Below are 222849 nucleotides of genomic sequence, written 5' to 3'. Positions count from 1 at the left end.
TTTCCGCCTTTTCTTGTTAAAACAAAGAAGCAAATGACCCCAGATGTTTGCAGTAAATAAGGGGAAGCCCTAGCAGTGTCAGAGATGGCTTTTGGTTGGAGGACCGAGGGCCAGCCCTTTTTGAATGGATTAGATACAAGAGGATAAAGCTTTCTAAATAGAAGAAAAAGATCAGATTTTGCTCTTGCAAACTCTCCAAAGATGTCTTGTACGTCTTTGCTTTCTTTCCTCCTATGTCAGGTAATGGAATGTATGTCTCTGTTGTTCTGCAGTTTCTGGTGTAGGTTTGTGCATTGTCTTATTTCTAAGTTTATGCATTGTCTTATATTGGATTAAACTCTGTAATTCTGTGATGTCAACACGCCTTGCTGATTTTCATATTACCAAACGCAGCTCGCCGGGTGGACCTGGAGAGGGAAGAAAATGAAAAGCCAACCTTTTTCCAAAGTTAACTATGTTAGAATATTTTCTTCCTTTACACCATCAACCAGGAATCAGAATCAGAAATGCTTTAATAATCCCAGGGAGAAATTACTTTTGTTACATGACTCCATATGTAATAGAGTGACTATAGGACCAGTTTGATATAACACAATTTCATACAATATATATAATTAGGGGTTCCCCGCTCCATCTCGCAATCAGTTTGGGGGTCCTTGGCTTTGAAAACGTTGAAGACCCCTGCCATAAGGGATTATTAGAGAGCAACCCATACATAACAAAATATACTTCTATGAATAGTAACTAATGAAGCATTTTTAAGCAATTTAAATTGTTTTGTGCTTAATACAAAAGTAAATATAATAATCCCTACTTTTACAATAATCAGATTAATATCATCTCTACAGAGTTACTATTTATAGATTTTGTAACATTGAAACCACAAACATAAAAGGATTATATAGGAACTACTGCCCTATTTGAATGATGCCAAGTTGGCTTAGGATCTCTGTAGCTCTTCCAAGGTAACCATAGGACTATTGGTTGCTTCACTGGTCAATTGCCACCACTCCAAACCTTCCCTTCATCAGTAATATTATTTAAAAATGTTTCTTTCAAAAGTGAAATGCCTTCTTAACAATGCCCAGCTGCTTTAATGTCTTTCACTCAGGTTTCCCATCCAAAAACAGTACTGAGACTGCCCTGATTAAGCTGTTCAATGACATCCGTATAAAATCAGACATTGTAAGAACCATGTTGCTAATGTTATTGGGGCTCAGGGCAGTGCTTCATACTGTTGATCACTTGATTTTATTAGTGCCTTTCTGCACTTGACTGTTTTAAATCCTATTTTGAAGGACAGGGATTTTGATGTGGGCTGCATGGTGGCGCAGTTTTTTAGCACTGTTGCCTTGCAATAAAAAGGTTCCCAGGCCGGGGTCTTTCTGCATGCTCTCCCCATGCATAAATGGGGTCTCTCCGGGTACTCCAGCTTCCTACCACAGTCCAAAAACATGTATGCTAGGTTAATTAGCATCTCTAAATTGTACTTATGTGTGAGTGTGTGTGTGTGTGTGCATCTATGTGTGTCTCTGTGTTGCCCTGTGACAGACTGGAAATCTATCCAGGTTGTACCCCGCCTCTCACCCATAGACTGCCAGTTATAGACACCGGCCCCACCGCGACCCCGACTGAATAAGCAGAAGAAGATGAATGGATGGATTTTTATGTGTCTGTAGGGAACTTTAAATCAGAGATTTAATTATATTAAACAACAAGATGCAGATGACACACAGCTTTACATCACAATGTCACCAGGTGACTATGAACTCATCATATGATGCATACATTATGTAGATGCACAATAATTTTCTACAACCGAATAAAAACAAAACTGAGGTAATAATCAGAGTTAGATCACAGCTTAATTAAATAAAGGACTAATGTCCTAGCAGGATTTAGAAAAACTTATTGATGCATTTATCTTTAGTAGAATTGATTACTGCAACAGTATTTTCATAAGTTTGGTTAGGTCTTTAAATAACTGAATGGATCAGCACAAAATACATAACACATTTGTTATTAGTGTATCAACATTCAAGACCACTCAGGTCTTTTAGCTCAAGCCTACTCTGTCCACCCCGAACTAGAACCAAACGTGGAGAATCAGCATTTAGTTCCTATGTTCACTTATTTGGAACAAACTCCTAAAAGACTGTAAAAGTGCTGAAAGCAAGTTCTTAAAAACCCATTTGTTTAGAGCTGCCTTTGACTGTTGAAGTTAAAAAGTTAACTAAAGTATTATTAGTTTAAGGTTGTGATCCAATTTCATATGTGTACTTTCCTTACCTTTCCTAACAGTTTAGGTGGATTGGTACCTCTTTTAAATGACTCTGCCAGATTTTGAGGAGGATAAGTATGAAGGTGCCAAATCCAAATGAGTGCGTAATTTCATGATTATTTGCTTTTTCATCTATCAAAGAAAAAATCTATGAAATATAAAGGTTGTTTTCTTTGGCAAAATATAAAAAGTTTATTTGGAGTAAAAACAAATAAAAACATGTGCAAGGCTATGAAATTTGTTTTTGATATAATGTGATAAAAGATTTAAAACAAGCCATCTAATATGATATTCCATCCACTACTCCTAGAGCCAAACAAAAGGATTAATTGTTTTAGGAATGTCTTCAGAATCAGAATCAGACATACTTTAATAATTACAGAGGGAAATTACAGTTTCAGTACAAACCGTTCGTCACATACATTAGGGTGGGGGGGCTGAGAGGGTGGACGGATTAACTGAGGCCATGCTGCCAGGTTCCCACCGGTTACCTGTCTTGCAGTGCTGCACTTTTATGGTGCATTCACACCAAATACGTCTTGAGCATCAGGGTGTTTGATTTACAGGTAAAAAGTCTATAGGAAACATCATCAGGAAGCGCTAAGAGGTCCAGCAGCAGGATTTGAGTTGGAAGTGGGGAGTTTTGCTGTTTTTCCGGCATCAAGAGCATCACATCTTGGTGATAGCCATACTGCTCCACTTGCAGAAGCAAAATTTGTTGGGCCCTTTTTTGGCGTCAGGACAATTATTCTTATTGCCACATTGCCAGAGAGGACACTGTTAAAAAAAAAAAAGAAAAGAGCATCACATCTTTAATGGTTGGAGTTGGCAAATCGGAACATGTGCAGCCAAATTCTGAGCATCAACATGTCAGAAAAGCTTATCTAGGACTTTTCTGGGAGACACACTACATGCAAGATGTGATCACTCGTGCAAAACTGTCTTCATAAAAACTATGAAAAATCAACAAATGTAAAGGGATTAAACACCACTGGACAAGTTGGGACAAAGCTTTTTTTTATGTCAAATAAAAAGTGTGTTGTGATCATAATTATGCCACTAATATGTTTTCTTAATGAACTCTGGTGAAACAGTTCATAAATAGCCTCATTTACCAAAAATTGCTAAACTGGCTGAAAAATATTATATTTTATATTCTGGCCCATGGGGTTTTTATCAAAAACACATTTTATGTGAACAGACCATCAGAGTAAAGCAAACCTGCATCCTGTTCCACAATTGTTTAGAATTGTTATCAAGGCTGTGACACTACAGGTTTTTGAGAAAATAAAGAGATGTAGCATTTTGATATTCAAAAAGGAGAAATGATTTGATTAAAATGGTTGCCGTTCAAATAATAAAAGCTGAAGGATGTAAGTCGAACTGGCAGCTATGAATCATTTCTACACTTTTGCTCTGTCTCATCACAATGCATCACAAAAGCTATTTGTGGACTTCCTAAACTAGAAGTCTATCTTTTCAATTAAACTAATTACATGTTCTGATTTAGACTGGCTGAATAAGAAGTGGCTCCAACTGGCTGTCATCTTGACAACTTCCTGTTTCTTTTCATAGGATAATTGCCGGCTTCCCCTCTTCTCTTCAGTGCTTGTCAACCCATTTTACTAAATTACTCACAGACAATTTAGACCTGTTTATGGTGGTTATCCACCCCTCTGACACACCAAAACATCCTCTCCTCAAATTAGCCTGTCTGCTAAATCTGATGCATTCTTTGGAGTCCTGTCTGTGGGTTGGGTTTTGATCATAATTTGTCAAAAGAAATATGCACACACCCCACTCAAAGCGCTTTACTCACTGAAGAACTACAATCAAGCTGAAGGTTAGAGTGGAAAAGAATCAAGTCAGGTTTCATTGATTCGTATATTTTGCCTCTATTAGACTTTTGCAGATTAACTTTTACATTAGTGATGAGATACTATATGTACCATCTTTTTTCTTCTCTCTAAGGACCTGAATCCTGAAACATAGCTTATATACAGTAACTGAGCACATTTAGTCTCTGATTTTGTTGCGTGCAGCTGAGTACATGTCCTCGCATGAGATAAATTCATAACAGCAAAATTACCAATCAAAGGGTTTTGTCAATAAATTATATTGCTTTGCTTATATAGTTTTCTCCATGCTCGCGATCATGAGAGGAAAAATATTCACTGTTAATCTTCTTATACCGTAACACTTAAACTCAAATATGAAGATCAGGGGAAAGAGAGATGGCTACAGACTGAATCATATGTACCTCATGTTCTAAAGCACTACTTTGAATAAAGTAAAATAAACAGGAGAGAGTGAAATTTAAATTTCAGCCGTCATTTTTCCAGAGTCCTCTTCTTCTTGAGTGCTATTGCTGATGATGATAAAGCTTATAGTTAGAGTGGCACATGTTATCCTGAGCTATCTCTATAGTTATGCTGCTATAGGCTTAGACTGCTGGAGGACATGAGGACCTCTATTTCATCATCCTGCTTAATTGTATCTCTTTTCTCCCACTCTGCAGAATCTGTTAGTTTAATCTCTAACATTATGCTCTCTCTGCTTTTTCTCATAGTAGCTTTGCCTCGTCTGTTCATGTTTGGCTGTGACACCATCCTGGAGAGAAATATCAGCTGTGCTGCTGCCATCAACACCTTTGTTAATAGATGTTGGAGCTCGGCCTGTTTTTCAGTGTAGTCCTGTTTCTCTGACCGTGACTGGGTGGATGTGCTCTCTTCATCCTCTGACATGGGAGTTGGCTCGGAGCTCGTCTGCCTGGCTGTGTGTTTCCTGGAAGGGGCCGCCTTTTGCAGCTGCTTTTTGTGTCTCTGCTTCTGTTTCCTTGAACCACAGTTGGCCTCGGCAGATGGCCGCTCACACTGAGCCTGGTTCTGCTGGAGGTTTCTTCCTGTTAAAAGGGAGTTTTTCCTCCCCACTGTTGCTGCAAGCATGCTTAGTGTGAGGGATTGCATTCGATTAAATGAGTCGATGCAATCAACTGGTTTTCCTTAGATAGAAAACGTTGAATCAATTCAACTGTATGATCTGGTGAACTGTAAAGTGCCTTGAGATGACTTGTGTTGTGAATTGGCGCTATATAAATACACTGAATTGAAATTGAATTGAATGATATTCTTAGTACCATCTTGGTTCTTGAAAATAACCTTTAAAATAATGTCTCTGATTATTTGAATTACTCATTATGACCCCCCAGCCCTGACAGCACCCTGTACCCTGTGCTAATGATAGCATTTAAAATGTCTTTGTTCAAGGTTAACAAAATTCTCAGCAACATGTTGGTGCTGTGACTCAGGGCTCCGACAGCCAAAATCACCACCAGCAAACCTTAAATAATTTAGTTTGTTTCTCTTATCTGAGGAATGGCTGCACAGTGGGAAAGCATCAAACCCTACCTGTCAACCCCAGATGTGTCATTAGCATAAGAGTGGACTGAAAAATCCCTTCTGGGATAATTTGTCAAAATTATTTTAACTCAAACTTGTAGCATTGTTACGTTTTTTTATTTTTATTTTTTCTCTACAAAACAAACCTTTCCCGTTTATATCTTTCATAAATCTAATAGAAACATTTTATTCATAGCCAGAACAAACATCTATACTGCCTCAGGTTTTTTTGTGTAATTGGCTTTTTACTGCTGCTGCTGCAGCCAAGTCCTAATAGCCATAAGCAAAAACAAGTCAAAGACAAGCAGAGAGCTAATGGCTCATGCTGAAGGAAACAGAGAAAGATGGTGATTCACTGACTAATCCCGTGTACACCCTCTATTTCAGACCGACCCGTTTTGCCTCATTAGTCGCCGCCTTTGACAGGACTTCTTGAGCGAGTCGTTACATAAAATGAGCTGGGACATTAGGTAGCAATGGACAGATCCGGTTGGAAATTTGATATCTTGACAGAAAAATCATAAAAACACAGAACTACAAAACCTAGAATTGGGATTATCATAGTAAATGTACAATGAAATATGAAAAGAAACAAACTTTTGAAAAAGGACACATCTTTATATATATATATATATATATATATATATATATATATATATATATATATATATATATATATATATATATAGAATAGAATTAAACTTTATTGTCATTCCAATGTAACAAGTACAGAGCAACGAAATGAATTGTCTTCATTTAACCCATTCCCTTGGAGAGCAGTGGGCTGTCGTTGTGCGGCATCCAGGGAGCAGTGGGTTAAGGGTCTTGCTCAGAGACCTAGAGTGGAGGCTATGGGGATCGATCCAGGTACTTGCAACCATCTCAGAGGACAAGCGCACTGCTCTAACCACTAGGCCATCACTCCCCCTAGGCTTTAAATGTATATATATATATATATTTAAAACTAAGCAATTTAATCATCATTTTCAAATGATGATTAAATTTATCAAGAGGAAAGCGATATTCAAAACCAGCCTTGCCGAGTGTGGAAGGTTAATTGCTCCCAATAAAAGGTAATTACCCCCTTGGTGGCAAAAACTGCCATTAGGCATTAGTATTATCTGGAAAAGTACGTTTAACCTTGTTGTGACCTGCTGCAGAACTGGGTCCATTTCAGCTTTGGGTCACAAACCGATGGCTTGGTATTATCCTTCAGAATTTTCTTTTGGATTGAATTTATGGTTGAGATACTGAAAGCTGTCAAAGTCGTTGAACAGCAAAGTAGCGTCAGATGGTCACACTACTGCCTCCATGCAGGATTGTTAATGTGATGCTGCATTTCTGAAATGCCGTGGTCATTTTAAGGCAGGCCTAACAGGAGGCACACCTCTCTATCAGTTTTTTGTCATAATATCATATTGTCATTTGTCATAATCCACAGAATGTTTTCTCAAAGGTTTGGTGATAACCAAGATGGTTTTTTTTTTATGTGAGATAATCCTTTGCATAGTTTAACAGCATTGTTTTCCACCTTGGAACTTTTCAATGGATGCCATATTTTGACCAGACTATATATGTCTGCATCCCAACAACCACCTTAACCCCTAACCCCTCCATCTCTATATACAGTAGAGAGGGGACTATATAGTGGACTTTATAGTTCAGATAGACGATCACTACCTTTAGCTCCTTGTTGATCATGTCTCTCTGACTCGCTGCACGGTGCCTGCAGCATCTTGGTTCTTTTTCACCCTCCAAAACATTACTTTTCTAGGTACACTGTGGGAAATTTCGAGTCCACTACTTTTTCCATCCAGTAGATGTTTATATGCTCAAACTACTCATATAAAATGCCGTAAAGCCTAAATAGTTCTCTATATAGGGGTAAGGATAGACATTCGGACACAGCTTATGTCTTACTAAAGTATTAGTCTTGAAGTTATTGAGATGCTTTTTTTGTGAGCTATTGTGTCCTATTGAAGTAACTTTGTCTGACTAATGACTCCAATGAAGGAACAATACTATGGGGTGCAGCAATATAATAAATATATATAACTTGAAATAATTACTTAAATATGTCCTTCATTTATTAAAACTGAACATAAATACAGATTTTATTAAATAAATATCTGATTAATTATATGGCCCTCAGTTAAATTTATTGATTTTATTTAAAGAAATTAATGTAATTATTTTTTATGAATTATTTCATGTTTTTATGCTGAAGCACACCACAAATGAATTTAAAGTGTCAAAAATCCATCAAAGTTGAAGAGGCGGGACAAGGGCCCCCGCAATAGAAACCCTGACGTCACACTGGCTGCTTCTCACTGAGCAATACAACATCTTCCTGGTTTTCTTTTACTCTGTCAAGATTTCATTCATTCATTCATTCATCCATCCATCCATCCATTCATCCATCCATCTTCTTCCGCCTCTCCCCAGCCACTTCAGCCAGCTCCTCCGGGGGAATTCCAAGGCGCTCCCAGGCCAGCCGAGAAACATAGTCCCTCCAGCGTGTCCTGGTCCTCCCCCTGGGCCTCCTCCCAGCGGGACGTGCCTCGAACACCTTACTAGGGAGACGTCCAGGAGGCATCCTAATCAGATGCCTGAGCCACCTGAACGGGCTCCTCTCGATGTAGAGGAGCAGCGGCTCTACTCTGATTCACCCCCGGATGACTGAGCTCCTCACCCTATCTCTAAGGGATAGCCCAGACAGACTACGGGAAAAAACTGATTTAAGCCACTTGTATCCGGGATCTCATTCTTTCGGTCATGACCCAAAGCTCATGACCATAGATGAGGGTAGGAATGTAGATCGACCGGTAAATCGAGAACTTTGCTTTTTGGCTCAGCTCGCTCTTTACCACAACAGACCGGTACAGGGCCCGCTTCACAGCAGACACCGCACCAGTCCGCCTGTCGATTTCCCGCTCCATCTTCTCCTCATTCGTGAACAAGACCCCAAGATACTTAAACTCCTCCACTAGTGGCAGTCCATCCTCCCCAACCTGGAGAAGGCACTCTACCCTTTTCCGGCTCAAGACCATGGTCTCGGATTTGGAGGCACTGATCCTCATCCCAGCCGCTTAAAACTCGGCTGGGAACCGCTCCAGTGAGAGCTGTAGATCACGACCTGATGAAGCCAACAGAACCACATCCTCTGCAAATAACATAGATGCAATCCTAAGGACACCAAAACAGATCCCCTCAACACCTTGGCTGCTCCAAAATTCTGTCTATAAAAGTTATGAAAAGAATCTGTGACAAAGGGCAACCTTGGCGGAGTCCAACCCTCACCGGAAACAACTCCGACTTACTGCCGGCAATGCGGACCAGGCTCTGACACCGGTCTCTGAATGACCGGCGTCAGAGCCTGGTCCGCATTGCCGGCAAGATTTTTTGATACAAAATTTGTAAATTATTTTCTAAAACATGTTCCCATTTATTTACAGCAAATTGTAGCAGCAACTTTAGCCTCTATATAGATAGACCGAACTACCTAAATAGAGGCTGGAGTTGCTCAGTCAATTTGTTTAGAAATGGATTTGCAACTATTTTGGCAAAAAAAAAAAAAAAAAAAAATCTTGAATTAATTATATGTACTTCATAAAATAAAATAAGTATAGTTAACTGATGCCCACTTAAATACTTATATATTTAGAAATAAAATAATTTCTAATTTTAAAAAATAATTAGACATTTAAATGATTTTTTTAAAAAAGGCTATTATTAATTTGAATTGTGGTATTTGTCAACCTCCATATGACCACTGTTTTTTATTTAGAAACTAGCCATCTTAATACCATGTATAACTACTTTGCCTGTCATCTGTTCATGAATTTCCTTAAACAGGGGCTTTGTGTGTTAATCTTTCAAATCTACCATCCTGCTTCATGTTGTCAGATGGGTTCCATTTTATTTAATTTAGTTGTTTATTATCTTAGTTTGGTATTACACAGGCCTGAGTTGGTTAGTTTATTATTATTTTTTTTTTTTTTTCGGTTATTCCTGTTTTATTTATTTGATACCCAGTATGACAATAAATAAAGAACAAAAGAAGTCCATGGGGGACAGACACCTTTTTCATAGTGCTGTTCATTACTAAATTAAAAATGTAGATGTTTCCTACACAAAGAAAACAAATTATGATTGAGGACATTCAGGATATTCACGGTAACTCTGAATATTCCAAAAATGCGTCTAATGCACTACTTAATGTTAATTGTCAAAGGCAGACCTAATGTGCAGCCAGTGCGAGCAAGCCATGTGCACTCAGCATATTCTGGAGCTCTGAAGTACACAGGGGATGATAAACTTCAGCAGATGGGCATAGCGCAGGAACTGTTAAAGCTGGAAGATTCATTAGGAGATTAGTCCAAGTTAAGTTTGCGAAAGCTGCAGCATTTACATACAGAAACCTCAGTGTCAGCAAAAGAAATATTCAACTGCTGGCATAACATTAATATTAATGATCTGTTTCTGGGGCCATATATGCTGCCTTGTTTCCTCCCCGGGGTCAGGCCTGTTTCTCTCAAAGGTTTTGCAGTGCCCTATCCCGCCTTAACATCTGTTACGGATCCCTGCCTTGTGCCAGGGGCGTACAGACATCCACACCGTCAGCACCAGGTCTGTCGCTGCCTGCCAAGCATCTGATCAAAGAGGACAGCTGTCGAGTGGATGTGCATGCCAGCCAGAGCCGCTGTATGAATGAGAAACAGGGAGATGGAGGAAAAGAAGAGAAAGAAAAATATACGCTTCTACTACTAGCAACAGCAATGAAGACATAAACAATGAGTTGTGGAGATTTGCTATATCATTGTTTTACTTCATCAGTAGTAGAATGAGCAACATGTCTGCAAAAAAAGGGAAATAAAAAGGAATTTACAAATCGTACCCTTAGGAATCTGTAGTTTTTGTCTTACATGCCACAGATACGTCTAGACATAGAATTGAAGTTCTATTTCAGTTTCTTTTAAGGGGTTACATTGCATTTGAAAATCTGTTTTTTTTTGTTTTTTTTTACTGGACAGATCTCTGTTTTGCTCATTACTCTGAGTTTCCTTCTTGAAACATACATGTTTGAGGTGTCCACGGAAACATCAGATTCGGCTAAAAGCTGATATGAACAACTTTCTTAAAACACCAAACGGTTAAACTACAAGGAGTAAAATGAAAAAGATCCCCCCGAAAAAAAAAAAATGCTGTCACTGCAAATCTTTCAGTTATTCAGCAGATGGTTTAGTATGAAGGTTCATAATTAGATTCAAACAAAGAAACCTCTCTGCTGAAAGCAGACATCTTACAGATTCCTAAATAATTGTGTCAAAATCAACCAATGATTCCAACAACCAGAAAATTTACTTGCATTTGAAAAACATGATGTAAAAATCTATCTTGGTCTTAAATTCCTAAAATTATTGCAAAACAATTATGTTTGGTTTGGTTACAAGTTTTTTTCCACCAATTTTCCTTTCTGGTCCAGCTATCGATGTGTGTAAAACGCATTCTTCTCTTCCCAGTTGGTTTTCGGTTAGACTGATGGAAAAGTGTTGGATATAACATAGCTATACAGTACATAATACAGTTATATATAGCTATTCTGTGGGTATCTGTAGCTATTTCCTGAGTTATAAGGAGAGACACGTGCAATGCTTTGTTCTCTTGTTTCCTAATTTAAAGAGAGAAGAGGAGAAATATTCTTTTTACATAAGATTGTTCTCATGAGATTTGTAAACACTGTCAGGAAACTTGTCAAAATGTAACAATTCTTTACTAGAACTGAGAACATTTGAAAAGCTGCATTTTTCTTTTTTTGATCATCCTGTTAAGAACTACTAAACTGCTCTGTATTCCTCCTGCCTCTGATTGACGAAATAAGCTCCCTCTTCCTTGGCGACCCTGAAAAGAACTGCATCGGATAGAGAATAAATTAATAGGAGCAAATGCTGATTCCAGGATCCTTGACAATATGGACAACCAGCACTGCAGGTTTATTGAATACAGAAGATTGCTTGTTACTTTGCTAAACACCCTTTTAAACTTTTCTTACTCTTCTTTCTTATTAAGTCTGAGCTGCATCAACCAAAACAAAGCTGTAAAAAAAACTGACTCACTGCCACTTGATTAAACGATGTCTCAGGGGGCAGCAAATTAAGTCTGAGATGGATTAAAACATCATGTTTACATTCTGCTATCTCTCATATGTGAGCCTAACCAGCAGTCAGTCAATCAATTCTGGCCTCATATTATTGTCAAATTAATATTTATAAGGGTGCAGTCCTAATTAATGTTACATTTGACAAGAGGATAAATACCTTAGCACTCTTGCATACAGTATTTGGCAACTTGCAAACATCTTTGGCTCTGCATAGAAGTGGATTTTAGCAGCCTACCACAGAGCAGAGGAAGGAAGACTAATTAAAGCCCCTCAGGGAGACCCAAGGATGGGAGCTCTTTGTCTGTAAGGAGTCAGGGAACGTACAGTTCCCCCCAGATCCGATTAGGGTGCATTACCACATGGCAACTTCTGCATTATTAAAACATGTTATTGAATTATTGGACCATTGCAGAATCTCCTACACTAAAGGAATATAAAACGCTTTTATAACCATTTTCACCCAAATGGAGGAGGAGAAAGTTACAGAGAGAGTTCATTGATGGCGCAATGATCACACCATCTTCTAAAGAATAGATTAGTATAACCTTAAAGAAATAAAACCATCTATGCTAAGAAATAAGCAGATGGACAAGGTCATAGCCTATTTGAATATTACAGTATAATAATTTTTGGCCTTATGCTTGCAAAGAAGTTGTCATGAAGGTATAATTTGATCTGACAGATTGCTTACAACGGCTGATTTTTACACTATGAAATGGCAAGCAAGGTCAGATTTTGATTTACAACAGTAGACATGAACCATGAAACTTAAGTAAGCTGGAGGCAGAAAAAAAAACATTAAAAAAGAGAATTAATCGGTTTTATGTTAATTCTAAGTTGAACGCTGTAAAGTTATCTGTAGTCAGCATCTTACCTGGAGCAGAAAACTCTGGGTTGGTACTCTGACAGACTTCAACTAATGGCTGATTAAAGCGTCCCCTGTATGTCATTTTTAAGCTGTTTAAAAGTCTAATTTATCATTTTAAATTGTAAAATCAGTTTAAAGTACTTAAATCGCCTATATTATGCAAAATTCATTTGCAAATGAATCCATAAGGACTCTTAAGCTGGAGCAAAAGAGCGTCTACACCCGCCCTGATGAGGGCTGTCCGAATACTGCTGCCGGAAAAAGGAAGCTGGATGTTTTCTATTGATTGTTCATTTAGCACAGAAACTTTCATAAGAACGACTGAAAAACATCAGGAAAAAAATAATGCAACACTTAATACACAAGCAAGAAAAGAGCTTATGAATAGTAACCATAAAAAAAAAATCAATTACATTTTATTTCGGTTTGGAAACAGGTGTGCAAGAGAAATACTTCTAAAAAGACAAATATAAATATCCTGTTTTTTTTTTTTTTTATTATTTAATAAGGTTTAATCAATTCCAAATTCGAGCTCTTTCAAACATCCAATTTGTTATTCTAAAAGTCCCTTCTGTGTTTAAGGAATACAAAACTAGAATATCCCCTGAATTTGAGCCTTTTGAATAAAAAAAACAAATGCTCCAGCCACAAAGAAAATATTAAATGTTTTGTCGGCCAGATGCAATGATTGGAGCATAATTAACGAATGGATCCATGTAGAATATGGAAAACAAAAGCCATTTTTAAAGACTCATTCTGACTTATAATAAAATATTTTAATATCTACACCTATTCAAACCCACTAAAACTTCAAAGCTTTCTACAGCTTGGATCCGCGCGATATTTGCTGACCATCGTGTGAGGTGGTTGGAGAAGGACAATGAAATACAACATTTTGAACTGATGACAGACAGCCGTAAATGATGCAAGGTGAAAAGGCTAATTAGGTTCCATCATTCATTCTGAATGATTCATTTTCTCGGGTGCAGCTCAGCAGGCGCTCTGTAAACATGTAATAATGATAGACCCCACACCCTGCATGATCAATTCTCTTGATAAATACTAATGATTCTGGCTGGATGGCATCTGCAAAGGTGCCAGTAATCAGATGGATATTCTGTAAACCAGGCGCCTGGCTAATTCATTAGCAGAGCTTGTTTTGTTTCATAGTTATTTACAATATAAACCTATCTCACAGCTAAATGAACAGGCAGAAAAACAGGTATTTAATATAAAACTTTTATTTAGAATAAAACAATGTAGCCATATTACATGTAGTGTGTTCAATCTATTTTACATACCTCAGGAGAAGCGACACAGTTCTGCCGTGATAAAGTTCATCATGATTAGAATCGTTAAAACAATCACTAACATTAGTTGACGGCTGGAGGAGGTTATAGTAGTGTTGGTCAGTTTCACAGGTTTTACAGAACAGCATAGATCACAACAACATGACGCAGCAAGGAAAACCCAACAACTGATGCTCATCATGGGAACTAAGCTTCTGCAGGTCAAACACCCACAGTGATTACTTTGTTTTTAAAACTTGGTTACTCCTCATTGCAGTGTACACCAATACAGTAAGCAAAAGCTTAGAATACTAAACCAGGTTGTTCATGACTGAAACAGATCACGACTGCTTTAAACGACCACAAAGAAAAACAAAAAACTGTGTCTACGAGTCTGAGGTAGCAAGGCAATCATGGCTTTACTCTGATTTATTAACATTTATCTCCAAAAAAAAAAAAAAATCCACCCTACATAACGATGATGGGCCTTTTACAAATCAAGATTAAAAGTCTGCATTTATTTAATCTTTATGCACAATATCATTATAATTTAAGAGCAGCTGTCTCAGTTTTCCACATGTGGAATGACAAACTCTTATAGGCACAGAAAGGGTAAAGTTGAGACAAAGTCTGCCGGCATTTTAACACGTTTTAAAGGGGAACTTGACATCAAACATGCTTAAGGACAGATTTCAAAAGTGACTTTATAATTTCTAAACGATCCTGTAATCTGTCAAGTGTCTTCTTTTATTACACCCACTCCCTTAAAAGCTACTTTAACGGACAAAGACAAAGGAGCTAGATGTTACACAGCAGTGGAATGACACGAAAATGTAACAGTTTTATTCGCAGTAAAGGCAAAAAACTGATCACAAATCCCAAAGCAATCATTTGCAAGAAACCATATTTTACTATACAGTACATCTGGAAATCTAAAGAGGAAAAAAATAAACTGACACAAGTTCAATCAAGTTCAGGTACAATCTACAGTTGCATAGTACAAGACAAGATGGTAAAACTAGTTCAGTTGTCTGCCTCTGTGCGTCTTTGGGATTCAGGGGTAGGGAATTGTTTTTGTTTGGGAATGGTCTCATGTGTGCACACACACAAACTCCATCTTATGGTACTGGTCCTCACATGACCTTAAAAAATACAAAGAGAAAGAATCAATACAGTTAAAATATTAACTAATGCCAACAGAGAATCAAAACAGATTAAAACATAAACATAAAAAAAGTGCATCTGAAGGCAAGTTATTTTAGGCTAATAGTTGCCACATATTTCTCTGGATCAGGACATCTTGAAGTGAGAGGAAAAAAAGAAAATCACAAGTTTGAAGACAGTAATCCAACTTTGAAGGCTGGAAAATGGACTTGAGTGGCTAAAGACAGGTACGGTCCATTAGGAACAATACAGCTGTAGTGGTGAGTGTGGAGGGAAACATAACTACTAGCTTGGAAATTGGACTTTAACCTTTAAATGACTGTTGTGTTCATGTCAATAGAGCGTACCATAAATTGCTCAAATATAAAAAAAAAGAGTCAGGATAACAGTAGTGTGGAAATGAAAAGGAATTAACGCATTTATCTCTAGAAAGTTTTGTTAAAAAAATCTGACAGATGAAACTGAAGTGAGGTTGCTGCTAAGTTCCAAATGTAAACGCAAAGCAAACTGAACAGCTTTTAAGTTATTTTTCCACTCATGGCTTACTATAGAATCCAAGTCTTTGTCACCATGGCATCACTAACCTGGGCTTGAAGCACTACCTATAGCAGTGGTGCTGTTGTTTTGCAGAAGTTCATGTAGTGTATCTAGTAGTTATAATATCTGTTATGTGTGGAGTAAAAATGGAACAGTAGGAATTTGAAAATATCCAGGCAGATTGCAAAACAGATGAAATGTTTAAATAAATCTGAGTTTCACAATCCTTGCTTTTAAATGTGTCATTTCCATGATTTTAGTATCTTACTATAATATATTCAGGTTGTGGATATAGAGCAAATGAGTTGATTTATGGTGCAACACGTACTGTAGGTCTGCATCCACTACCTGCACATAGAGTCATGTATAATAAAAAGACTTCCCTGTTTTTTTAATATGTTTGGAATTAATGAATATTTAATCAGCTCAGAAGTAGAAAAAAAGAATTAGAATGTTTTAGCAATAAAAAGATATTCATCAGATGACATCACTGTTTCTTAGAAAAGAGGAAAACCAGACAGTGCTGGTTTGTGACGATTTATTTTTATCCCTACAGATTTTAAAAATAGTGAGTGCAGGGGGTTCGTGAGTCATGGTGCAATGGGTTCTCAGTTTTAATGCAAATGTATGTAACTCAGCACTTCAAGCATAAAAATGAACAAATCGGGAAAAAATAAAGAAATATTGGTGGAATTGAAGTGAAAGAAGAAATTAGATAAGCTATTTGGTTGATTTAGTAATGCTTATGAAATGAGGGTGTAGCTGTGAAATGAGAGAAAAGATCCAAGTCTGGATATGAAAAACACATTAAAAACAAATGTTTTATGAAAGGTTTTATGTTCAGTTGTAGCTGCTGGGTTTCCTTTGTGTTATCAACCAAGAAAGTAATACCAAATGGAAGTCCTTATAGAGAATAAACTGCGGTGTTTGCTTCATTTCTGCTTTTCTTGCAGTATAAATTAGAACTTGTTTAGAACATAGATAAACACTAAAAGAATAACCTGTGCTTATTGACTACAAAGGATTCCTACCAATTTTTTTTTATATTTTTTATATTTTCTAGAATTAATTTCTAGAAATCAAATTCTCCTTTTATCTAAGTTGTGATCGATATATATCGAAGTTCATTAGGAATTTTTTAAAGATATTTTGAATGCGTTTAGACTAGGAATTAATCGGATTAATCGTGATCATTAACTGGAGTATAGAGACTGTAAAACATGCCTTTAGCGATCCACTTAGAGCAGTAATTATTCCAAGATTGTAAAAAAATATATTAAAATTTTGCATTCAAGATAATATGCTCAATCCAGAACTCCTCAAATGGAAAAGTTTTAGTTTCACCTGGTTTAACTTCAGGTAATCTTCTTTGGGGATCCTTTGGCTATCTGATTATTAATCGATTTATCGGCAAAATAATCATTAGTTGCAGCCCTAGTTTAGCCTCCTATCATAGAACCCTCGAAAACCACAGACCTAAGGGTAGATGGATGGGGTCATTAAATAAATAAGAATAAATTAAAGGATAAATAAATGGATATGTAAACAAGTTGACAAAAAATTTGTGGAGTAAAAAAACTCGGAACTAAACGCTATTCCTGACATTTTGTATTGAAAAAGCTTCCTGGATGGGAAGGGAAACATCTTCAAACTTGGAAACCAAGTCCAGTGGATTGTTTTAATAATTTGGAATAAAAAAACATTGAAAAATGGATGGACTGGTAAAGACAATCCAACTATAAATAAACTACATTTTCCATACTTCTCCAAACTGTTTATTAAACCTGATAGCAAAGCCTGTAGGATAACACGAAAGGTTTGCACAAAACCTAACTGCATGACTACACCACAAGAAAGGACCCTTGAGAAAACTGAAAGTGAAAATGGTGACAGTTTTCCCAAACCTTAAATTAACACCATGTAAAAATCTTAACTACTAAATATTCTTTTGTCAGAAAGTTTGGATACAGCAGCGCTGAAGATATGGATGAATAATTGCAGTGGAACGAGGTCAGTGGTGAAAGCTTTTACAATACTTCCATCCCAAAACGCACCTCGACCTCAAAACGGTAGAGAATGAGAGGAGCCGACTAATGGAAGTCCCCAGAGATCCATTAGTCGGCTCTTTCCCAGAAATCTTCTGATACATGCATGAAGTTGAGGGATTGAAGAAGGGTCCTGCTTTTGTGGCAGTACCTGTAATTACCTCTAACATGCACTCTGCTCCAATTTTACCCATCTTTATTAATTACTCATAAACAAACTACGCAACAGAAAAGAAAAAGAGAGAAAGCTGCTAATATGCAGACTAATTTCCAGCTCTAGTGTTTATATTGAGGAAAATCGTCTTACCTGTGGTCTTGAGGAAAGGCTTGAGGCTGTGGGAGAGAAAACAAAACAGCAGTTTAATGCTTTAAATTAACAGTTCATCTGTTTGCATTTATATAATGCTAAATCATCAGCCTGCGGGTGCCTTCTCATTTTGATACACACACCCAGCTCTGCACCGCTCATTCCTCTGGGCTCTGCAGGAACTGAAGCCATATAGTGCTGGAGCCAAAGCAAGATTGGAATGGATTTTTAACTAAAGCCCTCATCTTGGTTTTAACCCTGAAAGTAAATGCAATTTAAAGGCAGCAAGCTTCAATTTTACATTTGAGCACTTTAAGACTTGATTAACACTCCTAAAAGTGGAGATTCTTTTTAATTTGGGAAAAGCATATCAAAAAGGACGTATAAGCAATTGTAGATCGCCTTAATTCTTATCCTGAATTTAGTTTAAAATCCAAGAAGTTAGCTTTTCAAAAAGCTAGTTTAAATAGCAGCCTTCAGCTATTAACTCATCTTTGGTAATAATTCCTACATTTTCTGTAGGGTTAGGCAGCAATACTGACTTTGGACTGGATAAAACAAATACTCCCAATGTCTGAGGATGATGTGGCCCCTTTAGGCCAAGTTCGAATCCTCTGATGCTTCTGGTTTAGAAGCAGTTTAACATAAAGAATGGGACCGCTGTAGATCATCCTGGATATATCTGTGTGGTGGCTTTTTAAGCACTACACAACTATATGTCAGATCTTGTAAATCTCCCAAAAACTCTTGAACTGGCCTTATTTCACCATGTTTCCAAAGCTGTGATTATCTGTTCTTCTTTTGCACATTCCTCTAATGCCTGATTTCCTTCCTCAACTTTTTTTTCCCTTAATGCACCCAATACAGCACCCTGTGTGTGTTTCTTTTGCGACTATGTCACAAATGTAAAGTCAGTCGTCTTTCCCCCGACAGTCTAAGCTATAAACTAATATTTAAATGTTACGAATACTGATTTAAATTGGTCTTAAACGCTAATTTAAGCATTAGGTGAAGGTCATCATAAAATTTGACAGAATAATATTAGTTTTGGATTAGAAACTGAACCCATCTCAGAGAAGCATAATCGTGTGCTTAGTAGCCATCATTTAAACTTCAAATCTGACAACATGCACACAGCGAGTGAGAAAGGACAAACACTAATGGATCATTATATTCATGGAGAGGAATACATACACAAAGCTGATAAATCAGGAAAAATGTGTGAGAAAATCCTCACCGATCATCTCTTCTCTCTTTATAGCAGTGGTTCCTTTATTTCTAAGGACATCCTTAACTTTAAAATCAATATTAGAGTGTAGAAGTACTACAACAGTACTATAAATAAAAAAAAAAGAAAAGTATTTCCGCTCTCAATCCTATTTTTATTCATTAATGTTTCTGAGGTAGGTTCAGATAGTCTCTTTTGTCATGAGAAAACATCACTTAATGTTGATCTACATGGTGGACTTTCTATAAGTTCAGCAACTGAGCTTCTAACAATGTATAAAATAATCTGCAGCCAAATACTTTTTTTTTTTGGTTCTTACCACATTGGGAACAAGAACAATTTTCTCGGTTCTTGCGGTGTATGCAACAAAGCTGAATACACCCCCCCTCAGGCAAACGCTGAACCAAAAAGCAGAATAGTCTTTATTCAAGCAATTCCAAATCCAAAAGACATAGAGGGTAAAGTTCAACTCTACATCAGCAGTTGTACTTAAATTCTGAAGGACTTCCTTTCATGATTGTAAAACCAGAAGAGCTCCTCCATCCAAGCAGTTACACTTAAACGCTGCAATAGGCTTTTTTGTCATCCACTTCTATTAACCGTGCTGGGTCCTAAAAAAGCAGCTCAAGACTGCAAGCTTTTAGTTAGTTTTTCAATATTATGATTTTATTTTACAAAATTCGCCCTAGTATTTCAAAGTTTTTGCTAATCTACTTGTCAAGTAAGCATTAGAAATTCTACCCACTTCTAAAAGCTTTACTAAATCAGGGCAAATTAAGAACATTGAGCAGGGATCCTTTTCCCAAAAGGGTTGCTGTTCCTCTGGGGAACTGTTAGTCCGACCACACCAAAAGAAAGAGAACAAAAACACTTGAGTTAAGCAGTAAACAGGCCTAGTTTTGGAACTAACAATGAAAAATATATTTAAAATATTAGGAAAACAGACCTAGGCTCTGTCTGAATGTCTGCCCTAACCACTATATACGCTCTATATAGTGATTGAGGGATCTACAGGTTGGGGCGGACGTTCGGATACAGCCTAAGACTATAGACTGTGCAGCTGTTCATTGATGATATGTGACTAAATGTTACTGTTAGGTGAACCGGCATTTGTTTAAAAAAAAAAAAAAAAAAAAACGCCAAGGCAAGGCTGTGGTTTATCCACATTGATTAAAAAGTGAGCTTACTAAATTTGCATATTAAGCTAAATACATTTCAATAAGCTGCATTTTTCACATTTTTTAAATATTTTAGAAGAGCTTTCCTAATCTTCTATTTTTCTTTCTAAAAATACCAAGGTTGTTCAGATATTCCACACAAAAAACAACATACAAATAATTTGAATATATAAAAGAAAGACAGGCAGGTAAGGACAGGCCGACTCTCTTTAAGACAGCGGCGTGGAAAAATAAAAAAAACTAAACTAAATCAGCCGTTCGACTAAAGAGAGGCACGGCCTATGGCTCTTGTGGTGAAACACTGGCATGCTGATGTTTCAGGGGAGGCGGAGGAGGACTGGGAAACTTACGACTGCATGCAGGGAAGGAGTTGTTAATCTGCTCCATTACATCTGCCAGGTCAGAGCTGCTGTTGTGGGAGGGAAGCAGCTCCTCTGGACACACAGAGGCACAGAGAGGTGGGTATACAGTTACTGGGGACACTTTTTTTATCCTACCACAACAATAAACTTCCTAGATTTTCTACGAGCGATGCACGGATTTTTGAGGATGAAGGAATGTGGATTATTCTCCTTAAAGGATAGACACCTACATGTGTGTTTATAAGTGTGTGATTGCAGCTCATCACCAAGTTACAGGGTCTTACCTGAGTTTTCTGTAAGTGGTCCTCTTTCTTGCACAGTGGGAGAGGATGCTCCATTTACCCTCGAGTCCACCTCCGGCTGATGGAGAAGGGAAAATAAAAAAAATGAAAAAGATATGAGATTTTGTTTCTAAGCTAAGAGGGTTTTGTCTGTTTTCGAGTCTGATTTGATTCAAATCATAAACACATCACTCATGTCGGGTATTTTCCCTCCGGTCTTTAATACAGCAAGTATCAAACTATTGTTGAAAAAGAGAAACTTGTACAAATAGGTCCTTCAGGACTACAGGCCCATCTCAAACCTCCCATTCATCAGTAAACTTACAGAAAAAGTTGAGTTTCAACAGGTTAACAATGACCAGCTGCTTTGCTGTCTTCCAGTGAGGTTTCCATGCCAACCACAGTACAGAGACTTCCTTGATTAAGTTGTTCATTGACATTAAGTGACCTCAGCATATGGAAAACTGGGTTGGCCTTGTTGGTACTGCACTGGACTGGTTTAAATCCGGTCTAAAGGACTGGGACATTCGTGTGTCTATAGCGAACTTTAAATAAGAGACCAGAAAAATTGCATGTGGGGTTCCTAAAGGCTCCATTCTGGGGCCCCTCCTGTTCAACATCTACATGCTTCCCTTGACTCAGATTATAGCAAACAACCAGTTTAGTTACCATAACTATGCAGACAATACACAGCTTTATATCACACTATCAGCAGGTGACTATGAACCCATCAGAGCATTGTTTAGATGTTTAGAACAGATAAATAAGTGGATGCGGCATCATTTTCTACAACTTAATAAAAACACAACTGATGTAAAAATCTTCAGACCAAAAGAGGAGAGATCCAGAGTTAGCTCACAGCTCCAGCTTCTACAGCTAAAAACCACGGATTGTGGACTAAATCTTGGTGTCATGATGGACTCAGACCTGAAGCTTCAGAGGCACATGAAGGTTACTAAGGTTACTAAGTTACTAAGTCTGCCTTTTATCTCCTGAAGAATATTTCCAAGATTAAAGCACCAATGTCCAAGCAGAATCTAGAAAAACTCATTCATCTTTAGTAGAATTGATTACTGAAACAGTCTTCATAGGTTTGCCAAAAAGTTCATCAGAAAGCTGCCGCTGATCCAAAACACTGCTGCCTGTGTTCTCACTAGAAAAAAGAAAGTAGAACACATCAGCCAGGTTCTAAAGTCCTGCCACTGGTTCCCTATAGCTCACAGAATAGACTTTAAAATCCTTCTGTTAGACTATAAATAACTGAATGGATCAGCACATCAAAACATAACAGATTTATTGTCAGTGCATCAACCTTCCAGACCACTCAGGTCTCTAGTTCAAGCCTACTCCTGTTCATCCAAACTAGAACCAAACATAGAGAATCAGCATTTAGTTCCTATGCTCCACTGATCTGGAACAAACTCCCAGGAGCCTGTAAAAGTGCTGAAAGCCTCAGTTCTTTTAAGTCAAAGTTAAAAATCCATTAGTTTAGAGCTGCTTTTGACTCTTAAAGTTAAACTGATCACATAGGTATTAGTTGAAGGCTGTGGTCCAACTGTTTTAGTTGTTTTACTACCTGCTTTTATCGTTATTTGCTTTTATTTTGCTTTTGTGTTTCCATACTTCTACGTTATTGTCTTATTCATGTAAACCACTTTGAAATCTCCATCTACTAAATGTTGCTATACCAATAAACTTGTATTTATTTCCCCACTGGCACCTAAAAACAAAAGGCTTGCATGACGAGAACACAATGAGCTTAAAACATTTCATGAAGTTCCCTCCTAAAGTTTCACACCGAGAATAAAATATTTTGCGTGACTCATTCAAAGACCTCTAAGGACTCTTTTCTGGAGGCGACAGACAAATTCCTGGAATCCAATATAAATGATTGAAATGAATATTATGAAATTCAGCCAAAAGATACAGCAAACGTTATTGCATCCACACTGAAAGAAACAACATGAAAGTTTAATGAGTCTGCCTTAATGCTGTTACATTTAGCTCCAAGCACATGCAGTAAATCAGATGGTAAACATAGATTACCTTTGGCAATCGGAAAGTCTGCGATGACATTTAGTGGAGTTTTTAATAAGGTAATTAAAGTAGGAGACGTTGGTGATCCCTCACCTAAACATACTTCATGCTGTCCACTGTCCTAAGCTTCAAATATGTGTTAACATCACACAATAACCTTAAATAGCTGTCTAAATATATCTATTATAAGTTATTAATTATTAAAAGATAAATAAATATAATTTTGAAGGTTATTTTAGTTCAATGAAAGTCACATTTTCCATCTATGAACATTTGCATCAAACGTTTTTACAATCTTAAAATTTTCAGGAGGAAACTAGAGAAAACTGTTTATCTCTGGCAACCACCATCTTCTTTAGTTGCTGTTGTCCAAACCGTGAGTAAAGCATCAAATATCATCTAAGAATAGCTGTGTTAGAGCTTTAGTCAACCTTAAAGGGTGTAAATGTAACACCAATCAAGCAGAGGGGCTTTTTTAAAGATGTGTCCTTAAGCATAGCCTTACATGTCTGCAGCATACAGTATGGACAACAAACACCTTGTTAGATTTCCAGGGACTCAAATGTCAAACAGCACCACCTTATACGTAGCAACAGGATGTAAAGTACAAACACTTACTTCTGAGTGCTGCATGATGTTTGCATTTATCTTTAGGAGACAGCAATTCACTTCAGAAACCATTGAAAATAAAATAAAAAAAAAGGCTTCACTAAATTCTTGCAGAGATGCCAGACTTGTCTACCGTTTGATCTACTCTGGTTGAAGTCCTATTGTTTTTTTTCTTGCTTGTACTTCAGTTTATTTACAAAAGATTTGTGGCACTGATGTAAAAGATAAAAGCTGCATATAGAGGATAAAGCATGAGTAAAACATCTGAGGAGAAGTGTGACTGTGTGCATTTACCACGACGATCTGACAGTTACTTTTAAGTCAATAATTTTTGTTGGCTCAGAGTAAAAATCTAAAATTATGTTCATTTTTTAACTTGAGAATATACTTCTCTTAAAACTGTAATTAAGGTCAACCAATCAGTCGGGTTAAAACTGGAATTTGTTGTTTTTCTATTGAGCTGCTGAACTAAATAAATTCACTTATGACAGTACTATTCCTCTTACTAAATTTAAAGTAGTTACTGAAGTTTAGGTTTGGGTTATTCCAATTTAGTTTGCTCTTTAGGGTTTAGTTTTGACTAATATAATGAAAACTTTATTTTTAATTCTTATATTTTTAAATTGATTCTCTGAAATTTAAGTAACATTTATTTATTTTTATATACGTATATATTTTTCTTTAATGGAAAACCATTTTATTGTTTATCTTCATAAGACCTCTAAACAAAGTTCGAAAGCTTAATTTTACTGCATCATGTCCTAGATAGGATTGAACTACGCTGAAATCAATGCTGTGGTATTGGTTTGTGGTTGACTGATTTGATTTCAGTTTCATTGAATTCTTTATTACACATAATCAAACAAAGGTGCCCTGATATAGTATTGGCATTACATATTCATCAGCTGCTAAATTAGGCACTCCCTACTTTTATTGGGTTGGATGCACTCGGATTTTTAAACGTTGATCGAAAGCATTATTTTTATTTAGAGATTGTGGTACATATTGAAACAATAGCGTTACAGTTGCTGCAGAAATGTCAAAGCCCTAGGGTGATGTATTGATTTGAAATCTGGTGACTATTAAAACCTTTTGAACACAATCATCATCAAGAAACCAGTTTATATGTAAATCTTTGTTACATGTTGCTTTTACGTGCTAAAAGTCGCTCAGAAGATAAGCAAACTGTTATGGTTAGCATCACTACTCATGTGGCCTTTAAACTATACTTCATTTGTACATAGGGAATAAGTAAATATTTTTCCTAACTGTTATTAGACAAATTAATTTTTCATACATAAAATACTGATTCTACCATTAAAATATCCCTTTATGAAGCTGGACCAGGCTTCACATTTCAGTTGTCATTGTTCAGTAGTGAGCTGATATCAGTACATGGAAAAACAATGGTGTGTCAAAACAGGTAGAATGTTGATATAAACATTCTTTGTTGGTACTATAAGTGGGCAAATGAGTTGCATGAAAATATAGCCTACATAGGAGGTCTATAACAGGGGGTCCGCGAACCCTAGGGGGTCGTCGGAGGTACTGCATGGGGGTCGCAAAAATTTTGGTTGATTACTTTTTTTATATTCCCCCCTGCAATTTTTATTTATTTATTTTTTTTAACAGTAATTGAAATGTCTTGAATTACACATTAACATGAATTCAACACACTGTAGTGTGTTCAGTCATCAATGCACACATTCAGCGACACACAGGAGCTCTTTCAAGCTGGGCACCGTTTTATTCACAACACCCGTCCCATCGACGAGGAATCCGAATCAGAAATACTTTAATAATCCCAGGGCAGAATTACTTTTGTTACATTACTCCATATGTAATAAAGGGACTATGGTACCAGTTTGATGTAACACAATTTCATATAATATATATAATTAGCGGGTCCCCGCTCCATCTAGCCATCAGTATGGGGAAACGTTCAAGACCCCTGCCCTACATCATCAAGTCAGCATCTTAAGGAGTTGTTCACACAGAACGGATTGAGTTAATGTTAATAACAGATTCTTACTCTAACCTTTGCATGTTGCAGCTTAAACCCAGATTAATTAGACCAGGCAAAATAGCCTGAATGTTTAAGCTGCTGTTAAACCAACCTGCTTATTTAAACTCATTTTTATTTTCTAATGCTCATCTGTAGAATTGAAATATATTGATTTCACAGGCAGAGGGGAACAAACAGGTTTGAATTCACTCCATGAAGGATATGACACGTGTGGATGCAGCATCTGCGGTGTTAAAGTTTATCACCAGAAAGCAAAAATAAAACAAACACGGGTTTGAGGCAATATCTAAATCAGCACCGCAAAGTTGATTGTATTTATAGTCTTATGTTGCACTACACAAATTAAAGATGCTTATTTTCATTCTATAATTCTATTTTCTGTTTCTTTGTCTTGAATATTTTTGGTTTTTATCAAAATTTGAGTTGGACTTAAAGGAGAAGTTCGGTTTTTTACACTTTAAGCCCATTTTCTGTAGTGTCCAGGATGAAATCGAATGAAGGACACCAAAATTTTGACAATTGCTCCTGTCTCTGCTTTTTGGCTCATTTAGAATCACCCCCTGGCTGCTTTAGAATGGCTAGCATAGAGCATGTCCGATAATGTCCTTAAAACAACCTTAAACGTTCTTTTTTTAAATATGCTACTCACCGTGTCGTCAGCGCTGTTCAATGACGTTCCAAAAAAAGTTTCGTAAAGAAAAAACGTTCCTGTAGTGTTTTATTTAGCATTTTGTAAATCCCATTGAGTTCTGTAGGAATAGTCAATATTCCGCTGCCACCGGAAACGGAAATGGGGCCTGTTTACACAGTTGTAGTCTTTTCGCTTCACTCTGTGTACTCCGACGTCGAGGTGCTAACGTCTCTGTTAAACACTTTAAAAAACTCTGAAAATGGAATACGAAAGGTGGATTCTTGATTCTCGACGTCGGAGTACACAGAGTGAAGCGAAAAGACTACAACTGTGTAAACAGGCCCCATTTCCGTTTCCGGTGGCAGCGGAATATTGACTATTCCTACAGAACTCAATGGGATTTACAAAATGCTAAATAAAACACTACAGGAACGTTTTTTCTTCACGAAACTTTTTTTGGAACGTCATTGAACAGCGCTGACGACACGGTGAGTAGCATATTTTAAAAAAAGAACGTTTAAGGTTGTTTTAAGGACATTATCGGACATGCTCTATGCTAGCCATTCTAAAGCAGCCAGGGGGTGATTCTAAATGAGCCAAAAAGCAGAGACAGGAGCAATTGTCAAAATTTTGGTGTCCTTCATTCGATTTCATCCTGGACACTACAGAAAATGGGCTTAAAGTGTAAAAAACCGAACTTCTCCTTTAAGTTGGACAGTGCATATCCCTTGAAGATTCATTTGTAGTTTTTTTTTTTTTATATATATTCTGGCCGATATATCAGATATTGGCCAATATGTGATATCTGCCTTCAAAATCCCATGTCGGTCGGGCTCTTGTTTTAAATAACTGTATAAAAACTGTGTCAGCGTTTTACTCCTTTATTTTTGTTTTTTGACTTCCTCTATAATAATAATAATGAGCTGCTCTGTGTCGCTCCTACCAGCTGCTGGTTGTGTAATTCTGGACCATTATTACTGCTCTGCAGCTGCTCCTCAACAACAAGCTTAATAAAAAATACAACTAAGAGGGAAAAATAAACTTTTAATCATAGTAATGTAGGAGTCAATTCATATGAGGCTGCAATGGAATAAAAATCATAAATTTCTTAACAGAAATAAAACTGTATTTAAATTTTGAAAGTATAACCATAAGCAGAACAAACTGTATTCTTAAACTAACAATATGACTATGGAACAGTCTGCTCCGTCAGGCATCTTGTTGAATCCTTATTCAAATTTTTTTTTTGTCTGCTAAATAACTACTGGTTTTTTATACTAATGGTTGCCTTACATCTATATTTTGAAAAAGGGTTATGAGAAAAGCACAGAAAAAGGACAAGTAGTGCTCTACACTGCACAATTAAGGACCATTTGGGATTATTCTGAGGACTACTACTTCATTTTCAAAAGAAAAGCACATGTGGGGCTTTTAAAAGTTTATTTTAACTATAAAAGTGCAGAATTATAACCATTCTGCTCAAATTGTGAGTGTGGACAGTAAGCAGCCTATGTTCTCTCGCATAACTAGACCTTTGGGCGACATATTCATATTTTAAAAGGAACACTTTGTATCTCACAGGATTCTGCACCACTTAATTTATGAGAGCAGCTCCAGCTATCATAAAAACCCTGTGATGCGAGAAAGTCTTCATCAAAGTAATAGCAGTTATATGACTTTATTGACCTAAACTGATATTTTTATTTTGCACTTTAAAGAAAAAGAAATTATTCTAAAAAAAATTACTTACAAGCCAAATACAAAAAATCTGACTTTTTTCTTTATGCTTGTAGTTGATCATGATTTGCTGGATTCTGCTTTTAAAAACTGACCTCAGTCTTAAATATCCTATGGAGGGGTGCACCATTATGCTGAAAATACTGCAATTATCAGCTAAATGTTCCTCGACTGATGGGAAACAGTTGTTCTGAAGGTTTTAGACCAAAGTAAGGAGTCTGAAACCTGACACTAAATTATGTGAAGATGCATCATGAGTTGCAGAACTGTAGCTTCCACTTTTACTGTCTGGAGAAAGGATTTTCCAGACAACTAATTTATCAGTCGATAAACTGCACTATTCTTCTGCAGTCCATTATTGTACTTTGCAAATTACGCTATTTCTTGGTTCCATTGCTGTTCTCCTCTAGACTCTCTACTATACATCATTAACTCACTGTTAATACAGACATACATCTACCTGTTGCCTCAATTTAGCACATTTTGTACGGGTGGCAACAAAAGAGCCATGAGATCTTCCGCTGCTCTGCCACTGAGTCTGCTTCTGCCAAAACCTTTGTTTGTTACTTTTGGAGACGTTCCATGCAGGTTTTGAAACAATAAATGCCATGTTTCCATATACTGCTTTCAGAATAGTTCAACATTTTTGTCAGAAATATTTTAAACTTGCTAAGCTAAACAAAATAATCTCTTATATTTGTGCATAAACAGATACCTTGATTCAAGCATATTGAGCAACACTTTTAGGACAGAATCTTAGAAGACAAAAAAAACCCAATGAAGTACATATTAAATGAAATTCAAAGAAAGGGGCCAAAAGGGTCAAGTTCAACTTGCTAAAAACCAACATTTGGCAGAGGTTTACCTCTTAAAAGCTTTCTATGCATAGAATAGTATGACTATAGAAATGGATTAAAAAAATGTCAATATTTTCTCCTAATAAATAACTTTTTCATTTGGTGATAAAGCTTTCAAAAGAGTTAAAGGACTTCTGTAACCTGATGCAGTAGCTGTCGCAGACGGTGGAGCTGCGACTCCAGCTGCCTGTTGTGATCCTCCAGGAGGTGCATGCGTGCCTCCAGCCGGCCTTTGTGTTGTCGAAGCAGCTTGGCTTCAGCTAGAAGATCGGCCTCGTCTGGATGAGAGGACTGACCCTCAGACTCCCAGGGGGCTCCAGCAGAGGCGCCTCTATCACCATGTTGTTCCTTCAGCTGCTCATACTCCCTCTGCAGTGTCCTGAGATAGTTGATAAGAAACAAAGTACAAGGACAAAAACACACATGAACACCTGGATACCTCGCATTGCCATCATCAAGACTTCTGTTATTCGTTTTATTTTTTCCTCAAATAAATATCACAAATTAAAAACTATGTTTTTACTCAAATTTCAGCAGCCTTTTTATGAACCTGCACAGTGAGGTGCAATGCAAACTTCTTTCATTTAAGTTCACCTCTGCTTTCTGCTCCCAGAGTTAATTCTGACTGATGTGAGTAAATAAACACAAAGGATCTCCTGCCTCCCCCTTCCTCTCCTTCCTCATCTGAGTGCAGAAACATAAGCTGCAGTGCTTTACTTAAGTTGGCATTTATGAGCCTGGCAGTAAAGCTCTCACAGCTCACCCCCTGAGCCGGTGCATGTGTGTAATCAGTGCTAAATCACTTCAGTCGAGCTCCTGGCTCTGCAAAAAGCATCTCAGCAACAATAGACTTTGCAGTCATTCTTCTTACTATGTCCATTTCATTTACAAATCAAGCATTGTGTGTAGGAGCCAATATAGTTAGAAGAAGTGTGTGCCTAGAGTCTCCTTTGGACTGTAAAGTTACAGAAGACAGATTACTCTAAGAAAGCGTGACAAAATAAAGCCTCTTTATTTTTATTATCATGTTTTGAAACATCCGGATTTATAAACTGACTTTCACACTTTTAAAAAGAAAGGTCTTTCTTACTGATCTGAAATTCAGGTAAAATAATCAAAGTTAGTTTGATTGGAGTCCTGATGAAAACCTTTATTTATGCGTTTAATGATTACCTCTGTTCCTCCTCCAGACGGGCGATGGTCTGCTCCAACTCGCCTCTCTCCTCCCTCTCAACAGCCTGCAGTATCTGGGCAGGACTCTGAGGCTGGCTGGACGGGGAGCCTTCGCCGCCCAGAGTCTGGCAGTACTGAATGATCAATGCATGTTCATCATCCCTGTAAAAAGGGTAGAGTTTTAGATGAGTGAAGGCGCTAAAATATCATCATGTCAGTCTCTATTATTTTAACATGAGGAGCAGAAAGTTTTAATCTTCCCTTTGAAATTCATAACAGAAACACATTTTGTGATCTATGATAGGAATTAAGGCAGCAATTTAAAACAAATTACTGATTAATGAAATGACCTTTTGAAGGATAATTATAGGGTAGTAAGAGAAAACTCAAAAAATCTAAAGATGCAATTAAAATTTGACTTTTTCCCCCCACCACTATTGTACTTTAAACACAGGCATATAATGCAGGAAATAGAACCTTAAATGGAAAGAGCTGTTAGGTAACAGCACTAGGCGGGGTTAAAATTTTATGTCCAAAAAGTGTTGGACACCTGATCATGTTAAATATTTTTTTCTAGTCCCCTTCTTCCAATTGGAAAAAAATGATCACACAGCATGGTCACTGTTATGCTGATGACACTCAGCTATATTTGTCCATGAAACCTGATGAAACTAACCCATGCACAGACCACAGGCATGTCGTAAGACATGAAAAGCTGGATGACCTGCAGCGTTCTGCTTTTGAATGAAGACAAAACAGAACTCATTGGATTTGGGTTTCATTTACAGTCAGTCACTTCTGGAAGAGATCAAATTGTCCTCTGCTGATGTAAAAATCCTTGGTGTTATTTTTGACCAGGACTTCTCTTTCAAAACCTGTATTTCACAGGTTTATAGAACTTCATTATTTCATCCAACGGCAAAAAATAAGAACATGCTGTGTAGGAGTGATACTGAAAAACTTGTCCATCCATTTGAAACTTCAAAGCTGGACTAATGGGCGATTAGTATTACTGTCAATAGCTGCGCTTAAAGCAGTTAAAAGTCTTCAGCTGCAGACAGAAATCTGACCAAAATTATAGAGATAGATCTCTCCTACTGGAGCTTCCCTTTAGTGTCTCTAATTTAAAACTAAAATATAATTAACACTTCTCATCACTTATAAAGCCATAAATAATAAGTTTTTGTATCAGATCTAGCCTGGGTGCCATTCCGAACTTAGTCCCGCCCACAAGGTTTGAGGTCGGGAAGTTCGGTCTGGCTCTGCTCCATAGTAGCGCGAGTATAATCGCCCACCCTCTGGCGATCCATTCAAATTGTCAGGGCGGGCTTTATACGATGATAGACAGATGATCAACAGTAACGTAATCAACCATGTGACCAAAGCGCGCTTGGGCGACAACAACAATGGCTGCCGCCGGAGAGTTGAGGTGAGTAGATTCTGCTATTAGGTCTGTTCTAGAAGATATCGACAGCAAATTAATTTTAAAAGAGGAACAGAGAAACGCGATCAAGGCTCATCTTCTTATTCTAGGCGTGAAACTGCACGCTTTGATTTTTGTTGACAACAACTATGCCTGGCTTAACATACGTCACACACTCCGTTGCTCTTATTGGTTGTAGGTCTATCCAATTGAGTGCAGAGGCATTTTTTTTCCTGGTCCGTTCAAAACACGCCCCATAATCACAGCTCTATGGAGCAGTATCAGACTCATATTCTGACTAGAATTGAGTCGGACTACGTCAGGCTATATCAGATCTGTTATAAACAACACAAGCAAGTTATACTGAAAACTTAGTTGACAACTCTTTAAACCAAGCATGGACACACAAGTTTTGTTTTTGGTTTTTACAGATATTAGTTTTAGGGCTGTTTTCAATAATCAATCCAACATATTTCAAAATGAATTTCTGACTCCCAAATCTTCAGGTTAGAAACACAAATATATGTAGGAAAAGTGACCCTAAATATGGTCTGACTATACAGACATTTAGTCAATAAAACATGAACGTAATGTCATATTATTAAAAATTGATATTTTAGTACTCTGTATTATTCTTTTACTAGTATTTTTTTTCTTTTTATTTCTTTAAACGTTACAAAGCATTTGATCAGATAGAAGCAGCAGTTGTTTTCTTCACTGTTTAATTTGTCTATTGTTTTAGTGTACAGTAGTTGTTCCTGGTTATAACAGGGAAAACGAATAAAGGTACACATTGTACATACAATGTCTTGGGTATGTTATTGTCAAAAAAAAAAAAAAAATTTATCCCACATATTGTTTCTTTATCTTAATTTAAAAAAGAACATGAGAAAATAAATAAACCACTAGGCCAATAAACCCTCCTAAAGCTTTATTTTCCCCCAGCTGTCTTTTAACAGCTGGAAATAGCAGACTGATGTAGAAAATGAAGGAAATTATTCAAATGTAAACATATTCCTTTAATTACCTCGAACTTTTAGAGGCTCTAATATGTTTTAAATTTAACGGGAAATATTTGTCATTTAGGACAGGTTTTTCTGTCACCATCTTAGGTACCTTAAACATGTTTCAATATTTGAACAAATTCAACATGATATTCAGAATGTAGAAGCGGGAGTCATCGTTGGATCAGTTGCCTAGTAGCAGGGAGGTTTTTGGTTTAGTTCTTGCCTGGAGCCTTGAGTTGACTTCATGTTTTCCTTTTTTCTACAATAACCCTAATACAATATTTGCATGTTAGGTTAATTAGAGTTCTTTACTTGCCCTTAGGGGTGTGTGTGTGTGTGTGTGTGTGTGTGTGTGTGCGTGTGTGTGTGCGTGTGTGTGGTTTAGCAGTCTCAGTTCTCGTTTAATGAATCTGTTGATCCTCTGAAGAAACAGGCCAAGAGTGAACCCTACCTCTCTCCTATCAACAGGGTTTCTATATATTCTATTAAACAAATTCTAGTTGGAGGTTAGAAATATTGCAACCAAACTTTAACACAATAATAAGACAACAGTATCAACTGATCACCCTGCTAAAATAACTTGATTTAAAGTAAAGGATCTTCAGCTGCCGTATATCTGGTAAAATGAAAAGATCCACAATTCCAGGTGGGACACATGCCAGTCTTAGCTATCTGATTATCCCAGAAGCGAAGGAAGGAATGGGTGATTGAGAGCATGGCTGAGCCACAGCTTTGCAGACAGATTAAAAGATATGATGAAAGAGGAGAAATGGCTTCTGTCTTGTATCTGTAGGAGTATTTATCTGTCATCTCAATGATAATGAGAAGAGGTGGCAGGTCTTCCTGAAGCCCAGCAGTCATCTTTATTCTAGGACACGTCTAACACTTGACAACCACACTTCAGGAAAAAGGGAAGAAAGCTGACTTTTTAAATGATTTATTCACTGTTAAAGCAACTTATTTTGAGAGGCAGTTTGACAGCTTGAAATAAAGTTTGGAAGAGAGAGAGTTCAGTTTTGCCCTAGCTCCACAGAAAGCATTTTCTTAAGAATATTTCAGCTGTCATCATGCCATCTCAACGTAGAATGCAGTATATACTTGTTTCATATATGCATTCATGAAAAACATTAGGATTTACCATTAAAATATTCAGGTCTTACAAAGAAAATGTTCACATAGACGCCTGTGATCGGAGTACTAACACGAGAAAGCCCAGAGGATTTTATGGTGGTGAGCTGGCCAGGACTGACTACAGGAAGCCATTCCCTATCCTGGTATGAAACATGTTAAATGACAATAATGTCATCTGTCCTGCTTTTAAAATTATTTTATTTCAAGCTCATCTGCCCAAAACACAACATAGAAAACATTCTAGTTTTTGTACATGTTCTCTTTTGTAAACCTCTTTCAGGCATTCAGGGTGAGAGCAAAGGATACCTTGATGCAGCGCTCAGGCAGGAGAATTATTTAGAGATTCTAACTTTATTTAAAGGAGTATTAAAATTAGGGACACCCTTGAGATAATTTATTACTGCACAGTTAAACAGCGGTATATTAGTCAGGTCAATAACTATCCACTATTGACTTCTGCTCTATATATGTTAAATAGTTTATACTTTTATACTTTACTGTATGTGGCTTGCTTTTGTGTTTTTGAATAATGCTTGTCTGTGATCAAGCTGGATAAGATCCATTTTGGTCCTGTGTTTTAAAACTGCTGATACTTTATTCTAAACACTTTAAGCCAGTAATTGTATTTTCTTTCCCTCTAATGAACATGCATTCCCCAAAAGACTGAATGTGATTCACGAAATATTTCTAACATCCCTTTTTAATCAAGAAAATAGAAACACTATATTAAATGTTTTAGTCCATAGCGCTAATCCCCGTCACACATTTTATAAAGATTTAGTAAAAGTAGGTCCTAGCAACACTAATTGTTTGCACAGCATAGACAAATACTGGACTTCTTTTTAACTTTTATAATTAAGAAATCCTTCTCTGTTTGGAAGTATTGAAAAGCTAAGACACCCTAATTACACAGAACATGTGTAGTTAGGGTGTCTAACCTTTTCAGTATTTCAAAAAGATTTTCTGATGTTTAAAATCTACACACGAATGACATAAATTTAAAAAACTAAGACAGAAAATGAATGTCGCATATCTCCTGCTGCAACAGGGAGAAACACACACATACACAGTCTTACATTTCACCCTGAAATATGCTTATACTGTAGAAGGAAAAAAAAAAACCCAGGATGATGAAAAAAGGCTCCTGCTGAGAAACCTAAAATCTGGCAGTAATATCATATTCTGGGGGAGAGGGACGGGGGTCCAGCACACACAGAGTGGCTAATTATGCATGTTCTGGAAGACCCAGGGACTGGCAGGGGAATGTGGAGGCAAACAAGAGGGGATCATTACCAGTGAAAATGAGAACTATGGGAGGTAGTGCTGCCTCAGTGCCCCCTGCCATGAGATCATGGGATGACGAAGGGCAGCCAGTGATACAGGCATAATAAAACAATGTCAGAGTGGTATAGCAGGGGATTAAAATGTAAATAATAGGTGGATTGTGAATTTGAGTGTCCTATTGAGGTAGAAAACCCGGAGGGACTCGTTACTCAACAACAGACAAGCATATAAAGCAAGCCTTCTCTATTTAACCAAGATGAGCACTGCTGATGCATCAGATGCACAGGACAAACACCAGAGAGAAAGAGCGAGTAAAGAAGATATTTAAAAATAGTAAAAAATCTAAGTTGTAAGATGATGGAAGATGACTGCAGGAAATGAGGTACAGTTTGTTAAAACTTTTTGCCTTAATTTTAGCTTCCAGGTGGAGAACTATGTCTAAACACTCTGGAGTCATTTCTCAGTCCCAGTGCCCAAAGAGTAAAACATGATTATTATGCAATCAGCAATAATCAAAAGGCCTAGAAGGAAAAAGAAAGAGATTATAGGGAGAGATGAAAGCCTACATAAGCGGCAAAAGAACAAAGAACATATTAAAAAGTAGAGACAAAGGCCAGCATCATGTTGAGGACAGGAAAGTATGCAATAACAAAGCCACTAATTACTAAACTGTGCTGTATCTGGAGGACAGAGACAACATCAATTTACTAATTTAGAATTCCCCTTTAGATAAAAGGCTATACAAAACAAAAATAACGCATTCACTGAAGCAAAACTCACTCACAAAGCAATTATTGATATCAATATACAACTGGCAGAGAGTCTGGAACTGTGGTTGTAAAATTTGAATAATCATAAAATGAGCCAAAACTCAAACAGGCATGTAATTGGCAAACGCAACCATCTGTGTTAAAGTGTGTCCGTTTCCATAAACAGAAATGCTGCTACCTTCAGTAGTCCAGTGGTGCATGGACATAGTTTTTGTGGACATGGGTGTCCTCAAGAAATAAAGAGATGGCAAGAAACTACTAAACCCAAGAAAAATCCAATTTGAGACTTTTTATAACATTCAAGTATTACAGAAAAAAAGACAAAGGGATGAAATTAAAAGTTATTTGAGAAGAAATCCTGACCTTTTACACTACACAGGAGAGAAATTATTTTTCTCTCCACAGGAGACCCTAGTTTTGCTTGTAGTTAGATTTTTTTTTTGTCTAATTTTATAAGAGCAATATGTGAAATTAAAAATCCTGCAATCATCAATTCACAATTTATCGGACTGGCTTTTGATTAGAGAGTTTATACTCAAGAGACTGAAACTATAAAGAAGCAAGCTCCTCCTACGTCTAGGTCTGGAGTCCTCATATAAAAGCAGAGCGATAAATAACGCACCAAAGGAAGCAGTGAAATAAATCAAACAGAAGTTGTCAAGTTTAGACTTAATCAACTGTAATAATATTTTACAGGTTTTTATCAGAGGACTTGATAACTGTGGAGGAGCAGTACATACATCCTTATTGGCCGACATTAACCTCAGAAGGATGCAGCCATTGATATTAATATTATTTAATCATGTTTTAAAGTATTTTTGCTTTATATGCTATGCTGGCTTTTTAACTTATCGGCACTAGTGTCTTTGTTCCTCCGATACTTTTTTTTGTAATTCTTAAAGATAGAAAAAACACTACAATTATAATGCTCTAAAGTTACAATTCACAAATAGTTTTGAAACATATTACACACAATTTTTGTACTTGTACTTAAAATTTGAACAGGTAATTCCAAAAAAAGTAAAGAAAAAACAATCCACTGGACTGGTTTCCAAGTTTGAAGATGTTTCGCTTCCCATCCAGGAAGCTTTTTCAATTTAAAATTTCAGAATAAGCGTTGCGTTTGAAGGTTTATATAGTAGCACAAAAACTTGTTTTGGCTTAGAAAACACACAAATGGAATCAGAAGAACCTTAGGGAATAATTTTGGGTTCTTTGTTAGCCTGCAATATCCGATACTGGGTTATGCCTCTGAAAGGGGGTCGTTAGGGGCAATTGTTGGCTGGGCTGCCCAGGTGAAATGTTTTGGTCCCCTGCATGGCGATGAGGATTGAGATGATAGCAGAGAGGAATCAACTCTATCGCTGCATTGTAGGTTTTTAAGAGCTGAGTACCCTGTTTAAGGTTGTTTTTTCCTTCTTAACATAGATGGCTTCCTTCACACTTCTTTCAAACCACCCGTCTTCTTTATCCAAAATGTGAACATTCAGGTCCTCTAAGTGTCCCTTGTCCTTAAGGTGAAAGTGTTGCTGTGTTGAGCCATGCGTCTGTGGAGAGGTTGTTTGGTTCCTCCAATATAAAGATCAGAGGATTCCTCACTGCATTGAAATGCATACACCAATCCGTGTCTTCAAAATTGGAAACCAAGCCTAGTGGATTGTTTTTTTTTTTTACTTTTTTGGAATTACTATGACCTGGATGACAGAATCGTCACCAGCATTTGAACGGTGTAAAAAACCAAAAATCTGTACTTTTGTTTTTTTTTTTTTATTCTACAATTACAAAACTTGTAATGTGACTGCAACTTCAAATTCACACTTACAATGCACAACTAGTTTTGATTCAAAATTACCATCATATACAACTTCTTACCTTTCAAAGTTGGAAAGGTTCCCTTTGTGTGCTAATCAAGTTCACCATGGAACAAAGTATTCATGTCTTTGCACATGTATTTCAGAAGGAAGCTACTAAGTTGCCGGGTACTGAAGTCTCCCAGCCAAGACAGCTGCATTTAAAATTTGTGCTAATATTTATTCATTTCAAATTTACTCTATATTTTAAAATTTTCTGTTTTTGTAACTTTTTGGCATGGCTGCTTTATAGCTTTTATTATTCATATATTCATTATGTTACTTTGTAAAACTGGTATTTTTCACCTCAGCTAACACGAGAATTTGGGATTCAAAGCAGAGAGATTTCTTTGAATACATTTTATTTATTCTGCTCTTGTTGGACTGAAATAAAACTTTCAGTGAACATACATTCACTGAATCCTACAGTGCATTAATTAAAGTGCCATGGGAACAGGTGTGAGTAGGAGCAAAAGGTAACAGTCAGAAATTCAGGGAGAGCAGGATAAAAGCAAAAAGTCCAACTCAGGGATGAAGTTCAGACCCATAACTTACTGAAGCTTCACAGCAGCTACACTGGTGGATTTAAAACAGGGGATAAGACACTCCTGTTTGATGACTGTAAATATTTTAGACACTAATGATAGTTAGTTTAACAAAGGAGTCAAAGAAGCCATCTTTGTTAAAGATGTACAACCAATTATAAACAGGAGAGGTCGCAATAGATTTCTTCTCTCTAATACCCGACTGGTCCTCCCAGCAGCTACTCAGAGATCACTGCTTAGGGATGTGGGCTAAGGAGCTCATATAGGATTTTAAGGGACATGTTCTGACTGATAAGCAACAACGACGCAAACATTACACTTCGGGATGGGAATCGAAAACTGGTTCCTGTTCAGAACTGTGTGCTCCAATTCCATGGCACCGTTTGGCAGCTCGCTTAACGATTCTCTTTACGGTTCCAGGCAGCACCACAGCCTCTGGGCAGCATGACTTACATCACGTTTTTTTACGCAAATTATTCGGTAAATAAGTACGACGTGACCATGCGTAAGTCTAGAAAAGCAAAACAAAAAATAAAAAGGGCGTTCCATCGGGTAAAGCGATCGAACGTTTGGCTTCATTTTAAGGAAGAGAAAGATGACAAAAAGGCGCTTTGCAATCATTGCAAAGTGGCAATTACATCTGCAGGATAAAATACATCCAACATGCAGAAACACCTGCGCACACAACATGGCATATTTTAACAAATGCCGTGTTTTTGATGCTTCCGGACAGAAGTTTAAGTTACGGCCAGCATGGAAGGCAACTCTGGTGGTAAGTAGCTAGTTTTACATCACTGGCTGTGCTTAATACAGTTCCTAGTAAATAATATGCATTTCTGGAAATAAACCATTTCCTATCTCTCTTTGGGGTTATTAAAGCAGTTCAGGGAGCGAGAGAAAGGTGACGCTCGTTTATTTAAATTGGGAGAGATGAGTTTATTACCCGAAATTGTACTATAATACTTTTTCATTAAACGGATGCCTTCTCCATTAGATTTAGATGACTGTGAGGAGACGGGTAGCCTGGCTGGATCAGAGGCTGGCAGCTCCCCTTCACTGCTTTTGCAGAGGCAGGCAGAAATAGAATGTCCCAGGCGAAGGTAGACGAATGTCACTGTGCACTTACCAAGTTCATTGTTTCACAGAATCGATAAGAGAATCGATAAGGAATCGAATCATTTCACAGAATCGATAAGGAATCGTATCGTTTCACAGAATCGATAAGGAATCAAATCGTTTCACAATCTTATCAATTCCCAACCCTACTTACACTATATAAATATGTGGACACTGACAGTGACATTAAGGACCCCATCAGTGTGATTGTTCTTACTACACCATATTTTTGTCAATGCCCAACAAACATTTTTTTGTGCTTACATGAACATATTTAATTGGTTTAAATCAGTAGAAACATAAGTAAGGTCCTATTGATTCTTAAGGTTTCCATTTTATTGAGTTTCCCAAGGTGCAACTTTGTTGAGATCAAATAGCTTTTTGTAACTCAACATCAAAAGTAAAAAAAAAAGTTTATTTTGAGTAAATTGGTGCTACAGATCTGGCTTTGCTAAAAGAGATTTAAACCTCAAAGCCCTCAGTTCAATGCCACCAAATGTAAATTCTCTTGCATAAAAGTGTGGATGTTTTGATGATCTATTGAGTATTTGAATAATAGATACACAGAGTGTTGTTATATTTGGAGAATAAAAGTTCTTTGCTCTTCTATTGTTCCTATAGTAGGAATAATAGCGCTCTTTCATTTCCATATTTATATGCATCAGCAGGAGAGAGCAAATCCACATCCATAATGGTGTTTTGAATATGGTTGCTTCACGTCATTATCCTTCATCAAACCTTTATCTTCCTCACCTCATTACTGCGGCGCTGTGTTTGGTAGACTGTTACTTTTACGTCTTTTTTCCTCAAAAAAAGAAGGCATTGTTAATGGCTTCAGCTTCTGAAAATGCCACACTACACAACACAATAGGGAACAGTGGTAATGTGTCTGTGCCACATTACCAAACTTACAAAACAGGAATATAAATCCCCCTGAGCTTCCATCGCCAGCCGCACACTGAAAATGTTTCTTGCTCTTTATATGCTTCCTCTCTTTCCGGTAATCGATCCAGTAAAGAACAATGAGCGGACAGCTTTTAGAAGTCTTCAGAAGAACACTTGCATTTGCAAAGAAACTATTCCCTATGGGATGTGGTCCACGTGATACATCAGCAAGGGATGCAATCTAGATCACAATGAAGCCAAATGTTTCATTTTATCCTAACCGAGGATTATCCCTAGTCTTAAACATTTCCCCACTTGAATAGCTAGTGCTTTGCAGGAAATATTTCCTTGAAAAATGAAAAGATAATGGTTCCCTTTGTAGAAATCCCCAAACTATGTCAGTTTCTCTTAACACATCATGATGGAAAACATTCAGCTCTCCAGACAGTTTTATTTAAGCTTTGAGACACAGAGAAACAGTTTTCCCGCCAGGATGTAAAAATATAATATATCCCAAAAGTCCTTAACTTATGAAATTTTAGCACATTTTTCTCAAAGACAATAACAGTAGCAGATGTGCCAATCTGTTATAAAATGGAGAGAGCAGAGAGACAACATGGCTAAAAGAATTTCATTCCTAAATCCATGTTCAAGTTAAGTTTTCCTGAAGCCACGTCCAGAACCTGAGTTCAGAAAAACAGACTGTCTGCAACTTCCTCTGAGTTATAAGAATAACTAGAATAATCCAAAAGCAACTCAAGAAGTGACTACATGGTACCCAACCAAATGCTAACATGTTTTTAGCAGCTTTTTTTATAAAATTAAGCAAATTTATCTCATCTTGTATTTGGTAGCTACTGGCGTCACTACCGGATCCGTCCTTGAAGCACGATCTGTACCATCAGCTCATTTGCCCAAACATGCATCTGGGTCGCCCTTCGTAAAAAATTACCTTGATTACGCTTTTCCCTAACTAAGAGTAGTAAACGTATTGATCTATAATGCATTAAAGTTTAATAATGTATTTAATAAGAAAATACACACAATTAAATCCTTTCTGTTTTATCAGTTGTCTGTGCCGGCAATGGAATCATACGCTACTTCTGGGAGCTAACTTTTTCAGCTAAACATAAATATAGTCTTTTTGAGGTTTTTTTTTTTTTTTGGTATATAGTGCGTTATCTAAAAAAAAAGCATGTTTATCTGCATGGTTTAATCATATTTTGCCAGACTGCTCTGAGCATGTGCCTGATGATGACGTCATACAAGCAGTTTAACAGAGAAAATGTAAAAAGCATCAAATCGTCTCGGAAAATTCCTTAAATTTTTTTAGAGATACAGTATAGCGTTATTTATTGATTTAAGGATAAAAGTAAGTACTTTTAGTACCATAATTACATTATTTTTGGCAACCTGGATTTATATCTGGTATATGGTAGCCTACGGACTGCGCTTCTGGTACAGATCGGGTAGTGACAACTGGCTCCATTGTCTTCATAAGCTAGCAAAAGAACTTAAAAGGTCCCTAACCCTAACTATTCTCTCAGAAACAAACGCAAAGTGTTAAGAATGTTATCCGTGATCCGCACAAAAACATTAACTCTCTTGATCAAATATGCCCCAAAGAAAGTTTTCACAAGCTTTCTTGTGAAAGCAGACCTAATCTACCAGTTTTTGTGGCTAAAATATAATCCTTAAAGCTTCTCAAGTTTGCTTTGCAATCAATGAAAAGGTGACAGTGATTTAGGAATCCTTGCAGTAATTTTCCTAAATCAAGAGGAGAATTTCTAGCCTGGGTGCCATTCCGAACTTAGTCCCGCCCACAAGGTTTGAGGTTGGGAAGTTCGGTCTGGCATTGCTCCATAGTAGCGCGAGTATGATCGCCCACCCTCTGGCGATCCAATCAAATTGTCAGGGCGGGCTTTATACGATGATGGACAGATGATCAACAGTAACGTAATCAACCATGTGACCAAAGCGCGCTTGGGTGACAACAACAATGGCTGCCGCCGGAGAGTTGAGGTGAGTAGATTCTGCTATTAGGTCTGTTCTAGAAGATATCGACAGCAAATTCATTTTAAAAGAGGAACAAAGAAACGCGATTAAGGCTCATCTACTTATTTTAGGCGTGCAACTGCAACTGTACGCTTTGATTATTGTTGACAACAACTATGCATCGCTTATTGGCTTATTGGTACACACATTATTGGTTGTAGGTCTATCCAATTGAGTGCAGAGGCATTTTTTTTCCTGGTTCGTTCAAAACACGCCCCATAATCATAGCTCTATGGAGCAGTATCAGACTCATATTCTGACTAGAATTGAGTAGGACTACGTCAGGCTAGAGAATTTCACTTATCCGCACTAATTTGGGGGTTTTTAGCATTAATTTGAAATTCAAATAAAAACGGTGCTCCATCCTAAACAAAAGTAAATGAAATCCCAGTCTACAATTGGAAAAAATGTTTGGATAAAAAAAGTAAAATGGAAAAATATGTTGAAAATCATTATGCATAATGGCTTACATGCTTCCTGTGGCTGAGCTGCTGTCAGTGGGGAGAGAGCCATTGGATCGTTCCATTTGAGCCAACCTGGAAAACAAAACAAAAAAAACTGTTAAAATGAAAGCCTTCAAAGGCTGTTAGGACATCGTTAAAACACAGAGCACTGCTGCTAACAAACGAGGACATCAACACCTCAGTGGGCGAGCTGTTCAAAATGTAAAAACGTGCCGTCAAGTCAGCAGGAACGCTCACTGACAAAGAAATATAAAAAGATCATCTAAGTTTAGCACATGCACATTATATATACATTAATGAATGCAGTCACCAAAATGGAAGAGCATTTGTGGATGATTATGTGTGGCAGACATGAGGTTGTGGAGAGTGAAAATAGATACGGTAAAAACATTTATGATTTCATAATTGCAAATCCACTCAAAGCAAGGCAGTTATGCTAATTAAGTCAATTCCTAGAGCTTATATGCAAAAAAAAAAAACTAAAACAAAGAGTAGGGATAAAGTACTGTGTATTATTGTTAATTTTGAAAATATGAAAGAGTTTACATAGAAGACATAAATCTTAGATATAACCATTTTGTTTCAGCTTATTTGAGGAACTGTGATGGCATTGCTTTTCATTTATAATTTCCAACTTATTGAACTGAAGCGCATTACTGAATCAAGTTTTCAGCATGTTTTAGTCACAGATGTGTCCACGGTGTTCACGCAGCTGAATATTAGTTTGGTTCCATTATAATTTGTGTGTTCATCCAGTAAGTCTTTTTGAAGCTGAAATTTGACGCATTTTTCGCCAAAGGAGTGGATAAACTTCAAATGTCAATGCACAGCAAATTTGACAGGAAAGGATCCTGAGTTCTCGTTATGCTGCTATAGAGCAATGATACTAAAGGACCTAAACACCTGGACACAACTTTCTGTACTCCTCTGGTCATGAAAGACAAACCCATAATTGTTGCAAAATTAAGGGGTAGTTCAGTTTTCAAAATTTTTATAAAGTTTACAAAACATACTCTGATTGAACATAAGTGAAATGAGCCAAAACATACGGTCTAGAGAGGGCCCCCTTCAAAACTGAGTCAAAGGGAGGCAGTTTGGAGTAGACCAATTATAACTGTGGACAGGTGGAGATGTGTAATTAACAGTTATATAAATCGTTTAGAGTAATTGCTTCAAAAGGTTGTGCAATAATACAAGTCCTATTCAGTTTAGAGTTTCTATTTATTCTGCTGAGTAGCAATTCAAATGCAATGGTAGATTTTTAGGTTTAATAATCAGTAAAATTGTATTAATCAGTACTTTTGTCAGGAAGCTATTCCAGTGATATTTTGCTTTTATTAACAGAGGGGTGATTTCAAGTTTGCCCATGTGTGTAATGACACTTTTACTTACAATTCTACATTTGCCGTTTTTTTTTTTACTTCTTTTTGCTGATCTTTAAAGATTTAACTCCAAGTTTATCTTCTTTTTATCCATATGGAATAAACCGATCTATGTGCATCATAAAGATTAAGCAATGGTGACAAGGAAAGATTGGTTTTAACAGAAGAGTTTCAATCTTCAAACCCTTGGTTGATCTAAAATTAAAGAGAGTCTGTCTTACGTTTACCAAAAATATCCTAATATCCTCGTTCCTTAGGACATTTGGCCAGTTAAATGAATTTTGGCCAATGTTGTGTGGAATGATAAGAAAAGTTGGACTTTCTGAAAGATGTTTGTCTCGTTAGACAAGCTGATTTCAGAAAAGTGCCGCTTTCAATCACAGTGATACTGTAATGGTCTGGATCTGCTTTGCTAACTCAGGACCTGGACAACTTACGGAAAATAAAATTGTGGCTGCGTTCACACTGCAGATCTTAATGCTCAGAATTTTGTTTTGTTTGAAATTTGTGAGATTTATTTACGTTGCCGTTCACATTTCCAAATATATGCAAATAGTATGTGATCTCCTGTGTGAACTGTATTCACACAACCTAAGTGTCCCGGATGCGCAGTAGAGGAAGCAATGACGTCACAAGAAAGTGTGCTATGCGTTTACCGAAGTAAACATGGATGGTAGTGCTGGAGCACATCTAACGATCCTTCATTTGTTTCCCAATTTTTTAAAAACATCTTTTCCTAATTGGTTAAAAAAAAAAGCTCTCCACATTATCGTCCGCCATGGTTGTTGTTTTTGTTGCAGCTTCTGAGTGTCAAGACGCAGAATAGTGACCTTTGTCAAGTATTAATGAATCAGGTCGGATAAATGCGACCTGGACGTTCAGACACAGGTTGTATTTGAAAAGATCAGATTGGTATCGGATTCAGAACCACATAGCCAAGTGGCCTGGGTCATCCCGGAAAAGAATTGGATCAGTGTTGTTCAGACTGCGATGAAAACAGGTTGCATATGGGCAAAAAAAATCTGATTTGGGTCACTTCAAAATACAGTGTGAATGTAGCTTAAGTGCTCTGCCTTCATTAAGAACATCCCACAGGAGTATGTGCAGTCAATGGTGTTTGACCTTAAGCCCAAGTGCACTTGGATTATAAAGCAGGACAATGAATCAGATTCAGCGAGTCTAACTGACTAGCAAAAAAAAAAAAGCAACAGAGAGGTTTGGAGTGGCCTAGTTAAAATCCAGACTTACCATGATTTGCACAACCAGTTAATAGGTTTAGATGGTATTTACATGTCCTGTATGGCCATTGGTTAATGATAACTTCTGTTTACATATATGAATACACAGCTATTTAAAAACAACATTCACCATTTATTTAGGGTATTTATTTTAGATAAATCTGTAACCTGTGAGACAACAAGCTAAACTATAAAGATTCTATAATGAGGGAAATACATCTTTAAGGGGAATGCCGTCTTTTTTACATTGGGCCCTTGATTTTACATTATTACATCATGTTCTACTCACCGACAGTTCTAGTTAAACAGTTCAACTGAAACATCATTAGTTCAACTTTTTTATTTTCTTTAGTCCAACTGTTTTTAATATTCTTTTTTGTTTCTGCATTTTTTTAATTTTTTCTACTTGCTTTGATTCTGTTTTGTTTTCCTAAATTTTAATCATATAAAGCACTTTGCATTGTCTTTGTACTGAATTGTGCTATACAAATACATTTTCCTTGCCTTGCCTTACCCATATGAGTTTTAGGAAGATGTTACCTGGATATAACCTTTCCGAATGTCTTCAGAACGGCTCCAAATGACACAAAACTCATATGGGTGAGTAGAACATGATGTAATAACGTAAAATCAAGGGCCCAATGTGAAACAAAATGCTGTTCCCCTTTAACGCTCAGTATTTAGTTTTTTATACATGTCTAACTAACTTGCTGAAAGAATGATGAAAAAAGTGCTGCATAACTGGAATTAAACTGGGAAGAATTACTTTCTGAATGTGACTGAAATTATCATAAAATAGCCATAGTCTCCAGATGTTTCATACACTGTTGATTAAAACAACTATTTCAAGAGAAATTCATATTGGACCACAGCTGGCACAGAGAGCCCATTGGAGCCTGGGGACATAGACTACAATTCTTATGATAGAGTAACTGCTTATTAGAATAAAAGTATCCAAATTTTGTTAAGCATAGTTCCACTGAAACTTCCAGCAAAGCTTCTAAAGACTTAATAACATAAAAATAATTTATAAAAACTAATAATGAATCCCATGTTTTATTTAAAATTAAAAGCAACAATCACACTGAATGAAAAAATGGTTCCACTAAGGAAGAGTGTGATTAGGTGTTTGGGTGCTCTTTGATGGAAAGAGATGGAAAGTATTTATTTGCACAAACCAGAATTCAAAGACCCTTTTAGTCCCCATATCAAAGCAAAATACTTATTTTCACCAGAAAGCTTATTTTCACCTCCAGATTACAGGAAGTTTATGTGGCTTTGTTGTCTCTGCTCACTAATTCCACATAAGTTTTAAAGTAGAAACATCCCTTTTCGATTTTTCTAGCCATGGTTTCTGTCTTTGTTGCTGAGCTAGAAGATTTTAAAACAATTTATTCCAATATATTTTGTTTGCATTTTACTTTTATTTGAGGTTTGGCTGAATTCATTTTCCACTTTCTTGCCCTGCCTGTCAGTATGGGTGGTTGAGTATGGTTTGGTGGGTTGGGAGTCGTGGATATAAAAGTGCTCACCAAGGTGTAAAATACTGTAATAAATATTGTTTTATAAACTAAAACTGCTCTGAGCTCTGCCACAGCCTGATCACTGACCTATCAACTGTGCTTCTTGGTCTTGGTGGAACACAGGAGAGATTGAACTCCACACATGGACTATTTCCTAATGAGATAACCTCTGATGGCAACTGTGGCGCAGATTCTACTGATAAAATATTGGAGTAAAGAACGATGAATCCAAATTCTATTCTTCAACCCAGTGGTTCCTCGTATCCCAATAAATAGACTATGAAACTCTTCTTCTAGTCTAGAAATCAATGAATGGCTTTGCACCAAAATACACTATATTGCCAAAAGTATTTGCTCACCCATCCAAATTATTGGAATCAGGTGTTCCAATCACTTCCATGGCCACAGGTGTATAAATTCAAGCACCTAGGCATGCAGACTGTTTTTACAAACATTTGTGAAAGAATGGGTCGCTCTCAGGAGCTCAGTGAATTCCAGCGTGGAACTGTGATAGGATGCCACCTGTGCAACAAATCCAGTCGTGAAATTTCCTCGCTCCTAAATATTCCACAGTCAACTGTCAGCTGTATTATAAGAAAATGGAAGTGTTTGGGAACGACAGCAACTCAGCCACGAAGTGGTAGGCCACGTAAACTGACGGAGCGGGGTCAGCGGATGCTGACGCGCATAGTGCGAAGAGGTCGCCAACTTTCTGCAGAGTCAATCACTACAGACCTCCAAACTTCATGTGGCCTTCAGATTAGCTCAAGAACAGTGCGCAGAGAGCTTCATGGAATGGGTTTCCATGGTCGAGCAGCTGCATCCAAGCCATACATCACCAAGTGCAATGCAAAGCGTCGGATGCGGTGGTGTAAAGCACGCCGCCACTGGACTCTAGAGCAGTGGAGACGCGTTCTCTGGAGTGACGAATCGCGCTTCTCCATCTGGCAATCTGATGGACGGGTCTGGGTTTGGCGGTTGCCAGGAGAACGGTACTTGTCTGACTGCATTGTGCCAAGTGTAAAGTTTGTTGGAGGGGGGATTATGGTGTGGGGTTGTTTTTCAGGAGCTGGGCTTGGCCCCTTAGTTCCAGTGAAAGGAACTCTGAATGCTTCAGCATACCAAGACATTTTGGACAATTCCATGCTCCCAACTTTGTGGGAACAGTTTGGAGCTGGCCCCTTCCTCTTCCAACATGACTGTGCACCAGTGCACAAAGCAAGGTCCATAAAGACATGGATGACAGAGTCTGGTGTGGATGAACTTGACTGGCCTGCACAGAGTCCTGACCTCAACCCGATAGAACACCTTTGGGATGAATTAGAGCGGAGACTGAGAGCCAGGCCTTCTCGTCCAACATCAGTGTGCGACCTCACAAATGCGCTTCTGGAAGAATGGTCAAAAATTCCCATAAACACACTCCTAAACCTTGTGGACAGCCTTCCCAGAAGAGTTGAAGCTGTTCTAGCTGCAAAGGGTGGACCGACGTCATATTGAACCCTATGGATTAGGAACGGGATGTCACTTAAGCTCATATGTGAGTCAAGGCAGGTGAGCAAATACTTTTGGCAATATAGTGTACATTACAGACTTGTAGACAGTAGTGAACTACCCAGACATCTCGGGTCCTCTGGCTCAGGTCTATTCTGCATATCAACAACCAGAAGAAAACATTGAGAAGCAGCTGTAGTTCTTAATCTCAGTTAGTCTGCAATTAACTCCCTGAAAAGTGTGAAAATGCTTACATCAAACTGAGCATACAAACATAATGGCTTAGATTGGCATTGTACTGTGCTAGCTAAATAAAATTAGTAAAGACTCCAACTTCAGTTTCATTTTTGTAATCAATCATTTTATATATATATATATATATATATATATATATATATATATATATATATATATATATATATATATATAGATCTATATCTATAGATATATACTGTACATCTTACTCCAGTCTCCCAAAGGTGAACCAGGCATCCATTTATTTAAATAATCTATTTTCATTTATTTTAATTATTTGTTTTACCTGTTTGTCACGGCAATGTAATTTATATTTTCATAATTTTTCTATATACAGCTCTTTGAATTGTCTAACACACAAAACTACAATAAAACTCAATGAAGTTTGCATATACAAGGTACCAAAAGGTGGGAAATGTATGAATACAGCCAACATATGCAACCACAAAATGAAACTATGCTTCTGCAACAAGGAATTACTAGAGATGATTGTAGATAAAAACATTTAGAGTTTCTATTGAAAGGTTAACCATTTTAACAGTATTAGGACTTCATGCAAATCTGCTCTACGGCTACTACAAAAGTGTTAAAAAAATGACCCGGTTTCCAAAAGGCAATAAATTAAATATGAACACCTTCTATATCTTAGCCTTGATGATTAATAAATATCAGGTTTTCCCGTCTTTTGGCTTTTCCTGAACCGTGAATGTTATTGCCCAAAGGAGTCATTTAAAAATAAAACCTTGTTTCTAGAGAGTCAAATTCTTTTGATCTGTCATACAGATGCATTTTTATTTCCCTCTGCCTTAAAGTTATAGAAAAACTTCTACACTTTCCTTCCTGATATATTCTGAATGTTTCAACTTTAAATTTAGGCTTTTGGTGATTAGTTTATTCTCTATTAACTTTTTTCACAGCAATAGAAATGCGACGAGGAGGGTTTTCATGCCCCTCAGTCAAAGGAATTGATGAGATGGTGATGGGAGTCTGGAGTGCATACCTGCTGGCATACTGCTCTATCCTGGAGTGGGTGTCGTCATGAGAGAGCTGAGGTGTCTGGGACAGCCTGGAAAATGAATGGAGTAATGGAGATGGATGAGATTCTGCGTGCCCACACAGCCTCGTTAAAACAGAAAATCACGAGCACATGCGCACACATTCGTTCACACATTCACAACCTAATGGCCCCGCACAGCTTCACCTAGAAACAAATCAGATGATCCTACAGAGAAAGAAATATGAAAGTGGGATGATCTACGTAGCGTTCAGATGCTTTCTGACAGGCCAGTGGGGATGAGACACTGTTTTCTAGGTGGTTACTTTAATAAGAAGAGGAAGGTGAGAAAACGGCGGATGCTCCCCCCCCCACGTTTTTAGGATGCTTGTTCAACCAGTGGATCAGACAGAAAAGCAGCCAGTCAGGCAACATGCAGTCAAAATTTAGGTGGTGCAAGGATGCCGGTGGTGGGAGATGAGGTTCTGATTTAGGGGTGAAAGGAGCAAAAGGAGGTGTCGTTCAAAAGCATTCCAGTCTGGAGACGGGGTGTAGTTACTGGTGACCAATACTTACTCATACTGCTCCGGACACATGCTGATGAGAGTGACGGGACTGTAAGGAGGGAAGGAGGGGAAGGGAGTAAAGGCACCACAAAATTATTTTAGGGTCAAAATCAGTCAATGGGTCTGAGAAAGACAAAAGGAGGAAAAACAGGAGGAGAAAAAAAAACCCTCCATATTTATGCATCCAGTTGCCGACCAGTGGGTTACACATAAGGGGAAGGAATGTTGTACAGTCAAGAATAAATGTACACACCTTATGGCTCCAACAACAGACCTTTTTTTCCCCCAAAGAACACAGTATGCAAAAAACCCAGGGTTCCTACAATATTTCAGACTTTACACCTTTTCAGGTTGTTTTTGTAGACGTTTGAGTACAGCAAAGTCATGTAGAAGAGTTTTCAGTTTTAGTTTCTTCCACCCACATACCTGTATAGATAAATATTTAGATGAAGTTTTTTTTTTTTCCACATTCTATGGTCTCTCATTTAATGTATAAAACCCAAATCCTGTCAATGACAGTTATTTGTACTACATTTGAAATACCACATCTTGAACTATCTCTGATTATACATGCAAACTGAACCCAGCTGATGAACCCTGGTCGAGCGTCTAGATCAGGGGTCTGCAACCTTTGTTGTTTAGAGCCGCAAAATATACCATGACTTTTTTTAAACCTTTATTTATTTTTATCTTGTATAGGAAATTAGTTGTTGCCATCTCAAACAATCAATTCATATATTTTTAATGTTAAAACGTATAATTTTCAAGCTATTTCATAGAAAAATGTCTCTTAAAACATATTTCTGGTTCTTTTAATCTCATTCTTTTCCATCTTATAAAAAACGCAAAAGCTATTGATGCCGGTATATATTATAGTAAATTATTTACCTCTTTATATACATTTTAGCAACTATTAAGAGCCGCTGGAGAGGGTCCAAAGAGCCATATGTGGGTCTGGAGCCGCAGGTTCGAGATCCCTGGTCTAGATGCAGTAATGTATATGTTGACATTTCTCCTACAATCAGTGTGTTTAACCCCTCCAAAAAAATTTTTAAAAAATTTAAAAAAATCGCTATAAACACTTTTATCTATTAGATAATATTTTTACAAACTTGTCCTGACTTCAAAGGTGTTAAAAAAAGAAACACTATACCTTTTAAGGCCACATAGGAAACACTGAAAATCTTAATGCTTGTTTTGCTTCTAATACTCCAGACAATCCAGTAATCATCTAAAATGGTATTAACAGTTTCCTCAGGTTTTTTTTTTTTTTTTTTTTTGAGAATCATTGCAAATACTTTTTTTTTAATCACAGCATTTAATTTTTTAAGCCACCCAACTATGACCTATAAATCATTCAAATAAATGCCAACCAATAATTATAATGGTTCATTCTGCCAGTCTTGTAATACACTGTAGTACAGTTTGTGTTATTGAATACACCTGATAATAGATTATTCTCAAACTGGCTCTTCCAATGCAAACACTGCATTGTAGGCAACAATAATAATGAATGACTATGATAACTAATTCACTTTACCTGCATTTGATAAGCTGAATCCCCCATTTTCGTTTTCTATATCCAAGGAGATCAATAAAAAATAGGATAATATTCTGACAGGAACTCGATACAAGGAAATAATGTATAGGGCCTGGTGCTAAATTTTACATGTATGTGTCACCACAAACATTTAAAAGCTTAGATCCACTTTAAGATATCTGAAGAAAGTTTAATGTTTTAAACATGACTTTATAGAAAGGAAAGGTAGCTTGAAATTTTCTGCACAGTACCTCAAAGGAAGAGTGAAAAAACAGGAACAAACCCACTCATGAATGTGACAAAGTCTTCAAATATCCACCTTTCAAGTCTGTGCTAATGTGCTGCCTTTAGACTGGGAGATAAGAATTTGTAATCTAAAAATATTCAACTTTTTCACTGAAATATATATATGCTTTCCCAGAGGAATCAAACTCGGGGTTCAGATCAATTTTCCTTAATTCTATGCTTTTCTTACCACATACACCAAAGCAGGGGGAGCTGTTCAATGCCAGTGAGTGGCCATTTGTATAGACAGAGTGGAGAGAGAAGAAATGGAAACAATCAAAAGACTACGGTTGGGCAAAGGCAGTTTTCCAACTGCACAGACAGAATAAAAACTGTGAGCTTTTTCTGTCTTTTAAGATGTGGACGTCAAGTCGGACCTTTGAAAGTTTGAGTGCTTTCGGAAAAACAATTTCCTTTCAAAGTTGTCTGAAATTCATTCTGTGTGATATGTGCTCACATTAACATGGAGGAGGAGGTTAAGGATGAAAGAGTTTCTGCTTTCCTGATAAAATATTCAACGTCTTGACACACTGACTTTTAAAAAAGATCCAAACTATGGGATTATAGCATCAATGTATGCAAAAAAAAATAATCTTTTGTTAAGTACTAACATTGATTCAGAAGCTCTTTTGTCCTTCTAGCTACTTCAGTAAACCATGGAAATGCTGACTGGGAAAAACGACAGAAACTCCTAAAAGAGCCTGTGTCTATTTTCATCACCTTAAGGATTTGTTATAACTGAACAGCATGTGCTTCTCAGTTTTTTTTTTCCTTCAAGGTGAATGCCCTGAACAGCTTCTAAAAATCAATTTGGTCCATCATGCTGTGGTAGTCACTTTGTCTCTGTTAGCGCAGGTTTTTTCTTTACATTTCCTTTATCCCAATTTTATTGTCAGCAGTAAAAAAAAAACCCATCTGTGCTTGCTGACACCTCAACCTGTCGGATACAGGGAGACAGCTAGAGGGCCACAAGAAACATTCCAGTAAATGTGTGAGTCGCTTGGTGACAGATACATCCTTTCACTTGTTCTTCTGTAAGAGAGAACTAAGAGCAAAGTACATAAAAGAAAATGAAGAACAGCTCATGCATTAAGAGAAATTTAATTAAATTGCTATATATGTATAATATGAAATGCCAGGTTTCTACTGTTTACTCAAAACTGACATACTAGAGAAAGTTTAATTTAAGTCAGCTCATTCTAAACAATCTAAAATGGATAATTTTTTTTATTTATTTGAGAAACCAATCATACATTTAGCTATGATATTTTTAAATTGTATAGATTAGTACTCAGAAGACGGTTTTGCAGGATATAAATGTGTATGAGCATTTGTGCAGTTCTAAGTAAATATTCAACCCCCCCCCCCCCCCCCCCCCCCCAAAAAAAAAAACGTTTTATAGCACATACAGTAGAATATGGTAAGGGAGGGAATTTGTTTTACTCACGATACATATAATATAACAATTTGTATACATTTTCAAATCAAAATGAATATATAAATGAAATAATACATCAGATGCAAATATTGGGTGCCACGTCATAAGTATAAATAAATAGAAATACGTTTTTTCTGCCTATATTTTTTTTATGGATAAGATCCCTAAACATCTGAAAAAAATCATCCATCTGCAAACTTATTAACACGCTTGCAAAAGCCTGAAATCTGGTCAGAAAAGCTAAGGAGCGAAAAAACAAACAAAAAACAATGACAAAAGAACATTAGCAGGGTCCTTCTAAATTTTAAAAATATAGCTGTGACAAATCCAAAATCTCCTCAGGTGTGACATGAAGCAAAAAACGAGAGAAAAGAGTAGGATGTGTTTTGCTCTCTCTCATGAAGAAAATGAGAGTGGGAGGAACAAAAAAAAAAAGAGGAGAGTAGAGGAGAGTGAGGCTGAGAGTTAAAGGAGGGTAATTACTCAAAACCTAATCTAGTTTTCTCTACTGACACTAAGTCAATACAAACATTTTTAAATTCTTAGAACTTTCTTTGGTTACGATGCGAAGTGGAGTCTGAACATAATTCAAAGAGTTTACAGTAGCAGAAAAAAATCTAAAATAATTTTACTGAAAAAACTCAATTTAAAGCAGGATTATGGTTAATGGTATTTCAATGTTTTAGAATGTTAGAGGAAAATAATTCAAATTTCTGTATTACTTACAGAGCTACCAGCATTTATAGTCTAATGTTCACATAATGTAGTCAAAGAAACTGCAAAATGATCACTAACTCCACTTTCCCCTCCCTACTGGTATATTTTTAAAAGATCTCATGCAATGATTTCCTTCCCTTAGGGAGCATTTGTCAAGAAGGAAGCTCTGCAGGAGTCATTTCTCAGAGCACAGGGTTGAAAGTGAGAACGGGCAAAGGTGGGAGGTGAGGAGGAGGACGGATAGGGGCAGTTAGTGCAATCCATCTGAGTGTTAACAGTGGCCAACTTTAAGTTGGGAGAGAGCTTTTGTATATCTAACAGGTGACTCATCCTGAGTGCTGAGATGCTGCAGAGTAACATCATGTAAAAGTGAAGAGGAACAGTTAGAAATAACAAGAGGGTGGATACACATTTAGACACAGAATAAAGAGGGGAACACTTGAGTTTGGTAGCAGAGATTGTTTAGAAGACAAATGGAAATCAACACTATTTTGGTAAATGTATAATATATATATATATATATATATATATATATATATATATATATATATATATATATATATATATATATATATATATATATATATATATATATATATCTTTAGATCTTTATTTCAGCAGATCTAATTATCCTATTAAAATCAAGAATTTATGATCAAACATTGGATGTTAACAAACGCAGAAATTTTGGTTTATGCCAATCAGAAGTTAAAATTAATTCTCAATCCGAATGGACTTTAATGATGGATATAAACAGCTTTTTACTGTGGTTTGAACCATAAAAAGATCACAAAAATTATTTTAAAAACAAAGGACAAGCGAATGAGTTTTGATCTATAGTGAAAATGGGTTATAGCTGATTATTTCTGGATTTTTAGGAATCTCCAAGATGCTGCAAGGCTGGTAAACCTGAGTGCATTTTTTTAACTATTTGTATAAAGTAGGAAGAACACAAAATATAATAATAATAATAATAATAATAATAATAATAATAATAATAATAATAATAATAATAATAATAATAATAATAATAAAGGAATATCATCTCAGCTTTGCCTCATTAATCAGTAAAATGGATGAAACTCAGACATTGGTTGGAGTTCTGACAGAGTGCTGATCCCAAACACTCATCAAAGATCAGAGATAAAACAGGCCAAACTAGTCAGATTCTAAACTCCACGAAATCCTTTTTAAACAAATCATAATTCAAAGTTTGTACTGGAAACTGGGCAATGAACTCAGCTACCATTTCAGCCAAGAGGAGATGTCAAACGTCCAGCTGGAATCAGGCCATGGATGAATTGATGACCACAAAAAGTGCTAAGAGGCATTCATACCAGTGCTAATGAGGATGTAGATATTAAGCATGTGTGGACTGGAAAAAGTCCAAAGTTAATATTAATTTGAGCAACCAGTCCTTGTTTTCATAGTTAACTGAACTGGTCTGTTGGATAATAAGGAAAAAGTGATTCAAATTGATCATTAACTTCTTACATGCTTTTAGTGAGCGAGTAAACGTCTGAGAAAAAGAAGTTTAATGTAACAGAAAACATGAAGATCTTTATTGTTCTTCAGATCTTTGCTACCTTTGGAGTTTGTCACCAGTTTCCTTTTCTATTTCCATTCCTTTGCGTTATTAAAGTGTCAATCATTGACTTTAAAATATATTGACATAAGCGCATCAAAAATATGTTGTTTATATAGTTTACTTACAAATGTACTGAATGTAAAGCAGCGCTCTGGCTCTTATGCTTATAGAGTAACTTACGTCTCCAGGTTGTCTCCCTCTAAAACCGTCTGGACTGGTAGGTAACCCAGCCGTGGATGCTTGGCAAAGTACTTCTTCGATCGGAATTTGTTCTTTAGCACTTTGGTGAAATCTCTCATGTCTTCGCCTGATGTTGTCTGAAAATGGAAGAAAAAAAAACACAAGCATAAAAACTGAGGATTAGGCATCCTGTGCACATGTAGTGAAGATCAGCATTTCTGTGGAAGAAAATTAGACTGTTAATTAGACAATAAGCAAAGGTGTTTCACCCACAGAAGCAATTTCAGTCATGCAAGCAAACAACAAATTAGCACAACAGTCTGACCGGGGGGGTGAGCAAAACCCAGTTCCAAGTGATTTATAATACCGCACACACATCCTGACAATTTTTTTTTTTTTTAAAGGGGGAAAAAACAGCTTTAGCAGATGACAGATACGTGTAACAGGCTTGTTAAAGCTCACATGGCTTATTGGCTAATCCGCACAACTTAAGATGGTAGCTTGAACAAATCACCAGCACATACAGAGCAGCTGCAAGAAAAAAAAAGCCTGTGCTTCATTAAATCTCTCCTCTGTGACTGTGCAGACATGCAATCTCAGATACTAGATAACCAAAAGGCATGTATCCCTATCAAATTATTCAGTGCATGCAGCATTGTTTACAATGCTTAGAGCTTTTCACAATTTGTCAAATTAAAACCACAATCTCTTATGCATTTTTTGGACTTCATGTGAGAAATTGTGAAGTTGAGGGAATTTAATCAACATTTTTTAATTAAAATAATGAAAATGAAGTCAGGCATGTATTCAGCCCCTTTAATATCCTGCATAATAATAGCATCCACTGCCTGTGTGTAATTTAAACTCAAGATAAACATGGTTCTCTGTGAGGGCTTCAGAGAAGCAGCAAGAAGCGATGGTGGTATCTTTGCAGCTCAGGTGGGAGAACCTGTCAATAAGAAAACTATCAATCGAGCACGCCACAAATCTGGCCTATAAGAATAAAAAACAGGCATAAGACAGACAGGCATAAAAATACCTGCTGTAGTTTGCCAAGAATCACAAAACAGTGTAAGAACATCCCTGACCCTAACCCTCTTGTCATTTAAGGTCAAAGTTAAATGTTCATATATTGGTCCATATATTGTGTGCTAGAAAGGTAATGCTACACATCACCTCAATCATGGTGAAGCCATGGTTTCCATAGGCCAGTCAAACACCAGACTTAAATTTAACTCAAATCTCCAAGACTTGAAATAAAATGTTTCCAGATGCCTCCATATGATGAAGAAAAATGCATGTTACTGTATGCTTTTCAGGTTTTTATATGCAACATTTATTCAAATAAAACCTTCATCTTACTTTTATATCAAACCCGTCCAATACTTTGCCTCTGACTGATACAAATTCCTAATAAAATATAATGAGGTTTTCAGAAGTATAGGGACAAAACATAAAAAAAAGCTGAATGGAACTGTAATTGAGAAATGCAGCACAGGAGCTGCAAAGACAACCCAGCATTAATAATTCAAGAAGGCACAGTAATATGGTGGGTGTCATAATCCCTAATATTTGGCCCATGGGTATATGTTAGTGACAGTTCAAAAAAAAAAGGAAAGACTAAAAATGACAGCAAACCTATTAGCGGCAAAATTTCGACTAGAAAAACATAAGCCCTTAGGAAAAGTATGAGCTTAAACGAGCGACAGAACAAATTAAAAGTAGAAGATTTTCACCCACTCAAATTTATAAACTAATGAAAAGCAGGATAATGGACATAAAATAAACAGCAATGCAAATAAAGCGCTGCTGAAAAACAGTCAATAAAACAGCTGCACTGTGTCGCTTATCGTTTTCCTGTAGTCAAACAGGGTGCATCAATAAAAGAGGCTAAAAGGCTTGATATGATCATTAGAAAACTACAAATGTGATTATATTAAATTAACATCCTGAAGGTAAACGTACATTAAAAAGTACATAAGTTGCAAAAAACTGACGTTTAAAACAGGGAAGTGAGTCAAATATGTTTTTAGCCATCTGATAGAAATTAGAAGTTAGAAGTTTCAGACCAACATGCATTTTTCCCCCAGCCTCCACCAGCTAAAGGGTCAATAAATCTAGGTCAAGCTTAATGAGTGGGCTTCATGTCCAACTTTCACAATAGAGACAAAACTGCTTTCAAGGTTTCTGTGCTTTTGTTACTACAGCCAACCCAGTATCGATCTGTGAGCATTAGGATGGTGTTTAAGGAGAAAACAGCTGCAGAAGAGTTTTACAAAAACATACTTCTATTAAGCATTTTTTTTGGAAATATCTTTCTAGTTGATGCTTGTTTCATTAGGTTTTTTTTTTCATTATTTTTTTTTATCAGGTTATATTCTTTCTGCTATAACTTTTTGAATTATGAGAAAAATCTGTGTTAAAACAAATTGTAGGCCTAACCACCTACTTTTATTATCTGCTCCCATTTCCTTCCATTGATCTCTTTATGATTATGTTGCCCTTTTTATTTAAAGGGAAAACATTGCTTACTGACAAGCAGAGAATAAAAATAAACATCATGATAAAATATCTGATTAGTTTTTGAACATGATATTTTCTGATCCTTTTCTCTCAGGCGTTGTCCAGTATGCTGTCGGAGGTATCGCTCCAAACCAGAGCACATCTCTGCTGCACAGATAGCACATTGTGCCATTATTACATTCTTATCAACAAGGTGCTGCCAAACAAAGCCCATCTTGCACTGGATGCTCAGCACCAGGCTCTGAGAGTCGCTTAGAGATTTGTCTTTGCTCTGCTTTAAAATGGGGAGCTGCTCTGTGCAGATAGTCAGACGGCATTTAAAAAGAGGGAAGAATCAGAATTCAGGAATGAAATGTAGAGAGTTATAAAGATTAAAAAGTGATGAAAGAATGACGTAATTTAGTGACGATATTTGAACAATTTAGGCTAATGAATGATGTGAAACAGGTGGAATTAAATATTTGTTTGTTTTCTGTGGAGCAACTTTTCGAACTGAATTATTCCCTCCCCTTAAAGATACTCTTTCTAAATCATTCAATATAATTTTGAACATATATTTCTCCTTTATTTTTTCAGGTTCTGCAACAGCCTTTATTCAGTTTACAAAAATATTCATTAGGCCAAAGAAATGTAAAATGTGAAAAAAATAACCAATAAAATAAAAGGATTTAAAAAAACAAAAAAAACAAAGCTGAATTAGCTTCCATCCATTTTTTGTCACACTTTATCCCAAGCGGGGTCACGAGGGGTGCTGGTGCCTATCTCCAGCTGTCTATGGGCAAGAGGCAGGGTACACCCTGGACAGGTCGCCAGTCCATCGCAGGGCAATACAGAGACAAACAGGACAAACAACTATTCACGCACACACTTACACTTAAGGAAAATTTAGAGAAACCAATTAACCTAAAAGTCATGTTTTTGGACTGTAGGTGGAAGCTGGAGTACCTGGAAAGAACCCACGCATGCTCAGGGAGAACATGCAAAAAGGAATCGCACCCAGATCTTCCTGCTGCAAGGCGGCAGTGCTACCCACTGCACCAATTTACCTTTGCATTAAATTGTTTACTTTAACATGATGTGAAAGATTTAATGGATAATTTGACTTGGTTGGAATTATTTGGATTAAATGGATACTTTTATGTTTAATATAGCCAACAGTTTGAAAAGGTTTAGAAAGGTGTCACAAGTAAAAAGCAAATACTCAGTTTTAGGAGAAAGTTACTTGTTTGCTCTACATTAAAATAAAAAAAATAATCTGAAAAGGCTGAATAATATCTTAGAGCTTGTATTAGCTCTGGAATAAAGCTTGGAAACATTTTCCACACATATATGAACAGAAAAAAACCTAAAGTCTAATTTGACTTCCCCTAGTTATGATGTACATTTCTATAAAATATGAGTATCTAAAGTCAATTGTCTTTTAAAGATTTATCCAAAAATGAATTCATGATTGTTTACTTTAGGCAAAACAATAGAAACATGTCATAAATAACGAATCTAAACCGGTGCTGGAGGATAAACAAGCTAATTGATGCATTGCTCAGAAATAACACCTTTGTCTCCATTGCTTTGTTTTAAAAAGACTAATTATCACAATGAAGAACAGAGAAATACAAGAAATTATTTTTCCTGTCTGTACAAAGCCTTTCCAACACCTTTGGGGTGAACAGGAACGCTGACTGAGTGCCAGCAGCTCCTGTTCTCCCACTACAGCTAAGTAGGCTTTGTGATTAGAGGAAGACCCTTGCAGCCAAGTGCTAAAAACATTTTCAGACTTCCCATTGGAATGAACATTGTTCCAAGTGATGCAGGAAGCTTGCAGAGGAGTTCATCCTTAATAGAAACTTAGTCAAAGAAGATGCTTTGATTTAAGCAGCACAAGGAAATGAGGTAACAGCATGAGTTGAATGGTATTACAAAAATTAACACAGAGTAAGATTACAAATATGGTGCATTGATAATTCAGTAGTCTCTCTCTTTGTCTAATAGGAGGATTAATATTCATTGGTTGGAAGACTGTATCTAATTTGACATTAAGATGAGCAAGAAGGTTATCAAGTGTGAATTTAACTGGATTCATTTAATGGTTAATTGGAGAGTGTGAGCGTGTGGAAGGGAGATATGGCATAAGCTGGTGGAGAAAGTGTGCAGACGTGTGTGAGGGAAGGTTGTGTGTTGCTTCCTCACCGGTGTGCAGTATTCAACCATGGGGTAGTTGAGCTTGTGGCCCTTGGCGGTGCGCCCAGAGAAAAAGCAGCTCTGACACACGTCGTAATTGAAATGCTTCAAACTGCGATACCTACATAGAGAAGTGGGAGAAAACCAGTGAGAAAAGTTAGGAAGAAGTTTCCCGATATGTCACTTTTATATCCTCTGGGTCTGTTATTCTGCAAGTGCACAAGTGAGCAGATTGGCTTACAACGTGACTCATCATCTGGAGAGCTGTCTATTCCCACTGTCACTTCGTCAAGCACGCAAACTAAAGGCCGACAGAATGACAGACTGCCGGATTTCCACCCAAACACAACACTCTGACAACAGCTGTGGGGATGTTGTCCTCAGCAGCAGCTGTAGCAAGTCTGCCATTAAACAGCTAAATTGAGACAGGAGCCATTCAGACATAATAGCTTAAGTCTTTTATCTTTCTCTCTTCTCCAGCTCTCCCCAAGGTTAGCTGACTGATGAGCTACAAAAGAGAGCTATACATCAAAAGATGCAACAGTGCACACAACTGCACTAAGTCAAACACACCATTACATCGTGACAAGAAGCATATTACTATAAGGAGAGGGCGTTCAGTCACCTTCACTCAGGAGGTGAGGAGGTAATTAGTTAAGCTACCAAACGACGCTGGTTAATTATCTAATTGGTTTTTTAAAGGGGGAACCCAAAACATTTGAAACATATTTTATAAAGGGACATTTTTCCAAGGATTAAGGTAGGGATGTAATGACAGTAGATAAATACATACAGGTCTGCCATGTCACAGACATCTTTCCTTGGTTAGATTAAAAACATAAGTACCAAAATAAAGAATAACTAGGTTAAATTAAATCTGAAAGGGCTGCATAACGACAAATGTGATTATGGCAGGTGAAAATTTAACGGTGAAGATTAAATGGTCTTTTTGTTACAGCAAAGAGTTCAGGGCTTCCAAACACAAAATGAAAGTAAAGAGGAACTGCTGAATATTGAACTTGTAAAGCATTTACTACCAAACAAGTCAGTAATAATTTTATATCCAGAGCCATTTCAAGAAGGCGAGCGAGGGACTTTAAATGGCATCAGATAACAAAGGAGCGCCACCTTACATACAAACAGTTTCATGCTGAATTAAAAATTGTTAAACCTTTATATTCATTATAAGGAGTTTGCTACATAATTTGATTTTGAATAAAAACATTCAATACTTCAAATATGGAAGGATTTTTCTTTTTAACACAAAAAAATAAACTAATTTTTTTTTTTATTAAAACCTGTGACATCTGCGCCAGAAGGCAGGGTCTAGTTAAAGTGGAGGAAAATGTTATAGCAAATAACAGTAAGAATGCAAATAGGCTGGATTAACCACTCTTTTACTTTTAGCAGTCATTTTAATCCTTGTAGTCTAATTGTTTTACTCAGTTTTATCCAAACAGCACCAAATCTTAGTAGAAGCTAAGCTTTTTATTATAAATCAGTGAATAAATGTTCGGATGTGTCATCTTATTAATGTTGTCAAATATAAATACATCTATTTTCAAATTAAGTTTAAAGAAAACAGAAAATATAACACTAAATTTCAATTTTAATCTGTTTTATTTATTTCATCTTTTTATTCATTTGTATTGATCTGTTTTTTCTCTACTTATCTAAAATAAACATTGAATGTTTTTTTTTTTTTTTATAAGAAATGGTATACGTTCTCCATAAATAGCTAAGCATTTAATTCTTTAATATTCTCTAAAATAACTTTTATAAAATTCCCCTCAAACAATCATATAAAGCAGAATTGTAGAAGTTAAATCAAACATTTTGTCCTTTAAAGCAAATACAAACATTCAGTCGCAGGTATCTGGGCTTCACTACTGAATACATTATTTTTCTTAAGCGTTTTATTTTCCTAAACCCATTAGGAAAAATATGAAAATATTTCATCAACATGTAGGGGCTAAACATATGTATATGCAGCATTTTATATATAATTTTGGCCTAAAAAGTGTTACCTTATAGAAGAAAAACTTATTCCATGACTGGTGTCATGTCTTTAGACCACACAAAATGCTTGCTATGCATTTTTCCTCCCTTTTCAATTTTGCTATCTGCCTTTACTTCCCACCATCGCTCGCTCTCATCGATCAATGACAGAACCTTGGAGATGTGTGCTTCATCAAATGTCTGGATGTGTTTCTCTTTCTGCTTGCAAAGCAATGGATATCCAGGCGACAACTTAACTCTGCTCCTCTTCAGGCTTTAGGAAAACACGTTCCCTCTAGACTGGAAAGAGCAAAACTGGAATTCTTCCATGAACCCACCAATATGGTTAATTTTAATTTTCCAAACACCAGATGCAACCAAGCAGCCAAAGAGGCACGAAGAGGCTTGCTCTGAACTTAAAAGATTGTAAACTTTGGACAAAGCTGAGTTGTTTGTTTGTGGGCTCCATTTTTTTGGCCATGCTTCATTACAAACCTACAGTAGTAGTGGTGTTTACTCAGTAGTATATCAGCTGCTGACATTTAGATAAATGTCTGCCCTGCAGACAAGATCTGCCCTTTTTGTTCAAAAGAGAACATTGCACAAGAATGTCATATGTGTAAGAGCACAAACCAAGCTACAAGCTAAAGACTTAATCATTTGCTTTCTTTCATAAAAAAATTTAACCACCTAAAAATGAGTATGTGACATTGACTTTTCTTTTTACCTGAAACCAACAATAGGACACTCTTTGCAGATGTTACACTTGGCCTGATGTTTGGCCGTCTCTGCAGCAGCAACCCTGTGCAGGACAGGAAGCCAGACCATAGACTGGGGCTCCAGTCTCATCCAGTCCACAAACTGCCGAGGCTCCAGCTCCACCTTGTTGTTCACCTGTTCATAAAAAGGACACGTGGTTAGGAGTTAGGAGCACATAAAGCAAAAGTTTATCAACCGTATGAAGTTTATAGTTTCTATAAAGGTCCCTCAAAGTGAAGTGATAAACTGTAAGGGCACTTTGCAGCATGAGATAAAACATGCACATCCAGTAAATGCTGTAGCTCTTTACTAAACTCCTAATAAACATGCAGACAACTTTAGGACTGCCTTATATATCAAAATGAAAAGGCTCCGTCCTGTTAAGGCTTTGAGTTTTAAACAGAGACTGAATGCCTTTTTATGAGATTCTAATTAATGTTTACTGGTGCAAATGTCTTATAATAAATTGATGAATGGTCACATCCCCACTGGCCGTGTCTTATAAGTCCTGTGGCTGTATTATTAGTTCACAGCTAGGATGCTCGGAGCATAAAAAATATGTCCAAACATCTCTTCCATGCAGAACTGAACTTCAGGTGTTTCTGGAACCAGGAGAGAAATACATTTACTTCCTGAAACATGTATGGGAGACTGCATTTCATTTGTCTATTCACTGTTTCAAACTGTTAAAACAAAGATATAATGTATTATCCCACATTATCACATGGACACCCTCCTCCCATCACGTCATCCCACCATTGCTCATCTACACCACTTTCACGGGCTTCCTATCGATTTCAGAAGTTTAGGTTTAAATTCTTCTATTTGCTTATGAGGACATCTCCATATTTATCTGCACTGCTGCTCCCTCTCATTCCCTCCGATCTTCTTCCTCTCTCCATCTCACTGTCCTTTCTCGACTGGTTCTTATGGGCTCCAGGGATGGCCCAAAACTCTGGAACCCCCTCCCTCTGGACCTCAGTAATATTAATTCTTTCGCTCTTTAAATCACATCTCAAAACTTAAAACTTGCCTTTAAACTCAAACATTCCCTCCATCTGTTACACTGCTGTATTTTGCTCTTTTTTAATGTTTATATCCATTTTTACTTTTGTTTTTATTGTTTATCCATTTATGTTGTTCCCCTTAATATGTTCAGAGTCCTCTGGTTTCTTGAAAGGAGCTTTAAAATGAAATGTATTGTCTTTATTAAAACAACTAACCCAGATGAATTTACACATGCATCTAAACCATGTGTGTAGTTGCATTGGCTGGCAAACACCTGGCACAACAGTGTGAACAATATATAACTCAACACCATGGAGTCCATTCACTACTTAGCAGCTTTGCTATGGTTGATGTTACCTCTAAGCAAATCAAAGTGACCTTTCTATCCTCCCAGACACATGAGGGAGAGAAGGAAGCACAGGGCAGAAAACACCGGCAATAAGAAGGGGATTTCTTTGAAAGGAAAAGGATGTACCTGTTCACCTGTTCCATTTAGAAAGCTCATCGTGTAAAAGGCGACAAGCATTTTACCTCATTAGCATGTACGACTAAAAATAAATATATGATGTAAAACAAGACTAATGAGAAATAATAATATAATATTCCCAGATGTTTGGAGCTATTTAACCAATGCTTCACAAATGAATCATTAAAATATCCCAAAGATATTTTACATTATAATATATTACAATGGTATAAAAATAAAAACAAACATTTTTATTTATTGTACTCATCATCAACTCAGATGAAAATTGTCTAATCTTAGAGCTTAGAAAAAAGATAAGACTATCCTCGACAAAGAAAAAAAAATAAAACTTAATAAAATTATATTTCAGAACCTTGACTTATAATATTCAAGGAGGTACTACGAAAAGTTAAAAAAAATTCATGACAACGTTGACTTCTGTTACACTGTTAAACTTTCCCGCCTAAAAAATTACATTTTAAAACATGTTTTTAGTGATTAAAAGGAGATTGTAGTGAATTTTAGTGCCGTATGGTTTAGTGCAGCTGACTTTTCTTTAATCACCTGGCTAAATGAATGGTAGGATGGTGGAAAACTAAAATCAAAGGGCGGCTCACCAAGAAAAGTTTGGGAACCTTTGCATTAAGGAGCCTGGAGCATAAAATGCTGCTTAAATGTTTTGACTCGATCTATTCTAACTAAAACAACTAATGATAAAAATAATCCCCCAAAAAAGTAAAAAAAAAACAAAAACAAACAATCCACTGGACTTTGTTTCAAAGTTTGAAGACATTTCGCTTCCCATCCAGGAAGCTTTCTCAACTTAAAATGTCAGAATTAGTGTTGACTTAGAAGCTTTATATAGTATAGTACCCCAAAAAGTTATTTTGGCCTAAAAAAAAGCTAATTGAACCAGAAGAATGGGTCTGTCCCTTAGGAATGGGGAGTCATTTGGGCTCTTTGTTAGCCTGCAATACCCAATACTGGTCTATGCCTCTGAAAATGATATTTTGTTTTTTCCCCTGCATGGGGATGGGGGTTCAGATGATAGCGGCAGGATGGAATCAACTCCATGGCTGCATTGTAGGTTTTTGAGAGCTTAAACACGAGTCCACCCCCTATTTAAGGTTGGTTTTTCTTTCTTAACATAATCGCCTGTTTTCTTTATCCAAAATGTGAACATTCTGGTCCTCAAATGAGTGTTCCTTATTCTCATTCCATATTTTGTTGTTCTTTCTGAAACCTTACACCTGACCCCCTTTAAATAAACTTTAAAGCAGCCTTAGTATGAATAGTATTCAGGTGTTTGTGGTTATGCATAATAAAAGTTTCTTTTGATCCTTTAAAAAAATTCAAAGGAGACTTTTACCCTCGGATAAAAGGAGAATATTAGCTCGGATATATTCTTCAGCCCACCGACATCTCAGATCATCATTAAACTCTTCACCCTTCCTCTGACCTTTGCCAGCATAATCTAACCGTCACTTCAGTCACATACATTAGTCTCATCTTTGCATTCTGTCTTTTCTCCCTGGCATCTAACTGCAGAATTATAGCACTTACAGATTAATTACTGCCTGGCTGAAAGGATGACTGGACAGAGGGATGGATGGAAAAATGAAGCAGCGCGACAAAAGGACGGCGAAGGAGGCTAAATTTATGTGACTCCTTCATCACAGAGTCGTTAAAACGAATGAGCTTGGGGGTTCTGCAGCGTCACTGGACGGACTTACTGATGCACAAAGTCTGCACTGTGTTTATGCAGGTGGGTTACTGGGAGATATTGTGTGTATTTTCTGGTTTTGCCTGCCAAAACATTGTTGGACGTTTAAATGATTAATGAGGAGCTGAACTACAGCTGACATAGAGATTCATGACTGAGTCTGGTGGCAATTTGTTTCTAGAGGTTTGCATGTTTGTGTACTCATGCGTTCTCAAACCATCTATGTCCATGTGTGTTTTAAAGCAACATCAACAAGGACTTGTAGGAGATCTTTACCGCTGCAATATCTGCTTCACTCTATGTTTTTAACCCGCAAGGAGGAAAATAAGTTAAACTGGATTTTGTATCTGTCTCCTTATGACGACCAATGCATGAGATGAGAAAAACTGAGTATAATAAAATAGTGACTCCCTGAGGAGAACAGCTTAATTAAACTATAGTAAAGTCTATAATTAAGCCTGAGTAAAGAACCTAGATGGTCACCATGAAACTAGATAGAACATTCAACATAAAGTTGTCAAGAAGAGTTCTACAGTAGCTTTTATGGTGAAGTTATTTGCCTGACAAAAAAAAAACAGTTTGCAAAAAAGGAAGATCAAAAATGTGACAAAGAAACCCTTATTGTGCTACAACTGAAGAAAAATAAAAGGTTTTAATGTTCAACGTTAGGAGAAAATAATATTTTGACTGGTTTTTCATGTTTATCCCTTGAGAATAACAGTTGTTATTAATTCAATTCAGTTTATTTATATACACATGTCATCTCTAGGCACTTTACAATTCAACCAGATCATACAGTCAAATTGATTGAAAAGCTTTTCCATCTAAGGAAAACCAGTTGATTGCCAGTTAAATAATAGATAAAGAAAAAAAAATCAATAACAAGAAAAGTGTTCTGATTTTGTTTTGTTTTTTTTAAAGAGTGCCGCTTAAAATCTAACAATATTCAGGCATTTTTATTCGATCTGTTTTACATGAAACTTTATCTGGAGCCAAACCTTACCTATGACATTCTAATGCATCGAACTATTGTATAAACTGAACACGTCTCTAAAGTAAGCTGAAGATTTTTGTCTTTTTTACCATAGCTTTTGATCAATAGTTTATCTTTAATTGAAAACAACCAAATTCTTGTTACTAATGAATATTTTTCCCAGTTAGGCCTGTTAAACTATCTTCATGTGCGTGTAACACTCTTGACATATTGATTTGCCAAAGCATTCACATGCTCTAAATTAGAAAATTAGCTAAATCCAGCTATCAAGCTTCCCTTTCTGTGCCGAAGGATAATTCTTCTTCCCATAGCATGATGCTGCAACCACATCCTACAGACGACATGTGGAACATGGAGGAGACTTAATGTAGAGTTCACTGCTCTACAAGACATGCTATGGGTTTCACCTTCAGATAAAAGTTAAACACAGGAACATATCTCAGTGTTTGGTTTCTTATTTGTAAAAAAAGTTATTATATTTAACTTTCAGTTCACATTTATGATCTACTATTGAAAATAAAATCTCATTAATCCATTTCAATAGTAGAAGCTTGTATGCTAACTTCAGTAAGATCAAGGACTATTTAAATCAATTTACACAGTCGTTTAATATAATTTTGGTATCAGAAACATGGATTAATAATGAAAGGGGCATGGATTTCGAACTTGATGGATATGAGTTGTTGTGTGTGAACAGGAAGAACAAAAATGGTGGTGGTGTAGCTATGTATGTGGATATGAATTATAATTATAAGGTGATAGAAAATATGTCAACTGTGATAGATAATGTGCTTGAATGTATAACAATAGAAATAAGTCGGACAAAAAAGAAAAATATCATTGTAAGCTGTATATATAGAACACCAGGTTCAAATATAGATACTTTTAAAAACTGGATGGAAGATCACTACACAAGTGCAAACAATAAAGTCATGTTTATTGGTGGCGACTTTAATATAGATTTGATAAATCCAAATAAACATAAGTTGACGGATGAATTTATAAATACAATGTATAGTATTGGGTTACATCCCAAGATTACCAGACCCAGCCGAATCACAACTCACTGCGCAACGTTAATTGATAATATATTTTCTAATGAAATGGATAATAATACAGTAAGCGGATTATTAGTAAATGATATCAGTGATCACCTTCCAGTCTTTACAATCTATAATGATGATCAAATTAAAAATAAACAGGGCAAGATAACACTGTACAGAAGGGTGAGGTCTGAAGAAACTATGGATGCATTCAAAAATGAGTTACTAAGACAAGATTGGGAGTTCTTGTATCAAGAAAATGATACTGATAAAGCATACAATGAATTTTTAAGAACATTTAAAATATTATATGATAAAAATTGTCCAATTAAACAATACTACAGAAAACAAAAGTATATGAATGATCAATGGATGTCAAAGGGACTGAAGAATGCTTGCAAAAAGAAAAATACACTATATAGAGAATTTATAAAACATAGAACTAAGGAAGCAGAAGATAAATACAAGAAGTATAGAAATAAGTTAACTAATATTATGAGGAACTGTAAGAAAGATTATTACAAGAAGTTACTGGATGAGAATAAGCACAATATAAAAGGTATATGGGATATTTTAAATAGTATAATTAGAAATAAAACTAGAAATATTAATTATCCACAGTATTTTATAGAAAATGAAAAAAATATAAATAACATAGATGATGCGGTTAACAAGTTTAATGAGTTTTTTGTAAATGTCGGACCAAAACTTGCAAATGAAATTGAACATCCAGTGACATTCAATGAAGATAATCTAATAGATAGAAATCCAAGCACAATGTTCCTTAAACCTGTGGATGAGAAGGAAATCATAGATATTGTTAGCGAGTGTAAAAGCAAGACATCTACTGATTATGATGAAATAGATATGAAAATAATAAAAAAGGTTATTCATGGGATCTCCAAACCATTAATGTATATTTTTAATTTATCATTACAAACCGGTAAATTTCCCAATAATATGAAAATAGCTAAAGTTATTCCTGTGTACAAAACTGGGGACAAGCATAATTTCACAAATTACAGACCGGTTTCTCTTCTCCCACAGTTTTCAAAAATTCTGGAAAAAGTTGTCAATTACAGGTTAGACAATTTCATAGAAAGACATAATTTACTCTCAGATAATCAATATGGATTCAGAAGAAATCGATCAACATCACAAGCATTAATTGAACTAATAGAAGAAACAACAAATTCCATAGATAGCAAGAAATATTCTGTTGGGGTTTTTATTGATCTAAAAAAAGCATTTGATACTATAAATCATGATATATTAATTAACAAATTAGAGCAATATGGGAGCAGGGGACTGGCACTAGAGTGGGTAAGAAGTTATTTAAAAAACAGGAAGCAATTTGTGAAGATGGGAGATCATCAGTCAAGATGTTTGGACATTGTGTGTGGTGTACCACAGGGGTCGGTCTTGGGTCCTAAATTATTCATCATGTACATTAATGACATATGTAAGATATCACAAAAACTCAAATTTATTTTATTTGCGGATGACACAAATATAATAGGATCAGGTGAGAATTTACAGCAACTTTTGGACACTATCACCTCAGAATTCATTAATATTAAATACTGGCTAAATAAAAATAAACTGTCACTAAATTTGAGTAAAACAAAATATATGATATTTGGTAACAAAAAAATAAATCATCATGCACGGGTACAGATAGGAGGGGTTGATATAGAGAAAGTATATGAAACTAAATTTCTCGGGGTGATAATAAATGACAAGATTTGCTGGAAGTCTCATATTAAATACATCAGCACTAAAATATCTAAAAGCATCTCTGTAATAGCCAAAGTAAGATATTTTTTAGATTACAAATCACTCCATGCTCTGTTCTGTTCTTTGGTCTTACCTCATTTAATTTACTGTATAGAGGTATGGGGAAGCACATATAAAAGTTCACTAGAGCCACTGTTCATATTGCAAAAAAGAGCCATGAGAATAATTCATAAAGTTGGATATCGAGAACACACCAACACACTATTTATAATGTCTAAAATCATGAAGCTTTATGATATGATAGAATTCCAAACAGCACAATTTCTATTTAAAGCTAGAAATAAGCTGTTACCAAGTCACTTGACAAATTTGTTTTATGAGAGAGAGGGGGGGTATGATTTAACACTAGAAGTCCCAAAATGCAGACTTTAGTCTGCACCTAGTTTGTATCAAGTATCCCCCCAAAGGTGTTAACGGCTCTCCTCTGGTGCTCCATTTTCAAATCAAATGCAAATGTAGGAATGTGGTTTGGTGACTTCAGCTGGTGTGCTGGGGTTTCTTTGTTAAAGTTGCTTCCCTTTGTGTTTTAAATGAGCTTTTTCAAGGAGTTGAGTAATTTACAGAATTTCTGTGGGGATAAATAAAGCAGGCACAGCACACAGACTCAGAATTCACCCGGAATTCACCATGGCACAACCAAGGCGACCAAGAAGGATGAACGCTCAAGAGGCTTTAGCCATGCTTCAGAGCATGCCAGACTACGAATCTGATGGTGGATCTGTTGGAGACTTAGCATTTCAGAATGAAAACGGCGCAACCGATTCTTCAAGTGAAGAGGATGATTCATATGAGAATGCGACTGCTTTCGAACCAGCAAATCCTCCCCTCCAAAGACGCACCAGGGGCCGAGTGGTCAATTATATGATTGAGCGGGACAGTTCAAACACTGAGGCTACATCAGATGAAGAGGAAGACACAGTGCGCGGCAACTCCCCTCCTTGCAAAGAACAAAAAACTGCTGATGTTGGCACAATGCCTGGATCCATAGAGAAGGCGAAAGATGGCACTGTTTGGTCCCACTGGAAAGTTGAAGACTTTTCTGTTCCTGAAACCCCACAGACTGCCTTCAATGGATCAGGAGGGCCAACAGATTATGCGAAACGCAAAATCACAAGCCGCCTTCGCAGCTTCCTGTGTTTGTTGGATATGAACATGTTGCTGACCATCAGAGACTGCACAGTCCACGAGGCCCTCAGAACAAACCCCAGCTGGCAGATGAGTGTCTACGAGCTGATGGCTTTCCTTGCAATCCTTTTTCGAAGGGCTGCCATGGGTTACATTGGTCCCATGCCACACATGTGGGCCAATAAATTCGGAAACGCAGATATCAAACCCATAATGCCTCGTAACCGTTTTTTTGAAATAAGACGGTACCTTCGTTTTGACAACAAGGACACCCGCAAGGAACGCATACACAATGACAAATTTGCAGCAATTTCTGACATCTGGATGTGGTTTGTTCAGAACTGTGTGTCGTCCTACAGTCCAGGACAGCATGTTACTGTGGATGAGCAGCTGTTTCCGTCCGAGGTTCGGTGCCCCTTTTTGCAGTACATTGCATCCAAGCCTGACAAGTTTGGAATCAAGTTTTGGATTGCAGCAGATCTGGACACAAAATACATGTGTAATGCCTGAGTACCATGCATCACAGAGTGGAAATTGTGGACATTCAAAAACAAAAACCAAACACTGTGGTTGATTACAACCATCTCAAATGTGGTGTTGATATTATGGACCAGAAACTGTGCAACTACTCTGTGCGTGCAGGAACACGGAGGTGGCCTATGGCTGTGTTTTATAACCTGCTTGACATGGCCGCCACAAATGCACTTGTTTTGTACACAGCGTGTACAGGATCCAAAGAAAGTCGTCGACTGTTCATGCTGGAGCTTTCAGAGGAACTCAAAAACAGGCTCCTGCAGGAAAAGACACAAGAGGAAGAGCAAAAACAGCTACGTCGTGAGATGAGAGTTTCCCAGCAGAAAAAGACTCAATGCCAGGTGCGCATACTCTGCAATAACAACAGAAGTACTGAACATTGTGTCCACTGCGGCAAATTTACCTGTGGCAAATGTAGGAAAGGCTTGCCATGGGAATGTGGAAACTGCTAGATGGGACAATTGCATTTTACATTTTTCCACATTATATTTAGTGCTTTATCCATATGTAGACTGTTTTTCTTTATCTGAAAAAAAAAAAAACTTTCTGAGCGTATACCTTTTGTCTGTTGTTTTTCAAAACTGAGCTGTTTGGGGTGGGAATTGGGCTCCAGTCCCCCCAACTGATCTGTACAATGAAAACATCTCTATCAGCTGACAAGAATATTTATACAACAATGACCATCTGCCCTATTTACTAAAGGGCAAACAAGCAAACATCATCCGCTCATGATTTCCAGCGGAAAGCCGGTTTTGTGCTGGAAACCCGTTTCCAGCTCAAATTCCAATCTGGCGGCAGGGGGAAATGTAAAGGTTGTGGGTGGGAAGTCTAGCTCCCAGAATAAATAGGCCCAGCAGATCGACTCAGAGTTATTGAGATTTCAAGCTTGGCTTGGCTTGGCGTACAACCTTGGCTGCAACAGACGAGCATGTGTTGTACAAGCCGTGCACAGGGACCAAAGAGAGTCCACCAAAGTTAATTCTGCTACTTGCAAATGAACTTCGTAACATTTGTATGCAAGAAAAGGCAATAAAGGAAGAACACATGAGACAGCATTGTGAGATGAAGAGACTAGGGCTGTTCCTTTTGTGACATAAATGTTACTCCAATACTAAAGGCATACTGTTTGTCATTCTCTAAGATTAAATTTTGAATGACATAAAAAGGCGAGACAAGACAAAATACAATTATTCTTTCTTTCATATAGTGAGCTTTGCAATATGAATGAGTCTGTTGGTGAATGGACAATAGAAATAGGCTCTGCCTTGCCTTGTTGGAAAAGCATGGTTATGACTTGTTCTCAGCTCAGGAACTAGGACCACTATGATATCTGGTTGTTCAATAGGTTTGCCTAAATAAAAGATTTAGATATGACATATAAATATATTCCTGCAAAAAGGTATGATGTTGCAGGGGCATGTACTGAAAAGTGCTTGGAACATGGTCTTGATGCCAGTTTGTTTCAGCCTTTATCCAGTCTTAATGTAGAAGGGCTGGTCATATCACAGGTTATTTGCATTACAATAGGGACAGTTAGCAAGGCAGAGTGAATACACAAACTTGCAGAGGGGAGGGGGGCTTGCAGGAAAACTGAAAATCTCTGGGACATCTAGTGTTAAGGGAGATAACTAATTTTAAGATTCAAAGATACAGAACTGCAAGGAAAAGATTTTGTATAACAAATAGTGGAGTGAGGCTATGGAACAGACTGAGCATGGATTTGAAGCAATGTCCAAACATCAACCAGTTTAAAAACAAATATAAACAAATGATTTTTACAAGATACAGGGAGGAGGGGGCTTGAGGGGGAATAGAACTTGCTCTGCCACTATGAATTAAAATCGATAAGAAGTCAAGAGAGATGAAATAATAAAAAAAAAAAAAAAAAAAAAGTGTGAGAGAATAGGGTTTTTGGTTTATGGATATGTATGGATATACGTGTACATAGATAGAGATATGTGTATACTGTCTATAGTAATTGGGGTGTGTATGTATATGCATGTATGTGTGTATGTGTTTGAGATACGGGTGTATGTGTAAGTATGCATGTGTGTATATATATGTATAGGTATCTATGAGTATGTGTATGTATATATATATATATGTATATATGTATGTGTGTGTGTGTCTGTATATATAGATATGTATGTATGCTTAAACATTGGTAGATGTTAATATAGAACAGGGGTAGGATTTAATAAGTTTTATTACTTCTTCCTACTCCTTTTCGAACATGATGGGATGTACATATGTTTTATTTATTTTTTTTTTTCTTCTTTTTTTGTTTTGTTTTGTATGACTTTATTAATTTACTTATATTTGCTTTTTATTAAGTGTTCGAAATAAATGATCAATCAAAAAAAAAAAACTATGTGTCTGAGATGTACTGTAGCTAAAGTACCGATATAATACTTTTGCAAGACCCCATTAAGTGCTGCGGGATGAGCTTTGAAACATTTGGTGTTTTCTTACATGCTGGAAACAGCTGCGGACGCTGGGTTCAATGTTGGAGCCACCAAACGCGGCCACCTCCCCCAGTTGCCTGGGGATCTGGATGGCTTCATGGAGCAGCAGACCGAGCTGCCTCTGGTCGCACGTGTCACCAGCCGACGCCACCTGGCTGAAGAGATCTGTGGAGGAGTGCAGCAAAATAAAAGGGAATAAAATTAGAACGAAGGAGTGGGGAATAGGCTGGAAAATGTGGGTGATATCGGGAAGAAATATGCAAGTATAAATAGATGCGAAGGGAGAATGAGAGATGGTAAAGCTGCAAGTGGGAGGAGATGTGTGTAACATACAGGTAGGAGCCTTGTAGGGAAGACGCAAAAAAACAGGAAAAGATTCATATTGAATCTGTCTTTTATTCCAGGCTAGAATGTTCCCCAGCTAATCTATCTTCCCTGCTGCCAACTTTGTGAAAGCCTCACTGGATAAGGAGGCCTATGGGGAACGTGAAATTTATCACATGTTCACGGTTTTTTAAAACATCATGAAAGATCACAAAGATATTGTAATAAAAAATAAAGAACAGAGTGTAAACCGGAGAAAGGGAGAACACTGTCACCACTCTTTCTGCTCAGTTTTTTAGCTGCCTTTGATCTCCTTGCAGCACAGGCTGCGATGCCAGCCTCCGTAAAACATGTGCACACTTCCACAATTATATGCATTGGTGACCTACTTGTCCCCTTTATTACATTTAGCTCTCAAGACAACTGACCGCTCAACACCCACAGCTAAAATAGGTGACTCTCTGCTAAACAATTAGATATGACATTTGCAACTATGGAGTGTAAAACTGCAGAACACCTGGTTTGGGATCTGTGCAATTCAGTGAGAGTAAATGCATGGGATTGACAGCAAATGAAACACTAAAGTAAAGGAGGAAGAATGCAATCAACCGTGCTTGATGCCCTCCTCAAGCTAATAGGAACTGCCAGTGGAACGAATAAGCTCAGGGATGGGGTTCATACCATGGAAAGAGAAAGGAAGAGGAAAAGGAAGAACGGGGGAGAAGCAAGGGTAAGTGAGATAGGAAAATAAAGAAAGAGGAACTGTTGGACAGATGAACAATGGAGCAGGCTGTGGCAGGGAAAGAAGACGGACTGAGAGATATACGGCAGCAGAGACAAAGAGCTTGAAGCCAGACTGACAAGTCGTCTCCCAATGCAGCGAGCCAATGCTCACTTCGTCTAATCCTCCAGAAAAAAAAAGAGAAAAAAAACAATCAAAAGGCAGAATTCAATCAAGAACAGGGGGAACGTAGGAGGTCTCTCATCCAATTAGACAAACCATTCACTGACGCTTTGTCCCCCCTCCTTACTGTGTTTGATTAATACTACCAGGATTACAGCTGTAGTGAAGCAGCGTGGGTGCAGGAAGATTTGCGTAGGGGAGCGGGGACAGCTGTGCATTTCCAAACACGCGTACCCCCGTAAACACACATCACCCACTCACTTTCACTCACATTTATACTTCTCCTCTAAGTGCCCCTTGGAGAGAGACAGCAAGCCAATCTTCATGGAGAGGACGCGAATCTTCCCACTGCGACCACTGCAGACAGAGAAATCAACACAACACCATGAATAGTCTTGCTGGTTATATTTTTAGTGCGAGAATCTCTATGTCAACAATGTTTAATACATGGATGGAAAATAAGAGAAAATCGTTAGGTGTTTGTGTGTGTGCATATTTTATTCTAATTCCATATTCTGTTTACCCTCAAACAGTGTTTACACCAGAAACGACACTGGCTTACAGCATGTAGACACACCTAATTATACACAGATGATGATGTGTTCATGCCAATTTGAATGTGAATGTCAGCTCTTGGTAAATACATTACGCAACAGCTTATTTTCCTGCCAACCAAGGCGCTTGATGGTGTAGGTACGACATACTGACAATACCACAGTAATTAGCATAATGCTAAATCTATGTGTGTTCCCTGAAAACACGCGTTCCCTTAAGATTTTTTATAAGCACTGAACATTTTGTTGTGTTTTCACTTGAATGCATTTCAGTTGCACGGAAGTTGGATGATAGAAAGTAATATTTGCTCTGACCTGCTTCATTGACCCTGCTTAGGTGAATCCCACAGTATAATGCTGCCAATGCCATGTTTTACTGAGCAGTTGTTGTCTTTAAAGCTCCAGGCTTTAAAATAAAATACAACTAAATCATAGGGACTCAATGCAAAAGTAAATCCTTCACATCAGTGAACTCCTGTCTGCAAGACTCTGTGCTTCAGCATAACTTTGACAGACATGTCAGCATATCCATAAAATGATAATTGAAGGTTATGCAAAAGCAGGTTAATGCTTTATTAATGGAACCTGTCTACTCTGATGCTAGATGCAATTGTGATAAATTTAAGCTAAATAAGCATTAAGAATAACATTAAATAGGTATTCTAGGCACAAGATGCCTGGGCACAAATACGCAACCACTTTCTGTATATTTAATGACTGAAATGTTGCAACAGGATGCATAAATAAGAAACTAAATAGAAAGCCAGTAATGAACATTGATCTTTTTATTATTAGAACTGGGTGATGAAATATGGTAGAGGAAGAGGCAAACAGAAAATGACGGAAGTGGCACTAAACACCGGGGCAAAAGATGACAAAAACAAAACGTCTCGTACAAAGCAATTCCACTGCAAGATTTGCTTTTTATATTTTCGTAGGTCCTCTCTGGTCAGAAAGCTGCTAAATTGGCTAATACACTAAACGGCCACAATTAAAACTTACAACCAGAGCCTTTCTTTCAAAGACAAAATTTTGAAGTGAATATGAAGTGGGGTATTTTATAACTATTGGAAAACTTTTGGAAATACTCTTTCATCTTGTTAATCTTCCATATAGGCTGGATTTGTTGAGTGTACAAGTATTAGTCTAGCTTCTAAGCTGTTATTTGCACCATTCTCCACTCACTAATAATATACTAGTATTTTTTTTTCTCATACAGCATAATCCAATCAATTTTTTATGTCACTAACCAAGGTTTATAGATTGATAGATATTTCTGTGATGGATTTTCTACTCACGTGTCGTAAACATTGAGCAGCCAGTTGAGACACATATCAACACAGAGAGGCACGTTGACCAGGTCTTTGTGCTCTTGCTCCAGGCCATCATAGATGGATGTCAGGCAGTTGATGACTTCCGGGACGGAGAGCAGGTGGCTGTTGTTGGTGAGTTTGTGTTGCTCAAAGGTGTTCTGGGCGACACTGAGATCCAGCAAGTCCACTGCAGAAAGGGAAAGTTCAGGACAAAGCCGGGGGAAAGGGGGGAATGAAGAGAAGTAAATAAAAGTCAAGGGGAAGGGAGGTGAGGAAGAGAGCAGACAGAGAAAGAATTGAAATGAGAAAAACAAACCATGATTTTTTTACCGCAGCTCAGATTACAAGATTTAAAGCAAATCTAGACTGAAAAGAACAAGCTAAAAAAGGCATGTGCTATATATAGAAAACAAAACCTTAAATATTTCAAGGGCGTTTCAGCTATAATATTCCAAAACAAGTCAATGGAAGCTTCTGCTGGGAATACATGGAAGAGATCAATCTGAGCAATGAAATATTAATATGGAAGAAATCTAAAGTCTAGACAAATGAGGCAGTTAATGTAGCAGTCGGCTTTTTAATTTAATTTGTTGGCTCCTACTCCACAGACAAAAATAACGCCATTATTGTTAAATCAATATCTCATAGTTTTATCATATTCTCCTCGTCACTTTTGTGATCTAAAAAAAAAGGACAAAAAGAACATCTAATGGGACGACCAAGTTACAACAGAAGTAAATCCAAAGTTGACAGCTGCATGCTCTCACACCAGCAACTCAGGAAAGCCAAAATACGTTCATAAAAGTAGAGAAATCAAAAATTATTTGATCTTTATCCGCATCACAATAAAAAAATTGACAAAGACTCAGACTTAAGTGTTTGTTTAAAAGGTAAGTCAGCAGAACACAAAAGGTGTAATAATTTAACAAGACAGTTTAAAGGTGTGTCTGTTTTTATTAAGTTTTAATGAAGGAAGATAACAGTAGATAACTGTAAAGTTAAAAATATAGGGGCAATGTGCTCCGTTTTATCTCTTTTATTGTTAAACCTCAACCTTGGATTTGGAAACATGGCCCTTATTCCAGGAAATCGGTTTATAAGGAGTACAAACAAAAACTGCTGTTTAAAGGCAGGAATGCAATCTGAAGTAATGGTTAATAGACATCTGACACCCATAATTATTGAGTTTGTTTATTAATACAATGAGATCTCTACACCTCATTTAGGGTTTATTCAAACCAGTAAAGTTATCAAAATCAGAAATCAAAATTTATTTGCAAATTGTAATTTTTGCAAGTGGACTTACAACAAAGCCATGCATCTGATGTTTTTAGAAAGACTTTGGCAGGACAAAGCACAGACTCCATGCAGCACCTCTAATGCATATTTATGCTGTTATTATGGCTGCATAAGACTTTTAATTATTAATTTTGTAAAGGTATTGGAAAATGCATTCGTGGAGCAGAGGAAGATCCACTGCATGCTTGCAGCAGCACTGCTAAACAACAATCAGCGGAACAAGTAGAATTTTGATAACATCTCATCACTTCTATGACGTCGTACTGAGTCCGAAGAGACAAAGGCTTTCCTCATCTGGGTTGGACTAAAGCTATTTTGCGTTCATACACGGTCAATTTAGAAACCCACAAAAATGGGTCTGCTTGTGGGACGAAGAGGAGAAAAACTCTGATCCATGTAAAGAGAGTGTGATTACAGTAAAATATTCATTAATAAAGGTGATAGGAACTACCTAAAGCTGGTATCTACTGCCAAAAAACTCGAAATATTTAAAATATGAACATGTTGCTGATATTTACAGTTCATTTTAAGGTAGGTTAACATTATTATAAGACCTGGATGTATGTACACTGATGCTCTTAATCTAATTTGGCTTTATTCGATCTTTGAGCACCAGGAACTCAGGTTTCTAACAACTGATCAACAAAGTTTCAATTTTGTAAACCGATGAAAACGTCCCCATTAGGGGATTCTTTCTGTTTTAATTATTGAAGAAACTTCACTTATGGGGGGGAATAAGTCACAGGAACGCAATTACTTTGGTCATTGTGCGTTTCTTCCTTTATGCCAGGAGGTTGATGACTTAATCAATACCATACTTTGGCTTATCCATCTGCTCAGCATCAAACTAGATCAGCAACTTGGTCCATTTCAGGCGAAGAGAGAGAACAGCTGGGCTCTCTCTGCCCATTAGGTTTAAAGCTTGTTCACTTTAAAGCATGTTAATTAACACCTTATATCTTGTTTAGTTTGAAAAGTCAAACAGCAAATTAGAGTTACAAACACTTAAGGTTCAAGTTTAGGTCATCCCTGAGTACTTCACTGGTTTTCAAAGAAAGCTTACTCTTTCTCTAAGGTAAACCGATCGCTCAATCCACTTTCATAGATGAATGGATAAATGAATGGACAGATATGCAAAATACTGAAAATCCAGATTCCTCCAAATTGTGTAGGAACTTCAACTACAAGACCCTAAAGTTTTTTTTCATCAAACTTCTGATCCCAAGGTTTGAATCTCAGGATTTATTACCAAACACTGACATTTCTACAAAAAAAAAAAGAATAATGAGCTTGATGGCCTATAACTCTCAGAGTTGTTCATTCAAGACAACTCAAATTCAGATTTTTGCCTTTAGCGTTTGGCGAAGAATTAAAAAACAGAGATACTTTACATTTGCATGAATTTCTGGGAATATTTTTCCGATGAAACAAAAGAAGTTTATGAGCAACACGTTGAAACCAAAATTCTCTTTGGCTTCATTTTTAAAGAACCTGACTTGAAGCTGGTCCATATTTCTAAAATAGTTGCCTCTGGACTTGCGTCATAGTTTAAACCTATTTTAAGCACTTGTACTGAATATTTCTTATGGATTTTCTTTACAGAGAGTCACGTTAATCTAACTTAACGTATAGTGATCCTTCTGTAGTGATTCCTTTTTTTTCACCATCCCACATGTTTGCTCTAATCTAATGATACAGAATCCAGGCATCAAAATGAGTTCTACATATTTATTTTCATTTCAAAACCATTAGATAATAAAAGCAATCAGACTGCAAACAAAAACACCTAAATCATTAGAAAACTCATTTAAAAACGGCAACAAGCAGCACAAACAGCAAACCAATGTCTGTTTTTGGCGTTTCTGGATCCTTACAGCATTCCCATTCTCTCTCCAACTTTCAACAAACAGCAGGGAATAAATGAGAGGGGGTCTCTAACAGTGATCTGCTGCGTTCATTATGTCAGCATCTGGATAACAGTCATCATTTGTCACCATTATTACAATGCTATGACTCCAAGTAGCTGCTTACATGCTGGGTGAAACCACCCAGGAGGAAATCTCCATGCAACTGTAAAGTGTGTTTGACTGTGTGTGAGTAGGAAGGTATGTGTAAGAGCCACCTGGGACTGTAGGTAATAGCAGCCTTACTCAAAGCTTCCATTACAAAGCAGAAAATATGAGCTAAAAGATTATGAAGGGAAAAAAAACACCTGTGCACACCAAAATAAGGCTGTAGTCAACAAGCTTAACACCAGGAACAGCTGCGACTGGTGGACACATCCCCCACCAGCAGATGCACATATAAAAAAAAATCAATACAGTCATGCAGCAAAATGTAATTTAAAAGCCAAAATATGTCTGCCACCTATGTTGCATTGACCCAGCACCTGGCAAAATTTCAAATCATTACCTTTTCCCTGAAAGAGAGGAGAAAATGGAGCAGACTCTGGCTGTGGACACAAAGGTGAGAATGTGTGTATCTTACTCACAGCACAGGGCCTTTTGTAGTCTGCGAATCTTCATGGCTGTCCGGTATGCCGAGAATCTCACATTATTTAAGTCCGCTGCAGGCAGAGGAGAAAAGACAGGAAGATGAAAGGTGAATTGACAACTGGGAAAAAAATGAAGGTGGGAAGATCAGGGGGAAAAAACAGCAACACAAATCTGCCTGCAGGGCATCATAAGCAGAACGTGTGTCTTCACTCAAATCTAACTTTTCTATAGAGGGAACCAGGAGGAGAACAGTTCTAATGCAGGATATGTGTAATTAGGTCAGCAAGTTTCCATCTCTGAGGACGGATAGAGCTATTTGTTGAGCTGCTGCCCTACAGAAAATGCTGCCCGACTTTCTGAGGTCATAACCAATCAGTCTGCTTATTAATGAACAGTTGTTTTTGCCCTTACCACTGGGAACCAGACATGCATTAGGGTATTGATAGGAAGTATCAAAGAGGTAAGATAACAGTCGAAGTAGGTTGAATGTAAAATCTAGATTTATTTAATGATAAATACAAAGTGTGCACTCCTCTGGTGTGAATTCCTAATCTATCAGGTAAGCATTTAAAACCTCTACAGTGCTTATTTTCCTTAAGTATTATTATTATTATTTTTTTTACTAAAAAAACAGAGAAAATGTCAGTCCTTCTGTAGATATTCTAGTTTATAAACACTTCTTACAGGTACAAAGAGCCTTTAGATTTGCTTTCCAGGTATCGTTACAGTTAGTAAATCACTTCAGCTCTGAAGATTGATTGACGAAGACCTGTTTTAACTTGACCTTTCATAGGACTTTGTATAAAATGGCCTCTATTTTATGCTTGTGTTATTACTGCTTACATTTAATTTCTCTTCTGGAGAGGTTGTACATTAAGCTCTCTGCTAATAATTTGTTTGACATTATGTGTAAAGCTGTGAAAATATCTAGTCCTGCAGTCCATCCCCCTTATCAAAACAAAATCATTACCATCCACACCTCTCAATGTTAAATAAATTAAGCAGCAAAACACAATATCTGTTTCAGATAGAGTTATTCTACCAGTAGATAAATATTATTCTGGACTCCATTTATGTTTATAATGGAGGATTTTGTGTTTTACTTCATTTCATAGCCTGAGAATCTCATACAGTACCAGCCCATTCTGCATACACCAAGGCCTCTTTTTTTCTTTCCATCTAACAGATGTACTGTTCATTTTTTCTTTGCTTTCTAGATCCTTATTTACTTCTGAACAAATATCAAATAAGATCAAAGAAATCAGAGAATCTAAGGCTGTGTCCGAACGTCCTCCCTAACCCCTAAATCCCTCAATCACTATATAGAGCATGGTCTTCATAGTGAACATGGTTAACTGACCGCTCGGACAGATGATCACTGCTTTTCGCTCCCTGTTGGTGACATAACTGCGCCTCCACCGCACAGTGCCTGCAGGATCTTATTAGCTGTGAGAGCATAATGCTTTGGGAGGACAGCTCTCCTCCCAAAGCATTCTGGGATATATCTGCTTGTCTATTGACCATGGATGATCACTACTTTTTAAGTTGCATTGTGGGAAATTTCGATTCTACTACTTTTTCATCCACTAGACATTCGTACACTCATCTAAAATGGCATAACCATTATATAGTGCCCAATATAGTGATTATGGCGGACATTCGGACAGAGCCTAAGAGACAATTTTGACCAATATTCAAGCTGAAGCAGGTATAAAAAACTACCACACACACAGATACACAATGAATGTTCTGTCGGTTCTAATATGATAATTAACGTCTTTCATTGTATTTGTTCAAAAAAAATTACTTATTTAGGATCCTTTTCATCCTCTCTCATTAATCTTTTATAGCTTTCTAAACTGATAAAACCTGCAACCAATTTGGCCCTTTATAGTCATGCACCATTCAGCTCCTGGATCGGAATGATACTGCTGATTGTTTTGAAAGATAATTATCAAAAAAACCATGAGGTTTAGTTATTTTCCTGAATTTTTTTTTTCAATCTAGAGCAATGGTTTGTGCTAAATTGTCTCCTGATTGGCCATACAACTATACATTGGCTCAGAAAGACCATCCTAATTGTTTGATTTGAGGACCAGGTCCAGGTTATTAATTACCTACATCACAATAAATACATGTTTGTCAGCATTTTAACAGAAGCCATGGCAAAAAAGTTCATTAAAATTGTAGTTAGTTAATATTATTTAATCTATTTATGCAACTTTCTGACAGGAGGTGTTGCCTCCATATATCTCCATGTACCTGATTCCCCTATCCCACAGAAATATGGATGGAAACTAGCCTTGAGCTCCTGTTGTTTATTAGTACATGCTGTTTGTCCCTTTTAAATAAATAAATAAATACATAAACCAAAATATCTGTTTTCTTGTATTTTTCTTCTTGTTTCAATCTTTAAAAATATGATCCGCACAGTTACTAGGTTTCAAATTCAGTTTTGGAATATGGTTAGTTCAATGGCTCCTGACAAATTTAATTTAGGAGGTCAAATAGCAAAATGGGCATTGTGGCTCCTACAACCTGCAGATTCCAATTAGGACCTGGAAATTACAGGTGAATGACACTTAGGAGTTAAAATATTAATATAACAACTAAGATTAAGGCTATGCAATTAACCAAATTTGGTTTTCAAACGACGACTTTTTGCTTCCAAAAGAACAAAACGAAACAATGGACAGGAAAGTAAATAAAATGCACAGATTATACTAAGGATGCATGATCATGATGGTAAAATGCAAAAATACTTTTACCAAATGAGTAATTATGATTTCTTAGAGATAAAATAATAATAGTGATCAATTTAATTCAATTGACTTAAATAATTAAGTTAATTTTAGTCTTACAAGAAGAGATACATATATATGTTACATAATACTATGTGTCTCTGTCTGCGTGCGTGTTTTACCTAGAGACTGATAGAGCTCTGTCATCTTTGGATGATCCCAGCAGGTCGTCTGTGTCTGGTGACTGAAAAATTCAACATGGAGAGAAAACATTTAGACAAACTGGGAAAAGAACTGCTTTTATCACACAAGGTGCAAAAAAACATCCACAGTGTCTTTCCCCATTAGTGAAAGAAAGTGAAACTGTGTGGTGTGGATGTTATTACTAAGGGAACAATAATCAAATTCATTTGACTTACAGCAAGGTTAAAAACATTACTGTTACAAAACTGTTTAGTTTAATTTCTTTAAGCATTTTACATTCCCATGTTACTTAAACATTGAGCGAAAGAAATTCCAGAAGTTTTTTCAACACATTTTTAAAAAAATAACTCCTCTACTATTAGGATATTATTGTTAAAATCACAACAGCTGTAAAGAATCACAAACCTTCGTTGATCACATTGATAAATCCACCTCATCCTTACAAACTTTCCTATATTAATGTTCCCACCTGTCCTTGTAAGGTCAAGAGTTTCAGTCACTGAAACATAATTTCAGCTGTAAGGGTTAAATAAGTTCCCATACTGTATATAAATGAAAAGTAGTGTGTGTGTGTGTGAATGCATGACAATTAAATTATATCCTACTACATATTTAGACAGACAATACAGCGCTGCAATACATTTCATAATGATAATTTGAGAAAAATAAAGACTATATCAATATGATAAAACACTTTTTTTTCCTCCCTCACAAATAATCTTCACTTTTTCCTTTCAATTTTCCAAAGCCCCCATCTTTGACACCACTTCTTTAAGTTTAACCCATAAAAAAACACAGTTTTAGCAATGTCAATGACTGTAGGATGCTTAAGTATTTGCTTTAAACTTTTAGTTAAATAACCATTTCGTCATCTCTGCCTCAAATATGCTAAAGGGTCAGGAAGGCTAGAAAATATTTACTCATGTTTTAATCTTCCTCTAATATAGTTCCTGAAGAGACACTGGAACAGAGCAAACTAATTATTGTCAAATCAAAGCTTTTATTGACGCACTTTGCATCAATAAAAGCGTCTGAGTGCTTTTATAGCTGCACTTTGGTGGCAGCTAAAAACAAGGTAGTTCAACACACACTGAGCAAACTTTTTTCCAACAGTCTCTGAATCAGGGCCAGGGACTACAGAGTTGTTTTCAAATCTGATATAGAAAACACAAAACACTCCCCAATCACACACAGTGAGTCACTCCTCACTGTAGGGAGTCTTTTTAAACACCGCAGGACACAAAAATAAGGAGAACAAGTTCCAAGTCCCTTTTCGCTTCTCCACTTCAGCCCCAGACCCGTTGAAAAGAAAAAAAGGCACAAGATCCGTAGTGCATAAATAAATAAAATAAGATGCATGTCAAAGTTGATCAAACAACTGTCTTCACAAGCACAGGGTAACAAACAAAGAAAAGGAAAAAAAACAGACTCAAGCTGCAAATGCAAGTGAAGTGTTTCTATTTGAGGTGTGCAGGCTCTGATGTGGATCTCTGGTGTTTGTGCTTTTTTTTTTCTTCCTAGGAAAGCACCTGACAGTCAGGAGCAACGCTTGGATCCACGCAGAATATTTCGAGAAGTTTTCCGCAAGATGGTTTTTGAAAAGCAGATCCCTTGTGGGTTCTGCAATGGCTCGCTCTGTGCTGACTGTCAGCGGGAAGTAGAGTTGAACCGCTGCAGCGGATGGAATAAGCTCCCCAAATACACAGATGTTCATCACTATTCAGCAGCTGCGCAGACTGATAACCTTTTCCACAAACGAGCAGCCGTTGCTAATGCACCAAACTCCCCTCGCTGTTGATTAACAGGGAGTTTGCCTAAACTGTCAATGGGTTTAAATACATGTGGTTGTCGAGATTTATTGGCATTTGCTCCACAACATCAGTGGGGGAGATGACCAGCTATCCACACAAATACTGGTCAAAAGTTATGGCTACAAAGGAAACTGAATTACCCACTGCTTTATTTAAACAACTGTCGTTCCTGTAGTGATGATTGGGAAATTCTGCTCTTAGTTTGAGGGGGAAAAAAAGAAACAATCAGATAAATCTGCAACTTTTACAACCAGTGGATGACATCAGTTATTCTGATGATGTCTAAAAGCCTTTTTGACAGCATCCAACCTCAAAGAACCACAGGGCAGAATGAGGAAATTTAAAAGTCAGTGTGGTTTTGTGAGATTATGATTTGTGATCCCATGATTGCTTTTTATTAACAAATAAACTAGAGGTAAAGGGAATAAGGCTTATAAATTTATATGCCAGAAAGTACACTGCTAAATATAATCTGATGATTTCCAGCACCTGTCAGTGAGGTAAAAGGAAAACGATAGCCATTTCCACCTTCAGTAAAGTGTTTAAAATGGCATCAGAGGAAGTAAAAAAGAGGCAAAAGAGAAACATCACGACAGGCTGGTTGTTCATCTCAGACTCAAAACATTGGGTGGTGGTCTTTTTTTGTACCTTTCCAGGTTTGGTTTTGTTTCTCTGGATGTAAAAAAGACAAATGTTATTCTGGATATAAAATGAGCCACCTGTCACAGGCATGTTTATTCACCTTAGTGGGTCAATTTACCAAATTATATAAGGGGGAAACCTTAAAACCTCTCCCTGGTTCACTAACAAAAATATCCTGTGTTCCTATTTTTAATAAACTAACACTCTTGAGCTGTAAATCAGAAAGAAAAAGGCTCTTTAACTAAGAGAATCAGGTGCTGCATTCACATTTATCAGACAGCTTGGCGTCGAAACAATTTTAAAATGTATCTTTTAGTACCTTTTAGTACAACAAATGCAAGAAACAGAGTCAGAGAATAATGATGTATTATCAAAAACAAGCTGAGTCCAAGAGAACCATTAGCTTAATCTATAGCTTGACAGCTGATGACCAAAGATTGATGATCTCTAAGGTCCTTTGTTGTTGAGATTTTAAAGTCCAATACTTCTTTTGTCCTACTGCTGTTAACATTCCAAACTTTGTGAGCAAATGTTTGACTTGTTAACTAAAAAGAAGTAAAAAAGCTGCTAATTTAAATACAATTGCTTCAGAACAGTGGAGATCTACAGACCCTGACCATTTTGAAGTATAAGTAGAGAACTGCTTGAGGGTAAAGTTTAAGTAAGTGGATTTATCATCCTGTATATGTGGCCATCTGTACAGTAAGTGCTCATACAAATCTTTTTTTGAGCTCATTGCATCAAGACTGATACCGAAAAGGAGCAAAAGACTTTGGTAAGATTAGTGTTCACCTCTGCAGTAGCATCCAGAGACTTAGCACTTCAAAGTGCATCAAAGCTGATCTGGCTTTATGTGGTGACTCAATGACAATTTTTCTTTTTTATTGGATTGTCATAAAACCCTGTGACTGATCTTTTCACAAACACACACACACACACACACACACACACACACACACACACACACACACACACACACACACACACACACACACACACACACACACCTACAGACACTAATCACTTTGAAGTAGACCAACCAGAAGAAGTAGACCAATTTTCCTCCTTTGGCCCACACCAGAGGAAGCACACAACTCATCTGCCTAAAGTCAAACACACCAGTCCATTTGAAGCATCCTGACAGCTTCAACGGATGAAAACACCCATGATCACAGACTTTTTTTTACTTGACAGTGATTTATCTGTACTCTAAATTGCAATAAATCTAAAGCCTTTATCTCTAGTCCTCATCTAGTGACAAGTTAGAGATGCAAATGTTGCAAAAATGTCATCCTTCCAATTTTTTTTTTACTAAGCTAAAGCCTATTTTTTTGTATCAGAGTGACTTCATTTTTTTCCTGCTGTTTGTTTTTTATTTTTTGGTAAAAATAAGCTGAAGGAAGGAGTATGTCTCAGCCAGGCTGGAGGGTGAGGGATATATAACCTTTTACTCAAGGATTTTATACAATTTCTGTCTGGCTGAACGGAGGGAGCAGTGGAGGCAATTTGACAAAAGTGACCCTCTTATACTAACAGATCGCTTGCTGCGACAATTCAGCTTATTAAGAATAATTGCTTTTTGCCCTTTGATATTTTATGTGGCTTCTCCATCCCTTGCTGCTGTTTAATTAAAGGTTAAAGTGATTTTCATTACCAATTTCATCCCTGCTGTTCCACAACTAACAATATATCTCCCACTATACCAGTTCTACTCTCATGTATTTTCCTCTAGGAAAGAGGCAGAGTTGACTAACAGAAAATAGTCTAAGAAAGCATCCACCTTCTTTGTGTTTTAAAAGATCAAAACAGCAATATGAACAGCGGCAGAGCACTTCCCTGGCTGGTGGGAGTTTGTCAATGTCACACATTCAAGGGAGCGACATGAATAATCATGAGTGGGTAGATGAATGACTAAGTGTGTCGGGAAATGTAAAGAAATAAAATTAGGGAAGGATTGCAGAAAGCCAGAGGAATATTTCACTGACAGCTCCTTCCAACGCTCATCAGGAGAAACTCAGCGACAGGTGACAAGTGCTTTCATTCTCCACCTGATGTCTTGTGCCGTCTCAAAAGCTGACATATCTTCACCCCTGCTTCTTTTTGTCTTTACTTTTTTGGCCTCTGTATCACAGCCTCATTTTGGCGCTGAATTCAGAGCTCTGACAGAGAGGGGACAGCACACAAGCCATTCAAAGAGGGAATCCATCTGATTTCCTCTCGACATCTCAACTCTATGCCACAGGGAGGCCTAAATAAGCATAATTTTAATCAGTGGGAATTTTGTCCTGCACAAGAAAAGGTGCAGAGTGGGGAAAAAGATGGGAGGAGGTGGGTGGGAGAAACAAATGTCAGAGTGCTGAGAAAATCCACTGAAAGCAACCTGTGATTAGTCCTGGGGATGGATTCATAGTTCATCTCAAGCAGCCAATTAAGATGGTTTTAAAAACCGAGTGCCGGCTTTCATGTTCTGAGTGCGAATGAGAAAAGGATTTACACCGAAAGTCATCAACGTATTTACAGAAACAGGAGAAACTGGGATTGAGAGTTTCTCTACAGAAGTATTTATTTACATTTTTTCAGAATTCAAACATTAACCTTGGTGCGTTCTGATGAGATTTCACGTGATGGACCAACAGAAAGTAGTGCATGATTATAAAAACTGAAGGATGATCACATATGATTTTTAAAATTGCTGTACAAATAAAAATTATTTATATTCAGACCTGCTTTAAAGAATGAACTTCATAGCAGTTATAACTGATAATATTTTAGGATATTTCACAGAAAGCTTTGTTCACCTTCAGAATGACAGTTCTGTCTAGTTCCGTTTTTTCCAACTACTACTGTAGATTTAACACAGATCATAATAAAATGAAGCTACTTTGATCGTATCCATTCCAGTCTGACTGGCTGTAGGAAGGTGACCTTAAACATGTCTAATGTCTTCAGCAGAATCCAACAACTTTTCTTCCCAAACCTCCCTATATTTAGGTCTACAAATCCACTCCCTACAGCACGATGGGCCACTCACATGTTGCACTGCTTTCATGTTCAGCCTGATATGTAAGTACTGTAGTCCCCCCCGCCCCCTGCCCACAAACTACTAGAGTTTTCACGTAGGTCACATCAGTTCTTATCTGACCACATCACTTTTACTATTGTCAACATGCTGTTGTCATGATGGTAAACAAATCATCTTATGGCAACACTCTGATGCCTGTTTTCTATCACAGAGCTTCCCCCCTGTGCTGTTGATCTATTGTGATCATTTAGGGCTCAAATAATTAAGCCCATTAATCAGGATTAATCAATTATTAAAATAGTCAACTAATTTAGTAATCTATAAGAAAACTAATCATAAATGCAGTACAGAGACTGTAAAACATGCCTTTAGCTAACAGAGCGACCCACTTATAGCAGAAATTATATCAAAATTGTAAAAGAAAACACATAAACATTTTAAATTTAAGTAAAAAAAAATACAAAAAAAAAACGTTTTAGTCCGGCAATATCCTCTATCCAGAACTCCTCAGGTGGAAAATTTTCAACTTTAGCTTCACCTGGTTTAATTTCGTAAAAAAAATCTTCTTTAAGCAACCTTTCGCTATCCAATTACTAATCGATTAATCGAAAAAATTAACAGATTAATCAATTTGCAAAATGATTGTAAGTTGCAGCCCTAGATTCTTTACATCAGGCAGATTGGTTTATTATACTTTACTTTCTGGGGCCATTACAAAAACCCATATTCAATCTAAAAAACATTTATTAATTAGACGACTTCTAAAAATGTTCATGGGTTTTTTTATGGGTTTCAAAATAAAATGTATATAAATATAAAGTACAAGACCCTCTAAAATGTATTTGTAATAAATGTTTATCAATAGGCTATTATATACAATCTCAATTAATAGATAAATGTTTGTAGCTTTAACAAGAGAAAATCTGAAAAAGCAGCAGTAGTGCAAACACTGGTGAATCACATTGTAGAAAACAAAATGTAGATTTTTTTATTTCCCTATTTCAGGGTGAAACCTTCCCCTGTTATATGGTTCATCTGCATCTACCATGTATCTGTAGGCATTACTACTCAGTTCATTTATATGCCAGGTTTTGTTTTTCTGTGTCTGTCTGCGTGTTCTGTCATTCTGACAGATGTAGGTTCACTGGCTGGGCACTTCTGTGATCACAGGCTTTTTTTTTTTTTTTATGTTGTTTGTTTTTTGCTCCAAACACAGAGTCTGGCTCTACGAGCCCTGTCAGGCTTTATTCTGATCGCCTCCAGCATCAGGCCTCAGCAGGCACAAATACAAGCGGGTGTCAGTCCATGTTTAGGAATTTATTCTATTTGGGATTTTCTGAATATCTTTTCTCTTTAAGGAAATTTTTTTGAAGACCCTAACAGTGCATCATTAAAAATGTATTCAGCTAAAATATATTTTTTATAATTTATTTGTTTCTGTCTCCTAAATATATATTTTTAATAACCCAGGTACTTGGACAGCTATTTTTAAAAATCAATGCCAAATATGCAGCAAAAAAACAAACAAGAAAACAAATGGGTTACCAAATTTAAGATTCTATTACAATAAATACGGTAACAAAACTAATATTTTCAGGTACTGTCACTGCAATCCTTGACAGATGAAAGTTAGAGCATCACTTTAAACAGTGGTAACAGTGGTCAGATTTTGTCCCAAATCCCTAATGAGACTCCAACATTTTTAAAGCTGACATTTCCTGAGGAGCAAAATAAGCTGCAACCTAGGATCTGGCTGGAAGAGGTAAGAGCTGTGATGGGAATGAAGATATGCACCAGAAGTCATTAAAGTCATTGTTACAGTCCAACTTTTCTCAGATACAGCTATTCTAAAGGGCAGATTTCTTTTTATAAAGTAAATCAGAAAAGCAAAAGTGAAACAACTGAACTTTAACATATATCCAGCAGCATTTTGCTGAATAGAAAATGCTTAAATGTGTAAGAAAAAATGATATGCATGTGTCACGCAAATGATGTGTAAAGATTGGCTTCAGGTCAGTTTGCTCCTCCATAGTTTTAACATTTTTGTGTCTTTTCAGGAAGGAAACTAAGCCATTTTCTCACAATTTGCATTAACCACAATTTGAGTCCTGCTTTCTTTGGGGCGCTTTGGACTCATATTGACACCTTAATTTTCTATGACTATCGCAATGTCACCACAATATTTTGGGATGTAATAGTGAAACAATGAGCATAATGGGGTAAACGGTGATAAAATGGGTCCTATCACCTAGAATTTAGAGAAAAGAAGATAAAAAATTAAACTTCATTACGAATCGTGGAAGTTTGGCAAAAACTATCCTGATTTTGGTGAAAACATGCAAATTATGAATGCTATCATAATTTTAAAAAGCAAGATAAAAGTCATTTTTACTCCTTTTACATCGTACATATGACTCCACATAAGTGTCAATTGTTTAACCAGGTTGTAGTGGTTGAAAATCTAGAAGTAAAACAAGATCAACTTTGGCAAATAATGGAGAGGCTGAACAAGAGCATAGCTGTGTTTCCTTTAAACTAAAAAGCTAATTTTTGATGAACTTGGTTTAAGGTGAGTTAACCAAGTACTTTAAGCATAATGTCTTCATACGTCATCACCGACATTCTGTCGTCGCACATGGCTGTAATACACAGGAAGTAGAGGCTGCAATCTAGTCCTGACCAAAGATCATTAATGGAAGAAAGAGCTTTTTCATAAAAGTTTCCCATTCCCCATTTAGAATATTAACCCTTTTTCCAAAAGCCACCAACATAGCATGAAAATGTCTGAGAGTTTTTTCGAATTCTCCCATTTTCATCAAGCTTTTCTGATGTAATACTTAAAAATGCATTTAGACAAAGCTGATGGAAACACGTTATAACAGCATCTCACCGTCCGACCTGGAACCAGTGGGATTTTGTAGTTCAGTTTTGTTTTGTTTTGTTTTTAGTTTTTGCAAGAGACAACATTCTCTGGCAAATAGACAGAAGAACTGCTGTTCACAGTCACTGATTACACCAAGAAAACCTCAAACGTTATGACAGAATGTTGTCGATCACATAACTTACTACTAAATACAAACTGACACAAAATTTTCAAATTAATATTTGCTGCTGCCTTTTAAAGTAATTTAAATTAGACATTTTGTCTTTATGGGTCAAAGATTGACAAACTGTAGCTTAGAAAAACAACCTAATCTATTGATGTGTGCATCTCTAGAACATACCCTGGGCTGATGTGTAATAAATGCAATATTACTTCATCATTTACAGAGATTAAAACAGTTTAAACCTGGATGATCTAAACTTTCTTATACGTACTTGATGTAATAGGGAACCTTGTTCTGAGACACTGCACGTTGCCAGGGGAGCTGTACAGATGCTGCAAACAAAAAAAAAGGAAAAGATTAGATTAGAATTTAACAAAAAAAAAAAAAGAATCAGTTCAGATTAAAACTCAATGGTAGTAAACGCCTCTTGCACAAAAACAATCATCTTAGTGATCAAGCCAGACTTGAAATAATCTCAAATTTTCATATCAATGCAGGAAATCATTTTAATATCTGTTGTGGTGTTAAATCCAGCTAAACAGCGGCACTCAAGACGCTCTCCTCCGAGGCAATAAGCAAAAGAAATGTGTTGTAATTTATCGGCATACCACTTCCCCACCTCCATAACATGGCTTAACACTCAGATAGAGAGATGAAAAGACAGTAAGAGAAGAAGATTAAGCAAGATTGGGAGATATATACGAGATGGAGAGGGTAAGATAAGAACACAGTACTTTATTGATCCCCGAGGGAATATTAAGCTACTAGGGTAATGAGAGTGAATGTGTGATGTAGGAGATAGTGTCATACAGTAGTGTCAGATGAAAGATGACTGGTATTTTGTCTGGTCTACTAGCTGAGCTCTCAGCAGCGCTTGCTCAGTAAATTTGAGTCTGGCTGTGACGCAGCGTGGTGACTGAACACCTGCTCTGAATCACACGCAGAGCATTTAGTCTCCGTGCCTGACAGCCAGTAAAAAGTATCAGGTGGAGCTTGCAGAACTCTGATGGCTGGATGATTATAAAAAATGAGGAAATGAGAGAGGCATGGGGAGGACGAAAAAGGCTGCTTTGTTTAATGATTCTGAATTTGTCTTCCTCTGTTGAGCTCAGTCTCCAACTTTCTGTACAGAGCTAATGACCACTCAAAAGAGGGAGGTAGGAGGCGGGAGTCACTAAAGCTGTCATTAAGCATTGCATTATGAAAAAGTAAAGTGTGGCTAATCTGCAGACTCTGAAAGGTGCTGAATGCCAATACTTTTTCTTATGCATAGTTATAGGGAGTTAGAGAGAGAATTAATCTGGGAAGCCAGATAGATAATGTGTCGCACTTTCAGGTAAAGGAGGGGCATACAGCAGCCGATTGGGTGAAGTTGGGTTTTAGCCAATCACGGTAACGCTTGAAGATGTGTTAAGCAGAAGCAGCCGTCAGAGACTACAGCACATTTGTAGCGTTCCTCTATTTCTTTTAAGGGATGAAGTGGATTCTGACAAAGCAGATGTGATAGAAAACACTACGCCTGCGCCCTCCTACGCCTTCCATGTTTATTGCAGTTCGGCTATAAGCTCATCGCTTTTATCTGTTCCGCCTTAAATCAAAAGACTGCAACATGATTGGCCGACCCAAACGGCTGAAGTGGGATTCTAGATTGATTCCTGGATGTTTGCGAACCTACAAATATCATGAGAATTCGGCCTGCAGGGAAGGATAATGGAAAATACCTTAAAATATATTTACCTTTTGTTGGCCTTGGGAGATTTTATAAAGCTGATGCTTCACCAGCAAATATGATACAAAGTTAAATGTCCATACAGATAACATTTTTATAGCAAATAACCAGATTGATGTCATGTTTGATTACTTAATTCTTACACATTTTGTCCATTGCTGTTAGTCTGTCATACCAAATATCGTAATTTTTACATACTTACAGTACACTTAAAAATAAACATACTTAGCTATACTCGAACAATTCAATACTAAATACACAATATGAAACACCACTTCTGACTTTTATTATATAAGAAATACAAAAAACTCTAAGATAAAAAAAAATTCTTAAAGTATCTTAAAATAGTTTTATTTTTTAAATTAAATTATATAAGCAGGTTTTTTCCCTGATAGCTATTTTTTACTTTTAAAAAATTGCTTTAACAGATTTTCATGTTCAGCTGCTTTGTCTGTGTTTTTATATTGTCTAAGAGAAATGGGTATTTTGAGTAAAAAGAAACAGGAATAACTCAATTCAAGTTCATAAAATCTCTGATAAACCCAACATTTAAAGCTAATTTAAAAACTGTCTTATTAATATTTTTTTTTCTTTACCCATTGTGGTTCTGGCAGTTTTGTAAAATAAAAGGCTGAGCAGTATGGAAGGGAGCCAGGGCATAGTAATTGCAATTTATCGTTATTCTTTTATCCCTCTGAATCTTTCTCACCAGTGCGGCACCATGTTTATCGAACGTAAACCGAATTATTTTGGCTTGTTAGATCAGACGCCTCTGGCGCAGTGTGTTGACATCCATACATTGCGATCAATGGCATCACGTATATTAGGAGGACGGCCCTTTTCTGGTGTTTCCACTGTGTGCCGATCGGAGCCGAGCCGTTTCAAGGCGATGTTAACACAGGTTGCTTGCAGAGTCGTTTGACTTGGATCCACACGGGTAAGTAAGCTGATAAGTTGACAAGGCCACTAAAAGCCAATTGTTCCCGGGTTTAAACAGGTTTTTCAGCCGGAGGTATGAGGCAAGGTATCTTAAAGGAATAGTACACCCAAAACATGATTAGCCTTCATTTTCTACTCACCCCCATGCTGAACAAAACTCTGGAGTACTTTTTTGATATCTCAAATGCATCTGGAGATCTGGGAGGCTTCTTGCTGTCTGCTGACATTCAAATAATGGAGGTCTATGGTGACCGAGACAGAAAGGTCCATAAAAGTCCACAAAAACGTGTCAATATTCCTCCATACTGCTCGTCCAATGTAATCCAAGTGTCCTGAGTGGGTAGCATCCAGAATTTACTCAAAAAGTCATTTAGAACGTTTTAGAGCCTGCACAGTAGTGTATAGGATTTCCTAATAGCGCCCCCATGCGCGCTCATGATTCTACGGAAGCCGGCAGACCAAACCGGAAGAAAGTGCGCATTCAGCGTCTGCTCTGCCGATAATGCAAGCGTAGAAGAAGAAATGTGCTGTTTACCTGTGCAAAGAAAGAAACAACGAAAGAAAAATGTCTGAGGACTTCAGTGTTGAGAATGAGCATGAGTTCTTTGCCGAGCTGAATGCGCTTGTTTGGTCTGCCGGCTTCCGTAGAATCGTGAGCGCGCATGGGGGCGCTATTAGGAAATCCTATACACTACTGTTTAGGCTCTAAAACGTTCTAAATGACTTCGTTTCGAGTAAATTCTGGATGCTACCCACTCAGGACACTTGGATTACATTGGACGAGCAGTATGGAGGAATATTGACACGTTTTTGTGGACTTTTATGGACCTTTCTGTCTCGGGCGCCAATAGACCTCCATTATTTGAATGTCAGCAGACAGCAAGAAGCCTCCCAGATCTCCAGATGCATTTGAGACATCAAAAAAGTACTCCAGAGTTTTGTTCAGCATGGGGGTGAGTAGAAAATGAAGGCTAATCATGTTTTGGGTGTACTATTCCTTTAACCCTGGTCCTCAGGGCCCACTGCCCTTTATCTGTTACATGTGTTTTTACTCATGCATACCTGATTGAAATCATTGCATTCCCTCTTATGCAGCCTTCAAATGTTTATTTATTACGTTTTTATTCAGGCAAGGTTTATGAAGACAGGCAAACACCTAAAACATGTAGGACAGTGGGCCCTGAGGTCCAGGGTTAAGAAACCCTGGTCTTCTTCGACAGCTAGTTCTACTCACTGGAGAGGAAATGCTGAGAGGAGGGGCCAAAGTCTCTGTGAGCTTCCTGAAGGAGTTTCAGTCTGTCCTCCACTGCTACCTGTGAAAACATTAAAACACAGTGTATGTAAAAAATACATTTAAAGACAACAAAACTTTATGTCATATGTGGAGTGAAGTCAATTTAAATATTCCACAAGATAGAGTTATAAAACCATCTAATATCGCATCCTCAGTGGTGAAGGAATACTTTTCATAAAAAATAAATAAATCCTGAGTCCCAATTATAACCTCTGTAAGGGCAACTTCCCTTCAACTTTTTATACACTTAACAGTCCAAAATGATCCTGTTTCATTCCAGCTTAATGCATTTTCAGTCCACTTGTGGGTAGAAACTACAGTTTGGCCCAGAGCAATTAAAAAATACATAAAAAATTAAGTCTATCTGGCTTTCCTTCAGGGAAACAGGGACAGGTTTATGCAAAGGCGAAGCAATAAACAATGCAGTCATGCATCAATCAGTCAAGGCCGTGCATCTCTGCAGACAGCACTGTTCGTCTTAAGCCCTCTCAAAATGGTAATGGCATGGTCAGCTACATACGACTTGCGCCTGTCAGAATCAACAAATAAGCCTTGTCCAACAGCGAAGCAGAGTTCTGCCAGTTCCACCAAGTAACTCGATCATTATGGGAAGGCCTGACAGGCATGACAGTGAAGAAGTGTCTCTGCAGCTATTAGATCTACAGCGCTGACTTACAAGGAGCCAAACACAGGACAAAAACTCCAGGAAGCCCTAACAAAAATTAAATAAGCAAATGTTTAAAACAAATGTTAAATACTTTGAGATATTTTAAGACAATGTATTGATTTTAACTAGGGGTAATATTAGATTTTATGGAGGAAAAACAAAATTGACATACGCCTCTTTTCCATTGCCACTCAAAAGCCTTTAGAAAGCCCAGGGAGCGTTTCCACTCAAGTTTTTACTTCCCCAGGTTCCACCAAAGATTTTATTCTTTCCATCTTTCCTGAGGTTTGTTGATAGGTGGGGTTGTTTATAGCTGTAGCGCTTAGTTCCAACAGCAGCAAAAGTAGCACATGAAGATGAGTCCACAGATGGTTTTAATACTTTCAGTTTTTAACCGTTTTGAGATGTTTTTAAGCAAGAAAGTACACCCCAAACTGCCATCTGTGCCTAGCTATTCTAACCACATCAATAATGTCGGCCAGTTAGTTGGCATTATTGCTTTATTGTTTTAACACACAAAGCACAGTTAACTTAATTCATTTGGCTGAAAAGCTGTGACAGTTTCATTTCATGTCCGTATTAAATTCTGAAATTTTCTGAAATTTATAGGAATAAATGATGGAGTAATGATGAGACACATAAGATTCAAAAAACGTGTCTAACTTCAATAAAATATCAAACAATCCTCGTAAAAGGGATGCAGTCTACCTGTATGTAAGTGAGAATGCGTTCATGAGAACTACCAAACTGCATAATTACAAGCCAACATTTGACTGAGGGGACGACTTCCCACGCTTTTCAAAAGAAATGGCTTTCTCAGACAAAGAAGGACAACTTTACAGGTTTGAAAATAAAGGAACTGAGAGCTGAGTGGGAGAATTAAAGGACCGTTAGAGCTGTAAATAAGGTGGTTGTAGTTTTAAAGAAATAAAAAAATTAAAGAAAACTAAATATTAAAAAAAAAATTATAACTTGATCCAAAAACAGTCAAACTACTGATAGAGGCTGGAGGTGCAGCATATGATGTAAATACTGAACATGAGTTCACCGTTAACCACAAAGTCAAAACATTCTGCAAAATGTTATATAAGCATGTGTCTATTGTACATCGCCAGACTAAGTCTGTTTTCCCTTCATCACACTCTCTCATAGAACGCATACCAAAAATGTTAACAGCAAAAACTCTAACTTGAATCATTCAGACAGACCCAAACATTCCACATTTTTGCAAAAAACAAAGCCAAGGAGCTGCAATGGACTGAAATGAAGTGTTTCTGTGTTGCTGAACTTTCTATTCATTTTCTGTTCCAGAGGTTTCATTAGTAGCTTGATCTCTGACTGTACTTTGTACTTTTTGACGAACTGACAAATTAAACCAGTAACCCCCGGATACCGAAATGCCAGCTGTAGGTGTAGTGACCGATAAAAAAAAAAGTAGTTTTATGATTGCAGAGTTGTATAATATACAATGATGTAGCCCGATAAAATGTACAATTGCTTCCAAGTGAAACAAATGTGGTCATTTTGTAAAATACTAGGTTTGAATAACAGCCGACTGATCGCGCAAGACTCCAACATCAAGTCTCGAGCACTGGTAACATTTGTTCGTACCTAAGAGAAGATTAGATCTCCTAAACACTCGTACAAACGATTTAAGAATACCTTTGCTTGTATGAACGGTTCTTGTGTGAGGCCAAATATCTCAGACAATAAATGTCTCAAAGATTACTGCGTTTTTTTTGTTTTTTGAGAAATTACGTGACGTTTGAGTATTGTGTGTGAAATTAAAAGTATGTTCAAGAAAGCAAATACGGTACATAAAAATGCAAGTACATGCTTACCACTTATATGACAGCAAATCATAAGTTTAAAACACAAACAGTGAGAAAAATAGTCAGTCTTTGTGTCCGGGGGATAAAAAGTAAAGCTTCACGCTTCGTCAATCACAAAAAACCCATTAAAGGCCTCGTGTTGACATCTCAGCCCGCACACCTGTGCTCTGTTTGCTTTGCCTCCTTTCGTGTGGCAGCACAGGGACACTCTCACATCTGCACGGATATGATGACAGCCAGCTTACAGATGTCCACACAGTGATCGTGGCTGTGGGCACAGAAAGGCCAGTAGTTGTGTCTCTTGTTTTTATCGTCAGATAATGACTTCTTATGCCTTCTCTACCACAGCGAGACAGATGGTGACTGTCTGCATATGCAATGAAATCATCAGGCGGCAAAGTCGGACCAGGCTTATTAGAGAATCCTGCAGGCTAAAACAAGACAAGTTAAAAAAGGACCAGTCCTATAAAAACAGTTATTCTCTGCCACAGTGTTTGAGTTATGGTCTCATTAACATAAAAGACCATTATTGCTAGTCTTTGCAGTCCCTGGAAATATCACATCACTACTATTTAGTCCTATTTGGCAATTTCTCCCTGAAGTACAGTCGAGCTTAAAAATAAAGAACAATCTAAGCAATTATTTTTTTTTTGTCCAAAATTATGTTTTTTTTTGCTCAATAAATCTTTGAGTAATTAAATGCGAAGTGTGGAAATACTGTCAGTATCCTTCAAAATCAAGGCATCATTAGACACATAAGGCATAACCAGCACATTCTGGATACCAGCATTAATTATATTGGCTATCCCAGTGTCTGTTTTAATTGGAAAGGGACAAAGAGCGAAAACGCTTGGACAGATTTAATCCATAGTTGAGGAATTCTATCCATCGCAAACCCCAATTTATTAAAACATCTGCATAAATATATTCTATTACTCAGGAATAAAAAAAAAATGTTCACTGTTCATGACTAGTAAAGAAATGTTTTCTCTTTTTCTCTTCAGGGCTAGACACGCTCCAGTCTGAGAAAGCTCAGCAGGCACCACAGCGAATCAGACCAAGACTATCAAGCATGCAGAGAGCCAGAGATGTGACTGGGGCACTTTGAGGACAACATCCACTGATGTGCACAAACAAAGTGCTGCACAAAAGTCGAATCGCTGCATAGAATCAAAGAAAAAAAGATAACAGAGGCAGGCAAATACACCAAAGAGAGAAATATTTGGACATCAATATGAAACAAAAGAAAACAAAAAGAGGGAAAGTATTTTTATCTACCTGCAGAATCTTCCATCTCATGTTGAGTTGGTCCAGTTGTCTGGAGGCAGTAGACGACAGCTGAATGTCCAGCGGTGTAAGCTCAGCAGCAAGCTCGTTGACCACCCGGACATCCTGACGGAGGGGGGCGATCTCCTCCCTGAAGGCCTGAAAGTACAATTACAGTTTAATTTCCACCCTGGGTGTCAATCTGGTCCAAACGGCAACACGTTTGCCAAGTTGTCATGAAAATGAACAGAAAGTCTAAATAAAATACTAATGAGAAAATATGCATTTAAGGAAGATGACTTTCTTTGCCATCATCATTGCTGTCATTCAGATGGTCTTCCATCTCTTTGAGATGAGCAGTGAATATGATGAATGGGACCAACTAATGACAGAAACAACAAACCAGAGGCAACAGCAACTGGGAAGGAAGTTTGTTGTATAAACAGAGTCAATAAAAATTTAAAAACAAAGTGCCCCTCCCTTTTATTGGTATGTCTAATAAAGTTGTTAAAACCCGTCGAGTTTCTATTTGGGTAGCAAAATACACATTAAAAAAGTGTTGGAAGCTTTCACTCTTTAATCTGGTGGCCAGGTACCAATAGTTGCCACAATAACCACGTTGCCTTCGGTACATCACTTAATCTCCTCTATTTCTCTTTCCTTGGCTAAGCCTCAGGTTTTCAATCCAAGATCCCCTGGTATTGGGTTACATCCGTTTGCAGCCTCCAGTCTGGTATTTTTACATGTATACAATTTGTATCTTGCAGAAGATAACACAGGTAAAATAAATATGCACCTCAAGGGGACAACTCCAAGATAATCTAATATTATTCTGTTAGATTTAGAACGGATTGAGGGATTTATTTAAACAGATATGTCAGCACAATTTTTCTGTACTTTACTCCGCTGCAATAAACAAAGAATGGAGCAATAAATATAAATTAATTCTGTATAGATCTGATATCTGCCACGCTTATAAACCATTTGATGTCTTTTTTTAGGATTTCATTATGAAATGAGAGATGGAAAAACAAGGATGTCTTGTTCTAAGGTGCATGTAATTTCTAAAACCTGTAATAACGCATAATCTATGCTCAAATCCTTTAGTTATCCTGTTCAGAAGCCGGAATTTCTTCTCTGGTTTATTCTAGACAAAACAGGACAGGGTTAAAGATTTGCTTTCTCCACTGACTTAGAATTACAGATTAAGGACTGATGGGGAATTTCTTATTGTAAAAAAAAAAATCAGCCATCCAAGCAGAAGTTAAAGTTGCAGATAGCTTACCCTGAGCTACATGCTATCTCTACCTGATGTGTTTGTCCAGTGGCAGAGATCAAAGCGAAGGCAGGGCAGTGTTGCCTATCGACCGGCTAATGTGATCAAACAGGGCTGGTTGACAGCAGTAAAAGCAACTTAACGCTGCTTTTCATGGTAAACTTCACAGATGCATATTCTTTCAGAGCCCCAGCATTTCAAATAAAAAGAGTTTCTGTAGTTAAATGTGAAATCCCAACAAGGCAAGCAAAATATCCTGGATTTCATTCAATCTTAAGTTTCCTGGTTAAATGGAAACAGGCCAAAAGCACCACAGATCCTTCACTACTGAGTGTGATGCGTTCAACTAAAGACCCACCAGCCTCAAGCCCGATTTATGCTTGACCTGTCTGCAACATCAGTGTTGCCAAATTACATATTTAAGCACCTACGTCCTTCCATGCAGCATCCTGGTGGCCTGATTTTATGCACAGCGCACCAAGCAAAATATATGGAGCTCTGCACAGAAAAACATGGTGGACAACAGACAGCTCCTACTGCCGGGGATTCACCAGAATAACCATCCATGGATGACACTTTATTTGTTTTGTAAATATTGATATGATAAAGAGATTGTGATCAGGTATTGCAAATAAATCATTGTTACCTTTGGGTGAAACAAAAAGCCTTTGAAAATGTTGGGAAAAACTGTTTTCTATGTCTACGTGTTGCATGGTGCTCTAAGCTTGTTGTTTGTGCCCAATTTGCCTCACTAGAGCCAGAATATTAGGTACCGAGGTGAAAGCTGAACAGAGTATAGAATTTGATTTCCCTTTGTGATTAATAAAGTATCTTTAAATTGAACTGATAAGCTTTAAACACTGCATTCCCTGCACCTTAAAGGGATAGTTCGGTATTTTTGACATGAATCTGTATGGCATCCCGATCACCAGCGGCATGCAATCACACTGACTTACCCCTGGCAGCGTCCTGTGAGCAGAGTTATCAACAGCCATGTCTCCCTCCGCCGCGGAAGGAGACATGGCTGTTGTTGGGCTCGCTGTCTGAATGACGGCGCGCACTGATACGAACAGAGAGAAAATAGGACCAATTGATAACGACGTGTGACTTTTTCCACTACAATGTTTTTGGGATGCGAAAATATCACTCTTTTGGACACATAATGTTTTGGGAAGAGAAACGTTTTATTTCGCTGTACCTAAAAACCTGCAGGACTACTTTCGGCTTGACCAAAACTGGACGATAACTCTGCTCACAGGACGCTGCCAGGGGTAAGTCAGTGTGATAGCATGCCGCTGGTGATCGAGATGCCATACAGATTCATGTCAAAAATACCGAACTATCCCTTTAATTCCTTGCAGAACCTATATGTTTCAAGCAAAAGTTTTTTATCCTAAACAGGTCAGCAAGTAGAAACAACCTATTGTTTCTTATAACATAGCACCTTTCTGCTTAGAGCACTTGCTGGCAAAAATATATTTTAATCTTATATACATTAAAAGTATGAAATAGGAAAAGAATAGTAGTAGTAGTTTTAGTAATAGTGATTTCTTGGCGTAAAATACACAAAACATTCACAATCAAGTTGCTTTTGAACTAGCAATTTATGAATAATTTAAAATATTTGGACACAAAATTTTTAACAGACATGTTATATGTCAGCCTGTGAGTTTAACCTATGTCATTTAAATCAGAAAGCAAACGGTGCCGATAGAAGCAAACTGCTTTAACTCACTGATGTCTTATCGATGTGGTCCTGAAGAGAGTCGATAAGCAAATCGCCCACCGGCTGCCAGGTAGCTTTGGTCTCCTCTGCTCTGGTCAGCTGCAGGTCCAGCTGGTCCATGGAGCTCTGCAGGTCCTGCAGGCGCTCCAAGGTTTGCTCCACCTGAGTCTGCCAACCTCCCACATGCCCCTTCAGACGCTCCCACCGCTCCCTCACCTCACCGGTCTGCTTGCGGATGGCCCGGGCCAGACCTCGGGCCTTCTCCTCTGGGGTGAGGTCGGCTGAAATTTTAATGAAGAAGAAAAATATGTTTTTTTTATTCATCCTTTAATAAAATCTTAACTGTGACTTCAATTATATGTAGTTGGTAACAAAAAGAACAATTATTTTAAAAACTAGGCAATATTCAATTCAATTTTCCAGTCATGTTATTTTAGCAATTTAAATGCAAAACTAGAAGTTAATATTTTTCTGCATTTTGGACAGCTCAATAAAAATTTTGAAATCTCTAAATGGACAAAAACTTGTTTAATTAATTTTTTGCTTAAAAGCAACAGTATGCACTGGTGAATATTTCAAATAACCCATTTGCTGCGTAAGGCTTACCTTCCATTGTCTACCAGCCAGGAGATACGGTAGAGACTAAGCCACCTCGATAATATTAAATTACTGACTAAAATACATTAAAAACATGGCAGTTTCAAGATAAAATTAATAATATAACACAGAAGACATGCATGATGTTGCAGGGATCTAGAAATGTTCTACAGTTTCCTAAATTACATTTTCTACATCCATACTGTTTTGTGTCAAACTCTGCAACAATAATACTGAATAAATGCCTTTCTGTCCACCATAAATTACCATTTCCCCTGGGGTTTATATTTCATGTTACTTCTTTCATAATTAATCACAAGTTGACTAAAAACAATATACCCAAGATTAAAGATAAGCTTTCCTCATTATTTTTCTTGTTTTAACCAAGCTGCAGCATCAAACCCTAATTACTTTATGGTGCAAATTCACAAATAATAAAAATAAATCAATATCTCAACTCAAGCTGAACCAGAACATTTCATAAGATTGGCTGCAGCCACTCTTTAATTGTAAGGTTGAGCTTTTAATTTGAAATTTTGTGTTTCCTTTGTGAATTAAGAGAAATAACTGACAAAATAAGAAGCAAACAGAGGGAAGGAGAAGGCAGCCATGATGAAGTGGCTGGAATAAAAAAAGAGAGAGAAAGCAGGAAAGGTGAATGGATAGGGTAATTGCTAAAGATCAGATGATGCCACCAGAGAAAAGAAAGCCAGCAGAAGCGATAACTGCTCCCTAAATAACATTTTAACTGCTGAGAAAGATGAGCAGCCTTTATGAGTTCTAAGGTCTCATCTCCTGTGTGGCGACTGAAAAACCATCTTCACCTGTTGCACCTCAGTTATCTTTCTCCTTTTATTGTCAGTCTCTCCCGGCTCTCTGCAGGCACACAAGCTGCAGAAAATAAAGCCGTGTCCCCCATATAGACACGTTTTTCCGTCATCTCAGATGATAGTTAAATCTTGAGACTATAATGATGCATTGCTTTTCGCTCACAAAACCCATTGACCTTACATTTTCACTTTGCTTCATTACATTTTCAAAGCCAATGTGCCAACTTATCCAAAGCATCTTTCCTTCATTTACCAGAGAAAGAAAGGATGAGCTGAATGAGTCGATGCACATTTTATTTCTAATTTTCTAGCTATGTCTCATTGTCTATTGAGAACTAAGTGAAAGGCATTTAAAGGTCACCTTATCCAAGCACTGCCAACATCCTTTAAACATTGTTAAAAAAAAAAGAAAATGCAAAGGTTGCCTTGTGCAAACATTGGTTATTGCTCATGAAAATGCAAATAAAAATGTTTTAAAAAATCTAATTTATTAAGATATCTGTTTAAGCCAATTGTTTTCTTTATGTAATATACTCATAGCATCATTAAATATGCTAAGAGATTTATAGTCAGGTTTTTGCACAAACATCATGATTGTGCAAACACAAAATTAAAATCACCAGAGAGCCTCACTAATGAATTAACTACCTATCCATTACTGCTTTTCAATCATGTACTAATAAGATCTTAGCCAATTGAAATAGACACAATCTTCCAATAAAAGCTTAATAAAAACATCACATGCAATTCCAGAGCCGTCACAGTGAAAATCAAGTGGATGTGGTACTGATGAGAAATAAGGATAGCATTTCCTAATACAGTTTGGTAATTAGAGGGTAACAATGAAGTGAGAACTCTGAAATAAAAGTATATCAATTGGATAAGAGATGGGAAAAGAAAAGAGGAAGGACACAAAGTAAAGGCATGTAGAAAAGCAGAAGAAGAAACAGAATTAAGAAAACAAAGGAATGAGACAGTAATAGGAGACAAAAAATGAAAGAGGGGACCACGGAAGATGGATAAAGGAAAGAAAGGGCAGAACAAAATTCACCAGACCTGGAAATTCCTAAATGAAACTCCACTGTATCAGAGGAAACCTAAAGAACACTTATATTTTCATGTAATGAGGTGGAAATAATTCACATGGCAAGATAATCCTGCTGATTTCCCCCCTGTTCTTACACTTCCGGGCCCAATAATCTGGGATACAATCCTACTGTGAATGATATTCCTGACGTTCTACTGCTCGAAAGAACATCAGGAACCCTCTGATGTCAGAGAAATTAAACATGAAGGACTGCGTCCTGTCCTTTAAATACACCTGAGCAAGCAACCTTCAATAACATTCTACACTATTATCTCTTTATTATGAGTGGTGCTGTTTGGATCTGCTTTACCAAGAATAATCCGCATTTAAAACCAACCCAGGACCAGAAATAAATAGAACGGGACTCAAACTATGATCACAGTGTAAACAGACTTTCATTGAAGCTTTTTTTTTTTAACCAATTTTCATCAAAAAGTGCTTTATTCTTCTATCTTTAGCATAAAGCTGTCCTAACAACAGCAGTGAGAGCTCTGTCTGCTATCTTTATTTCTCATCAGATCATATTCATTTTGGAATATGAGCACATGACCTGACACTGTCATGACACTGTGCACTCCCAGATGATCAGGGGTGAAAAAGCTACATTTCAAAGGGCCTTTTCTTTCTCTCACAGATGCAAAAGCACACTCAAAACAGCAAGCATATAATACAATAATCAAAACAAGCCTCTTTTGAAACAACTGTGTATATTGTACTAAAATTCACAACTTGGGAGTGCACGACAACTCAGAACTCAAATTAACTTATACCAATGTCTCTGTTTATCTATTAAATTATAGTGTTTAAGCACTGACCTTTAGGCCTTGCTATTAAGTTCTCTGTGCAGAAAAGGAATATTATCCACAGTCAATATCTGCATTTATATGTGTTACCGTTGCTTAAAGGTATAGTGGAGGATGTTCTTTTTTTATGGTGGATCATTAAAATAAGTGGTCCTCCTAATTGTCAATCATTCTGGTGATGTATTTACGTAAGGCCATCCTACTTGCTCGTCCCCATTTTCACTCATCGGTGGAGAGTCTGACATAGAGGAAAAATTACAAATCTTCTTTTGGAAAATTAATTTGTATGATCGATGCAGACAGCAACTTTTAACAACTTTTTTTTTTTTTTTTTTTAGTAGAGAGGCCAGGTCTTTTCCAAAATTCACAAATATTCTTCACTATACCTTTAAAAACAATCCACCCAAAGTATGTTTGCTTTTGTGTGCCAAGCTGTATTAGAAGGTGGAACCCTGATAAGTATTTAGACATGGCAAAACTGAGAAAACCATGATAGTAAAAGGTGGAAATTACATAAACTAACACTCAGCACATGTATGCAAACAGATGATTCAAAAGAAAATATGCAGCTAACCAGTCTTTGGCTGCAGGTTTTTCCGTGGTTCTCCTGGTCCCTCAATGGGTTGGTCAGCAAGAAACATCCTGGCTTGGTCCAACGTGCTGATCACCAACTGTTCACGCTCCTTCAACTCGGAGCAAAGAGCCTGGAGGAGAAAACAAAAGCTGTGAAAAATTGAGCTTTAATAACTCTGAAAAAGGGGAGTTTATGACAAAAATGTGACCAATCATAATAAATACTTTGGAAAATTAAAGAAGTATTTCAAAACGGCATAATGACTTTGCAATTTGGTGCAATGTGATTCATATTCTCTAAATGTGTTTGTGTCTGAACTACAAATGAACCCAGGGCTGGGTTGTTATTTTCAACACATTACAGCTAAAGAGGTCAAATCAAGCAGCTATGCCATAATTGTAGCAGTTCTCAAGACAGGCGTGCCGAGTGTACCCAGACATTTTCTGTACCTCCGTAAAATTGGATGAGCGGTGAACTGAAGCAAGAGGAAGTGAGCTTGCATGAATAATAACCGTTAAGTCAACTGGTAACGTCACCTGTTTTGCTTTACGTTGCACCGAGAATCTTACACTGTGACAAGTCTCCTCATCGTCACATGCAGAACCATTTAGTTAAACACCATAAAGCCGGAAGCTCCATCAAGGGAGAGAACTTGGGCTGTTGTGATATAATTACTCTTAAAATGTAGATATATGTACTGCATATACAGGCAAACTGTGTGTGACACTATTGGGCGTCACTGCTTAGTGGAGTGTGTGATTGCTTTGTTAAAAGCCCATGTAGTTTAAGACACTGTGAAGCAAGTTCATCAAATTGGATGATTCACTTAAATAAAGTGGTACACTTATCAAAGCGACAAGGTCTGCAAAATCAGGAGGCCAGAAATCATCTGAACAGACGATACTGACCAATGGCCAGAGGAAAACACACTGGTTTTAGATTGATTACTTAGTTTTACAAGGTGGAGCCATTTCTTTCTCTTATTTCTTAAAACGTTAATAAAATACATCATGGTAGGGAGATAATTCCTCTTAGATTTAAGTTCACACCACTCTGACATAAATTTCACCCATAATCATGCGCTCAGTCATGCTGAAATAGAACATGATGCTCAACTAAAATTGGACTATATGCTGATAAATGGCTACTGTAGCTTCATTCCAATGACTTTTTACAAATTCACAAAACAGACATGCATTTAACACCAAGGTGAGACAAAAAATCAGAAGGGACACTTTAAACCGACTTACAAACCCAATTAAAATTGGCTGACAAACAAATACCATTGCTTTAAGTGTTTCTTCTTAATTCAATTTAATTCAAATACTTTATTAATCCTAAAAGGAAACTAAATGCAGATACTAATAGGGTTTTTTTAACCAGTTGTTGTAGATGTTGATAGCTGTAGGTGGGAAGGATTTGCTTAAAGTGCTTAAAGGCTTGTTTTTTCTTGTTAAGGAGTTGCATTATATCACTTCTGATCCATGGTTTATTATTTAGGAAGCATTTCACTGTCCTTGGAGGGATTTTGTTATCTACACAGGAGTCTATGTAGTCAGTTACAAACATTATGTTGCATTGATGTCCTCTCCATGTGGCTGACAAAGTGCACTCCAATCTATAGCCTCAAAACAAACTTGCATGGCTTCTTTGGCTTCCTTATACTATCTTCTTATAGTTCTTTCGTTTTGTGGGTTTTCTCTTATAAAGTGCTTTATAATCTGAGCAGAGAAATACAATATTATGGAATGATTTGAAAAGAGAAGGTCTTTACAGATGTAGGAGTCCTTGACATTCGCATAAAACAGGACCAAAGTTTTGTTTTCTCTGATACAGCAGCTGACAAACAGCTGGAACTTTGGCAGTGTAGCAGAGATTAAGGTGTGATTAAAATCACCAGTTATTGAAAAAATTTATTTGGCTGTTGTGTCTGGAGCTTAACAATAACAGAACTTAATACCTCTGATTCAATGTCAGCAATAGCACAAGGTGGGATGTAAACGGTTACTAAGAGAACACTGCTGAACTCTTTGGGCAAATATGACTGAAACCAACTGCAAACAGCTCAATATCTTTGTTGCAGTAACTAATCTTCAAAGTAACATGTCCTGGATGACACAATCAGTTTTTCACAAACGCTGCCAACCCGCCTCCTTTGAATTTTCCAGTCTTCTTTAAATCTCCGTCTGCTTGTATGGTCAGAAAGCCTGGCAGAGAGATGCTGGAGTCCGAGATAGTATCCTGCAGCCATGTTTCAGTAAAACACATAATGCTGCATTGGTGATATTCTGTCTGGCAACTTGCTAGGGCTTGGAGTTCTTCTGACTTGCATCCTAAAGATCTCATATTGCCAAAGATTACACTTCTTGTTTCTCTCTCGTCTCTGTGCACCTGCTCTGCACCCCTGGCGGCTCCTTTACAACTCAACTCACTCTTGCAAAAGTAGTTTATATAGTATTCCAGCTTTAGAGATGTTAATTATCTACTTTCTAATATCTACTAATATCTACTTTCTATGGTTGCTGTGGTTACGGATCATATGAAGCATCAACAAAGGAAAAAAATATAAGTACAAATCCTTTCAGTTGAACAGCATTCAACACCACAAGCATAAAACATCAAAAACAGAAACTATGATCCACAAACCAAAAAACTTGTGATAAATAAAGTATCAGAGTCAAACTAGCAGAGGTACACTTAGCCACATAGAGCAGTGCTGATTATTTAAGGGAGCTTCAAAGACCTAAACATTACCATCCTTTGTTAAGTGGGAACTTGGAGGGGAAAAACATTTCTTCAATAAAATGACCAAGTAAGAAAAGACACAAATGCTGTTTATTCTCGTCGCGGTGTTTTTCCTCTGCTTGGAATTATAAAGATTGCTTCTGAAATGAACTGTAGACAGGCTAAACCTAATGGCACCCCTAATGTACAAAATTAATGCATCCTTTGTTACAGCAGCATTGTGTCACACTAACAGCTTTTTAAAACTCCAACCTTTTAAGTATATTCATTCAGTGCATTTAAATACTCCCTTTAAGATTCAATAATGTTAGAGTAGCTATTTTAACAAATAAAAATGACTGATGCTGCAGTTTTTGGCATCTAAAGCAACTTTTTAAAAACAGACTTAACTGAAACACTTTTATTTATTCTTTTTTTGTGATATCCATTTCTTTTATTCACTGGTCACCAGAAATCATCATGCAATGAAGGCTAAGCAGGACGGTAAAGGTGGCAACAATAAATACTCTGAATTTCACTCCAAAGAGAACTGCAGCAAAGTCTCATCTGAGTAGCACCCATCAAATGTTATCTCCATCCACTCTAGATGGGAGATTAGTCTGGAAAAGATAACTGCAATAAATAGAATAAATAACAAAATATTTAGAATTTAAAAAAATGGTGGTTCCTGCCAAACAAATGATTTGGCTCTATTTGTTTTTTTAAGAAGTAAGATGACGCAAAATACATTATAATTATCATTTTACAATCACCAAAGTCACAAAAATTATTTTATGGCCCTCTCTTTCCACATACCTCAATCCTATGGATTACCTCTAGCGTGACCAGAAAAATGGAGCATGAGAGGACGCGGGATTCAGGATGACCTTGAGAGATTGGGTCAGAGATCCATCTATCTTAAAGCTCCAAGTTTATGAAATACTGAAATAGAAGATTAAATGCTGTTCTATTGGCAAAGTGGAAATATACCAAGCAATAACAAAAGATTTTTATTGCACTGTATGGCACGAAGTAAATACCTTAAAAACGAAAACACAAATTTAACTTTTGTATTAAATATCATCAAGAAATTTAATTCAAAAATATATTTTTATACAGTTTCTTTCTTCAACGTGTTCATATGGGCAAGAAGGATCACCTGTAGAGGTCAGTAATAGAGTGGATCTGGGGAAGCCTCTGACTAAAGAACCTCTGTTCTTGTATGACAGTCTGATAATGTTTTCCAGAAAATCTTTCTTTACAAATCCGTCTCCAAATATACCGGCTCCCCAGAAAAGAACCAACATTTTTAATATCTGGTTCTGATGCCGCTACCCAAAATGATGAAGGCAGAAGATATCACACTTCTGATTATTTTAAAGAGGATTTGCAGCCTATTCCGGTAAACACCTGATGACCTTAGCTTCATCGAAATGTTCAGTCTGCTATCTTTCTCTTGAAACCTAAAATCTTCTTTGTTTTCTTCGGATTTAACATAAGATGACTTGGATAATAATAATAATATAATATATATAATATAATAAATAATATATATATTATATATAATATTATAACTATGTAACATTTAAGTAAATTCTCTATCATAGATTTCTGCAACCTACCAATTAACAGAAAGTGCATAACAGGAAACATCTTAAACAATATATCAAAGAAAATACAAGGACACACTTTGCTAATGTTTCCTTAGATCCATGCATATGGAAAAGGCAAACCTTAATTTAAAAATGAATAAAAGAAATAACATTAGTATACACAAATCCCATATGGTTTATGGAGGATGAAACAAAGCCTTGAACAGCAAACATAAAACCAGAAAAACGTTGGCTTTTCATGTCCTTCAGATACATTTTTACAACCAAATAATCACTATATGATGTGGAAAAGGCCAGAGAAATGTATGACTCTTATAATATGTTGTAATGCTCTTGTGAGATATCTTGTCACTAGAAGTCACCCTGACCTTGGCTGTGTGTGTGCGTGTATTTTTGCAGGTGAAGTATTTTGCCTGGGTGCTTACATTTGTGTACAGGTCATCATAAGCGTGCTTCCTGAATGTCGCTGCAGACTCTTATCTCCATGTGCTCTGTGCTTTGGCGCCAGCAAGATAACATCAACACACAGCTTCTTTCAGAGCTCTGGCAAACATCCCTCTTCCTGCTCTCAAAATCCTACTTTCTGTCTCCCTGCAATACACTAAACAACTACATCGTCCTCCAGGAAGAAAAAAAAAATAACATAGTATGCTCACATCGAAATAAATTATAAGACACTGATGAATTCCCATTTCAAGGAGACAAATGCTTGAGCTTGTGTTTTACATTTTAAATCTAAGCAGAGTTGCACAAGGAGCCTCTGAGTCATTCAGCCTGAAAATGTAAAAGCTCCCCCTTTTTTTTTTTTTTATCCATACGTTCACTATCTTACAAACCCAGAAAACCATTAATGGGTTATAGTTGTTTGAAACCTGATATTTTCAGACAAGCCTGATAACCAACCTCTTCCTGCCGTCGCTTTAAAATGCCTGTGGGATTTTTAGCAGCTAAAATCAAAAGGACTAATCTTCAAAGATTCCATATAAGGAGAGCTAAAATAAATGTGGGGAAAAAAATGTTGCGTGTCCAATTAGTGGATGTGTTCCAGATGATCTACAAGCATTTCTCACGTAAATGATGCGAAATGTGTCCCTGTTCGATTCCGCTCATTTTGAGTGTGGCTATAAAAGAACAATGAGGTTCTAAGCCACATAGTACGAGGTGATGACAACAATTTTAAATTACCTAAAACAGGCTTAAATCAGAAGGCAACCAGACTTTTGCTCAATAATTTGAAGACATTTCAACACCTATCCAGGAGTCTGTCAATTCCGTTTACTCGCACCAGAGCAAACTCTAGTTGGAGTGCTGATGTATTTAAGCAGAATGGAGGTCCATCCATCTGCACACATTCCAAGTCAGATGCAAATCCACTAGCCACCCTTCATTCTTCTGGATTCTGCATTGCTTATGTGACTGGTCTTTCGAATCTTAAAGGAATTTCTTATGAGGGAATCCTTAGGAATTAATTCCATGACAGAAATGTGAATGCTTGGAAGCTGAAACTAAAATCACCTCCAATCTGTTCAGTGACAGCTTTTATGTTTTCACAAAGAGGGCTTCTTGATGCCTCTTTCAAACCACCCGTCCTCTTTGTCCAAAATCTGAATATTTCTGTCTTCAAAGGTGTGTTCTTTGTTCTTGAGGTGCAAGTGTACAGCTGAATCTTGCCCAGAGCTGCTTGCTGTCCTATGCTGTGCCATGTGTTTGTGCAATTGTTGTTTGGTTTCTCCAATATAGGAGGCGCTACAGTCCTCACTGCACTGGATTTCATGAGCAATGCCACTCAGACAAAAACTGGTTCATCCTAATTTAAGCCGAGTGTTGCTAGGTTTGAAATTCACCAGTATGTTGTGTTTGGTGAAAATCCTTCTGAGTTTCTCGGAAATTCTTGACACACATGGAATTACAATGTGTTTGGGTCTGACAACCACATGCTTCAAGTGATTCCAAACATGTTTGGTCCGTTTGGTTCTCCTCTGAGTTACCGAGCTGAAAATATTCACTCAATTACAGAGTTTTGATCACAGAAAGTTTATGTTCCAGCGGGTAATGTGAGTCAAAATGAAGGTACTGGTCTGTATGTGTAGGTTTACAGTAAACCTCAGTATAAATGCTTCCATTGTCCTCATTCTGCACAGCACAGTCCAGAAAGGGAAACATTTCTAGTGAACCTAAAGATATCGTGGAGGATTTTTTTTTTAAAAGATCCACCTTCTTTACTTTAAGAAAAATGCACATGCAGGAGCATGCACAAGCCCATTTCTCCTTGTGTACGCCCTGTTTAAAATGTGCTGTTCTCATAGCTCATACAAGCTTACATGTCCACATACATTGAGGACTATATAGTGGACTTCGTTAACTGACCATTCAGACAGATGATCACTGCTTTTTGCTCCGTTGGTAATGTAACTCCAACTCCACTGCGGGTTGCGTTCGCAAACATAGATCATTTTAAGTACTATGAACAAAAGTAGAAAAACAAAAATGATGCATATAATACCACTTAAAGTTAGTCTTTGCAAGATTTCCACTCTGTTTTGAGAGGGCAGAATTGACTCCTGTCAAAACATCTCCAGAAAAAAACTACTGTATATGAAAGTACAGTTTATGCCTAGCATGGAAAAGTTGTTATGTTTATTTATTTAAACCCATAAGAGACAAAGATAATTCCAAAGCAAAAACTGGACAAAAACATTTGTTTCCAACAGGGCAAAAAGGATGAAGCCTGCTAAAAGTATCTGTAATGGGCCAGCCTTTTACACACTAATCATTCAACACAAGATTGGTCAAAAATCCAGCCATGCTGAGAAAAAAAAGATTAATAATAATAACAATAATTGATAGTTATTGATCTCACAAATTTATATTGATATTGATCTCAGAAATTTACCTCTGCATTTAACCCATCCCCTTGGAGAGCAGTGGGCTGCCATTGTGGGGCTTCCAGTGAGCAGTGTGGGATTAAGGGTTTTGCTTATTGAAGGGATGAAGAAGCATTCATTCAAATATTAGAGAAGTTTATGTATTCATTTTATCATATATTGAAGATAAAGATTTGTATATCTGAGGAAAGTTTTTTTTAAAATCAAATTAAGATGATTAAACCTTTGGTTTTTGAATTAAATGATTTGGATAAATTTTTTCTTATGCCAATTAACAGTTCCATTTCTGACATGAACATTACATTTCCACCTTTTAAAGGGTTTTTAAAAGGAGGCTTTTTATGCATGCAAAAGTAAAACACATTTAGGGTGAAGTGAACTAACAATAAAAAGAAAAATGTCATGTATTAACATTTTTGGTTTGTTTTTGTTTTTTTTGGTTCCCATAAACTCCAAAAAGCTCCAGATTGTCACAAATGAACAGCTTTTCAGAATGCCTTAAAAAAAAAAAAGGTGAAACAAATATAAAAAAACTAAGTAGCTACAAGGACAAAACATCCCTGAACAACTGAGCAGCTTTATTGCTGCAGCTTTTAGTACAAAAGTTTACAAACCCACATTATACAGCTGCGTTGTTCTTCATGCATGCTGCATATCTGACTAGCATAATCAGTATGACAATGTTGTGGGCCTGGAAAATTAAAACAAATACAAGTACAAATGTTTCTATTCTTCTAATCACAATGATTAAGAAATGCTCTGTACGATTTTTTTAGATCTTAGATGCTAAAAACTGGGTCTTCAAAGCCGCTTTAGCAAACAAACACAATTGTACATGATTTTCTTATTTAATCAAAACATCTGGAGTTTCTTCTCCAATGATTGCACTGGAAATTGTCTCCAAACACAAACAAGGTAATTGTTGCAGAGGAAAAAGTACCTTCCAGCTCCTTGATATAAAAACTATACATTTTATAGATTAGTGGGAGGAGTTTATTCAGCTGCTGACAGAAGCTCTTTAGATGATAATTGAGTTTGCAATTATTAAATGCTATAATGGAAATTGCAGCATAAAACCTATACTGAGGCAATCAATGCACAAGATAGAGATAATTAATGCAAGACAAAAAAAAACCCATCATTGCTTCCTTTTCATTTTTTTGCCATTATATATTGCCAAGAACATTGCACACTGATGATAACTGTGTTTGAAACATATGGGGCAAAAAAACACGGTGAAAACGCATCTCCTTACTTTCACAAAGTGTCCATTTCTCTCATCCATCTGTGTTTCTGTGTGATGTTACCCATACCGCTTTGGTCTAAATCATTCCTCCCTTAAAATTTTATTTCCTCTGATTCCTTAATAACAGCAATATCCGTCTCTCTCTGCTGAGCTAAGTGGCTTAGCCTTTCTCTTTTATCTCCCCTAACCTTCCAGAATAAAAAGAAGCATTTTTTTGCCCATTTAGCCCTTCTAAGCCTTCTTTACCTTACTGATACTGATTTATATACATAAATGCACACTAAAACACCTCTCTTCTAACTAAGCAGTTGGAGAATTGCTGAAATGAGTTTGTGAGTCGGTGCCTGTCAGTATAGAGCATGACATGCTGAAAGCTTTATCTCTTTGTTCTACTCATCCTTCGAAGGGTCAGCAAGACCTCATCTCAGTCTGTTACGAAAACAGAAGAAAAAAAGCAAAGGACGGAAATGTAACACCCAAGAAATAAGGATGAAGAGTTCCTCACATTCAACCTCTTTGCTTTGTTTTTTTCCTCTTTTGCATCTTTTGAGGTGTGGGTCTAAAGACGAATGGGTAATAATAAAGGGGATTTCACAAGAGAGAAAAACGAAAGTAAAACTGAGGGTTAAAAAAAGAATGGGCCAAAATGAAAAGCATTGAAAAAAATTTAATGAAACAATAAAAATAGAAGCATATGATTATTTTGATTTGAAAAAAACAACTACAAAGAATTACACTGACTGTATGTCCTAACCAGCAAAAGATGCTTATGGCAAAACATTCACATATTACTAAATGTTAAGTTATGCATATGCATGTATAGAGTCTTGTGCCTCTTGTCATTCAAACAGATCACTGAATTTGGTGACTGTTTCTTTGAATGGTCTGTTGTGATTTTTATCAACGATCCCCAGTTAGCTCATCAGGAGCCCACACTTAGGAGGCGCTACAGCAGCCAAATAATTGATCATCCTCTGCTGCAACTGCAAACTGTCTCTACAGGACGTCAGTAATCAGTCTTTCTTTATAGCTTGTCTTCAGAATAAGAAACATAATGATCTACTGTCAATTTGATGTTCTCTTTTATTGCCCGAAATTAGCATTACACATACTAATATCCCTGCAGAGGTATTAAGATGGACAACATTTGCTCTCGTCTCCCCCTTCGTCAATTTGAAATATTTAGTTCTACTCTACTTGGTGCACAGATTCTTACAGCACCACATTAAAACCGTCAACAAATACCTAAGGTTTATGTAAAAAAATCAAGTTAAACAATGTCACAATTGCATTCTTAAGTGTTTTTAATAAGGATAACATACTATTAGTATCAAACTAAAAAGTAAAAACTGCTTGATTTATAAAGTAAATGTAGTATTTTATCTTACAGATTCATTGAGAAATTGACAGCATGGCTGATAGAAACTTAAAAGATCGTATGTTTTTTTTCTAAAAAAGATCAAGATTCTTTGATGAATTGTCAAAGTGAAGGAGTCTCAGTTCTAGTTCAGCCCAAAAGCCTTTTAATTTTACCATCACGTTTCAACAAGACTATTCTAATGTGAACATTTGGAAGCAGGGCCAGCTGTTTGCTAATCTGAAAGATGTAAAGCATAAATTAACAAGGGTTCTAAGGTTGTCATACCAAATATGTTTAATTAATCACCCACCTGAATTTGAAAGATTAAAAACACAAATAAGCATATAAAGTAATGAAAATACATTCGTTTTCTCTATCCTGAGAAGCTGGGAGCATGAAACCATACACTATTGTATTTCACTACAACAGTAAAAAAAAAAAATATATATATATATTATATATATATATATATATATATAAATTTCTTTTTTATACTGAGGGCATAATTGTTAGCTTCGTGCATGTGCTACTCATGTTCAATGTGGGAACATGAGGAGATTCTCTCTGTTCTCTGACTGTAGAGAAGGGCTGCAGCTGCTGCGTCTGAGTCCCTTTGTTTTGGAGGAGGGAAGAGCTCGCTCACTACCTGGTCACTAGCAGTAAACTCAGAGCAATTTGTGCGCAATGTGTCTTCACAAAAGCCTCCAACAAGACAGGAAAAAGTTGCTGGATTTGTTTCAAGTAGCTTTTTGGGGAAAAAAATAAAATAAAAAATGTCTATATGGGTCTGAAAAGGCTCTAAATAAAGGGACAATATTGTTAGGTTGGAAAAAATGCAAAAGTGGTATCGTTGTTAGTCTAAAAAAAAATTAATAATCCTGAAAAGTGGAATATTAAAACATAAATTTAATTCTAGTTCCATAGTATAACCATAAAAGATAGAATAAATCTATTACGTTTATAATTAGTTTAAGAGAAAATCGGGATTTTGCTTTTAATATTTAGAACTACCAGATATTGGAAATCAGTCGCAACATTCTGACGCTTCAACTCAGCATGAATTCTTGACTGTGCATTCTGATTTCTCTGCATAGCTTTACAGGAAACTATCACACAGAGAGGTGACGATCTGTACAAAGGCAGCTGCAGTGGTAGCAACTAGAGTAAAACAGTAACTGTACAGTAAAAAATATTTGCAAGAAATGTAGTGAAAACTTGGTGCTTAAAATAAATAATACAGTGGAGAACAGCAAGTGGGCAGTGTAGTTATAAGGTTCACAAGGTTACAGGCACTGATAGCTAATACAGATAAAGGATTTAAAACAACTGAAACTATACTTTAGGAATAAAAAAAAGGTTAAATATGTTTTATGAACTGCTTGAATTTAGAATCATTAGATGCAAATTTAGGATGTGAATCCTCATCCATTGTGTAACTACAATTCAGGAGGTTTAATGCATTGTAATTACTACCCTGACTGTGCATAAAAGCACATTTAGGTGACAAGTCATTTCCTGACTTTTCCTTAAATCTACAGTCTCACCAAAGACTGGCGACGGTGTTATATGGTTTTTACCGGTTAAAAGGTGATCTGAGCATTTTAAAGAAAGCAAACAAACACTTATAACTTGCCTTGGAGAATTACTGAAGCAACTCATATTGCTTTCCTTTGACATAAGCCAGTTATGACTCACTCAATATTGGGTTTGTCCCAGAGGATGTGTGACCATTAAAAATTTAGAACCAAATAGCTGGAAATAAGAGAAGGGTTTAAATGGATAGAAACGCTGCTTCAGCACAGGTATTCCACAAAGACTCCTAATGGACTGTTAGAGTCAAGACAATGTTACTAGATATGTGTTGCATAGAAAAGAAAACTATATGCAGCTGAGGAGAGACGACACATCCTGCAGTGAAACAGGGATAAAACTGCAGATATGATTACAGACCGTGCAGTGGTTCTGCTGCTGCAGCAAGGTGGGCACATCTCCTCCAACGGGCATCTGCTTGGCCAGCTCCTCGTCCTTCATGCAGATCCATCGCCACAGCTCTTCAAGGAGTCCCAGAAGACGTGACCAGCGCTCAGCACTCGCCTCCAGATGGGCCCTGGTGATGAACATCCCATGATTTAGTTTTTGTGCTTGCTCCGCTTTTATGCTATTCTTGGTATCTGATCCTGTCAGCTGTTGTCAGCAAATGATCCATTTTTGAATTACCTTTTTATGTCATTTTATTCAAATCCATTGAGAAGAAATAACGATTTAGCCTGCTTGATATTAATGAAATAAATTTGAAATATATACTGCAAGACTCTACCTGAATCGGTCAAAAAATCAGCAGATGAAAAATCAAGGTAGATTAACAGAACGCATCTGTAATAGATTTATTTGTTGTTGGTGCTATTTTAGAGACGCAGACTTACGTAAGCAAATGAAGAAATCTTTAAATATTCTCTCTAAATGTCTGAATATTTACAAAAAGCTATTTAAATCCTGAATTCTAATGATTGAAGACAGGCTTGTGGGTGCATTGAGTGGATATTTCACTGTAGTCATCTTCCAACTGTGTAGGATGGAGCATCGGTGAATGCGTGCTGAAAAGCAATTCTTCTTTTCCTCCTCTCCTTTGGGCATAATGTGTCTGAGCACAGTGAGAGGAGAACAACCACTACGACCTGACAAGCTCTCTTTAATTACTAACGTGCTACAATTAAGCCATAAAGGGGATGTATATCATTAAACACACACTGTATCCCTCCTCCTAAGCGTGCAGTAAACCTTTTTTTTATTTAGTGTTGCTTGATTTTAATGCAAAACATCCAGTCAGAGTCATGTTTCTGGAATAAGCCCAGTCTAAATGCAGATTGCCCTCCAGCAGTTTTTATTTCTCTCCCTCTAAACTTTCCTCAGCCTCTTTACAATTGAGGCTTTGTTGCTCTACTTCTTTCAACCCACCCCCACTCTTAGCATGGACTTGAACGTCTCCATCTGGCTCCTGTCATCTCCACTTTTACCCTTACTTTATTCACCATCAGCACTTGTGCACATTAATGATCTTTATATATGCCAGGTCTATGACTGGCACTGTATTTCTGTTCTCAGATGTTCAATGCATCACAGTGTTTTGTTTTGTTTTTTCATTCCAAAGCAGGCAAATATAACAATAGCCTGCAGTTTTGTAAAAATAAAAATTATTTTGCTTTTTTTTTTCCATAAAGCTGAAAGGTTTGAGGATTGTATAAACATACAAACACTCAAGGTTGCTTTTACTACACATAAAATAAAGAGTGGCGTCCTTCATTCAGGTTTTGTGCTTTCTAAGTGTCTTGAATGTTTTGTTGAAACTCTGCTTTTGAATCTTAGAGAAACCATGATTTGTTTTGTTGATATTTCATCCATCCTTGAGCCTCACTGATGTGGGCAGTCACAACAACAACACAAAGCAATCTATTCAGTTTATATACAATGACTTACAAAAACTGCTCAACAATTTCCATGTTCAGTCATGCTAAAAAAGTAAAATTCAATGCATTTTGGACCAAAAACAAAACAACACACAGTTGTAAAGAGAGAGTAAATTATACATCGTTTTCAACTCTGTAATAAATAAAAACCTGGAAAACCAACCTTCTCCTCCGTCCCTAAACGAAATGTAACGTCAATAACTGCCTTGAGAAATTATCCATTCAGTAAATAGAAACCTGCCGTAATTTAATCTCAGAATAAAGGCAGATTGTCTGTAAATGTTAGAAAACATTAGTTCTCTAACATCCTATACACCACTGTTTATGCTCTAAAAACATTCTAAATGACTTTGTTTCGAGTAAATTCTGGATGCTACCCACTCAGGACACTTGGAATACATTGGACGAGCAGTATGGAGGAATATTGACACGTTTTTGTGGACTTTTATGGACCTTTCTGCCTTGGGCACCATAGACCTCCATTATTTGAATGTCAGCAGACAGCAAGAAGCCTCCCAGATCTCCAGATGCATTTGAGATATCAAAAAAGTACTCCAGAGTTTTGTTCAGCATGGGGGTGAGTAGAAAATGAAGGCTAATCATGTTTTGGGTGTACTATTCCTTTAAGGTAATAGTAGAAGAGCCATAGGAGGAAGAATTTATTAACCGGACAACTATGCACTACTTTGTGATGTACTATGACATAGCATCTCTGTAACATATAATGAGGTTTATAGTTAAGGAGTATGATTCATTTAGTACAGCGGTGCATGTGCAAATGCATAAAAAAGACTAAGTGCTCTAAATCCAATGGATTGTGTTTTTTGTGCTGCAACAAATCACAATGAGGAATAAAAGTTTATCTCTGCAGAATAATCTTTTGCAGGAAATGGCTAATGATGCTTCTGTCATATTCTATAAAAGCTTAGGATAAGAATAGCCTCATCAGGACTTTTTTCTTTTTTTTTTTGTTAAATAACTTTGGATGCTAGACAACAAGGAACCAAACTCCTAAAAATAAACATTATATATTAGTGTTAATGAGCTTTGCCTGGTCAAAGCCCTCCCAACTAGCAGCCAAGTGTGAATAGAGATGAGTGCAGTTACTCGTTAGCAGCACCTCATTGTGGTTTGCATTAGAGACTGACACGGGAGTGGATTTTCACTCCTGTCCCGTCCCACTCCCACAGAAAAAAATTGTGTCCCGTCCCGATCCCGGGCCAGAGTAGAAATCTAAATCCTGTCCCGTCCCACTCCTGGTGAAATTACTCCCACTCCCATCCCGCTCCCATTCAGAATGACTCCCGCTCCTGCACCACTCCCATTCTTGTTGTTTTTGAGCGCGGGTGAAAAACTCAGAGCGGAAGTTACTATTGGTTTGCTCCCGCTCCCGTCTGCTCCCGTTAATGTTTAATCCTGTACCGTCCCAATCCCGTTACTAATACTAATACTGACTCCCATCCCACGGGAATACCACGGGAATCCCGTGACCCGTGGGATTCCCGAAAAAATTTCAGTCTCTAGTTTGCATGTAATGTAATCACAGTAAACAGAAAGGGCAGCACAAGAAATGGCCCCACAGTGCGCTGGAGCACTTTTCAAATTAGAAACAGCAGATTCATTAAAATAAACCAAAGGAAATAAGCTTCTCAGAACAGATCTCTTATATCTTTCTCAACATATAAATCAGGTTTCTTTTACAAACAATCCTGCTTTAACAAAATATTTTAACAAATTAAAGCAACACTGTAATTTTTACAACTGGTAACTTTCACCAAAGGAAACTGTCTCTGTGTTTTGGAATCTGATAGGAGGCCTCTTTGGTGCAGCAAACTGAGAAGTCATTAAGGTACTTGAAAAGATAAAACCACATTCACCCCTCTAGATTAGATCCTACATCAGAGAACCAGAGAATGTCTGATCAGGGTAGTGTCATATTTGTTTTGTTGCTAAACTGTTATTAGCTGTTGTGTTTAAGGGAAGCTCAGACTCTCTCTAGGTCACATGATCCATCCGGACAAATCCATCTGAAGTTACATAGTTAGATCTTTGAGAAAGGCAGCCAAGATAAGGCATTGATGCCAACCAGATTCTCTAACTGAAAAATCTGTTAATATATCCAAATTGAAGCTAGTAGACTTGGGTCTACAGTTATACAATGTTGCTTTAATCAGTCATGCATCCATGTATCCCAAATATCGAAATTATTTCATGCATCTTTTTAGAAAACGATTTTTGAGAACAAAAAAGAAAAATCAGCAAAATGCCCTTATTTAGTGCATCAAAGTCCGATTCAGGTGCATAAAGAAAAAATCAAATTGGGAGAATAAATAAGTATGAACCTATATTATTTATAAGTCTTGGTGTAAGCTACCAAAGTAGCAGAAAAATGTTTAAAGACGAACTTTTTATTTATGGGGCAGCACCGTTTGCAGCTTATAGAGTTTCTCCTGCTAGTCAAGCTAAAACTCTCTATTTTACAGGTTCTTTAGGTTTTATGGTTCTGATGATTCTCAAAGTGGATATATTTACACCTGCCCTCAGATTTCTTTGTATTTATAACAAAATATACCCCCAATATTCACCTTTCATGTTAAAAAACAGTTCAACACAGCCAATGTGATAACATTACAGTTACTGGCCTTTTGCTTCCAAAACGGTTAACGCAACAATTTCCCATTCATATGCGAAATTATATTCTAGCTGCTTTTTTTTTTTTGCACATGCTTCTCCCCTGGAGATCATACAAAGTCCTGGAAATGGATTGCATTGCATTCATCTTCTCTATCAGATGTTTATATGATGCATCTCCGGCTGTAGCTGCATTCCTTACAGTAGCAGCTGTAAGACTGTTCCAGGCGACACATTACACTGTCAGATGATCAACCTGTCTCAAAGTGCGACTTAAGGCCATGACCAAAGATTCCTCCAAGATTTTTCTGCAACCCCTGTGATTCGCCTGCGACAGCAGAATATACCATGAACTGGAACAGTGTAACAATGAAGAAGAAAGAAATAAAATAAAAACTGCACTCTGACATTTAATAGAAATAACAGCTTTGTGGGAGTTTTTGGGAGTAATACTACACATAAAACATTCTTTGAATGCATACTTGGATATCTTTTTTTCTATATGTTACATAATCTCTCTTATTTATATATTTGTTTTGTTTAAGTCAGGGCAGATCACAACTTTCTTGGCTTGATCAATCACCAGTCAGTAGAAATCTGAATTTGGATTCAAATTAAATGCTATTAACAACATAAACTAAAAGGCTTCAAAACTGGTAACAACTTTTAACTACTTGATTTGTCCTTTTTCTGTTTAACAGGCACATTTGAAAGACTTCTATTGTTAACTAACCCTGTTTACCAGTATATTTGCTCAGTGGTTACCAAGCAAAACATCACACAACATATCAGAGAAATTCTTTGAGGGAAACTATTTGGCTGTCAGCATACTCCATGTGCTTTCTGCCTTATTTGGTTACATAACTCACATTTTACCTAATTTTGTTGTTGGCAAGATTTAAATTTCTGCTGAACAATGAATCCCAGTCAGATAGCTCCATGTTTTTGCCTCTGTGGAGCCTGCTAAAGGCTTCTTGCTGCACAGGCCTCTCAGTGAGGACTTTGCATGTTCTTCTATTATCTTAATGATGTCTGGACACGGTTCTAATTACCGGATGTTGGCAGATTTGGCCTTGAGGTCACTCCAGCGTTGGTTCATGTCATCCAGTCTATGTTGGAGGAACACGGCTTCATCCGAGTTGCCCAGAGCTTTAACCATCTTGGATTTGTTCCCGTCGACACTCTTGTAGATGTCATTGTGGGCGTCAATCTCTGCCTGGATGTCCTACAAAATACAGAAAATAAAGGATTTTCTCAATTTAAAAAAAAAAACAAGGACTATTACGCATGCAAATGTGCCACCTTAGTTTAGCCCAGATTGGCGGGAGTGTACTTTCCTTACAGTTAAAGCTAATAGAAGCGGATTATCATGAACTGATAAGTATGGAGTAATTTTATGAGACACTGCACACATATTCACAAGGGAGAAAGTTTCAATTTTCATGGGTACTCCACATGGGATTACGACTTAAAGGGGTTTAGCTTTTACACTTTTTATTAAATTGGAGGTTCCACTCAAACCAGATGCCGCATATTTTATTTTTATGGTTTCATAAAGGTGAAAACAGTTTTGCAAACAAGTGCTCTATTGCTCATTTAGAGAGTGGCTACAGGTCAAATTGTCATGTTAGATCCTGTGCATCTGCAACAGACAATCACCATGAACAGTTAGCTGAACACAGCAGGCCTTTAACACAACCAGTACGCAGAGTGTTTGTGTGAGAATATAGACCCACAAGGGAAGCTGACGAAAGCAGAGGATTCTGTCAAACGTTTTATTTTTAGATGTGTAAAACTGTTCCATTTTCTTTTTTCTCTCCTGGCCCTCTCAGCTGGGACTCCATTCTGCTCAGCTCATTTCAAGAAAAGATAAAGACCCCAAATACAGTATGGATGGGAGTTTAAATCGCCTGGAACCACTGAGGCAGATCTGCAACTGGTAGAAAATGAGTATAGATACAAAAAGTAGAAGTAAGACATATAGTCTTGGTACATTGCAGAACTTAATATGACATAATGATGGACACAGAGGAAATCTGGCCATCTTTACCAGATCTTTATACTTCATTAGCAATAACCTTTCACTTATGAAAGATTAACATAAAAAACTTATTTTCAAATAAAGTAACAAGTGAAACATTTTATCCTGAATCCTAACATCAACAGCCAGTGTAAGTTTGCATTTCCTCACCAATTGCTGTTACTAACCATTTCATTATAGCATAAAGTGAATGGGATTGATCACTTTGTGTAATTTCAGATAAAGGCTCAGAGGCACACCCTGAAGTGAAGTCAAAGCTGATGGCAGTCACATCATTACACCCCCTAATTGTTACACCATAACTAAATGTCTAAAAGCATGGTTGAAAAACAAAAACACAAATACAAATAGTCAAGGAAGTAAATTTACCAGACTTTACTAGAGAGCAGTCAAATATTCACAACATTACAGTAGGGCTGAAACAATTAATCAGGTTAATCATGAATAATCGATTATTGAAATAATCCTCAACTAATTGAGTAAGTGAGTAATCATTAAATAGAATATTGAGACTCTAAAACATGCCTTTAGCTGATAGAGCAACCCACTTAGAGCAGCAATTATACCAAAATTGGGGGAAAAAAAGAAAAATCTTTCATTTTGCATTTAGGATAAAAAACATTTTCATCTGTCAATATGTTCAACCGAGAACTTGTCAAGTGGAAAAGTTCTAGTTTTACCTGGTTCATTTTTAATAGGTATTTTTTAAGGAACCTTTGGCTATCCAATTATTAACCTTTCAATTCGAAAACTAATCGACAGATTTGTTGATTAGCTAATTAATCATTAGTTGCAGCCCTACATTACAGTAAAATCTGAGGTTTCAACCTTAGTTCCTCATAAAACATGGTTAAAAATGTAAAAAATTAAATCCATTAGAGGTATCAAACAAGAATAACGGAAGGATTCATAAAATACATTTTCTGGAGTAAAGCAAAAGTCCAGCTCTGTCCTGCATTCTCTTAATTAACTGATTATCAATAGACATCTAATTGAGGCCATGCAAATCCCACTACAGTGATCTGCAAGGATAATAATCTATAAACGTGAATGCTTCTTAAAGGTCAGAGAAAAAGAACTGAGACGGAGTGAAGATGCAGAAACAAAGGCCTTTAGAAAGAGAGATGGAAAGCTAGGTGGACAGAGTTAAAGTAAGAGGCAGAAAAACACCCTGAAACTAAGCCAACTGGCTACGTTTCAAGTCATTACCCAAGTGCTTCCCTTTCCTTTTTCCTTTGCACTTCAGTTTCCACATAAAAAATATGACTATTCACACACAAACACACAGATGATTCAGACCCAGGACAGAACGCAGACTGTGAGGGCATACAGAGGCAAACATATTAATTTACAAAGCAGCCTTTAAATTTTATTTCTCCCGGTGAATGACTGCTATGAGCCCATGGTTTATGTGTGTCAATGTGCTTCCTGAGGGACTTGGAATACAGTGACAAATCATTTTCTATTCACACACATACATAGAAAAAAAAACATCTATGTCAGAAACTGGACTCTGTTTAGAACCATATGAACGTCATCAATGACCTACTGACTAACATGTTGGGTTTTTAAATCTAAATAGTTAAAGATCAACACACACAAAACTAAGTGTATGTCTTGCTTTAAGTGTTACAGGTTTGAGGCAGTAGTCATATTAATCTGGTATGTTTGTTTTGTTTTTTTGCTCCTGGTTGTAAATGCAAGTTACAATTTAAAAAAAAAATGTAATGAAAAATTTGAAGGTCAATCTGTCCTTGGTTTGGTTATTTAATTATGTCTAATGTTTTTGACTTTAAAAGTGCACCAATAACACTAGTTTCGGTAAAATGCACTGTTCCAGGACGGAAAGAAAGAAGCAGTATAGAAAGTATTCAAATAGATAGTTATCATTTTATGTTCCAAGTTATTATAAAATTATTTCATCCTAGTTTCAGTTAAGGGGAGGTTTTAATAATTTCACCAAGTCACATTAATTACCACTAACACCCAAAATTTGCTCTGAATTAAATCTTTTTAACTAACAGTAGTTTAAAGCCATTATAAAATTAGTATTTTAAATCAAAGCTTCCCCTGGGAGGAAGCTACGTGTCAAGCTTGTTCATTTGCCACAGCCATAAAAGGCTTATTTATATATATTGGCTCCGCTGCCATGTATGAACAGAGACTAAGCTAAAATTTCAAAAGAAATCTAATAATGACAATACTGATAAAAGTTTTTTTGCAGCATCTACGAGGCTGCTGCATGCAGAGAACTACACATATAGTTCCCTTCTGCTTGTAATGAGGATGCAAATATCTTCAAAACCTTTCTTATCACCGTAAAGCTCAAATAGAGCTACATCTACAGTAGAACTTGGTCCATTTGATGGCTGAAGACAACATTTCTGTTTTTCCAAGGATTCCTGTGATTATTTCAAATTTGCTGCTGTAACAACACCTTTTTTTATGTGGTATCTAAATGTGGATCTTATTGACGTGGCTACTTTTAAAATGCCAACAGTACCTACATAGTAATACCTAACCTATTACTGGAATCATTGAAACCACTCATTGTAAAGCTAATTTTTTCTGCTAAAGAAAGAAAATAAAAAAGAAAAATGCTAATAGATTTGCATGCCTATAAGAGGACATTTTATAGAGGTGCTGGACATTCTCCTACCCTTCAAGATCTCATAATTATAACCTAATCCAGATTTTAAGCACATCTGCAGATATGAGGAATCAAATGGCTAATTGTTTAACACAATTAGGGTGTGATTTTTATTTTTATTTTTTTTTATAAAACCTTAAATACTTAAAGTGAACCAAAAGATATATGTAGGGGGTCATAGTTGTGATGATTTAATCACAAAAACATAAAAGTATCACTTTTTTTAAATACATATTAAAGTTCATTGAAGCTGTTTTTTAGAAGCAATTCATGAGCACTAAAATAAAGCAGGTTTAGTTTTGGAAAAGAATGGCCAACTTTCACCAGAAAGGTCCTGTAATAACAGCTGGAGCATTATTAAAATTACTTTGTGAGATAAAAATAAAGAAAACTGTTAATAGTGATGTATATTAAGTTCTGCATTAGCAAAAGCCCAAGCACAAAAAAGGAAATATTTATTTATACCTGTTCAAAGTTTTTGAGCAGTTCATGCAAACTGAAGTTTAAGCCAATCATCTTGAGAGTTTTCTGTGGCTCCTCCCACTTCCGTTACCCTCTACATCCTCTCAATCCAAGTGGTCATAGATTAAATACCCAAGAGAGCTTGGTTGGTCCTCCAGTGGTTATTGCCAAAATATAATCCTCCAAGATCCGAAATGAGATCATCAGTAATTCCCAGATCTGAACTACTTTGGATTTCACTAAAAATCCACTCTGCGTTTATAAAAGGTTTTGGCATAAAAGGGTCCAACTCCGGTCGCAGTCCAAAAAAAGGAAGTTTACACATGTGGCAGCACCTCTGTATATGTGCTCGCCCAATCCCTCCCCATGGCCGTAGCAGCATCCTCCTCTAGCGGGCATGTAGCTCAGTTGAGAGGGTTAGAGTTGTCCTGCAGCCATGCTGGAGTTTGGACTTCAAGACTTCTGCCACTGGAGGTTTAATAAAGTTACAGCTGGAGGCTGGCACTTGACTCCTCTGGCCACGAATGAAGTGCTGAAAGTGTAGGAGAAAATCCCAGCAATCTCGGGTGGTGGTCTGCAGGGCGGAGATAACAGCTTGTCTTTGAGGAACAAGCCGACTGCTGAGAACCTGCGAGTTTTTCAGGTTTGGCGATTCTCCTTCCACCCCTGATGCTACCCTGCCTTCTCTTTACTTCTGGGCATGAAGGAAGGCATTTACACCATGTCCTGCAGTCCAATCCAAGCCAGGGTCGAGGCAGTTGTTCTCAATTACTATGATAAAAGCACTGTATTCCTGCCAGCTATGCAACCCCTGGCACTACACGGGGAGAGCTGTCGGTACCAAGAAACAGAGTCTGCTACTTCCCTCCCCTCACTGCAGGTAATGAATGCTCAAACAGCTACTTCAGCGTCTCCCTCGCTAGCTGCCCGTCAGGTCTCCAGCTTCAGTCTGGTCTCGCTCCATCACACCCTCCTAATCACTACCATGACTGGGCCACTTAGTCAAAGAATGCCTTCTTTTTGTTGGAGACACATGTTCGCAGTGAGCTGCCTCAAGGCTCGCCGTCCCAATCCAGTACAAGGACTTTTAGACCCTCTAGCCTCCAAGATCTGATTATTATCTCAATGAATGTGAAAAAGTAAAAATAGAAGCAGTTAAGTTATCCTTTCATTTATCTGGGATGAAGAAACTTCCGCAGAATCCATCTTATTCAGAGTCACATAAACTTTTAAGTAGGTATCCCAAATCCTCTCTACCCCTCTGTGGCTCTTGATCATGCTGGCCAATAGCCTCAGTCTATCATACAGCTGTTTATTATTTTAATCAGTATCCTCCCTTTCCCCTCCTCTCTCTCCCTCTCTCTCCCCTAAACCAGTTCAACACACGGCTCACACCCACTTCCTGAGGCCTAGACGGGCAGAGAGCATGGCTTAAGTGGAAGAATTTCAAAGAATAAAGCAAGTCAAGGTAAAATAATCAGAAACCATTCAGTGTGGGGGGAAAAGCCCGAAATGGCCAAAGAGTGAAGCAGAGGACTGCAAAGAAGGGAAAACTCTGAAGAGGGAAAGGTAAAGGTTTTGAAAAAGAAAGGCTGAGGAATATGATTTGAAATATTTTACCTTCTGAAGTGAGACGTAATGACAACATGTGGGAAAGAAAAAGGAATAAAGGAAAAACTGATGCTGTTTGCCCTTGAGTTTTAGAATACAGCTGCTTACATAGAAAATTAGAGGCAGGAGGTACAACTATGTGCCCATTTTACAATCTGTGTTTCATGTAAAGCTTTGGCCTTCCTATTCAAATTAACTAAAATTAAACTATTCAACAGGTACATTTCTGAACTTCCTGTCATGTCAACTATTTTTGGAGCAGAGGTGAATTGGATGTAAAACAAGATTTCAGCAAGAAGAAAGTTGAAATTTCAAACATCAAATCTTGCATCTTTTATAAGAGGTTAAAACGAAGTAAAAAGAATACAACAAAGAAACAGTACTCGGATGCAGATTTTAGATTATTTGCATCAAGTTTTGCTCTCTCTTGCTTTTCACAGATAGAGCATGCTGTAAAAACGGAAGTTTCCTTTTACAGGTCGTATATAATGCTCTCCTTGTCTGTTGCCTCCCATTTCATCATGTCACCCTATCACATAACTTCTGAAGGCTGAACAAAGTCTAAGACCTAAAAGCCAATTTTCAGAACCTAAACACAGTGATGGGCAGTAGCGCCGCTACATGTAGCGAAGCTATTAGTTTAACTACATTTTCCATTAGCTTGACCGTAGCGTCGCTGCTTTATTTATCAAGTAACTTTCCTGTAGCGACGTTATTGTTTTGATCAAGTAGCGACGTAGCGTCCACAAACGCTACAAAATCCAGGGCAAAACTAAGTAATGAAACCAGGCTTTCTATTTCTAAACAACAATCAGCCACAAAACTACTGTAAATAGCAGTTTCAGCTGACGCTCTTATAAGTGGCGTAGTAGCACAGGCACACTCAGTAGGGTTAAACAAGCGCACCCTTTCCGAGGCTGTCGTTCTATTGGCTGGAAAGGTTGCTAGGCGACGATCCAACTGCAGTCTGAGAGAGAGCAAAACAAATCCGCAAGCAGAGCCTACGGGTTTGCGAGCGTATCTGAGACTCAAACAGAGCGCGGTTTGTGCGCGAAGAGAAGGAAGCAAGCGAGAGGAGAAAATATCTGTGCAAGAAGCATTAAATCTGAGAGAAGAAACAAAGATTTGAGAGAGAAGAGAAAATATTTGAGAGAGAGCGCATGTTTTGAGTGTGAGCATTATAAGTTTTGAGAGCAAGAAGATGAAATTCTTTTCTCTAATTGAAGTTATGTGCTCTTGCATTATGGCAGGATAATTCTCCCATATCTATGTGCCACTAAGATACTCTAATTAGAGAGCAGTAGTGAAACTTCGATATTGTATTTTCATGGCCTAGTTTACCTGACAGGATGTTTACATAAATCTGTTTTTAGGCTGTGCACAGATAAGATTTTTTATGGAGGAACAGCTCTACCGTATATAAAATAAATACATAAATAAATAAATGCTCAATAAATAAATAAATAAGCATTTAATTATTGCCTCCAAAAATACAATGAATAAATATGTAGGTAGAAATTAAATTATATGGTGAGACATATATATATATATATGTATCTCTTAATTAGCTTCTTTATTTTTTCACCTTCTTTTGTAAACAGTTTTGTTTGTTACTTGAATCAACTGTTTAATTGAGGTCTTTTGTAGGGTTTCGTTTTCCCTAGAGATGTCCATTGAATGCAAACTCATAGCCATGTCTCGATGTGTAGAACACTACACAGTACCTTTAATTTGGTTCTAATAACAGCAGATTGTTTACTAGTTTGTCTACTAGTAATTACTTTAGTTTTTATTTTAATATGCTGATCATAAAGCAATGTTTACACTGTGTTATGTCATTGGCTGATCTTTAATAAATATTTTAACCAGTGTATCAGACTCATTTTGAATTGATATTAGGTTGGTACAACATTAAGTAGCTTCTGATGTAGTTAAGCTACTTTTAACACATTAGTGTAACTTAGCTTGCTATAATTCTTTAGGTGGTAGCTTTTGTGTAGTGAAGCTTAATTTATTGTTAAGTAACTGATAGCTTAGCTCACTACATTGGACAAGTAGCTTGCCCAACACTGCCTAAACATTTGCACACACAAAAAAGCTACTAGAAGATCCACTTTGTCACAACTGCGTCACATTTGTTTACACTGTGGATACAGAGCAGTTATGTTAGGCGCTTCCTTAAGTGGGCACTTTGACATAGAAACTCAACTTGTTTTCACAGGAAAGGAAGGGTCTTCACTCAAAAAAAAAGAACTAATTAGGATTAATCAGAGATGCAAGAATCAAGTTAATTACCACTTAAAGCATGATAGTGATAATGAATTTGCATTTTAACATATCAAAAAGCTCTAAGAAGTTGCTTTTAAAGGATATAGGCCTTAAAACAGCTTCCTTCATATACATGCTTGCTGTGATTTTTTTTTCACCTGCTAGGCTTTTAGTTTTTTAATTTTTGTTCTAGTTTTGGGGGGAAAAAAAGAGTAAAGGTTGATATATGGGTCTGAAAAGGTGCTACATATAACGACAATGTTGTTAGTTTGGAAAAAATGCTAAAGTGTCATCGCTGTTTATTCTAGTGCCATAGTATAATAATAAAAGTTTGGGAGACTTTTAACACGTTAAAAGGAATAAATCTAATACAAAACAGGTCATTATATATATATATATAAATAAATAAAACAACTTGCCTTAAGTGCTAATCTAAAAGCACCAAAATCTCTTTAACAGAATAGACCTGTGTGCAGGAATGAACTTGAGCAGGGGCCTGTTGCAGCATTTTGATGAGCAGGAAACATTTTGTGTGCATCAAAGACATTCGACAGATGGTTGTGAAGAGATGGAACAGAAACACCAGAACATAACTCTGCATATTCATAAGGTGGACACTTTGAAGTGTGCTTAGCGAATTAAAAATGTTTACACACTCAAGTCTCATTAATAACGTTTTTTTGAAGTATGCCGACCGATTCTGTTTGAAACATTTTTTTTTACTGCAGGACATAAAACCAGCTGTTCCGAATTGACACATTTGACAAGCGCTACTATATCAAAAAGTAAAGGAAGACGCAATGACAGAAAGAAAAAAAACATGATGAAACATGCTTCAGAATTTCCTTTCCAAGGATTAAAAAAGAAGAACTAAAATACAGTACACAAACTAATTAATACATGCAGCCCAGGGCAAGGTATCTGAGGGTTAATGCTGGGCAGTTTTATTAAGCTAAGAGGATTACACCATTACAAGGGCACTACTTTTAACTCCTTAAGCAAAAAATTTGCAGATCTGGAGAAAAATAGTTGACTTAATGACCAGGGAGAAAGTGAGAAGCAACATTGTACAAAAAAAAAAAAGAAATTCTAAATAAAATACCGAGGTTAAATTCTAGAGGAATAGTTGCTTGTTTGGCGTGTTTGAGAAGAAATCAAACGCTTAATAGTAAGAGAAAGAAACAACCTTAATTAAATAAATATGGTGCAAATTTAAAATAAGATTTTCTCTTGTTTAATAATGTATGAATCAGGGTAGGGTTTCATACATATATTACAGGGATGTCTAACTTAATCGCAGAAGAGGTAAAAGATTGAAAAATCTCACAGGCCAAACAGGGTAAGGATTTATCCTTTACCTTAAGATTCCCTCTAAATAAAACTAAATGGTAAGAAATGTAGCTTAGAAAAAATAAAATATATAAATTTGCAAAATGTTTAATTTCCCCAACCCTTTATGCTCCTTGCCTGATGTTGCCTAAATGTGGGAATTAATTTCTGGAAGTCCACATTATTTAAGTGGCCGTCTATTTGATCTTGTCCTAATCTTTGAGCCTAACAGTTAAGGCCAGAAAACACTGTTTGCGTCCGACTCTGCAAGCTCAATTGCAATTGCCCGCATAGAGACTGCAGCATATTCGCAGGGGAGTCGGTTAGCATTAATGCGTGGTTGATTGGGGTTTAAAGAACCCTAACCCTGTTCACTTTTATCTGTTTTCTTTACTCTTTGAGTTCCTGCTTAAAGTGCTCTGCTTATTGCCATCTTGTATTCATAGTGAATTTCCACAACAGCCTCTCTATATACATGTTGTGCATTTTTGGAGGAACCAACATTGGGACTAACCTGGCTGGTTTACCTTTCAATTCAGAGATTTAAATTTACATTTTCCACAAAGTTGATGTGTTGCATTTGGTCACCATGTCCATGGACCACACGTCAGCCTTGGTCGGAGCTAAGCAAGCACGGCTGCAGAGATCCTCCGTAGTCTGACCAGCCCTGTGCATTTTAATGAGATCCTATTTCCATGACTTCATACGATCTGATTTATGTTAGTGTCTGGTGTGTTCTGATTTTCACTTACATGTGTATGTTTTAACATGTTTGCAGAGTGCTGAGCAATTTGTGGGGAGTGTTGGGAAGCAGTCTAAACCAGGGGTCTTCAACGTTTTCCAGGCCAAGGACCCCCAAACTGATGTCTAGATGGAGCAGGGACCCCCTTATTATATATATTGTATTCAATTGTGTTATATCAAACTGGTCCTAAATGTAACGAAAGTAATTTCTCTGTGGGATTATTAAAGTATTTCTGATTCCGATTCCTGGTTGGGTCAGGTGTTGTGAATGAATCGGTTCCCAGCTTGAAAGAGCTCCTGCACTGCAAAAACATTCTACAAATGAGTAAAAATGTTTCGAAATAAGTGTATTCACCCTTAATTTAAGCCGGAAAATAAAATGATCTGCAAATGGAATGAGCATTTTTACCCTTGAAATAAGATAATTAGATATTATGCCCTTGAAATAAGAGACTTCAGTTGTTTTTCTTATTTTAAATGTTAATGGTCTTATTCAATTGCCAAAGTGTCTGCTCAATTTAAGAAGAAATCCACTTATTTTGTTATTTTTTCTAAGTTAGATTAACAGTTTTTGCAGTGTGTGTGTCGCTGAATGTGTGCATAGATGACTGAAAGACATCTTCTGCCTCCATTTATCTGTTTACTACAGTGTGTTGAATTCATGTTAATGTGTATCTAAAAACATTTCAATGAGTGGAAAAAATTGCAGGGGGAAATAAAAAAAAAAAAAAGTCTAATCAACCAAAACTTTCGCGACCCCCATGCAGAACCTCCGCGGACCCCCTGTTGAAGACCTCCGGTCTAAACAATAAACAGAGTAAAATTATGCAGAGCTCAGAGTAAAATCTGTCTATTCAATGTAATTCACAACTACTTGATTGATCCAAGAAGGAAATTAAAAGTTGCAGTAACTCTTAGGACTCTTTTCTATGAGTCGTCGTATATGTTGATAGCTGTAGGCTGGAAGGATCATCTAGAGCAATCTTACTTGCACCAGATTTGGAGAAGCTTTTGACTGAAGACACTGTTTAACAATCTTCAGGATGCTCACTGTTGTCCATAATGTTTGTCATTTTATGAAGCATTTGACTTTGTGAAATAATCTCCAGAGGTTCAAGAGGGCTTTCTTTATCAGCTTGTTGACCTTCTTTACGCCATTTGTTCTGATGCTGTATGATAAGATCAATCTAAATTTTCTTCACCGCATCAAATTTTAATGAACTGGAAAACAGTTCTTGATGATACTTTGCATTAAATCATCAGTGGCATATGTTGTGTAAATTCATGCAGCATGTTTATTTTTTAAGCAGAAAAGAGGACTTGAAAAAGACCAACACTGCCTTGGTTGCTCTATACCCTATCACCCATTATCACCCATCAATAGTACACATCTCAAAGGCTGGGTAACACTGGATCAGGCGCTGCATGTGAAAACCATGTTTAACCTGTCAGACTAATATAAAAAACTTATTGTTTGTTGTTTTTTCATTTTTTTTTTGAAAAGCACAAATATAATCTGTTAACATTGAAAACAATACTAAAGATTTAGCTTTTCTTTAACGCAATAACTACCAAATAAAATCACTGTTGAGTCTTGTGCATTAACTCTGGTGAAACTTTAGTTCATTCTCTTAACTTCCTCAAGATTTCACCACTGATCTTTTCCCTTCTAGTTATTGCCCATAGTTTTTACTAGCTTAGCTCAGTGAGTCATAGAGTTGACTATTTGAACATTCTGATGTCAAATTATTTGTGTGATTCAGGTCGTTTTATGATAATCCTTGTATAACAAGTAGATTTAGTCAAAGTCTATAAATGTTTTATAGATATAATTGCTAGTACAACTCGTAATTAATTTTATAGTTATATTAAAGTCACTCTTGCCTACATGCACTAAAAACTGGCCTGTTAACCCGAAAACTATTAGCCGCAGATTCATTGATAAGCCCTGTTAGACATGGATACATCAGCTGGCTGATATTTTGTTTTGCTATTAGCTTTTTATCGGCCTATACTTGTATGCACTGACTGATTTATAAGTGGATTCAGTAGCCATGCCTTGAGGTCATGTTAATTTTTTTTTTTTTTTTGGAATGATAATTGAATACTAAATCAATGTAAGAACTATGGCAGAAACTTTAAAAAGAACATGATAATGAAAGAACTGCTTTGAAAGGATCTGGTTTTATGCATTAGAACACATAAAGCCTTCAAATCACAAAGATCTGATTTTGCTCCAGTATGAGGCCTTTCATACAGGAAGGTTGCCTGGAGCTTTAAAAAGTATTTCGAGCAGCAAGGATGACAAATAAAAGGAGGTAGATAAATTCGGTAAATGCAACAGATTGGCCAAAATGACGCAGCTCATGTTCTCTCCGTTTTCTCAGAAGCAGGTTATGCCTCATTCAGCAAAAAAGGACGAGATGGAGCAAAAGCAAATTGTTTTTCGTCTTAATGATGCAGAGTTGATAAATTGAACAAATTGTTTCCACGTGAGACTAATACAACTTTGGAGCACAAAAACAGTGGATGTTTGTAAGAATGAAAAAGACTGATGCAAGATGTAAAAGTAAAGCACAACACAAAAGGTTAACCTACATTCAATTTACAGTTGACCTTCCCTGATATGACAGAGCTGCTGTTAAAGAAAAAAAATAAGAACAAAAAATTGGAATATAACGTCACACAGATCCCCAATAATTCATTCCTGAGATTCAATAACAAAAGACAGTCCATATGTTTGCAGGCGAGGAATACCTGGAGTCTTTGCAGACTCCTAAAGAGGAAAGTAGAAATTGATTACAAGCCTCCGTGTGTGGTTGTTCTGCAAACATCTATTGATTTTTGGGAAGCTTTTGAGTTTCTAGACGAGGCTGTTGGAAGATGACCTTAAGATGGAGGCAGAGTTTACAAGATAAACAAAATGGCTTTCAGGTAGTGCGTGCTTGTTCTTCAGGTTAATAGCAACATATCCACGTTACTTCACCAACAAGCACTTCTTATCTACTTAATACAGAACGCAAACCACACAATTGGCAGTCACAGAAAAGGAAAACGTTAATGCATGACAATTTACACATGTGATGAAACAGAAAGTACAACTGCATTTGCATAAGGAGGGACAATTTATTGCAACTGCAATATCCATGTCATTTAAAAAACGCTTTTCAAAGGCACTCAGTTTTTGGTCGGTTACATTTAACACTAAAGAAACTTAATTTCTCACTCCAATCCTTTACATGACAACAATACACCTAATGTGGATCTGCTGCAATGCATTCAAGCTAGAATAAGCAGTTTTTTGCAGCTGTAAAATCTCACAAAAAGGATTCTGCACAAGAACGTCTTTAAAAAGAACACAAAGTTCTGAAGGATATTGTCCAAGATTTGTTTATTAATATAAACAAATGATACATATTAAACACTTCCAAATATTTAATTGGGTAGATTATTAAAGCTTTTTTTTCCCCCCACTCTTCTCTTAGGGTAACACAAATACCTTAAGCTGTATAAAATAATGCAACAACTGGCCTTGTCAACTTGATTATACAAATATGAGTGTTCAGGTGCCTGTCTCTGATTGGTTCCTGGAAGAAGACAGAGATGTCCAATTAGTGGCCTTCCGGAGGTGACTTCCAGCCAACCGTCCTCGGCTCATCTCAACCGGCCACACTGTTTGTCTGTCAACGCCATGCAAAGTTTGTAGGAGTGAGCTGCCGTTTATGTTTGCTTACTTTTCTCATGTTTTTCTTACTTAGGGAGGTATTATTTTGTCATTTGGTTTTCATTTAATATTCAAATAGTTTTCTTTTGCTTGTTGTTTTCGCCATTATAGCTCACTTTGAAGCCATATGCTCCATTTGTTACATATGAATCAAAAATACACCTTTTTAAAATAAATAACATTAGAAAATATTCAACTTCGTGTGTGTTGGCTGCTTCTGATCTGAAGAGGAAGATTTCTTTCTGCTATGACATGGACACCCCTAGAGGGATCATAATAATAAGAAGAAAGTATTTCATTTATAATTTAAGCAAAAGGTAAGATAATTTTGGGGGGGTCTGGCACCTTCTGTAGCATGGCACTGACATGTTAAACCATTGGGAACTGTTATAGACATTTCTAATGATATGAATGAGTGACTATTAGACCACTGTGACATCTGTAAGTGGCCCATGTCTAACTATGTATGGGGTTTTTGTTGGGTTTTTTTCCTTAATCATTTGTACAAATGGCTGGATGTTATTCACAGAGTAAAGAATAAAACGAAAGGAGTTAATCCAAGTTCTAATTTTTGATATTTCTAGAATCAGAGGATCATTTAACATTTGAAAGTAAAGCTGTTGAAGAAAAAATTACTGTAATTGAGTTTAAAAGCCGTCAAATTGATGAACTGACTGAATTGTAAAGCAGTTGCCTGCTGAGACGTTTCACTGTTATCACCAAACTTCAAAGCCACTTTGATTTGTAGATGTTGTTAAATCTTTTCTCCAAACCACAGAATTTTAACACCCTTTCTCAAATATGATCCTCTTCTTAAAGTGTTTAATCAATTAGTTACAGATAGCTGTAGTGGTGCTATGTGCTCACTCACAGTTTAACTCACAAATACTGAGATAAGGTGATTAAATAAACGACTTATGTGATTCTTGTTAATTTAATGCAGGTTAATTGCATGAAAAAAGAACAAGGAGAAGAACCAATAATGCTACAAATGCAGGTTTGTTTAGTATAAGTATCATGTATCCAAGACTATAATAAATTATGATATTTATATTAAAATGATTGAATTAGTAAAAAGCATCAGGACCAAAAAATAAGCACAAGTTAATGTAATGGGATTGTAGGAAAAAGGTGCAAATAGAAACTAACAAAACTGTACATGTGTGCCTTGGTCAGAAGAAATAAAAGGCATAAAACTCTTCCAGTCATCATATTTTACCGACTCATATTTTATTCTATACAGAACTGGATAATAATTAGTGCTTATGAATATTAATATTAGGTTGATTTAACAAGCTTATATAGTCTTTATTAATTCCTGCTTCCCTTTTTACATCTGGTTCAAACATCCTTATTTTCCTTGAATATTAAGCTATGGAAAACCAAAAGCAGCACTAAGACGGACAAAGCGTTGACCTTCAAATCCTCTGACACGGTGAACTCTCATAAGCTGCCCGTCTCTTCACATTTTGTTTACAGTTAGCTTTTACAGAAGTGTGAGGCATGCTGTTAAGCTCTGCTGTGACATTTACTTCAGCTCTCTGACTGAAACAATTTATTCAGGGATCACAACGTTCAGCGGAGGGAAAGACTTTCTGAACTGCAGTGGCCCTGCTGCTAGCATTCCCGCTCTAAGAGCGCTCAGCCGAAATAATCTTGACAGCTCGCCCCTAAATAACTTTTCCATTGATCTTACAGGGGCTCCAACAGCGATATCAAGATGATAACTGTGAATCAGAGAGTAATTACAGTCACAAATCTTTACATGATAGGCTTCTTGTTGATTGAATTCTGCTTGAATCTGTAACCAAAATGCATATTCTGCTCTTTCCTGCGTAAGAATTCTTCAAATGAGAATCTGTTTTCAATCTAATCTTCCCACAACACTAAAAATGAGGGGGAAAGCATTGCATTTTTCCATTTATCAAAAGTCCCAGCTTACAGGGCTACACTCTACAAACAGTTCTTTTCCAGTCCCCAGTGGGCAGGCTGCTGGGTGGGACAACAGCGCTTCAGTTCAGAGCAAAGATAAGACCCAAAAAACACAAACCCACCCATATTCTCCCGCCAAATAACTCAGACTTTCCTGCAGGACAAAATAAGATAAAAGCTTAGGACCAAAAGCTTTTATTTATTAAGAAAATTCATCAAAAATATATGAAATACAAATTGGTGTACATATGTGAAATAAGTGTGAAATAAATGTATAATTAGAGCCGAAATGTCTTCACAGATAAGAAACTCCCACAACACAGTTAACGCACCAGATTAACCAAAACCAAATCTCTGATAAGTTTATCTCTGCAGAAACACAGAACTAATTGATGCAGCGGTTTTAGAAGATAGGTTTGAGATAAGGGAAATAAAAACTGTGTATAGTAGGAAATGCATCCATCAACATATCATTTTCCAAAGTTATCAAGAGAAAAAAGCTTTTATATTTTGTATACAGCAACATCCTCCAACTACAGTCAAAGTTGGTCATATTATTTTACACAAAGTCAAATTTAATCCATACATAGAGTGGTTCTACTTTATTAGAATGTTTACAAACATTAATTAGATGGTGGTTGTAATAATATTGCATAAATATAATCTATACATTGGTGGAAATGACAATACTTATCATTAGTCTCGTTATCATAGTCTCCTAACATTAGCATGCTAATCTCAGTTTTAGAGTTAGAATTAAATATGATCAAATTACACTATGTAAAAGTATGTTTATTTCCTCATTATCTGTACATTTTAAGGAAATACAGTCTGAGGTGTTTGGAAATTATGACCAATAAACCTTGTTTTTACAAAACTTTGCTTATTTTCCTGTTTCCCTTCCTTCCACTGCTATCCTGCCATTAGCTCTCCTGTCACATGACAACTGATGGGCTTGAAAGTAGACAACGTAATAACAAAAAAAGTTACATATCAGATTGAAAAAATGGTGGAAAGAACAGATCCTATAGAACAGGTGTTATTTGTAGGAAATATAAATAAAACACTTTTGTGTGTATATATACACTCACCGGCCACTTTATTAGGTACCCCGTGCTAGTAACGGGTTGGACCCCCTTTTGCCTTCAGAACTGTCTCAATTCTTGGTGGCATAGATTCAACAAGGTGCTGGAAGCATTCCTCAGGGAGTTTGGTCCATATTGACATGATGGCATCACACAGTTGCCGCAGATTTGTCGGCTGCACATCCATGATGCGAATCTCCCGTTCCACCACATCCCAAAGATGCTCTATCGGATTGAGATCTGGTGACTGTGGAGGCCATTGAGTACAGTGAACTCATTGTCATGTTCAAGAAACCAGTCTGAGATGATTCCAGCTTTATGACATGGCGCATTATCCTGCTGAAAGTAGCTATCAGAAGTTGGGTACATTGTGGTCATAAAGGGATGGACATGGTCAGCAACAATACTCAGGTAGGCTGTGGCGTTGCAGCGATGCTCAATTGGTACCAAGGGGCCCAAAGAGTGCCAAGAAAATATTCCCCACACCATGACACCACCACCACCAGCCTGAACCGTTGATACAAGGCAGGATGGAACCATGCTTTCATGTTGTAGACGCCAAATTCTGACCCTACCATCCGAATGTCGCAGCAGAAATTGAGACTCATCAGACCAGGCAACATTTTTCCAATCTTCTAATGTCCAATTTCCATGAGCTTGTGCAAATTGTAGCCTCAGTTTCCTGTTCTTAACTGAAAGGAGTGGCACCCGGTGTGGTCTTCTGCTGTTGTAGCCCATCTGCCTCAAAGTTCGACATACTGTGCGTTCAGAGATGCTCTTCTGCCCACCTTGGTTGTAACGGGTGGTTATTTGAGTCACTGTTGCCCTTCTATCAGCTGGAACCAGTCTGGCCATTCTCCTCTGACCTCTGGCATCAACAAGGCATTACCGCCCACAGAACTGCCGCTCACTGGATGTTTTTTCTTTTTCGGACCATTCTCTGTAAACCCTAGAGATGGTTGTGCGTGAAAATCCCAGTAGATCAGCAGTTTCTGAAATACTCAGACCAGCCCTTCTGGCACCAACAATCATGCCACGTTCAAAGTCACTCAAATCACCTTTCTTCCCCATACTGATGCTCGGTTTGAACTGCAGGAGATTGTCTTGACCATGTCAACATGCCTAAATGCACTGAGTTGCCGCCATGTGATTGGCTAATAAAGTGGCCGGTGAGTGTATATTGAAAAATATGAAATGGTCATATTATAATTAATAAATGCAATCATATATGTATATATATATATATATATATATATATATATATATATATATATATATATATATATATATATATATATATATATATATAAGCTGTTGGTCAATAAAAAATTAAACTGCCACTCTTATGGGGTTTTGTGGCTTAGCATTAAACCTACCGTTCTTTTCCAATTCTTTGCTCTGATAACTTCCTAAAGTTGAATTGTATATTTACCTTCCACGAATCATAAATTACACTTTCCGAAACACTTTAATATCTATATGAAGGTGCCAGGAGAAAATAAGCTCACAGACACTTGGAACGCCTTTAATAATGGCAGGAGGCGCCGAAGAGGAAGCAATGACAATGAAAAATGGCTTGATGGGTTCAGTTTTCAACTAATACAGCTGCTGTGTTCCTTCAACACCTCCAATTCTCCATGTTTAGAAAACATAAAAACCATTCATCCATTTTCTTACTCATATTCATCCTCTACCTTTTTTCCTGTTAGCGATATATTATTTTAGCACATGCTTTTTTTGCCTCCTCCAGCCTCCAGTTGGTTTATTGCCCGGGGAAGCTGAGTGAGATATCCAACCACAACAAGTCGTCCTTTCCCCTCAGCTCCCATTACCAGAATGACTGGCTGATGGTCAGCTTATTACTTCCAGCTATGTTTACTGTTAGCAAACCTGTCTATAGACTGTTTTTTCTGTCTTGCTTTGCTCAATTACTTTACCCATCAGTCAAACAAGACGCCTGGCAGCGCTGTCTTGATTCGTTTACCTCCTTTACCTCAACTACCCTCTTTCCCTCTAAATTCTCACTCCCTCTCTGCACCGTTTATGCAACAGTCATGACTTCTTACCACATGCTGATATTTTATACCATAAGTTAGAAGCTACTTGCTGCAGCTCACCCAACCTGCTCACTTAATGGTGTGTAATCTACGGCGCCCAGACTTAGATTAGATTGGACTCAGTGTCATCACAGCAGCAGGATACATTTCAGTCCATGTCTAGAGTTTTATATTCTCTCTCCTGCTGACTTTTCATGAATGTTATCAGTGTGCAGCACTCCCTGTGCTTACCTTCATCGGCGGTTTCTCATAGCATGTATATCAAGCTCATTTAATTTTTTTTTTTTCTAAAGAGAGAAGCAATGAATAGCTATTTCAGACCTCTTGGTATAAAACAAAAGATTTAAAGGGGAGCAAGAATGTCCTGTGGTTTGCATTGTTTCTTCTCTTTAACTCAGCAACAAAAACAGCAGTATTCCCAAATCATCACCATAAAAATGCTACGCTGTGCTGCCAGACCGTTGTCAACAGCGTCTCTGTCAGTAGACCCAAACTTCATTATTCCCAACTGACTTTCAGGCCGACAGGAAACTGTCAGGTTTCTCTCCAGGGTATAACACCCATCATAGAGAAAAGGAATACACCTTAAGCTAAAGTAGTACACTCTCCAAACTTTCCTTAAAAAGGAATATTTTTTCCTTTTTTTTTTTTTTTTTTAAATAGCATATACACCTCCGCTAGTGTCTTAAAGACGTAAACCTCCTAAATCTGCCTCAGGGTTTGCAGGTATTCAGGAGTATTTTTGTCAAAATGCAAGAAATGTATTTTTTTTTGTTTTTGTTTGCATAAGCCCTTATTCAAAACTGAAGTCGCAGCAAGAAGTCTTAAAGTTTTACACAAGAAGCAAAACCACTGACATACATGTCGGTTGATGACAAAATAATGCCAACCCACTCCTGAAGGCAGACAGGCTGCATAATCATAAAGTTCTCAACTACAGATTTTAAGTAGACAAATCTGCAGTGCAGAACAGCCACATTTCTTAGAATGCATCCTAAATTATTCTGATAAAAAAAAAAAAACATTTATCAGAATATGATAGCCTATATGAATAAATATTTCTAAACATTTTGATTTAATTTAAAAAATATATTTTTTTTTATTTTTTTTACCAATTTAGGAACAGCCATCAGGTATGCCCCAAAAATTTCTAATGGCTCTTTTAAATCACTGTGAATTAATTATGGCTTTTTTGTATTTATGATCCTAAAATATCCAATGTGGCTGAATAAAAAAAACTGTCGTTAAGGGACACGTATAAATATCCTATTTAGACTTTAGGCCATATTTTTACCCAGTCACTCCAAATCTTTTTTTTTATATTTTTAAATGTGGCATTGGTAAGCATGCTTATGGACCTTTCTTATGCTGCAGAACCCGAGTGAGCTCAACCATAGGCTACGATCACACTGCATGTCTTAATGCTAAATCCAAATGTTTTGTCAGATTCAAGGTTCTGTGTGGCTGGTCACAGGAAAGTTTAAACTGCGTCCCTGTAGTGACCCACATGCGCAGAAAAACAATAAGTTACATCAAGCCATGTTTGGAGCAGAAGAGACCTGCAAGAGCAGAATATCAATAAGACGTGTCAGAGGTCAGCGTTTATGCATGGATTTAAAGCTGCTAAGCAGGTTAAGTAGCCAGATGATACAGCAGACAATAAGGAAAAGAAGTCAGGAGAAAGAGATTTACACTATTGTGGCAGCGACAATCAGAAATGTGTGGGTGCAGCATCGTACTGTAGTCAACTGACCTGTTACTGTATGACCACACAAGTTTCTTTTGGTTCACTGCATCTGCCCAAATACTTAATTTTAATATTTCGTAGTCCCATAAGGACTTTATCGTCATTCTATCTCTGATATGAATCACTTGGCTGTTCAAACCCGTCAGATTCCAAAAGATCAGATCTGTACCAGATTTAAAACCAATCATATTCCATGCAACTTGGCCTGTTTGCACGGTCATGATAGAATCTCACCTTAGTCACTTTAAGGGGGGAAAAAAAAAAAATATAGAGACTTTTCACTGCAGTGTTAACATAGCCTTAATCTATTTCTTCTGCAAAATTCCTGGTTATATTAACTATGGCATGTCATTCATGTGCTTAGGCAGAAAAGAAGCTCTGGGAGCTATTTTTTTTTCTCTTTAGTCAGAGGTTCTTGCCTTAGATTGCTCTCATAGATGGCATTTCTGACCAGTTATGCTTGAATGGTAAACACTGACCTTTACTGAGGAAAGAGAAGCCAGCAATTCCTTAGAAACTGCTCTATTCCTGTGTAATTTCATTAATGAGCTGCTGATGTGCTCTTTTAGTAATTTTGACGTGGTTCAAAAATGTGTTCTCCATTTGTAAAGAAAGTGATTAAATACATTTATTTTATTTTATTTATTTTTTGTATATAAGAAAATAAGGCTTTTACTTCTCATGAGGTCAAAAGTGGGTTAGAATCGTTTGAATCCTCAAAAATCGAACTATAAATTAAGGAGTATTTGGTTTTATTTTACTCTGTTTAATACAAAAAATTATTTTAATGTGTAGTAAAAAAGTATTAAGCTAAGATTCTTTCCATGTTATTGCAATCAGCAGGATGTGATCCGGTTTTGAGAAACTGCAGGTCATTGGGTTCAATGATCACTTACAGGCCCAATTTGAAAAATGGGCTAAAATCCATTTTACTGTTAATACAACATGGAATAAGCCTTAAAGATGATGAACATGCTCCGTTCAAACATAATTACTTGCAAGATCCTGCTTGCTCTGTAATATAGGTTTTTATTAAAGCATTTACTTGAACCAAATGGCTTCCCTCTTGGTGCAGCATTTTATATGACATTGTTTCACAGGAGTACGACTAAATTGAAAGTCATTTATCACTGCTGCTCTTTGATCTCGTCTTATCAACTATTCCATCATTCTTTCCAATGACATTCCACACAGTCTGCAGATTTATCATTTAGCAATGGGACAGGAGACAATTTAATAAAACTTGATGTTCCTCGTTCCACTGGTGGCTGGGTCAGTCCAGGACAAGCAATGGTAGACGAACTAACAGAGGGTGGGTTGGGATGAGAGCATGAATCATTTTAAGAGTTTATTGTTGAAATTCTAAACCAGTAATAAAAGATAAATCTTTTCTGGAATAATATTTGTAATGTGTGACAGATGTTTGTAACCTGCACCGATTCAAAGAGCGATTTCTATAGGCTCTCTTCCTGAGGTGCTAGCTGTCAAACAAAGCCTTTCTTTACCGTCATAAAGAGGCTACCTTACTCAATGCGACAGCTTCTCATCAGAATAATTTCATCACATTTGGCTTCAATACAAATCTGTTTGGTTATTTAAAAAAAAAAAAAACTAGATTCTTGAACATAGAAATACAAATCAATCCTATAATGTATATGGAAAAAAATGTAAAGGAGGTATGAGATTAGATTAGATAAAATCCAAATATATGGTCTGATATGCTGAGACATCGCAGCTTGTTTCCGTCTTTTCAGTTACCTGATTTAATAGCATGACTAATTGAGCCTATGAGATAATACCTAACATAACTATAAATGCATTCATTTTTATACCGTGACATAAATATATATGAAAAATAAAACATATGAGACAGTGGAGGATGATAGCTATAAATATGAGATGTGATGTTTGAGACCAGATTTCATGAGATTGCATAAATAAACTTTTTTTTTTTTTTTGCTGATGCCATACTTGCATTTGAAATAATATGACAAAGAATAAACAAAACAACCTTTTTATTATATAAAATGAAGTGATATGGGTTATCAGAAGATGTGATGTGATGGCTTATTAGATATATTATGGCATAAGATTTCATTAAATACACCAATACTGAGTGTCTATATTTTGTTCCATGGATGATTTTTAATACAAATAGTTCAGAACAGTAGATTAGTTGATAGTTTAATTTAGATTATGATAATGTTATATACTATTGGCTCATTTTTAGATAAAATAAATATAATATTCTTATTATTCATTATTACATTAAACATATTAGAACTCTAGTTTCATGATATAGATTTTTTTAATAATATAGCTTTGAGATTCAATTCTAAATGATAAGAGAAAGGGAGAGAGAAAGAGTGCATAAACAGGTAGGTAAGTGACATTTATATTAGTTTATATGAAAATGTATTGCGATTTATTTTCTGATACAAAATTTTCTACTGATACAAAAATACAAAAATATGAGACAATAGATATAAAAATATGACAGTTTGGTCATCTTTGTCAAATTTAGGAATGCATAGCATATGACATGGCCTGTATATATTATAAATGCATATTTCTGAAGGAGACAGAATTCAGACAGGCAAAGATGAACCACCATGTGTATCGAACATTGAACTTTTCACAGTAAAGCGCTATTAATCAGCAGTAAATCATGATTAATCAATTATTGAAATAATCGTCAACTAATTTAGTAATCGATTATCGTTAATAGAGTATAGAGACTGTAAAAAATGGTTTTAGCTGACAGAGCGCCCCCCCTTTAAATATGTAAACATTTTGCATTTAACATAAACTTTTTCATCTGTCAATATGCCCCATCCAGATCTCCTCAGCAAGAAAAGTTTTAGTTTCGTCTGGTTTAATTTCATAAAAAGTTTTTTTTAAGGAACCTTTTGCTTTCCGATTATTAATCGAATAATTAAAAAAATAATCGACAGGTTAATCGATTTGCAAAATAACCCTTAGTTGCATCCCTATCACAGTATATATAATGTTACTATGTAGAATATAGAAATGTAAATCAGTTTGAAATCATCAACTATCAGCAGATGGGATATTTGTTTACTTTAAATTCACTGCAGAGTGGATAAAAAAAAAACAACATGCAATATAAAACTTGTTGAAGTGTATAGAAGATATCTGGGGTTACATAAACTTTGACAGGACCAATTACTGAAAACTTGAATCTTCTTTCTATAGCTCATGCAACATATTTTGTGTTACATGAATCATTTCCCAAATTTCAATTTAAAAAGTTGCCCCAAAAACTCTGTGAACCCTTTGATCAACGTCAAAGAAGAAAAGTTTGTGCAGATCAACCCCTAACAGGATTATAAACAACACACAAACAGCCTGGAATAGAAGAAATAAAATGACTTTGTAGTATCTGCTAGCAAGAGACCGACTCGGCCTCACTGAGGAAACCAAGGGAAACTGTATTCTGCTTTCATGGTACGGAAAGGCTAAGGGTTAGTGAGACGGAGACCTTAAGATTAGATATTTTAGCCCGTGTGCCTAAAATAAGACCGACGTTATCTTTTTGGCTCAATTCTTTCAAAGGGAAATCGCTTGAATTTGTGCCAAAACGCACATCCTCTAGTCTGATCTGACGACTCATTTTCTCCAACTCCCGACTCTGATCAAACAGGCATCCTCTCCAAAGCAGAGTTGTGCAACATGCTGGAATCTTTAGAGCTCAGAAAATCAATTACTATAATTAGTTGAGGAGACATAAACGACGAGTGTGCAAAAGCTTGACGATGAAAGGTGTGCTCTCAGGAGAATATCTATGAATACAGGAGATTAGGCAGCATATGTGTGAATAAACGTGTGAGAGCTGGAATGATTGGCATGCGTGCTCCAATTTGAGATTGTGGAACGTGCGTGCCTTCTTGAAAAAGTTAATGAACACAAAACAGCTGCTTCAACTGCTGACGATCTCACACGAGAGCAGGGAGAGGAAAATGAAAGGATAAAGGAAGAAAAAGAAACTCGGCTCATGTCTGACAGCGAACAGAGGCTGGGCCGACAGAGGTTACAAAAGCACAGACGGATACAAGTGTTATATAAGCATGTTCCTTTGAGGCCGGAAAGCACGGCAAATAAACATGTTAATCAACTTTCTGTTCTACATAGGGAAAAAAACTCTTTTTAGAAACTCTTATTGGGTCAAAGCAGCATGGAAGGCAAGTATTTGTCACCTGCTTTGGCTTTGTAACATAAATATGCAGATGTTGAGTAAATCTTTCATCAGAGGCTCCAACCATCCATCCAAGACTGAGACCTAAGCATCAGGCATCCATGTTTTATAGGGTTCAAGGGCTAATTCAAGGTTTGTATCTACCAGTCTATCCAACATTTGTTGTTAAACACAGGGCAAAGCAGATGCCAATACTCCTGTGGAATCGGTGCTTGCCCAATAAATACATTGTAAGAATAGAATAGAAAATCTCACAAAATAGAAAGTCGCACAAGAGAGAAATTGTGGTGTTACATCAGCAAAATGTTATAGCAGAAGTGATCGCAAAAGAAAAGCGTATAAAAATAACAGAATAAGTGACAGATCTAAGAAAATAAACAAACAAAACACTGTCTGTACAGTATTTTTACAATATAAATACTCATTATCTGGAGAATAATCAATAAACAGCTGTGGACATTTTTACAGTAGTGGATATGTGAAAAAGAGTAGCAACACAGAAAGTCAGAAAGTGTGCAAAAGTCACCATCAATGTAACAACTTATTGAAGTTGTTGGGAAGAGTAATTGTTATAAAGTCTTACGGCCGCTAGGAGGAAGGATCTGTACCAACGCTCCCTGGTGCATTTAGGGTGTAACAGTCTGTCACTGAAGGAGCTCTCCAGTTCTGCAACAGCTTCATGCATTGGGTGGGAGACATTATCTAACAGATATGTTATTTTAGTTAAGGTCCTTTTGTTTCCCACCTTATTGAATTAGTCCAGAGGACATCAATGCATAGAGCTCACAGAATTTTACTTTTACAGTTTTATCAAAATTATTTAGAAATGTAGGTGTTGCACTTTTAACTTCAGTCAAATCTAAATAGATTCACAGTTCTCATCTGTTATGCAGCAAGTGGCTCTTTGGTTCTGTCTCTCATGTAACATATCAAACGACAAACTATTGCCCAGTTCATTCATGCTTTTGTTTGGTGGCATACAACACCCTCATCCTGGCCCATGTAGTGAGTTTAGTCTCACCACTGCTTCAAGTAACAAACTTTTGTCATGCTCACCAAAATCCTTCTGTTTGCCAAACTTTTCTTCTGCCTTCACCTTTAACAGAAAAACCCTCCATCACCTTTTAATATATTCCACCTATGTACCAACACCAAAATGTTAAAGGGATATTCTGTCCTAATCACATCATGTAACTGTGGGTATAATATTAAAAATCATGAACGTTGCTCGCCCATATCTAACTATTACTCATCATTTTCGTCACTGGCCTTGATCATCTTCCCAAAAGCAGAGAACAACCCACTCATAAACGCACACCCTTAAACTTTTATTGATTATCTTTAATTCCTGGCCTTTTAAAAGCCAGAGTCTGTTCACTGAGTACATTTAGTATGTCGGCTACAAAAACATGGCTCCTCTTTAAACAATCTGATTAATGAGATGCCCTTAATTAATAACTGCAATCAGTAAAAACTTAGTGAAACATGAAATGTCAGCAACTCTGTGCTTTGTGCTCTTTAGCCTCCTCTAATCAAACCTTTCAGGCAAACCCCTTCCAGAGTTTTCACCTGCTTTCTCTCGTATGCGCATACGCATTTTCGTCTCAGTAGAGAAAAAGGCCTTTAATGTATTTTTAGAACAGAAGACAGTAAAGACGTCCGTTTAAGCTTTTTAATAAAGCAAAGGCACTGAATAGGATTTCAAGAGCTTTAAGGTAATAAAACAAAAACACCATCATCCTCTGTTGAATAACACTGACTCATGCTGAGACAGTTACTCATAGGAAAGCTGCAACTCTGACTACATTTTAGCTTCTGACTGAAACAACACAATAATACAAAGGTTACAAAACGCAAGACAATAAGGTTCACATCAGGTAATTGCAGCCTCATCAGAACGCAAGCGTCCTGCTCTTACGACTGGCTCACCAATCCCACATAATAACATCATCATAACTTTTAAAAAGGGTTAATAAAAAAAAACTAAAAAAAGAAAACTGCTGAAGCTTAGTGAGAACCGGGAGCACTTCACAGACTCTGATCAATACCTTTAAAACAAAAAAAGAGTTTTAAGAGTCCTTTAAATTTAAAATACTCAGATATTTAGTGTCTATAAAAGATGAAGAACCAGCAAAACAGTTGTATGTTTAATAAAAGATGCATCTCCGTATAAAGCGAGGAGTTTTAAGTGAGCATTTTAGCTTTGAACCCTATGGCTGAGACAGTCTGAGTGCAGGGATGGGAGGTACAAACATGTATGCTTTTGCTATTTTCTTCTTTTTTACAAGCTGAGTAGATAAAAAGGGTGGGAGTTGATCAATGCTTTTGTAGTACGCTCATTTGTGGAGGTTTCCACAGCTTTAAAGCTCTGCAGCTTTAATGTGCAAGACCGCATTCTCCAAAAACATCTAAGCCCATAATTGACAAAGATTCTCGAAGACCGTTAAAAAAGTTCCTATTTTAGCCAAAAAACTCCTGACGAGGAGTTTTAGCTTAAGAGTGATTCAAATAAATGTTTAAAGCGACTGAGAAAAAAAGTTGACAGAAAATTATTTTAGGCAGGAGGCGTGATTGACTTTGTTACTAGGTGTGAGGCTGGATTTTAAAATCTGCAAGTGATTGATACAAGAAAACAAATTGAAAGAAAATAAAAACACAAATGCTTCATTATCAATGAACAGAAATAAATGAACCAATTCCATTTTTTTATGCAACATGTTTAGCTGCTTTTTTGATATACACATTGTAGAATGTAAGTTCTGTTAGTAATAAAGATGTCAACTTGTTTTAGCATTACATGGTATTACGATGTTTGTACCTAGATGCTTAAATGCTTAAACGCTAAAATAAAAACTAAACGTCAACAGACCCCTAGCTCTGTTTCTTTAAAGAAGTCGCCCTTTTAGGAGTTTTCTAATGAAATTAAACAGGCACATAAGTCTGAAAAGTAAAAGCATACACTATATTGTAATAAGTGCTTTACTACAGATTCTTATGTTGAAATACATTTCATTAGGTAGTGTCTTTGAATCCTAAAAACACCCGCTGTGTCTGCTGCTACTGTAAGGCGCTGATCTGCTTCATCTTTGGTTGTTTCAATACTCTGTGGTGCTGTTAGCAGCTGTAACAGCTCTGAGCACAGAGATGTTCATATCTCCTGTCCTCCCATCTGACCTTCTTCTGATCCTGCTTCATCTTTTAGAGAGTGACTTCAATGTATCTACAGAAACATCAGATTGTTATTCCAGCATTGAGTTGGGGGTCCACTTTAATGTTAAAAAGAGAAGAAAAATGCAAAAAAAAAAAAAAAAAAACTTGAAAGTTATTTTTTGTGAGTTTTTAATTGTATTCCAAAAAAAAAAGTTAATAACAAACCACTGGACTTTGTTTTCCAATTCTGAAGATTCGCTCTCCATCCAGGAGACGTTTCACTTCCCACCCAGCCTTGTTATGGTTTAGAAAACATGCAAATTCAACCTAAAAACAGGTCCACCCCTTCGTAACGGAAGTTGTTAAGGTCGTTGTTGGCCTCCAAATCAACCCAAAACTAGCCCATGCCTCTGTAATGGGGACTCGTTGGGTCGTTGTTGGCCTGGCTTAACTGGCACAATGTTTTGACCACATGCATGGCGATAAGGGTTGAGGTGATAGCCGGGAGGAATCAACTCTAATGATGCGTTATAGGTTTTAACTGTATTTCATTTTTATTTGTAAGTTTTAGGAAGATTTTTTTTTTTTTTTTACAATCTTTTCATGTCATCTTTCTATTCATACACTAAGAAAAAAATATACATCTGTTTTTGGGCATCTACTGAATTATATTTAACTATTTGCTATAAAATCTTTTTTTCATCGCCTACCCCGCTAACATGAAAAAATTGTGTTAAAGTAAATAAATTTGATTAAGTAGATGCCAAAACATGTTGCAATTATTTTTTTCAGTGTATTTATATAAATTTAAATTCGGAAAAGGATGTTACAAACAGTCTAACTTATTTGCAAATTTATTTAACCATTGTAATGTAAATATGATTTTCAAAACTGTTCTTGTAATAATAATTTGTTTGATTTTTTTCCCCTACATAATCCACCCAAACTGTAAAATTAAAGGACACCCCATCCATAAATAAAGATTTTCCCCCTAATAAACGGTATAAATAAATGTCTGCTTTCAACATGTCAAAGGCATTGTTTTTACAATTCAGAGCACATTTGCTGAGATCCTGCTTTTGTTTCTAAAATGACCTGTTTAGCGCCCTCTTCAGGTTTAAAGGGGATTACTGCATCTGATTTTTGCAATGGGCTTTGCCAGAGTTATGACCTCATAAATAAAAAAAAAAAAAAAAATAGTAAAGATCATCTGTCCTGTCTAGTAAAATGATTTAACATGAATTTTGTGTCAGTCACTTTACCTTAAAAAAATTGAGGGGAAAAAAAAAAGTTAATTTTGAAAAGAAAAAAAGAGAATGCATTAAAGTTGTTTAAAAAAAGTGTCTCATCTTTCTAATCTAAAATGATGATTGGGCATTCACTTCATTTCACTGGGTCACAAGATATGAATGTTATATATTTTTCCAATCATTTGGGATTACTCAGCTCACCATGTTTATGTAGTTGGAAATGCCAGAGTGCTGCTGTCAATCACAATTGAAACCACGGTCAGCTCCCCCATTCACTCCATAGCTCCCTGGGTTACAGCTTACAGTATTTTCAATCAACTCTAAACCCCAAATACAAACCCAACCTTTTGCTCTAAGAGTAAAACTTGACATAAATGAAAAGTGTTTCTACATATTCTTCTTCGCAAATGCTTTTTCAAAAGCCTTAAGTGTTAAATAAATTGAGTAAAATAGGATTCTCTTGATTAGATGTGAATGCGAGTTTTAGATTTGTCATAGGCTCAGCTGCTCTCTGATACGAGGATTCAACCCATCAGATAAAACATGATAAACACAGAAAAGAAGAAGTTGAAATCAGCTCAGACCGTTTTAGTGATGACACACATGGATGTAGCCACACATACATTCGCACTGTCTTCTCTTCAATCTGTAAAGTGGTGCCTTTGATCTGCTCGGATGAGGAAACATTGAAAAGCAGCAGGAGTGGGAGATGAAAGGCCTGTCCAATTATGGGGAACTAAAGCGATTCTGAAAATAAGCATTCGTTCATAAACACTTTTACACATTACTTTAAATTAAGGACAAACTTTTTACTCACATTTCTTTGGTCTTGAGTAAACTACGAATCAGACAAACTACAAAGCCTGATTAATTGATAAGCAAACAGGCCAAAATTTGAGCTTAGCACAATTAAAAGAGCTTTACTTAACATCAACATCCACAACTTCCAAGTCCTTAGACCAGATATCTACTTAAAATAAGACTTCAAAAGATTAAACATTTTAGCAGTTAAATTTCTTACATTTTAACACCACTTTGGACTGAGAGGTGCAACAAAACACCTTTAAGTACAATCTTGCCATTTATTTGTTTAGAAATGAGAATCGTTCAAAGGAATCAAAACCTCTCACTCATGCCAACATGGCATCCATTACCAGAAGCACAGGAGAAATGAATGCAGAGCAAACGGACCACTCATTTCCACAGGCAGTGGTTCTAAATGACATTTTACAGTGTTGCATTTGCTCAACTTTCAGTTGTTGGCATGAAATCATTTTAACGGCTAATTTAAACGGATTGTTCTTTGTTTGAATGGCAATGGATTACTTGTTAGCTTGTCATCAATTTCACGCTTTCTGCAGAGAGCTTGTCTAATCAACAGGCTTTTGCTATTATACTGCGCCGATGCTTTACATAGAGTCGAAAGCTGACTCTTAAGTGGGACTGCAGTCACCACTGTCTTTAAACAACCTGGTTATACACAGAGTGCTAAGGTGAGCTTAGAAACAACCAAACCGACACGAGAAGTACATAAAATTATTATAACCAAACAAGCAACAAGACGTTGCATCCCTGTGTGGCTCATTAGTAATAGCAGATATTTAAACTTGCAGGGCTGTTGGTGATTAACCATGCAAATACACTGATGAACCATGTTTATCCTATTAGATTGCCTTAAAGGCTCATTTCCGAATCACCACTGAGATGTGCAGCTGACTGTTAGTTACAGGTTTAATTCAAGAATTCTGTTTTAAAACCTACATTAATTACACAAAAAATAAAATTCATAAAACCAACATTAGATTTAGAAATGTATTTCATTTAATGAAGGAAATGCTCCCAAGCCCTGCATTGGAATTCTAGTTCTTTTACACCAAAAGGATACCAAACCTCGACACTATGAAAAAAATGCATACAATACGACTTATAAAAGCTCTTATGGTCGACTATTAAATATTCCCTTGACCATGATGTAAAATAATAGACTGAATTTAACAACTAACATGCAAAGGACTCATCAGCTCAGATGAAGTATAGTGGTGGGAGCATTATGCTGTGGGATGCTTTACTTTAGCAGGGATAGAGATGCAGCGATCCGATATCTGCTTATATATTAACTAATTTGTTGATGCGATATCAGATATGGGTGTGCAATCCTGTGCACTTTACATGGATTTGTTTGTTAGATTTATGCTTTATACGTCATGTGCATTGTTACTTTGTTAGCCAGATTAGAGAGAGTAGATGGCCTTCCTTCACATTGTGGATGTCACTGTGTGTACGGAGGTCATCTAATCAGGACAGCCTTCGTGTCTTTAAAAATACAAAGGATATGGGCACATCTTGGAGCCGGTCTGATAGAGGAGAGCTATCTGTAACCCTGAGGCATAGAGGCAAGCTGCATATAGGTCAGGGCATTGATGGCGTGTCAGTTTCTGATACGGACAGCTAAGCATCCACCTGATGCAACACATAGGCACAGGAGGTATAAGAAGCAGGAGATGACCTTGTTCGGGGCTCAATCTTTGCCGGACGCTCGCGGACGTGATTTTTGAGCACACAGCTGTGCAAGCTCCAAGCATTTTTCTCTGTCCTGTAACAACCTGATCTGGAATAAACTCTGTTACTTTTTTACTCCTGTTTTATAGTCCTTTTTATATGGTTTTACCCAGTTTGAGTTAAGAGTTGTAAATAACTTGTGCCCAGGAAAAGAACCGTGAGGAAGCCCCCGGGGCGCAACAGCTTTTTTTTTAGGGGACATAACTTCCTCATTTTAACATGTTATAACGTTCTTTTTGCTGCTAATTTGTTGTCAAATAATACAAAGCACATTTATGTGCATGTTAATTTGTTATCTTTAAGAATGTCGATATATGTTTCATTGATTCATCAGTTAGCCCAGGTATTAATATTAGATTGGATGAGAAAAAAATTGGATCGCTACATCTATAAGCAGCTGGTTGTAGTAGATAGGATGATTTTTGGAGCTAGAAAAAAAGAGGAAACCCAGGATGATAATCTGATAGAAGTTGCAAAAGTTTAACTCTATAGAAATTATCGGTCTTACAGTAACGCCTTAAAAGGTTTTAAATGTTGCAGAGGAATTCATATTTCTGCGAGGCATTGTGATTTCATAAATTTACATTTGAGCATCAAACAAAATGAAACTGCCCCACTACTGAACTTATGTCAAACCCCAGGCGCCATCAGAACATCTTCAGACCTCATTTCAAAGCAGAAAAAAACTCTTATAAATTAAACAACCTCTTAGGTCATACATCCTTTGTATCAGTGATGAGATGTTTAATAGAGAACTTTCTAAAAAAAAAAAAACTGCATCACATTTTTGAGACACATCATTTAAGTGGCACTAATGGCCATCAGGGTCATGTAAAAGACAGAAAGCATTTTCAATTCAGGCCCAATTTGCATCTGGTTAAACCTTGTGGGTATGAATGGTGTCAGCAGCTGCTCACCTCCTCACACTCAATTAACCCCCTCTCTAACCCCGAGTAGTTCAGCAGTTGCATTAAGGGAAAAATAGGACTGATGGACCCAATCTGAAACATTTCTGTTTTATTTGTTGCCTTCATAGATTTTAGAGAGAACGCTAAAAATAGTAAATGATGCCGTAATGGTTTAAACAGAGCTTTAAAAAGTTATATTATGATATATATGAGCTAAAAGGTAAAGAGGACATGGAATGATGACTGAGTATAAAGTGGAGGAAAACTGATTCATGTGAAGTGATTACTCATCTGTGGGAGGTTACCACGATCCATGACTGTTGAGCTGGTACAAGTGTTAAACCACATCACAGTGAAGCAATTTGATGACATAAATGCTACCATGGATGTTTAGCACCAGAACAGGAGGTTAATCCAGCTTACTCTTTCAGCATGTAAATCACTGCACATTAAATAAACACGTAGGACTGATTCTGAGAGGATGGAAAAATAAAAAAAAACACCAGATTTTTAATGAAGCCTGAACTGCTGACTTGTCCTTTCTGATGAAAGCCGACTCTGCAATTGAACCCAGTATGAGCCTAAAAATAATGAAATAATAACTTGCTTTGAAGAATCCAGGACATCCTGGTGATAGTTGCTTACCATCACAAATCTTTCCACACGCTCACACTGGAAACCTGCTGTGGCCTTGGCAAAGACCGACTCAGCTGAAAGCAGTCAGGGGCAAGGCGAGATGGCGTGTGGGTGAAAATTAAAGTACACCAGCTCAGTTACTATCAATGTCACGGCCATCTCCGCCTCACAATCCGAGAGGAAGAGGATTATCCTTCTGCAACTACATTTAAGGTGCAACGCTCTGCACTTAGTTTTTCAATTATTCTCAATCCGACACCATGACTGGCATCAACGCCACTCTGAGTCTGACCACAGGGCACGATTTACGCCCCGCGTTTGTCTCCGATAGTCCACTTAACCCAGACTGGGAGAGATGTGATGGAGTAATTGGCTTGAATTAACGGCTGATCTCTAAATCACGTTGCTAGTAAACTTTAGGGCCGCCTTTTCAACACGGTGGACATTCATTTTCTCTGCTCGGCTACTTTTCCCTGACGGAGCACTCTTTAGACGCATTAAGATGCTCCTGGGCTTTAAAATTGACGCCAACGCTAAGAGGAGCGCCTCACAGAGAGCTCCTGATCTTTCACTCAAACAGAAAACAGTGAAGTGCATCTCAGTAGGAGCAAATATACTAAACGCGATGGTCCAGAGTAACAGAGTACAATACAGAGCCTCTTAGATGGGCAAAACTGCATTGATTTGGAATTAAAAGGAGATGCACTAAAAGCTTCAGGACACTGAGGATTTGTGTGCTTCACTTGTGTCTAATCTTTAAAAAACCAATGTTGTTACAATGCAAAGATTTACCACTTTTGCAAAGTTAGGCCAGATTAGAAAGTCACATTTCATCTTGTAGATGGGTTTTAGACTGAAAGGAGAAAAATGAAGCATTGACTGCTATGTACCTTCCACCTGTTCCATTTTGAGCGAAACTTGTGAAAAAAAAACAAAATGTTTATGACTATTGTCTTGTTATTTACTTTTCTGTTTTTAAATTTTGTGAGTTTAACATAAATTATTTACTATGAATTGAAATGAAGGTAAAGAAGAGAAAAAAATAAGCTACAAATCAACATTTCCTATATATATATATATATATATATATATATATATATATATATATATATATATATATATATATATATATATATATATATATATATATATATATATATATATATATATATATATATATATATATATATATATATACATACATACACACATAAACAGTTGGCTCCCTTATTCTGCAATAGCTACAGAAGTTTGGTTGTGTATTAAAATATGCAAGACAAATTACTGATTGTAATTCACATCTTTGATTAGATTATACAACATAATAAAATAGAGCAGTTTACAGCTTCTTTAAAAGTAATAATTTAAGCTCCAGGATGTGAAGACAGGTTTCAGACCTAAAAGTGAAGTTAAAGAAGCACTAAGCCTCCAAAAACATATTTTTAGTCATGTAAAACATTTCTAATAAACCCTTTTTTACTCTACTCCAAGGGAAAGAGTTTTAATGTCTGAAACAAATGTGACTGAAAGCCAATATTTAAATCTAATTTTCTTTGAATTACTCATGAGCTAAGAAACTCACTCATTTATTTTAATTACAGAACACTACACTCACAGAGCAGATTTTCTTTTTTTAACCATTTCTATCAATTACATCTTTCTAAGCGTATGGAAATTTATATTCAAATTTGATGAATGCCAAAGACCTTAATTAGAGAAATGATTTGTCTTAATTGTTAAGTTGATTTACATGAAGCAAAGAGCAGAAATACAGCAATAACTCTCAGGCAAGTTAAAAGCTTTAATTCTGTCTAAATTCAAATTAAATTGATTCCAAAAGATGATTTCTCTTCATTCCTGTGGTTTTTTAATAAAACAACTTTAACTGAAAGAAAGAGTAAAAATTTGCCAATACACACAAGAGCTTGAAGAAATTATTTTTAAAATTTCATTGAAATTTTCTGAGTGGCAAATTAAAAAGCTATTATTGGCAAAATAAAGATTTTTGAAGTTGTGGGAATCAAAGAGCAGAGATTTAGCAACGGCATTAGTTGGCAAGGGGAAGGGATTTATAGAACTTCAAATTCAATAAAAAGGTAATGGTTTAATTAGGTTAAAACATTTCTATGTTTATTTGTTTTGTGTTTTTCAAATTCTTCTAAGACAAACTAAAACAGAACGCAGGAGCTTCAGAAAATTTTGTTAAAGAAATATAATTCAAAGAAAAGTTTTAACAAAGGAAAAATAAAATGCCATCTACGTCACACTTTTTTCATTTTTTAGATTATTAATCAAGTAAACCAGAATCAAACTGCAGAAATTTTATTGAAGAAACCTCATTTTGTGGAACATAAACTTAAATTGGATTTGAAATGTGATCAAAACCAAAAGCAATAATAATTAAACAGAAACATTGTTTTTTTATTGTGTGTTTAATTTCTGCTGTTTTCTGTTTTTACTACACAAAGTAGCTCATCTCTTAGAACCTGATTCTTACTTCTTGTAAGAGTTGTTATATTAAAACTCTTTGTTAATATTCATGCATACATTTTGCCTCCCAGTCTGCTGTTGGTTCAGCTAAATTTAAACACTGAGGGACAACAAAGAATATTCTTATTCCAACACACCAAGTTTCAAGAAATGAAAAGTAAAAATCTTGTAATGTACATTCAAGCTGGGGTGAAAATATTAAAATCCAGCCATAGGTCTGTTTTTAAAGGTTGTGGGATTTATTCAAACAACCAATTTTACCCAAGTTATAGAGCAGAAATGTTGAAAAGTAAACTAGTTTAAAGATATTTTATTTAATCCTTGAATAGGAAAAAAATGCATCACGACAAACGTAGATTTCAGAAATACACAAATAAAAAGAAATGTAATTAGTAGTATTAATGAAAATGTTTTAAGGTGGTTGTAGAAAAAAGGAAAAAATAAAAAGTGTGGAAAGGCAGGTCCTTGAATGACTGGAGATAGTCTTACTTACGAGTATTAAAGGGGAGAGTGTAACCAAAAGCAGCCAACAGTGAGTGAATTAAACTTAGAAGCTGGAAAAATTAGCTTCAAGCAACCTGACTCTGCTAACTGATTAAATTCTCAAATATAAAACTTTATTTAAATGCAGGCTTTCCTATTTTCACCATTACAAATCAGTGCCTCTTAGAGATCAATGGACCACTGGGCTATGAAAATGTTAAAGCCTTTAACTTGGGAAAAATGGGGTGTGTTTTTATGAGCCAGTCGTGTTTCTAATGATTTTTTTATTATTTCTAAACACATATCCATGAAATATGAAGCAAAGTTTATTTTCTGCCTGAATAAATCAATCAGTCTTCATACAACAGTGAAATTAATATTCTTTATCTGAGTGACACAGCTTCACAAATACACCATGCTTAAAAAAATGGTTCATTCAATTCAACAAGAGCTTTAAATCCTAAAATAAAATCCTATGGCCGAGTATGTAATGAACACTTCTAATCAATAGAAACAAACCAGCAAATGTTGTCAATCAAGTGTGAATGGGCTATCGCTACACAGATTTCCAGCAAAGAGAATCCAACCTTTGAATCAATCATAAGAATAGCTGTTTATTCATTAAAAATTCTTTGAATTCGTTTAATCATGCCAATTATCGATCTACAGAACCAACAGACAGACAGATTGAATGAAAAAGAAAAAGAAAGAAGGAGTTAAAAGGAATCAGAGGATAGAAAACTGAAAGAAATTGAAGGAGGGAACGTAAAACGCAACAAGGGATGGTAGAGTAATGGAAAGAAAGCACAAAAAAGAAATAAAATTGAGTAAGGGAGCGAGGAAAGCAAGAACACAAGGAAGGGAGGAAAGGTTTTGGATCAAAAGAAGGGATGGAGGGGGGAAGGAAGCATGGTAGAATAAAAAGAAAAAGGTTAAGACAAAAAGGAGGAAGGCACAGACAGAAGGAACAAATGCAGCAAGGAGATGATGTAGGATACATGGCAGGAGAAGCAGGAAGGAAGCAAGAGACTAAAAAAGTAGGAGAACAAAGAAGAAAAGAGGGATAGGAATATAAAAGGAAGGAAGGAAGGAAGGAAGGAAGGAAGGAAGGAAGGAAGGAAGGAAGGAAGGAAGGAAGGAAGGAAGGAAGGAAGGAAGGAAGGAAGGAAGGAAGGAAGGAAGGAAGGAAGGAAGGAAGGAAGGAAGGAAGGAAGGAAGGAAGGAAGGAAGGAAGGAAGGTTCAGTCTAATCTTTTACTAACAAAGCAGCAACACAGCTGCAGTGTGTGCTGATATAAACACTGTAAGTGTGAGTTTGTGGTTTGTTTTCCTTAATTGAGGTGAACTGAGCAATTAGATGATGAGTGGCACTTCTATGAAACGGTTCGAGTCTTAAATGGATTTTCTATTGGCTGAAGGCTCAGTCCCGTCAGTGCAGATGTAGAAACAGAGGCAGAAAATAACCAAGTCTTACAAAACCAATAGTCAGCCCACTGAAGTAAATCAGAGCACTCAGAAGAAAGCTTTAGAGAAAAATGAAAAAATAGTTTGACAGAGATAAAGCGAGCTCCATCTTTTCCGATTGCTACACATGGCGATCGGAGAAAAGCAGTAAGTGAAACTCGCATAAAAACAGTGGAAAACTGATTTATACCACCGGCACAGCCTGAGGCAATCTTCCATTACCCTGACTATTTGTCCCTTCCAATTCTGTCCCTTTCTACATGGGGCTTCTAGAGGCAATTTAGCCACACAGCACATAATTCCAATACCTTTATACCACTGGGAAAAACACAAATCTGGCTGGAAGACATCCAATCAAACCTAGAACTATTTCATATGGTAAAAATGGCATTGGGGCAGCAAATAAAGCCCATGAGAGTTTTGGCTGGACTTTACGGTTCAGGTAAAAACATTCTGCACAATCATCAAAGTCACATTAATATTGGCTACGTCAGGATCTTGACTTTTACATTAGAATCTCAACCTGCACAGAGTGGAAGGAGCTATATGTTTACCAAACCAGATGACAAGCCTCAGAGTCAACAAAGTCAGTCCACATTTCAAAAGGTAAACAAATGATTTGTAACATAGATTGTTTGTCTTAAGAAGAAAAGCAGCCTCAGTGGTAAACATTTGTCAATTGCACCGAATGTTGTATGTTGAATAGCAAAATGTTAAGCTCAGTTTATGCTTAGTTTCAAAACAGGAAATTTATCTTATTTTTAAAGCAAATGTTTAACTCTTAATGGCAGTATTGCATGTCTTGCCTTAAATACTGAGATGTGTTTAATTTCTCTGGTGTACATTATTAGGACCCTTAAAGATAAAAGTTAGAAATAATTTGCTACAGAGGAATACGTGTCTGAGCAGAGAAAAAAGCTGTGAGCTTTTTAGATAAACTTTGTATATCAGCAAGATCGACTAGGATATTCTCTGACTGAAGTGTCAAAGATGACCAGAAGTTGTGAAATTCGTGATGAAAGAAAAAATGAATTAAAGTTTGATGCATTAAACCTTCTGTGACACAAAATACATTTCTAAGATGTTTTCAGCGAAGAATGTTGTGGTGTAAAACACATACGCATTACCCGGTTAAAAAAGGCTCCGACCTTTACAGAGAGATCCGTCTCCACAGCGCTTACAGTCAGCCGCAGCCGACCAGCAACCCAGGCTTCCTATATCCGGAGAGAACGTATGATTCTCAGCATATCCCTTTCTAACTCCCCCAGGCTTTTACTGGTATATGAAGGTTAAACACTATTTAACTTTAATGTCTCATGGAGAGGGCAATATTTGCTCATCTTTAATACATGTCTGGGATGGCGATACGACTGCAAGAGTTCCTCAAAAATTTTGTTCCACTCATTGGTGAAAGCCAGCAGGGGTTTGAAAACATGTTGGTCTAGTGGTTAGAGCAGTGTGCTTGTGTTCTGAAAAGGTTGCAAGTACCTGCTTTGATCCCCACAGCCTGCACTCTGGGTTCCTGAGCAAGATCCCTAATCCCCGATTGCTCCCCAGGCGCCACACAATGGCAGCCCACTGCTCCGCAAGGGGATGGGTCAAATGCAGAGAGTGAATTTTCCCATTGTGGGACAATAAAGGGATTAAATTCAATCAATCAGATGTTCCCTCCTACTAAAACAGTCCCTTACCATTGGGTCAGCTGAAACCTTGTAAGGCGAGCAGGTAGTTAGCATAGAGGGAGCAGAGATCTCCAAAAACATTAAGAACATCTGGCATTGATGAACCGGGCAGATAGCTGAACCTTAGCCGTCTGCTTGGTCTGAAAATATCTAAAAAGTGTACTTGCATCACAGAAAGTGTAGTAAGTAATTCCTAATTCATATTTCTATGTATTTCTCAATCAATTTAAGCCCTTAAATCTGATTTCACAAGGTTACAGAATATATCATTTTATCATCAAGGTAATTCATGCCATTAATCATGGAAAATTACTTTCCTTCACCTCCAAATTTATAATAATGTACAAGTCTCTTTTAAACATTTCCATTGAAATTTACTACATTTTTTTTATCTACTTACCCCCTAACATTCATTCATAATTTGGCCTTGAATCTCCAACTTAGACATCAGTGATTTATCAAAATTCAAACGATATGCCTTTTTTCCAAAAACATTTATCTAGGTGAGATGACCTAGATACACTCAGCTATGGTCATGAGATCTGGATCATGACCGAAAGATGGAGATCCCGGATAGGAAATGAGCTGCAGAGAACCCTAGGAGAGGTTAGGGTTCCAAACATGCGCATCTATTTTCGAGAGCACGCTCTGATTGGGAGAACATCAGGCGGATACAGAACATAAACATTTCATCTCGTTTTAGAATCATATTATAAACCTCCCTGCTGTAAATGGAAAAAGCTGGGTGAGATAAATGTGTGGAAAAAAGGCAAACCTTGGTTAAAGTGATCTACCGGGACAGAGACAAAACTCTTTAAAAGCGAAAACACAGAAACAATGAATGCAGAGCTTCAAAATGGATGGAATATGAGAAAATGAATATATTTCACTAAGGTGAACATCCACTGAGACGAGCAGATATGACAAAATATAGGGTATCAGTGAGATTCCCAAGGCATGTATGTTCAGACAGCTGTGACAAGCTAAAAATTGTCACCCTGTCAGAACGCTGTTTATCCTGATCTTCAGAAAGTAAGCTCTCCATGCTGTCAAGACAGATTAGGAAAGGTAAAACCAGTAGTTTCACAGTAAATACAAGACACTGCAGTATCAAGGCCGGAGGGTTTCTGATAACTGCAAATAAACTTAAGGGTACAACTCCAACTTTTTTTCAAATGGTAGAACAAATATAATATACCACTTTAAAAGTGGTAGGAAAAGTAAATTGACCTTTAAAGATGTTTCAGTTGCTTCTGTTAAGTCGTCTGCTGTTAAGCTAATTCATGAGGAAAGTATCAGTGTTTGTAGTTCAGCTACATCGCTCTCCTCCATTACAGGCCCATTTGGTAAAGGTATGTAAAGAACGCTGGAAATAAATTGTTCTTATGGAGCCCAAAATGCAGCTTTATTCCGCTTCACCAGTAGTGTGTTAATAGTGGATAATCTTTCTACCGTCACAATCCTTCAAGCTGTGTTGTCATAAGATAAATCAAAGTCTACAGCTGTACAGTATGTCTCAAAGAGAATAAAATCATCCTAAAAATCTATATCCATGCTGTGAATTAATAGTGCACTGTTGTATTTTGTTAGCTATTAAGTTGTGTAATTCAAACTTTGCTTACCCCAATAAGATAAAATGGATTTATCTCAATTTATTTTTGCAAAAATATCACGTCGTCACAATTTCCTATAATCCAAAAGCAACATTAGGGTAATCTTGTTCATCTTCAAACTGCTTTGACGCCTGACATCAGCAGCTTTAAGCAAGTAGATTTTTCTGTATCCTTTTGATTGATGACGATAAAAACACCTCTCTTAGTTACATTTTCTTTTCCGTATGAAGTGTAGCTAGAAGAAATCTACTCTGTCTGAAATTATATTTATATGCTAAGAAACAGAGTCTGAATACTTTAATGTGATTTCCTAATAGATTTAAGGAAAATATATAAACTTAAAAAGTTTTGTTGTTTTTTTTGTTGTCGTTTTTTTTTTTATTAATATTGGTAATATTTTATAGGGAGAAATTTAATTTCTCCTTAATTAAATCAATTGACTTAAAATAGCCTGGACTCTACAAGAAATATTTTAGAGTAAAATCAAACTTAAAAAGTAAAGGTTTTATTTATTTTTGACATTGGAAAAATATTCACTAAAAGTCTCGATCATTTTTTTAAACTTTACATCAAAGGACGCATTCATATCTACTTATAGTGGTTAGACTCGGAAAGGTCTAATCATAGCTAAACTGAAGTTTGTTTCTTCTAGTTAATCATATATATATATATATATATATATATATATATATATATATATATATATATATATATATATTAGTGCTGTCAAAATTATCGCGTTATTATCGCGTTAACGCGAGGCCATTTTAACGGCGATAATTTTTTTTAACGTGAGATTAACGCTATGTGGTTTTATGGTACAATTTTCCAAGTACATCCCGCTGCAGCCTGCGGGGAGGCGGGGCTATTTTCCCCCAGTCTATGCATTTCGCATAGGCTTCCAGAGCGGAGCTCCTCAAGGGAAAAAGACGCTGATACACTGGGTGACGCTAGTGCCTTTTCTTTAAGCCCCACCACCAACAAACAAGTTGAGTGTCTGGTAACTAGTAGCAACCTGAAATACGCTGAGAAAACAGATTACTGAGGTGAAATGGAATCTGCTACGGCATTCTTGCCGTCTGTGTACGCCACAGGTCGGTATCGCGTGTGTCTGTGTGTGTATGTGTGTGTGTGTGTGGGTGGGTGGGTGCTTGTGTGTGTGTTCTCATTTTTGTTATGAGGCTGAAAAGTAACTTTCTAGAGCATAGACTACCTTCATCTAGTGATGTCGGTCTATTGATTTTGATGTATTGATTGAAAATTGTTCATTTTTATCTTGGTTAATTAACATCTAATGTTAACTCTACTAAATTTTATAGCAGTAGGGTAAAATGCTTGTCTTTGTTCAAAAGACTGTATTAACTGTAAAGACTTTTACATCAGCCTGTTTTCAGGGCCTTTTTTTGCCTACATATTTGTTATTTTTGGCATAAATCAGTATCTGTGACCTGTTTTCATTTTAAAAAAAGAACATTGGCACAAACCTAGCCTGTATGTATTTTTTTTTTATGTCATCAAGAGTATTTAAATGATTTTCAATCAGGAAAAAAATGTGCGATTAAAATGCGATTAATCGCGAGTTAACTCAGGCATTGATGCGATTAATCGCGATTAAAAAAATTTAATCGACTGACAGCACTAATATATATATATATATATATATATATATATATATATATATATATATATATATACATATATATATATATATATATATATATATATATATATATATATATATATATGGGGTGGTTCGGTTCTCGGTTCGGTATATGATAATTGTTAGCCTGCTGTTGGTCGTGTTAGGGTTAGCATAAACAAAACGTGTTGCTCAATGCTTGCACACTGTTTTTATCCACAACTTTCTTTCCGCCGTCATCGTAGGTCACTCTAAATGCAAAGTGGTCCCATACAGCAGACCTATAAAGTGCTGCTGGCGCGTCTTCCATCTTCTGTTCTTTCCCACTCGCCATACCGACATGAAACTCCACAACAAATTATTTTTTTTCTGCTACACCCGGATACGCTGCTTCGCTTCTTTTTCTTCTTGTTTACTCCTGGTGGTTGGCTTTGGTCGCAGTACCGCCACCTTCTGCTCTGGAGTGTAAACGCTTCACCTATGAGAAAAAGGAGCAGCGAATGAACCGAACGCAACACACGCAAAATCGAACCGAGACAGTCGAACCGAACGGTTTTCATAAACCGCTCCATCCTTTATATATATATACACAAAATATCCTTGTGAGTTTTTAAATGTAGCTAAAAATAATTAAGGTTTTGACTCTTCAATGCTTGATGCTTCAGGGTAAATTTCTACTAAGCGTATTCCAAACCCCAAAAACTAGTGTTATGTGAGTCAGTGTATGACATCCATGTGCTGAGTGAGCTGGTTATCCATCTATACTAGATGTTCAACCTTTAACATTGGAATTTAAGGCTGTCCAGGAGGTTAGGATCCTCCAATAAGAGGAGCAAGACAGACAGTAGTCATTTGAAAGGGAAGGTCAGACAGAGGAAGGAGGAGAGAAAAAAAAGGGAACCAGCGCACTCATTGATTGCCCTGTCAATCATTCGGTTGCCATAGCACCATCTGGCAAGGCCTAAAATGAGCTATAAATAGATCAAATGATGCAGAATGGGAGGAGGACATTTGTGAAATACAGTCATACTTTTCAGCCTGGGGGGGAAACACCGGTTTGCTTGATCAGTTTGATCAGATCTAATGCTAACTAGGTAGCAAAAATTCATTAAACATGAGGTCAGATTGCAAAAACCTCAGAAACTCGTGAAGAACCCTTACTTGATTTCCTGTTTTAAAAGCTTCAAAAGCAAAATCAATAAATATCGAATCTGTTCTGCAAAAGCCAATTTCTCAAAACAATAAACGAAAAACTGACAGCTCAAAGCAGCCCAAACCAGCAGAGGCATGAACTCCACCGGACCCTTGATGATAAACTGTGCTCTATTTTTAAAAAGGTGTCAAAAGCACATCCCTTTGGTTGTGTAAGCTGTGAGTTTGGACCTCCGTGGATTAAACTTGTTTATGAAGCTCATCAAATGGGAGGAAAGTGAACATCTAAAGCTAATAATTGTCTTCCATCCTATCCTGAGCTATTTTTATTCTGTGGCAGGGGGCATTACTCTGCTCAAATGAGATGCCACCCAAATCTGAATGTTTCTTTTATTTTGCAAACACACTCATCTTGCAGGCATAAGCTATTTTTATTAGGAACTTCCAACAATATCCTTATTTGTGTGCACCTGTGTCAGCTTATGTTAAAAACAGAGACTGTATCTCTGTTTATTGCTAAACAATAAATCTTGAATGCACCACTAACAATAGTAAAGCAATGATTTAAGCAGTAAAGCAATATTTATTGTTTGCTTCTATCCCAAAGGCAGACTTGACAGACAAGCCAAGAAAAGTATATTTGAAACAATATACTAAAGGTCACAGAGGGAGATGAAAGAAATAATATTACAATACAGTTTCATTATATTGTGCTGCTCCTAAGTATTTCGTTTATTTACAGAAGTCGCAGATGAATTGGCTATTTGTGAAAATCAGACCGTTTTTCTCAGAGATTAAATCTTTATTAAACATAGGACTGAAAATCACTATTAAATTAACAGCTTTTCCATCTTTTTGACAACAGATTTTCCAAACGTATATTGCTAGAGTTAAAAAAAAGTATATTTTCAGTAGTGTGCTCCTCATCCTGTATTTTCCTATTAGTTTTCATAAATAAATGACCAAAAATGTAACAACTATATTTAAAGTTATTTATAAAATGTATTTTTGGAATAAGTGACTTTAATCAAAGGTGCAGTTCTTCTTAATCAATCATAGTTACTCTTATGGGAAAACCAGCTGCCTATCACTTCTTTGTACCATTCAAAGCATTGCTTTAGGAGGTGGTGTGTCTGTAATTAATATCTACAGATAGGATTCCCAAAAAACATTACCCAGAGCATCACAATAGTTCAGGATTACATTCTTCTCATCAGCCCAAACATGTATGCGATGTAAAGGAAAATGCCAACCTCATGAAGCCATTGCTGAAGCTTTCAAGGAGGGATAGGAATCACTAAGAGCAACTTGACTAGTCTGCAGCAACATGCACAATTGGGACTTTGTCAAACTTTCTCCGAACTTCCCGAGATCTTAACATACTAATCTATCAGCAGCTGCAATGATAAAACGATGATCTGTGCTGGGATTGTTATGCCTGATCAGTGTACCTCTCCATTGTCTGATGCATGAGTGTTCTTCAAGGGCAGTGTCTCAGTGATTATCTAATTACTGTGATTACTAACTTTAGAATTAGAAAATTAGCTCTCACACTAGCTGTGCTAACCTACTTTGTCTTCTCTGGGAAGAGGAAATGAGGAGTGGGCCAAGGAGGAAAAACAATAAAGCGTCCTTACAGGCATAGCACAGGAAATTAAATAGGTTTAGGGGTGTATGAATTGGCCGCTTAACTTCATAAACAAATACAGACCATGAGACAGAGGGTAGCAGAGGGGTAGCAGTCAGTCTGACCCCAATGCCCTCTGCTACACTCTCAGCCCTAACTAATTCAGAGTGTTTGAATCAGTCCTTACAATCTCACAATTTGGGTATGAGGGTTGATGTGTGTCGCATGCAGAGGAATTCAACACCATTTCTCCAGATTAGAGGAGTTACCCTCCGCTAAGCGTCGCCCACAGCGACCAAAGGTAATTGCTTTTTAATTAAGCCTCCGGCACTAATCCCGACGATATTTAGCAGGCACGAAGTGGCGCACACAGCCATGCATTCACACGCCAACACACAGAGGAAGGAGCCGGAGACAAAGGAGGAAGTCGTTCATCGAGGCCTGCTGGGTGGATGTTTGCGAGTGTTGTTGATTTTTCTCTTCTGTTCTCAATGGGAGGTGATGAAGAAGGAAGAGAAAATGAAGGAACACACGTGCTGAAGCATTAAATGATTTTTTTTTTTTTTTCCCACAGCCTACCTGAACAAATTCTTGGAATGAAAATGAATATGAGGCAGTGTGAGTGTATCTATGTCTCCGTGGACTAAAATGGAAAATGCAGTCATCCGTCTTTCGACCCATCTTCCTTTATACCCTATCCCTGCTCGCTCTTATCATCTTCAACCCTTTCATGTCTCATATTATGTTTTACATCTGTCTGTCATCACTTCTTTTTCTCCCATAAACACATGCAGTTGGCAGTTGCTTTCTGCTCAGTTGTGAATATTTTTGGAGGATTAACTATCTTCATCGGGAGGATTTAAAAAGCTATTTCTTTTTTTTTAAAAGACACTTGTATTATAACTATTAAACACACTAAACCAATAAACACCCACATGTGAGCACTGTTGGAAATCGAATTTGACTCCGTGTTGCCTCTTCTAACTGTGAGCTTTCTTTGAAGTCTGCGGTCCAATGTGCGATGGCGGCAAAGTCGAGGCTTACGCTGAGCTGTCGTTCACAGCTCACATGCATCCCTTTCCTGTCGCTCCTGATCCCTCTAAACTTTCTCAAACATCTCATGGAGCGGATGTCAGATCTTTAAACCACGTTATGTAAAAGGAACATTTTTAATTTACCACCAGGAAGCCTGCACAAGAAAAATCTATGAAGATTTTAGTCTAAGCTCTTGTCTGTAGTCTCAGCTGGCACGATGAGCAAAAATCTAAAAGCTCATATTGCAAGAAATATGGTAATGCTTGAATATCTGTTGAATTGATTGATGCATAAGGAACAGTGACAGGTCGTCTGCAGGGACGTTCAGTGGCATAAAGGTAGCATTTTCATAAACCAGCTGCCCTTTAGATAAAGCTATACCTCATATTGAATCTCAGCTGCAATATCTGTGTGTGCAGCATCATGATCGTCACAGACTGCTGTATAGCTATGGGTGTTTTATGGCATTTTATTTCCCAACCATATTTGGGTACTGGGTGGACTCTCACTGCTTTCATCATCTCCACATGTTCTGGATGTTAGAGGCTGCACAACTAAAGCTAAAAAACTGAATTGGGACGCTGTAGCTGAAAATGAAAAAGAACAATTTAATTACTGTAATAATTAAAAATATCAAAACACAAATAAAAGCAGGCCATATTTCCCCAGCCCTACTTTCAGATCAGCTTCTGCATGTGTACAGCAGACATTTGTGGTCTCAAATTAATCATCCGGCTTTGTGTAGTAGCCAGAGACACAGGATAGAAAGTACTTGTTCCTAATCATCAGAACCTTTTCCCTGTGATGTTTCCTGCTGCTTGCTTATTTTACTGCCACTTATGTATGGGCATCAAACTGTTTTGTTGATAAAATTACTGTAATTCCTGGTATTAATGCTCAGACACAGAGAGTTAATTATTTTGCGTATAACAGACCTAAAAAATGGAAAGATGAAAGTTATTTTTTTTTATAAAAACCTTCCATTTCAAGCTGAAATAAATCTCACAAACACTCAAACAACATGTATTAAGCAATTAGTAGATGAATCAAATAATGACTTAATGTTTGGTTAAATAAAACGTCCATTACTACAGCCTTTGACTTATTTAAGATACGGCATTTTAAACTATCACTTATGCTTCACAAAAACCCAATGTGGTTCACGATGTTACATAGTATTCCTCACAATCTTTCATGTACTTTTCTCCCTAGAGTATTTCTACGCCAGCATTTGACTTTGACATGGTTTTCTCCCCTGGAGATTACAGTCTATATATAGCACGATTTATGTTTAATCTGCCTGTGATATAACAGCAAAAGCCATTTCCAGTTGTTTTGTTTTTGTCGTACCAAAGGATTTACCTCTGAGAGGCACTGCTTTATGCTGCTGTTGATGCCATTTCTCCTTTGTACCTTCCCAAGCTTGTTTTTTTTCAGATAGCTCATCATTTGTTTTCCATCCTCCACCATGTTTATTGGGTACATAGATAAGTTGGGCTGTCTCACACCTCTTTTTTTCTTACTTTAGACTACCACTGGACAAGACAGATCTGTTCTTTGAAGAAAAATCTACAGGTAAACAAAATTAAGTCAAGAAAATCCTCTTTCAAGCGTATTGTTAAATACTCCAGCATTTTAGGATGTCTCATTTAAGGACCTACAGGTATAAAAAAAAAAAAAAAAAAAAAAAAAAACTATTTTACAGTTGTTGGTAGGGTTCAGTTTGATCGAATGGATCCATCTTTTCAAGGTTTTAAGATAAGATGCACTTTATTAATAATTCAACACAAGAGATTGAGCGGCTTCTTTGAAGTGGCACCAAGGCTAAACCACTTAATAGCAGCATATGTTGTCATCCAGGAAATCAAGACAATAGTGGGTGGAAGATTTAGTTAGTTCTAAGAGAACAAAGCAGATGATTAAAGATTAAAGAAAGGGTGACAGCAGCATAAACAGAAAGATGACGATAGGGAAAGCAGGCATTACAAGTGGAGGTATTGTGGATAATGGTGACAGAAAAGACAAGAGGAAGAAATGAGGAAAAAGAAGATTTCTGTTCGTCCCAACTGGAAAAAGTTTGTAGAGGCAGTCAAAAAGTTTCACAATGCTGAAAAGGGGAAAGAACGTGTACTAAAACAAAGATGTTTGCTTCACTGCAATTTAAGAGATTTGGAGGGGTAATAAATCATTAAATATGTGGCCCGTTTCTCTCACCAAAACAGATGAAGTACAAAATTACTTGGTTTGGGTTTCCTACAGCAATAATACAACACAATCCCCGAGAAAAATAGAGGGAAGCCAATTATCTTCCTTCAAATGTCCCACTTCTATTCAAAGAATTAATTATTCTTGACAGGAGAGGGGAAAATGTCCAGCGGTGGAAGAGAACCACAAAGGAGAAAGAATCTGCTATGGCACTTATAAGGTAAACAGGCAGAAAATGAGGAAAAAAGGGTCAGAAGAAGATAAAGGTAATGGGACATATTGAGAGGAGGATTCATCAATGTAATTTCTAAGTTAAGTCTTTTGAATACCAATTTGGATAAATCTCTTCGGGCCCAGAGTTTTTCAATCGAGTGAATCCGACTTTATGCGGCTGTGTTTGTGTAGGATTACACGCCGTAATCTCCTCTCCAATAGGGGAATGATGTTTGTCAGCACCACAGACGTGAATATACACAAACTGAGAAGGAAACAGAAATGTGAACTGTGTGTCATCTGTTAGACAAGTGCTTGCCATATTGGCAAAAGAGGGAGATATTAGATGTAGAGCTTAGACCTTGTCTCCGCAGATTGTCAAACTCTGAACTGAAGGAGCAAGAAAATATTGAGCAAGTCATCTTATCTCCTCTCCTTTAAACTGCTCCCTAGATTGGTCCCTAACTCCACTGAGTGAAGAGAGAATGATAGATATTCTGAGTTTAAGGAAAATGTATGAAAGGACATTTCAACGGCACTCGAGTGTATCTATCTCTCCTTTTGTTTTACATAAGCTTAAGAAAAATTAAAAAATGGGGCTGATTCCGGATAAGGGTTCATTAATGCCATGTCTACTCAGTTTGACGGACATTCTCATGTCCATTCTGTATCATCTTAGACTGCCACTAAGGAAGTCAAAGAAATCCCATAGATCACAATGTCAACTCTGCTTTTGGTAGCGACAAAACAGCAGCTAAATACCAATTGAAGACCACCTAGAATGCACTGCATGTGGCATAAAGCATGAGGGCCAACTCTGTCTTAAGACGATGAATCAATGCTTGTTTTGTACTGCACAGATTCACCTAAAGAGATTCTACAAAACAAGAGGAATTGGCAGTAAAAATAAAAAAAAATAAAAAACTATCTACACCAAAGAAACAAGCAACTAGTTTATTTATTTATTTATTTGTTTATTTGATAGGGACAAGTATGTTTCATGCATCATGTCACACACTACAACATTTTAGCTAAGGCTAATTCTCAATGTCTGTCCCCAGTTAGGCTTTTACACAAACACAGTGACTGTACACAAGAACAACAGAGCAAATTACACATTAAAACATCACAGAAATAAAATCAGGTCAGTTAGGTTATTAATGTTCACATGACTGACCTCTCAATAAAAAGTCTTTAAGTTTATGTTTAAAAAGGACCCAGTTTGACTCTCCCTTCAGTTCTGCAGGTAATGTGTTCCATGTTTTGGTGCCTTGTACAATGAAAGCTGATTGACCGAAAGAGGTTTTGCGTCTGGGAACTTGACAGTTTCCACTGTGGGCTTAACACCACTGTGCTGCTCCTCTGACAACAATATCAATCAAGCGCTTCAAGAAACTGACAAAGACAAGCGAGTACCGTTTGAACCAAATAGCCATAAGCCAACTTTAAATAACTCTTTCCTGACCCATTGGAAGCATCCCAAGAAATATGTCTGAAGGTTTTTTTTTTATTATTTGCTCTGTTCATCACAATTTGGAGTTACACACACTCCCACTTGCTGTTAAGAGCACATGATGATAAACCACACAGACATTATCAGGTTAGGCGGCCTGAAAGCCACTAATGGAAGTATGCACACAGATCCCATTGCTGTAGTCAACGCACATATACACACAAACTTCTATCACAATAAATAGATTTACTGGACGTGGGAGAAGCTAATATGATACAGACACAGACAAGAGATTGGCAGGAAACTGGAAGGATTCGCTGTTTCTGAGATTTATATTGAGTGCTGATTCAAAATAGGATTTTGTGAGGTGTTCCCATCATCTCTTCACAATTTTACGCCCGGTATTAACAGTAAGTGCAATTCAGAAGAGCGGAGAAGTCTTATTCTGCATTTGTAGGTGATTTAAGTATCGTTTCCCATCAATGATTAGCTCAGGAAGTATTCATCTTCTGTGAATTACATAGAAATGTTGATGGAGAGAGAAAACCTATTTTCGTTTTCTTTTATTATCCAGCGAAATACTAAATGCCATCCATATGTGTTTAAAAGACTTGCTTTTAAAATTATTTTCCCTGTTATTGCACTGCCTGTGACACAATTGGAAAGTGCGCATGATTATACTTGTGCTCCAAACGTTTGCCTGCACATGCATACTGTAGGAGCAGTGAGTGTGCACGCCTGCAGACTAAAGAATCTAAGGGAGCGTGAAGGAAAATATCCCTGATTTGAGTGTGAGCCAAGATACCGGAGGGGAAAGTGGAGGTTATCAACCTGCACCTGAGGCTCTTAACTGCTAATGCCAACACTTCCTAATAACCCTAAGGGTCCTGATGGAGCGGAAGGACAGAGGGGTCAGAAAGCTGGGCTCCATGCCCACGCCTGGCTTATAGGTCAGGGGCAGCAGGGAGGCAAGAGCAAAGGTGCACAGAGTGTTGAGTCCAAAGGCCAGAGATTGTGTCACAGAAACAGCAGGAACAACGAAGCATGGGTGCTTATAATCCCTGATTTAGGGCTGCTTCTAAAGTGGGCTTTGTTTAAAAAGAGAGACATGCACACACAGCTGGAAATGACGCAACAGTAATGAGAGTAGGAGGACACCTCTCTGGAGAGTGGTAGGCCTTTCAGCCAATTCTCAGCCATTGATTCAAAGCAAAGAGACAGGGCAGAGCCACAAGGACTCGGTATAAACGGAACAGGCATGTCACTCAACAGCTCTATTCACCAATACCTGCTGCAGAACTGAAGATGACCCAAAGCAGAGTAGACAGGAAAACAAAGAGTCCAGGGCTAGGTCTACAGAATGATTTTACCTGAATTTAATGAGGAAAATAACAGATTATATAATATGTTTTTTTTATTTTTAGACTGCCGAACTCAACACACTGATGCTATATCAGCTCACAATTATCATGTGAGGTGATATAGCATCAGCACTAACCCAAACCAAAATAAATAGCCAAACCCAGAGGGATGCACCCCCTGAGGCCAATGTAGATCCATCATCAGGAAGTTCCTGTTCCAGTCTGGCAGCTAGTAAGGGCACCCCAGGGGGGTGGGTCCAGCTTGGCATTACACTATCCCCCCCTCCCAGGGGGAAGGCCAAACAACACTGGAGTGGTGGATGCAACTGGAGGAGGGTAAATGGGTGCACAATGAGTGATGCCTCCTACCAGCATGGATATAATACAGGTAAGGTTTGGCTCTAAAAGGATGTCGAATGGGGGCCAGATGAGCAAGTCCAGACTTTAATTAGTGCTTATTCTGCTTTCACACTGAGCAAAGCGTACAAACATGCTCTCAATCACAAAGGTGAGAAAAACAAACAAAAAAGGCTTACAAGTAAATACAGGGCTATTTTTTTTTTTATTTAGCAATGCTGTAAGCTGAAAAGTACTCTTCAACTCCACTGTTTTCCTCTGTGCACAGCGACTGCAAACCTCAGCATCTGGTCATCCACTGCCCTTAATCTGAGAGCAAGTTGTTGATGTGCAACTCGACACAGAGAGCAAGGACATGCAGCGATTAGGGATGATCAACAACGACACAAAACGAGATCAAGCACAGCACACATCACTGGTCATTTTCTCTACGGTAAAATCAATACAGATGACAAAGGGCAGAGACGGAGTCAACTGATCCACGCTCTGCTGGGTTTTCACAATAAATGTATGTTGTTTAGCCATGTGTCATTGCTGAAGTGATTTAAACATCTTAGAAAAACAATCCCTCAATCATTCTGACATAAATTGCTGACATAAGCTTCTTTAATACAGTGAAAGGGGGAAGCTTTCATGCAAGTAGAAAACAGGAATAGATGTTTAGAAATTGGGCACAGAGGGATGTGGTTAGAAATCCTTACATGTCCATATATAATTAATTATTTAATTTTTTATTAATTATCAATAAAACATATATGAAAAACTTTTAAATTAGAAAAAAAAAGGAAAATCAAACTAAAGAGGAGCAAAAGAGCAAATTTTACAAAAAAATAATTTTTAAAGTCCAATTTGAAAGAAAATCAAAGATATATTTTATTTCATAAAGGAATTAGAACCAAATGTAAAAGCCTTAAACTGACTCCATAAAAAGCTGTAGAAACTTTGTTAATGTACATCAAGAAAGTAAGAAAAAAAAAATAAATCCACAAAACTCCAAGTTCCACTTTAATTTTCATGTGAAGTTAGAAAAGCGCAGGTTTTGTTTTCCAGTTGGGTCTCTTCACGTACCTTACAGAGTTTCTGGTAGCGAGGTGAGGAGATGGCCATCCTCTGGAGCCTGTGTAAGAAGACCACCACTTTCTGGAGGGAGGTCCGGACCATGGCCATCATCTTAAGACTGCTACAAGTCTGCAGCAGCCTACTCCCGGTCCGCATGCTAGCACTGCCCAACCCCACTCATATTGTTCTCCCTCTCCCTCTCCCCAGCCAAGCGACCAGACCCCAGCCAAGCTGACGTGATGCGTGCACGCACACAAAAACACATGCACTCCGAGAGAGAGAAACACTCATACATGTAAACTCAGCTAAGAGTGATCCCACGCTTCATCACACATGTACACACACAAAAAAAAAAACACCTTTCTTTTCTTCCACTCTCTTTATAAACTAATGCATCCCACAGCACACACACGATGGAGGTGAATCGGACAAAACGAGACACTCACTTTCTCCTCCACGCGGACATTCACACGCGCAACCGGACCGCAGAACCAGAAGAGAGAATTATACAAATCACTTCTGACGGCACCCTGCCGAGTCAGTCGAAAACCGTGGCGAGGGAGAGTTAAATGAAGACAGAGAGAAGAGGAGCGAAAAGTGCCGGCACGACCAGGATGGGATGGGAGGAGAGGAGAGAGATGAGGAGAAGGCAGCACTGAACAACGAGAGCGAATGCTCACATGAGGCTTACTTTTCGCTGCCTCTGATCTGGAGAGAGGATGAGAGGAGAGAGAGAAACAGAGAGAGAGAAACGGGGACATGAGACGCAGCAGCGCGGGGGAAAGCAAACAATGATTCTGCCATGAGCAGAGGATGACATTACGGCAGCCAACGAGCAGATCAATACACAAGAGACAGCGATAAAAGTGAAAGAGGAGAGATGGAGCTGGAACAAATGAGATGCAACCACACTATAGAGTTTCAAAGTGTCTGTGGTTCGGGTGGGTGGGGGTGGTGGTTGGGGCGATGGCTGTTCCAGGCATCCAGCTTTCCTAGAAGTATCCATTCCTTTAATTTCCTTTGTTAGCAGTCTGAGGAAGCACACATCCATGACTTGGATGGATAAAAACTCCAGAAGAACTTGTAAATACAGATTCAGGATATTAAAAAATCCCTGCAAATCGTACAACGTAAAAGCTAAGATAAATAAAAGCGAGTCAGATTGATTTCAATCAAAACTATCCGATCAAAGATCAGAATCACTTTGATCGGTAAACAGCAGGTCCCAAACCCAGTGACTTCTGTTCCATAAACTGCTGCAAATCTAAAATGTTTGAATTGTTAATCAATCCCCCTAACAGCATGTGCATGTCTAGATGTTCTAGCTCATGACAACACTTCGGTCTAGTTTAGGATTTTCTGTTGGACTTGAAACTATTAGTTCCTTAAATAGGAAACTGCAGCCCATTTCTACATCAGTTACACGCTTTAGTAATTTAATTTACAGATTCAATTTTGTTTTTGCAGACAGATTTATTGTAAAGAAAACAGAAACCTGATCTTTTTACCACTTAAACCTTGAATTATGTGCTTTTTGTGTTGATAAAGGTCAAAGAAATAATCTGAAAGTACCCAATAGCATAAATACTAACTAATGTATTTTCATATCAAGTAATGCAAATGAAACAGAATTAAATCTGCTACAAAATTAGCTCCCTTCTTATCAGCCACCATTTCCAAATGATTATCTAATCTGAACTGTAAAGCATAAATCATGTAGGAAATAAAAAATAAAGACGGGGTGTAGTAGAAGACAAAAGGCTACCAAACTTGATTCAGAGTGGGATTTTGTTAAACATTTGAAAAAAATATCACCTGAGAAATATCACCTGAAAGTCTCAGAAGAGAGGAAAGATGATATGAAAGAGAACAAGACCAAAACCATAATATTAAAGCACACATAGGTGGACAAATCATTTCTAAAGAGTTTTCATTTTGATCAGTAATGAACGGTCGTAAGAAGCATGAAAAAGCAATGTTACTTGATATTGAACTGATTACATAGATGTAGTTAACCCTTATTTAACTTTTTTTTTTCAGTACACTCCACATCATCCCTACAGCTCCATATAACCGACTATTGGAAATTAAGATCTAGATCAGCTCTTAAATGAAAGCGAAATGTAGGATTCAAAATATTACAGCCTAGCAAGTACTTTATCAAAGTGCTTGTTTACTATTCCAGTTTTGTACATTTTAGAAAAAGAATGTAGTTCCAGTTTTACTATGTTCCAGGTTTTATGATTGTAATTGATTTTTGTGGTGAAGAATCAGAGGAAAAAATAACTCCTTCTCTTTCTCTCTCTCTCTCTCTCTCTCTCTCTACAAGACAAGGACAATTTATTTGAAGTGAGGATAAGCAGGCTTGACACTGACTCTTCTACATAATTACAATATAAAACAAGCACAAATTGACTGTCACAGACAATAGTTGGATTATGCTACATAAAGCACGTTATTGCCTGGAAGGGTTCTATACAAATGAATAGAAATAAAGACGTTTGTGCACTCTCAGTGAAAGGCAGCACTGTATGAACAGAGGACCTCTAAACAATATCAAACCCTCAAAAGCATCTATTCTTGTCATTCAACACATCCCTGACTTACAAGTTGGGGAAAGCATATCGTTAGCTCTGGATGTAGCAGGTTATATCTAGATGTGTTAAAGTAAAAGTCTGGTAAGCAAAGAATAACCAATGGGTCATTATTTATACCTAAAACTATCGAGGCAAGCGCCGGGGGACCCAAAACCCCAGATTGCCAAAGGCAACCCCAGAGCAAAGGCGCCCAGGAGGGGCCAACCCAGGAAATCTGCCCCCCCACCAAGGGAAGGGGAGAGACGGTCCTGAGGAAATCCCCAAGCCGCTGCAATGCCGGAGCTCCTAGATGAGCGTGCAGGCTCCGCCGGCAGCCAACCACCCCGAAGTGGAACCGGCCATTGGCCCCGGGGAGCCGAGGCCCCAGGGGCGCTCCGGCCATAGGCGGGAGCTCCACTTGGGCCTTGGAGGGCCAGGCCCTACGGAGCAGCTGCCAGGAACAAGCCAGCAACCCCCAGGGCATCTACCCCCCAAAAACAGGTCACCACCAATGCACCAGCGGGCCAAAGCGCCAGCCAGCGGAGGGGGGCAGGATCAGTGCTCTGTGGGGGTGGGTCTTTGGCTCCTCACAACCACTACTGAGCATTTTTCCTTTGGATAAACTTTACATGCACAAGTGCACTCTCACAATTACAGGTTCTTGGTTCCAGGTACTTAGAGATTCACTTCCATATAGAAATCCCATATTCTTATCTTCAGCTACCACAGTATACATGTCAGATTAAATAATACCACTTATACTTCAGTGATAGTATCAAGGTGCCACTTTATTGTATATCTTATACTATATTTGTTGGTTGTGCTGTTCTTTTTACATCTCTTTGCAGGTGATGAAGCAGACTGAAGATGTTTTATCATTGGCTCCCTTCATCTTTTCTCCTTTCTCCTGTTTTTCCTTTCCTGTTCTACTTACATTGCAATAAAGCTATTTATATGAGTAAATGATGCCGAATACTATGGCGATGGCCGTACTGCTCCACTTGTGAAAGCAAAATCTGTCGGGCCCTTTTTTGACATCAAGACAATTATTCTTATTGCCACATTGCCAGACAAAAAACATAAAAAAAAAAAAATAATAATAATATGTTTGTGGTGATTTAATGAATTTAGCTTTATCACTAAAAAAAATAAAAATAATTTTCGTAGCGATCACTGAGTCCGAGAACAGCCATATTTGTCCAAATATAGTAACGCCTCACTCCTGACAGTGACGTCACGTTGCAGTAATCCTAGCACCATTCTCCCCGCTTAACAAGCAAAATCAATGGGAACTACAAGACACATCTGCAATCAACATCAATTATTTAAGATTACGAGGGGACTTCACCTTTGAAATAAACAAGCACTATAGTTAAACTGACAATACCCATATGCATGGCAGTTGGATGTTGTAATACATCGGGTAAAAGTGAAAAAGTGATTTCACCTTTCCAATTCATGATCCTCCACGGGTTCGTCGTTGGATTGCCAACTTGAAGAGGGAGGATTCGCCATCGAACTTCTGGCCACGCCATTAATATGTTACTCTCTGCTTCACATAGTGCACCATCATGGATAATAGTGCGTTGTGACAAACACCAAATACAGCACTGGGACTTGCTAAACAGCCAATACCGCACCGTGACATCACAAACCGGTAGGTGGCAGTAGTGCTCTTTGACAAACATGTCTCCGGCAAAGCAATTGAAATTACTCTTTAAAAACACTTATCATTTATGGAAAAGTATGTAATAATTTCATACTTAAAGTACTTTCAGAAGTTTGTATTCTGAATGTGACCGGATTTTCCTTTAACAGAGGCTGCTTCATCTGCTCGATGAACAAACAACAAAGCCTAATATAGGGATGTCAAACTTGATAAAAATCAGCTCTTTAACCTGTGTACCCTTTTGCACTCTCCTGCTAGAGGCTATGTTGCGTTAGCTTCGGTCATGCCTGTACATGAGCAGTATGATGGAGTTACTCTTCACCACATGCCAGAATGAAAAATCCCATCAGCTAGAGGTTATGATATCATTCATAGTGGGGTAGTTATTTAATGTGCCGGCTTAAGATGGATGGGTGGGAAAAATAACTTCGCGTAAATGAAAAAATAGTTACATGTATTTTCTCTAAAAAAAAATCTTTTTTTCCATTTCTAATAAGTGCAAACAGGAAAATAATGAAACTTCTGCTCTGCTTTAAATAAGACCTGCTCTAAGATGACTCTGATGTCCTCTCCGATGTTCAAAGAGCAGATGAAGCACTGGTCTTTAGATTTTAGGGTGATCAAAGAAAATTCTGGGTTTATGAAAAAGGAGAAAATGTTTTCTCAGTCTTTTTAATCACATATTTAGTCCAAACCACATTTTTCTTCGTTCTTAGTCAATAAGTTATAAGTGAAATGTAAGCAAAATAGAGGTGCACTGATTCAATTTTTTTCCAATCCAATCCAATACCGATACCTGGAGTTATCATCTGTTGAATGGATGACCCATATATCTTGCCACATTAACAAAGATATAGTCGGGCTTTATATTATTTATGAACAAATACGCAGCAATAAAAGTTTCCATTTAAAGGGCACTAGATTGGATTTCCAATATCAACTTCCCGATATCCGATCCAGCTAATTAGTCAATATCAGAGCCACTTTGCCGATCCAGGTATCAGATCAGTGCATCTCTGAAGCAAAACCGTGTAGACATGCTAGTATTTACCTAGAACCTGAGCTAATCACTTTGAAAGAGTCTCTGCAGGAGCAAGATAGACATGGCTGCTTGTTTCACCTAATCCATCGAAAACGTTTATTTTAACTGTTTAAAACCAGCGAATCTTTGGCTGAAGCTGCATAAGCACAATAACTGCTGCATCTGTAATGTCATTCTATGGCACCCTAAGTAACACGGGGAGTGCTGGCCTAGTGAACTGTAAAGTACCTTGAGATGACATGCGTTGTGAATTGGCGCTATATAAATAAACTGAAATGAATTGAATAGTGGTTAGAGCAGTACGCTTGTGCTCAAAATAACCCATTAATTAAACAAAAAATACATATATTTTCACTCAAGTTTGTTATAATATAATAAAAAGCAGCACTTTAAATCATACACAGAAGCTTCTTGGATTTCACTGGATCTCAAGCACTGTTTATAATTATGCAGGAAAACTTTGTGGACTGCAAAACAAGTCCTTCTGCTCTCTGTGCCTTTCTGAAAGCAGTGAGTGCAGGAACACATCAGTCAGAATGCAACTAGAAGTCTAGAATTAGAGTTAACTAAACACTAAATCATGGCACAGCCTTCAACTATGTGTTAGCACACAGTGTCTGAGGTTTAACATCCGTCTCTGTTTCATTAACCCAGATTCAATGGGTGAGAACCATCCATCAAAGTCGACAGCGTCGGGTAATGAAACAATAAGAGCCTGTGGGTTTTAATCAACTCTGAAACACCCAAAAAGTGCTGTGTGTTGAGATTTTCCTCAAGTTTAACCACAATTCAGTTGCTTAATTAAAGCGTTTAGAGCAAAATACTGACCCTTGAACACGACATGGTTTTAACAAATTACCAAGGAGTTCTTCAGAGTTGTAAAAAGCTTAAACTAAAACAGAAACAATACAACCAAGATGTAAGTATAATTTCATATCAATACTATTATTATTATTCTGAATAATATAATTGTAAAACTAAATCTGGGTTTAAAACAAAGGGTAAATAATAATAGTAATAATCAAACAAATTAATTTTGCCTAATTTTGGCACAAATGCAATTTTTAAGAAGTGTGATGCTGATTTTATCAGCAACAAAACATAAACTGAATAAACTGAAATATAAAATCCAGAGGAGATAAGAAGAGTCAGATTTTGCAGAGAAATATTTCCAATTCAGAAGGTTGTATAACAAATATGTACCCATTATAAATGCTGAGGTACGTATCAATGACTCTAGAGTTATGCTGATGCGTGACGAATAAGATGACGGGTGTCAAATGATCCCAAAGGGAAGGACTGGGTAAATGACAAAGCAAATGAAAGGACGAGAAAATACTCACAGCCTGAATACCTAAGCAGCGCAGAACAAGACAATCAATGAGCCACATTCAATGCATACAAGAGTTCACACGCCCTCTGCATGCCCTCTCAGTCACACACCTTTAGCACACTGATGTGCCTGTCCACACACACACACTGTGGCGTCAGTTCAGCTGCTGAGGGCTGTGTTAATGAAGGATGAACCTGGGATAATAGGCTAGCACCTGTGCGTGAATTAGAAGCACACACCATTTCTTTTTCTATTTCCAGGCCTACCTCCAGCTGTCGCCTCAACTCCTTTACATGAGCAGAATCCTGGGTTACATCTTCCCTCTGTGAGGCGTCGCCCAGGACAGTGACTGTAGTCTCTGCCTCCTGGAGCCACCTAAGGAAAGACTCCAACTCCTTTAGAGACACCTGGACCTCCTTCAACTCACTGTCCAACTGAGCACGACGGTCGCTTGCTCTGCAAACAAAACAACTTGTCAAATATGCAACAAACAAAGAAAACACATAATTATATAGAAAAAAATGATAAGATGGTGGATTTACCTCTGAGTGATACTGTTCCAGGCTGCATTCTGTTTCTCTGTAACCTCTTTGATTCTCCTGGTGTCATCAGAAGAATACTCTCGTAAAAGGTGAGTGGAAAGCTCATTGAAGGCTGCGACTGTTGCTTGGTCTCGACCCAGAGCTTGGAAAAACTCCTGTTTTTCCAAAAGAGACGGAAAATATACAAGGTTTGATTCCCTGAATACAGGACTGATAGACTGTTACAGGAAAAGATGCACTGAGATACTGAAATGAAGACAGAAAAACAATGATTGGAGCTACTTTTTTTTTTAGAAAATAATTTGTTATGAAGAAATTAGAACAGGGAATAAAGTCCGGAAATGTTTCTCTGTTCCATACTTTCCTTTTCCTGAAGGAACCTTTTTTCCCCTTCAACTTAAATTCATGCATTCCTGAACTGCTTTGGCCTAACCTCAAGTTCAATTATAACATAATAAAATTTTTACTTATTTATCTGATCCTTAGCTTCTTGACCGTGTTTGTTCAACCTCTTCCCAACCCAGCAGATTATATAAGACGTTCATTTAGCATTAAAAAATAAGTCATGCCTATGTGACCAGGACCTTCTGACTTTAAATAGACAATTACTCATCATGATTACCCTGTCCAGTGGGGGTAGGTGTTTATAAAGCAAGCTTTGTTATCTTAAACTCATACGCCCCCTAGTGTTGAGTTCTTAAACATCCGAGACAGAACTCATTTAAGGAAACTTAGTTAAGAGGATGTAGGTGTGTAAATGTTATTAAGGATCAAAGTGAAACTTCAGAGGAGGGATTTACTCATTCCCAGCTTAGCCTGCTCCACATTAACCCTCTAATAAGAGTTAAGTTTTGCTCCTGTCTATTGGGGGAAAAAAAAACCTGAAGTAAAGTTCAGTCTACCATGGTGACATGGACACGCATCAAAGTAAATGACCTCGGGAATTACACACATCACAAATAATGGCTTAGACATAGTGGAAATCTGCCCTAACCTTGGAGTCCTCAAGCTGTTTTGTCAAGGGATCTGTGGCCCGCTGGAGAAGGCTGTGGAAGCGTCCTTCATTTTGAGAAATAAGACCTTTCACCTCTTTCCTGTTTTCCTCCCAATGATTGCTGTGGACAGTCATGTTTTCTAGCTGCTGGAGTCGGGTTTCGACGCCGTGCTGAGTGCTGTCCCACTGGCTGCGCACTTTCTCCACTACAGACAGACACAAATTATTGTTTGAAAGACAAACAACAAGAGTAATGGTGCTGAACCTATCTATAGTCCTTAGTGTCTTATATGTAGTTAAACAGCACAACCTGCTCTGTACGTACATTTCTCAGAAATGGACGTGCGGACATCGACGTTAGAGGTTTTGTTTTTGATGTTCTGTGCCAAGGTGAAGATGTCCTCCAGCTGGGAGTGACGTTGTTCTAAGTCACTTTTTGTCACCTGTAAGGAGGTAAAAACAAAGACATTACACAAGAGCACTGACTAATTATTTATTGGAATAATCTGACACGAATGGAAGTAGACGACATTGTTGGAAGAAGAGTTACACTTTTTTGTGATAAATCACAAAAACTCTAAATAGATCCCTCGTATTACACAAAAATTATTTTCTTACATTAAAAAAATTTTATTGCTCCATGCATTTGAGCTACGAAGAACGTTTTCCTTCTGATAAACCTAAATAAAATCCAGAACAACCTTTAGTCATTTAAACCACAAGTCTGGGCAAGAAAACCAATCATTATGTCATAAAATTAGTTTCTCTACGACATAAAAAATAGAATTTATGAAATAAAGGGCATGAATATTTTTGAAAGTCACAGTATATTTTAATTTAAACTATGAACCCTCAAAGTCCTCCTTAAGCTTCAAGAAATTTGACACTTTTGTGGAATTAAATGAATAAAATCTCACGTCTGAGTGTTATTTCAGTTTTTCCAGCTCATTTCCTCCTCTACCCATGCAGGGTAGTTGTTGGCTTTCGCTGAAGCCAACAAGGAAAGTTTGTCACCAGATTGATTTTTTCCCCTCCAAAAAAAAAAGCATCATATTAATTATTTAGCAACCAACTGGGTATAGTTCAGGCCCCCATTAACGGCAGCACAGAGTGTGAGGACGCCATGCTGCATTTACTGCCAACGGTAGAATATGAATACAATTAGTTGATGCAAGACCTCTTTAATGAGCATCTGAGAAGACGAGAGCACAGCCGCTGAATGAGGAAAACATGAGTTGCGTTTTTATTGTCTCAGTGTGATGGCTAACAATTAAAATTACAGAAGCACAGAAGCTTTTCACCCATTTTTTATGACCAGGCAACTCAAGCTGTTCTCTTCTAAATCATGCTATAATTGGTAACGACCAAATGCATTCTCAAAACTTTATTAAATCCAATTAAACAGCAAGAACCAGCCAACACTGTCTGTATACTGACTGCATCCTCCCTTCCTTTCACTCACCTGAAGGCGTCCTATGGTCGTCCTGATCTCCTTTGTGTCCCCCACAGTCACAATATTAGACTTGAGCATCTGAGTGATGAGCGTTAGCCAGTCAGCCAGCTCGGTGGCAGTTTTATTCAAATCAGTGGGGGCCACAGTGTCTGGAGAATATGGGGCCCAATGGTGGGAATCCTCGCTTTGCAAGGCGGGCATCGGAACAGGCGAAGGGGCCGATGACACTGGCACATTAGCAAAGAGAGCAAAACTGACATTAAATGGCATATTTAAAATTCAAAGGAACATTTAGAAAAATGTTTTTTTTAAACTGTGCCAAGCTAAATGAAGCCTATATATTGTCCTTATGTAATTATATGCACATACAAATTCAATAAATTTTCTGCTCATTGTTCTAACCTGCTGTTCTAGTTTATTTTATGAATTTTTGGGATAGATTATGTTGCTGCAGGAAACTTTATCGCTGCTCCCATGTTTCCTTTAAGTATAAATTGTATTATTTTTTTATCCTGATGCTCCACTGCTTTTTAATACTGATAGGTATATTTCTTTTATTTAATAAATGTCTTTATTTGACCAAAGACAATGCACAAATAAACAGTCTAAGCAAGAAGAGATGTCATGTGCCAGGTTATAGCAAAAATGCAAATATCTACGCGCAGTCCCTGGATACGTTGACGTTATAGTTCATAAAATATATACAGAATAATACAATTGTCACTTTATTCACATCATAAAAGTACTTTCCACTCTCACTCACTCTCAGCTTACAGCACTCATATTACAGTCATTGAATGCGTACAGGTTTGCTTTGATAATGACCACTATTTGGTCCCACAATATCCTTAAATGCAGGTATGCGCTGAATTTTTTATGTATTTTTTTCAATTTTGGGCACATACATAGTGTATTCATAACGAGTCCAGAACTTATGTCCAACAACAGCCGAACTTACGCATAATGCACGGCAGCGTAATTATGAAGCCTCAGTTAAAATTGCTCCTGAGGGGACCAGCAATGCGCCCGGTCTACATAAAAAGATGTCTTTGATCGCGGTATTAACCTTGCTGCTGTTTACCGCCTGCCCAAAAGAAAAGAAGAAAGAAAAAGAAAAAAGAAAGAAAGAGGGTTCGCAGTCGTAGTAGGTTCAGATTCAGCGCCATGCCTGCTAGGAAGTTTTTTTGGTCGTAGCCGCATGGAGGATCCATCACACTCACCATGTCGCTCACCCTATAATGGCATAAAGTCTGGAGGAGTACTCATGGTTTCCTCCTGGGACCCCCCTTTTATACCAAAACGCTGCCATTACCCCATTATACAGCAGCTGTAAGTTAGCAACACGTTCAGCGGTCATCTGGAGCATGCTCATAACTTATACAAAGAGTACCCGTAACTTATCCAACGTATGCCGGCGTTTTTGTCAGATTTTTCGTAAGTCCGACAGGGGCTTAAGAGAACGATTGTTGTCCAAATGCGGTTCCGCGTCTTCAAACGCCGCACTCTCCTCTAGCTGACCGCCTTGTGACTCTAGAACTTCTCTCCGAATTGACTGTAATTAATTTTCTCAAAGGGGGAGCAGCAATATTATGGATTATTTTAAATGGAGCAGAAATTTGTTGTTTTAATTATGTTCATAAATCGTTTGTTTCTCATCTTTCCATCCTGGATCAATATGTTGCTTTTTTTAAATGTTAACCCTACTTTATGCTGTCATCAGGCAGGATCAAGGGGATTGTTTTTAGTTTTGTTGTGTCTGCAGGTCAGGCAGTAATAAGGTTGGGGTGTAGTCAATAAAACTCGACTTAAAATGTAATTAATCACACTCAATTTGTGATTTAAAACAGACAGAAGCAAAACAAATAAGGTAAATAGGTTCTTAGACTATTTACTTATATCCTGGATTCATAGAAACACAATAAAATAATTGCCTATTGTTCAGTACCAAGTTGCTGATCTAGGACGACATGTTGCTGCGGTGTCCACGGCGAGACGGGAACCTGAAGCGATTCCCTCAAGTGGCCATCCAGGGCTTTCCAATCAGCAGCCAGCTGCTCTACGTTACCCTGCAAAGAAAAAAATGGCAAAAAGGCAAGGAAATGACTTAGTACAGGAATTAGACCACATTAGCCCAAAAGAGTTATTAAATAAATATATCCTGTATGAAATTGATTCAATAGAAAATCAGGAACCTTTTCCTGAGGCGAGAGCTGTTGATGTTTCTGCAGCTCAATAGAATGAGCCAACAAGTCCTCCAGGTCCTTCTTCCTGTCTTTCATAGATGCCTCCAGATTCTGTGAATGTTTAAAGAAAAACAGTAGGTAAAAGTGTTGTGTGAACATTTGTGATTTTTGATGTAGTCTTGATAAAGAACCTGGGCTTGGACAGGATTCAGTCCTCTGGAAACAATCGTCTGGTTTGTGATGTCGACCCAGTCGGTCAGCTTGGTCATCCTGTCCTGGAAGAGGGTGTGACTCTGCAGGTTTGTCTCCACCTCCCCCACCTTACCTAGCAATTCATGGGTCACCTGCAGAGGGAAAGAAGTTAAAGGCAATAATAGCTGGGAAAAGACTCAAAAAGGAAGTAAAAAACAGGAGTTTGAAGGACGACATTAAGTTTGCTTATAAAGCGAATTGCACCTTGCTCCACTTGAGATTGATGGCTCTTAGTTTTCCAACATGATGGTCTCTGCTTTGAATGCTCACACCAGGACTGGCCAAGATCTGGGGAGCGTGTTTGTTCAGCCAACCAAGGCGCTCATTCTGAGCATCCATTTCCACAGCAAGGGCCTGCAAACACAGACACACTCCACCATAAATTCTACAAAATTTACAAGTTAGGAAGAAAAAAAAAGAAACAACCAAGAGGTCTAATAGTATTCACAGCATCTCTCCCAAAAGACGTGTTTGAATTGAAAGCGTTTGTCCACCAGAGAGAGAAAAATAAATAGAATTAATAAAAAAAGTTAAACTCAACTGTTTTGCTCACAGAAGGAAATTATATTTTATGATATTTGTAAAGTGGAAGGGAAAGGATCCAAGGTTTTAACATTTTATCATTCTCCATATATTCAAACCCCCAATCAGCATTTTAACAGAAGAACATTTTGTAGCGAATCAGTGAAAATGTATTTTGGGCCACTGCTCCTCCAGCATAACAGACAGAGAACAGGCCAAAATCTGGTCAGTTTTCTTTGCTAAAAAAAGTTATTAAAGCTTGAAGAACAATAGCGAACAAAGTTTTAAGTCTAGCCACAGATTTCCAACAGCTTTCCTATCTTCTGATCAACTCTGACCAGTTTCCGTGTCACTTCTTAAGAAAACATCGCTTAAAACTTTATGCTTCTCAAAAGTACAGTTTTGCATCACATGACCAGAGCATTTTGACTGTGTCCCTAACATGGCACCGTTACTAAAATAAGATTTCTTATTATCTTCTTTAAACGATAGTCAATGTCTTAGATAAAAAAAAAAAAAAAAAATCATCTAGCTAAATATTTATATGATGCTAGTCACTAGTTTAACAAGCAACATCTCTGTCCCCTAATGTTTAAATATGCTTCTGCATTGGGTTAGAGACGACCGTACCTTCAGCTCCTTCAGGTTTTCATCAGTGGCTGACACTGGCAGGGAGCCAACAGCGTTTTCTGCCTGATCCAGCCACACAGCGAGATTGTCACATCTCCTCACCAGGTCTGACAGGGCTGGATCCCCCCCAGTCAGCCTACACACACACAGAAACGTACGCATGCATGCAAAACATTACTGTGCATCCATTTATAGGATCTGCAGGATGCAGTTTTCATTAAAGAACACATTTAAATTATAGTTCTAGACTGCAGTAAAAGCATTGCCCTAGTAAACACAGACAGTTAGCTGACCATGAACTCTGGGTAAAAAGCAGCACTTTATTGTACATTCAGATCAAGGTATTGTGAGATTTGGATGGAGTAATGTCACTGCATTCGCTTCATCTTACATCCAGCCTTTCTGTGAATACCTGCGCTGTCTGTCTAAGACCTGTCGGTTGACAGCTCTCCAACGTTGCACCAGAGTTTCTAACTTCTCTTCAAGTAGGGGCCCATCAGGAGATGAAAGCTGCCCAATTATCTTCTCCCCGGTGCGAGTCAAACCAGCCAGGATGGGCTGATGACTGGAAAGTCCTTCTTCCAGCTCCTTAAAGAAGAAATAAAGGAAAACTAGCTCTCAGAGAAACAGAATAATCGTATGCAGCTCATACTAAATCCTAAGCTCAAGTACAGCTCTCGAAGCAAATCCATTATCGACATGAAGAGATGATTTGAGGAGGTCCAGATTTAAGCTGCCAAATCTTCACCCTCCAACAGGAGAGATTTATCGAGCAGCGACAGCCCTGTAAAGTGAGGTGAGTGATTGTAGGGCGAGTCAGCTGTCGGATGTCTCACTTCTTTTCCACCTGATCCTCCTTCTCATCATTAGCAGCAGTGAAAACATGAAATGTATCCAGACAGATTGAGCTCAGCTCAAGTGTTACACATCTCCCTGGTAAAGGTGGAAGTGCAGTAAGCGATAATAGAACGGCCTTAAAGGAGGTAATTTCTCGCAGAATTGAAAGAAGCACTTAAGTGATGAAGTAAAGTCAAAGGCAAGGTCTTTTCTCATCTTAATCTTGACTTTTTCCTCATTTCTCTTCTGCATAATCAAAATATAAAAAGTATGTTTATGAAATTCAAAGTGGAATTACTTTATTTTACCCATTAAGGAAAAAAAACATTTAAAATAAATATTCTGACATACTGTATCGCCAATCTGAGACTTTAATTGCCCTGTATAGAACTTAGAAAGTTGCTGACAGTGTATCTCTAATGAAATTGTTGCCCCTTGTAGTATAAAGCCCCCGCCCCACGAACCGACCTCCTGGTGTTGCCGTGCAGAACCGAGGTCGAGCTGTCCGTCAGGGCCGACGCTTTCTAACAGCAGGGTCTCAGCTTCAGTCAACCATTGTGTCAGATCCTTTAAGTCACAGTGAAACCGCCCCCACTCCTCTATGGCACGGTCAAAACTCCTATAGAACAACATGAAAAGCAAACCCAGAGTCATGCAGATGTTAGGAAAAATGTCATCAAGCTAAAAGTCAACATCACAGCGTTAGCAGCAGAGACTACACTGGTTTGCACAGCTTTAATAATAGAGAAAATAAAACAAAACGCACAACAGACATGAGCAAATTAAATCTTAGGTTTCCTTATTGGGTAATTTATTAATTTGGCTGAAAACAACTACTTTGGCACAAATTTCTCTCTTGTTAGTTACCTAATATGATCAAAAGTAGAGGTACTAAGACGCTGAGTAAAATGAAGAAAAATGGATGTAAAAAGCATATAGTTGGACTGAGCAAGAATAAACTGCTTATGAATTATTAGTGTTTGCAAAACAATACAATATAGCTCCATATAACTTCTTAGCTTCTTTCTTTCCTGTCAGCTTTCAGAGCTTCACACAAGTCCACCGTCTGAGAACTAAATCTGGTTCATTTAATGGGAAATCATAAAAACTGATGGTTTAATATCTATAAAAGAAATCTATTAGACTCAGGAAGGCCTGAAACCACCCAGAGTCCCCCCTGTAGTGCCGGTGAATATTAAATCTAAACCAGTAGGATGTTAACTGGAAAAAGAGAAAAATCTGAGCCTCATCAGCATCCTCGTTTTGCAGAATCTCTTTGAACAAAAGGGATGAAAGAGACAAGCTGAGGAAATGAGCTTTTGATGAGCTGGTTTACAAATCAAGCTCCATTCTTCTGATTTGCAGGGACACCCAGAGGTTTCTGTGATTATAGGCTGAGAGCTTCAGTGTTTCCATGAGCATTTTCTCACTAGCTTAGATAAAAGTTTGCTCCCGCTGCAATCAGCAAACAACCACTGTCATCGAAGAAATCAGGTTGATGATGGCCAATGTCACCCACTATCATTTGTGTACTTATGGGAGTGAATCTGTGAACAGGCATTAGATTGTTTATGCTGAAGGAGCGGCTTCAGTATGAATGAAGGTCAGTAAACGCGTGCTGCATCGTGTACTGTTCTATATTTATCTGTGGACAGCTGGCCTTCCATTTCCCTGCAGATTTCATCAAAAGCCCTGACTCAGAGGTTCACAAAGCTTCTCGATTTCCCGGTTTCTTAATTTTCTCCTTCATCAGTTTTGAGTTTTTCCAACTGTAAGTCTATATGTGAAGTTAAACATACCCTTTGCGCTGATTGTACATGCGATTGAGTCGGTCCCACTCCGCATTCAGCTGTGTAAGGTTGTCTCCTATTTGAATTACTTCATCAGGGGATGCGTCTCGCATGGCTTCAGGCTGCCGTTCATGGATTCCTGTGACCTGCTCGCTTAGATGCTCCAGGTTATCTTTAATAGTCTGGGGAATAAATGTATATATAACAAAAATGAGGAAAAAATACAAACATTCAGCAGAAGAACACATACGTTTAGAAAAAAACAGCAGAATATTATCTGAACGTTTGCAAAGCTGCTAATTTTAATGTATTTAAATAAGAGTTTATGTAACAAACTAACAGAAAGTGGTGATTTTTAAAACAACATCTGTATCTGTTTTCAGTTTTTTGCAAATATTTTTAGCTGGCAGTATTTTGGAATAATGTCCACCTTCAGAGTGTCCTCCTGGCTTGAAAAGTCTTCATAAAGCCCCCCGCTAAGCTCCGAGGAGTTAAGGAGCAGCTCATTGTCGGCCATAGTGAGAAGAACTTTGTTGATCTCCAACAGGTAATCAGAAGGAGAGAGAATCTGTGTGCTGCTGCGCCCTGTTGCAGCCGGGCCCTGCATGACACAGAAACAGAAGGAATCAGTGGCTCATAGTTCTTCCAGAATCAGCGTGCTCCGACATCAAGTGGCAGCTTCTGATATGGACCAGTGGGTGGTTTCCCAGGGTGGCTTTAGAAAGACGGGACACAAGCATCAAACGATGATGCCATTAGCTTTTTTTTTATTGCTTCATACTCCGTGGGGAGTTTGGTCCCCTAAGTGTTGAGCAGATGCCTTCTGCTTTCGACAAAAATAAGGGAATTAGTTTAAATGCTTTGTGAGATGCAGAACTGGTTCTTTCCTGCAATTTTACAAGGCCAAATTATAATTTACAAAGATGTTAGCAAAGTAATTAAGACTAAAATTAGGAATATATCTATAGCACTAGAACCGAGCCATAATATTAAATCTATAGGGAGAAGATAGAGTAAAATAAGTAAAAGAAGCTCTATATTTCAGCAACAACTCCTTCATATATGTAGATATGAGCTGCTATGAGATTTGTTTCGTATGCTTTTACTGAAATTACCACTGATTTATGGTGCTGGGCCAAAACTCTGAAAGCAATAAAGAATAAAAACAAATCTATGACAATAACTCCTGCTAATTTATCACACTTGTTATTCCAGATATAATAATAGTAACATTTCTATGTTACTATTATTACAGATATAATAATAGTATATAAATGTGCCAGTCCTGTTTAAATGCAAAAATACAGACTAAAGGGGAACTTAATATATAAACCGCATTGTGCATATCTAATATCTAACCCACAGCCTTTTAATTAGGCATTGAAACTATTTTCAAAGCATGACTCTGCATCTTCTTCTCAACTGGAACAAGTTTCAAACAGCTTAATTTGTAGAACAAAGAAAAGGCTGTAAGATTTTTTCACAGACAGTAAATCTGATCAGTTTTGAAACCTTAGAGAACCTTTGTAACTGTAATTAGCCTACGCCTATTGAAAGCGCTGCATGTATCCGTCACTTACCTGCTCAACAAACTCAGACTCTGATGATGAGCTCTGAGACATTGTGACTTCCCTAACTCTGCCCTAAAGCAAGCAGAAACACAAACAAGATAAAGTTTGCACATAAATATTTAAATAGCATAGATTTTACATTTGTAAAATAAAAGAAGGGATCCGTTTATTTGTCTCACCCTGTAGGAAGAATATTGGCTCTGCAACCTGAGCAGCATGACTCTCAGCTCCTCCCTCTGAGTTTCGTCTGAAGTTTGCTGCAGCAGCTCTTCTCCTCTTTGCAGCAAACCCTCAACGTTGGCCTTCTCCTCATCCATCTGGTACAGGGGAAGCAAAGAAAGGTTTTGGATTAAGGCACACAGATTCCTGCCAATTCAGTTCAGCTCTTTAGGCTGCTATGAACGGATGAAGTTTAAAGCGCTACAGAGGATCCACTCAAGAAAACAAAGCGCTTCCTGACTGGGGACAATGACCTCCGCTTGGATCGGTCAAGTTTTTTCTCCCAGCTGGTGTGTTTACAGTCATAAAGGAGTTAAACCTTGATGTTCTCAATCAAAGCAGGCCTTATCAGATGGCAGCCTTACAGTATATAGCCTGTATTTCAGGTTATCCTTTATAGCACACATCATAAAACATAATAAAGAGGATAACTGGGGTCAAGATTCCTTCTTGGTGCTCAAAATACACAAGAAACCTTACAATTAAATCTCCAATCAGACAAAGGAAATGTTTCTATTAGGGTGCAGAGTGATTTAAAAATGAAATAAATCATGATAACAATGGGTACCTCGTCATCATCGAGGATGTTTACTGGGAGCTGCTGCTGATGGAGAGTCTTCAGCGTGTTCTCCAGCTCTACCTGAAGGTCCTTTATCTCAGGAGGCTCAGGCCTTATTTCAGCCTGGCTCTCCAGACTGTTAGTGACCTGATTTAAAGGAACAAAACAAAAAAAACAGAGGGTATGTCGAGTTCAAGTTCGAGTTGCAAACATAGGAGTATTTATCTGACCAGGTCCTCGAAGAAAGGGACATTTCTGCTAAATCAGAAATTAGCCAATTAAATCATTAAAACCCAATTTAAACAAAGGCAGATTTAACTTCTGATTGATTTCCAAATCACTGGTCGTCATCTTCTCAGAGTAAAAAAGAAACAAAAAAAAGGAAAACTGGCAAAAAAATGACATAATTTAAAGGTTAAATCTTTTATGAAACATGACTCCTCTTTATGTACCTGGGCAGACTTTATGTGCTGGGAAACTTTGTCAAAGTTGCAGTACAGCTCTGCCAACTTGGGCTCAACTACATCTCGACAGGCGGGGCCCCTGCTGGTCATCAGGATGATTGCTTGGTCCCTGACGTTGTCCACGCGCCGACCAATCATATCCAACTCCTCCATCATCCTCTGAGAACAGACCACAAACTAGCTGTTCATCTTTTTATCAGGCAACAGTGGAAGTAGGAGCAGAATATATAAAATATTTAATTCAAATATACAACTAATGCTAAGCTCTTAATTTTAATTCACATCGGGTAGAGAGGGAGAGCTAACTGGAGTTTTGGGATAAATTAAAAACAATGCCTTCCTTTTTTGAGTCAAGCTGAATCCCAAACCACCCCTAAGCACTAACCCTTAACTATCAAGTGTCACTCTCAATGAAGTCTCACTCGCAGCTTTGAAAGGTACATTGATTGAATGTGGGGGGATAAATGACAATGGAATGGGTCCTTTCCTCCAACGGAAGAGGAAAGCAGTTGTTGCTATGGCTATACAATGACACCCCGTGTGTGGCAGTTGCTCTCTGACATTAAATATAACATTTGCCCCTTTCTTAAAACAAATGTATACGGTCAAATACAACTACTCATGACAGTACCTTCCATTTTGGGATTAATTACGTGTTTTTTAATAAACTAACTTGTTATTTTCTGTGAGTGTGAGGAAGATGCAGCAAACCAGCAGAATTTACATTTTAGCAGAACGTATTTCCTTTGCTGCCGAATTCCAGCGAGTAAGTACTTAATGAAGACTCACTATTTAAGGGCTGCACGGTCCACTCACCCTACCCACTACTTGGTTTGGGATGGCACTTATGTGGCGGACCCTCCGCAGGAACGAGCAAACAGAGAGTTTAGGGGCCAGTTTGGGATTAGGCCGCAGTCTAGGATTAGGAAAGTATAATAGCTTTCACTGTCTGAGGTAACTAAAGTTCAGATTTCCACAATTACATTCTCCCATTTCAAAGAGATGTAGTGAAAGAAAAAAAAAAGCTTGTGAATTAAAAGAGTTTAATTTTATGCCCGATTGCTCTAAATTTAAATTTTTTAATTACAGAATTCACTCAGTATATTGTTGTATTGGTAAGAGTATATTTTTTCTTGGACCCTAATTTTTTAATATATATGTATGCTTTATACTTGGGTGTGTGATTTTTGTATGTTTCACTTTGAAAACTTAATAATTGTATGTTTAAAAAAAAAAAAAAAAAAAGAATTCACTCAGTAATCAGGTGTATACAGTAAATGTTAAAGTTGCCACTAAGAATATAAGCTGTTTCTGTTGTTTCACATTCATGTTAGCGGTTCATTTAGGGGAAGAAAAAGTGTTAAAATATCTGAACATATTAGAGCAGATTTAAAGTTCTTCTTTATCCCTTTGTGGGTCCAGTTCCAAATGTAGCGCATTTTTTAAACCCATAAAATTAAAAATGTTGTAAAAATCCGTTTAAACGGGCCAATAAAGATTCACAGATCCCTTTTCTACAAAATTAGATTACCTTGTTTGATCAATTAAATTATTTATTGTTTTTTTTGTAGTTGGTTAAGGTAAAAAAACAAAAAAACTAAAACTAAAAAACAATAAAATTTGAAAAACATTCATATGTTGACAATTATAACCTCCTCAAGGAGGTAATATTTTAGGGTCATTGATTTGTCAGTTAACAAGTTTAAGGGGAAATCTATAGACTTTGAAAATGTGCTGTTTGGAGGACGTCTGTGCTCTCTAGTTTATGATAATCTCCTTTTTGAACCCTCTCTGTAACTTTAACCAGCTTGGAATAAACATTTGGATACAAATGATTTTATAATGTCATTCTAAACCGCTTTAGGTAATTACTTTATGTGCCAGTTGCCGTCTCACCCAGATAGTGACAACGCCTTTGGTTTCAAGAAACAACAATCATACCTCGACAACTCTAGTCTCATGTCATTTACATAAAACCAATGAATCAATTAACAACCAAATATCTGACCAAAACTTTTTTTTTTCCTTTCAAATATTGAAGTTGGACAAAAAAATAAGATACTGTAGGAAAAAAATTATAGAAATGATCTTATGAAAGAGTAAAAAAGACGTCCTTCAATGGTTTTCAATATGGTAAAACAGTTTTAGAGAATAATTTATTTTATTTTACATTCAACATTTTATGAAAAATGTTTCATTTTCAATTTATCCATGGAGTAAATATGTTTCATTTAAGGCTGAGACTGAACATGTTAATTACATCTCATTATTTAAAAAGCTTTTCTTTTATTAGATTTTATTTTTTAAATGGATCATACCATTAAAAAAATAAACATGAATCTATCAGAAAAAAAATACATTTTACTCTTAATTTTTACACTCTCAATTGAGGTATAAATCCACTACCTTAATTGATCCTAGACCAATGAATAAAAGCGACACAATCTTAATCTTAGATAACCAAATCATGACATGTTGTGTGCACCATTTAAAACAAATCCCAATCCTCCCATATGACTTGTACCGGTGTGTTATATTTAAGACACCATGTTTATGCTTTGCTCTTTACCGTGAACTCTTTTTCCCTCTCAGCAGGAGGCAGCCGCTCGGCTTCATCCAGGTGGATCTGGGTCTGGTAGAGCCAGGTACTGATGTGAGCCAAGTTCTCATCAAATATCTCCACCTCACTCTGGTGACTCTGCACACACAGGCACACAAGCAATTAAAACTCTGATTACATAAAATAAGATTTAATACAGGACATGGAAAAATTAAAGCTTTTTTTTTTTATGTTCAGTTTGATAATAGAGATTAAACTGAATCCATACTAAGATATTTTATATATAACATTTAACATAGATTATAATATGAAGGATTATTATTAGACTGATATCTTTCTTTAGATATAATTTAGAAGAAGCTGTGTGTTTTACAACATTAAGCAATTAGAGCACTTTGCTTATTCTAACAACTTAATTAAACGTGATGGCTGTCATTCATAATTTATTCCAGTTGTAGGGAATGTTTGCTCTAACCAGAACAGCGCTCAGCCAATCTTCAGTCCAGGTGTGAACTTTCCCCCAGGATTCGTTAAGGCTGCAGAGTTTGCCCTCCAGCTGAGCCTCGCTGCCCTCCACCAGCGTCTGCAGACCCGCACTGACCTCCGTCAGGTTGGAAAGCTCCACCTTTCGACGTTCTGATTCCTTCAGCAGACCCTGATTGAAATGACAAAGAAATACAAGAACTTAACTAATGATAGGAGTAATAAAGAATCCAACTTTAATATTTTAAAAAAAATAGCTACAACATAAAAAAATCTCAGTAGGGATTTTGACTCCTGGATATTAGGATAGATTGTTTGCATACAGCTAAACAAACTTAAGAAATGAAAAGTTATAAAAAGAAAACGTTCAGGATTCAGTTATTAACAGTTTGTGTGCTCCACCTTCTGGTGAGTCAAAGAACAACACTTATTTGTTATATTTAGCGTGTTTTTTTCTTTACAGAAAGTAATTAAATTTTGAAAATGAAGATTGGAAAACAAAGGATTAAAAGCTTAGAGAAAGTCTACAGTAACATCTGCTTTAATAAACATCCACTAACATTAGCCCATCTAATCTCAGCCTCGATGTCAGCTGGCATGTCTCCACAGCTGTTCTTCTGCTGGAGCTGAGCTTCATTAGTGCTCAGCCATTCCTGCAGGGCAGCAGTCTCTTTATGGAACCTCTGAGACAGAGACAGAGCTTTCTCCAGGTCCTGTTTGCCCTCAGTTACCTGTGAAGACAAAGAAAAGGCCTCTGAACCATCATCAGGGTCTGAGAAATCTCCAGATTCAACTTTTTTTTTTTTTTTTTTTTACTTTATGTTTATTTGCTTTATAAACAAACATGAACAAGAACTCACATTGCTAAACATTCCTTGGCACATAGAGATTATGTAGCAGTGCATAACGGAGAGCAAGTAAAAGAAAATCCAGCATCCATGGAGCTGACTGATACAGAATGTAAAATGAGCAAATAAACTAGAAAGATGGACAGTTAATACATTATAACAGTCTGTGGGATTCAGTACAATTGGAAATAAATCTTTCTATAGGTAACCATCTCTTTACAAAAACATCAGACTTCAGTTGTAATTGGGCAGTTAAAGCCTCCATTCCATATACCTCCTTCACTTTCTGCTTCCACTGTGCAACCGTAGGAGGCAGTGCATTCCTCCATTTTATCGTTACCATTTTTCTAGCAGTCATCAGTAGAATATGTAGTAAAAATTTTTGATCTCTGGAGTACTTGTCCTCAGGATTTAGGTCCAATAGAAACTGTCTCGGAGTGAAAGGCACGTCAGTACACAGAACCCTGTCTATCTCACTCTTTACCCCCCTCCAGTAAGGAAGCATCATTGGGCAATCCCAGAATATGTGTAGGTGGTCGCCAATCCCTCCACACAGATTCAACTTTTTATGGTTCTTTGTCCCTTAGGTTCTTTTTAAATGTAAAACTATAATGACATTTGATTTGTCTACAGATGGCAGGACAAATAGATGAAAAGATGGGTCATGAAAATGTTAGGGATCCTAAACACAACCAAATTTTGGTTTTGTTTTTATAGAGATGAAGTTTGGAAAATTTTAAATAACTATATTACCTGAGCCCCCAGTTCATTATAGAGAAGTTTCAGAGCTGTAAGCTGTTCATCCATGGCTTTGGGATTCTCAGTCTGCTGTTTTTGCACAATCTGGCGACCTGTTTTTATCACCGTCTCCACCTCCAGCTTCGCCTCACTCAGCAACTTATACATTTTCTATAAAAACAAAACAACAATAAAAAAACACATAAAGGCAATTCTAGAAGCTAACATTCACTTAAGGAGCAATAATTTGTTAAATAAATATTGCAATATTTACATGGCAAACTGAAACTAAGAAACATCTTGAACAGTTTTTAAAACGGAAATTAGCTGCAAAAGGTTCAATTCAATTAAGTTTATTTATATAGCGCTAATTCACAACACATGTCATCTCAAGGCACTTTACAGAGACAATTCAACCAGATCATACAAACAAATTCAGCAGGTTCTGCTTAATGTTTATTTTATTCAACCCATAGGAGGTCAGAATTATAAAATAAACTAAAAGTTGCATTAATATTTAAATAAATTAAATGCTGACCCTGTAAGTGGGTGTATGTAATCTTTGGTCTACCCGTGGGGTTTTTTTTTATGCGTATAATTTAACTTCTTTAACATTTGCTTCTTGTTAAAAATGAGCAGAAATAACAATATTCTATTAAAGGCTAAACAGTTGAACAAAAACACTAAGAAAGCAGATGTTTCTCACCATGCAGCCACTAAGGTGGGACTGGATTATCTCAGGTTCCACATCTTTAACCTCCAAAACATGTAGCTCAGCCTTAGCACCATCCAGAACCCGTTTACAGTCCAGCATGCGCTGCTCAAAGTTGGCAGGCTTCTGGAACAGCTGATACTTTGTGGAGATCTCCCTCAGCTTCCTCTGTAGAGATTAAATCAAATGTTAGCCAAGCTATGCTAATCTTTTGTCTTTTATCACCCTAGACATTAAAAAATAAAAAATAAAAGCAACGTTTTTGTTTTGATAATGTTGTGCATTAATAAAGCAGAAATAACAAGAGTTCCCAACATTGTCCAGTAGGAGTCAGTGTTACCTGTAGCTGTTCCAGCATGGTCCCACCACGGGCCACTTTGCCTTTAGCGGTGGGAGGAGGCAAGTTGGTCACATTCCTTCTTTTCATCTCCTCTACTGTGACCTCATGAGCAGCGATCTCTGCACCGATGGTCTGAAGGAAAAGGACACAGTGAGCACGGAGGAATGGTTGGAAGAAGGTTCCCAGGAAATTTCTCAATTTAACTTGTTATTTCTAAATTTTAATAAACAGGAAAACTGTCAGAAAGAACCAAATTAAATTGATACTTCATCTGTAGTTTTTTTTACTGTTTACACAAATATTTCAATTCAAGAGTTCCAGGCTAAAAAAATACTCAAGTTTGGAACGAAAGAGCTTAGGACAGAAGGAAAAAATAATTATTAGATAAAAGAAAAGGAAGTCCAGTCTGGAAATATTTTTTTTTTTATATATTCATGCATAATTATAAAAAATTGGAAAATACTTTTATCATATTTCAGGTTTTTCTAGACACTGTAGGAACACTGCATCTCTTTCATGATTCAATTTCTTAAAGGTATAGAGGACGATCTTATATTTCTGGGTGGATCATCTAAATAAGTGGTCCTCCTAATTGTCAATCATTCTGGTGACATGTTTAAGTAAGGCCGTCCTACGTGCTCATCCCCAGTTAGCCATCTTTTTCTGCGCACTTTCTTCGGTGAGCGAGGGTTTCAGACGGTCTTTGGAGCTCACCTTTCTCACAGTGGTTCTTTGAATACGGCAGAGGGTCATAAGAGAAAAAAGTTTCTACGAAGTGTATGAGAAGAAAAGAAAGGCCTCAGAAGAGTCAGATATATCCTAGAATGCTTTGCGCGGAGAGCTCTCCTAGCAAAGCATTATGGGATTTGCTGTCACAGCGGCCGCTGTCGCCATAGGCTGTTGTTGTGAGTTAAGTGACCAATGGAGCAAAAAGCAGTGATTATTTGTCCATTTTGGACTTTATAGCAAACTCAGTTAACTTATAGTTTAAAGTCCCCGCTTTATATAGTGATTTAGGGGTTTAGGTGTTAGGGCAGACACTTGGAAACAGTAAGCTTGTATGAGCTATAAGAACAGCAACTTTAAAACAGAGCATGCACGAGGAGGAATCGGCTTGTGCATGCTCTCAAACGTGTTTAAAAGGTGTTCCCTTTCGGGAGCGGGTATAGGGTTCTGCATGTTCATTTTTTTTGTTTTAAGTTAACAATACTTTAGTCCAATTTAAAAGGTATAAATACCAAAGATTAATTAGTCTATGATACTCATCTTTACCATAGATTAACTGGCTTCCAATGTGGAAGAGAATGGAAAGTTTTAAAAAACAAAGTCCTCCAAACCCTCAATACACTAAAACCTCCCAATTTCTCAACAGTGAGAGAATCCAGAGCCTATAAACAGAAGCAGGCTCTGTGGACCTCACCTCATTTCAGGAGCTAATAATGTGTAGGTGGTATACCTGTGCCTCCAGGGGGAGCTGGAACGCGTCTATGCGATCAGTGAGGTAAGAGGTTAGTGTGTGGTCCAGCTGGTTCAGGGACTCCTGCAGCGCTTGGAGCACCTCCTCGTTCTCCTTTAGTGTCTGCAGCTGCTGCTCGAGGCCGATCTGCCGGTTCACCGCCTGAATAATGACACGAACAGCAGGTCAGGGCTTTAAACTATGTCCATCAGGGATTTTAATTAAGATTTACTCAGTTCCACTCAGAGCCTGTGTAATTACCCAAATAAGACTCGGCTACATAAACATTGAAAAAAAGCTTGGAAGCTACGATGAAAATATGAATAATTAAAGCTTTTTTTTTTTTTTTTTTTTTACAAGAAGGGTAAAAGGGGTGATCAATTCACTATATATAAAATATAGAACACAAACAAACCTCAGTCAATGAAGAAAAATATATTTTCAAAGTTTATTTATTTTAGTAGGTCATTAAAAAAAAAAAAAAATTTAAATTAATTCATTACAAACAGATGATTCATTTTACATCCTGGTATTTAAAGTAGGGCTCAAAAAATCAGATTAATCGTGAATATTGGAATTATCATCAACTAATTTAGTCACTAATAAATCGTTAACTGGAGTATAGGGGCTCTAAAACATGCCTTTAGCTAACAGAGTGACCCACTTAGAGCAGTAATTATACCAAACTTAAAAATATATATATACATATTTATGTAAAGACTTTGCATTTAAGATTTTTAAAAAACTTTTCCGTCCATCGATATGCTTTAACCAGAACTGCTCAAGAGGAAAAGTTGTAATTTCACCTGGTTTAATTTCTTAATAAATCTTCTTTAAGGAACCTTTGGCTATCCGATAATTAAGTAATTAACCGAAAAAAATTGGATTTGCAAAATAATCTTTAGTTGCAGTTCTAATTTAAAGTTATTCATATTTTCCAAGTTTGTAAAATAACAGAAACAAAACTTGGAGGGTTGATATGTTGTCAGAACCTCAGAAGCCTGAGAAATGATGGTAAAGTCCTTCTAATAGCAGCACCTGCCTCTTAGTACAAAACCTTTTACGTGTCTGTGCACAAACTTTGCAGCACAGGTACTGCAGGCAAGGCAGACCAGAGTCGCTGTGTGGAGCTCCAGAGCTGCAGACATGAGTTACAGTAGCTGGATAAAGGCAGGAAAGGGGCAACCTTCTGTTATAACACCGAGTAAAGCTCCTTCTGTGACAAGATACGGCTGAGAGGAAGATGTTAAAATTAAAAGACACTGGAGAGTTCTTGTTTTTAAGTTTACACACTTTTATGTCTGATCACCAACAGAGTTAAGATTGTTCTTTGATCATTACGGTAATAAAATTCATGTAGAATTTATAGAAAAAGGGTTAAATGAACTATCTGAAAATAAATATAGAGTATCCTTCAAGGCAATTAGAACATTATATTTAAACTGTTTTATTATTTTCTACAGCAGATCAACAGCATCTGAAGGTCATACAAGATCCATCCATGTCAGCTCTCATGCATTTAGAGTTAAAACATGTTTTATCTGTTAAACTGTTCAAATTCTTATTTCTTCATTCATAAGAAGCGGTCATAGATGATTTCATCTGTCTGTAAGATTGGACTGAATCAAAAATACATTTATGCACGTGCTTTAAGAGAAAAAGTGCTCTAAGGTAGGTGTAATATAAATCAACTAAATAGATGCTATTTTAATGCATCTTTAAGGGGTCTTTTTCTGCCGACAAGTTAGATAAACAGAAAAACAAACAATATTTTGTCTAAATAATGTTAGATACTAAAGTAGATAAAAAGCCAACAAAGCATGAAAATAGGTTGAAAAAAAACAGGAAATTCAGATCCCATTAGGATCAACTGATTAAGACCCCTTTGAAATATAAAGTATGACATTTAAATGATGGGGTAACATCTTTAGCAAGTACCACATAAGAACTAATGTCCAGTGTAAAATTCTGACATAACGTTACATATGAAAGCATAGGAGCTATTAAAGCATCCTGAATTATAGCTATGTGAAAAATAAAATCCTTTTACTTTTCATATTTAACTGAACTACAACCAAACTGAAATAAAAAGATTTACTGATGATATTTTAATTTACTGAGAGTCACGACTGTATCATTGCATGTTTTACAAAATAAAGTGGGATCATTTTTAGTATTCATGTGTAGAAATGTTTAAGGAGAAGGATTTCTGTGCATTTATGTGCAAAAAAAAATGTTTTATTTTTTTTAGACAAAAAACAAAACAACCATCCAGATGGAAAAAGACAAAGAAAAGTCCCAACCTGATGGCTGAGCTGCTCGTAGCGGGAATTGAAGGCCTCGAGTTTTTCACTGATGAGTTCATCAAGTATGCCTCCGTCTATCAACGTCTGACCCAGCTCTCTGATCTGCGTCCGGTTGTCCCCGGGGTGGCGAAGGACGCCCTCCAAAGACTGTCGGGACGTTGGTGAGACGGAGAGATGTGTGAGCAGCAGGAAGAAAGCACAAACATACATTTAATCATAAAAGACAAAAAGAAAAATTGTTCCAAAACTTGGCACAAAAACTGACCAAAGCCTGTCATCAATCTAAAAAGAACTGCAGGAGTCAGACAAAATCTGTTGATGGAGGAAAAAGAAAAAAACGATAACAGCGACAACAAAAAAGGAGAGAAATTAAAAAAACTGCGGAAGATGTGGAATCTGCTGGGTTTGTCAAACAGAAACAAACCCCCAAAAAAACAGAACAATAAGAGGCAGAGAAAGGAATCATAAGAAAGAGACTGAGCTTCTTGAGTGACGAGACGTTTGGATCCAGCATCGTTTATGCAGGTTCATTAAATATGCTTTTCCTTCCCGGAGGTAATGGACAGAGAGTGATGGCCCCCTCCCATCAGACTGGGCCAAGTTAAATTAAAAAATATAAACTGGGAGTACAAGAAGCAAAGAGAGAGAAAAATATAGATAGATAGAAGGAGAGATTATCGGGAGAGAAAGAAATAAGCTAAAAAATGAGCCTTAAACAACTGATGCGAAGGACATGGACAAGAAGGGGAAACATTGACTTCAAGGGTCTTCAGTTGATTTCATCACAATGTGAAGCTACAGAGGCAGCCCCGTGATGAGACCCATTCTGACAGAAATGCTGCAGGCCATCTACAGATATAGCAGCAGAGCAAGTCAACGCAAAAGAAATTTGGAAGGCAAATCAAAGACAAATGAGGTTATTAACATTTCATTTCGCCTAGAATGAAATTATTCGTCACTAAAAGGTACATTTTTTCTGTTCAGTGAAACTAAAATATATAAGCTTCTTAAACTAAGGTGAAAATATGATCTAACCTACATTTTTAATAAATTAAAATTATTTTAATAGAGCTGAAATGATACCTGACAATACTTGTAAATAAAATTGAATTTTATATGAAAAAAGGAAAAATCTGAACATGATCATCTGTTGTTTTACCAATCAAGAAGCTGCTTTGAACAACTTGTCTTTACAGCAGAGTCAGACACATTTAATCTTCTTCCAGATTGTCTCAAATACTTTGCACTTCTTCACTCTGATTTTACTCCAAATTCAGCAAAACGCCAAGGCTGTTCTTAGATAACCCATTTATCATGAAGTTTGAAGTGTAAGAGATTAAAGACAGCTGCCAATCTTCCCAGACATCAGTATTTAAACAAGCTGTTTCTGTGGTTAGATGGAAAAAACACTGAAAACTATTTAATAGATGTGGCTTTGTCAGAAAAATCTGCTTCTGTGGAAAAAGTTTGAGACAAAAGCTGCAAACAAAGTGCATTTCTATCGACAGCCAAGTAAAGAAAATGAACACACTGCAAAAACGATCTAGTAATAAGTCAAAATGTTTATTTCCCCTTAATTTGAGAAGGTAAATAACATGATCTGCCAACAGAATTAGTATGTTTACTCTTAAATTAAAATATGAACCTGAAACAAGACAATGCAATTGTTGTTTTTCTTAATTTAAATGTAAATCGTCTTGTTTCATTGGTAAAGTGTCTCACTTACCTCCTCAATTCAAGAAAAAAATGCATTTAATTTAAGAAAAAATGACTTTTTTCCAGTGCAGGCATGGTGGATGGTGATTGTTTTTATTATTAAGAAACATCATGCCAAGCTTCAGCTTTACTTCAACATCCGTAAAATAAACCTCAACCCAACAGCTAAAGGTATGTGTATAATGACATATCGTAAATCAATACAAACAACCCGAGCAGGACAGATGTAAATCTGAAACTAAACGGCAGAAGACAGAATTCAACCATAAAAATCTTAGATGACCTTAGAAGAGATTACTAAAGTTCAGAGAACGGAAGCAGCAATGCAGAAAGTAATAGAGCAACATTTTTCTATTAGAGCAAAATAAAACATATGACCTCATCGTACATAAAAGCTGAGGAGGTCATACAGAAAATAACTTATTCTTAGTTTTTTTTATTTGTGGAACTCACAGCGCTTCAACAGTGTGGTGTAAAAGTAAAAAGTTATGTTTATTTAACAAATCATTTATGTATTTAGTCGAATTAAATTTATTTGCAAAAAAACATGCAAGTCTATTTAAATTGAATGAGTTCCATATTTATGAGGCGGCTGTTTTTACACAAAGCCCAGAGCCAAACAGAATGAGAAAACATATTTGGGAGAATTTCTGAAAATGAATATTCCATGTTAGCCTGAATGTTTCATAATTAAATAAATGCTGTCTATTGTTATCTTAATATTAAATGGAATAATGTTTATCCATCCTAATTAAGTAAATTCTTGCAAAGTGTATCAAGGCGACATAATTCAGTGTCTGCGTACCTCCAGAGCCTCGTTAACAATCTCTGTACTCTCTAGTACGTTCTCAGAAGCTTGCAGTTTCTCCTCTACAGTGTTGAGCCAGCTCTGCTCCATCTCCAGGTACTGAAGAAGCTCCATCCAACACGACCAAACCTCCTACAAAGTGCATGCAATTCGATTATTAAACTGATAAGCAATAATAAAAATGATAAATACCAGAGTTACATTGACCTTTACGGATAATATAAAGTCAAACTAGCTCTAAAATCCTCAATATTTAGCTAACAAACTCATTTTAATGCATGTAAATGAAGCAAATTAAGCCCAAACAACGAGACAATTCTTAACACTGTCATTACCATACTGAGCTGACCAACGTTTAATTAGACCATGCTGCATAAATTATTGGAAAAATGTTTTAGAAGGTGAGCAACTTTTTGACTGAAAAAGGCAATTTTTTTGCTTTAACTTTCTGCCGGTTGAAATATTTTTACCTCCAGTGTGTGACACTTGCTCTTGAGGCGGTCACACAGCTTTTGGTAGTTGGCAAGAACTCCATCCAACTCCGAGGTGAGCTCCTGTCCAGAACCTCCGGCAGTCTGGGACACCAACATGTTGATGTTGTCCTTCAGGATCTTCACTTTCACTTCTTTCTGTAGCACATCCTCTTTAGCCCTCTTTAAGAGAAGATCACATGTGAGGACAGAGAACAAATTGCTAAAGTGCTCTTATGAAAAAAATATAAGGATTTCATATTTTTTCTGTAAATGCCTTCATCTCCTCCAGCGATGTCTCCAGGTCCTCAGGACTTTTATACTCAAAGTCTCTCATTAGAAACTCTTCGTCGACCTGGGTCATCCATTCCTGCATCTCTGCCAGGTCTTTCTTCAGATTCATCTGCTTCTCTTGGTTCTCAGTCACATTTTCTTGATGTCTCAAGAGCTGCACAGGAACATATCAAAAAGTTGCGCTCAGTTTTTAACCATTCATCATCAAAGTCACATTTGACCACACTGTAAAGTCAAATGTGTTCTGCAGGGTCACCTATGTCTCAAAGAGAAGTGTAATATCTTCCTATTGGGTGCTTTATGTTAGCTTGTTTTTTTTAACTTACCTTTTACAGGACGTAAGTAAAACTAGAAAATTTCTAAAGAAATTTTGAGGGGGGCCACCTACTGCCCGTCTGGGTAACTGGGCCAATACGGCCCTGGCAAGTGACATTGGGGCTCCCCAGACCAACTGCTTACGCCTTTGAGGGCTGCTGAGGGAAGGAAAGAGGGCTAGGTCATGGGCAAAGAGAGCTGTGTGCCACTTGTGCTGAAATCTGGGAAATAGACGTGCACAGCGTATGATGCACAAGGGTAATATGGTTTGTCCATATTGAACCGCAGTGGGTAAAGCGCAGTTGGCGGGCTCTGCCCGCCTGCTAGGAGCCCTTGCAGCGATGAAAAAAATCACCAATGGCGGGCTCCGCCCGCCTGCTAAGAGCCATTGCAGTGATGAAATCACCATTGGCGGGCTTCGCCCGCCTTCTAAGAGCCATTGCAGTGATGAAATCACCAATGGCGGGCTCCGCCCGCATGCTCAGAGCCATTGCAGTGATGAAATTACAAATGGCTATGAGCAATATGCCAGAATGTATGAGTGTGTATAAGGAAGAGGCTTTTATTCTGTAGAGTCCCTGTAGTGTTATTTTGAAAGTCTATCATGGATGTGCATCAAAAGATGGGTCATGCCCAGCAGTGATATAGAATCCATTTCCAAATGTTAAATCACTGGTTTTCCATGTTATTAGGTGAATAGCTGCTGTATTACAGAGTAAATGGGAGACTTTTATTGTGAAATTTGCTCTGGGGTGTGTTTTGAAAAGGTCACTAGAGTCTAATAAAAACAACCTGGAAGAGTTTGGGTCATAATGTTGAGCCATTTGCATCAATTATTGCATTAGTATAATCTAGAGGCTTTTATTTTGTAGGGTCCCTGGAGTCTTATTTTGAAAGTCCAACAGAGTTGTGTTTAGAGAAAATGTTCAGACCCAGCAATGATAGTTGATGACTTTCCAATCGTTAAATCACTCTTTTTTCCATGTTATTAGGGCAGTAGATGAAGCGGAAATGGGAGGCTTTTATTTTGAAATTTGCCTTAGGGTGTGTTTTAAACAGTCTCCTAGAGTCTATTCTCTAAAATGGGGTTGTGTTTGGGTCATAATGTTGAGCCATATAGGGCAATAAATATATGTAAAAAATATAGAGGCTTTTATTTTGTAGGGTCCCTGGAGTCTTATTTTGAAAGTCTATCAGTGTTGAGTGGCAAGGGAAGTGTCATGGACATCAGTCATATAGTATCCATTTCCCAATGTTAAATCAGTGCTTTCACCCTCCATTAGATTAATATGTGCTGTTTAAAACAGCAGAGGTAAAATCTGTTTGAAGCACGGTTACCTTGACAACGCTTAACGAGCCTGTCAGTGACAGAGAGAAAAGCGCAGCACTATCGTTCCTTAGCTCTCAGGCTTTTTTGAATGGGAGGAACAGCTCCGAACAAACGACTGCTGAGCAAAAACCGTATGAGTTATTCAAAGAATTTCTTCACCGTGAGCATCAGCAATCCTTCGACTCCAACTATGCCAACTTTGGTGTATGTGTGTCATTCAGAAAAATATTTATGACGAGTTGAAAACACATAGTGGTGTTCGTTTTTCTCCCCTCTTCTGCTCCAAAACCAATGAAAAACGGCTCTGATTTTCATCGACTTTAGGTCGGTCTGGAGCGTTTTTAAGGAAAAGTATTAATCCTACCGTAATTCTGAAGACACTGTGTGAGTCCAGAGATTTCAGTCTACAAACTGACCAAAAATGGTGACTGTAGCTCCAAATATGTGGCCGTGAGGCAAGAACAAAATCTTTTATCTTAAAAAAACGGCCTCCTCACAGTAAGATGTCAGCAGCTGCCCTCAGGCAGGCTGATGCAGAAGCTAACTGTTAGCTAGCTTCCAGGTGCTCCCCCTCCAAACAAACGACTGCTGAGCAAAAACCGTAAAAGGTATTAGAAAAATTCTTTCAGTGAAAGAAACATCTATCCTTTGTCTCAGACTGGGGTAACCTTCATGTCTGTAGGTCTTTCACAACCCAAAACGAAGCACAAACAAAATGGCTGATCCCACCTGCTCCTCCCTTTGTTTAAACTGCAGCACCACACTCTGTCACCTTTAAGCTGCTATAGCACCCCTCCAAACAAACGACTGCTGAGTAAAAACCGTAAAAGGTATCTGAAAAATTCTTTTTATCTAAGCGACAGCTATATCTTGTCTTCAATTGGAGTAACTTTCATGGCTATAGGTCATCTACAACCTGAATGGGAAGAGAAAGAATAAGAAAAACGGGTCCTCAGTCCTTAGCTTCTAACTGAGCTAGCTGCAGCAACACACTCTCACTCACCTTTAAGCTGCTAAAGCCCCCCTCCGAACAAAGGACTGCTGAGTAAAAACCATAAATGATATCTGAAAAATTATTTTTATCTAAGCTACAGCTATATCTTGTCTTCAATTGGAGTAACTTTCATGGCTGTAGGTCATCTACAACCTGAATGGGAAGAGAAAGAAAAAGAAAAAACGTTTTCTCACACCTGATCTTTTAATTGGGCTAGCTGCAGCAGGTCCCTCTCCCCCAGCTTTCTGGTGCTTAAAATGTCCTCCGAACAAACGACTGCTGAGCAAAAACCGTATGAGTTATTCAAAAAATTCTTTCACCGTGAGCGTCAGCCATCCTTCGACTCCAACTATGCCAACTTTGGTGTATGTGTGTCTTTCAGAAAAATATTTATGACGAGTTGAAAACACATAATGTCATTCGTTTTTCTCCCCACTGCTGCTCCAAAACCAATGAAAAACGGCTCTGATTTTGATCGACTTTAGGTCGGTCTGGAGGGTTTTTAAGGAAAAGTATTAATCCTACCGTAATTCCGAAGACATTGTGTGGGTCCAGAGATTTCAGTCTACAAACTGACCAAAAATGGTGACTCTAGCTATAAATATGTGGCCGTGAGGGCGAGTTTAAAATGTTTTTTGGTCTTAAAAAAACGGCTGCCTCACACTCTAGCTTTTCAGTCTCTCCACTCTAGAAGGGTGGATTTTGCTAAAACTTTGTGGCGCTTGAGGTCTGATTATACAAAAACCGTAGCAGTTATCAACATACCGTCTTCAGTTTTAAATAGACGAAGGATTTATCTACAAACTGAGCTTTAAACTGTTTTTCTACATGAATGTATGCCGACACAGTGAAGTGCTGTTTTTTATGCTTTTTTTTCCTCTCCCCATTCATTTCCTATGGGATTTTTTTTGCGACGTTTTCGCTAATAATTCGCGAACCTTCGGACTAATGAGAAAGTTTTATACAAGCACGCATCGCACCATTGGTCCCGACGCGTGTGCCAACTTTGGGCCCGATCCGATGAATGGTGCGTGACTAGTTACGCGCCGAAGTTTTGGTGGCGAGGAGAACTATAAGCTATAAAAATAACTAGAAAATTTCTAAAGAAATTTTGAGGGGGGCCACCTACTGCCCGTCTGGGTAACTGTGCCAATACGGCCCTGGCAAGTGACGTTGGGGCTCCCCAGACCAACTGCTTACGCCTTTGAGGGCTGCTGAGGGAAGGAAAGAGGGCTAGGTCATGGGCAAAGAGAGCTGTGTGCCACTTGTGCTGAAATCTGGGAAATAGACGTGCACAGCATATGATGCACAAGGGTAATATGGGTTGTCCATATTGAACCGCAGTGGGTAAAGCGCAGTTGGCGGGCTCCGCCCGCCTGCTAGGAGCCCTTGCAGCGATGAAAAAAATCACCAATGGCGGGCTCTGCCCGCCTGCTAAGAGCCATTGCAGTGATGAAATCACCATTGGCGGGCTTCGCCCGCCTTCTAAGAGCCATTGCAGTGATGAAATCACCAATGGCGGGCTCCGCCCGCATGCTCAGAGCCATTGCAGTGATAAAATTACAAATGGCTATGAGCAATATGCCAGAATGTATTGAGTGTGTATAAGGAAGAGGCTTTTATTCTGTAGAGTCCCTGTAGTGTTATTTTGAAAGTCTATCATGGATGTGCATCAAAAGATGGGTCATGCCCAGCAGTGATATAGAATCCATTTCCAAATGTTAAATCACTGGTTTTCCATGTTATTAGGTGAATAGCTGCTGTATTACAGAGTAAATGGGAGACTTTTATTGTGAAATTTGCTCTGGTGTGTGTTTTGAAAAGGTCACTAGAGTCTAATAAAAACAACCTGGAAATGTTTGGGTCATAATGTTGAGCCATTTGCATCAATTACTGCATTAGTATAATCTAGAGGCTTTTATTTTGTAGGGTCCCTGGAGTCTTATTTTGAAAGTCCAACAGAGTTGTGTTTAGAGAAAATGTTCAGACCCAGCAATGATAGTTGATGACTTTCCAATTGTTAAATCACTCTTTTTTCCATGTTATTAGGGCAGTAGATGAAGATGAAATGGGAGGCTTTTATTTTGAAATTTGCCATAGGGTGTGTTTTAAACAGTCTCCTAGAGTCTATTCTCTAAAATGGGGTTGAGTTTGGGTCATAATGTTGAGCCATATAGGGCAATAAATATATGTAAAAAATATAGAGGCTTTTATTTTGTAGGGTCCCTGGAGTCTTATTTTGAAAGTCTATCAGTGTTGAGTGGCAAGGGAAGTGTCATGGACAGCAGTCATATAGTATCCATTTCCCAATGTTAAATCAGTGCTTTCACCCTCCATTAGATTAATATGTGCTGTTTAAAACAGCAGAGGTAAAATCTCTTTGAAGCCTGGTTACCTTGACAACGCTTAACGAGCCTGTCAGTGACAGAGAGAAAAGCGCAGCACTATCGTTCCTTAGCTCTCAGGCTTTTTTGAATGGGAGGAACAGCTGCTGAACAAACGACTGCTGAGCAAAAACCGTAATAGGTATTAGAAAAATTCTTTCAGTGAAAGCAACATCTATCCTTTGTCTCAGACTGGGGTAACCTTCATGTCTGTAGGTCTTTCACAACCCAAAACGAAGCACAAACAAAATGGCTGATCCCACCTGCTCCTCCCTTTGTTTAAACTGCAGCACCACACTCTGTCACCTTTAAGCTGCTATAGCACCCCTCCGAACAAACGACTGCTGAGTAAAAACCGTAAAAGGTATCTGAAAAATTATTTTTATCTAAGCTAAAGCTATATCTTGTCTTCAATTGGAGTAACTTTCATGGCTGTAGGTCATCTACAACCTGAATGGGAAGAGAAAGAATAAGAAAAACGGGTCCTCAGTCCTTAGCTTCTAACTGAGCTAGCTGCAGCAACACACTCTCACTCACCTTTAAGCTGCTAAAGCCCCCCTCCGAACAAATGACTGCTGAGTAAAAACCATAAATGATATCTGAAAAATTATTTTTATCTAAGCTACAGCTATATCTTTACTTCAATTAGAGTAACTTTCATGGCTGTAGGTCATCTACAACCTGAATGGGAAGAGAAAGAAAAAAAAAAACGTTTCCTCACACCTGAGCTTCTAATTGAGCTAGCTGCAGCAGGACACTGTCACCCAGCTTTCTGGTGCTTAAAATGTCCTCCGAACAAACGACTGCTGAGCAAAAACCGTATGAGTTATTCAAAAAATTCTTTCACCGTGAGCGTCAGCCATCCTTCGACTCCAACTATGCCAACTTTGGTGTATGTGTGTCTTTCAGAACAATATTTATGACGAGTTTAAAACACATAATGTCATTCGTTTTTCTCCCCTCTGCTGTTCCAAAACCAATGAAAAACGGCTCTGATTTTCATCGACTTGAGGTCGGTCTGGAGGGTTTTTAAGGAAAAGTATTAATCCTACCGTAATTCCGAAGACATTGTGTGGGTCCAGAGATTTCAGTCTACAAACTGACCAAAAATGGTGACTCTAGCTATAAATATGTGGCCGTGAGGGCGAGTTTAAAATGTTTTTGGGTCTTAAAAAAACGGCTGCCTCACACTCTAGCTTTTCAGTCTCTCCACTCTAGAAGGCTGGATTTTGCCAAAACTTTGTGGCGCTTGAGGTCTGATTATACAAAAACCGTAGCAGTTATCAACATGCCGTCTTCAGTTTTATGCAGACGAAGGATTTATCTACAAACTGAGCTTTAAACTGTTTTTCTACGTGAATGTATGCCAACACAGTGAAGCGCTGTTTTTTATGCTGTTTTTTTCCTCTCCCCATTCATTTCCTATGGGAATTTTTTGCGACGTTTTCGCTAATAATTCGCAAACCTTCGGACTAATGAGAAAGTTTTATACAAGCACGCATCGCCCCATTGGTCTCTACGCGTGTGCCAACTTTGGGCCCGATCCGACGAATGGTGCGTGACTAGTTACGCGCCGAAGTTTTTGGTGGCGAGGAGAACTATAAGCTATAATAAAAATAATACGCGGAATAAATATGTGAGATAGTAGTAGGTGGGCCATGCCTTCGGCATGTGGCCCCCCTAACTAGAAAATTTCTAAAGAAATTTTGAGGGGGGCCACCTACTGCCCGTCTGGGTAACTGGGCCAATACGGCCCTGGCAAGTGACATTGGGGCTCCCCAGACCAACTGCTTACGCCTTTGAGGGCTGCTGAGGGAAGGAAAGAGGGCTAGGTCATGGGCAAAGAGAGCTGTGTGCCACTTGTGCTGAAATCTGGGAAATAGACGTGCACAGCATATGATGCACAAGGGTAATATGGGTTGTCCATATTGAACCGCAGTGGGTAAAGCGCAGTTGGCGGGCTCTGCCCGCCTGCTAGGAGCCCTTGCAGCGATGAAAAAAATCACCAATGGCGGGCTCCGCCCGCCTGCTAAGAGCCATTGCAGTGATGAAATCACCATTGGCGGGCTTCGCCCGCCTTCTAAGAGCCATTGCAGTGATGAAATCACCAATGGCGGGCTCCGCCCGCATGCTCAGAGCCATTGCAGTGATGAAATTACAAATGGCTATGAGCAATATGCCAGAATGTATGAGTGTGTATAAGGAAGAGGCTTTTATTCTGTAGAGTCCCTGTAGTGTTATTTTGAAAGTCTATCATGGATGTGCATCAAAAGATGGGTCATGCCCAGCAGTGATATAGAATCCATTTCCAAATGTTAAATCACTGGTTTTCCATGTTATTAGGTGAATAGCTGCTGTATTACAGAGTAAATGGGAGACTTTTATTGTGAAATTTGCTCTGGGGTGTGTTTTGAAAAGGTCACTAGAGTCTAATAAAAACAACCTGGAAGAGTTTGGGTCATAATGTTGAGCCATTTGCATCAATTATTGCATTAGTATAATCTAGAGGCTTTTATTTTGTAGGGTCCCTGGAGTCTTATTTTGAAAGTCCAACAGAGTTGTGTTTAGAGAAAATGTTCAGACCCAGCAATGATAGTTGATGACTTTCCAATCGTTAAATCACTCTTTTTTCCATGTTATTAGGGCAGTAGATGAAGCTGAAATGGGAGGCTTTTATTTTGAAATTTGCCATAGGGTGTGTTTTAAACAGTCTCCTAGAGTCTATTCTCTAAAATGGGGTTGAGTTTGGGTCATAATGTTGAGCCATATAGGGCAATAAATATATGTAAAAAATATAGAGGCTTTTATTTTGTAGGGTCCCTGGAGTCTTATTTTGAAAGTCTATCAGTGTTGAGTGGCAAGGGAAGTGTCATGGACAGCAGTCATATAGTATCCATTTCCCAATGTTAAATCAGTGCTTTCACCCTCCATTAGATTAATATGTGCTGTTTAAAACAGCAGAGGTAAAATCTCTTTGAAGCACGGTTACCTTGACAACGCTTAACGAGCCTGTCAGTGACAGAGAGAAAAGCGCAGCACTATCGTTCCTTAGCTCTCAGGCTTTTTTGAATGGGAGGAACAGCTGCTGAACAAACGACTGCTGAGCAAAAACCGTAATAGGTATTAGAAAAATTCTTTCAGTGAAAGAAACATCTATCCTTTGTCTCAGACTGGGGTAACCTTCATGTCTGTAGGTCTTTCACAACCCAAAACGAAGCACAAACAAAATGGCTGATCCCACCTGCTCCTCCCTTTGTTTAAACTGCAGCACCACACTCTGTCACCTTTAAGCTGCTATAGCACCCCTCCGAACAAACGACTGCTGAGTAAAAACCGTAAAAGGTATCTGAAAAATTATTTTTATCTAAGCGACAGCTATATCTTGTCTTCAATTGGAGTAACTTTCATGGCTGTAGGTCATCTACAACCTGAATGGGAAGAGAAAGAAAAAGAAAAAACGGGTCCTCAGTCCTTAGCTTCTAACTGAGCTAGCTGCAGCAGGACCCTCTCACCCAGCTTTCTGGTGCTTAAAATGTCCTCCGAACAAACGACTGCTGAGCAAAAACCGTATGAGTTATTCAAAAAATTCTTTCACCGTGAGCGTCAGCCATCCTTCGACTCCAACTATGCCAACTTTGGTGTATGTGTGTCTTTCAGAACAATATTTATGACGAGTTTAAAACACATAATGTCATTCGTTTTTCTCCCCTCTGCTGCTCCAAAACCAATGAAAAACGGCTCTGATTTTGATCGACTTTAGGTCGGTCTGGAGGGTTTTTAAGGAAAAGTATTAATCCTACCGTAATTCCGAAGACATTGTGTGGGTCCAGAGATTTCAGTCTACAAACTGACCAAAAATGGTGACTCTAGCTATAAATATGTGGCCGTGAGGGCGAGTTTAAAATGTTTTTTGGTCTTAAAAAAACGGCTGCCTCACACTCTAGCTTTTCAGTCTCTCCACTCTAGAAGGCTGGATTTTGCTAAAACTTTGTGGCGCTTGAGGTCTGATTATACAAAAACCGTAGCAGTTATCAACATACCGTCTTCAGTTTTAAATAGACGAAGGATTTATCTACAAACTGAGCTTTAAACTGTTTTTCTACATGAATGTATGCCGACACAGTGAAGTGCTGTTTTTTATGCTTTTTTTTGCTCTCCCCATTCATTTCCTATGGGATTTTTTTTGCGACGTTTTCGCTAATAATTCGCAAACCTTCGGACTAATGAGAAAGTTTTATACAAGCACGCATCGCCCCATTGGTCCCGACGCGTGTGCCAACTTTGGGCCCGATCCGCCAAACCGTGCGGGACTAGTTACGCGCCGAAGTTTTTGGTGGCGAGGAGAACTATAAGCTAGTATAATACGCGGAATAAATATGTGAGATAGTAGTAGGTGGGCCATGCCTTCGGCATGTGGCCCCCCTAATAAATATGTGCAATAGTAATAGGTGGGCCATGCCTTCGGCATGTGGCCCCCCTAATAATAATAATAATACGCGGAATAAATATGTGCAATAGTAATAGGTGGGCCATGCCTTCGGCATGTGGCCCCCCTAATAATAATACGCGGAATAAATATGTGCAATAGTAATAGGTGGGCCATGCCTTCGGCATGTGGCCCCCCTAATAATAATAATACGCGGAATAAATATGTGCAATAGTAATAGGTGGGCCATGCCTTCGGCATGTGGCCCCCCCTAAAAAAGTTTTAAAAAATGAAGTTCCTGTATCGGCATTAATGTTTTTAGGGTTATGTTTTATCAAAATATGCGTTTGTTCTTTTATTCCTGTCTGTGTTTCACAAATTTCTTATAGAAGCTCTAGTTGGATTTTCTTTTGGTTATATAATTTTGGTAATTTTTTATACCACATCTTTTTTTACTTCCACTTAACTTTCTATTATTATTATCTTACTATTTTCTTGCATATAGCCAGTTTCCGTAGCAATGACTCTTGATGACTTGCCCACATGGCTCACACTGGTAGTGCTGAAGGGAGTTTTCCTCTCCATTGTCATTGCATGCTTGCTTGGTGTGAGGGATTGCAGAGTCATTGACTCGATGCAATGAACTGGTTTTCCTTAGATAGAAAACTTCGAATTTGACTGTATGATCTGGTTTAATTGTAAAGTGCCAAGAAATGACATGTGTTGTAAATTGGGGCTATATAAATAAACTGAATTGAATTGAACTGCCCTTCTGTGGATGGGTGGATACAGGAATTACAAAACTCCATCTGAATTAGTGTTACGCAACATTTTTGTTCAGAGTTTTTAAAAGATGATATCCTAAGTAATCACAGCTCAAATTTTAATTTCAATAAATGTGCAATAAACCAAACTTTTATTACCCAGAAACATAACCTTCCATTTTTTGTGAATTACTGAAAAAGTTAATTTGTCTAATATTTGATTTACTGACATGTATGATGGTATGTCAGACAGCCAAAAAAAAACAAAAACATTTCAAAATATTACTTTAATCCGATGAGAATATATTCACATCCGAAAATAAATAGTGAAAATAAAAAAAGAAATACTAATCAGGTACTTTTTCAATGGAAATTTGCAGGTTTAGTTTATTTGTCACCTCTTGACTAAGTTTGGTCCATCTTCCTTCACACTGGTCCAACTTATCCTGCCCCCACAGGGCCAGTCCTGGGACTGCTGATGCCTGCACAGACTTTACATTTTCTTCCATCTGCATTAGTGAACGTTTCATCTGCTCCATCTCACTCACATACTCCTAGTTCAGAGAAAAGAAAAGGGTTTACAGAGATGTCTATAAACAAATTATCCATGAATAAATTGGGCAAAAATAGCCTTTGCTTAACAATATTAGTGTTTTTTGTTTTACAGTGTGTGCCCTCATAATGGTGTCAAGTTCCTTCTATACATCTACTGACCAGTAAGGCTAGAAATATACATTGTTTAAACAAATGGACAGAAACTGACAATAGATCCTAGTTTGATAAATCAGTTGTAAAAATCAAAAGGAAATTGTTTATTCTATTTATTATCTATATACCTTGCACTGATTAAGTTCTGCCTGCAGATTCTCTGCATCACCCAGGCCGGAGGCGTCCTTAGACAACAGCTCCTGCACGGCATCCAGCCAACGCTCCACTTGCTCTAAACGTACCTGAAATCAAAGAGGTAAAAACACATCTATACATGGAGGAAAAAATAAAAACACCAAGAGCAATAAACCAGCTTATCTACCTGGTTGTCCTTCATGCTTCCCAGAATGCACTGCAGCATGCCATGCTCCTCACGAGCCCTTGATGAGAGCTGGCTCCATTTCTGTAGTTCAGCCGGATCGGTTGCTTGTTGTGTTTGTTCAATTTCCAAACACAGGCCCTGAAAAATGTACAAAAGATCAGTCAGGACATTTAAAAATGGTTCCAAAACTAGAAAAAATGCTGAATGGATGGCGTTCCTGCTTGTTTTCATGAGAAATACATAACTTTTGATATTCCTAAGATCTTAAACATTTATTCAATATATAAAACACTAAAGACCATCATAAATCTATGGCAGATATTTCTACAATTAGTATAAGTAAGTAAGTAAGGAAGTAAGGAAGTCTTCAAGTTAAACTACTTTTATATGCTCTCACTGGACTTTTTTCCGCCCTAATTCAAACCAGGATTTACAACCCTTCTTTAATCAATTTTTCCAAGTTAAAAGATATTCATAATACTCTCCTAAATTTAGCAGTTCTAAAAATGGTAGTAAAAGACAGAATTTCTGAAACATTTATCTGCTTTATCGGAAATAATGCTATAAGTGATTACATTCTTAGATTCCTTAATCACTAAACTCACGTCTTTGTTCTTCCTGCAATTTTATTCGGTGTGAGATAGATTTATGAGCCTAGATTTTCAACGTATTGTAAAAACTGACTCATAAAATCTGAAAGCATGATTTAAAAAATGTCACAAAAGGAAAAACAAATGTGTTTAATTTTCAGTAATTGTTTTAGAAATGCTTAATTAACAACACGTGTAGAAACAAATGTGAATAAAAAAAAAAAAAGTTCTAATAATCATTGACATCTCCTCTCAGACGAACAGCTGAATGATCTCTGCGATGCTGTCATTAGCCTGTATGTTGCGTCTGGCAGGCTCCACATGGAGCTGTGTGCTTCATGCACAGGCACGCAGCCCAGAATGTGTCACCTCCCCACCCCTCCCCACCTCTCCCATGCACGCCGTCCTATCTGCCACAACAACAAGAGTGCAGACTGAGCCACATTCCACTGACAATGGGGGAGGAGACGAATGTTCAGAATGCAAAAACACACACATTACAAAACATATGTTTATGTGAAAAAAAAAAGCATAAGAGGCACGTTCACACACACACACCACCCTTTACCTGTTGCGCAATTTAAAACTGTGATAAGAAGACCTATTGTGTGAAGGTAACCACAGGACAGGCAAACAATGACGCTTAAGTGATGTACTGGTTACTCACAGAGTAAAACAAAACTGCAAAAAAATATCTGCAGATTTCAGTCATGTCAGCATATAAAACCTGCAAATCTGCAGCTTACCTTGTTTATACATTCTATAACATAATCATTAGAAGAGAATAAAAAATAAATAAATAAATAAATAAATAGAAAAACATGAAATTAAGAAAACAAAGATGCAATTTATTGTTTTCAACAAACTCTGCATTTCAGCTTCATTATCGAGGGTACCCACCTGGGCTCGCTCCACTGCCCCTTCTGCTGTATGCATGTCTACGATCCCTTCTTTTAACGCAGCCAACCTGGCCTCCAGACCCTGCACTGCATCCTGAGCCACCTGGGTGGCTTCAACACCGGCCAAGGCTTGAGAAAAATGAAAGGACATCTAAGTTTTCAGAAGATTAACAGAGGGGAAAGAAATAAAACACAATACTGCCTTAAAATACTAACCCTTTTGTAAAAGGTTATTAAATAACCAGAGTTGTCTGTTTTGTATGATTTCCACTTTAAGGTTGGATGATGAATATTTAACATCACACGTCTTTCCGCACTTCCTGCTCTGCTACATAACTGTCTCCCCTGCCTCCTGTTTCATTGCCTGTTAATTACCAGGTGATTTAATGCTTCCATAATCGACCCGTGTTTACACAGAGAGGAAGGGAAAGTTAAAGATAGAGAGGCCCCCACTAGAACCAGACTACCCTCAAGTGGAAACAAAATAGATTTACTAAAGACTGTGCCAAGAAAGCAGGCTTTAAAAGCTCAGAGGCACTGCAAACCACACACTTAAACAGACTTATGTTCAAGAGGGTATTCAGGTCTTCCCTTATGGGATAATATCTGGCTGAGATCAGCAAACGCTGGTTCAAGAATTCAAATACCGACTGATTTCCAGAACTGGTTTGTATCGAACTTTTATTTTCAGGTAGAAACCAGCCAAAAGACGTTTAAGTTATAATAGAATTCAGGCATGCCGTTGTAAATCAGTGAGTATCAAGAGACCATATATGGGCATGAGCTATTATTACCTCAGACCAGACGATAATTTATTTTAAAAAAGCCGATGTTAAATTTGCGTAGCTCCTGTGTGGCTGTAATGATGTTAGATATTATGAAATCTCTGGTTTAAGATCACAGATAAAGAAAAGATATTTGCTGTAATGAGGGATATTTATTTTGAAACAGAAGATCAAGAATGGCTTAAATCTGACTAATCTGTTCTAAAAACTAACTGGCTTAGTGTTTGAAAGATGATTTTGGCCCTAAATGAAGTAACATTTTATCCTGTACTCATACCCTTTTTCCCCCTTACAATTATTCAGGACCGGGTTGTGGCGGCAGCAGTGTCAGCAAGACCCCAGACTTCCTTTTTTTTG

At 37.3% G+C, this 222849-nt stretch overlaps 1 protein-coding gene across 8 annotated transcripts; it reads right to left on the bottom strand.

Annotated features, from left to right (window-relative positions):
* Positions 1-13932: 13932 nt before the first annotated feature.
* Positions 13933-221873, bottom strand: utrn (utrophin). 8 transcript variants are annotated; one of them, XM_038274309.1, is made up of 57 exons: positions 221709-221873; positions 220219-220356; positions 220025-220138; positions 219587-219742; positions 208959-209129; positions 208682-208864; positions 208209-208343; positions 205685-205834; positions 203382-203543; positions 201926-202057; positions 201580-201753; positions 200889-201044; positions 199848-200018; positions 199280-199459; positions 198814-198942; positions 196233-196403; positions 195790-195927; positions 195182-195319; positions 195012-195074; positions 193862-194032; positions 193441-193613; positions 192110-192260; positions 191217-191392; positions 190805-190940; positions 189857-190006; positions 189592-189744; positions 189410-189511; positions 189163-189283; positions 187227-187444; positions 186090-186207; positions 185765-185970; positions 184771-184925; positions 184495-184684; positions 124460-124632; positions 119263-119419; positions 107485-107614; positions 103603-103874; positions 100604-100750; positions 96767-96845; positions 93136-93196; positions 84321-84382; positions 81394-81468; positions 77589-77790; positions 76008-76093; positions 74516-74673; positions 63322-63488; positions 60606-60717; positions 55896-56032; positions 50158-50196; positions 49588-49653; positions 42705-42770; positions 30169-30330; positions 29137-29374; positions 21102-21177; positions 20806-20889; positions 18050-18075; positions 13933-15138 (listed from the first exon to the last, which is right to left on the bottom strand). In XM_038274309.1, exons 1-57 carry the CDS (start codon positions 221856-221858, stop codon positions 15130-15132), a joined length of 7815 nt encoding a protein of 2604 aa, XP_038130237.1. In that variant the 5' UTR covers positions 221859-221873; the 3' UTR covers positions 13933-15129. The 8 variants fall into 8 exon arrangements, with proteins under 8 accessions (XP_038130237.1, XP_038130240.1, XP_038130239.1 ...); XM_038274312.1 differs by lacking the exon at positions 20806-20889; XM_038274311.1 differs by lacking the exon at positions 49588-49653.
* Positions 221874-222849: the final 976 nt, after the last annotated feature.

This window comes from Cyprinodon tularosa, unplaced genomic scaffold (genome assembly GCF_016077235.1).
Source record: "Cyprinodon tularosa strain WSP-4 unplaced genomic scaffold, ASM1607723v1 ctg907, whole genome shotgun sequence".
Taxonomy (NCBI): Eukaryota; Metazoa; Chordata; class Actinopteri; order Cyprinodontiformes; family Cyprinodontidae; genus Cyprinodon; species Cyprinodon tularosa.
This window is presented reverse-complemented; position numbering and strand designations above follow the sequence as displayed.

Bases quoted from the DNA above. Each gene is read 5' to 3' on its own strand.
- utrn (XM_038274309.1), bottom strand. From the start codon at position 221,858: ATGTCCTTTCATTTTTCTCAAGCCTTGGCCGGTGTTGAAGCCACCCAG. The intron at 209,130-219,586 runs GTGACAAATAAA...GTTCCTGTGCAG, and splicing joins GGACCAAACTTAGTCAAGAG to CTCTTGAGACATCAAGAAAA. The intron at 189,745-189,856 runs GTGCAATTCGCT...TTCCCTCTGCAG, and splicing joins TCAATCTCAAGTGGAGCAAG to GTGACCCATGAATTGCTAGG.